The sequence below is a fragment of the Cygnus atratus genome, chromosome 21 (genome assembly GCF_013377495.2).
Source record: "Cygnus atratus isolate AKBS03 ecotype Queensland, Australia chromosome 21, CAtr_DNAZoo_HiC_assembly, whole genome shotgun sequence".
NCBI lineage: Eukaryota > Metazoa > Chordata > Aves > Anseriformes > Anatidae > Cygnus > Cygnus atratus.
In genome coordinates this window covers 1,727,939-2,015,257 of record NC_066382.1, presented here as the reverse complement: position 1 = coordinate 2,015,257, position 287,319 = coordinate 1,727,939, and the positions used below count along the sequence as shown (strand labels likewise).

The 287,319-nt window shown below is 41.0% G+C and overlaps 10 protein-coding genes and 1 long non-coding RNA gene across 17 annotated transcripts in view; 5 read left to right on the top strand and 6 right to left on the bottom strand.

The window, feature by feature from the left end:
- Positions 1 to 77,936: 77,936 nt before the first annotated feature.
- On the top strand, positions 77,937 to 85,376 carry RER1 (retention in endoplasmic reticulum sorting receptor 1). Of its 5 annotated transcripts, none has more exons than XM_035557559.2 (8): positions 77,937 to 78,041; positions 80,236 to 80,315; positions 80,631 to 80,657; positions 81,287 to 81,391; positions 82,597 to 82,696; positions 83,156 to 83,234; positions 83,341 to 83,476; positions 84,299 to 85,376. In XM_035557559.2, exons 2-8 carry the CDS (start codon positions 80,286 to 80,288, stop codon positions 84,386 to 84,388), a joined length of 567 nt encoding a protein of 188 aa, XP_035413452.1. In that variant the 5' UTR covers positions 77,937 to 78,041; positions 80,236 to 80,285; the 3' UTR covers positions 84,389 to 85,376. The 5 variants fall into 5 exon arrangements, with proteins under 5 accessions (XP_035413452.1, XP_050570918.1, XP_035413450.1 ...); XM_050714961.1 differs by having other exon boundaries at positions 80,236 to 80,402; XM_035557556.2 differs by having other exon boundaries at positions 77,980 to 78,041; positions 80,631 to 80,716.
- A 2,372-nt stretch (positions 85,377 to 87,748) lies between these two features.
- On the bottom strand, positions 87,749 to 93,284 carry PEX10 (peroxisomal biogenesis factor 10). The gene is made up of 6 exons (XM_035557553.2): positions 93,142 to 93,284; positions 92,888 to 92,968; positions 91,968 to 92,374; positions 90,985 to 91,157; positions 90,547 to 90,682; positions 87,749 to 87,988 (listed from the first exon to the last, which is right to left on the bottom strand). The coding sequence occupies exons 1-6, from the start codon at positions 93,251 to 93,253 to the stop codon at positions 87,917 to 87,919; spliced, it is 981 nt and encodes a 326-aa protein (XP_035413446.1). The 5' UTR covers positions 93,254 to 93,284; the 3' UTR covers positions 87,749 to 87,916.
- A 3,035-nt stretch (positions 93,285 to 96,319) lies between these two features.
- On the top strand, positions 96,320 to 177,330 carry PLCH2 (phospholipase C eta 2). The gene is given in 26 exon segments (XM_050714882.1): positions 96,320 to 97,025; positions 108,975 to 109,436; positions 145,968 to 146,114; positions 147,601 to 147,844; positions 148,402 to 148,531; positions 151,787 to 151,957; positions 154,059 to 154,152; positions 154,958 to 155,161; positions 155,310 to 155,430; positions 156,247 to 156,418; positions 156,703 to 156,810; positions 157,240 to 157,398; positions 158,679 to 158,771; positions 159,771 to 159,871; positions 160,619 to 160,716; positions 161,538 to 161,720; positions 162,166 to 162,183; positions 162,186 to 162,272; positions 162,458 to 162,582; positions 163,586 to 163,670; positions 164,177 to 164,323; positions 164,453 to 164,532; positions 167,097 to 167,142; positions 167,145 to 167,158; positions 170,456 to 170,792; positions 175,598 to 177,330. Coding segments are annotated over 25 exon segments (4,806 nt in total). The 5' UTR covers positions 96,320 to 97,025; positions 108,975 to 109,327.
- A 7,349-nt stretch (positions 177,331 to 184,679) lies between these two features.
- Positions 184,680 to 194,154, top strand: LOC118253315 (probable glutamate receptor). Its single transcript, XM_035557543.2, has 10 exons — positions 184,680 to 184,752; positions 186,763 to 186,794; positions 187,432 to 187,491; positions 188,022 to 188,201; positions 189,056 to 189,282; positions 189,975 to 190,072; positions 190,596 to 190,813; positions 191,117 to 191,342; positions 191,790 to 192,037; positions 192,569 to 194,154. Exons 1-10 carry the CDS (start codon positions 184,680 to 184,682, stop codon positions 192,668 to 192,670), a joined length of 1,464 nt encoding a protein of 487 aa, XP_035413436.1. The 3' UTR covers positions 192,671 to 194,154.
- Positions 194,155 to 194,285: 131 nt separating this feature from the next.
- On the bottom strand, positions 194,286 to 216,614 carry PANK4 (pantothenate kinase 4 (inactive)). The gene is made up of 19 exons (XM_035557542.2): positions 216,453 to 216,614; positions 213,846 to 213,928; positions 212,889 to 213,097; positions 210,703 to 210,886; positions 210,083 to 210,175; positions 208,142 to 208,295; positions 206,984 to 207,165; positions 205,406 to 205,487; positions 204,139 to 204,239; positions 203,111 to 203,266; positions 202,816 to 202,928; positions 202,211 to 202,298; positions 200,114 to 200,265; positions 198,558 to 198,613; positions 197,940 to 197,989; positions 196,406 to 196,513; positions 195,853 to 195,953; positions 195,272 to 195,340; positions 194,286 to 194,706 (listed from the first exon to the last, which is right to left on the bottom strand). Exons 1-19 carry the CDS (start codon positions 216,571 to 216,573, stop codon positions 194,493 to 194,495), a joined length of 2,316 nt encoding a protein of 771 aa, XP_035413435.1. The 5' UTR covers positions 216,574 to 216,614; the 3' UTR covers positions 194,286 to 194,492.
- On the top strand, positions 216,477 to 237,305 carry LOC118253316 (transcription factor HES-5-like). Of its 2 annotated transcripts, XM_035557544.1 has the most exons (5): positions 216,477 to 216,610; positions 226,390 to 226,512; positions 235,527 to 235,725; positions 235,878 to 236,058; positions 236,181 to 237,305. In XM_035557544.1, the coding sequence occupies exons 3-5, from the start codon at positions 235,663 to 235,665 to the stop codon at positions 236,420 to 236,422; spliced, it is 486 nt and encodes a 161-aa protein (XP_035413437.1). In that variant the 5' UTR covers positions 216,477 to 216,610; positions 226,390 to 226,512; positions 235,527 to 235,662; the 3' UTR covers positions 236,423 to 237,305. The 2 variants fall into 2 exon arrangements, with proteins under 2 accessions (XP_035413437.1, XP_035413438.1); XM_035557545.1 differs by lacking the exon at positions 235,527 to 235,725.
- On the bottom strand, positions 217,932 to 218,621 carry LOC118253317 (transcription factor HES-5-like). The gene is made up of 3 exons (XM_035557546.1): positions 218,568 to 218,621; positions 218,276 to 218,441; positions 217,932 to 218,185 (listed from the first exon to the last, which is right to left on the bottom strand). Exons 1-3 carry the CDS (start codon positions 218,619 to 218,621, stop codon positions 217,932 to 217,934), a joined length of 474 nt encoding a protein of 157 aa, XP_035413439.1.
- LOC118253229 (transcription factor HES-5-like) lies at positions 224,472 to 226,624 on the bottom strand. Its single transcript, XM_035557378.1, has 4 exons — positions 226,463 to 226,624; positions 225,393 to 225,521; positions 224,891 to 225,071; positions 224,472 to 224,731 (listed from the first exon to the last, which is right to left on the bottom strand). Exons 1-4 carry the CDS (start codon positions 226,622 to 226,624, stop codon positions 224,472 to 224,474), a joined length of 732 nt encoding a protein of 243 aa, XP_035413271.1.
- Positions 237,306 to 238,223: 918 nt separating the features above from the next.
- Positions 238,224 to 247,104, top strand: LOC118253346 (uncharacterized). Its single transcript, XR_004780390.2, has 6 exons — positions 238,224 to 238,325; positions 239,092 to 239,189; positions 239,726 to 239,837; positions 240,686 to 240,762; positions 242,188 to 242,281; positions 246,051 to 247,104. It is a non-coding gene; the product is annotated as an uncharacterized LOC118253346 (long non-coding RNA).
- MMEL1 (membrane metalloendopeptidase like 1) lies at positions 246,025 to 271,899 on the bottom strand. 2 transcript variants are annotated; one of them, XM_035557600.1, is made up of 23 exons: positions 271,850 to 271,899; positions 271,550 to 271,713; positions 264,980 to 265,039; positions 263,994 to 264,155; positions 263,525 to 263,605; positions 263,025 to 263,120; positions 262,312 to 262,430; positions 261,589 to 261,654; positions 259,221 to 259,355; positions 258,608 to 258,697; positions 257,886 to 258,022; positions 257,296 to 257,389; positions 256,929 to 257,057; positions 256,554 to 256,652; positions 255,889 to 255,972; positions 255,523 to 255,626; positions 252,987 to 253,045; positions 250,774 to 250,893; positions 249,536 to 249,669; positions 249,184 to 249,249; positions 246,848 to 246,943; positions 246,513 to 246,589; positions 246,025 to 246,124 (listed from the first exon to the last, which is right to left on the bottom strand). In XM_035557600.1, exons 1-23 carry the CDS (start codon positions 271,897 to 271,899, stop codon positions 246,025 to 246,027), a joined length of 2,322 nt encoding a protein of 773 aa, XP_035413493.1. The 2 variants fall into 2 exon arrangements, with proteins under 2 accessions (XP_035413493.1, XP_035413495.1); XM_035557602.1 differs by lacking the exon at positions 271,850 to 271,899 and having other exon boundaries at positions 264,980 to 265,015; positions 271,550 to 271,703.
- Positions 271,900 to 286,378: 14,479 nt separating this feature from the next.
- TTC34 (tetratricopeptide repeat domain 34) overlaps positions 286,379 to 287,319 on the bottom strand; it is a 12,618-nt gene continuing 11,677 nt past the window's right edge. Inside the window, 1 exon segment of the mRNA XM_035557377.1 lies at positions 286,379 to 286,900. Within this exon segment, the coding sequence (XP_035413270.1) occupies positions 286,379 to 286,900 (522 nt within the window).

Sequence of the window (287,319 nt, the reverse complement as noted above, 5' to 3'; positions counted from 1 at the left end):
ATATGGGTGTAAATATGAACTGGCATAAGAATCAGGCCAATATAGATCGGCATCGATGAGTACACACACACTTTTACCAACACCCCCATTGCTCATATGCATAGACAAGTCTTTCTCCACAATGCGTTATCTACAGATATTCCCCAAACTGTCCTTTCTCTCTGCAAACACATATGTGCGTATCATTAGACACTCCTTTTTTTTCCCATAGCAGTTACTTCCCACATATATTCAGAAAGAGGGGGCAGGCACATACATAAATTTAAGGGCAGAAAATGCACTGCAGATGGAAAAGAACAACAACAACAAAAACCTCTTGCATTCTCTCCAGTCATTCCTGTGGGAGATATTTATCTATGGGAAAAGCATTACAAACTTTAAGTAAATGAAAAAAATATATATTTTCATAACATTTGGGAGAAAATGCATCTTAATGGCTAGGGAAAATTGCTAGAGAAAAATAACAGCAGCTAGTGAGTTGAAGGAACTATATTCTCAGTGACAAGCAACAACAATAGAAGCTAATGCGAGTCATTTGTAGAAGGAAAAGTGAATAGCTGTGGCATATTTGCAAAGAATATATGGCAGTTTACCAAAGGCAAAGCTCCAAGGAATACCAGCTGGGACATGAGAAGGGAGCTATCAAAAGAGGAGGGAGGTATAACAGCATCATGGAATGGTTGGCACCACTTCGTTAAAGCGTTTCATGAAATGAGACGTAGCTGCTCAGAGACAGTAAATCAAGGTGTTGGTGTCACTAACTATGGCTCATGGCAGGTGGCCAAGGAGCGTACAAAATAGAAGCACATGCGTGTGTGTGTTTTTAGCATGTTTCAAATTGGCAGATTTACCAGTTATTAAACCAAAGCAGTGAATTGGATTTCATTCGTAACTAGTCTTCTGTTCTGATCAGAAAGCAATTACTTCTAATAGGACTAAAAAAATGCAAGTCTAAGTAGAACACATTCCATGTGTGGAAAATTACATCCTACTGGCTTTGTACTTTGACCTTATTATCTGAAGACTAGGATGGCCTGTTGTTTTGTGCATCAGCCTTGCATCTTAGCAACATACAGGGCTAAAAAGCTCAGTAAATAAGAGGGCATCCAAAATGCCATAGTAACATACCATTTATCCTGATGCCTGCAGAAAGTTGATTTCCATGTCTGGATCTGTCTAACTGAGGAAGCTGCCTCTGCAATAAAAAAAAAAAAAAAAAAAGAAAAAAGTACATCCTAAAATTTAAAGAAATTGATCGATAAGCTTATTTCTAGCTGAATACAGATTTTAAGTAAAAAATAAAATTTGTGCACAATTTTCATATTGCAAATAGCATTAAATTGAAATTCCTCAGTATTTTGTTCACTTATTGAGGTGACGATTGTGGTTATTAACAATTTTTAATTTGAAAAGGTAGCTGCTTGGATTTGCACGTGGTAAAACTTATATGCCTTGCTTCTTTATGTGGTGTTTTCAGATGTATCAGGTTGCCATTACAGCACTTGTAATGAGTACTGTTAGGTGAAGGACTCTTTGTTTGGTTAGAGGACCTTACGTATGATCTTCAGTTTTTCCACTTCTAAACTGGTAATACTGATAAATGTGCTGTTCTGTGAATACAGCAATCAGATATTGGAAAGTGTATTGTTTGCAATCTCTTCCAGGAGAAACCTGCTCTGTAAACTGTCAGACCAACTAATTCTTTCTGAGAGACAGCAACTTGTTTTTTTCAATACACAGACAGGAGAATTCTGGTTGCTACCAGAAGATGAGATGTTTGGATGTTTTCAATGAATAATCTACTTCGTGAACTACCAATTTGTTTACAAGAATTAAACAACCTTAAACATTTGTCTGGGATCTGCACTGATAGCATCCCAGAACTGTACGGAAAATGCTAGTTGGCTTACATTTCATCCTTTTTCAAAGGAGATCATGACCTAAATGAAACAAAATACTATGGGTACAGGTAGGTATCTCAGAAACTCCATTCCAAAGTTCTGCTCTAGGTTACTAAGTCTCAAAGAAGGGGACACAATTTGCACAGGAAGGTCAATCACAAATTGTATAAATGATTGCAGCTCAGATCTAAGGGATTACAGTCCTAATCCCCTACAGACAACAAAAAGAATAAAATCCCTAAATAGAATAGCACAGAACTAAGACAGATCATTTCTGGGATCTGGTATCTATCACACAGCTCCTTCAATACCATTCTTCTGAAGGAGTTCTTCTGAACCCCTGCCTTCACCCTTGGAGGCTGATTTGTCCAGCTTTAGCGCAGCGCCTGCAAAGTGAGAGGGCATTGGGAGGACCAGTCTGAAGGGCCAGCGTCACCAGTTGCTGAAGAGCCCCTGAATTAAGTTTACAGGAAAGACAAACTTGAAGTGTTTTACAGTCAGTCCACTGCCCTGTATTCATCAGGAGCTGTGCCTTCACTACAGAGCAAGAGCATCACAGAATCTGGCCCAGGGACAGCAGCTCTCCAAACTAAAACAACCAGCATGCTCAAGTCCACTTTCACAAGTACCGAGGGTCTGGGTTTTGTGCTCCAGGACCTCGGTGGCAGTATTTTTTGTCACTTCTTAAAGAACATTAGCAACAGCTCTAGGATTCATCTTTTTCTTCTTCTTCTTCTTCTTTTTTTTTTTTTTTTTTTTCTTCAAGTTTCACTAAGGGGCTCAAAAATTGCAGCAAATAACTTGGAAAAGATAAAAAAGAATCCTGTTGCTCTACTTATTGTAATTATGGTGCAGTTCAGTATAATGTGATAATTAGTCTCCTGGAAATCATTCCTCAAGTTCATACTGTGATATAGCATGAAATAAATCTGAGCCAACCATACAGTTCTAATTCCAGTATGCTACAGTCAACTGGTATGTTAATTCAATTAAAATGAGCTTGTTGGTGAGAACAGAAGTTACAATGGTGGGGGGAAAAAGGAGGGGGTAAATTCCGTAAGTATTAGTAGAATCCACTTCATATTCACATCTACAACTCTAAATTACAGATACAAGATCTTTGTTCAAATTACTGACAAGGTTACCAGCTGGAACTTCACACTCAATTCAATTATTTTATATTGTACCTTCAGGCTCCATTCCAAAGTGACTCTTAAAGAATAATCAGACTTCTTCAATAGGCAATCAAAATGAAATTACTTTTTGTAAGTACAACAAGGTTACAGACTTGGTGCAGTCTATAAGTTACATGCTACTAATTTTCAATGCTTTAAAATTTTTACTCTGAATGTCTGTGATGTACAGGCGACAGCAGCCAGGCCAGAATCTCCTCACAGTTTCAGCTTAACCTCGTGTTTCCGCCATATCTTGCACAAATAGGCAGAAACGAACAAAGAAATCACAGAACAGCTAGAAATTCTGTTTTATACTGTGACTACATGCAAAAGCAGTCCTTGACAGAGTGCTCTCCTTGTGATAGGCGTTAGGCAGACGTAGCCCATACCTATAATCCAATAAAATTCTCGTAATTGTTCCTTAGCTTTAACTTCCAGGGAGTGCAATCACTTCAATAAAAATATAAGATGAAATGAATTTTAATAAAAAATTAAGGTCCAATTCTTCAGAGTTTGATTTTGAACCTTTTCAACTGATGTCTATGGTAAAACTCCTACACAGTTTTTCTGCTTAGGAGAACTTCCATGAGCACACAAATTGTTGTATCTTCCTTATCAACATTTTCTAATATGATTCTAGGTATTAAAAGCCTCCTGTCTCTTTCTGGGACAACAGAGGACGACAGGCCTCCAGATCTACATTTGATTTGTGAAATTTAGAGGAAATAAAGAAACCTGTGAAGAAAAAGAAAGTAAAAAACTCAAGTGCTTCAAGACTGAAAGGTGATACTTTGATAGTAACACTTGACTCCAAGCTGGATTAATAATAATTAAATGAAAATTGTCTCTGATTTTGTTTGACACTAAATGGACATCACATTTCTAACCAAACTAGAAAGATAAAATTAATAGTTGTATATTATTTTGATATAAAATCATTAATCTTACTTTGACAGTGGCCAAAAATAGGCTGAACAGTTTTCAAAGACATTGCCTGTCCTCCCACACAGTGCTTTCCTTCATGCCAGCAGCTGACAAAAACAAACTCATCTTCCTAATACATTTAATCTTTGGAAATGCATTTTCAATAAGGGAACTCATTCTTCCTGTTGGTCCACTAATAATCAAGTTTACTGACAATGAAAGATCCACTTCTTCGTCCAGCTGGTTGCTTGCATAGAGGCTGGGTCAACAAACTGGAGAATCTGATCCTTAGCTGTAGAAAAAAAAACAAAACATTTGTATGGGGGCTGCTGGGTGCTGGTGCTGCAGACGAGAGGTGGCTGAGATAAGACTCGGTGTCACATAGTTTCCCTGACAGAAGACAAAAGCAATCATGCAGTCAGCAATACTTTATCTTATGGCTCCAGAGTGCAGTTTACAACGCAGCTGAGAACTGGAAGGAAAAAAGATAGCTTAGAGCACTCCAACAATGCTCTTCAGCAGAGCAACCCAGTACTGCACAGAGGCCGTGGAAATTACACAGCAGGAGAGCAGTGGGGAGTGGAGGCAAAAAACGGAGGGTTGAGAGGCAGCAACAGCACTGCATCTTCTATAATCACAGGGGACAAGGCAAGTGGTTTGTTTCAATGGGAAGGAGAGAATAATATGCAATAATGAATGCAATTGGCCAGGTGAGGTAAAACATGCTGTGGTCTTCATTCTGCTCGTCACCAATTTGCTCTACCTTCCTTGGCCTCAGAAGGTTTATTTCAGCTTTACATCACTCTAAAAAGTAACTGTTCTGGGTCTTTTCTTCTTCTTCTTTTTTATTTTTATTTAATATTTTTTTCTCCTTCTTCTTTTTTATTTTTATTTAATATTTTTTTCTCCTTCCAGCCTATACAAATACCAAATTCTCTACCGTCTTGTACCAAACCACTCGCCTGCTTCTTCTGATTGTAATAGCTGGTCTATAAAAGATATCAGTTCTCTTTAAGGCTTCTCTCTTCTAACAGTTATTGCAGAATTCTATCTTTTGCCATTTAGCTACCTCCACAAAAACAAAAGTTAATGGCAACAACTTTTGAAATTGTGTATTTTATGATTTTATGTATGCAAGCTGATTTAGCAGGAGAATAGCAACAAATGAGAAATGGCAATTAACACTCCCAGAGCAAAGCCTGTTATTTTTCATGTTCTTCAACCCTTCTCTCACAAAATGCTTTCAGAAAGAAGGCAGCTGATTCTAGCAACCAAGGCTACACATTTCATAATTCCACTCTATTGCTTTTCTGAAAACGAAAATATGTAGGAAGAACATTTCAGTATAACTAATTAGCAGCCTCTGTGTCCTCATCCTTGTTAATTCAAGGGACCTCTCTAAAAGATTCCTCTGGGAGAGTTCCTGCTGTTATAATTTTACCACCTTGTTCAAGCCCAGACATCTACTTTGAAGCTCTGCAAGGAATAATTCCCATGAACAAAAAGGCTGAATATCCAGGTGTTATTTGAGAAATTGCCCTCATCTTCATAGCGGAATTTAGCGCATACTCTAAATGATAGGTCAGGGTATGGAGAGTTGCAAAGAATTGGAAGAAATATTCTCACCAGTCTGTTCAGAAGTAACCATCTGAATGCTGCTGTGGCTTCAGTCCTATAACTCCCCTCTTAACGGTAACAGAAGCTGAGCCCCTCTGCAATATTATTCTTAATTCTCTCTCAACTTGTCCTTGAGTCATCACAAAATGACTCTTTGTGTTGAGCATCATCAACTCAGCTGCTGTACAGCCCCATGGAAGCAGAGAGCTCTGCGCTCGCCCCACCCTGAGAGCATCTCCTCTAGCTGGGGTGAGGGGGCAGCCGTGGGGAGGCTGCAGATACTTCCAGAGAATAGAGGGAAATCATTTCCCACTTTTGGAGAGAAGGTCTCTTCTGGAAGGCTTCAAGAGCAAGATCTGCCAACATGCAAGATGAGAAAGCGTTGCCAAATTCTCGAGTTTCCTTTGTGAGGAGGCTCAGACTAGAGCCTGATACAGAAGCAGACTAAAAGATCATCTTCCTTGTCCACCCCGCAAAGCATTTACTGATTAAAAGTATGCGAGAATCGTGCACAATTCATTTGTTTATGCACTTCTCAATATGTAAACTTCACTTTTCATATGGTTTTGTTCCTTTCAGATGTGCTTTATTCCCAGGTATTCTGAAAGGGTCTTAAAGTTACTTCAGCAGGTGTATTGGAGATACTTACTTCAAACTGACTGGTTAAAAATACCACAACAAAACAAAGTTAGTTTTCATAAGCAGGTTTTCCGATTAAAAAAAATATTAAATCAAATTAAAAAGCACTCATTGTCCTTGTATTTTCTCAACAGAGAAGAGAGAGTTTTCCTGACTTTTTTAAAATGCTCATTAACCAGAAAAATCCAGCAGTCATCCAAGCCAACTCCAGGTAATAAAATGATAATGTTTAAAAGATTTAATTGCGATTTCTTATTCACAAAATCAGAACCAAATTGATTCTTGAAAATGAGCACATGCTCCTCCAGAACTAATTCTTTAAACCATTTTCTCTCCATGTAGTGATAGAATGGTTTTCCTTTTCTTTATGTGCTTGACAAACTTGTATCCCTTCTGCTCTGGCAGGGGGCTGGGGGCTCCCTTTGCTGTTTCAGTCTTTTGTGGCTGTTGGTACAGATCCACTGGGAACAGAGAGTTTTGATAAGATCCAAAGATGCTTCACTGTTGTGGGAGTTCCTCCAAATCAATTATTTGCAAATTTCAAACCTTTTGAAACTTGTCCATCATTAATCTCTGAGATAACATATCACGGAGCAATATCTGCCTCACATAGATCACACAAACGGAGGAAACATCTGTGACTGTGTGCCTAAATAGTCTTTGTTCACTGCTACTTTGAACAGTCCTATGAACACATTTGGGTAGGGAAGAAGAGCTTAGTCAAACAAAAAAATAAATAAAAAAATCTTTGGTAATGCAGATCATTTCTGTAAGCTCCAAATCCCTACGGACTTCTGGGGCCATTGCTGCCTACTTTCAAGCAAGCCAAATAGTCATTTTTCCGTGCAGTTTATCCTTGCTATCTTAGGCAGGCCAGCCACCAGATGCTCAGAAATACTCATTCCTCTCCAAATTAGTTCACCTCATTTCAGAGCCAAATCATTCACTTGTCTATTTCCCCTTTGGCCTTTGCAGATAATGGGTTCTGCTATTAGTCAGTCTGGGGGGAATTCTTACTCCCAGTATGAAAAAAAATCATTCTGAATTCAAACGGAATTCATTTTCCTAAATATACTACCAGAGTTGCCACACTTTTGTCTTAGACTAGTAGATCTGGGTGTGCTTTCAGCTGAGTACAGATGAAAGATGACTTTAAAATGCAAAAAGCAAAATGTGCTGGTTTTCATTCAAATACATCTTGAAAAGAAATAGCAATTTTTCTTTCTCTCTTTTTTTTTTCCCCCTTTCCTTTTACAACCAGGGTTTAAAAAGGTAACGTGCAGTGTGGCAGGCAGCTAGCAAATGAAAATGCAACAGCAGGCAAGGATCAGACCTTTACATTGGTGCAATACAGCACGCTGCAGCAGCGATAGTCTGCAGCCATGAGCCCAGAGGTCTGAGCCCTGTACTTGGCACTATCGATACCTTGAGGTATCTCCTGGAGGGAGTTACTTCAAAGAAATTATTTGAAAGACTCACTGATCCCGGTTCCTTCTGCTTTCTAGGCACAGCTCAGCAAGTGCTGCCGCAGAGGCCTCGGGGCCAGCAGCGCCAGACGGGATGTTTGCCTTGTGAACAGAGGCCTCGGGGGCTTCGCTCAGGGGCACGGCAGCCTCCACTCTGCTGAGAAACACTGCTACAGTCTGTGGCCAAAGTTACCCCTTTTTAAACTTTATATATACTCTTTTGAACTCTTTCACAAATCAGGCCCTGTGCTTCATGCCCGGCGTCGTGCCACGTGCCTCATTCAGCCTACATAAACCTATGGGGCTGGCTTTAATCTGCTTTCCCAGCATCCCTGGGTTCGAAAATGCATCTACCACGGAAAGAAAGAGGGGATGGAGAGAGAAAAAAGAAGTCAGAGCACAAAGCAAGTTCCCTCCCGTAAATCTTATTCGATGCAGATATGAGGGCTGACTTAGTTGTGCAGTCCTCACCCCTTCACCTCAGGTGCTGGGATTAATGGGGGACTGTTTTTCCCCTTCTGATTGCGTAAATGAGGAAGCTGTTGACTCGCATGGTACTGGAAAGACATATGTGCTTCATTATCTGGATTCCTTGTATTGTTTCAGCTTGTTGTTGCTGGCTGGGAACACGCAGCCTTGAGCTGTTCCCATTTTTAAAATGCACTTTTTTCTGCCCCGGATTATTGCCAAGTGGAGATTTAAGTACACTATTACTTTTATGGAGGACTATTAAGAGTTATTAGATCCCATTAGAGCAGACTATGCTCTTAAAAAAAAATCCTTTATTTTTGAACAACCATTTATATTCATTTAAATCTGACAGAATGTTTGTATCAATGCAAACACATTTAATTATATCTTAGATCAGCGAGAACATTTCTTGTTTATTTTTTAAAAATCTTTTATTAGTCTCCCCTAAAGACTTCATTCTACTTACGTAGCTTTAAAGCAAGTCTGAACCGTCATGGATGCTCTGTGTACGGGGGGTTCTGACATTGCTGGCATAAGCAGGTTTGGAGAAAGGTGACCAGAAACTTAATTCCAGCAGAACCTGTACCTCTTTTTTTTATTAGGTTCAGATGAAATCCTCAGCTCATGGACACTAACATATCAAGGGGATTCTTTATATCAGTAGAAGTTGGATCAGACCCTACATTACAGTAGGAATATGACCTAATATTATTGGCAGAAGTCACTACCAGTAACAACTGCACATAGCACCCGTTCCTGGGTGGTTGTGATTATTTAAAGACAGGATGAATGCCTGCATTAATCCCTGTTTTGTTCCAAGCTTACTTCATGCCTTCACTTCCCTTCACAGTGTACATCCAGTTCTCCAAGTTTCTGCCCATCACTAGTTTGTCTCAAGTCAATTTCAAATAAAACAAAGGAAATGTCTCAAAGGAGTATAGAATTCTATGTGCTGACACTGTATTTTCTGAAAAACCTCTGACAGAGTAGCTCTGCCTGCATCCCTTCCCTTACAGCAGCATTTCTTGTAAGCACCAGTCTCAGAAGTCCAGACCTATGGGTTTGATCTGCTTAAACTGTAATTTGTATAACGCACTTTGGGAAGAATGCTTTGTCTTCCTAGAAAACATCCTTCCCTTCCCTTCCCTTCCCTTCCCTTCCCTTCCCTTCCCTTCCCTTCCCTTCCCTTCCCTTCCCTTCCCTTCCCTTCCCTTCCCTTCCCTTCCCTTCCCTTCCCTTCCCTTCCCTTCCCTTCCCTTCCCTTCCCTTCCCTTCCCTTCCCTTCCCTTCCCCGACACACTGAGGAGATGACTAAATGCTGCCACAGGAGGGAGAAAAACAAACAGGAAAGAACTCAAAGGGCTGGGATAGGGCTGCAAAGCAAAAGGCATAAATCACTCAGCTCTTCCCTCCCTGAGCTCTCCTGCAGCCAGCACATGCACACCACCTCCCTTCTGGATGAGGCTTTGGCATGAACGGCAGATCCCATTAATGCTCCTTCATGTTACCACAGCAGAGCAGTGCTTGGCAAGAGGATGCAGGATACTCCCTCAAGAAAACTTTGAAGGAACAGTGCTGCACGGCTGAACTAGGTAGTGGAGGGGAGGGAGGGAGGGAGAAAGTGGGAGGGAGAGAAATATCCTGGCCCAAAGAAGTGGTTATGTGGGGAATCGTGTTTGAAATGGCTTCGCAGAGCATAAAACAAGTCCAGGATTAGAAATAATTGAAAAACATGTGTGCCCCTGGAAAACTACCTGTAGGGAGTTTGTGGAGGAAAGAATGCAGTTCCTATTTTTCCTTTCCTTTGAAAGATTGGCTTAACAAAACAATCAGCCACATGAAAAGGCAAGGAGCACAATTCTCACATATGCTGTTTGACTTCTTTCATTATTATTCTTAAAGCATGCTCTACGAGAGGCAGTTGGAAGAAGAGTAACTGCCTGAATACAGCTAGCCGGGCTCAACTTGGTCCTGCCTTACCTCGGTCCTTTTGTGCTTGTTTTTTAAAGCCCTTAGGTTTTGTCTAGACTAGGAAAAGGTGTTTTATTCAAGAGTCATAGTTCAATTGAACTTGTTTAAATAAACAAAAGCCAACACTTGAACCACATGAGGATTGTGGATTAGCAGCTCTAGCTCAGTTTAAGGGGTGGAATAGAACTAGATTAGGTAAACTGTACTGACTCCTTCCATTTTCCTAATTAGATAGGCCTTCAAAGTTTTTCCCAAGTGACAGATTGGGAACCTAAGCAAACTTCTGAACACAGGATGGGCTCCTTCCACCTGGTTCTCCCCTGCAGGAGCAGGAGAGGAAGAGAATCTCAGCCTTTGTAGACCATTCGACCTTAACCTGTCCAACTATCTACCTAGATACTTGGCTTTTATTATAAAGTATTTGGGCATTGTCTACTGAAAAGCCACCGAGGAACTGAAAATATTTTTCCAGGTGATTACTAAACATACTGGCCACAGGGCTGAGTCCCACTTGACTTCTGTCCTGCTGGAGTCCTAGCTCAGGGAATCATTCGGTTCTTCCCACACGGAGGGACAACGCAATAGGATTAGCCTTTTCTCCACTGCTCCTTTTTGTTTTGAAACTGCCTTTCAGAAAATGGACAAAGTAGCTAATAAATTATTCTTCTTATGCCAGGTATTTTCCATTTGGAGTTTTATCTGTTGCTGGGTTTTGGCACCGTTAAACTATTAACGGTAATTTTAAAACGAATTGGGAAACTGGCTTCCTGGATTGTAGCTTTTGGCTCTCCTGCACAATAGGACGATGAAGCTTGCAAGTATCTGTTGTTACCTGCAGATAACTAACTCTACCTGGTTACCGCTTATCTTTCCTCTGCCTTTCCACCTCTGCATTACATAAGGGTTCCAGTAAGGCTGCTGAGATGACTGTGTTAGTGTGTTTGGTTTTATACCTTTGTCACTTTATATCCTTCTTTGGCAGTTGCATCTACCTACATAATTGCCCTTATTAAAAGGCTTAGTCACGGTCTGAAGTAAGTGTAAGCCACTGCTGTCTGTGCACGAGTATACTTTGAATTACACCACAGAAAACTGGGGTGTATCAGAGTTTTTTGCTCTGAAAGTACCTTTCCATTCAGTACAAGGTGGAAGACTCTTGCTTGGAGACTGAAGCAACCTCCAGTGCTGAGCATTTGCACAGGAGGAGTAGAACTCAGCTTGGATCAAAACCTATCCAATATCACCTGAATCAAAACTTCATTTTGGTTCACATTAATACTATATTAGGGGTTCTGTTCAACACAATGCAGTGAAGAGAAGAAAAATGTAGTCTATGGTCCAGGAAGCCTGCTGTCTGAACTGGAGTGGTTCCAGGGTAGCCCATCTCATACAAACTAACTCAGGGAAATATTTTTTGTCGATTAGTATAGTTGTAAAGTTGTTCTTCTTTGTACAAGAAGAAGATGCACATAGATTGGGCTGTTAGAGGAGTAAGATTTAGGAGACTTTTAAATAGTATGGTAGTGTACTTCCAGAAAGGTTTCAGAAAGGCAGAGAAGAATTAACACAAGGAAAAGAGGAGAAAGAAACAAGCAAGGAGCTTTTAGCATTCTGATGAAAATTTGAAATTGATGTTAGGCAGCAAATGGACGCTAATAGGAAGACACTCAGTAACCTAACCTAGAAGTTGCTGGAAAGGAAAGAGAATGGTGCTGTGTAAGGGAGATTTACACCCAGGTCAAGAAGACGACTCAGGAGAGTCACAAGACCTGGACAGTCTGTTGGATGAAGTGGAAAGAAATACAACAGACCGTATTTATTTTGCATTCTACTGCAGTCTGGAAGTGAATATACCACTGTGTTTGATAGTGTACATAAATACTACAAGAAAATTATTTTTGCCCCTGAAGATATTAGAAAATTATCATCTGATCTACAGAAAGAAAACAAGCTACAGTAGAAATCCAGCAGGAAAACAAGGTTCTGAACCAGGCCCGCCACTGATTTTAACTATCCCCCAAACTGTACAATATAGATTTTTAATGGAGTTAAGCTTCAGATTCGTTACCTTTAAAGTTTCAGCCTTGTGACTAGTACGTGTGAGCTGAAAAGAACACCATCTGGACAGGTCAGTGCAGCAGGAGGGGGAGCTCACTGAAACTGGAACACATCTTGGAACTATTGTGGTTCTTTTTTTTCCAGGGAAAGGAGGGGAGTGGAAATGGAAAAACGTCAGTGAGAAAAACCAAACAGGGCCCAAAATGCAGAGCTGAGGAAGTCTGCAATGGAGAATCTAGTTGAGACAGCTGTGCTGAGGCTGACCTAAGCTAGGGCTGACCAAGCAACTTCCATGATGTCATGCTGTGCTTTGATGGACCGTTAAGTGAGCTCGTTGGTCCAGTCCTTGCTCCCAACACCTATTAAATCCACAGCTTTTGAGTTGGAGTTGTCAAGGTAGCACCGCATCAGACACTGAGGGAATCCACGTGGATTGTTGCGAAAGAGACAGAGCCTGCAGAGAAGCTCTTTGCTCTTTTCTTGACTGTCTTCTCAGGATATTTTTTGCATGCATGTTCTATGATTGGATTAAAGAAGGAAAGGAATTACTTACTACCTGCCCACTGTATCTACTGTTTAACACCAGATGAATCTAAGAAAGCTGGTTTCTGAGCTTGGGCCTAGACTTTTTCTCTGTAGCCTAGCATGAAATATCCCTCAATTTCAAAAATATAGGTTAAAAAATAGTTAATTCTACATTGCTTATTAAAAAAAAATATATATGGAGCATTCATTCACATTTACGGTAGTCACAAGCCATTGCAGTTATTAAAGTTTTTTCATCCCAAAGGATTCCAGTCACTGTTCTACATTTACATTGTAGATAACAGATCTTACAAAGCATGGTGAATTGCAAGCTCATAGAGCACTTCTCGGATACAGATCCCGTCTGCTTTTCTTGCAGCAGGTAACAAGATCTTCTTAGGGATGCCATAAACCTCACAACAGGCCCAACACTGTCCTGTCCACTTCAGAGACAGGACTTCTACTTCCATCCTGTTGCCAGAGAATATTATGAGTCAAGAGAGTCAGTGATGCAATTATCTTTTTAAATGAATCCTAAATGGTGGCTCAAACGCTCACTATTTTTGATTTTGATTATCCTCAATCAAGTTTTCTTCAGGGGATCCTCTGAATATTTCCATGCCCCCTCATTCAGGTTCTCACCGTCTCCCATTTCTAGGCCTCAAAAGAACACCGACACACTCCTTCCTGCTTCCTTCTTCCCACAGAGCTAAGCTAAACGTGCAGCATGTTTCCCATACACTCCTTCATCTACCGCCAACCTTAAACTCCCAGCAACACCTCCAACGACGTGCACAAGAGTGCCACTCTGTGTGGCTGGAGAGCAGAGAGAGATTCTTGTGATACTCATTCTTCTTGACAAAGGTCAATTATTTTGACTAGGTCTATTAATGAAGTGCAAACTGACAAGCAACGAAGAGACTGGCTAGTAAGTTGCTTCTTACTTCCACCAGGAGCCTTGAAGTGCAGGACAGATTCCAGGAAAGATTTTCTGGAAAATGAAGAGAGACCCAATAAAGTCTCTAAGCCTGGGCAAGTCAATAACCTGTCACAGTTGCCCGGAAGGAATTGGCTTGTCTTAGATAAACTCACAAAGGCCCTGAAAAAACAGGACTTTTTTAAATGGCAGAGATTAATTTTCTGACTTCAAAGTAGTATTAATGCAGAACTTGGCTAAGGTTTCCTGCGCAAGCAGTTTCCCCCCGAGCAATGATTTCAGAATCCGCCTTGTTTTAAGGCTGGCATTTGCTGCAGCTGCAGACCTGGAGTATTTTCGATCCCCTCTGAGTGCTGGAACACTATCCAACAATTAAACCACAACCCAAAAACAATCAAACATCTGTTTGGAGGCAGGCTGCTCAGTGACTGACATTCTCCTGCCAGCATAAACACTATAGCTGCTGAGTGATTCCTGTCTTTTGTGTGTGTGTGTATACATATGCACTGCTTGTGTGCTTTTTTGTTCCTGCATGCAGTATGTGTAAATATGCTTCAGAGCATTTTTATTGCAATGTATGGATGTAACCGTATAGCTTATTTGTGGAAGTATTTTCATTGGCATGAGCACATACATTTGAGTGTCAGCTTGAGATTTGGTTATTTGTGTGCTGGAGGTGGCTTTGCAGGAAGCAAATGTGAATGTGGACTGAGAGTCTGGAATCAGGTATGTGTTTATACAGCGCTGGGTGTACTGGTGTGTGTTCATTTACAGACATCTGCTTGTTTTCATCTGGGCAAAAATAGCATTGCAACTGCATGAAGTTTTACATAGAATATTTTGGGGTGTTTGCATGTGTGTGCATGTAGAGCCGTCCGCATTACGGTGTTTGTGCTTTTTGATGGATGCCTTTTCTACACCTGACCTCCATGAACGAATCAGCTACTTGGGCCCAGAAAGGGAGATAACAGACTGCTGGAAACCATTCAGATTTGGGTTCAAAAGAACAGCTAGGTCTGGCCCTGATGAAATCTCAGCCTCCTAAAACCCCTGATTACAAGAACTCTCTCTCCTGGGGCCATGGCAGGGCATCCAAAGATGATTTGTCTCCAGGGCTTTGGGGTGATGAAGGGACGGGGTGATGAATGCTGATGTTAGGTCTGTCTGCCTAGAGGCCAAATTACTCTCTTTCCTAAAAGCACTTTACAGACTCCATGCAGGTAGCTGCTTTTGTCCTCTTTTATTTATAGATTTCAAATAACCGTGGGCTGTTAATGGCCTGGATAAAGCAGTATGCAAATGGCATTCGTTCCCAACAGGAACTCCCTCCCTATAAAACTAAGACCAGCTTTCAGAAAATACAATTGCTCCCAATCCAAGCCAAATGACAGCTTGTGCTGCTCCTACCGGTTCTCCCTGAACCCCCAAGGTCTAGAGACTGCTGCTTGCCATTTGTGGTGTCTTTATACACCTAGCAATATGTGAGTCACCACAGCAGGTGCTAGCCATAGCCTGCTCACTTGAAAACATCAGTATCAAAAGTGACAGAATCTGGGCCACCCACTGGCTGTATTTCTGGAGCATCCCTCTGTCTAGGAGAGAGCAGCTGGAGCTTTTTGCTTTAGAGCATTTCTCAAATATCCAATCGCTGGCATATAAGAACATGCCAGCAAAGAAAAGAAAGATACAATGATCTTCCCACCGTGAGCCCCACACTTAACTTATTGCTGTAATCACCTCATCTTGTGCACCAGCCTTGTTTTTCTTTTTAGTAGATAAGCTCAGAAAGTGTACTAGATAATAGATTTGCCTCAGAAATCATAGGAGGTTCTATTGCTTAGCAGTTAGGGCAGAGTGTGGAGCACAGAGTGTATTAGAAAAGCACAGAGAATCAGTATTCTGCTGCCCAGGTGCTACAGAACATGAACAACATGAACATGAACAACATGAACATGAACAACACGAACAGAAACCTCTGCCCACAGCAGGATGCAGCGTCTCAGAGGTTCCAAGATCTGCCTCTGCCTCCACAACGACCTCCACACTTTATTTAAGATTCTCTTCCTCTTTCAAACATGAGCTTGTGGCTGGTTACAGTCAGGAACTGTACCCGTATTTATGGCTAGAAAAAGTGGTGTGGTGACAGAACTGGGAAGCTCCTGTAGGCAGTCGGTCAACTGCAGTAACAGGACCTGTCCACTCAAGTTCTGTGAGCCCCAGAGGAAAAAAGAAAAAAAAAAAAAGAAAAGAAAAAAAAAAGTGTTTTGGCAGGTCTGGCACTGATGGCATGGGACGGAGGCAGGTGAAGCTCTTCCTCCACTTCCCTCGCACTGGCTGCTTCAGCGCTGTTCCAGAATGAGCTACCGAAACTCTGCAACGTAGAGACTGCACGGCACAATGTTCAGGGACTAAGGTAAACACTTCTATCAGTTGCTGATACTCCTGACAATACTCATTTCCTACTTCATCACAAATTTTTGTCCTTTACTTGCATGCAGGAGAAGTAGCAGCCTTTCATTCTGACTACAAGAATCACGAAGGAAATGCAGTGGATGAGCTGTATTTGGAATGATGCTCTTGTGCAGTTATACTACGCAGCTGCTCTTCTGCTTGACTTCTCAGAAGTCTTGCCAGTGGCTTGCATGGTCTGTGTGCTACTGAGTGAATGGATAATGACTCTCAACCCTACATAATGGAAAGCATTTTTAATAATGGTTTAATAATGACTGGCTGGGTTAGAAAGGGGTCCACTGGAAATGACAGTGAGATATTTTCCTTAGAGGTTAAGAAGTCCTAGAATCCACTTTACATGTATCCGTTACATCCTTGACTTCCCGAAGCATAGCCTAGGAATAGCTAAACTCCCCTTTTAATGCATTGACTGTATGCGTATGTGGGGCAGAACTGGTTCTACAGAAAGTGTAGGATAAAGAAAGAACCATTGTTGAGTTTATTCAGGACCTATTCCATTTACATACATTGGTATGCTACATTGTATTTGTTGTTGTAGCTTATGCATATTTCATTAGAGTAAAGGAGGAATTTAGGTGTCAATCCGTTAACTACCACTGCTGCTAATATTATTTAGATTTGCCCTGGGTTCATATTAGAAAACATGTAGAAAATTTGCAAGAACAGAAAGTCTTCTCATTCATGGATTTATTCCAGCTCTGCTCATCCCTTTTACACTTTCCAGTCCCGTTCTAATTTATAAGTACTGGTGAAAATCAGAACATTCCTGGTTCCTGCTCCTTCAGCACCATTAACTATGGTCCTGTTAATCTGTCCTCTAATGTTTGTAGCACATGAGTATCTCAGAATCATTGCCACTTCGTAGGCTTACTTCTATGCTAAATTTAAAACACAGCAAATATGTTGTGTCCTCTCTCCCATTCTGTACAAAGACCTTATAGTAATTCCAGAAACAAACACCATCTGACTCCAATGCTTGTTGCCATGTCATCCTTAACCTGAATCCAATTTTACCCACAAAACCTGTTGAAACAGCTACCCGTCGTGACTTATGAGCACGTTTGGGACAGAAGCTGATTGTACGCTAGCAAATCTGCACAGTGCTCTAAGGAGCACTCTGAGTTTCTATTACTGACATCCTCTTGTAATTCTCTGCTTAGGAGGTGGAAATTTTCTGTCCTAGTAGGACTGGGAGGAGGTGTTACGTTCTTAAGCCACACATTGCGTGAGATATGTCCATTTGCTGGGGGACAACAGAAAGACTGCTCTGTAATGTGCACTGTAATTTCCACTCCTGCTTTTTTCTAACACAAGATCTCTCAATAGGGTATAACACGATGATCATGACAAAAGGCCCTTCGTCAACATTAGCAGCTGCTCAATTTTTCTCTCTTGTTTTCCCACAAAATCCATCTCCAGAAAAATACAAAGTGCAACTTAAGGAAACTCTCAGCTGTCTACTACTTTGTTAATTTCCAAAACAGATGTGAAATACATTTTGGTCTGTCCTCTATCTTGTCTGTCTCTAATTTGTGACTAATTTATGATTCTGAAACCTTGAACTGTTCCCGTAAAATTTATTCTTTATTTGTTGTAGGAGTTTTGAGTGATATCTGAAGCTTTTTTGCTTTGTGGATTAGCACATTTACCCTCCCACTAATTAGTCCAACTCCGAGAAAGTCCAAGACTAATTTTTGGCTCATTATTCAGTCAACCAATAAATAATGTGAGAGATGTGAAAAGAAGCAGTAAGACATAAAGCTAATAAGTGTGTAACTTTAAAAAAAAAAACAAAACAGAGTATTGCTCAGTGAAGATCTAACAGGATGCATTAAGGAGCAACAAAATGAAACAAAGAAACATGAAATCTCAGCATGACTACTGGGAGTAATGTAGCTGAAGACAGTAGAATAATCTCCCAATGGATAGGGAAAAGAATTAGTCACTTGAACAACTATGGACAAACTGATAAATGCTAGAAAGTTTTTAGTCAATAAGCTGGGTCAAAACCCTGACATTCCTGAGAATAAAACTTGCATAAAAGAGCACAACTCTCTTTGAGAAGGTGGAGGTTATTCAGATCTGGAAAGGTATTTGCTGTGCAAGGTCTCATCTAGGCTGACAACAGCTTCCTGTAGTCTGTCCTGGGGGGAAAGGGGGTGCTAAATCCTCACATCTGCCATCCCAGTGCACAGCTGTGAGTTGTGCAGGGAGAACCATCCCTGCTTGCCCAGCTGCCCTTCCATTCACTGTCACTCAGCAAGTAACTATTTCACAGGCCTTACTGAAAACAATAGGACCTTTCAGGAATGAAATCAAATCTCAACTCTGATAGGAAGGCAGCTGGGAGACACATGAAAGCTTCTTCTTGCTGTCTCTTACTTGTCTCACGAGGTTCGGATCCAAAGAATCCCAGCAAACCACCCACAGCCCCTTCAGGAAGGTCAGTGCTGGAAGGAGGATTCTGAATGCTTGGTACCTTGAAGAAAGGTGTACAGCCAGATAGATAAATAGCTCATTAACCAGTTAGATGGGGAGAGGACGAGGAGTAGACATGGAAATAGAATACAAAAAGAAAAAAATAGATCAAAAAAGAGCATTGAATTTCACTGTGGATTTATTTTTCCTCCCAAAAGAAGACCTTGTGCTTTATAAACCTGAGGATTCATTTCTCCCATTGCTGATATTTTTGTCACCTTGGGGGCAGAAGGCAGCAGCTTTTAACAGCAATCGGTTATGTTACATACCCCCAATTTTTTAGGGAACTTTCTAACCTTGGGGGAAGGGTATCACCTGTTAAAACAGCATCATTATCAATAATCTCTGCAGTCTCCCTTGAAGGCTGTTTTCTCATCTGAGAACTGATGAGGTCCAACACTATTTTAGCTTTCTAATTATTCTAATTTCAGGACGTTAGTGCTGCTGATTAGGAAATACATTGCACCCAGAAAATGGATGGCTTTCATTCCTAAGGGTATGTCAATGCTGCAAAATAGCTCACTTGCAGCTTACTGTACAAGCACAGCATTGAGAAGTCAAGAAAATTAACCCATGTGGAGCTTCTTGGTAACGTGCCTAGATGCCTTCTGATACTTAAAGTCACTTATTTACAAGCACATTCAGTATTTATACTTCACTGCAGTCTGGAACATGAATTATTCTGAGAAAACCAAGGGTAGGAGAAGAGCTGCAGTTCAGACAGAAGTACGGTCAGTAAAAAGGCTGCTTCTTTTTGACTTCAAGAGAATATACAGACTGCTCTTTAGAATGGCGCAAAACCACGTATGCATACTGGTTTGTTAGGGATTGGCCAGTCTGTGATCTCTTTTTCTTTTTGCTTGAAATACACTGAGCTGTTTCCAAGCACAGGGAGCTTGGTGTTCACGTAGCAGCACACAATGTGTACTTGCCTAGCCTATAGATTAAGCATGTGTTACTTTCCCCTACTGCCATTTCTTCACCTCATCGTTATTCTTGCTGCTGAGCTTGCAGGGAGGTGCCTGGCAGAGTGCAGGTGGAAATTACCTGTGGACATGAGGGGCAGGCCAGGAACAGGAGAACTCTACTGCACCACATGCAAACGTCACAGCTGTCCCAAAGAAACTGTGCTTCCCTTCATAGCAAAAAGCAACATATACACTTCAGTTCAAAATATCTTATTTTAGACTAAGAAAAATAATGGTAAACAAGACACAAAGACTCCAGAGAGATGCCAGTATCGCTCTGTAGGCTAGAGAGCATTCTCTTTTATAAGAATACAGAGCAACTTATGGAAGTGAACCCATGGTCCACAAGAACAGCATTCAGCTGTGCTATACGGAAAACAAAAGGCAGACCATGTCCGTGGCCCTATACAACCAGTTCTTGACTGAGACCATGCGGACAGTGATAAATGAAAAGAACAGAAATTCTCCAGTTGAGTGCTGACAAGTAGTCTGTGTGTGACAGTGAAGTGATAAACAAATAATACAAATTTCAGACGTGATATGCCTGGTGCTGTCCTTGTATGGCACTGTCAAGGATATTGGACCAAATTCCAGATTGCCATTGACATGCTTTCTCTGCTTAGATTATGCTGCCCATAGCTACTAAGTCATTTTTCGAGGTTTATCCTATGTGATGACAATTCTGAATTCACACCTTCATATTGTCTTCCTGTCTTCTACCACATCGATTCCCAGCTCGTATACTCATCCTAAATGCTGTTCTACGCGCCCCCCCCCCCCCCCCCGCCCAGTTCCTGTTTCCCACTTTGGACTACAAGTAAGAGTCTGCTTAATACAAACATGCCTGCTCTGAGTACTTACTTGTATGACAGATAATACACATTTCTAAGTCCTTTTGTCTTTCTCATCTTTCATTTCTCAATTTCTCATTTCAGTTTTGACTTGCTCTTATGTTTTGAACAGATTCTTATTCTCTACTCTTGAATAACACTTCTGAAAAAGCTTCTTGTTTGTATAAATGCTACCTGCGCTAGTACGGTATGCATCCTTGTAATACCTTCGTGTTTTCTTGCAGACGGTGGATAACATTTTTACTACTGATAATGGAGATGAGAGTTCTTTAATTCATGAGGTAAGGATTTAGGTTTTCACCTCTGAAGCTCAAGAGCTCAATCCCATTTATGACCCAAGGGAGGAGCTGTTATACAGGATCCCATCACCAATTTCCATCATGCTAGCATTGCCTTCTCATCATCAAGTATTTGAATTGTTAACCCATATGTCACATTTCCCTGTACTAGAGAACTCACAGTTCCTCACATTAGAGAAAAATAACTAAATAAAAGACCACTTCTTAAACATTTCTTTGAAATGGGTAGGAAAAAAGTATTACAACGAGTGATTTCAATCTTTGTACTGTCTGCTGAAGGTCTCGTGCTGCCAGAAACACACAAACAAAAAATAATTCCTGTTTACAAATGATGCCACTCATTTTCTATCTCAAAGACTTTTGTACCTGACATAGTGGAATTCTGACAATCGAAAAGGAATATATTTAATTAAAACACAGTGGTGTTTGAATATTATTTTTGTTTTTAGAAAATCAAGGCTGAATCAATAATACACACGCTTACTTCTTTAAAGTGGACATTTTCACTATGACAAAAACAACTGAAACAGCTTGGAAGAAATATTTTGAGAGAAAGATGTGAATAATATTTACAAACTATGTAAAAACATTTACTTATTGGGGAAAAATCTCACTAATGGTAAAGATCAATAAGTTAGTTAAAATAGATTTAAAAAAAAAGTTGATAAAACACAACGGAAGCAAAAGCAACCATATAACTAATACTACAAAAAGCATCTATGAAATAAGAGAAACTGATAGCAACAACTATAAATTAGAGTAAGAAAGTGTTGAGGATTTATAATAGAAACCAAAAGGTACAAAGAAAATAACGAACAGTACTTATCACCTGTAACAAAACAAGCAAAAAAAAATTGCTCTGTAAGGCTGATACAGAAAATGCATTTTTCATAACATTCAAATACAAGCTTATATATGTGGAGATAATGAGAAATAGCTTAAGATGAACTCTTAATGCAATATTACATTCTGCTGCCAGCAACTCTACTGGATCTGAGGCCGGAAAGAATAGAGAGAAATTACACAACAGATCACAGTAGAAGATGACAAGTCTTTTCTGGTCTTAAAATTCATATATCTATTAATTACTAGGTAGCTAGCCTGACTATGCTGCTGCTAGCAAAAGTGCAGCTGCATCATTACAGGAAAATGGGACAGGCTATGTATACAAATAGGGCTAGAGTTCAAGCATGCCTGCCCAAATCCTCTCTGCTACTCCATTTAGTGCATTCTTTAGCCTTTATCATTCAAAGGACTGCATTAAAATCTGCTGAGCTTCACTGTGTTCTGGATCAGGGTTAATGCACGTCTGAATCCTCTGAGCTGGAGAGCTACTACTTAAAGCTAGTTTCAAGCATTAGCAGATTATTTAAAAATGCCTTTGGATGAAGATGAAACAGCTCAGATGGTGAGTGATAAGAAACAATATATACCTAGGAAAGCTGCTGAGAGCTAAATGGTTGGACTTGGGGAATAGTTCTTTCACTGGGACTCTACCAGCAAGAGAACTCCTATCAGATCATCTCTTGCCTTCAGTTACAAATGGTGAGGATTTAGCTCTCCTCCCAGTGCTCTCACTTTGTGGGAATCTGCTGGGCCATCTCTCCAGTGCTAGCAGAGTTGGTGGAAAACTTCAGACATTGGTAATGGGGTGAGGTGATGTCTGAGTACTGACCTTGGACCTTCTTACCCTCCCTACCAGCTGCTTGCAGGCTAGGAGTGACAGGCCTGTAGACAAGGGAATTCAAATAAGCATCTATCACTTCTCTGATCTTCTTTTTTCTTGAAAAATTAAGCTAGACTCCATCAGCTTCCCAATATGGTACAAGACGTATTCTGAACGAAGACGTTATTCTGAAAGATGACCAATACAACTTCCAGTTTATGTTAATTTTAGTTCCCTGAAGTTGAAACTGGGGTTGCCCTGCTCACCTTGCTCAGGCACCATGGGCCTGAGCCCCTTCTGGCAGGGCCACAGCCTCTGTTGGTCGTGGTTCTCATGGCCAGCTCCTGGCTCGCTTCCCTCGGGGAGCAGCCAGCCACTGCTTCACTGGCCACAAAGGTACTGCAGCAACGGCACAGGGACCGCCCAGCAATACCTCAGCTAATACTGCTCCTATGAGTGTTCTCCATATTTGAAATAGAGAATTTTGCAATTAAGGCACTAATGCTGATTTCATGCTTTTCCCCCACCATACAAATACCTCAGCTTAAGTACATTACTATCTTTTCTTACCATGCCATGCATCTGAAATGTAACCTGCTGTAGTAAGCCCACTCACAAGAACACCTCTCTTCTGCATTGCTCATGGTTGTATTATGGTTGATAGGAGCATTATGAAAGCCCTTGAAAACCGTCTTGGCTGTAAGACAGTAATTAACTCTGCATTTTATTCCTTTGGCTTCAGTTCACTCTACAGAAGAAGTTCAAAACTGTAATTTATCTCTGTTCTTCTCAAGCATTAGTAAGAATGAGACAGATGAGAGGGTGGTTACTTGATACGTGAGGAAGAACTAGAAAGTGATACGGCTCAACAACGAGGCCATACTGGATCTGAGATATCCTTCTGACCAACTGATTAAACATGATTTCAGTTGGTACAAAAACCCCTCCAGCCCTACTGACATAAGTTGCTCTCATTTATTCATCTCCTGAAATAATTCTGGTTATTGTCACTAGATAAAGATTTGCCTTCGTGACTTGCAAACGATGAGTGCTGAGGTGGGGTTTGGACAGTGGGATATCACCGAGGGGTGAAACAGAAAGACCTAAACATTTTTCAAGGGACTGCAATAGAAGCGGAGAAGGCAGATGTAAAGTGAAATTCCTTCAAACCTGTAAAACAGAAGCAAATCTCCTTATTTCCAGAAACTTGTTTTAATACCCTTTCTTTATAGGGGATTAAAAAATTCTCTTAGAAGACCTGATTTTTTTTTTTCTAATTTAGCTTTTTGCAAAGCAGCAAACTTCTCGAAGTACAATAACTCATAAATTTTTAGCTTAATTTACAGAGCAAAATTGGCCTTCACAAGATCAGGACTTTATGCCTTGCCTGCACTTTGCCCCTTTGGGCTTGATTGCTATGCTAATTAAACAAGACATTGGTCAGGTTTTAACACACCATCTTATGATTTTTTATTTTGCTTTCAGCTTTTTGAAAGGTTTCCAAGAATACCAGGCAAGGAAATGAAATCTGCATCCCAAGGAAATGATCCCTTTCCAAAATTGTTAATCTTTCCTTATGACATGTTTTGGAATACAAATGTATCCAGAGGGGGTTTATTCAGCAATATGTTGTGTTCATGTAAGTGATCAAATTGGGGTTTATTATAGTGGTACATATGTTAACAATAACTCAAACTTTTATTCACCCTGTTTCACCACCACAGCTGCTCTTCGTTTTTCTTACAGCCCCACCCAGTGACACTTGGAACACAAGCAGATACACGTATGTATTACAGGGAGTGATGTTTTACATTGTTATTAGAGAACTCGGCTTCTTTCAGCATGCAACATTATCATAACAAACTCATGACTACATACTTTAACTGTCACTATATTGCATTCCATTTATGCTGGAATCAGCAGAATTAGAAACCAGATCTGGTTCCTACATTCACTTCAGATGAATTTTTGCAGTACAGGGACTGAAGGCAATTACAGGGCGTCTGGATGTGCCAGATTCAATCCATTTGTAGGTCTGTCCCCTCAGCACATTCAACAAAGCTATTTAAGGGTTCTGTGTAACGGGACGTACAAGTAAATAAAGACAACAAGGACTTAATATTAAATTCAGTAAGCGGCTTATAAGTGATGAATATTTCCTCCAAAAAGAAAAAATGTTGTGGATGAGAAACAGAGAGGGGGATGCTACGCATCTGAGTGTATGCAGTGAGAAATTCTGAATTTCCCAAATAGAGCGCTCCTTAATAGAGTATCCCCAGAAGGAAGTGAAATATAAGCACAACCTACATTTCCAAAAATGAGTAGCAATTCTGGTTATTCAGGTTAAGACAACTTCTGTGTCATAAAACTCAGGCATCTTAAAGTCTCTTAAAAAAAATATGTAAACAAAAAAAATGTAAACATTAGCCATCACAAGTTCTGAAAACATAGAATTTCCTCTTATTTTGAGCAAGAAGTAACAAGACTTTTTTTTTTTTTTTTTTTTTAACTCGAAACAATGCTTAGAAACAGCAGGTCTTAGATCAAGAACCAAATGGGGAAAGTTAAAAATTCACTAACAGCTGGCTTGGGCAGTACGAATTCTGAGAATATTACTAATTTTTCTTTTATTCCCTAAACCCAGAACAAAAGGCATTTTACACCAGAATCTTAACTGTTTGCTGATGACTGGGTCCCAGACAGTTCAAAAGGAACTTCTAAAACTAAGTTTACTAGAAGGCCAATGCTCTAAATAAAATAAGAGGAAAGGAAATGTGTCATGAAGGATAAAAAAACCCTTCAAACACAAATCTTAAACAACAGGCTCTTGAACATGGACGAAACCTGCAGTCCCAAATGAAACAGCCTACTTTTCTTTTGCAATAAAAAGTGGCATCAAGCTGAACAACATTTGCAGACCTTAATAATAAATATCAATCTAGACCATTTCAAACCCTTACAAGCAATGGTTGGTAAGTGAGTGTGTTGCTAATGAAAACCAGTACCCATGGGGATAACCAGAGGATATTTCAGATGGGATAGAGACCGACTTTCTTCTTGAGAAGGAAAGGTTAAAGATACCACAGCGAGAGGTGTTGAGCAAGGAAGCTTCCCACCTTCTCCATACCTGGACATGAACAGCACAAGGACGACACTCAGGATGGAGCAGATTCTTTCTCAGTCTTTGTAAGCGCTTAGAAAATACTTGGGATACTTCGGAAATAGTTGGGTTGTGTGCAAATAAACAATGGCAAGAGTAAAACAGTGTGCTGTTTATATATCCACACACAGACATGAATTTTATATCCATGTCAGTTTAAGAAGGATATGAAATGCCTTCATTCTAAAAGAGTAAGAAAAAGTCTTCCAAGATATCCTGAAGGAGACAAATATCGACTGCATGCTTGGAAAGGTGCATTGCTCTCATTTCTTCTGCAAATACTTATTCTAAGCGAATAGTACTCCAACGAAACCTCATTTTACCATGTTCAGCATTCAGTTTGTTCTTTGTATTATGTTGAAATGTAAGAAAATTGTTTCTTATTATGCAATTTACCAATGTCCAAGAAAATGAGCCCTGATCTCACTCAAGGTCGTAGGCTATTACAAGAAAACAATGCAACAAAACCAATTACACCGGTTCTGGTGCTGGCATTTTGCTTTTCAGTTCATAGGACAAATAATCTCAATTACTGAGAGGTAAATCAGGCATGAGCTTGTTTACTACCCATCATAACCGCCCAGGAATTTATTTATAGTCTATATCCCATGGTTACTTGCCCATGTAGTCAGACCTTTGCTGTTAGAGAAGGCAGCAACATCTGTGGAGCCATGGAGGATATTTGATGTTTGTTTCATTTCTTCCAACTTCAGTATTCTCCAAATAAAAATGAATTACACACACAAATAGTCAACTGTGTATTTCCTTAAATCATCCTACAGACAATAATTCCATGAATAAGAAAAAAAAAGAGAACTAATTAGACTTGATTTATAATTGCTTTGGCAAAGGCAGATAAGCTTGTATCACCACAGACAGGAGGCAAAGACTTCTGAGTAACCACCAGGGCAGTATTACTGCAGACATGCTCCTTAACCAGCAGAGGAGAACATCTTGCCTTGCTAGCTTAGCCATTCAGGCCAACCTGTGCTGTCCCAAACACCAGACTTGCAAATGCAGACTCAAACAAGAAGCCTTCATTCTTGTGGGTAACTGCATATGAGCACGACTAGTTCCTGATGAATCTCTATTCCTAGTCTGCTTCTTATCTAGCTCATGACTGTATGCCAAACTGAGCTCGCAGACTTTCATTTCACAGCGTGTTCTCCACTTCTGTGTACACAATTTCAATTTACATGTGCATTAGCACAGCAGCACCATCAACGCTGTGATGGTAAAAATCAAATATGTTGGATTACAAAGATGACAGCAAAGACATAGAAACATGCACTATTTTTAAACAGGAAATACTATTGCGGAGAATAAAGCTAAACTAACGGGCTATAGATTTAGAAGGCCTCTAACAACAGGACTGGGAAAGAAATGTAAAGTTTCAAAGTACAATCTGAAGTGACTAAAGACAAGTCCTGGGAGACTCCCTGCTATCCTGATCTCATAAAATATAACTTTCCTAGAAGCAGACCAATAGTGGCATTCCAGCTGGGCTTCTTACTGATAGCAAAGCAGAGGCTTCTATTAAATTAGATTGGGGCTTCTTAAAAATACCTTTGCACAAATTAAAGTTAAAATGAAGCTAAAAATAATAAACTAAAAGTGTGCAACTTTAAAAAAGATGTACCCTAGATGTTTCACAAAACGGATTATTCCCCAAATGGTGTAATTATTCTAATGAATTTGCCTCCAGAATAAATGGCGGCTCAGTAGGAACTAGTGAAGCATATTATTGTGAAAAAGTTGTTTTGCAAGTATGACTGTAACTTCATGATGCCAGCCATAAAAGATTTTGTAGGTACACAGAAGGACTGTATCGTTGCACTGCCAAGTTGCTGTCCAGGCCAATTACACATGCATGTGTGCTGCTGGTTGCTGGAGACGGGCACCACCACAGGAGGCAGGATACATTGGCAGACAGAGGCCGAGCAAATTCCCATTTGCATAAACCCACATACAATGCAAGAAAAATTAACGGAATTAACAGAACTTTTTACACATTGTATGTGCAGGACCATGCATCTGAACACAGCCTTCACGAAGAACTATAAAATGAATGGGATGGTAACAGGAATATTCAGGCAGAGGATAAGAACAATTAGTTTCTGACTTGGTAGTCAAATCTTTTAGCTTATGTAAGCAACAAACAAAGTACTATGGGCAGCAATACTCTATGCTCACCTAGGATACTGATGTATGTACTTCAGTGAAGTCTAATCCTTCACAAACACCAAGTCTATCATCCCAACATGACTATTTTCTACCTATAAATTAGTACGATTGGAAAAGGGCAAGTGACAAATGACCAACTTTTTAATTAAATCCGATGGAAATGATCTACCTGTCTTGTCCAGATTCCTCGTCGTCAGCTACCTGCCTGGTTGCTTCTATACCTAGGTATACATTTCTGGCCTGTGTTTAGCAGAAAGTCAGATCAGATGATTGTTAAGTGTCCTGTAGGTACAGATCTATCAGTTTGAGTTTCTCAGCCATGTTTACTACAGCAAAAGGCAATGTACTAATTAACACAGAGTGAGCAAATGATGTCCCTTTGTAATGTTAGCTACGGGTGCTGTGACAGAGTACAGTGAAAGAAGTAGAGAGCACCTCTTCCAATGAGGAAATTCTGAATATTAGTCTGAAATTATGAGCAGAGTTTGCTGACTAAGATATGAAGCAAGCTCATTTGAAGTATTTCCAGAATGATCTACATCAAGCATGTAGCATGTCTAGTAACATTTGATGAGCCACAAAAGGAACCAATAACTGCAAAAGCTCAGAGATAAGAGTCCCACCAAGTCTGAACGAAATCATTACAAACGAGTAGAGCAATGTTTGTGCTAGAGGAAAGGATGGAATTCGTTAGAAGTACAATGGCAGCTCATGTTCCTGACAGTGAGTAACTAGTAAAATGGGAGGTTTGTTTGTTTGCTAGAAAGATCTTACATCAAAATAAATATTGAAAATTGAGAAATAGCTTGCAGTGATGAACTCTGGTAAATCCAACCTCTTTTACAAGGGAATACCAAAGCAGATTTTAAACATTTGGCTGTTTATCAGAAGCCAGAGGAAGATTAACTATGTGAGTGAAAAATCAGGCCAAGAAACTGAAAACAGCTTTTTGCAACTAAGGAAAGCCAAGGAGGAACTTAGTCTAAAAAGCATTTGGAAAGAAATGTTAAGATCACTTCACTTGTAATAAATGGATCATTGAATCAAGAGGATTTTGAATTCCTTATGGAGCTGTGTAGGAACCATAAGATTGAGAAAGAGAGAGAGCATCAAAGCACTAACAGCATCAAGACTGTATGAGCAGGGACACGCAGAAACCATAACAAGTGCACCAGTACTCCCACTGGTACTATGGCTTGTGCTTGTTCGTAGACAGTACAGAGGTGTGAGATGGCTTATAGAAAAGTCACCAAAATGGAGCACCTGACCAACATTCCCAACCTCCTTGTACAATCTGGCAAACTTGTGCTTAAGTTCCTAACTTTTGAAATAAACTTCTTTGAAGCCCAGCACCAGCTCTGCTACTGACTCCCTCTGCGGCCTTGGACATACCACGTTCATCTCTGCTGCTGCTTCCATGTTTATAAAAGCTACAGAATATTCCTCTATAAGGACTCCTGTAACTTTTGTGTGTCAACCACAAAGAGGTTCTCTAAAGAGGTTCTCTAAAACGAGCACTGGCAGCTGCCCCTCTGGGGGATGGACAGCTGCTATACCTTTGGCATTGTGCAAACCCAACAAAAACATAAATTATTATTAATGTAAAGAGAACAGGTTATTGCCATAAAAAATGACACAGTTATCATTTCTCTGACCATTTAATGAGAGTCTTTTAATATCTTTAAGATGTTTTGTAAGCTACTTGTAGATTGTTTGAAAAATCATTTAAAAATATACCCGACTGCTCAATCGTGGTTGCAGAATCTCACTGGAAATTGCCTTCCCTAGCCTGGGGTTTTGTTGAAGTGCCAATAAATAAAGGTTACTAGTAACACCTTGAATTTGCTGTGTTCAGCTACTCTTAAGGAATGCAGAGTTTTTCTGTGGAGTAAGACTAGTCACTACACAAATTTTAGGCACACTTTCTCACATATTAGGAAAAAAAGAGGGAGAAGGGAAACAAAGCCAAAACCTCTGACTTTTTTTTTTCTGGCCAATCTCAAACCATAAGAATTCCCCAATCACGAAAAAAGCTCTGCTCTAGCTAAAGAAACGATGTTGATTAGAAAAAAAAAGTTCCAGATGTTAACTGAAAGCGATTTCAAGAAGGGAAAGGGGGAAAGAGAAGGCATGCGAGGTGACCCCACCCTAGGCAGGAAACACAACGAGAGCATTGCACCCTCTGTGCTGGGACGCAGCCAAGCGCTCCCCAGCTCTCACACACTCACACTGGGCTGTTCTCCTTCCCCCTCCAGGGGGGTTCTCCTTCCCCCTTCAGGCAGATGCTCGAAATCTTCCAGTTTAACCCCATCAATTCTTTGTATCCTTTCTGATTCGCATTACTGAGAAAACACATAAAAATCAGAAGTAAAGTTACAGTGGGAAGCTTTTTGTTTGGCTTTGATTTCTTCTTCCAGAAGCAGCAGAACAACGTGCTTGCATTCACAATTTCCATGCACTTCCTTTCTTTCACCCTTCTTTGGGCTGGGTCTTTGTCGGGGACAGTGAGGTATCTCAAAAGGTACAAAGAGGGTTAAAATAAAAAGGTTTTGCAGAGAAGACACTGCTGTTATAGTGAAGACAAACATCTTGGTTCATTGTAAAGTTATTTAACTCTTTGTGGGCTTTGGAAAATGTCCAAAGTAAACAAGCTGTTAATTCCTCAGGGGGTCAGCTACCAGTGCTCACTTAGAGAAGGCTCTTCTATTAAATTTGTACTTTGCTACCTATCAGAATAATGCTACTTACATTAAATATTTAGGAAAAGGAAAGGAAAGGGAAAAATATTAAAGCACTGTAGCCCCCAAAGCCTCTCTATTTGATAAAGGTATGATACCTTCCTGTATGGAGGAAAAGTAGTAGTCAGCTGAGTAAGGCTGTGCGATCAGTGCCTAGAAAGTGGTTTGTCTGAATCAAGGCTTTTGTTGTTTGTTTTTTTCCCTGGACTGACGAATGACTCAGAAGTATGAGAATGAGTCCCTGGCTTGGTTATCCTCCAAACCACGATAATATCAGATGCATGACAGAACTCGACATAGCCAGGACTGGCCATGTATTAAACAGATGCTCTAGCCAGGCCTTCTTCATGAAGCAGAGAACATACCCTACACAACCGTGTATTTTTAAATTAATATCTGCTGTATCAACTCTTTCTGATATTTTTGCTTTGATGTCTGAGGAATTCAGGGTGAGAAAACTAACAGTAGAAAAGTAGGCAATTTTCAAGAAGTGAGATTGGCTTTTGCCACTGAGAATTGTCTTCTCTTCCTATTGGAAAAATGTTCATTATGGGAAAACCTGTTCTCTGTTGAAAAGATTATCGCACTGCTGTTAAGCTCAACCAGAAGCTAAGCTTCTGAAGCAAGCTCTCACCTACTTATTTACCATTTCACAACACCCTGTAGAAGTTGTTTTTTTTTAAACAATGAAATTCTCTTTCCAATAGACTATGAGGACTGTATGACATTATTATTACATAAATGCCTCTCAAAACCTTCTAAAACTGATAATTGAGCACTTCAGAAGGGCTGCTTGATGAGACTGTGAATGATTTTTAATGAGACATGTTTACTTATGTACAGCCTTGTACTCTGCAAGGTGCTAAAGTATATTACAATGGAGGCACGTTTTAGTCTAGGACTTAGCCACAACATTTTTTAGAAAGAGAGTTATAGAGGATCCAAGTTTTGGAATTAGCTGTCTTAAATCTGGATAACTGTCTATTTTCCAAGAGAAAATTCACTATTTTTTCCAAACTTGGTCTCTTTCTGATAATCACGAAGTCATAGGAGCATTGTGGGTGGAAAGGACCTCTGGAGAGCTCCAACGTCCCTGCTCAGAGCAGGTCAGACAGGACAGGTGCCTCAGCGCCTTGTCCAGTCACAGTTTCAGTACCTCCAAGTTCAGAAACTTCATAAACTGTCCTACTGTTCAATGACTCAATAAAGATACAGGAAATTCTACTTAAACATAAGAATAAAGTATTTCCAGTTTGTGTCTGTTGCCTCTCAAAAGCGTAAGCTGTTTTTTTCCTATTTGAAAAATTCTGACAGATGAGCCCTACATTCACAGAAGCGACACAGAGATCCCTAGGAAGGAAATTAGCATACCCTATGGAGAAGGCATTTCTGCCCTACTCGCAGAAGATGTGAAAATTAACATATGGCTGCAGACTGAAACAAGAGAATTCATAGGCCCATTTTCTCTAAGTCACAAAACCCAGCTCCACCATGCCTTACAGAAATCTGCTGCACTGGAGCCTTCTCCCACAGTCTGCTTGTTACTAACATATAATCTCTACACTAGAACCAAGCTCTGAAGAAATGTTCTTGTTCTGTATATTTGTATGGGAAGCCGCCACGTGCTGCCAAGTCTAATTGAAGAAAGACACCTGGATGTTTGCACTGTGACCCTTTGCGGGCCTCCTTTCACTCCCCTGCCTTCCCTTCCAGCGGAGGGAAAGACTGGGCAATGCTGCACTCTGCTCTCCGACCTCTGCATGGTCAGCACAGTACGACACAAGCATGCTTCTTAATGCTGAGACAAAGAGAGGTGTTCCAATACAAGGGAATTTAGGCAGCAGAGTGGAATATGGAGATGAAATTTTCAAGCCCTATTAAGTTATTTAATAATCCTTACAGGCAATGGTGGTAATCACCATTCTTCTCTAGCACCACCTATCCAGGAATTTCAGTCTCCTGTACCTTCACAAAGCCCTGCTGAGAAAGGTGATTGCACTGTCCTTTATCCTCTGACAGTACTTACATACTGGAAGCTGAGGCACAAAATTCCTCATGATTCACCAGTGTGGCCTGGGTTAGAAATGAGACTCAGGCCTCCTGCATCAGTTGCTAGACACACTTCCTGCTGCCACGGCTGCCACTCAAGCTAGGTCAGTTTTCCATCTAACCTATTAGGGCATATAGAACATCACATCTTCAGTGTTTAACCAAACAGCTGTCATTTCAGCTCTAGGCCACTCAAAGGTGCTTGTGAAAGTCCAAAAGCTGTTCCTAGAAACAATTCAGTAAAGCGCCAGTAAATATGCAGAAATCATGAGCTGAAGATACAAAGCCGGTGAAATTTACTGCATAATTTCTTAGTTGCTGTTTATTTACTCATTTACTACTTCACTTCTCAAAATGAGAATACATAGGTTTGGTCCTAAAACAAAAATAATTTATCAAACAAAAATGCCAATTGCTGTTATTGTTATTATTTGCATTACAGGAATAATATGGATGCAATCAGGCCCTGTCATATAAGACTATAAAAACAGACAAGCGAAACAGACTTGCTTAGAATCACAGGAAAGGCTCTGCAGTCCTTTCACAAGATCTGTCCAGAACTAAGCTAAACAACTCATTGGAGAGCATACTGCGGGGAGTCATTACGAACTGGCAGAAGAGATGGACAAGATGACATAATGGGTTTTTTCCATCTGATTTCTGTGATTCTGTAATTCCATCTTGATATGTGACCAGAAGAGTTGACAGTTACATCTGCAGTCTCTCATAAAGTTACTGACTCTGCCCACAGAACAGATACAAAATTTTTAAGGGGAAAACATCAGATGTGTATTAGAAATAGAGGCTCGGTGTCAAGTTTGGACTGAGAATTCTTCTGAAAAGCCATAAATGCTTTCATTGCATCTTCATTCCCAAAGATTGGTCTTAGTTTAAAAGCACAGTGAAGATGTGACCAGGTATTATGCAGAAAGATGACTTATTAAATAAAATTTATCACTGCTACAAAGCCACAAATAAAGGAAATAAAGGCTTTGAGAAGTTTTATATATATATATATGTATATATAGCATATAAAAGAAAACATTTCTTTCCAAAGCAGAACTAGTTTCCAAAGTTTCAGAACTTTTCTGCTCCTGCAGGTGTCCCTGTAATATATTTGCTGAAGTGTTTTTTAAATTAAAAATAATAAAAACTCTAATGGTGGTTTCTTGGCTATGGAAATCAGAACAGTTATGAAAGAGCAATAAAGCAGCCTTTCTCTTTAAGCTGCCAACAACTCGAGGAACATGTTTGCTGGAACTCTGACCCCTTACATAGAAAACATTAAAACAACTGCAACTCGATACTATTAACTGGTATTAGATTCAAAGTTTGTGAGGCCAACTGGCTTTTATGATATATTTCTTGGTACTTACATACTAATGGAAACACTCCAAACTTTTGAAAAATATATTCCAGATAGGCTCATTGTTAACTCATTTTTTAAAAGTAGTTTCTTTAGCAACTGCTCTTGTCCTGTCTGCAAAAAATGAAAAACAGACAGACATAGCATTTCTACTGCTGTACACCCAAGAAACTTTTTCAATCTGCATACAGCTCTCTCAGAATATATTAACAATGGCAATATTTGAAGTGTTATGGATAAATCTTTCATTGCACTTCTCAGAAATCCTAATGTCACCGTTGTAACATTTCCCAATCCTTCTCTTCATTTCCCAGCTTAATATTAAAAAAGGTACACAAATCGCATCCTGGAACAGAAAGCCTTCAGGAATAGCCAGTTCTAACTACTACTCTTTTTCTTTAAAAGTATTATGGAAAAAGGGGGACTTTGTCCATAGCTGCAGCTGGGGCAGAAGGATGATGGTTAGAGATTATGAAACTCCTAACAATGTAATTCTTATGCAGCACTTCCACCTGTGTTACAGAAGGAATGGCTATTGGCAAGTCCTATTACGCAACAAGCTAAAAGACTTGCACAATGGGTGTTTGCTGCTAGTTAACCAAAGAGATTCAGTAACAAATTCAATTGATTGGCTTCTGGTAGATATTCAGTGGACTAGTTACACTGATTTGGAAAACTCAACCCAGCTGCTAATTAAGAGGTGTTTATACCATGCTGCCACTGGCAAGCAGTCTGGCTCAACAGCAAAACCAAGGTGAACTTTCCAATGTGGAAATGATGAGTTTACTCTGCTTCTGCTCTTGAAATATCTCTTGGAACAATATCCAGAGCTGTTGCTCCAGCATTGTAAGAGATAACATGCATCATGTAACACCACTGTGCACTCCTGAAATCACAAATTCATAAGTAATTAAGACAGTTTCTATGAATAGACATATGCATTCATATTGCAATTGTTTCCCGTGCCTTCTGCTTTTTCAGACTAAGTCCATATAGTTGAAAAACATTGATTTGATTTCTGTATTTCTATAAACATCAACATTTTCATTTGCCATTGGTTTACTTTCATCTCAATAAAGGAGACATTTTAACACCAAAACCTCATAGCCACTACAAATTAGAAGTTCAGAAGTACTTAGGATTTATCAGAATAACTTACATAATAACTATTAATAACTAATAAGATTTATCAGAATAACTACCCATGTGGCAGATACTTCCAGCACAGACAAACCCAAAGATTGTTCCCTTTAAGCCCATTTAATTTATCACGTAAATCATCACATCAGCCTCTGTGACCATGATCAGAATTCAAAGTAAAACCAACCAGGTCAGGATCTTCACTTACGCGTTTGGCCAACGATGTGCCTATTTATAGTGCTCCTAACAAACCATGTACCTTACCATGGCAACCCCAGCACCCGTGTGCTGCCACTCCAACAAAAAGCAGTGCCTTCTAGAGAAGCACTAACCAGTATCAAATCATGCTTCTGGAACAATTTGTTTCCCAGTTTCCAAGCACATATTCCTCATCCTTGATCACTATGGTACATTTTTTATTGCTTTTCTCTGTTGCATATTTGTCTTATTTTTATTTTATTCATAAAAGCTGAAATGGAGCAGAAAACAAAGGATGATGGTTTGTATTTTGCAAGCCAAGTATTCCAAATCTTAATTCATATTTGCAAATTACACATCAAAAGGTTATCTGTGCTAGGAAGCCTACTAAATGAGAGGTTATAATCTTTTAACTTTTGTGCTATAGCCTCATGTCCGCTGCAGAAAAACTGAGGAAGAGTCACACTTTCCTTTACAGATTTTATGTATCACAATGAAACTCATTGACAAAACAGTATTTTATCCTTTCATGTGCAAAGACAACAGGGAAGGTCTATGGAGATTCAGAGAAAAAAAACAGCTTCACAGAAAAGATGCTGTCATTTCTTGGCTTGTATGCTCATTCTTCTCACTCCGGGATTGTAATGAAAGGAGTTGAGATTCTCCTGGTCCTAAGTTTTTCTTGGTCAAAATAGAGGATTGCCTCTGATATCATATGCTAACAACTTGCAGGAAACCTCTGATGCAATACCAAGGGAATCTCTCTCAAGAGACATTTAAACCTAGACTTTATCCCAAAAGAAGTGTCCAAGCAGCCGATAAACTGTTACTACAGTTGCCAAATGGAAGAAAGAGGTAAAAGCCTTATTGAAATGCTATAGGAGCCATTGAACGGAAAGTCTTGCCAGAGGAAAGTAGATTTCCAGAAGCATTCTATACTTCTCTTGCAAAGGATTTCTGTGTAGATTGGATATTCATTGGTTTAATTTCCTGAACTAATTGTCATCTGAATCCTGTCCTGGTCAGTATCTTTCAGAATAAGCTGTTCACTTTCCCTCCTTCTGTGCCAGGTATATTGTATCCCATCAATCCTATCTGTTCCTACATGATGACTTACAGTGCTACCAAGTGTTGCCACTGCATTAACAGTGGGAATCATCCCCTGATCAGCCCTCACACTGGGCTGATCCACTTGTAGGCTATCAGACTACTTTAAAACTAGGTGATTGCTGATGAAATGAGGTCTCTTATTTAGGTATTTTCATACTCATAGAAACTATCTATCATGTAAGACAAACTAATCTGTTCCTTATGTCCCTGCTGGAGCTACAGTCAGGAAGAAAAGCCAAAATTATGTTTGGGGAAAAGTAGAGTGAGGCAAAGAATGGCTGCAGAAAGCATTTCTAATATTGAAGAAAAATAACTATTTCAATTGAATAAGAAAAACTTAAAACACAATCTTGTTAAAAAAAAAAGACATAAAACAACAACAAAACATGAAGGATGTTACCTGCTGTCCTTTTCAAAGACTGAAGAAGCAAATGGGATCCAAGTAACTGGAATTCTAAACATATTAGAATTGCCCACCACACTAGCTATGGGGTAAATTTTATATATCTGTAATAAAATAAGGACATTCCTCCACAAATGTTTGGTTTGAAAGAGTAATAATCAACATCTGTAAGAAGCCAGGGAAACCATAAACATAGCTTTCTGAGTTCAACATCACTACTGCATGTGTACACAACAAAACAAAGAGAACCCCTTTCTTATCATTTTCACTGTTCTTCTCCACTCCTGAGCACCACAGTGATGCAGAAAATACTTTTAAAAGTGCAGAAGGACTGAGAATTCAAGGTCATCTTTGTCACTATTCCCTGCTAGAATCCCTCTTTTTCTGTTGCAAATCTATAAAATAGCCACTAAAAATTATAGGATACAAAGAAATACTGTCCAAGATGTGACTGATATCTCTAAACATTACTTTAAAACAGCAGGCAGACCAACCAAATTGCAGTGCCATAAAAATAGCTTGTTACTGATTTACTTTAAAATTAAACAGATTATTGCCTCTCCCCCACAGTATTTCTATAAATGAGTTGGTTTCCTAGCTTTGCTGGAAGTGAAAAAAGAGCCATTATCTGGTATGGATTAACTTTGGAAACTTCCAGTACAGCACCATACCTCCTTGCTTAACAGAACAATTTTTGTGCTAAGAACACAGAATGAAGCCATCTTCAAGTCTTTTGAACAAAAATAAAGAAAAATAAATAAAGAAAAAAAAAAGAAGAAACCTTCTAGGAATAAAAATATAAAATGGTAAGAAAGTACTTTTGTAGGCATGTTTCATTTTTATATAACTATTTTTATATTTTTATACATCCAAAAATGATTAATCTTTCCCAGCCTCAGTTTGTTCCCTGAAGTTGAAAAAGCATTTCTGAATTAAAGGACATGGATGGTGCATGAATTTAAGATATGTAGGTCAGATTCTCAGCAAATGCAAAATGCTGTAATTCTGCTAAATATTATATACTAGTAGCTTTTGAAACGTGAATAAAAGCCAAATTCTTACTCCAAATACAAGATATAAAATATTTCATACAATGCCATTAAGTTTAGTAAATTCCCCCGATTTAGATCATTTGTGGATGCATGTGCATTCTGAAAACATAATTCCTTACACCCACATCAGTATTTGATCAATATAAAGATAATTTAAAAATATATATCCGATAAATATCTGTTCAAAATGAGCACATTGAAATTACCAATTCTCTTGACTCTTCAAAAATCTTTGAAAAGTCATCAGTAAGGAGCAGTTGTGGGATAGGATGGAAGCAGAGTTATATTCAAGGATATTGAAGTGCACTTTTCTTATTAAGAGTACAACTTAGGTTGAAAACAGTAAAAGTTAGAATCAATAATAGTCAAAAATATTGTATCACTCTGACTCAAATCAAGAATGAAGATTCCATTTAAAGAAACAATCATATATAAAAATACAGAATTCCAAGCTGAGAACTAAGTAGACAATATGAACAAAAAAGCAATACAATGACATAAAAGGTCTTTTTTTTTTTTTAATTGCCTCTAAAAATTTGCTAGCTCCTTGCAGACTGCATATTTAAGATTTTAAACTATGTCTATACAAATATAACTACTGATATGAGAAACAGACTACTTAGAAAGCAAATGGTTTAAATTATCTATTTAAATAATATAAATATCTGGGAGGAATTTAACAGATTTCATCAAGATCAGGATTTGGCCCAGTACATTTTAATAAACTATAAGCCTGCAGTATAGTTCACAGCAACTGTTGTCTAGAGAATTTATATCAAATACACCAATGTAATAAACTTTCTTTTAAAAAGTATAAAAATACTACCTATAATTTCTGAATCACCACAGCCCAGAAGTGTTTTACAAGATTAGAATAAATTATTCTCTCACTAGTTATGGTCTCTTATTTTGCCAGCACTGGTGTGTGCATGTGAAAGAGGCTTTGGCTTCAGTTGCACATTCCTTAATCCTATAAAAATCGCTATAAAATAGGAAGGTCATTCATTTTTTAAAGATCACAGATCATTTGTTATATAGCCTTCCCAGCCTCAACTTTGCATTCAGTTATGACAAACTAAAAGCAAATAATTAATTGTACCTTAAGAATTGCATATTCATGCACATTGCTTGCATTACCATACTGTAAAGCACATTTTAAAACGTGATGTATCTGTGTCTCTTATGTATCTTCACAAGCAACGTTTGAGTTCTTTCCTGTTTTATACTGAGTTTTAAAGTATAATGTGTGATAAAGAGCCATTCTGCACAGCTACCGAGCTATGGAGAAACTTGCAACTTGGAAGTTCTGTCAATCTCAAGGAAGAGTAGTCAGCAGGAGATTCAGAAATTCAAATTTAAAAATTTGTCTTGAAATAGCACTAACAGCTAGCAATTGCTTTTCTAGGGATATTACTCTTGAGCAAAGTAGTTAAGCTTTACATGGAAACAAAATCCAAATCGTTACTAAAATTGTCTGTATGTTAGCAATTTTCAAGAAAGGGGTTTTACAGAGTGCCACACAGCAAATTAGTACATGAAGGGCCAAGCCACTAAATATTTGTCTCTTGCAGTACTCTGTCAGCCTGCAACACTCTCAAACTAAGTGTTCAAACAACACATAGCAGCATGCACTTTTCACAAGCAGAAAACCCCCACGGAAATACTAAAAAATACCAACACACCTAATTTATCTTTATATTTTGACAATTTGAAATCTTGGCCACTACACACAGTCTTCATAATCCTAACAGACTATCCAACAAATACCACTGGGGAAAGAATGATCAGGACTTTGTCTTTTTTGTTTTACTGAGCTTGTGTTTGCACTGTAGCAGGAAAAGGGGTAGGGATCTAGCTGGGTTAGATAACACATTTGAAAATTAGACTTCTATACTGATAGCGCTAGAAAAATAGAATCCCACTTTCATACAAGATGGTTTGTATAACTCATTTTCCCAAGAGACATGATGTTAGAGTTCATAGTTGTTCAGAATCAGCTAACCTAGAAAAGGATTACTGTTAAAACTTGATCTAGTGAATTGAAAGCACAAGAGTGATTCTTTGTAGCGAGAGCTGCCATTACATCAATAGCAAACCTGGCTCATTATTCTGGAGTTTAAAAGGAATTCACAAATGGCCAGCTAACAAGGTTCACTGGCCCAGAGACTTCATACTCCAGGCTTTCTGTTCATTAAGAAGTGTATATCAGAGGACAAATGAGAAAATCTGGAAAGTCCAGAGCAGGATAAAGCCTTTTTGATTACAGAGTTTGATTTATCTTTTGGTCAATACATAGCTGTTGGATCACGTATTTGATAATGGACACAATACATCTTAGTTCTGGCTAATAAAGAAATTGGCAGCTGTGTATTTACGTATGGACAAAGCAGCAAGATACCTATGATACTAAGGAGCTCATACATCTACAGTACTTGTAGATAAATCACTTTTTTTCCCATGGCAAGGGGCCTAAAAAAAGGCATGCAATAATGCTTGGAATCAATGAAGATCTTATGAAAGCAAGATGCAAACCAACAGAACTGTTATTCAGTTGCACCGTGCAAAAGACTAACAGAGTCAAGATTTCTAGGTCCTACTGCCAACATCTGTGATCCCTTGTATTACTTGATACAGGTTTCTCTTTCCCCACCCATAGAACTACAGAACCGTCCTTACAGGGAGGAGATTCAAAGGTTAACAACTACACAGACAGAAGTTATCATGGGGTTATCAAGAACTTGCTAGTTATTCTCTCAGCTGATTCACAGTATTCATCCATGCGTGCACTAAGCAGGTGGAAACACCAGGTAATACCCCTTATCGTATTTATCCTTCATTCAGGGCACTGGAATAAGGCCTGGAAGAGCCACTGTGAGAACTAACTCCTGCATAACGTGGCAGTATCAAGCATGGGACTTTGTAGTGGAACCAGTGGATCTCCATGCAAAATTTTGGCCATAACTTGAAGACATAGAAGGTCTGAGGTTCTTGAATGAAGGCTGAGGAAAAATGCCAAATACTGCTGTTATTTGCAACTGTTGGTACTATTCAAACAAAATCAATGCACTGTAGGAAAAAATGAAGGGAATAAGGTTTATCTCATACAAAAAAGCAAAGAAAAAGATGCATCTAACATGCATTTTGAAGGTAGAAATGTCAAGACATTAGAAGTTATGGAATGCCACAGGCACGCCTTGCAAGACATACCGACCTACACATCAGCATTTCCAAAGCTTGTTTCTACCTTAAGAGGCTTCTGAGGGAGAACTTCTGTTATCCAGCTTTGAGTTAGATTTCAGGCGTTTTATCTAGCTTACTTTGAAGTTTTGTATTTGCTTCAACACGGGAGATCTAAGGTAAGGCCTAGTTATGATTCTGATCCATTGATGTGAATTAGCTCCAGTCCTCCCCTTTACAGATACCGTTAACCTCTGAGCCACAAGCAAAGTCACTAGGCTTAACTTAGGAGACTTTTAGAGTACTTCTACTTTATTCTTCAAGTGAAAAGTTCTTTAGGCAGTGAATATATGGGCATTAATGTATGTCAGCAGATAAGTACATCAGATAAGTACATTGCCCTTCCGCGCAGAAAGGAATTGAGAAACAAGAAATAGTGCAGCATCTCTGAAAGCAGCACTTAAGAGTTTTTAGAGGGCAGAATTCTCCTCTGAAGGTCTAACTTTCCTATGCTCTTCTCTCATACCTATATTGCTACCAGTAAGGTATGTGGGGATCAGGATGCAGGAGGTAAGACAACAGTGAAAGCTCTAGCTGCATTTGAATGTTGTTGTTTTCAAAAAAGCATTGCTAAGGACTTCCTACAAAACCTCTAACTATCAGATGGTACTTTGTGAGCAAATGAGAACAGCCTGGAAGGTGAACTTGGCAGTGTTGCAGCTGGTATTATTGCAGACAGATGACAGGTTTTGGCCTGTGCAAAGAGGCCTAAATATCCATTCTGACATGACTAAACTAGCACCTACTTGGCGCCTAATATGAGGCTTAAGTCCGCTGAGCTGCACTTTTGGACTTGAGAATATACCTGAGTTTACTAAAGAGAAAACAGCCAATACTGGTGAGTGCAAATGTCTCTTAAATCCCATTTGGGTAGATAAGATTGGGTCCTAACAATTTAAGATGAGTGGGGTTAGCCTTTTAATCTGAACTGTTTCTAATTGCAGGGTTTTTTGTTTGTTTTTGTTTGTTTTGAGTGTAAAAGTTGCTGTAATTGGTAAGCATACAGACAAAAAGAAATTGGGATCCCCCAGATTCTAGAAATGTTTTAAAAGCTTAAAGTGAAACTGAATAGAATTCGTGAATGAATTACTACAGCTCTTTGAGTAACCAATTCCAATTGCTATTAATAATATAGCTTTCCCTTCAAAGAATTACTTTCACCTTATAAAGTCAAATCTTGTAACCCCCTTAATCTTTAATAGAGCCTGCAACAATTACTAGAAGGCACTAGAAGGATCTACAAATTAGAAGCCCTGTGTGATTATCTTTTTTTCCAATAAACTCTTTTGACCATCATAAATAATAGTAAAATTACCATAAAAATTAATAGTACTACACTTAAAGAAAATCATTATGTAAAGGTTTATGAATTTTGCAGCCATTAATAGACATAAGTTAATGAGCCATAGGCTTTCCAGAATATGATATCAGATATTTTTCCACCAATGAAATTTTCAGAGTTCCAAATCCTTCAGAGGTCACTGACTTCAGAAATAGAATAGAAAGTTACTGCATAATACTAACACAAGTGAAAATGAAACAGAAAAGTATCACAGCACTTATCATGCATTGCAATTTGAACAATTCTATAAAATACAGAAATCTACCTTGTCAACAACTTGGAATGAATAAATACAGAATTAGAATATTCAAGATGAACAAGATGTATTTTGAACACTGTATACATATTTCTAAATTCACATGTATGCAGATTCACGGCTTTAAGCTAGAAGGGAACATTAGAATCATATTTTCACATGGGACAGCAGAGCTGTAATGTAAAATTCAAAAATGAGGGCTATGGACAACAAATGGCAGAGAAATCTATTATGCCGCTTGCAAGTACCTCCCCAAAATGTTATTTTGTAAAGGTGCTCTTTGACAACAGAATGGCAGTTAATAAAGCTGATATTCCATTCCATTACTCCCAAAATCCTGTTTTCATTGCATGCAAGATAAATCTAATGGTTTTAGAGAATGCTAGAAACAACCAAATCCCAATTCAAATATGCACCCAACATTGTCAGATATGTGGAATATTAGACACTTACTCAAATACTGAAGATACATATTTTGAAAGAAATAGTTCTAAGAAAATTGGACTGACTTTTTACTAATCTTAGAAGAGATTTAAAAATTGACATAATCTTCATGATCAATACATTAATGCCTGAAATTACAGTATAAACCAGTTTCTACAGCATTTCAGTTGATGAATATGATAATATAGACAGGAAAAAAACTCTTACCTTTTAATGTCTTGAAACTCTTTATGAGGTGCTGCTCCTGTTTTAGCTTATATTCTTTGGATGCCACACAAGATCTAAGGAGTAAAATAAGTATATTATTAATACTCATAATGATGATTACATACATTTTGATAAGAGCTTGCTGGTATTTACCCAGAAGACAATTCAAGACTCTCCCCCCTTCTAATGTTTGCTGTGTTCACTTAAATGTGACATACTTGGCCACTGTCAAAACAATATAAGAACAAGTTTCAGATTCTCTAGGCTGGGTTTCTACAGGCATTCATTCAGCCATGTTGCCTTGTTCGTCAAAATAAGCCAAATATGTAACAACATTAAAAGGCAAAAACATTCGTGATAAAAAATCATACATTAAAAAATCATATAAAAATAAGCATACAATAAGTACTACCTGAACCAGCCACAGCCATATATTACACTATAGACTACAAAGTCATTTAAGAACAGTATACACTTAAACAAAAAATAGTTTATACGACCTAGTTCCCTTGTTGCATTTGGAGTTCCACTTGCAAAATACAGACACCACACCTTAAACATACTTAAACGTTCAAACTTTATATGTACAATTTTAATGATGAAAAAGCTTAAAAGATAAAAATTGCTTCACTTTAAATGGGGGAAAAATGGCATCAGATATATCCCAAGAGTCAAGTTAAAGATTCAGAAGTCAGGGCTAGGAGGGAAAAGGAAGATAAATAATTTAGCACTAAGAATAACTAAAGCCTGTCAGTCTGCCAGCTTTAAGAGGAATAAAAGGGTTTACAAGGATCCTAGGAGTTTTTTACAGAACCTCTGGGGTTTTGAAAAAATAAAGCCGGAACAAGAAAAGAGTTCAGAAGTATTGTACATAAGTAGATTTTAAAGGCGCTGATTAGACTGGGAGAATATGGTATATAAAGATTCCTTTAGAATTTGAGAATTAGACTTTTCTCTGGTGTTACTTTTGCCCTCCCACACCATCACGTACTGCATCATTGGTAGGGCTGCCTTTTTTCACAATGCATCTTCTTGTCAGAAGTCAGGGAGGATGTGCTTATGGGAGGCTAAAATCTATCAAATGTACCAATATCATTTCAAATAGCATGGATAAGCCTATGTTTGGCAACAAACATTCAGGCACTGCACAACATATACGCAGTTAATTCTTCTCAGATGAACCACATGGTCATATTTAAATACAATGAAAATACCCATTCTGATGCCTTTGGGTTGAATATTTTTTGCATCTTGCGGTGTCAATTTTCACGGCTTGATAGACAATAACTAAGCAAATATAACCCTTAACATGCCTTGACTGTCAGTTCATTTTTGAGGAGGGGGAGTAGTGCAAGTGGAAGAAGAGGAAAGCTTAGCATGACTTTCTTCTATTTTAAATGTATTTTTTGCTCTTATTGCTTTTTGCAATAGGAATCTGTAGTGAGGTCCTTTGAACTGCATAAAAATAGGAGTTAAACTGCAAAACCTATGTGAAAAATTTTAATTCCATATCATCACTTTTTACTTCAAAGTGAGATGCAACCTTGTACTTCATCGCTCAGACAATGTTAACTGTAGGAGAATCACAGAAAGGAACCAAGTTCATTTAAGTCATAAAGCAATTTTGAATTGCATTGATTACAGTGATCAGTCTATCACTTTAATGTCATCTCAGCTGGCATTTATTAAAAAGACATACATGTGACAACCCATTGATCCTTAACACTGCAGCTAAGATAAAAACTCTATTTGCAAAGGAAAATTACTTCTTTAATTAGAAATGGAGTATCATTTTATTTTTTCTTTGTTAGAATTTCAGCAGCCATGGATCAAATATATCATGGGAGGGGTGGTAGAATCTGCCATCAAGTTTGATTTAAAAGTCTTCACAGCTAATCATTCAAAACTGCACAAATGAGCAGTTGGGCTGGGAAAGAAAACAGGTACATTCCACCTGTAGGAAGTATTCCAGCTCACCATGCCTCAGGAAAGCTTCAAAGGGGAGCTTTACTTCTTGGTGGACTCTGCTGTAAGGCTGCAGTTCAGGCAACAGGGTGACTACTGCTTCAGGTCCCCCTCTACACATGGAGTAAAGTGGCAAACTAATTGTTCCACAGGCAATCTGCAAGATTTTCAATGCATTAACTGTGGCTAGGCTTATGCCTCTCTTAATGACAAACTATTTAATAAAAATATTTGCTGACAAATAATCTGGCAAGTATTTGCCAAAGAATATTCTGCAGAAAAGACTAAATCTTGCCAACCATTTAATGTATACAGAAAAATAAATCTCAATCTACTAGCAGATATTCCACAAAGAGATAAAACAAATACGTCTGATACACTGAGCACTGTGCTGTTCTGTACATGCCAGGAACCACTGGAGGCTCAGACTTGACATTAGGAAAAATGTCTTTCTCTGAGGCTGGTCAAACACTGGCACACAATTCCTAGTGAGGTGGTTGATGCCCCATGCCCGTCACTGCTCAAGAGACATTTGGATAACACTCTCAAGAACATGCTTTAACTTTTGGTTAGCCCTGAAATAGTCAGACAGCTGGACTAGATGATCCTTGAAGGTCCCTGCCAACTGAACTGTTCTATTCTACAAAATTGAAATGATGTATAGGACTTTAGGACTATACAACATCTCAACAACAGAAACCAAGAGTCTCAGTATCCAGAACTATTGCTCTAAATATTGGATGCAGTTGCTGTACAGAAAGAATGACGTATATGAAAAATTAATGGATGGAATTCATATCTGCTCCAATTCCAGAGCATAGCGTAGGATGATTCTAATATCATCTAATAATATCAGGATCAAAGATGAGTGGAATAAAACTTCCAATTTTAGATGCTCTTTATCTGCAGGTGTGAATATATAATGAATTCTCACCACTGGCTCCCTGTTATAAATCCGATGATGTGGTACGTTATGACAGCATTTTCTACTATTTTCTTTTGGCACAGCCTTATTGGAATAAATGACAAAACAGCAGGATGCCAAAACATTCTTCTAAACGGTCTATTCCGCAAGACAGCTTCTAAGTGTGACCCAGATAAACCTTATCAGTACTCTCGGAACATAAAACATGAAGGAACGAACCCACAAACCGTTTACTTAGGTGTGCATTTCTTTGTTTCTTTCATACTACTTGACATCTGTGCCAAACTATTTATTCCAAGACAAAACGCACTTCAAACCCAGGCTAAAACAAAATGCACATTATTGGGTAGGATAGACTTACAGCATGCCAATTTTTGAATGGTGCTGTCTTAAACAAGGGTAATGAATCATTTGATGTCATCTCAATTATCATGTTAACTCTAATCAACTGAATTGCTCTACCTATCCATTTCTTGTATGGAACTCTCTAAATTAGATGACAGCTTTTTTCAGTGGACAAACCTATCCTCTGACAGATTACAAGGGTCAGGATTTGACAAGATTCAAGGTACAGAAGAAGGCCTGGCTGTTCTGTACATTAACAGAACATTTGGTCATTTTAGATCAAGCCAGGTTGGATGGGGCTCTGGGCAACCTGATCTAGTGGGTGGCATCCCTGCCCAGGGCAGGGGGTTAGAACTGGGTGATCTTTAGGGTCCCTTCCAACCCGAGCCATTCTATGATTTTAATGGTACAGAGGGAATTTTATTGCAATTTATATTGATGATTCAGTGTTTACTTTAATTGGGAAGAAGTGTTCCTGTAGAAAAGCCACATTAAGAATGGGGAGGGGATCATTATATGTCTTCAAAAACAGTTCTAAATTAAGGTAAGTTCCAGTTGCAACACGTATTTCCAAAGGCATCTAGTTTTTGTCTCTTAGCACAACATGCCTTGCTGCAAGCACCAAGAAACAGATGAACACTGAGGATTAGTAGAATGCATAACAGAAGGTTGCTGAGGTGTACATACAAGTGAAGGAAAAGTCAGCATAAAGAGAGTTAACTGGCTATTTCCCTCCTCCCTTCTCGGCCTAGGAACCCTTCCATATGCTGTGTTCTATTTATTATTTCTGCATTGCCTCAGTAGGGAAATATTCACACTGAGCCACAGGGATTAAAGACTGAAGCTCTAGAGAAGTCAGATCACATCCGTCATATCCAGCTGTTTTCAATTCCAACACCTCACACCTGCTTTTATTTATTATTCCTTGGCTAGACAAGACAGGGCTCATTTTTCAATCTTTAAAAGCTTTCCTAGGAAACAAAAGACACAAATCAATCTATTCCTTTCCCTTTTGCATATCTGCAATAGCCCACCAAGACGACAGTAAACAAACCACTGGCGTGAAGCTCATCTGACCTAACGGGATGCCACTGAGGCTGGACAGCTCCTCGCCTCCCAGCACAGGAGGACATGGCAACATGGAGCAAAAACACTACCAACCACACCAACTTTCTGTTAGCAGACTCTTAACCCCATTTACTCCCACTGACTTCAATTACTTTGGTTTTAATGTACACTGGAAATGGTCTGCGAGGGATCATGCACTACTTCATGCAGCAGGGACCTCCACTTTTACTTGTTTCAAGCCCTATTCCACAAAGCCTCTGCTGGCAGCACGTATGGATTGCTTTCCTATTCTCTGTTAGGAGGTCACACTGCCTCAGCACTTGATTGCCCTTTTTTACCAAGTAATATTTTCAGAGAGGGACTCATAAGTCACTCTTTTTGCAATCTTCTCTGGTGTCACCGGCTAGTCTTACATCAGGATCTTTTTAATTAACCACTCAATAGTAGTTATTCAGCCACATTTAAAGCGTGAACTAGATGTACCAGGCCTCCGTGTACTTCCTGCACACTCTCCCTCTCCCACTTGCAGTTGTTCTTCTCCTGTACCTATACCCAGGTACATAAGATCACAGAAGATTTTGGCCAGAGCGGTTGGGGAGGCTCCCTCCTTGGAGATCCTCAGAAGCCACCTGGGCAACTGGCTCAGCGGATAGGCAAGGTGATGTCCGAGGGCCCCTTCCAACCTCAACTGTTCTGTGATTTCAAATTCTTGCATGAAAGCTAGCACTGAAACAGGTTTTGTTATTACAAATGATAACACTTCATTGGAGATGCTGAATACATTTAGTTTTAAAAGGCATCTCTGCCTCAATAATCCTTAAAAAAAAATAAAGGATGCTTCGTAACAAGAACAACTATCAGTCTGAATTCAAAAGTGAACTGATTCATTAAAATCTGGATGGCATGCAATAAAACACCTATAGAAGCCATATTACTGATGTGCTGTAAATGCTATTCAGTTTCTGCAAGAATAATGTACACTTACTAGACAGACATCAAGGCAATTGCCCATGATACAATGTTAAAAAAAAATAGATTGTATGGTTTGCAGTAGCATCAAGTCTCTATTCAAGTGTAAAAAAATTAATTGACTCCATCTGTATTGGCCTAATGACTGATTAAATGACTAATCACGGAAGTCTTAATTAAAATCATTTTTCTGTACAGCAGAAGATGGAGGGAGGAAGGCATTCATTAATGTGTTATAATGTATGTCAGATTCCATTTGTGCCATTTACTAACAGCCATCAAATGAGTAATTATGCACAAGGTCATTCTGTAAACTTTCTGCATACATCAGGCTGATTGGATTAGGGCTTGGTGCTTGGCTAGGTTCTGCACGTGGCTGCATTTTTCCATCACAAAATAGGTAATTAATATTGCTCAGAATAAGTAATGAAAGAAGTTGACATTTCCTCTTCCATCTTCCCACCAGCCAATCCAGTGTAAGATTAATATACAACTTTCATGTATTGTTGGGTAAAGTCCCATACCTCATGCACTAAATCAAGCCCATCCTCCTCAGCTGATTGTTTAATATTCTTCATGAATTGACAGGGAACTCCATCACACGATGAAATTCTTTAATATGCAAGGAATTTTTCCTGCGTGAATCAAATGACCAGATAATTAAAAGAAAATAATCCTCTAAATAAATGAAGATATTACCATAAAATTAAAAGACTTTAAATTTTATTTGCCACCCACTTGACAACCCTGATGCTTGGTGACCCTTGCTATGAAAAAAATACCAAGCTCGTTCTACCTCAATAGCTGAGACCAATCTATTTAAAAAAACATATTAAAAAAATGAAATAGAAGTACATCTCAAGCATTAGCTAGAACAACTTTCTACTTGCATGCAACTCATACGTAGGATCTATGCTGTTTAATGAAATTGCATGTCAAATGTGACCACGGTATAAGTTGTAACAGGAATACTTGGCTGACCGCTATCCTGAATTTTCTAGGAAGTCTTCTGTAAAGCCACAATAAGTCTGCCATATCAGTAGTTGAATAAAATTTTGTATATCCCAAATGACAATTTACTATCTTGTATATAAAACACGTTTTTATAAAACTAAGACAAAATATGTCTTAATGGAAAAAAAAAAAAAGTTGGCAGAGCCATGTCACTATCAACAAATGTCTAATTCTGTAAACTTTACTTTCCTTCAAAATCCTGAAATCAAGTGTACCACTGACATAGTTACAGCTGCAGAATTAGACCCCAAATAAGTACCAGTTCCTCTAAAATAATTGCATCAACTTTTAGTACTGAATAAGTTTCTTAATCTTCTGTGGCCTCTTTTTTCCCCCCAAAGCACTATTCTGACCAACAATCCTGACAAAACGGATGTTTGCAGTAACACCGAAAATGGATGTTACTCTCCCATGGACATATAATGTGGTGCTTTAAAGCATACCCAATTGATTAAAAATAGAATATGGATAGAGAATCCAAAGAGACAAAAAAGATGAATTTTAAGTCATGACTACAAAACTTCCAGTTACACTTCTGGCATGACTAAATACTGTCCTGTCTAAACTGTTCAAAGTCATTCAAATAAAAGAAATACATATGAAAAGCATTAGTGCATCAGTTTTTTGAGAAATTTAGCTATATCTGCCAGCTACATACAAATTGCAAGCAAATACAAATTTAATTTAGTTTGAATTAATTAAAACTAGTCAAACTTGACCCTACTTACCACAAAACTGTAGAAAACAAGAATACATGACAACAAATTTCTGCATGCTGAAATTGCCAGTGTCACATATGAAAGAAGTTCATTTTACTAATAAATAAAGGGAATGGAATTAAGTAGCAGACTTAGAACTAAATTCAGCTGTAATTCAGAGTTTTAAGGTGGCTCCCAAGGCTTAAAACCAGCACTGAGACTCAAAAGTGTGTCATGCTTCAAGAGAATTGATGAATTTAGTTTCATCTTCATTTGAAGATGCACCCATCTAAAAAAACAAAACCAACGACCACCAAACCGGAGAGCTCCACACCCAACAACATACATATGGCAGAGTAAATCTGTCAAAACCTGAAGATATTTTTATGGAGTAATTCAACTCAATCTGCACTACTTTGCTAATGCAAATGAAAACTTTTGCACGACTACCTAAATTACAGGGTGGTGTGCCATTCTTAATCTTCACAGAAATGTAGGAGTTCCTGTTTCAATCATTTCTATTGTTTGAAACATACCAGATGATAATGGAGTGGCTGCCACTGCATGCAGAGACTGACTTCTATATGAAGCTAATTAATCACAATTTACGACTTTCTGTAGGCTTGAAGGAATTACTAGATAGTGGTGAAGATCAAAGTGCAAGACAGCTGCAAGTACATTAAATGACCTGTCCGAAATTTCAGCATTGTCTTTTTTCTGCATGCGTTGATTATGTAGCTTATTCATTATCTTTGGTTGTACAAATATTTAAAACAAAGCCCAGCATTTCAAATACCTTAAGTGGACCCCCTTATCAGCACACACATACTCTTAGCAGTACAGTATAAAATGACAACTACACTTAACTGAAGGACAGCCTTCTCTCTCTCAGCTTTCCACAGAGAAGTTTTATTTCTTCAAGTATTTAAGAAAAAAAAAGTATCTTATGGCCAAAGACAGGCAATAGGTATTACAAGGGATAGAAATTTCTACCTCCAAAGGCCACTTAACTGGGTGAAACAAAATAGTTTCACATTAATAGGTCGGAATGCAGCTCCGAAAAAAGATAAAAGTAAAAAAAAAATAACACACACCAAACCAGCAGTCTGTGCTGAATTCCCTGGTCACATTGCAAAAAAGGAGGGAGACAGTCGCTGCTTACGGTGAGTGTTTTTGAAAGTGCTGTAAACAGGTATCTATATGTTTTCTGCTATTAGCCAGTGCACTTTGTCATGTCCATTTTGACATCAACTCAACTCTCATACCGGTTCAAGTTTAAAAAAGCAAAACACCTTGTCTGCTACAGAGATGGTATTGCAAATCACGTTGGACCAACCCTGATTAGATGCTGAAATCACTACATCTGTTCATGTGACTAACAGCAATTCCCGTTATCATTATTTTATCCTTTGCTATTAGATGAACAAGTGAAAATGCTGGAGAATTGCTCATCATGGCAGATCTGCTCATCACTATTTTAAAAAGCCTGCAACCTTTTGTATAGCAAATAAATGGAAGCAAACACTGTAAAAGTTATCAATAAGCAGGCTACAGTAAATGTTTCTTCCACCAAAACCCAAACAACACGAAAGGTAAATAATACCTCTCTCTTGCTGTTGACAACTGTCATCCGTTTCAGAGGATATCTCCACACTCATTTTGTTGGTTAAGAAATGCAAATTAGATATCCCCTATTCTTCTGTTTGTTTTGTACACTGAGCATAATTTCTGCATGAATGTCCAACTGTTTCCATCTTCTTTGTGTCACAGAAACCTCATTTACCAGTCATTCTTCTCCATATGAAAAGATCTATAATGAGGAGTCTTTCTGTCATTGCCCTACTCCTCTGAGTCAGGAATTTTTATTTCCCCCCTAATACTTGCTGCTGTAGCTGCAATTTCATTTATTGTTGTCTCATACCACAGCCTTAATGCAAGAACATCTGTGGCTGGATCATGGAAAAGATTCAGTATTGCTTTCAGAGTTGCATATCGATTCAGTGGTTATGAGAAACCAGACTTTTGATGTATGTTTTCAAATTATTCTCATAAGAAGGATGGTTTATTCACTGTACTTGAAATGACAGTTTATTTTTAGGTATTCAATTATTTTCCAGTTAGCCGCCTAACAGAAGTATCCTTATGAGAACACTGAACATAAAAAGTAAGACCGGGTCTATTTGCACATGCTTTCTTCTTAGAAAACAATTGAAAAGGCATAAAATCATCCAAAAGGTAAAAATATATTTTAATTCACATCTAAGCAGCATCATGAAATAAATCAATAGCTTTTTGTTTTGAGGAAATGACATGGTTTAGAAAAAAGATTTCTACTGCTTTCTTCCTTTTAGCACATGTATGAAGCAATTTGCATGTGCACATGCATGTACGTTTAGCTTCAGTGCGACTCCAGAAATCAAGCGTATCAGGATAGGTCATCTTAACCTCAGAAAGCAGATGTCATGTTTGTTTTGTTAAAAGCTCTAGAATTTGTAAATCAGTATCCTGACATTCATAAGTTCTCCTGTTCTTTCAGGCTATTCAACACTGCCTTCACGTTTCAGGGCCTCCTGCTACGACTTCAGTTGCCTGCCCAGTTAGATATCTTTAAGCGGTGTAATCACAGCAACAGAAATAAGAGCAGACTGCAAAACCAAGCTGAAAAACTAGGTAGTAGATCTGGACAATGATTTTTAGAGGTACAGTAAAACTTCCCACAACTACTTTATTTGAAAGCAGGAAAAAAAAAAGAAAAAAAAGCTCTAATAAAACAAGAAAAGCTCTCAAGAAAAAGAAAAAAAGAAAAAAAATCCAACACCAAATGGTCTCCACATTGAACAACAGAGACATTGCTCTTGCAAGCACCCCCAGGCTGAGGTTATAAAGAAGTGAAAGATGAATTGGCATAAAATGTGAAAGGCAGCATTGCATTACAGTGGTCAGCTAAGAAGAAAGGGTCATTTCTCCTAACAAATAACACCAATTAGAAGTGGTGTATTGCAAAGAGAGAAAAACTGTTTTCAGCAGACAGCATTCTCCAGCTGAGCAGGAGTAATACTGATTCGCACATACCTGCTGTCTCCCATTTTCTCCTGTGAGACTCATCTTCTCAGCTTTCTCAGCAGATATCCTGCCACTTGGCTTTTTGCCTTCTTTCTACAGAAAAAAAATATGTATTTCTATAGTGCTTAAGGAAAGTGCCAAAAACGGTGTAATTTATGATGTGCTAGTGTTTTCCTCTGCATTCATAAGTTAACTACAAATGCAAAATCATCAGCGCTTGAATGTTGGGATTTCAATTTACATATATTAAAATTCTCTCATGATTTCCTATTATTTATTTCTGTAAACAAAATTGGATTCCGGTCACCAAACTATTAGTATTCCCTATGGCAAACCCTGCCAAACAGTGAAAAATATGAAAGCTAGAACATACAACTCAACAGATAAGAGAATTTGAAACCAGAAGTTGTTTCAAATTGTCTAACCCAAGACACTTCTCTCTTCTTCTATTTTAAGAAATAAAACCTTACTGAGAATGAAGTTATAGTGAAGGTATAGTTAAGTTATAGATAGTTATTTTCTCTATACCCAGACTTTTGGAATGGGCATGTCTCAGTTTCTCAATTCAAACAATACTGTCTGGGCCATTTCACGTTGGCCTAGAAAGTCTAGACCAAATTATTTTCTATTTTCTTGAATTTTTAAATGTTGACACCGGAGTTTTACGTATTTTAGTATGATTATAACCATGTAAACGGAGTATTTCACATTGAGCTTGTCACAAATGGAAGTTTAATTTCTCTTTTCTGAAATACTCTTCTGGATCCCTCTGTAAGATATACTGCAAAGCCTGGGAAACTGTGTTGACAGCATTACACAAATAAGGTTTTATTCCTCTCTTCATTCAGATGTAGCAGAACTGATGCAGTCTTGGATGCTTTTAATTATAACCAACATAGCAAACAATTGCATAATACTGCAGTTGCTTATGGTGATTTTACAACCAACCCACCTTGTACGAACTCAAATTTTACAATTAAATAACTTTTTATTACTGTTTGTTGCAAAATGTGCAAGGCTGTTCTGTTCTTAATGAGTAGAAACAAAGAAGCATTTCAGAATGCAAACCAGAAGAGAGGAGAACGCTTTGGTAGGTAATTTCTCACACTGGCACAAATATTTTATGTAGAAGAGCTGTTGTTGAATAATTTGGTACAACAACTAAGAATAGCATTCGCCTCAAATTCTGTGGGGTGAAATGTAAAAGATGGATAACATTCTAACTGCGATACTTTATCCTAGCTAGAACACACTAAAGATTCTAATTGTGAATGCTGCAGTTATTTCCACAGTGCCTTAAGTTTTATCTTGTCATATAACAATAAAGTGAAGTCTTTACCTCTGCAAGGACATTAAATAACATTCTTCTCTCCATTACCTTTTGCTGTAGTAGCAGTATTTATCTCTGGGCAATGAATGAGAACCACATTGCTTACAGAATAATTCCAGGTTCTTAATGAACTAACAGTTTCAGAAAGATCTCCGTGTCCCTAAATTTGATTTAAATTTTGTTATTATTAATAATCGATAACTCTTGTACCACAAAGTTTCCAGGTTTTATTTTTTTTTATTACTATTTTTTTTAAGTCCCATAGTTAGGCCTACGGAAGACTTGCTGAATCACCTAATCCTTCTCTAATATAGTGCTAAGTACACAAAACAAATAATTAAACACCCTTCATAAGAGACAGAGAACTCATCTCCTGTGTTTATTTATAATGTCTTCCCAACTTTTCCCCAAAAGCAGAATAATAGAAAAAGGCAAGAATAACCTGTAGAATATTCCTCCCTTGTTTATTTAAGAGCCTCTTAAGCGTCAGTGGAAGTACCACATTTAGGTAATCCTTTTATTAAAAATAATTATTCGTGCCAATTTTTACCTGAAATAATCTCAAAATAAGTAGCTGTTCAAAGAAAGGTATTTAAGAGCAATGACTTCACGGTACCTGACAGGATCCCACATTAATCATCTCAGAAACACTCTTTTTTTTTTTTTTTTTTTTATACACCTCTATAGTCACATTTCTGTTGTCCCACATTACTGGGTAATATGGCACAAAAAGGTTTAGACAGCAAACATAATACTGTGGCATTAAAAAAGCATAATACAAAGTACAGTACGTTAAAAGCACCCAGACAACAATCTAATAGGGTTTATAAATTCTAGCTTCACACACTTTCAAAATGAGGCTAAAGCAACCATATCAGAGAAACACTCCTAAATACCCCCTTCATGTCAATTTTAATTACAATAATTTTGACTGTCAGCAAGACAGAGATCACGTGCCACCTCTGAGGTGTTAGTGCCAGCAGGATGACTACTTTCACAACAACCAGTGAAGATAGGGCAGCTTGACCTCTCTGGGAGTAAAATATCAATTAATTACCTTTTTACAGCCAACCCAATTACAGCATACTAATCACCTGTGTAGGACATCACACCAGAAGTTGGGGGTGCTGGACTGGGGGTCAGGCAGGAAAAAATAGTAGTGGCGAACGACCCTCAGTAAGGATGACAAGGCAGTAATCCTACAACTGTGGATGTGACATATATTAACATCATGCAAGAAGTTATTAGCTGTTTATAGCAGATGAAAATGCTGTAATATCACCTTCATTTAATTGAACTTTTTCAAAAGCAGTTATTGGTCCTAGGGGTAATAGATATGTCTCATTGAAAGGTGACCAGACACACTGCATTAGTCTTTAATATTAGAGTCAATTCACCAAAGAGCTTTGTTCATTAACACAAAAAGGGGGGAGAGAAGATCTATTCAGCAGAAGGCAAAATAAATTTAACTTATGTTAAATAAACAGGTAATAACTCAGGTTAGAGGGCCATTTCAGTACTATTCCAGCCCCAAAGAAAATTCAAAAAAAAAAGTAATACTAATGTATATGTACGCACAGTCAATGTACACTGTGCAGTTTATGCAAACAAAACTAAAAATTTGAATGTATTTAGTTTATGGCACTCATTAAATGGCAGAACAGAGTGTGTTCAAGGACCTCCTCTCACAGGGATTTGTTAAATGCATGTTGCTACATTTAGTTCAACAAAGATAGCAGAAACAAAAAAAAAAAGTTATACAGTCAGTATCTGAAACAAGGCAAGACTGCTCCTTCCAGCACCGGTTGTAGCTTAGTGCACACAGCAGATAAACACGCTATACGTCTCGTGTTAGTCCTTCAAATTTCCCATCGTTACAAAGCAAGCAACTTGATAAACAGTATTCGAAGTATAAAAGCATATTTTGACAACACAGTTGCACAAGTTAAATAATTAACGACAGCCCTAATGCTAAAACTCTCACAGTATGGCCATGATATATATAACTGATAATCTGCTAGCAGCAATTAGAGCTTTAGTCTCTCTTGCCAGTATGGTAACAACAGCAGTGGAAGACTTATGCGTAAGCCGAGAAAATTTACAAGGAACACTGCCTTTTTTTATTAGCCTGCCCTGATTCATCTTCATTATTATAATTTCTAATACAGCCTGATTAAGGCTAGAATGCAAACATACCTATGCTACATCAATACCTTCAATTTCTTTGTAGATAACATACTGAATGTCATTGGTCACTGAAGGTGTTCCTAAAAAAGAGGACTCTGGAAATCCCATTACAGATTGTAGATTAATTTCTGTAACCCAAAAAATGATACCCCATACCTTCAAGGAATGGAATATAGAATCTAATCTTTTAGAGGGTTAGGATCTCTTAGGATTTTAGGGCATTCATATTCAAGGTGTTCAATATCACTCCAGCATGCAGGGAAGGCTTCAAAGATGCTAGGTATGCAATTCATATGAATCTTTCACAGTTCTCTGCAAGGAAGAACTAATACAAAATAGATGTTAGCTCTGCAGATTGAAATTAAAATACACTACAGCAAAATAGAGGAGCCAGCGTGGATTTTTCCTTCCTATTCTGTAACACTAACAAGTGTGCTGTTTCTAAACAGCAGGTTTATCTTTCCTCAGAGAGGAAACCCTGTAGCTCTTCAAAAATATTCTCGAAGAAAAGCACTGTTTGTTCCTCTTGCAGACTCTTGAATGGAGAAAAGAGCATCCTACTACAATTTCTATTCTAGCTGTCTGGTCTATATAGGTTCTTACACCACAATCACTGCTGAAAAAACTCTTTCCTAGTACTCTGAGCAATGTAACCAACATCAGGCAAGTCTCTGTTCTGTGACTGTCCCTATTGAGGGACATTCTCCTATTTAAGACTTGTTTTCTGAGACAGGTTTGTACATTCTGTACCACACCTCAGCCAGTTACCCATACTTTCTATTCCAAGACTACTCTGCACTAATATTTTGTTTCTGATGCTTTAATACAGTACTGATGTTTGTGTCCATTTCACATAGAGTTCTGAACTATAAACCACCAACTGATTTCCTTGAGCAAATGGTTTTGCTAGCAAACCTCTTGAATCTGACAGAGTAAAAATCAACATAACAATAATACAAGAATTTTTATTTTGGGGTGTATTCAGAAAGAATACCTCCATGAACTCAGTAGTCTATTTCAGTTTCAAAACTTCTTTTTCCCTAGGGGTCACATTTCAGAAGTTCTTCTGCTAAAAACTCTATAGTACATATGCAGCAATACAATTATGTCATTATTATTACATAAATATATTCCCATATTGACTTTTTATATAAATATTCATTCTTAAACTTCTGTGGCTAGGCCTACATTGCTAATACACGAGGCTACTGTCTGAGTTAAAACCCCTCGAAAATGCATATAGAATATGCATTCATGTCAAGTAAGCTCCTGCCTGACCCACCCCTTTAAAAAAGAAAAGGAAACAAAAACCACTACAGTTTGCCAGTGTTTTGAAATGTCAAAATCTTGATTACAATTCAGCTGTGGATTATTTTTGGGACTGGTAAGTATTTGATACTTGGTGAGCAAGTTTGTCAGCGGAAGCTTTCAGAATAACAAGTCTGTTTCTGGTTCAGTTTTTAGACAGCAGTTTATATCAATCTAATAACAGATTAGATTGATAAAAATTGCACATGGCACAAAAGGTCCCGTAGTGGCTAAATCAGCTGTCATTTGAAAGGGCTCCAGCAGGTGTCATTGTACAGGTAGTATTATACCAAGGTATAGAAGGTGGGAATCTGTGGCTTGCTTGTTGACACTGCTCAATTAATTAGGTTCTTTTTCCACCATAAATTCTGTCTGGAAAGCTACTGACATTAAAAAATAGCAATTCTATTAACCCAGTCCCTCCATTATTTAAATAGATGGGCACACACACACCCACACACACCCTAAAACAATAGGTAAATTTTCTCTCAGCACTGCTATAAAAATATAGCCAACGTTAGAAAACGGTGTTCAAATTACCTAGAATAAAAATAAACCACACACAACTAGACTGCCAGATCTTCCTTAAGGAAAACACACTGCATGTTTCCAATAGCAAAACCCAGACTCCCCTAATGTAAAACACAGGCAACGTACTTAGCAAATAGTTTGCTTTCACTGCTGGTTGAAGAACACAAAACTATGAAGGCAGAGACTGAAATCAACTGTTAGCTGAGAAAATTCTATTAGGATCTGTAGCATTAGCAGTAACTAACAAGCAGAGCAGAAGCTCTAGTCCAGCTACTCACCACTGAGGTTTTCAGTCAATTAAATGTGAATATTCACCGAGAGACATGAAATAATATGCTCTAGATAACTTAACCTCCACAGATCTTTTCTCAGTATTTACAACATTATCTTAATTTGAAGCTAAAAATAATAATAAATTAAATATTTCAGGGTGAAGTTAAGAAAACAAAAGCGTACAAATCCGTAGGACTTCAGAAACTAGGTCCATGTGAATTTTGTCCACAAAAGGGCAAGAGGAATGTGTCTTAATGTAAACCCACTGGAGTTAATCATTGCATTACAGCAACTAGAGACTCCAACAGTTTATGTAACTCCATGTCTACCATGAAACCTCTACAGCAAGCAACAACAGAGCCCAGACCAGCCAGCCCTTCCTGAATCCTGAAACCTGTTCTGCTGAGGAAGCCAAACTCCCAGTCAGGAACCTGGAACTCAAGCTTCCAGCTTCTCACTACGATTGGTCACTTTCTTTAAACTGTTACAACACCTTTTTAACTGATCCAAAAGTCAATATTGAATTTAACTGTTTTTAATTGAAAAATTCAAAATAAAACATCTTGCAGTGAAGACTAGAAAAAGCTTCTATTTTTTGACCTATTTACCTTCTTTCTCTGTACAGTAATTTCAGTTCACCGACGATTTTTCTCATGAGAACAACTCTCATCCATATTAAAGCATTCTGTGGAAACAAAGACTTCACTCAGAGGGAGGGTTCATCAAACCTACTAAAATTATAATCATTTAATAAAAGTAATGACTACTCTGTATTTAAAATATTTTCCCAGGCAGCACTTTAGCACATTGTGTATTCCAAACAAAGTGTTATTGCATAATCAACTCTGCATTATGCAGATTTTTATGAAGAACATAATGAAGATTCTAGTAAAATAAATAATGTTGTTTTCTTATGGGTAGAAAACATATAGATTTGTTCATTAAGATTACAGGACACAATTCCATTGGCTACAATGCAGTTCAGAACAGACCCAATGTTCTGAGAGGATGCTTAAAGAAAAAGCAGCGTAATTATTAAATACTGAGAAAGAAGACTAGGAGGAAGTAATCTGTCTCAAACAACCCAGAAGACCCAGGCTCAGAAATCAAAACTTTCTTCCTCCTACTCCCATATTATGTTCACTGGCTTATAATGTTGCACCAAGCCACCATATTTTCCTGAAATTACAAGACAAAAATTCCAATAAACATCCAAAATCAAAGGGGCCAAGAGACATTAAAGAAAAACAAAAAACAACTACAATAGCTGCTGAACCTTAGAATCTGTCACAGTGAAGACTGCTTTAAAACCGCAAGTACATAAAGCTATGTCAAAGATGAGAGGAAAAAATCTTTTTTATTATTATTAAAACAATGTAAGGTTATCTTCAAATAAGCATTCTTAAATCCGATTTGTAAAGAATTGTTTGAGATATACATGCTGTAGCCAGTCAAACAATACCAGTTGTGCAATTATCGGCACCTGCATTACAATTCAATAGATTTAAATTACCAAGGGGCCATGGCAGATACCCTACTGACAACAATTAGCATAAAAATGTTCTACAGTTTAAAGCTGTGGGTGGGAATTACAAAAGGTTAACAGACTAAATATAAAAATCTTTTTGAATATAAAATCAATGTGCTTTGTTACCAAAATCTGGGTACTGTAATTTAACCAAAATAGGGTTTAGAGTATCTGGCAATCTTCCATATGTGTGAGCTTGGCTTTTCTTTTTAGCAAAACACAGAGCAGCCAATCTGAAAGTTTAAAACAGAACGAAGCAAAGACTCAAAGAAAGGAAAGAATTTTGTATTAATATTTTTTCCCTATTTTTTTTTCTAGTTTGCTTAAGCTGAGCACCTAAATGAACACTCCAGACAGGACTCTGAATCTGACCACAAAAAAGGATCATTCCAAATCCCAGATTATTTTATTACACAACTCACAGAGGAAAATATTTTAGTGGTCAAAACAAACAATGCTAAAAGTTTCTGAACTCAGCTGAACTCTAATAACAAACAGTTTTCTCAAAAGCTTGCCACTACAACACAACAGTATACATTTTCAGGAGTGGCTTCTACTTCTGGGTAGCTACCCAGGGAAATTTTTTGTAATGTTTGAGTTCACAGGTTTGTTTTATTTAGACTGAAGATACAAAAAGAACAGATGAAAAAAATAAACTGTTTGTTAAATGTGCTAAATCAAAACAAAGTTGACAAAGTAGAAGAGATGTTTGTAAGAATTGATTTCAGTAAAAACCAAACCTAGTAACAGTCTAAAATTTAATCTAGGTTGAACTCTTTTGCTTATCTGTTTTTGTTGACATGATAAATAGCCATACAGGAACTTTGGGTCCAGATAAATTCAAAGAAAGAATGGTTATGAAAACTTCCATTCCTTTTAACACCCAATAATTTATCTTTTTAAAATTTAAGAAGTCACAGAATACCATAATTACAGGGACACATATCATAGGCTATAGAAGTATTAGAAAAGCAAAGGAGATAAGACTTGTACAGTTAGATTCTAACTTGAAATTGATGCCTCATTAAATTGAGCTAACATAGATGCGCTTGACACATGCTGAGACCTCTTTTATCACAATTAGTGCAACATCTCCAGCACTCCTTGCAAGTCTAATGGAATCAGCATGTTTAGGACTAGCCCAGGGTTTCTAATTGCAAAATCAGCAAACATGTTAATCATCACTTTGTTGCCCTGTTGTTATGAAATAAGGTTACAGATGTGTATTAGAACTTACATATAGGACAGTCACATAGCTACTATTTCAGCATGGTACTGTGAGATGCTTTTCCTTCTTACTTTTTTTAGATATACTTCAGTAAGTTTCCCAGTATACTGACACATACCTGAAAGGTGAGCCAAGTTACCAACTTTTACACACATCCCTGGACAGATCCTGTACGAAGAGGACTTCCTTTCAATTTGTCTTCATTTTGGACATGCTGCTTGCCTGCTATACAGACAGATTTCTTAATATTAAAACATACTTGTTTTTAATGAATATTAAGACTGAGAAAAGCACAGTTGAAGAAGGACCTCCTAACTGCAAAATCCTTAACAGAAAAAAAAAGTGTGTGTCTTGTGGGCGAGATATAAGGATAGTGGGAAAGAAGTGTTTGCCCTCTCAGTTCAGGACCTGTCATTACCCAGACATTTTCACCAGTGAAAAAAAAAATGCCTGAAGAATATATAGTTGAGACTACTCCATAGTGATCACTGAATAGTTTTCAGGAGTTACTGGGGATGTTAACATGCACTGAGCCTTGAGCTCTTCTGCGTTCTTGCAGAATGCTTCCCTTTAACTACTGCATGCACTGGTTCTTCAGTGCTACCAAAAGGTTATGGATGTGAATGCACACATCCAGCTCATTTCATTTGCCATAAACAATCATTGATAATTGTTTCAAAAGTTCAGACAAAACAGAATAAATTGTTTGCAAAGACATATTTATCAAAGGTTTTAATCCACTGTAAATACAAGCTTAAGAAGACATACTACACTGCAAAAGGCTCACAATGTATTTGGAATGAAGTTGAAAAAGACGCAAGATGTATGACTGAATGGAACACATTTAATTCAACCAAGTAAAAGACAAGGGTTTCTGTTTCTTTTTACCTTCTTTGTATATAAAAAGCTTGAAAAAATCAACCACCATCTCCACCAATAAAAGAAGAAATAGGTACAAATATGCAAAGGTACAATATGCAAAATCACTTAACAGCTGTTCTCCTTAGTATCTTACCTCCAGCTAGGCTACACCTTCCTCTATAAATGGTTTATACTCTTCTTCATTGTTCTCCCTATGGAAATAAAAGAAAGTGTACTCCACCTTAACTTAAAAAAAAATATTCTTTGCAATATAAACCTGAATAAGATAAAAATCTTGAGATTATTCATCCACACAAGCTAACACAAAATGTATAAAAATATGCTTAAAACTCTTTTAAAACACTTCAGATGGTTTATGAAAGTCTTTGCTGAACTGAGATGAAGGAGTCAATGCAGCTGAGCTTGACTGCAATGGAACTCGCACTTTGAAGACTAAAATCCTTGGGTAAAGAACTGCTTAATACCAGGCCGTGTTGCAGCCCATCTTATGGTACAATTCTGTGACTAAAATATTAACATTCAGTGAGACATGTCTCACAGCTGCACTGAAAGAGCACCAACAGAAACTTAAGTTCTACCTGCCAAAGGACAATCTATAAAACCTGATCATATAAATCCACATTCACATGAATTATCGCAGACTTGAAATTACTGAATCCTGGAAGATTTGTTTTTTTGTAAAGTTTCACAGGGGTTTAAATAACAGTTTAGAAGACCATGGCTTTGCTTTTTTGAATTGATTTTTTCTGCCAAGGTAGCAGTCAACTGAAGGTCCCAGCTTTCGTATTCTTTTCTCCCCATTCTCCATCTATTAGGGCATGTGTCAATAGAGCAAGTTTCACTTGCTGGTCTTGTTGGTCTCTCTCCTCAAAGCCAAAAAATAATTATGGATGGTGGTGGTGGTTTTTATGTCTATTCCTATTTTAGGGACATGTACAGTAATTGTTTTAACATCTGGAAATAACACATTTTTCCAGCAGAGTGAAAGGTCCATGAGAAGTGAGAAAAGAAAGCAGACAAACACTCACATACCTAAAAAGGATGATATTAAAGATATTAAAGAAAGACCTGTGTGAAGCACAGGAAAGTTGGTTCAGATTATATACAGTTGTGCAGAAGACCGCAGCAAAGTCAGTGGACCCTTATACCTGTTCTTGTCAAACATGCAAGGTATGCACACTTTTACCTCCAGCGTTATTAAGTTTCTTTTTTGCAGTTTTCACATAGATTATGCCTCAAATTTGTCAAGATTATTGTGCACATACAACAAATAAAGACTCAAACTAACAGTGTAATTTCTGTAGGTAGCTATAACAGTGCTTCTGACGCCAAAGACTTGTTTTTTATTTTATTTTTTACTGTTCACATAAAACCCTGGCAATACAACAAAGATCTGGGATAAGCACTAGTAATATTTTGTTCCAGCTGCTACAGAGGCAGCTGAGGAAACATTCAACTTTTTTTTTTTTTTTAATTCCATTACAATAATCTTTTCATTATTGAGTAGTAGAGTTAAAATGTACGTAGATAGATATTTAGAATGCAAATTAGGCCCTTTACTTTTAAAATATTAAGTCAATTTGTAGACTTATAAATCTGAGCAGTATCCTTTTCAGTAACATTAAAAGAAACTGCAGTGGAAAACACAGATGTTGCATTCCACTTACTGGTGTCACTTCAAAATCTTGAGATGAACAGCAACCTATTACACAGCCATTTTGTTCCAGCGAGTACAACAGATCTCAAGATACTACAGATAGTTATAAGACACCATGCTCTGGCCATGGGATTACGTGGTATCCCTTATCTGCCTTGTGGTGCTGGGAAATCAATGGGAAGCAGGGATTCCCAAAAAGGGCTGCACATCAGTGAAATGTGTAACTGTGGGCTCAGACAAATACTCATTCTTGTACCCAATGAACTGCCTTTTCAAAACTTTAAGAGAAAAGAGAAACTGCTCAGAAAATAAAGTTGTTGTAGACAGTTTAGATACTGTATTTATATATGGATGATAAACTTCTTTCCCTAGATGACTAATTTATGCGAATCTAAAACCTAATAGTTCTTTTTCCATATCACATGGAAAAGTCAAGCTGTTAACTTTTGAAATATACTATTTCAGTGACGGGTTCACATGAAATTCCAGATAAAATGATCAAAATGACAATAAATATCCATTGGCTAAAAAGTAGAAATCGCTAGTTGAAACAGGTCAGATAATAAAATTAAACAATAAAATAGAGGAGAAACCTAATTATACCTGCAGTTTCCCCTTGCTGTCCACCCAACAGGACATATGAAATACCAGATTTATAATAATCTAATTTCTCAGAAATTCTTTATTTATCAGTGCCCACAGGAAACAGTGGGTAGAGCCAAAAGCTTTTTTCAGCAGAATATTTGTCTGTAGTGGAAATTAATAACAAGTCTTCAAAGAAGTCTTTGACAATCCTCAGGCTACCTCTGTTGATCATGTCAAGAGTTTTAGCACTTAGGGCTTCAGTGAAGAAGGAGGGAACATGGATGGGGGAAGTGGGCTTTGAAGTTAACTCAGAGAAGCTGACAAAATATAAAATGAATCACGTTAAGGCTTGATCGTGCAAAAACAATTGTCAAAGGTAGAACTTCTATTGACTTCAAGCATGAACAGAATCAGGCTCTCAACAGTGAATGAAAAATAGATTGTTCTGAGTCTTTGAGATTAAAAAAATAAGTAAGGCAAAAAAAGGCTCCTGATAGTGTTGCTACTCCATTTTTTAATACAAATACTGTCTGGTCAGCTGTCCAGACAGAGGATTATCTAAAATGGTTAGAAATTAAATATTCAGGGTTCTTGTTGACTTTAAATAGACCTACTTGCTTCTGCTTCTAATAAGGGTCACAATCATCCCAGAAGCATAATCTTATTTTTGTTATCAAAACCTTACCTGAATAAGAAAATAAATCTTATTGTCCGTGAAAAAATGTTTCTTTTTCTACATGCATTTTCAGTGAAAACACTACTAAGATGCATGTGACTGATCTATTACATTTTCTATTATGATATTTTCTCTCAGAAATACAATTGGTGAGTCAGTTGTTATGGTAACTATTATTTTTTATTTTTTTTAAACTAACATATGACAGCCTGTGTGTCATCTGATGCTGTTCCTGAATTAAGTTACACATTCATTTTTGTCAAATAGCCTAAAAAAGGCTTCTTAGATGAAGAAATAGCGGCCAGAAAGCAGGACATCTTTCCCAGGCACCCTGCCTTGGCAGGTATAAAACAGCTCTTAACTACATATAAATCCAACTACATATGAAAACACGAAGGCTTAGCTTGACTCTCCTGCATGCTCTGAGGAAATTAAGCTTACCCTCCCACTTCTGTGCAAGTTATAAATGCCTATAAAAGAATCTCTCACCACATCAGCTAATATCTAACGCTACTTTAAGCAGTCATTATTATCCTGTCTGAAGAGTGCCTCTGAAAGTAAGTAATACTGAAAGAAAAAAGTTGTAAAAATACATTGCTAGTAGAAAGAAAAAAACAGAGCTTCACAAGGCTTATTTGCTTGGCCAACATCGTGAAACAAATAGAAACAAACTTTTACAGTGCACGATATATGTTACTAAATAGTGACTAAAGAGACCTTCCAGTGAAATTGCATCTAATACAAGTTTCATGGGTGTGGATCTCATTACCTATCTGAAATATGGAAAAACATCCATACTTGAATGACAGTTACACAGATGCTATTATTAAACAACTAAACCTTTTGAAACTATTTCACTGACAGTTCATCAATACTGGACAAGACTAGCTGATTTTCCATCACTGCATTATTACATCCATACAATGCACTATGACACTTGAAAGCCTCAAGGATATCATAATTTACTCATCAGAAGTTACTCCTGAGGCCTTGAGAGTTAGCCAACATTTCTCTCCAAAAGCAAAGATGAGCAGAATCAGAAAAACCATTTAAAAAAAAGACCAGAAAAAAAGAATCTTTCAATAGCTCTTCAGGCATTCTTCATTTTCTTTCTTCCTTCCTTTCCTCCTTCCAGTTTCCCAGGCATCTTTTTCTACCCTTTCTACCCCCATCTACCTTACTTCATCTAACTTCCTTCTAGTACCAGCCTTTCTAATGTACCTGACCAAACACAAATCCACCTGTTGCAATCAATGACAATTAGTTAATTCTGAAGAGTCCCACTCTATGGCTGCCACAAACACCTGTAAAGTCAACACTATCTTATGAAGAAATCACTCTGGACAAGACCTCAACAGAAGACTTAAAATTTCAATTAAAATATTCAAACATAAAACCTAATTCTTCAAAATGCCAGCACCATAAAAATGTATCCTTAAGTACCATTCAGGTAATAAGAGAAGTGTGGTCCTGCTTACGTATTTGTTATCAATGTAAAATGGCTTTTACATGGAGATAAAAGCCTATCTGTCTGAGTATCTGCTTTTTTTTTTTTCTTTCTGTGTTTTTCTTTTGTTTGTTTGTTCCTTTTTTCCTGAAGCTAGTGCTCCCACAGTTTAAGGTACTGTAACTGTTCTATTTATGGTACCAACTTTACCTGCCAAAGTTGTTGCTAGAAGTATGTGAATTAACAGCAACACTTCTGAGCATAAATTGAAGGGTAAAAAAAAAAAATCTTGACTCCAGTGCATTTCCAGTTTCAGGCCCCATTTAATACTTCGTAAATGAATTGAGACTGTAGGAATTATTGCTTGAACTCTCTTGACCTTACTGCACAGCAGTATGTTGTGCCTGATTAAAAATAACTGAAAAGAAACACTAGGAGAGGTAGCTTTCCCTTACAAAGTGGAATATGTTGTCATGAATTTGTTTTTATTTATTAGAAATACAACACTGTGCTTAAAAAGAATCGCTTAAGAACCACCTGTTAGTGTTACAAAGGCAATTTCCTATACTCTCAAGTTATTTTAATGTTATGCAAAGATACTTTGTCATTTTTCATTTAACTAAAATGTTGAGTAGTCAACTAATCCATTATCTTAAAAATATAACTACTTTGAGATTGAAAGCAATCATATGTTCAAGGTAAAGTAATATCAAAGCAGCTCAACAACTAAAAAGTTCACTTATCTAGATAAAAATCACTGGAAGTTTTGGTAGAAAAATTTGTTGAAAAATTCCAACAGAAAGCTAGCAAACACATACAGGTGAATTGCTGTCCAGAATATCCAGTCCTTGTGAAGGTGAATGTCTTGCAAAGACAGTGCAAACAATATCATCTGTATTTGGCTTGGTCAATCACGACATGAAAGCTGACTTGTCTTCCCAGCAGGATGGAAAGAAGATACGCATTCATTCCTTTTCATGAAAAAAGTTTCTTCACTTTTCTACTCAAATTGTCAGGAAAAAAACAGCTTTTTTTTTTTTTTTTTACTGTTCCAGATACTGCATTGTAAATAATCTTTTCCTTTTTGTTTTTGAAAAGCCGAACTCTCATTCTGCTTGGAATACTTATCTAGACATTTATTTTAAACTGAAATACTGCGAATAACCTTGACTTCCACATAAATGCACTTTAAATAGGTTAAAAAAACAATTAAGTTTTAAAGTTAAACAGGAATACCATGCTTTCTTAATACAGAATGTAAATGATTGCATTGCTGAGAAAAGGGAAAATTAAGCCTTCTAACTACCCAATGAACAGGAGTGGAACAAATTTTCTCTCTTCAAATGTATCCTTATAGTAATCTGAAGAGAATACTTCCATGATTGTGTAGAGATTTCTTCAAGACCTATTCAATTCCTTATTGTTCAGCTTACAGTGCCAGAAAAAAGGCCTGTTAAAGTTAACATCTGCTAACTAATCATGAAACAGACCATCACAACATTTTATATGGTTTGAACATAGCTATGAATTTTGATTACTACCAACTTTGACTGGATTAAAGAAGTACTTTACTGTGAGACTCTTAAGAAACCTACCAAAACTTACTCACTTATAGGAAATGCTTCTAAAAATAAACATTTTTGTTTCATGTTCTGAAAATATGAATTTAGAATTACAAGTATATTTAATATTAAAGATGGAAATAAATGAGATTCATGATATTCTTCTGTTTTTTTTCTTGAAATACTTCATTTTTAGGGTGCTAGCCTCCGACGAGTAAAGATTTTGACATACAAGTATTTTTAGGTAGGCCACTGCACGGTTCTGTTCTTCAGAGCTGTACTCCATACGTGTTGCTGCTTGACATGGAGGAGACATACATATATGCTGTATTTCAAGTTTTTCAGATCGTATCCTCTGATGTGATCTGAGTACCTTCAGCTGCACTGAAGGTGTAACTACTTCTGTGTTTGTCTGTGTGTCTGTCTTCTGTGTATAGTACCCTCACGGAGAAGTCAATTGGATTGGAAAGGCCCTCTAATGAGCCGTCAAGTTCATATCTTTGCTTTATGAAGAGATTAATTTCTGTTCTGCAATTAACAAATTATAACCTACTGAGCGATTCTTTATATTTCCAATGACAATTTAAACTGGGACTACTCTTGCACACATACCTACCACGCATGCACATACCAAGTTGTTTTTTTTTTCTATCTTTCCAACTTTTAAATTCCAAAATAATTCACCTTAAAATGAAAAATCCACAATATTAAAAAAAATGATCCCTCATCACAACAATAAAAAAATTACAAAAACATTTGATACCTCACTGTCGTTCTGCATTTAATTTGAATGAACAGTTCCCTCCCTTCAGCAAAGGTCTTGCTTAAACATCTATTCCCCTTGCTCCAAAGAACTATGCATTCTAGCAGGAATACTCAGAGGATACTAAACACTATAGTCAGATCATATGAATCAAAAGAAGGACAACCAAAGCATTATGTCGAAGTCTTGTTAATAACTGGAGAGCATAATGAATGTACTTACCAGCAGGGCAGCCATTGATCCACAGTCTATCACAGATGTCACTGGAACAATGAATTATAGTGCCCTATACATTGAATACGTCATTTCTCCACTGCCCCTTTAAACAGAAATACACACAGATTTTAAATTTTGACTACAACACAGCTACATTATAAAGAAGGGATTATTTCAGCAGATTTTCAATAGCAAAGTGGGTGGTCCTCAAGGCTCTTTATATACCCTTCCAACATTTTTGTGAAAAGTTGAATGGGAGACCACACAACTACCAAGGATTATGTGGCACTCCTCTAAAAGGGATAGGGGGGAGAATCAAACATTTCTTGCCCAAGGTTTGTTACTGTGGGATACTATTATGTGAGGTCCTTCAGTTCATATATTACATGGCATTAATTTACACAGCAAGAATGAATAACTGCTTTGTCACATGCAGAATCATGCATTATTTTTGCTTTTAAAGATTGTGAAGGTGAAAAAGTATACCAAATAATTCCAAAAAGCTTCTGTGATTTCAATCTGGTCTGCATTTGACCCAAGATGCATGCTTCATGTAAAATATAAGTTTAAAGATTCCTAAGGCTGCAAAGCCAAATACTAAAACAGCTAAGGTCTGACCAAATTAAGGTTTCTAGCAACCTTAAGCTTGCACGTTATCATGTAGTCCAGTACAACATCACGATGAACATGTTTATCCAGTGGATCCCTTCCTACCCAACACTGTAATCTTGAGATGACCAATTCACAGCCACAATTTCACTGATGTTAACTAATAGCAGTCAGTGGTCCCACCAGAAAATGGTCAAAGTACAGTCAAGGGTCCGGGTCCAGGAAGTAGAAATCTCAGTAATAAATGACACTTAGTCTATGTGGCACTAATCCTGTTTAGCTATCAGACAACAATTCTTTCAATGTTAAAGCAAATAAGGAACTATAGAATAAGGATATTTAAAATCTAAAGAGCTCCTTCTATTAAGTTGGATTTCTACTTGTGTGATCACAGCAGATGTACAAAACAAAGTGCTACTATAATTCTAAAACTTGCATGAACTCAGTTTAAATTCCAGTTAGTGGCTAAAATTCCAACACTTTGTTTACACCCTCTGCATTTATAGACTTAAGCTAGAAGATAAAATCATGGACAAAGCAGTTCTTTGGAAATACGCTTCTGTTACTATTTGCTTTGGTCTACTCTTTCCACCGCTATTTAAACCACATGATGCTATCTTCAGCAGTTATCCCAACAGCAGCTGCGCTGTTGGTAGCTCTGATGTACGGAAGTGTCAAGCTCCATTGGCATTTTCACACTCTTCTCTGTCTACTGGAAGAGACCTTCCAAAGAGCAGTCAGCTAGTCACGCTCCTGAATGCAGGCATCTGGAAAAAGGAGTCAAAACCCACACTGTAACTGGAATTGTATAAAATGAGATACTAAAATCATATGGGCTTTCATCTTGCATCACCGTACATAAACATGCAGTAGGATTCAGCTGTGTGCTGCTTTCTCTGGGGAAGGAAAAGGCAGCAGGGGAATAAAATATGCTACCTTTCTCAACAGCTCCTTATCCCTACCTGTAAAGGCATTGTGCTCACTTTCAATCAATTCTGATGATTGCCTACTATTAATGTCACTCATTCTCTTAAGTAATTAAGCCAGCTCTTACTTAGATTTGCCTTTGTCTCTCTCTGGCACATTTCCTTGTCTAATCCTTTTTTTCCAGATGGCATAAGGACGAGAGATAAGTGTTGCTAAAAGTTGCTTAGCAATGCAACACATGCAAGGTTTGGAAATGCTGACGTCCACATAAGCTCTATCTATACATCACACATTTATGCAGAGAAACAAAGGCGTGAACAACCAGAGTGACATAGAGGCCTCCAGAAAAAGAGCTACCAGTTAGTACACAAACAGAGGAGAGCAGAAAATGGAGAAAAAGGTTCCAGTGATGGGCTGTATTATGCTGTGGATTTTATTGTTAGGAAAAAAAAAACACACGCACAAAAACCTACAACAGGAAATTCTGCTTCAAACAAAACAAAAGCCTTTGAGTTTTAGTAAGGCCCTGTATTGTCTGATTCAAAGACATACAATGGACTGGACAAATACACTACAATCCACTGATTGAGACCAAAACAGACAAAGAAGTTCTTGAAAAATAATAAATGATGAAGGCAAAGTTGTTTATTATCAGTTAGGTATCAAACAAAGAAATCCTCCCATCCTAAGACTCAGTGGTAAGCAATTTATTCCAGTATATGCACAGCATAATTGTGAATTGTTTCTAGACTCAAAAGAAATATGGAATTTATCTAAACCACATTTAAATATTATAGCTAATAAATAAGAATGTAGTATATCAACAGCAATAGTTTTACAGGGTCATATGAACTCATTTCTGCGACAGCCTTCTTAAACACGTTAGTTTGACTCTTTCTGTGTTAAAAAACAGAGATATTGGGAATTTCTTCATCGTGGTTACAACTTTGGAACAACTAGTTCTTAGAAAATATCTAAACAGTAAATTTTAGAAATTCACTGTCAGCTTCACTTGTGGTAGTCTATTACTAAGCGAGATTTTCAAACACTAGCCATAGTAACTAGCTTTGATGGATACAAATTTCACTATTTTTCAGGAATTAAAAGCACTAATAATGTTAGTTACGCCCAACACTGTATGGCAGGGCAAATTGTTCAAAGACATCTGTTTATGAACAGAGAAAAGGTTTTGGAAATGGATACCTACCACTTGTTATTTCAGGAAGCAATTTCTAGTTTATTGGCGTGACTTCCATTTCTCAGTTAGTGGCTATTACATGTTTTACTATGATTAATTTTATTTCAAACTCAATCCGCCTGCCTCTAATACTCACCTTGCCCACTTCTAACAGTATGTGATTCCTCTATGATCTAATTTGGGCTTTTATCAATCATTTTCAATATCAGGCTTCAACCATTTATCAGTCTTATTTGTATGGTCCTGATCATAAATAACATGTTACAATTACTTAACAGATTCAAGTAATGACTGGAACATGCTTAGATTTACAAAAAATTATAGGGTGCAGCCTCAGCTGATATTAGTTTAAACTGTATATTACAGTAAAATCTAGGTAAACTACAGGAATAAGATTGTGGGTAAGATTGTGAGGTGGGTTTTTTTGTTTTGTTTTGTTTTTCTTGCATCACTAGTCTTTATTCTTACATGAATAGTTACATCTAATTACATCCTCCCACTGTCTTGTCACATCTTATTACCAAGCATCAGAACTACTTTTTGGCTAAAGATCATTAAGAAAAACACTCAAAAACAAGTGCACAGATTATACATTCAGAAGCATGTTGAGCACACTTCCAGGCCAATACCAAGACACAGGAACTTCTAAAAATTAGCCGAGCTATGAGTGATGCAGTAGCCAGTCATCCTATCCACAAACAATTAAAATAGAGCTCGTCGTTTACTAATGGGGATACTCATTCCTGGTCTTTACATCAGCAATAGCTTCATATTTTTATATCATGTTATACTGTAATTATAATGAAAATGTGGGCATGCAGATTTATTTTACCTTCAAATTACATACTATCTGCTAGTACAAAGTATAATTCTGATCAATTTAAATTCCAATCATTTAAATAATTCACGCAATGACTGTAACTATGACTTCCAAACAGGTAACAAAACTCAAATGGATTCTAGGGCAGAAAAGAAACCCAAAAGCCTGCAGGTGAAAAAGCCCATAAGGCTAGCCACCTGTTTAGTGTTGTTAACAGGTGTATCAAACAGCAGGCCTTCCTCTGGGAAAGAAGACAAACTAAACACAGCCAAAACACACAAAGAAGCAGCAACAGGGACAGAATGGAACACAGCATCTGCTTACTGGGACTTATGCAGCAGCCAGAAATGAGAAATCGTAGAAAGGAAACACTTTTGAGGAAAATGAGTGTTGTTTTTTCTTTTTACTTCATTAACCTCTGCAACCTTCTTTAACATTTCATTGTTTACTTTTATTTTCTCTGTCTGTGTAAGTATACCTACAAACACATTAAAACCAGACAGAATTTATTTATTTATTTAAGTGAGCAGCTTTCATGGGCTTTGTTATAGGTTTCCTAGAGTCCAGCTACAGTTTCTACCTTGCATCTCATATTTTTCCTAAATGTGAAATGAGTTTAGTGATTAAGCAGTGAATAAATCCAAGTTATTTTTATTATTGGGCTCAGTTCTGATAGAGCTATAACTGCTGCTTGTTTACTGGACATTGAATCAACATGAATCTTGACAATATGCAATTCAGTGACAGCATCCACTTGTTAGTAATTTATCACTTGCAAAAGATTGAACTAATGGGATATTTTTATGTAAAACTGAGAGGAAAACTGGACAAATTCAACACACATGCCATTACTAAATATATTCTATACCTCAGCAGCAACAATACTAAAATATCCTAGAGGTTGAAACATTTGTCCATGTTCTTTTTGCTCCAAGAAATTACTTCAGTATGCCCAAGGTACTCTATGAATAGGTTTGCGTCCCCCATGCTGCCCAGGCATTACTTCTCTAATTAGTTTTCACATATTTCCTGTTTTCTTCCATATTTTGTAGACTCATATTTTGTTCGAACTGTGCCTTGATTTTTGTTAGAATTCAGTGAATACTGACCTAGTACCGCATCTACCTGTCAGGAACATACTGGTGTAAATTTAATAAATACAGTGTATGCAAATCCAATGGGTAACCAATCTGAGCTTTTCTCATTTGTTCATTAACAGATCATTGAAGCAGGTGCTAGATTCTGCTAGGTGCTTCTACTGTACCAAAACTAGCTGCTAACAGAGAAAACAAGCAGTATCAACAACTTTATATCCGTTACGTTCATGATTACTATTCTCAAATATATTGTTGTTAGTATTCTTATCTAAAATGAAAGCAGTGATCAGGCTTACTAAAAATGTTGTCAGAGAATGACAGTGCCATAGAAGACAGCTAAGATCCTAGAGTTCAGTGCAGAAAGGAGCATAATACACTAACACCACTTATGGGAATTGCTCTAGAATCAGCATGCTGAAAAAAATCCCATTTTCAGAAAGCCTTGGCTACTTTGTCCAGTGAAGGTCGAGGTGACGAGAAGGTCTACTAGAACCTTTCCACAAGGCTGGTTAGCTCCTTTATAATTCTACAGCAACAGGTTAAAAAAGAACAGTAACCTATTATTTTGTCTAAGAAAAAGTATTTATATGTTTTTATTGTTTTATGTTTAATTAATCATTTGAAAGCAGTATGTATTGAGTGAGTACTTAAATGGCTTCCTTTAAGCTTGTTTTCTGAATAATTAAACATGAAATAAATCAACAAGATACTTTTGTCAGGGATTTTCAAAGGATTTTTCTTTTCTAAACCAAAGTATCTCGTCACTTTTAAGTATGCATCCAGTCTAAAGTTAAACCTAGTTCTTTATGCTTACAACACTAGAGACAGAACAGCTTCTAAACAAGTGTAAGCCTGAAGAATTAACGAATTCGGTCTTAAAACAGGTGCTAGAGAGACACCCAGTGGTACAAAACTGCGTGTGCACACATGCGCACAGAAATATACATACATCACTATCCTGGCTACGTCTCAGGAAGTGAGAGGCTACTGTAACAGCACCATTTCTCTTGATCAGTTTACAGGCTATAACAGAACAATCAAATGCACAACAGAGTACCTGCTTATTTTTATGCCATTTGTATCTTTGTCTATGAAGTATTTATTAGCTTGTCCTACCGATTTTAACCCCAAACTTTCATGCATACATGGAATAATATATAAAGATTTTAAAACTCTATTCAATAATTAAGTTTAGATTACCAGATATAACTACAAACTTTTATTGTATATTTAACAGAAATTTGGAGGTGAGGTGTGGGGTGTTGAGAGGTGCAAGGCAATGTTAAAGTTTTATTTAAAAAAAAAAAAAAGCATTTCTCAAGACAAGTACAGATTTGATCATTTAGTTTCTCAGAATTTCAGAGAATTTCTCAGAATGAAGCTTGGAATTTATTTTTCTAAATCCTCAGATGCTGATTGCAATGGTAGAATCCTATGCTTGACTTATCATACAGTAATTGATATCTACATGCTACAATCATACTTGGTCCTTAAATCCCAGCCCTCAGACCACCTCACTGAATTAATATAAAGTAGTCTAAACCACATCTTATCCTGTTGTTTGTTTTATACTGATTTTTTTTTAATACATAAGGTTCATCAGTAAGTGGTATTTTACTTATAGACCATGAATAGAAGACACTCTAAAAGTAATTACCAACTACTTTTTTAATTTTTATTAATATTATTAATGCTGTCTAATGAAGACTAAACGTGCTTATCCAGTCTGTATTTTCAGGCTAATGAACTTTAATCCTCTGGTCTTCAAAACTGCCAATGATCTTCTATGAAAAGGCTTGTGCCATGATCTTTTACGGTTAAGGAACATACAAAATAAGGTGACTATGAAATTAAGTATTTAACAGCTTTTTGATGGCTTGTACTCATCCAAACCTTTTGCATTAAAGCCTGAAAAAATAACTGCTTAGCACTAGAATTACTGTACTCTGAATTTCCTAATGTATATGTTATCTTAGAATGACAAGTAGCTATTTTTCTTTCAAGTATTTACCCAATTTATTTATATTATACAACATATTCTGTGTGGTCACCCTTTATTTTCTATGTCAGCCCTACAGATCGTTGACCAGAGTGATTAGGCAGGTGGAGAAGTCACCAGCTTATTGTACACGAATAAACAGAAACAGGAAATTTTGGTGCAACTTGATGGGACAGAGCTTTGAGTTTGCTTCTTTCTGCTCAAGATACCAGGAGAGAGATGAATTAATTAAAATATTCTCTTGGTAAGTCATACAGGAGATGTCCCTCCATAACAGATAGTTTATTCAAGTTCTTTAAATCCTTTGATAGCTTTGGCCTGGTGTTGTGGAGCACTTCATATGAGCATGTCTGCATCTGTATACATCTTTGAAGGACTCAAACTTATCAAAAATTGACGATACATGTGACTGGTTTCTACCATTAATACATTTGATTAACTTTCTGAGGTAATTGAATTCAGCCTAAGTTGAGAAGCCAGCAAGAAAATCTGAAAAACATGATTTTTCAACAAGTGTCACGAAAGACCATCAGCGTAGAAAAAATCAGCTTGGCAGCTTTGGGTATACATTAAAATTTAAGGGGATAAAGACCTATTTAATAAAAAGATACATAACGTTTAACAAGTAAAAAGGCTCACGTGTTGATGTCCTGTATTGAAATCTGTTCCCTGTAATTTCTGCATTGAGAAACTTGACCTCACAGTCACTGCTATCCTTGGAGAACAGCTGGTCATGGCCTAGAAAATATCACAATATATTGTACAATTGCCATTTCCAACCATTCTCCACATACAAATGTCCACCTCTGTTTTTGACAAGTGTTGGAACTGTCTCATATTTTTTTCCTTTATATTATTAAATTTAGACCATGTTGTTAACACCTTCACATGCTTTGGACTCACCTACTCAACATCTTAGCATCTAAACATCGACATCCAAAGGGATTTACAAAGTATACGAAGGCAGAAACCCTCCACTGATGAAACCAAACTTCTCCCTACTGGCTCTCCCAGATTAGAGCCAGATTTTAGAAACTCTTGAAACCAAGGATTTGACTTCCACAGCAGTCTGCAAGTTCCACTGCTGCATTCGCTTTACAGCTGATTTATTACATTGTTTAAAAAGATATAAGCAAGGGGTGCTACGTTTGCCTTCCTGTTGTTATAGCGTAACAGGTTTAGAGACTATAAAGGACACTATATTTTAAAAATGAGGAAAATGAACGTACTGGTGAGAACTGAGCTTGTTCATACTCTGCCGGGATGCCCTGTGCTGAAGTAGAGGCTAGCTGAAACCCCTCCAGTTGTACAGAAGAAGCAGATGGAAAACCAAACAACTGCCCTTAGAAAAGTGGTAAGGATCATAGAGTAAGGGTCACAGGAGTACTGCTTTTACTCAGGGATATGTATTTCAGAGTTTCACTACAAAACGCTCTGAGGGGACTCACTGACGGGAGCTCGCTGCGGGCGGGAAGGGCGGGAAGGGCGGGAAGCGCGAGCCCCTCAGCGCCCCTCAGCCCGTGGTCACGTGCAACCGCCCCCAACGCCCTGCAGGCGCCGCCTTCCCGCCCGCTCCGTGACCCCGCCCCCAGCCCCACCCGCCCAGCGCTCATTGGCTCGGCAGCGGGAAGGGCGTGGCGTGCCCGCCCCTCGGCCCTCCCCTCGCCATCTGCGCATGCGCCGCCGCCCCTCGCGGCGTCCTCCCGCCTTCCCCCGGCGGCCGCCAATGGCGGGTTGGCAGCTAGCCCCGCCCCGCCCCTCCCGGCGTGTCCCGGAAGCGGAAGCGGGCCGGCTGCCCTCCTGCCGCCATCTTGCGGCGGCGGAGGCGGGGGGCGGGGGCGGAAGGCAGGGCCCGGCGCGGCCGCCGGTGAGTAGCGGGGACGGGCGGAGGGGAGCGGGACGGCGACTCCGACACGGGCACGGGCAGCACCGGGGGCAGCCCCAGCGACACCCCCAGGCCCGGTCCTGGGGCCCCCGGGCCCGCTCCGCCCTCCCAGCGGCTGTTGCCGCTCCCGGTGGCGGGGCCGCTCCCGGCCCCGCTCTGCCCCTCCCCGCCCCTCCCCGCGCCGCTCGTCTCTTTTATTTTTTTCCTTTTTTTTTTTTTCTCCCCTTGGTTTCTTTTGGGGCCGTTGTTCGGCTGCTTTGGTTACGGCGGTGCCCGGGGCGCCGGGTCCGCGGTGGCAGAGCCGGGGGTCGCTGCCCGGTGCCCGTCCCCCGGCCCGTTCCGTGCCCGTCACCTCGGGCGCTGCTGGGCAAGGAAGCTTCCTTCGCGAGATGAGGAAACTCGTATAAACTGCAGCGCTGCTTTTCCCAGTTACCTCCTTCATTTCTACGTTAAGGAAATCTGCGTTCTGGTCAGAGGTTTCCCTGAGAACCCAGCAGCTCTCAGTGTAGCGTTGCACCAGCTGAGTTAAATGACTTCTGGCCCCAGGTCATGGCATTTTTGACAACTCCAGGGTGCAGTGACATTCGTAATGATGTTGCCATAACTGCGGTTGAAAACACGTAATAGTTGGAGAGCTTGTGTTCACCCTCTCGGTATTTCTCATCAGAGAAAAATTTTTTGATACAGTTTAGTTTGGGTACGGTTCTGCTTTCTGCTTGTAGCAACTCGTTTGTTTCTTGTGTTAATCTCTGTGTGTCTTTCTGATCCTTGGCATTACTGGTCTGGCCGGAGGGTTGGCACTGCTCCTTATGCTGAACAGTGAAGTTTTGTGCCACATTCTGAAAGAGGAATTGCTATTGTTTGGGTTTAATTGTGCCCCCACACCACTGAGATCTGGCTTGGGTCCTTAACTGTAAACCAGCTCCAATGCCAAAGATCGCTCTTCTTGGTTCTTGTTTTATTACGGGTCGTCTTTAAGTAAATATTGTAAAGCAGTGAGAAATAGTAAGTTAAATTCTTCAGCTCTGTCATGTGATGCTTTACTCTGTGCTGCTGAAACTGAGCCAGTGGGGGCTCTTCTGGGACACAGCACTAGCTGCTTGTGCTCCTTGGGCTGCTGGGGAAGAACTGCACGCAGGATAAGCCGGCACGTGTAATCCAATGTATTACAACTTTTTACACCAAGCGAAGTGTCTGCTCCCTCAGGAAGCCACGGGTAGACTCGCATACCTGGTCTGTCACTGGGTCTACGTAGGTTAACGTTTGCAGGATTGGCATGTCGGGTCTGCTGCTGGCACAGATTTGGGGCGTACGTAGCTGTAAAATGACCGGTGGGAATATGAGAGGTTTGATGTTTGACATCGTTAGAGAATTGTCGTCTGATCAAGAGATCAGATGTTTTTTATTATGCCCTTATGTTCCTGGACGTTTCAAACCCACCCCAAACAAAGCACAAAGTGCTGCTCAGCTCATAGTGCTGAGTAATTTCTTTCCTCTGCAGTGCAGGGGATGGGGAGCATAATAATTACTTCCTTTTTGCCTGTAATGAAAATGTCCATATCTGTTCTGTGAGAGTTTCTATTTGATTTTTTTTTCCTTAGTAATGTTTCACAGATCTGTATGGTCACGTGAAGCTCCTGAGGTGCTGACACAGGAGCGAAAGCACTCCGGGTATCCCAGAGTTGTAGTCCCACCCACAGAAGGGGACTCCAGGAAGTAATGTCAGGGATTACTTCTGATGATGTGGCAAAAATGTTTCTGTTTAAAATCCAGTTTATTTTGCTTGCTTTATATATTCAAGTGAATGATAAAGCTTTGTTGAGCTTAACTGAAGTGAAAGGTAAAGATCTTAAATTGGTAGCAGAAGCACATACTTAAAAATAATTCCCTAGGTGATTTTATTTTTTTTTAACCCAAATCCAGAATCCTGCCCCTGGTTTTTATGATTACAACTTTACTTACGCATAAAACTTTTCTGTGACTGCTAAGCTGCTTGTATTCTTTAGATAAACCGGTGTGTTTTGATAATGTAGGTGCTTATGGTGAAGGTTTGTGTCTCTAACCACTGGTGTGCAGTTTGAAATTAAAAAGCTTCGCTGTCTAGTTACTCATGTTTGAAAATCCAAAGCAGCTTGTAAAAATATGTATTTATTTTGGTTTTGTTCTTTGCCTTTAGACTCTGAGGTGACAGGAGGGTGGTGCTGCAGTACATATCTCAATGCTTAGATGTTAGAACTCAGCTCCTGCCTTACCAAGGTGAAGATGTCTAACGAGGCTCATTCCTGCATTTCTGTATGGACTTTTTTCCCCTCCCTAAAATGGATTGGATCCTCTCTGGCCTTTGTAAAAATATCCTTTTCTTTACTTTTTTGACAATTTCTTCTGGAAATTAATTTCTTTTGGAGTAAATGCCCTCTCTGTAAGAATACTTCAGTAAAAATAATTTTTCAGACAGGGTTATCCAAAAGAATGTCATATGTAATTGTTGGTTCAGATAATGTGCTGTGAAGTTTCACTGAGCTTAGGTAACATTTAAAACAAAAATCTGTGTGTTGTGTTTTATTTCTACAGCAACCATGTCAGAAGGGGACAGTATTGGTGAGTCTGTTCATGGAAAGCCTTCTGTGGTCTATAGATTTTTCACAAGACTTGGACAGGTTGGTTTTCTGTAGGGTTTCTGTGACTACATCAGAAGAAAGTCTCAATGCAACTTAACCACGTTACTTTTTGGATCAATTGTTGAAATGCTAAAGTTTGTACAGATTTCTTTTGAAATGTTTTAGAAATAGACAAGAGATATTACAATATGTAGCTTAATGGAATACTGAATGTGGGGGGGGGGGGGTGACACTGCACAGCGATAATGCATTGCTGTCCTCAAAAATGAGGAGTTACCTTAGATTCCCTGCCAGAATGGTCTTAAGGAAAGTAAACTTAAGGAAAATAAACAATGAAGTGCTGAGGACCTAAGTCTCTTTATGATGTCCCAAGCATTAGAGTTGTTGGTTTTTTTTCGTTTTGTTTTTTTTTTGGCCTTTGTGGAAATAGCGAACTTTTTTTTCAAATGCTTATAAGCATGTTTATAATAAAGAAGAATAATGCTTCATGTTTTTCTCCTTCCCAAAGTGTCTTTACAAATGCTTGCTATTTCTAATGCTACCCTGTAATATACACTATTCGTTGCGCATGACGTATTTTACTGATGTACGCTTTGTATTTTTTCCTAGATCTACCAATCGTGGTTAGACAAGTCTACTCCATATACTGCAGTGCGATGGATTGTAACTTTGGGTCTGAGTTTTATCTACATGATTAGAGTTTATTTACTGCAGGTAGGAAAACTGGATTTACTGCTCAGATAGGAGTAGGTATCATTACTGTTCTATTTATTGTGTTAAGAGTATTTATAAAGTATACTACTTTGGAATTACTGTATCGTTAAAACCCACTAAATTAGATAGTCTGAAGTGACACCTTGTCTTGCTGGTGTTAAACTTGCAGCCTCAGACTGAAGAGTTTGTGAATGCTTAAGAATTTGTTTGATGGTAGCAGAAGGCAGAAACACTCCAGTAATTCTGATGAAATTACATAATAAAATTCTGAAAACTCTTTTGCAATTAAGGTTTTATTTTTAAAGCTGTGTAGCTTGTTCAGGAGCCGGTGGTTACCTTCTGTCATGCAAACCATAAAGAACTGCTTGTTCGGCACTTCTGTCACTGCAGGCCATCAGCAAACTATTTCTCTACTAATCAGATGCCTCTATTTCATGAATATATTTCATGAATCTCCGATTCAGTCAAGAGCTTGAGAATTATTATTCCTGAAAACTGAAGATTACAAATTGAATGTGAAAACCATACGGATGGTAGTAGTAGGAACATTTAAGTGATGGAAGCCTGCAAAGATTATTTTAAAAATTGTTGCTTTTATGCTGTTTACTTCTTTTATGCTGCTTTTATGATATATACATCTTGAACGTAGCAACCAGATGCTTCAGAAAAGCTTTAATTAAATCCATTAATACATCAGAGATCTGCACTACTCATATTTTAAGGCTTGTATTAATTACTATATTAGGATTACTGTTATAAAACTTAGAAATTGTTTAGCTTACAAAGGGTGATAGATTTTTCATCTTTGCTTGTTTGTCTTCCAGCAAGTTTAGTTAATATTTAAGTAGCTTTAAATGAAAACTATTATATAGTTTTATATAGTTTTACATCATATATATATATGTTAGCTGTCAGTATACAAATATCAGAAAACATCTTAATTGAAAGAAAGGCCAAGAACTCTCACAGGGTAGATTCATAAAGGTCATTTCATCTATTCCTAGAGTCTGAATGTTTATTTTATGCAGTAAGAATATTGTCTTTTTTAGACAAATAGAGAAAACTTTTCATGTGAATGTGAGGATATAGAAAAGTGCTTCTTTGGGAAGAGAAAAAAAAAACATTGTTTCATCTTGAAAAATCAGTATCTGAAAGTAGTTTTCAGGAATTCTTTAATCTTAGTTCTTTTTTCCTCTTTTCTTCAGGGTTGGTACATTGTGACATATGCCTTGGGAATCTACCATCTAAATCTCTTCATAGCTTTCTTGTCGCCAAAGGTAGACCCCTCTTTAATGGAAGATTCAGGTACGATGAACAGTTCATTCCGCAATAATTCTGAACGTAGTCAAACTGCCAGCTCATTTTGTCTGACAGAGGAATGTTTAGTATGTGCAATTTCAGCCTGACCGTTGCATTTTTGAACTTACAAAAACTCTATACTACTAGATATTAGGAGTTGTCAAAAGGTTTGTCTTTAAAATGTTTTTCTTTTTGAGGTTTGAACATATTCCATATTGTTTAAGTGTTATGTATATATACAGAAGTTTTATGTTGCTTAAATTCTCCCTGTAATGACTCAAATGACCTGGCACTGATTTTTGTTATCTTTCTCTTATGGGAAATGAACCCTGTTATATTAACACAGACGCTGCAGTGGGATCTTTGCATACAGTGAAAGTTCTTTTTTTAAAGATTAAAAAAAGTCTGTGAGGGAGGTTGATCTTTGTTTTTGTTTTTTTTTTTTCATTTTTATGTTTTCTTCAGATGATGGTCCTTCCTTACCTACAAGGCAAAATGAAGAATTTCGGCCTTTCATTAGAAGGCTACCAGAGTTTAAATTCTGGTGAGTGGATCTATCTGTGTAAACTTTGTTTCTGAAACATTTAAATATCTGCATCAAATTAGCAGTGACTGGGGTTGAAGGATTAATTGTTAATGTTATTTTTAAGGCACTCTGCCACTAAAGGCATCCTGGTTGCTATGGCATGTACGTTCTTTGAGGCTTTCAACGTTCCAGTTTTTTGGCCAATCCTTGTGATGTACTTCATTATGCTGTTTTGTATCACTATGAAGAGGCAAATCAAGGTAACTTGCCAAGAACAGATAGTAGCACTTGATGTCAAAATGTATAGTATTGTAACAAACTATCCAAACATCCGCTTAAGCACATTACAATTATTACATGTGTATATTTCTTTCACTTGAATGCCTTATGCTTGAGCATTGGTTGTATATTTGCAACTTTGAGCAAATATGGATAGCAAGAAACAAAAATACTTGGAATAAGCTTCATACACTACATATACAACATTTGATACTTACTTCCAAACAGTTCTGGTCTTAAATTTCAGTCAGTTTTTTATACAGGATATCTCAAAATTTCTGATTCACTTTCTTTCTTCAGTTACCTATGGCTGCTTTTAATGAAGTCTTTTAGGGTCTCTGTTGGAGTAAAAGGGGTATTGTGACAAGTTTGTTCAAGCCAAGTGGATGGAGAGAAGGGGAAGAAAAACATAGGCAAAACTACTTAGAATTTGTTGGGATTTTTAAAAAGAGAAGCATTTTTTTTTTCCAGACACGCAGGATTTTGGCTAAGTACCAGTACTCAAAGTTGTAAAGTGAAGGGTAGGAAATTAATATCTTTATATTATATCCAGTTTTCTGCAATCCCCTAATCAGTGAACTTCACTGTACTGTATACGTCGTTGGCTAGAACCAAATTTTATATTTAGAAGACTGAGCTCATGGCATTATTTAAATGTAAACTGATTCATGATTTGCTATTACAATACTGAACAACTGTTTTCATAGAGGACTTTGTAATTTATATTGCATATTGTGAAACATGTTTGTAAACATTATCTAAGTTTCTTGCCCCTAAAAATTGTTGTTTTTTTTTCTTTACAGCATATGATAAAGTACAGATATATACCCTTCACACATGGCAAGAGGAAATACAAAGGGAAAGAAGATGTGGGAAAGACCTTTGCTAGCTAGAAGATGCAATCAACCTGTTGACCAATTCTACTTATAACTAAAGGAACGATTTTGAGCCATTGTAACAATGCCTTTTTTCTTCATAAAATGATTGAGTGGTGAAAAAGCAGTTGAAGTTTCATTTTAAGAGGATCTTGCTATTTTTATCTGAAATATCAGTTTCTTGAAGAAACTGGCATTCTAACCAAATTGCATTGAGTTTGTCTTTTGTAAGAAGTTGGAGAAACTTTGGATAATCCCATGGATTTGGGATAACGGATTTCTTTCAGGATCCATTGCACTGGAGAGATTAATGGCTTTGAGTTGGATATTTTTACATAGTTCTCCTCACTGTCACCCTGAAGTGCTGTGCACGTATGTGGAGGAAGAAAAAGGTGGCACGCACACATGATGCTGTTTTCTGCTTCATGGCCATGTGCTATTTTCATACAAAAATTCAATAGACCTAAGTAGATGCAGAACTTAAGCCAGTTTGCTAAATGCATGGTATTACTGAGTCATAAATATAAATAGGAGTAATAAATCTACAAAATCATGGGTTTTTCAGTAGGGAAAAAAAATGTATAGCTTCTAAAGTAACTCATTTCTGTTAGGTTTTAATGCCAGTTTCACCATTGCATCTCCTAGCAGATGCTAAAATTGGGCTCTTTCATGATGACTCAAAACTTTGTTCAAAATCTATGACCATTTCCTTTGAGGACCTGGAATTATAAATATATATATATATATTAATTGTTATTAGTTGAAATTTCTTTCATACCCAAGGGTTGCTTGATTAGCTTAAGCTGACTTCATGCAGCCCCTTCAGAATATATCCAAACTGGCCGTAGGAGACAACTTTGTGGATTTTAACAAAGGTTTTCATTTTCTATGGGAAAAAAAATCAGAGATAAATGACCTGCATGTAAACTTTTTCATGTGATACAACTGCAGTTTTATTAAGTGACTTTTTAATTCCAAAATTTATTAAAAGACAGTGTCCCCCTTTGCTTGTTCTCTATTATCTTTATATATTTATATGTATAGATAGATGACAGTATTTATGGATTCTTTTCAGTAGTGATTACCCTCAGCATTTATCTTCATGTGATGCCTATTATAGTTCTTCAGGGAACATTCACTGGTAGAAAGTAAAAAAAAAAAAAAAAAAAATAGCTCTTTGAATATTCTGAATGGAGAATAGTGGCAATTTCAACAGATGCCTAACTGGCAAATGTATGTAAAGAACCCTTTAATCTGATTTTGTCAAATGAAGTCATTATGGAGCCCTGGAATTTAGTCTTTGGTAAACCTGGAAAAGTTAAAGGTAGTTTAAGTTGACATTGGCCTGTTGTTGTTTTTCGTTTGTTTATGTGTATGTAATGTCAAACTTTAAGTTACAGAAACACTGTATCCAGAAAGGGCCTTACAAAAGTACCAGTCATGGATGTTTGCAGTTCATTGCCTAAAAACCTGAAAGTCTTGATTTGGAGGAGCTGTCTTCAGGTTTCCTGGAGTCTCTGAATATGAGGGCAAATCAGGGAGAAAAGTATGGTGTTTTTTCTATTTATTAATGTTAAAATTAGTAACTGGGATGATTCCTGCTAAACAATGGGGTATTAAAGACAGTCATTGCAAATTAGAAATTTCTACCTCCACTTAATTTCTAACTTAAGTGGCAGCATAAAGAATGAATGCCTTCTCATTCTTAGGTAACAGCTGTTCTTCCTTTGTGGGATTAGCACTTTTCAAATATGTATTGTACATGACATCGAGACAACTGTATAGTTCCCTAGCTGAATCTCAGCTTGCAAAGGCCAGACAAGTTTGATGGCATTTTGTTAAACTGCTCTATTTTTACCACTTACAAGTGCTAAAAATAAGTTACCCTTACAAAATGCATGAAAAACTTGACAACTTCACAGCTACTTCTCAGTCATCAATTGCTTCCTGCTCGTTTCTATGTGCAATTAATTATCTTTCCTTGCTGTTTTCCTTTGTAAGGAGATGACTATAAGGTAGTCATTTCCTTAGCTGGTCACGTTTTGAGTCATATGGACCATTTTTCTTCCACTCTTTACAGTTTTAAGCAGGTGGGGCATGCCTGGAAGTTTTTTGGTGTAAGAAAGGGATGGTATCGAGACTCTGAAAACCAGCTTTTGTAAAGTAATGCTGAAGTGTTGGCATTATTTTTTACCGGCAACTCTTTTCATTCCATATATAGATACAACAAAATGTCCAACTAACTTTATTGGAGGATTTATAACACTTGAAGACTTAATTATTAACTAGCTAACCAGGATCTCTACAGTATGAATAACTATCTTAAAAGTGCTTACTGTAGCATGCCTCCTCCCCACCCCATGTCCATATTCAGTGCTGTTTGTGAAAGACTTAATGAAATTAACTCATGATCCACAGAGGGGATCATTTGGATTTCCCTCTCCATTTGTATTTAAGAACTACAAATAAGTTAATCTTGTGTACTTTCAATCATGAAATCAGAAGATGCAGTAACAATTACCTAGTTTTTTTCTCTGCTGCTCTACCTGTATAACTGAACTAGTAGTAGCTTAAGGGAATGAACCTTGATGAGGTGATGCTGCTGAAACCCTCCTCGTTTATACTGCAACATACTGGCTTAGCTTAATTAACCCCTATTGCCATACAGAGGGGTAGGGGGCTTGTGGCTGAAGTCAGCTTCTTCCCTGTGTTAGGCTGTAGAAAATGCCACACAGACAAAACTTAAGCTGTGTTATAAAATTAACATTTTATAGTTGAGCAGTTTGCTATTAGTATGCATACTCGGGCTTTTTGAAACAACACTTCTATAGACTAAATGTCTGGAATACTTGATGAAAAGCCTTGATATCAATAATGGTAGAAGAGTGAGTTTGGAAGCTCCACGTTAATTCATCAGTGTGCAGAATTATCTGTACTCTGCATTACTTTGGCCTCGCATCTGTTGCTTCCGTTGATCTTAGGGAAAGACAGTTTGTAAATCAAGGCAACCTGCCTCGCTGTTAACCGTGGTAGGAAAATGGATAGTATGTGACATACATTTATCATCAGAAATTCCACTGCAGTTAAATTAAGGATCTGTGTACAGCTTGTTTTTCCTCCGAAGTCTACAGCAAAGAGCAGGACTACTGTAATGCAACAAGAGAAAGGGAGCCTTAGATACAGTAGAATTTTACTGATGCCTTAAGCATGTTATAAAAGGTTGGAAGACTTGCTATTCAGACTTACATTCAGAAAATGAGAAGATGACTTAAATTTTTCATTGTCCAAAGTGAAGAACAGTATTACATTTGAGGTAAGCACTTTTTAGATAGACACATTTTTGATATAGTCAAGAACCATGTCGCAAGAAACAGGAGAGTAGAGGCAGAAATAGATTTATTTTGTAAAACAGGAATGAAGTGCCACCTTGTACAGGCAGTTACCAGTTTTACAATAAAGCCTTGTTCTTGGACTAATTCAAGCCGTATGACCACTTTGTAAAGGGTATGAGAGTGAAGACCCTTGTCATGAAATGAAGTTTTTCCTTTACATTTGGTAGTGACGTAGGTAGATCAGTTTCTGAGGATGAAACTTCTCTCTGCACAGTGGACATTCTGTCTACAAGAAAAGAAATTCGTATTAAATTGCTGTATTTAAAAGACTAAAAATAAAACTTAAAAAAAATCCAAATACTGACTGCTTCTAGAAAATAGTGAGCTCCTGTAATTAAAACTAATTTTTTTTTAGTCTAGTTTGTGATACAAGCTTAACCATGAAAAGTCTTGTAAGCTAGCCTAACTTAAAGAGCAATTTGAGGTGCTGTTTAAAATATACCCTTAAGCCTTTGGCTATTGCACACAACATACAACATCTTACCTTGAAGCAACTTCATAACCTTAGAGAAAAGAAACCTTTTGGATTTTTACCTACAAGGAAGCCTGTCTAGCAAAACCCCTCAAATAGTCACTGCAATTTTATTCACATGTTCTGTTACCCTTGAATATTGACAAGTAATGCTGCCATATACTCTTTTTAGATGCAGGTTTTTTTTCCCCTCTTTGTACTTAAAATAATTCCCCTGACTTTTATTTGCAGCTGAGCTAGTAGACTGCTAGTCTCTTTATTGCCATTCTTCACCCAAAATATCTATACTACATTATACACGTTTTTACTCAAGGTGTATTACAGTCAAGCGTCATTGCAAAGTTTGTTACAGAATTTCAGGCAGTCTTTCTCAGTTGTATTGTCCTGAGTCTTCCCAACAAATGCCGCGCTTTTACTTGCTATTTAACAGGCATTTCCTGAAGCAGTAAGTCAAAACAAACTGGATAGATTCTTAACAATTCTTCTGGTGTCTTTTTTTTTTTTTTTAATTCTAGGAAGAAATACTACTACTTCAGTTAATTCTGCTATTATGTGAAGAAAAATGACGGGGCCACTATAAGGAAACATTCATATATGACAGAAGTAGTATTTAAAGATATTAGCTGTGTGTTAAAAACTATTCTTAGCTAAGATCTCTTAAATTTGTGTATCTTTGCTTGGTGAATCCAGTAGGAGAGTCAAAGGATTTCACGTTGGCACATTTGGAAAGACTAAAACTTATAATTTTGTAAGTGTTGTCAATGTTAAGAAAAAAGTCACTATACCTGAAACAAACACACAAAAAAAGCTGTACCACGGACTTTGAACTGCTCTGGGTAAATTAGTTACCAAGTCTTTAGGGCAAAGAATAACGTAAAGATGCAATTATAGTGAAAGGATGCTTTCAGGTATGAAAAGTCACTGCATAATGGATTTTTAATACTTCTACCTACAGCTATGTGCATCTGGGACACCTTTAGAATAGGCAACAATGCAAAAAATAAGTCCTCTAATAGATTTGGCTCTATTGCCAGCTAGTACTCACACTGAAAACTGACAGCTGAAATTGTCAGTAGCCTTCTGTGTAATTCCATACTCAAACTTTAAAGCCTGGGCTTCAGTTGACACAACTTCATGCAGGGCAATTTTGAATGCTAACTTGTGAAGTTCTTCATTGATTTTGCAGTTAGAGTTGTTATGGGAAGTGAATACTGATCTTCATTCTAGATTACAGGAACAACTTTAAGATGCACAGTCCTCTAAGGGACCAAATAAGATTGAGTAAAGCCACAATGCAAAATGATCATTACCTAAATTATTCTAATCTTTCCTTGCAATTAGATGGAACCACTTCTACCACGGCTTCAGGCAGCATTCAGGCCAGACTGATAAACACCGGCTACGTCCTTACAAACAAATTTGAAAAGATTCTGGATGTTTCCTGACGTGCATCAGGATGTTGTTCGTTTACAGGCTGCATACTATTTTGTTTTCAAATGATCCATATATTGTAGAGCTTAAGAACTTGTGTAAGTATAATCTTGGTGGATTTAAACACAGGTCTTTCATAGTGATACTTTGACTATAGTGATTTTAGTGTCAAGATTCATATGGGATCCTTGGGAAGTACTCTGACGAGTGATATTTGTCTGATTCTACCACAGCTATACTAGTATCAGTGTCAGAAAATTTAAGTAGGTTATACATTTCTAAAACAGCCACAGTGATACATCAGACTTATAGCACAGACATAGCCTCTGAGGCAAAGATTTTATTTCTAAGTGGTAGTTGTATTTTTCTTCTGTTGAACAGTGTTTATTCAGAGAATAAATGAATAACACCTTATTCCAAGATATCTGTAAAATCCTTAATGGATGAAAATTCTGTTTTATTTCATTAATCCAGAGCAAAACCGAAGTCTTTTCATGTGTAAGAGCTAGCTCAGTTCAGTTGTAGCTTACTTCTTTTTACTGGAAATTAGAACACTATCAAATTTGTTGTTTCTAGCAGCCAGAATTATAACCAAGGTCTTCAGATAAAGGAATTACATTTGTGTCTGACTTCTGCAGTAAGTCCAATTGCATTTCAGTGGCTGGATCAGAAAAGTGCTTACCTTATTTACCTAATTTATGTAACCCATAGTCATCCTAATTTAATAAAATATATGGGTCCTGGTAAAGTCTTGTGTGGGGATTTTGAGTGCCTTAGCGAGGGAAAAGGTATTACTTCAATAACCAGCCTGACAGGTATTTTCAAGTAGAAATTTCATAATGTTTACTCCTTCCAGCCTCTATCTGTCCCTCTGTACTTACTCTGGTGTTACACCATTCTGTGATGCATTCCCAGCAGAACAGGTGGCCGCAAGGTGTGGCTGTTGTGTGTCTCCGTTCTTCCAAACACAAAGTGCAGCGGGAGTGGCGCCCAGTAGCTTTTTCCTTGGTCATATTTCTAATTAACACAGGTATGTATTACTTAATTTTGTGTAGCCTGTTTGCAAGAAAAAGTTGTTAACATAGAATCCTAAAGTAACCCCCACCTTTGAGTATTTAACCCTTTTTGTGAAAGTCTCATACATAAAAGCAAAGCATGAAACGTAACGCTTAGAACAATGAGGCAAGTGTCAGATGTTACATTACATGAGGTTCTAACTCAAGTCAAAATGTAATTCCAGTGCTCTCCCTGTTCATGAAAGCTATTACATTTCCAACAATTGCTTCTACCGCTTTTCTAGTAAGCAAAGATAATCATACTTCTGAGGAGCCAGGCTGCGGTGTAGTTTCCATTCCTGCCTCGCTCTTTGCTTTTGTTTGAAGCTGTACATCTGAACACCGATTGTCAGAAGAAGATGAAAGAGTGAAATTATTCCAAGAAACCTGTAACTTGATCGAATACTCTGATCTTCTTGCAGTCCTCCAAAGCGCAGCTGCATAATGCACACAAAGAGGGATGTTTAGTTGCTGAAGTTTTATGAAGCTACGCCTCGCCCTCCTCCGTATCAATAAATTACTGATTTGGGATTTTCATTTCTCTCAAAAAAATGACATGTTTCTAGGAGTGATCGACTTGCCAGTCAGCTGTTTCTTTGTATGTCTAATGTGTCTTGGATGCATCTCGTTCAGTTAGGCTACACTTAACTGCTGTTCGGGCAAGGATCATTTGTCTTGAGTTGTCTGTCTGTCCATGTAAAGCTACTGCTTTAATCAGATTGCTGTTAGGTAGCTCTGAGCCAACAGTCAAACACTTCATTTCCATGCTGACAGGATATTTTGACCAGGGAATTATTGAGAAGTCGTGTCTACGTGTTTCTAGGCCAGTGGCTGGGGCTGCCTTTCGGAAAGACACTCCTTGAAAAAAATGTGAAATTAAGCTCATCATACAGAAAAATACTATCTAAATGTGTACTTATTTTTGTTCAAAACTCTAAGTATTTCCCATGGATTTATTAAGCTGCTTTTTGTCTATCTGTAGAAGACAGGCTGGATTAGACAGTATTCTAAGGTTATACAGGGTATTAACTTGTAACAGTGCATTCACATTCATTAGTCATAACCCTTAACTGGAAGGAATAACCTTTCTATAAGGTATAAAAAATTTCCCTGTCACCCAGTCTGCACTGCTTATATCATAATCAGATATAGCCAAGTTCTGTATCCCTTTTAAACATGCTGCATCCCAAAAGAAGCCAAAATACTGCAGTGAGTATAATCTTCAAACAATAAATAGATCCACTTACGTATCTGATTCCTGCAATTCTTTTAGATAGGTGATAAAAAGTGCCATGGATGTAGAATACTGCCAGATGTAGTCGATGAAGCAAAGGAAAGGATTGTTTAAGAACATACACAATTTGTAAGGTTATTTTCTTCTGCTGTTCTGTAAGCTCCCTGACTTGTCTCTGTATCCAGTTTCGTATTAAGGTCCTACTGGATAAGCCAAGCGCTGGGTTGCTCTGTAAGGTTCTTGCCCCATCAGCTTCAAGCTGCAGCTCGTGTTCCAGATGCAGCAATCCCTTTTCTAAGTAATAAGGTACTACAGTATGAAGAGAAATGAAGACGGCCCGTCGAAGAAAAGAAGGTACCCTTTTCTTGGTTGAGTCAACTTGGACAATGTTAACATATTCTTCACCCAGAGTTTGGTAACCTAAATAACGCGTGTAACAGAAAACAAGCAGGGTAAGACAGCAATCATAATACCATTCTCTGTATGGTTGGGCAGTGCTGACAGGCTGCTCAGATCAGAACAGATACTAGGTTTTGGATTTCAGAAGTAGCTGTGTTTTTTGTGTTGAATGAGGTGAGCACTGTATTTACATCAGCATTCGGTATCTGCAATAGTTTTAGGCTTAAAGCAGGGATACATTTTCATAATGTCATCCTCCCTTTTTTAAAAAGAACTTTTGCTTTTAAAAGAACATGTACATATCTGGATTGCTAAACTGAATTTGAACTCAAATTTCTGACAATTCAGTGGTTAGCATATTTAATAAAAGGCATTTACAGAAAATCAACTAAAAAGTCCCATTAAAAGAAATCACTGTCAATGCCATCTCATGCTAGTTGGTGGTCACCAAAACATAGCTCATATCCGGGGCAGAAAGCTTCTTTTTTACACAGAAGAAATGCTAGATACTAAATAAATTGCTGGGCCCGTTACCTGACAGAGTGGTGAGGACGAAGTAGGCCACATCAGAAAGCAGTTCGATCTCTCTCCTCCACTCCAGCCACTTCTTCGCACCTAAGAGCAGAGCACCATTACACTTATTTTACATAAATTCACGCGAAGCCCTCCTTCGGCAGTGACTCTCACAGACCCCTCCGCACCCGACCCCACAGAAGCCGCACGGAGCCGGGTGAGAAGGATCCCGCCCCGCGGCCCCGGCAGCACCCCCAGGCCGCCCCGGGCGGTACCCGCGAGGCCGTGCAAGGCGGCGCCGGCCCCGCTCCGCAGCCCGCTGCGGTACAGCTCGTCCTTCTGCCCGCTCCGCACCACCCGCGCCGGCCCGGCCTCGGCCAGCGCCATGACGGCGGCGGCGAGGGCGGGAAGCTGAGGGGAAGGCGGGGGCCACGGCAGCCACCGCCCCCTGACGGCTGCCCCGCCTCAGCCGGCGGCCGGTGCCTCCTCGGGGGTCGGTTCTCCGCCTCGGGGGTCGGGCCGGCGCCGGTTCCCCCTCAGAAGCTGCCCTGGAAGCGGGTCCCCCCTCAGGGGTCTGTCAGAGTCCCGCCGCCATCCTCTCCTCAGCGCACCGCCATTACAAGATGCTGCCTATCTGCCTCCTGCCGTCTGAAATGTTTGTTTTTATTAAAACGTTTTTATTTTTTTTTCCCTTGGTGTCTTATTAATTGTAAACTCAGTTTTGCAAAACGTGTATGCAGCGGGGAAGCTCAGCGCTTCGGCGGTGGAAGGGGTTTATTTGAGAACATCGCTGCCGTGGGTGGGTCCCAGCCAGCGTTTGCCAGCAGGGCTCGCGGATGGTGGTGCCGCAGGTTGCTCCCTCTGGCTGTGAAATGATGCAAGGAGGGGAAATGTGAGGACATTTCTTTCAGCACGGCGGCAGGGGGAGCGCCTGCGTTAGGAAACACCCGCAGTTTCCCTCGGTTCTCCCAGGCACCGTACACTTTCCTCTGAGGCCTCGGTGCAGCGCCGTGACCCGAGCTGTGCCGAGGTAACAGGCTGCAAGCTGCTGCCCCAGCTTACCGCGTCCTTAAAAATTCGAACCTAAACCTCCTGGCAAACCTTTCGATTATTTTGTATAAAATTCTAGTTCGCTTCATACTCCCAGGTGTTTTATCTTGTTTCAAGTGAGGGCTGTGATTCCCCCAGTCTCACATATTTAGCAGCTCTGTCGTCAACAAAAATAACAAATGTGGGAAGATCCTAGTTAAAATTACAAGCCTTGGTAACCTCATCTTAAAAAATACTGGTTGCCACTTCAACATTGCATAGGCAGTGCAGCAAGTGCATCTAAATTACAGTTTAATCTTCCTACTCTCTGTGGTAGGTTCTGTAGTCTCATATATTAAGATTTCCTCAAGCAGTCGAGGTTAATCTCTCTTGAATCGGTTGCACATGAGGGAATCTGAACATAAGAATTCTCGGGGGAGTTGGGAACAAACGGTGGCATCTTGGTAGTGCTGTTAACTTAGCCTCGGGTGACACCTGAGAGGTTGGCTCGAGTGCTCGGTAAAATTTCTCTTGTGCTCTGTATGAGATGTGTTTTATTAAGTCTACAGGATAAATGTTTGTTGCTATTTTACTGAACTTGGTAAATACAGTTTTTGTTTTGTTTCATTTTGTTTTTTAGGTCAAGAAACCAAAGAAAGCTCGAGAGGTGTGGTGATGTTTTATTTTTTTTTTGCGAAGCTGCTGAAGGTTGGCTAACAGGCACTTAATTATTAGACTGGAAACCATTTGTACAGCTGAAGATGAAGCTAGGATTCTGAAGGTCAGATTATCTTCCCTTAAAAAATATTGGGGGGGGGGGGGTTAGGGCAAATAGTATTCTTTCTTTTTAATATAGTTATTTTAATATAGCTTTAAATAAACAGCATAGTCAAAGATTATCCAAAAGCTGTAAGAAAAATGATGTAATGAACCCTTACGGGGCCAGTGCAAGGTTGTGTGACTGATTACAGGCTCTATTCCTACTTTGTGGGAAATAGCAATTTTTGTTATGGACAACAGAAACCACCCTTAATAACACTTAAAAATTCAAATTGTCAACCATTTTAAATGATTTATGGTCATTTCATTGTTTTTGTGTCTATTCAGTCTGTTCTTTGCAGTAAAGTTTTATGGAGCCAATTTGTTAATTATTTACTGATTTTTCAATTCCCACATTAACTATTTCTTATCATCACCTGGGGTTTCAGGCTGCCAAAACTCTGTTCCTGTAAATGTTAAAATGTGTTTAACTTCTCTGTGCGTCACTGCACTCGACAAATTGAATGGATTTTATTATATTCCAGAAGTTAGGTTGATTTGTGCTGTGACAAGCTCTTGAGTGCTCTCAGAAAAAAGGAAACAATTCACATCCACGTTACAGCCACTCAAATATGCTTTTGGGCAGTTAATTGTTATTGTAACATCATGAAGAAATGTACATTTGTGTTTGAATGCTTTGCAAAGTGTGCAATATTCTCCACAGTTACCTACGAGGTACCATTGACTTTTAGAATGTATATACGATACTAGGCTCTGAAATGTGTAAAAAGCATTTCAAATACTTTTTGTTTCCTTTCTTTATGTTGTTGTCTGTAGTAAGTTTAGATCTGAATGTAGGCCTCTGTTTTACACTGAGATTTTTTACTCCCTGTTTACTTGACAGAATTTGCTAAGCGCAGAATTTGGCTTAGTGCATAATGCACCAGTTCTAGGCAGTGGCATTTTGTACAGTGGGGAACACACAATCTGCCAAGCAATCTGTCTGGGGACACAACCCCAGACAACATCTCCCCAAAAAATTACTGTTGGGACTAAAAATACAAAACCAAACAAAGGTAATTCGTATGACCTGGGATTATTCCTTGTTGTTCTGGGCCAAACCTGCTTCTCCCATAAAATCCATCCTTTGGCAAAACCGAAATCGTGAGTTAGAAGATTCAGAGTGAGAGAAGTGGCTGATCTGAATGCAGACTGCACAGCTGGTGTGCTTGTTGTAAGGAAAAGAAATGTGTAATGTCTTACCAGGAATGACAAACCAGCACTTTTTCCTAGCCCAATACTAAGCAGCTAAGTGCATTAAACTGAAAAAACAAGCTAGCCATGCCTTAAGGACTCTAGGGCCTTTCAAACACTGCCTGCTGGACTTCTGACAGTCTCTTGAATGTGCTCTGTCATAGGAATGGTTGCAGAGACTACCGGCCCCTGGGATCTTTTTACTGATGTGATGGTTCAGCTGATACTGAAGAGAAATGGTGCAAGCAGCCTGGTGTTGCCCCGGCCAGCTGTTCCCTCTGTCATGGTTACACAGTGAGCATCTCCATTCTCAGTGACAGCTGCCTGGACACAGTCCTGGGCAACCTGCTGTGGGGGGCTTGGACCAGATGATCTCCAGAGGTCCCTGCCAACCTCAGCTGTGCTGTAATTCACAAGAAAAGTCTGTTTCTTCCATTTTGTATTCTGATTGATGTCTGTGATTGCAGGAAACTGCCATATCTCTTACAATTTATCTGCTGTGTTTGAGTTAAGCTTTTGCAAGATAGAAATTTCTGTGCAGATTTCATTTTTGTTGCATGCTTCTCTGCTGTTCCTTATAACAGACCTGATAAGGGAGTGACTTGCTTTACTGACATTAACACAAGGAAGTCCAAAATGTAAAACAAACTTGGTGCACAGTAATGATTAACTTGCCCTCCCACATGTTGCTTGTCTGTGCATTATTAAATATGGTTTTGCCTCTACAGACCTGTTAGTATAGAAGAGGTTTGGAGTGCAACTTTCAAACGGCAATAAGCAGATGTTTCAGCTTCCAACCTGAAGAACAGGTTCTGCAGATATAAAAGCAGCTAAGTGTCTGTTCAAGATTGTTACCACCCTCTGCCTTCTTTTGCCTCCTCCCACTTTGAACTTGTTACCCTGGAGCTGAACTGTTTGAATAAGGACTGTAAGAGCTGCTTTGTGATCAGTTAGCTGAGAGCCCTCAGCATGTAGAATGCAGGGGAGGAGCCTTCACCCTCAGATTTTGCAGTTCCCTCCTCTCTACTTTTTTTTTGTTATGCTTATGAAGGTTTGGATGTACTGTGTGAAGAAGCTGGGACAGACTGACTGCACTGTCCAGAGAGAAGAGGCAAAGGTTTGTGGTTTTTTGGTTTGTTTCATTTTAATTTGCTACTTTCTGTATCAGGAATTGTACTTTCAATGCTTCTGCTCACTCTTAGAAGTTAGCTCCAAATTTTATAATACGCTACCACAGGAACATAGGTAGCTTTATGATGGCAACAGAGTTTGCTGCTTCTTTTGCTTTCCTCTATTTTAAGGGAGAGAGAGAATAGAAAGAACACGATGTCTAGTACTTGTTTGATTTTGGTGATGCGCTCTCCTGTTCACAAAAATGTGTAGGACCTTAGAACGCTGTTTGCCCTAAATTTATGGATTTTTCAGAGCTTGTAGGGATGAAAGGTATTGCACTTGTAATTGAGAGTTTAGACTTTTCTAACTGGCAACTGCTCACTTCAGCACAAGAGACTAGGGCATTCATTCTGAAATGATAACTTGCGCTTTTACCGGTATACTGAGCCAAAAATAAATACTGAGCCAAAAATAAAACTGACTTGGATAAGAGAAGTTTATTGTAAAATAAACTTTAGATATTTAAATAAAATACCAGCTAAAAGTAAGTAATATCTCCTGTCTGATTCCGTGACTGAGCAGTTAGTAATTCTTGACTTGGAAAGGCACACATGACCTTTCAAAAGGGTAGGCATGGTTTGGATTATTTTTGTCATTGATTTAGGCTATGGATGAGGAATTTTCAGTTCTTTTCTGGCATAAAAATGTAGGTTAGGATTGCAGAGATATGGGCAATAATAAGGATGGCCAAACTGCTAGTGATGTGCATGCTGTAAATGCCTCAGGCTCCAGAGTTTAGATGTAGATCTTAAGCATACCTGAAATCCTCAGGGCAAGAAGTTCTAGAAACCTGTTTTGTTTCATGGTAGAGGTAGGTTCCATTGCTAAATAATAAAATAGAAGGAGAGTAAGATTCACAGCTTGCTTTGGAAAGCTTGGGCTAAGAAATAAATGCTGTCCTCATAATGTAGCTCAAAGTGAAGTTGTCTATTGTTTAAAATAAAGTGGTCAAAGTTTTGTCTATTAAGAGATTTTCTGTTCTTACTGAGGAGGGAAAAATGTTAGCTGTGGAGATTTCTTTTGCCTATTAAGATTAGGTACGAAGGAACTGTTCATTCCAAATGAAGGACGGAAGGGTTGTGAGGGAAGGTCAGCGACTACTGATGAGATATACTGGTTATCTAATTGCAGGCAAGATTATATGTATCCCAGTTATTGCATCCTCACCAAAACTGCATTGTAATAACCTCAGTACCAGCGTGTGAAGAGCAGATGAAGAAATGCCACCTCATCTGTGAGCTCCTCAGGAAGTGGACTACTGGTGTTAGGTCGGCTGCTTCTGGGCGCTGAGGGCTGTCAGTGTAGACTGGAGACCATGAGCAGATGCAGGTAGATCTGACAAGACAGCAGTTAACAGTGGGCTTTTGTGTTTCATTTCGTAAGCAAAACTCCTGGAGATTCTCACCTAATGGAACCACAAGACTTTTAGGACTGCAGACTACAAAGCTTGTTTATTAACTCATGCCTTGTCATTGGTAAATGCAACTTACTAATGGAACGTCTTGCTTGTAAATTTGTGTAAAACTGTTAAATTCATGCCCTAGAGACCACTGCATAGTTTTCAGTTATTCCTTGCTTTTGTTTTATTTATGTTCTGGCTTTGTAAATGCGATTAAAAACTCTCTAGTGTATGGCCAGACTCTTTTTACATGATCTGAAAAGGCTTTTGTTTTCTTGTGGGGCATTCACCATTTCTGTAGATGAAGCTGAATTAAAAACTACTCCATCCTTACCCTAAATTGTTCAAGAGAGCATCTAAGTGAATGTTGCTGCAGGAAGTCCTTCCTCCTGTGAGAGCTCATTGATAACATTAACAAATTGTGAAAAGCTGCAGGAGACTGAAATTCTTCTTTTAAAGAGTCTTTACTCTTGGTTAAGGATGAAGGATGCAGAGCGTATGCTTCTTTGCAAGTTCTGTGCTCAGTTTCAGAACACCAGAAAGGTACTCTTCTTACAGCTGGGTATAATCACACTGTTTGCTGCAGTATTTACTCTGTTTTTAAAGTAAGATATACAGAATGTATTCCTAAATATAATGCAAAGGGGCCAGCTTCTTTGTGAACATCACTGGAATTTGTTCCTGTTAGTCCTGTTAATTAATCCAGAGCTGAGAAAACGACTGTCTAAGTACATTTGAGTGGGTAATAGGATGAGGCTGAAGAGATTTTCAGTAAGAGTCTCTCAGTAAGGATCGTCTGAATTTACTGCAACTCATTTGTCATGCTCCAAGACGCGTGGCAGATTAACATGGAGACAGATAACTGAATGGAAAAACTCCTTAGGGATCTGCTTGGATAGGGTTTGATTTCTTCTAAGCAGGCTTTATGGGTAGCTGAATTTGTTTTGTATTTTTCCTGAAAGATTATTTGGGGTTTGAACTCTGTTCTAACCTCATCAGCCTATAAATACCCTCTCAATTGAGAGAAGTGCAGTAACGTGCAGCAGGGCATGTGGTGCACTAGTGGACAGCACAGGGCAAATTTTCTGCTTGGTTGTAGTTACAAGCTCAGAACAGCTGAGTTCTAAGAGGCAGACAATGCAACAACCTTTGGGTTGTCACCTGGTCTTGGTAACTGCTTTTTAATGTATTTTCACGTGTTTTAAAATTGTGATCCGAGTTGAACAGCACTCCTTTGCCCAATGAAGGAAGTAATTTAAATCAGATCTTGTAATTCAGAGAAGTTGTGTTCCAGGGTCTGATCCTCTATTATCTTGCACTATGAGACAGTGCAGCTGGAATGTAGAGGAAAAATTTTAATACATGGTATGGTGGTTTGTAGTGGTGGATATAATAATGCTGGTTCTCCAAGTTCTACTACTTGATAGTGAACAAAACTGTTTGTGAATTAGTTTCACATGGAAAATTATTAGATCAAAGTATTATAGGAAGAGAAGCTGGTGGAATGGAATACAAAAATTTGAATTTATTTTTTTAGACTCTGTCTGCCTTCATTTCCTTTATCAGCTTTGTTCTGTAAGCTGTCCAAGACCGTGGTTTTGGGGTTCTTCCTTTTTTTTCTTTGTAGTTTCAAAGTTGCATTTTTATCCTCAGCTTCATGTGTGTGATTGGGAGAGATGTATGCAACTATATGGGGGGGACTATTTATAAAGAATGAAGAAATATGTATGTAGGTGTGTGAAGCTAGAAGTATTTCAGCAACAAATGAAACTTTCTTGAAAAGAAAGGGCCCGCATTGCTGTAGCTGGAAGGCAGTGGCAATTTTACATAGAAAATTATGGCAGTAATTAACATATGAATACACAAATTACCTTAAAGGAAAGAAACTTTCTGGGATATGCAAAATTGAATCAAAGATGGATCTTTTTTTTTCTTTACGGTTGATTGGATGTGGCTAGATGATTTCCATCCAAGGCATTTATTACTGCTTCTCTGATGGAAATAAAAATGTCTGTTTTACTTGTAATGATTCAAAGAGGTTTATTGGAATAGCACTCATCTACTTTTTCCAAGCATCCTTATTTGTATCAAGTCATCTAACAATACAAAAAATAGCCTAAATTCTAATTTCATCCATTCCTTTAGAAACAGGAGCAAACGATTGAAGTCTGGAGCTTGTTATAGTGCGTTATAGGTGGGAACAGTTCTTTCTATAGTCAAGGTAAACCTAATAAATAGCTATGTGGGGAAGTGGAGAACCCTTTTTATAAAGTGTAGGATCATCTGATGCAAAGTCCACGTCACTGCTTAGAACCCAGACCTTAAATCTGTAGGGAATTTCCAACCCTTTTATGCATCGTGTAATCTGTCTGTTTTGTCGGGGTGGAGCACTTGCCTTCAGCACATGCAAGTACAGTGAAGGCATTGGATAGCTACATGGAAAACGGCAGGCTGTGACAAATCTTTACGCATGCTTAGACAAAGTTCTGACTTCCTTTTCTGTCGGGTGTCTGTACGCCGCTATCGGGCAGCCTGCACGAGCGTTTGCAGGCGTTATTTTGAGCGCAGACATCCAAACAAGCAGGGCTAATGCTTCACGATGGTTTTTAGGTTCTTGGTTTCTGTTGTGCTGCAGGAGGCGTAATGGCTCACAGAAGAGCAGTGGTAGCTGAAGTCCATGCTTGATTCTTTTCTTTTATTTTTTTCCAGATAGAAATTGAGCCAGGATGTTGAAGTTTTCACTTGAGAGATTGATTTTTGTATACCTGCTTCTGAGCTGGCCCTGCATTCTTTTGTTTGTCACAGCCTCACTTGTTTCCATTTAATAAAAAAACAGCTCCTGGAGAATCTTCTGACATCTTCATAGCTCTCATGGAGCTCTGGACTGCCTTGGAAATTAAGAGGGAAATCAGGTGGGAAGGTGAAGGAGCTTTACATGTTAATGATCCTGGGAGAGACTGCAGAAACCATGCAGTTCCCATCTCTTCCAGGTGGCGTTTGCCAAGGGCCCTTGCACAGAAACTTGCAGTACCACTTTTTGTGTTGAATCTGAAGTTAAGAGGATGTGCCCTCCTTGCAGGACTAGTTACTATAAAATCATTTAAAAGAAGCTCCTGCCCCCCTTCTCTCCTTCAGCCCCCACCCCATACCATGCACACTCCACAAGCTTGTTATTCCAGAATTTCCTAGTGTCCTCCCGCAGCAGCAAAATCAAGTGTAGGAAGACTGTGTGTGTAGATGCTAGAACATATTTTCTAGATGTTTTCTCTGCCTTTAACTGAAGGCATGTAACTCATTAAAAAAAAAAAATAGCAAGGAATGGAGTCTGACCAACCAGTGGAAGGCTACAGTGGAGCATGTAACTGAGGTACCTCGAAGATGAAGCCCTGGAGCCTGCAGAGGTGGAGAGTGAAAAACACAGGACTCTGGAAATGTGTTAAATGCTGGTATTGTTTAGTGGGGTTGGTGCAAGAACTGAATGAAATATATTCTTCTACTTGATTTGGTGTGTCAGGGGTGTGACTGCACTGGACTCTCTAAGGGTAGCTGGCTAAGAGTGGAGCTGTGCCAGATACTGAACAGAAAGCATAAACCAGGTTGTCAGGTGGCTGAAATGGCCAGAAAGGCTTGCGTAAGCTCCACTGGCTTTGGAGTGAGTCTTTGGTAGAGACGGGGTTTGCCAGTTGTTGTAATGCCCACTTGGAAATCACTTAGTGGACTGGGTGCTGTCGGCTTTGGACGAGATTGTGGTCTGTGACTGGTTTGGGGGCATCCTTAGTTAAATCACTCAATAGTTTTGTGTCTTCTACAGTGTATAGGATCCTACCCCCTTTCTTTCTTCCTATTCTATGAATTTTGAGAGATACTGAGTGAGACAAGAGGTGACTGATGTATGTTATTTATTGACTAACACAGTACTAAAGTCCAGGAAAAGGTTGTGAGCAAAGCAGAGCTGCCCTTTGACATGTATTTGATTAGGACCTAAAGGCATACTACATTGTGGCAAGTTCATTAGTCAGTGTTTGTGTGTGTCACTGCCCTGTAGTTCTCAAAGTGTAAATGGATCCAGTGGTTCCTAGACCCCTTCCTGCTAGTGGGGAGTGAAATTCTTTAATTAAAGAAAGAAATTTGGATGTTTGGGGAGGGGGGGAGGCCTTCCCTTTGAGCTGCCAAGTGTGAGCATGTTTTTCTTGTTTGCAGCATACAAATCTAGCAGTCACTTTCACTTTCACCAGCTCAATTTCTGTCTTATAGTAGGGTGGTGCAAAGAAAGACCTGCTTGAAAAGAGCCCATGCTTTTGATTCTGTTTGGGTTCCTTACTTTGATGAATGAAAATGTTGTTGACTGTGCAAATCTGATGGAACCCTTTGCCCAGCCTTACATCCAAGATGAAGACTTACTGAACTTCCGTAAATGTCTGAAAGATTGTCTTTATAGACGATGGCATTAGGAGAATACACACAAAACAATATTTTATCAGTATTTTATAAGTACATTTAATATATGTACTGAAAGATGGATGGAATCACCTTTGCTTTTAGTCAGTTTGATATCCTAATTTCACTAGCAGTAGTTACTATAAATTGTTACTTTTTGCTTTTCTAGTTAACCAAATGTATTCATTTTATTATTTCCTGTCCTCCTCTTTCACTGCCCTTCTGCTGCTTAGGGTTTGTATCCAGTCCTACTAAGCACTCTCAGGAGAAAGCTGAACAGTCACACAGACTTGCAAAAGGAAAACATGTATCACTACCTCCTTTCTACCTCCTCCAGCATAAATTACTCCATAATATCTACAAGGTGGATCACTACGGCAATAAACTTGTGTACAGAGCTGAAGGAGTTTGATTAAAGGTCACATGCGCTGTTCTTTAAAGAAACTCCTTTCTTTTTAGATGAAGTTTTACAATATTTTTTGTAGGGCTTCTGGAAAGTGGCCAAGACTGCTAACATAATTAGGAGGATTAAGATTATCAGTATTATAAATCTCTTGAATACAAATGGCATCAGAGCCCATAATCTGTTTCTCTTCTTTTAATGTGACTCACAAATTCCCAAGTGCAGCAAAAGCTTAGTCTTCCCAGCAGGAGTCACTTCCTGCCCATCTCCTAACAAGGAGATCTTCCTCTCCCCAGTCCTTCTCCAAGGCCTTTTTGTCCTTTGCGGTATATAGTGTGAAACTTGCTGCTTCAAAGTACTTGTGAGCCAAGCTATTGGATGAGATTGAGATCCTTGTTAATTAGTTCTTTGGTCTATAATAAAAATTTTCAGTTCTCCCTTGCTAATATGAAATGCAGACGTTCCTTAGGACAGAATAGGTTGCCGTGTGCTGTTTCCACTGCCTCTTCCAATAGGTTTGGGAACTGGCTAGTGACAAGTAAAGCTTATAAGACAGTCTTTTGGCAGCTCTGGATAAATAGGAAAGATTACAAATTAGTCTGCCCTCTACATATCTTAGAGAATTTGTTTCAATTTTAAGTTTAGCTTTGTAAAGTAAATGGTCAGGTCATATGACACAGTCAATATAAGCCTAGAATAAATATCCTTTGGTTTTAATAATGTCTCCTTACTTGCATAAGGAATATGCAGTTACATCATTCAGCAAAAATGCTGGGCTCTCCTGCATATGCAGCTCTAATTCAAGCTTTAAGGAGGAAAAACAGCTGACAAATGTTAAGTGTTCCTTTTAAGTAGGATGACGGTGTTTTGGGTATAAGGTGAGTTCATCCGGCTGCCAGGAAGATGTTCCAGTGTCCTTTTTTCTCGATGGCCTTTTCTTTGCTCCCCCTTATATTTTTAACTGTTTTGTTTTTGCCAGAGAGCTCTATCTGATGCCAGTTTGTTCTGTGCATGTTCTGTCCCTTGCGAAAAAGAATGGTGTATCACACCCTAAGGTGTGGGCTTACCCCCTTGTTCCATAGTACTGAAACAGACTTCTTTCCTTTTGCAGTTGCTTTGGATGTGAAGTAACTTGCCTGGGCGTGCAAGTTATCTCGAGTGGAATTGCCCAGTGAATGGAATTGCATTCTTTAAGATGAACAGCATTTCTTAGTGAACTGCTGTAGAGTTGAAAAGCAAACCCCAAGCATCGGATTTTAATGTTTCATTTTTTCTCCCATCTGATAACGTATTTTGGTCTTCTATCTTTTGATCTGCTTCCTGATAAAACTATTCAGGTCGAATTGATGACTTAGTTTTTCCATGTTTCATCATCAGCATTGGTGTATCTGGTCGGGAGGACATTAGAGCTCATCTGAATTCTGGTGGGTGTCGCATGATGCCTTTCTGAGCAGCAAAACGTGTCTTTGGAGGTGGAACCTTAAATATTACAGTGATAGGAAAATGGCTAAAGGATTGTTCATGGCATATACAGTTGTGTTTATTTTATTGTCTCCAAGTGCTACCTGTCCTGCCTCTGGGCTGAAGTCCTGTTGTCTAGGGGAATATGGAATCTGACACAGTACTTCAGTAGGGCTCTTAAACTGAGTTGTCAGTTTCAGTCTTGTTCATGCAACCTGACCAGATGCAATGGATCTCTTCGGGCTGTTTCAGGGACCAGAGTGTTTCCTAGTATAACGGAGAAGAAACGTTCTCAAAGAATGTAACTGGTACTTTTCATCAAATGATTGTCACCAGAAGTTTTCCAAAGAAGCCAACTGACAGTTTCTCCTTTACCTTCATAGAAAGTTTGGCCCAAGAATCTTGTTTTGGGATACCAGGTTGCCTCCTGTTGCATTTATTAAGGATGAATTACATGCCTAGGGCTTCCTAGAATTTACGGGAACATTCAGTTTGCTGTTTTGGGAGGAGGGAGCTGGGTTTTTTCTTTTTTTAAAAAAGAAAGGACAGATATGCTGAAGACACATAGGGAAAAAGTCTCAGAGGACCTGGACAGAAGCTTTAGAAGGTGGGACTGAGTGAAGAAAACATCTTTTGCATGAAAGCAAGACATGTAGAGATCAGCTGAGTCACAAAAGTTTCACTTCCAAATCAGAGGAGAGTAAAGAATGTGAATTTGACGTGAGTCAAGACATTAAAATAGCCAGAAAGCCACATCCTCATAAATGTGAAGTATTGTGGAGTGATTGCTTTCATTGAAATGATGTCAGTATATACCAGCACGAACGTCTGTGCCTGTTAAATCTTCCTCACTCGTGGATGTACGTTTTGGTGTGTAGTGAGTCACAGGGATTGAACTTCCTGCAAAGGAGATGACCTCTCAAATAACCCCTGAAGAAAGAGGTGAGAGCCTGGCAAAATAACCACCAACCAGTTCAGCTTTCCGAAAAGGAAGCCTATAGATCTTGTCTGTGTTATAGCAGCTTCATCTGGCCGACCAGCTGTGGCTTCCCTGCTGAATCCCAAGGTTAAAGAGGTGGTGTGGATGCACCAGAATGGGTGCTATCAGAAACGCAATTGGGTGCTGCATGGGCCTTTTCAGAGAACACTTCAGTGTGTTCACTGCTGATTTAACTCCTGAGATACCTCGTAATGTCAGGTTTTGGTTCTGTCTTGAAGTTCTAAAGACTTCTTAGGTCTTTTCTGATTCACTGTAAATCAGGGCCAGGTGAAGTGAAAGCAATCTACAGAACAAATGCACGTTTATCTATCTTACTATAGCTACTTCACTTCCTCCCTGTGTTTGACCAACCTTTCTTGATGCTACGCGTTTTGTAATGCTCAGGAAATTTGGAAGATGCTATTTGAGCAGGATGGGTAAGTTAGATAAGGAACATCTGTCACCTTCCAAAACCAAAGCTAGGTGTAAGAAGGAGCTACAGGAGAGAGTGAGCAAGGCAGGATCACATGTTAAGACCTTCCCTCAGCTAAGCTCTGTCTCAGCACATTTTCTGTCTTCAGCGAAAGTTTATGCGAGTGCAAAGTATAAACAATGTATGGGAATAGCAGCCGCAGCAAATATAATAACAAAGGTTTAGTCTTAAGCAAGCGTTGCTCGCTATCAGAGAACAACTGCTTTATTGTTATAGCATTTGTATGCTTTAATGACATCACTGCTGGATAAGATGGTGCCGTTAAAGGAGTCTGATAACTGTGCTTTGTTAGCTTTGGGACATTTGAGATTTCAACAGAAGCCATTAACAGAATATATTTCTCTTGAATTTTAATCCCTATAAGGGCCTGGTGGTTATAGAATCATTAATTCTTATGATGAGTGTTCTATACTATTTCTACTTCAAGTAACAAATTGATTTCAGTTCCTAGAATAATTCAGGTGTGAGGGGACCTCAGAAGGTAGGCTGTCTAGGACAAGCTTCTGCTTAAAGTAGGATCAACACTGAATGCAGAGCAGGCTTTCACTTCAGGTGAGGAGCCTGACTTTTGCTAAATTGTTTGCACAACTGACTATTGAGTTTCAGACCTGTGTTTGCAGATATTTCCTAATCACTGACAGAAGTGGCACAGAGCAGACACAGAAATAACAGATATGCAGTGACTGTTTTCTGGCTGCGTAGGGTTTTGTTTGGTTTAACGTTGCTATAATGCTGTTTGTGTGTATAAAAAGCAGTGCAGTTCTCTTGCTGAGGTTCGTTATATTCTTTAACGTGTCTTAACTGAACACAGGCCACTATGCCATTCCTATTATACTCATGGTAGAAGTTAGATATAGTACAGAAAAAAACATTTATTTCTTTTTAAACAGATCAATAAGAATTGAAAGAAACAGTTCTAATTTCATGAAAACCTCCCCAAATGAATTACAGCAAGAGACACGCCCCCAGTGATAAGGTGTCTTGCCATGGAGGAGTTACAAATGCTCACTTTTTTTCTGCACTGGGATCAATTATCCGATAAGCCAAAGAATTGCAGCTGGACTTCAAAAAGTATCAGAATAACAAATGTGCCTCTGTAAAGGGTCTAGTGTAAAGTATACACAGAAGAGAAAAGCTTAGAATGAGCCTTGGCAAATCAGCTCTCTGTGTATATGTAAATATATTTTTGGTATTCATTTAAGGATTTAACTTAAAATATTCACATTGGGATGCACAAAGAAATGCATGAAACGTTTTTTTCAGTCTTCAGCAGAATGTTCTGGATTCTTTTAACTACACACATAGACAATGAGGAAGGGATACAACTGAAGACAGATGACATGTACAAGGATGTATATTTCGGGGGGATGGAATATCTATTACATCTCCCCCTGCGACCCAGTTGGTTTGTGGAATCCATTCTCAGTGTTACTTTGGTTTTGGTTTCCGGCTGTGCTTTGTAGCTAATATATTCTTCATCAAATGAATTTCACCCACTTATATGCCTAAAATTATTTCAGAGCCACAGGATACCCTTTAAGATACTCCCCATTTAAATGTGGAAACAAGTGATTTTAGTGATAGTGGATTTCCACAGGGTTAATATTGCTAATCGCTGCTGTCCCATATACGAAGTTGCTGTGCGTTTGGCTCGGTGTGTGGGTATTACTTCACTGACTGACAGGCTCCCTCTCAAAAGAGGAGATTCTGACAAGATAGAGAATGGGGAAGGTGGAGCTTGGTGAAAAGGCAGCCCTAGAGAGGAAATGACTTCCCAAAGCAGCTGCATGAGGGGCCAAGGAGAAGAAGAGAGGTACAACTCCGAGCTGGCAGGTGCTGTAACGGGGACATCGCTTTGGGCATCTTTTACTGCAAAGCTCCCCCCTCACCTTCTCCCCCTGTTTCTACTCACTGTAAGTTACTAGTGATGCCTCACTGCCCTCTCTCTTCTAAAGTAACGTCAAACTGGATCTGTGCTTTCACAACAAAACATGTTAGGGCAATGTTTCAGAGCTCAACTGGTAATTACACACTGAAGGAGACTCCCATAGATTCAAACAGTTACCGGCATAAGGAAGGATCCCAGGTTTGTGCCTTGTGTGATTGCTCTTGGTGGAGGGAGTCTTTGACCTCCTTTCTCCAAGGAAGTTACTGATCTGAACGTTTTGGAAAGGTAAGTCCTCTGTAGCCAGTGGGCGAGAGAGAATTAGGTGGGAAAAGGGAAGATGGATGCCAGACGACTGAAGAGGTACAAGTATGGAGGCAGTTGACAGCGTGTAAGAGCAGAAAAGAGCTGTTAAGGGTAAGAGACGGAGCTGAATGAAGAAGCCAGCATCACAGCAAAGAGCTCGCAAAGCTGTGCTTTGGGAGTTTAGCTGAAACTTTCCCTTATTCTAGAAAATGTCTGAATTAAGTACTTGTGTGTATGTACATATTATCTGCATGTATATATGTGTAAATACGTGTGTGTATAATTAAACCCAGCAGGAGTAATTTGATTTCTGGAGAAGTTACTGCAACAGTGTAATTTTGTCTGATTATAGGAAGTACCGGGGTGAGGGAAAGAGGAGTCAGTGCTTCTCTTGTGCAAGGAGCTATCTGGTTATAAGCAGCTATAAACAGGTCGCTCCATTGTATGCAATCCAGCTATGTCTCTGTAGTAAATGTTATATAATGAAGAGTTAAAGCAACTTCCATTATTAAAAATCTTGTCTTCTCCAGGTCTGTGGCGTGCGAGAGATCCTGGGAAGAAACACGGAGTGCTTGTAATGCTCGTGCTGCTGGGAAGGGCTGTCACATCCATTCTACAAAGACCGAGCTGAGCGGTAGTTCTTTCTCCTCACTAACTTTTACTCATCAATGTGTGGAATATGTGTCAGCAGGATTAAACCAGGACAGTCTCCTGACAGTGGAATTCTAGATAAGGTACTTGCTGCGATTTCTTACCTAAGCCAACAACACCCTCTGAAATTTTTCTCCAATTTTTATATTGACTGAATCTTCCTGCAGACGTACGTTCTGAAATACTTTGACTTAGAGCAAGCACTGTTGCTAGGTTGCTCTGAAAGCTTGAGATGGCTCTGACTTCTCCAAAATCTGTATCAGAGGATTTAACACAAAGAGAACTCATGCTCCATAATGAAAGCTGTTTCCATTTCCTCTCTGCAAACGTCATCACAGTAGGTAAGTGAAAGGTTACAATTCTTTCACCTAATGGTTTGGTATTGAAAATATTTTCTTTTATCCCAAATTTATTTTTTTGGTATTGACATTTCATATAGTACTTCTACATTTCCTTAAATATGTTTGAAGGAATTGTGCTTGTAAATCAGGGGGCTGAATTCCTCAATTCCTTTTTTACTGTGTAGCTCATGTGGTGAAGAGAATTTGGCTGAAGAGCCTAGAAACTGGCCTGGTTTGGATCTGCTCCAGTAGTGTCCGGGATTTGGTGGTATATATGAGACTACAAACACCTCACATAGTCTGGGAATTAAATGAAGTGATGCTAGAGGGCAGAAATTGTAGCAAGTTTAGATTAAAAAAAAAAAAAGGAATGTTGCCCTCTATAGTATAGATTTGTCTGAATCAGTCCTTTCGGTCTCACTTACACGTGGTCTGTGATGTTTCAGAGACAAGTGGAAGGACTTTATTTGTAGAATCACTAAACTTTTCCCATCACACATTCTTGGAGTTGATGTCTTGCGTGATGGACTTTACACGTGCAGTCTTCGGAAAGTTAAAACTGGTTTGATTTGTTTGTCAGCGCAGTGCTGTGTTCGCCCATCAGTAGCAAACCCTCTAATATGCAGGAAAATTGAGGTACTTTGAAGTTGTAGTCCATCCATTTGCAGGCATGATTAAAACCCAGCTAATGTTAGGCTCAGTGTTTTAAGCTGACCCCTGGACTAAACCCCCCGATCCCTGACCTCCTGTCTCCATTGAAAAGAGTTGTTCCCATGGTGATTTTCATGGATGGTGAAATTAATATCTGGTTTTGTAATATATTTTGCATGAAGGAATGAATTGCTTTTTCAGTGTTTGTAGGTAGGCTGCAAATGGTGCTATGAAGTCTTTTTGCTGCATGATAACAAAAAACAACTGTAATGTTACCAGTGTTTCCCAAGACATGCTAGGCAGCCTGGTATCTTCGTGTAAATGATTTATACTTGAATTAACGATTGGAGTCCTTTTGAGATATCAGTTTCCCAGCTCTTCAAGTGCTTCCATTCCAGACTAAAGGAAAATTGTCTTCTGCGGCTGTAAATAATAATGGTGTAGCAATAAACTGGGACCTGGCAAAACTCACAGGTAGATGGAAGGCGAGCTCTCCGCTTGCTTACCAGATCTTCAAGCAATGTGGGTTTGTGTCAATAACGAACTGGCTCTGAATCATTGCCTGACTTGTGGCTTAAGCAGGATAGAAATTTTATGGGCAGTGTGCATAATATGATCTCTTCTCATCTGCAACTGATCCCTCACGATAGGGAATGTTTGAGGAAGCTATTGAGGTGAAGAATTCAGCAAGATTAAATAAAAGGAGTTGGACACTAGTATGCATAGCAGCAATTAAGAGTGTTTATAACCAATAGTGATGAATTTTGGGAGGTATTTTTAAGCCTTGTGCTTTAGGGCTTAAGCCAGGAACCAGCAGAGATCAGGACTACTTCTAGCAGGAGGAAAGACATACACATTCTCAAATCTGATATTGCAAGTTTTATTCCCATAGATCTCTGAGGCATCTCATGTTGGTCATTAGTATATAAAGATCCCAAATAGGAGAGTCCTTAGTTTGAAATTATATTCTTAAGAACAATGAATTTGAGAGGGAAAAGGATTGGGGGGGAAAGCACAATTTGTAAGAACTGGAGAACTTGGTCTATACAGCTTTGCTAGAGCAAATATTGGTTTCTGACTGCAGTCAGAAGGCAGTGAGGTATGCTGAGGCTTTTTCTGAGACAAAACAATTATTTTTCTTGTCTGAGTAATTTTTCTTAAGCAAGAAATCCTTGTAGTCCTGTAACTTCATTGAGAATACAGCATTAGCCTTTTCTGTGAATGACACTGGTGTAGTTGCTTATCAACTATTTCTGGCTTTCAACCAGGCTCCTTTATTCAGCAGCACCAGGTGCTCCTAAATATTTTATTCTTTAATCTTTAACAGATGAATTCCAGAGGGAACACTGAATGCTGGGAAAACAAGGGGGAATCGCCGTGGTAGAATGCATCTCCGAAGGCTGTAAGAACAAGGAGAACCCAAATTGTTTCTCAAAGCAAAACATTTGGGGCCAGATATTTTTAAAATGTAAATTAGCATCATAGGCCGAGACTGTCAAAACTGATCACAGCTTTTGTTCCTTGATTCAAGTGCTTCTGGAAAATCCTCCTTGAATTGGATTGGGGGGGAGATTTCTAGCGCCTCGGGTTGTGGCTCTGTGCCATGAAGCTGTCGGAGTTGAGCTGCGAGTTGCAGAGCTCAAAGAATAACTATTGTTGGCTGTTGGTCTTTTCTGAGTGTTGACAGCTTGCTCAGAGGAAAGAGTTCTTATCTTAGGAAGCTCTGGAGATTACAGATGTGATTTTGCACATCAGGTGTTGATTGGAGATTGAGTAGGAGGAAGGGAATTGTGTAACTGATGTCTGTGGCAGATGAATTTGTGCTATAGGAGGGTTCCAAAGAAGGAGGAGCTGGCTCATTGCATTGAAAATACAATAGATTTAGCCCAAGTCTTTAATTGCTACTTAATGTATTCAATTCAGGACTCATTTGCTTGAAATATGACTGTAGGCAGTAAAGGAGAACATGAAGTAGACAACACTTTTTTAGCTGGGCTCTCAAAGGAACTAATTCCATCATTTTAGCCGAATTTACAGCAATTGAGATCAATTTTGTCTTCTGCTGGCTTACTGTTTGAACTGCCATGTATAGTTTTTACTAGCACTAATGAGGTTGAATATATTTGTTTTGTATTAAAAATAGCTCGCCAGTGCAAATGCACCCCGTAAGTGATTGCTCTTATATTAGTTCTTAGCTTTATCTTCTCGTATATTTGTGCTTCACCAAATGGGGTCCTTTCCTAAGAGGCGCTCTTTATAGCGGATGAATCTCTTGAAGAATACCTAAGGCCTGGTCTTTAGTGTTCCACTGTAGTCTTTTGCATTCGATTCATCTTCATGTGCTGAGGAACAGCAAGATCGAAGCTTGCCTGCATGCTCTGGGGAAGGTTGCCCCGGTCCTGCTATATTACAGTGCAAAAGACGTAGAGCGAAATATTTACTGCAGCTTGTGTTACCTGCCTCTCATCTGCAGATCCCACCAACTGTGGTGATGTTTCTTTCTTCTAGCTCTTTCTCATAAACTGTTTTGCAAGGGGTGTGAAAGAGAATTGCGGAGACTGAGGTGAAGCAGGTGCATCACGTCGGCGTGCTTTCTGGCGGTGCCGCAGTGCGAGGGCACGTTCCAGTTATTACTGCGGTATGGAGACAGACTCCTAGGGAACTACTTTTGATTTGTAGGATGAATTGTTTTAGTGCCTCTTGAACAAGAACTGCCCGTTATATAAATCAGTACATAAAGCTCTGTCAGTGGGTACGTGGGACAAAGTGCAAAGGGATGGCAGAACTGGCTGGAGGGGGAGAAAGTCGTCTTTGTGCCTGTGCAGCACTTCCAGCATTCCAGCGCGAGTGGGTCGGAACCCAACAAAAGCTGGGCTCCTGCTCAGGAATCGGAGCGTTGCAGACGTGCTCAGAACACCCACTGGAGTTTGGTTTCCTCTTATCTCCCTAAGTACCTCCAAAATGACTCAGTTTAAACGCTGTGTATTGCAGTGACAGCTCTTCTCTTCGCTTATTTCACTTTTGTATTAAAATAAATGCTAAACAGTGTACACAGAAGTGCTAATACTGCTGTTGAACTGCTTGATTGAGTAGTCTCTGCTTTCAAAAATGACACTTCAGCTTTATCAAGCATATGCTTTCAAGGATTGACGTTTCAGCTTTCTCATTTGAGTGAATATATCTGCAAGAAAGCTTGGGAAGGGTGGAGCTATCAAGTTAGAATCCTAGTTGGTGTAAATCCGTGCAGTTAAATCCTCCTCAGCTACCTACAATATACTTCGGTCAGTACTTATTAATCTTAGATGGCTTGAAACTTTTACCATTCATCTGTGGTTTCCTGGTTTGTCTAATCACTTGAGAAAAGAACAGTTCTCAAAACTTATTGCTTCTTTTGGAATCAGAACTCCCTTTGTGTGGGCTGTGTCTGGATGAGGAATGCATGGAGTGGAATGCATTTAACTTGTACATCATTTTGCTGTATAATAGTGATTCAAGATTATTACAGCGGCATTGGGAAAGTCCAAAATCAAGGAGATGCGTGGCAAATTCAGTAATCCTCTATTTTTTAAATATGTTCTGGCATGTCTAGACTCACTTTTCCGTTCTAAACTGATGAAAGAGTGCTATGCACAGACATGCAAAATCCTGTTTGCTTAGGTATATGGTACATCAGATTAGCCTGGAGAAGCACTTAAGATGGCCTTCAATGTGTGGCTCTAACATGCTGCCTGTTTGTGTGATCAGTGCTGCTGCCACGGAAATCTCCAGCGTGCAGGGTTAGCTGAGCAGACACAAGTGAGGTTGGGATTTAGCATCAGCTGCCTGAAAGTAACTTTGAGTAGAGCTACAATGCTGTGAACTTGCCGGTCAGCTGAGGATGAAAAGTGAACTGATGCTCTACTAGTTTTGCTTGTATTAGTGAGTGACCAAAAAAAGACTTTTTTTTTTTGTTGTTGATGCAGTTTGAATAAAATCTGAAAAGACATGCTGTTTATTCCAAGTGTTTCAACTTGAGCACGGCAGTCTCCTTGATTTGGTACAGCGTAGACAGTGGACAGTACAGAATTCTGACATGAAATCCCGAAGTATTTGTACAGTCTCAATTTCAAGAATTGTTTTCAACATTTTTTCTTGCTCAATGGAGACTGAAGTGTAATGAACACTGCACGCTGCCATTTGTCCCACTTTGTGCTGCAGAGGCAGAAATGAACAAGTGAGGCTGTTAGAATGTGCTATTGTCTCCTTTGGCAATGTCAGTTTACAGTGATTAAAAGCAATCACGAGTCTGTGGACTGTTGGAAAAAAGACTTGACTCCAAGGATATCTAAAGATAGTTCTGATTCTGTCGCCAACTTATTTTTTGACTGTTTTGGGCAACTTTGCTTCCTCCTCTGTCATCTGTCATATTTTGATAGTAGGCAGGTTTATTATTATGCTTATTTTGCACAGCAGGCAGGTTCCAGTCATGTTTGGATCTCTTATCACCAGTGCTGAAACAAATAATAATGCTCCACCTACATTATTCAGTAATGAAATAACCATGGTAAGCTCTTCTAGACAGTGGCACTTGTGTGTACTTGATAGCAGCTGCCTGGGAACTGTCCTGCAAAATACCATCTGTAGAATCCGAGAGTCCGAACCTCGGAAGTTTTGTGTGGCCACCCCATCTAGGTAGGGGAGTTTATTCAAAATTTTTCAAATTAGATTTTTTTTATTTAAAAACAAAACAAAACAAAAAACAAACAAAAAGGTCTTTTGTGAACAAAATTTGTTCTTTTTGCAAGAATATACATTGAAATCAGCAGCCAAACGTTTAGGTAGATGTTTTACTTGAGAGATCGCAAACTGATGTATTTTCACCTCGTGCATTGGTCTGGATCAGAAGAATCTGAGGACTGATGAAATAACCTTCTTCACAAGCCGGAAATTGATTGTTTTCCTGTTTCTACCTTCTATTGCCCACGCTCATATAGCGTTCTTCATACTGTCAAAAGCTTCAAATAAAAATCTTTTGAAGGAATTCAGCCTTTGAGCTGTTTCATGTCCCCTTACAAGGTGACACAGTTGTAAGAAATTGTGCCATTTATGTAACGTACTATGTTGTTAAGGAGAAAGGTTCTTGTACTGATGGCAGTAACTTTGGTCCTCAGGTCATATTTGATGGTAACTTAACACTAGAGGGCAGCGGTGGTCTTCCGTTTATCCGTCCGTTCATTACATGTATGCTTGTTCCTTCTGAAAGAAGGCAGGCTGAAACCACTTGGTCCCAGGTTCAGAAATCTTTCTTGAGGTTGCTAACGTGCATGGTGAATTCCTTAAAACTTACCTGACTAAGCTCTACAAGATTGCGACAGAATAAATCTGGAATGTTTCAGTCCCATGATCTTGATCGATGATACAGAGCAACACAGTCTCTGAACTTTCTTGCTTGTGTTTAGCCTGATACAAGCACTCCACAACCTGGATTCCTTCTTAGCTATTATCTTCCTTTACCTAGAGTGCCCTCACAACACTCCTCATATGTATTTATATCTTTTTCCAATCCTTTGTTCTGAAGGATAAATGGTGATACAAGACAGAGCTCAGCAGTAAATCTGGACCAGGCAGGGTCTGGGGACTTTGCATTTTATTTTGACTGCTGAACGGTTGTGTCATCTTTCAGCTGGTATAATTCATGTACTCCTTTCTGATCTCTTTGAGAAATTGATATTTGTTTCCGTAAGGATATTAGTTTGGATTAAGCGAGCTTTTTAAGCCTTGCCATCCCAAATAGTTTTTCGTTGCCTGTTGAATGTAACAAGCCTCCTAGATTAATTTATTTCCTGGTTTTGTTTGATTGGGGTTTTTGCCTGCTTGCTTTAGTAAAGAGTTGTTGCCTGCCTGTTTTAGTACAGAGTATTGTGTTTCTCAGAGGCTCTGTGCCAAGACGCATAAAGGTGTTCAGTCTCCACACTCGTTTCAGCTCCGACATCCCCACTGAGGTGCCTTGGCAGCTGGGAGTCTAACCGCTATTGAATTTGACACCTGCAGTGGAGCAGAGAGGTGTGCAGTTTGTTGCCTCCAATTCAGACATCCCTTGACCTGGTAACAACCTTACTTTGTGAGTTTTGTGAGGACAAATGCCTGGGAGGTCGTGAAACTGCCAGAATAGCAATGGGAGCCACAAGGGTACATTAAGCAGAGGTTGGGATTCTTGGTTCTTCTCCATTGCCGGTCGGGATATTGCGGCTTGGCCTCGCCTTTCCGTGCCGGGCAGTCAATTCAAGCACCAGCTCTGTTTCTTCTGGCGCAGTTATCAAGTGAAAGCAAAATAAAAACTACTCAGTGAATTATGTTGCGGAATTGGGGTCTTTTCCATGCTGGCAGAAACCATTGTACTGCACGCATAAGTGTAGCAGTCTGCTAACGTGATAGGAGAGACTTTCGTTATTGTAACTTAGATTTCTCAGTAGATTTAGTTTTGTGTCACTTGCAAGAGGAGTGGAATACCCTCTTGAAGTAAAGCCATAAGCATGGTAAATTTATGATGTGTTGGTGTTAAGAGGGGGCTTTATGGTTGAGCACAGATTAGGAAACTCGATCACCTGAATGTTACCTTCTGTTTCCTCTGCAAAATCTCCTTCCTCAGCGATTTCGTCACTTTCTCCCTTCCTCCCACTCCCTCATTCTTTCTCCTGTGTATCTGTTGCTGCATGCAGAGATTTGGTAAGTGTGTGGAGGGAAGTGGGACACTTGAAGCACAGTAAATAGTAGTGTTTATGCCCACATTCCAGAGAATGTTGCGGATCTGAGGGGCTGCGTGCGTCGCTGTTGCCATCTGCTGGATGCAAGCACAAACCCAGCCCAGAAGGAGAGAGACGGACAGACTTTGGAACAAGGGGATGTACATGCCATTTCCACGGGTACTAGGCAGTTCCTAGGAACAGTACCATGACAAAGGTGATGCAGAAATATGGTTCTCGTACAGTATATGACCAGTACTGCAGAAGGAGCCCCAGAATACTGCACGGTGTGCGTGCTTGTGTGTGCATAGCTGCAGGAACGGTTGCAAGAGGCTATTTGCTGCTGCCATGCAGGAGGAGAGATGTAGAACTGCTTGTTCTGGCTACGTAGTGGTTGTAGTTCGATTCTTAGAAACTAGTGAAATAGGGAAAAATAATGCTCAGATGGTCAGAATAAGCGCAGTATGTTTAGAGGGAGTAAGCTGTGTGCTGGGTTGAGTGAAGCAGTGCTGGAGCAATCAAAGACCAAGTCTTTATAATGCTGCGAGAGGAAAATGTTCCTTTCATTCATCTGCGTGAGGCTTAGCCTCTGTGGCTGTCGAAGATGGGGGTGTATGGGGGAAATGCAGTATTCCTTAACAAAGTTCCATGATATTGGCATTATCTGTGGGAAGTTCTTAAGATCTGGCTATTAAATCTGTCAGTCAAGCCAGCTCACAAAAGGATGCAGCTCTTGTAAACACTGTAAATGAAATCTCTCCCTCCTACACGTTCTCATAAGTGAATTATTTGTATCTGCTGATAGTTACAGTAAATTTAATCCCTCTAAAAATGAATGCAGATATAGCCAAGCTACTCTTAGCCATTATGTCTTAAAACATGCTCTATTGCCTGGCTTTGATTTGCTTTTAGAGTTGGGTAATTGGCTTTTTAAAATCCAAGCCATACCTATCTGTGTGATAATGTGAAACCTGCCTGGCTCTAGAAAGTGCTTACATTCTCAAACATTTAAATGCTTGTCAACTGCAAGCAAGAATTCTCTTTTTATCATTGTTTTTATCTTCCCTGCACATTAGATCTGAGGTCAAATACCTCATATCTGAGAGAGGAATGCTTTGTTTTTTGAGAGAACAAAAAACTTTGACTGGTTGTCTTCTGAAGCAGCTCACTGTTTTTCTGCAGTTAGTGGTAACAGCCCTTGCAAATAGTGGAGCTAAGGAGCCCTGTAAAGCAACGTACATAGTGTGCACATGTGGTAATTCCGGAGCTGGAAGTTGCCTCTACAAACACTTGGCTTTTCTGGTGATGTCTCAAATGTGTGGGGTATTTTTGTTATCCATAGTCCTTATCTCAAGTAACAAATAAGGCTTCCATTACCCCGACTGTGAGTGGTGTTTGGCGTGCGTTTTAAGTACAGAAACATTAACAGGTTTAGTCTTTTATTTTGTTCTACTCTAACAACTTCCTTTTTCCCTTCGGAATTGGGAGGAATTCAGGAGGTGCCTCTCTGAATGGAGATGAAGAAGCAAGGTTCAGGCAATAAGCTCACCAAGGATCTGAATATATTAAAATACGCCTTGGCGTTTTCCTGAATTTTATATGATAATGTCACCTTGTCACTCTGCCTGCGTACCTTCTACCTGTATTTAAAGCTTCTTTCATTTCATGTTTTTAACTACGTGAGTGTTGTTAATTAAGTACTGTATTGTGCTGCATTATGTAGTTGTGAAAGTTAGATAAGCATCAGATCTTCAAATACTGAGTTTTGACCATTTCCATAATGACATGATCAGTAGAGTTGTTTCTGAATAATGCTTGCTTAACCATGCTTAGGGCTAACATGCCAAAATTTTCATAGAGAATTGAGACCAAGTGTTTGAACCATTTGGAAGGTATGAAATGCTGCTCCCTGAAATGCTGAAGTTCCAGACAATTGGCTCCATGAAGGGGGAGAAAGCAAATGATTTTGCACCTGTTTCGAGACCATCTTCATCCCCTTAACTCTGGTGCATCCTGTACTGAACTTGAAGAGGCTCAACTTTTTTTTTTTTTTTTCTCATGCAGCTCTAGATAAAAATTACATTGTAGTAGTGTTACTGTGGTCAGGGATAAAAAGTTAAAACTCTCTCCTGATCCCAGGTGATTAAGAAAAGGGGAGCAAAATCCTCCATTTTTACATGAGTGTAAATTCAGAGCAAGGGAACAAAAGTGATTCTCAGGTCAAAAAGTTAAGAGCTTTGTGATAAAGGTGGTAGACAGGTACATTTCTTTGCAAATAATTTTAATCTGTTATTTTTGCTGTTCAGGGTTAGAGGCTTAGAAGAACTTTAACTGAAGACTAACCCAAATTAGACATTTATTTTCCACCAACTAATAGAGATCTCTAGAATTTTTAGCTGTTAGTGACTAAGGATCACAGTAGACTTAGAAAGTCCATGGAATTTGGGATCCTTACTCCCTCTGGCATAATTGAAAAGCGACGCCTCGTAGGGCTGTAAGAAGTCACGGCTGCGGTGGTATCGGGTACCACTCCGTGATAAGCAGGGGAAGAGAAAAGCAGAGGCAATCTGAAAAGGAGCATGAGGATTAAACAGCTGTCATAAGGAATTTCCTATTGCCACGGAGGACCTGACACTGAAGATACCAGGAAAGGAGATGCCAGGCAGGGAAGTGTTAATTGTTCCAGCAAAAGTAGTTCAGATAAAATCTTACCTTTTCTCTCTCCCCCGTTTCCTCGGGTGTTATCTACAAGTAGAGGAGCTTGTACCATTGGAAAACTGACAGAGATTCCTCGGTGGCTGAGCTAATAAATGGGATGAAACTTAAACTGCCTTCTCACACAAACAGAAAGAGACTTGCAGAAGAGGGAGCATGACGGAGGGAAAATGCTGAGTATTTTTACGTTCTGATAGAGGCAAATGGGGAAAAAATAATCTTATCTCTAGAAGACAATGGATTTAGGAAGCCCACAGCAGAAGCACAGTAGGTGAATTTATTCTTTTTACCATATACACTGGAATTTTAGCTAGAGGATAAATTGCACTTGTGCTTATGGGCACAGTTGTTTTCTAGTTGTACTGTGATAACATCAGATAACTCTTCCTTTTCTCACTTGTCCAGAGGTATTAATTTAGGTGTCGGTGACCGTGTTTAGAGGATATTATTTCTTAAAAATCTTACCAGTACACTGTCATTCAGAAGCTCTTTTATCTCTGATGGCATGTTTTATTAATTATGGCCACGGTATCCAGATGAATAAAAAGAGTGTTAAGTAAATTAAAATCCATTCCACTTACTGGAAATGAAATACGAACCACATCAGGGAAATGGTAATGCTCAAGATATAGCAATTCCTAATTCCCTGAAATTTGTTTACAGCAGAGCAGTTTCATTAGCTACAGACCCTACGTTTACGTGTGCCTTGCAGACTGCTGGTGGAGGGAACAGAGGTTGCCTTTTAAATTAGAGGGACCACCCCACAATGCAGTGTACTGTATTTTACACATCCCTTCAAACTGTCGTTAATCATTGCTGTCTAGAATAGAAACCTTTATGCTAATTGCCACAGGGGTCTGACGTACCTGCATCCTCTCAGTGGTTATACAGGAGCTTTGCTGTGTAGGTTCTGCTGATCAGATTTGCTTGTGTAGTCCCTCTTGGCTTTGGCTGTGGTACATCGTTCATTTAAGCCATTAGCAGACGTTTAAATTGGAAACTTATTCTCCAGCATTGTGTGTTTTTGTGGTTCTCTACATGTACGTGCCAGTTACACGTTTTATGACGAAGCATATTTGTACAGAGGATGGTGTTACTTGTGTCTTCTGTTTGAGGGCAAATCTATCGCATCTTTAATGGTGGTTGTTACACTTCAGGTATCGTGTGTGATAAACCACTCTGAGTAGGCAATTAGTCAAGTAAATGACTGACAAGTAAATTACAGCTAACACATAGAACACATCTAACTGTCGAAAGCACCTGCAGGCATTCAGGTGCTGTGCACTGCCAGGTCCTCAGCAAATGCAGAAGGGAGACCAGGGTTTGTTCTGAGCTCTGCGGAACGTGCACTTGCTGCTTGCGGGGTGGAACACTACCTTCTTTTTCTTTCTGTGTCCACAAAACCAGTGACCTTAGGGATATTCTTCCAGAGAAACAGTTCTATTCTTGTGTTTTATTTCTCTCTGTAGGCTTTATATAATCTTCCCTAGTCTTCTAGCATCCATTTGCCACAGTACTATTGTGATGGTTATAATTAGTCCTCCACTGGGAGAGATGTGCAAGTACCAAATGTTAGATCCTACAGACATCTTATAGACACGTAGGACATGGATAAAGCCTGTATTCTCTGGGTATTGCAGCCATGATGGCTCGTAAATACAGTTTTGGTATCAGAATGATTTTGCCAGTAAATATCAACAAAGAGTCTGTGCTGGTTTGCTGTCTGGTTTAGACCATAATTTTATTTGTTACAGTGAATTCAGGTAACTTGACTGATAGCACTGCGTGCAGTTTGCTCTTTGCTTCTCAGTAAAAGTTGTTAGCTGATTCCAAGTAACATCCAAGCTATGCAGCTTTCCCACTTCAATCAGAACAAAAAAAATCAAGGCAGTAATAAAAGTCAGAGGTTGGAGTGAGCTGTGTGACGGTCCCGTGCTATTTTTTCTGTTGTGAAACACGTGGCATAGCTAGGTAATTTAGGGACAGCAGGTTGTGCAGTGACAAATCGTTCCACTTCATTTCTACAACGGAGAAATAAACGATGTCTGTTTTCCCCAGCACCTGAACAGGTGATGCTTATGCTCTCGGTGGATGGGGCGTACTGAAAAAGGAGGCCTTAGCAATTACCTGGACACACTGTCCTGCATTGAATGTAATTGCAATGAAGCTCGTATGCATCCACAGGACGGAACTAAAAGTAGCACTGCCAAGATCAACCTACCTCCATGGAGGAAGAAAAAAAATTGCTTATGTGTGTAATGCTGGTAGGGAGTTCAACAGGCTGGCTAATGATCAGATATCTTTAGCAACACATCAGAGATTGTGCCCAGGGAATCAAAGTAGCCAGTATAATCCATGACTACTTGATTTAGACAGAGTTTAATCAGATAGGGCATGTAAGAATGAGCCTAATTCCCCTTACCTTCTCTTTGTGACATAAGAATTCTTTCTTCATCCTTTGATCTCTTAGGGAAATTTTGGTTCATTTCAAATCCATTCAAATTTTGGTCTAACAAGCTTTAATTGGATGTTCTAGGAATGTACCTCAGGGTCGTTTTATGTGGAGATGCAGCCTAATGCAGCATAGCGTTCACTTTCTCCCCTTTCCAAAGACATTGTTTTGAAATACAGATTTGAAGATGTATTTTAATGCGGATTCTTTTTGCCTGAAGCAGCAGTAAGATCTCTGCATAACAAAAATTATAAATTATTTGCACATGTGTTTAGAAATTTATGACATCTCGTAACGAACTACTAAGAATAACAAAGTTTGTGCTTTTACTGGGCATAGCTGCGTGGTTGGTTTGACTGGGTGAATATTGTCAAGGACTGTCTGTGTCTTTAGAATAAGCTTAGAATTACAGAAAATTAGAATGAACTTAGAAGCTTCCTTGAGTAGCCATTTTCCACCTTTGGTTTTATGGCAGGCTTTGTGTGTTCAAATTGCATCACTTCTTTCTACCCACTTTCTTCATTTAGGGTTTCATTCTTTCCCTGTATTTCTTCCATATATTTTCTGGGCAAGCTTTCATGCCATGCCCCTGCTGGTTAGCCATTCATGTTCATAGAGTTCAGTTCTAGCCCTTTTAAAAAACAAAACCCAGCTGAGGTCAAACCTGATAGTAACGCTTTGATGCTTGCTGCTGTAGCACATCGTTCAAAGTTTGGTCTCCCACAGCTCTCTCCCCTAAGAAGAGTCTCTTCATTTATTCATATATTATTTAGCTGGTGACTTGAGTAACAGATGTGTATAGGGGCTATTCATAATTTATTACCAAGAATGAACAAACCATGGCCTGTGGATAGTGAGGACAGACTGAATTCGTTGGGTTGTTGCGGGCAGTGGTTTCCCTTAAAGAGATGGCTGGAGAAGTTTGAACAAAACCATTTACTTTGGATCTCTATAGTTTCACCAAACGTGAAATGTTACATGAAGTTGCATTTTACTGATTTTCATTTCAGATTATGCTACAGAAGTATTTCACAATGTTGAAACAAACCTATTTCTTCCCTTTTGGAACTAAATGTGTTTATTTTTTGTTGCTCTGAAATATCTCATTTAAGGTTATTTTGCTTAGTATATGTTGTAATCTCATGTGCTTTTAAAGTCAGTAGCTATTTTGATTTATTAAACCAAATTTTAGCCTAAAATACACATGATCTTGGGTATTTGCTCTTGTAGAAATCATGAAAGAAAACCTTTCCAATCTTTTCAAAATTCTCTGCTGCAATGCTCTTCACTGATATTTCCAATATCTAAAAAGTGCTGAGAGATATTCTAGGCAAATACCTTTGTTATAAGGAAGGAGACTTGTAACAGGAGTAGAATAAACCACTAATTTGTCCCACTGTAGCATTTTATCTAATCTCTTGTGGTGTTAGTCTGAATTTTGGCTTTGGAGGCTGGTTAATCTTCAGGAATACAGCAACTGATGCTGATTTTTTTTTTTATTTTAGTTGGGGGCTCTTTGTGGTTTGAGAACTATTGTGTTTTCAACTCATCCAGTGGTGTGATGGTAAATCAAACTGAGGATTGCTGAAGCACTGTTATTTGGCGAGGCATTGTGTTACATAAAACCAGCATAATGAGATGATATTAAATATTGGAATTAGTGGTTTTATTGTACCATTCTAATTGTGCCCTGTAGCTTAAGCAGGATGCAGTAAAACATCATCAAGGTGAATTTCATTATCATCTTTCAGTGTGTTTTTCTTCATTGACGTGCTACCTAGTTTTAAGCAGAAAAAATAAGAAACCCCAAGAAGTAGACAGAGAAGCAGCCCTGCTGGTTTGGAACAGGAGTATCCTGGGATATTCAGACCCAAAGCAACAGCTACGTGCTGTTAGCAAGTGTTTTAGCAGTTACCAGCATGTCGAGTTTGGGGATGCAAAGTGGATGTAGTCAGTCGGCAGGGAGGGGTTCATCCTCTTCAAAAGGCCAAGCTCGCTCCAAGGTAGTGAAAGCGGCTATGGGAAACTCAATCTATTTCCATTCATATGATAAAAAAGTACCCGCTGTTTCCCTGTGGGGTGGCTGTAGCTTTGTGTGGGGTGCTGGGGGAGCTGCATTGCCGCAGGGTGCGGTAGGAAACGTCAGGGTAGTGTAGCATATAAAGCTCTCTAGGAGTAAAAACTACTCCTAGCTCGTATTTTCACTTGGGTCAGATATGCAACGAAGTGCATCAGACTTTCAAAATAGCTGGCTGCTATCACAGATCTCAGATATTTTATTTACATCGTTGAGAGCATCTCAGAGGCTTCTGTGCACTTATGGCACAGTGAGGCATAAAATTGCTGTCATCTATTTTACGTGTGGGAAACAGGTATGGAGAAAATCAGGCTAGCTAAACACTTCACTCTCCTACTGGAGTAGCCCTGGCTCAGGAATTGGAAGAGGTCTGGGACCCGAAGTGACGTTGTTGTGCTTGATTAAGTACTTATTTTACTCCTGTGAAGTGGCTTTGTTCTGAAAAAGACCCACAATAAAGAATGTTTTAGTATATAGCTTGTAGCGTAGGGACAGCCTGTGGGGTTAATGCAAGGTTATCAAGGCAAAAGCAGATAACTGTAATTTCCAAGTTACTGTGCAAACTGTTAGAATGCTTTTCTAACTCCGTTCTCCTCAGCACCTTGTATTCATCCCCATTTCCTAATTCAGAGAGGTAAGGCAAAGATCTCTTCCTCTGGCAGTGACGTGCTCGGAGCTGCAGGAAGCGTTGCCTTAGTGGGTCACTGTTACACCGTCCCGCACATCCTGCAGCCCGCCTGCCATTAGGTGCAGTTATATTTAAACCAGAATTGGGGCCATTGAACTCCTTCCTGTCAAAGCTGCTGCACGGTCATGGCTACGGGACATGTTGGCTGTGCACGACTGAAGTCTAGAGAGAAAAAAACCACAATGCTCTCATTCTGTCATTCAACGTGATAAAATGCCAGCCTCTAGAGCAGCGGCTGCTTGTTGTGCTGCTCCACAAATGATTAATCTTTTTCAGTATTTTTCCCTGTTGGTGATACTTGGGGGCAAGTTTGTAGAGAATTCCTTTTGTCTTCTGGGATGTATTTTGAGTTTATACAAAGAAATAAGTCTCCTTCAACGCGTGTGCCTCCAAACATGCCTGCAGATAAAAGGCCTTACTTTGTGACATTGGTTCTCAGCAGATCCAGTAACTGGGAAGATTGCTCGCAGAGCACTTCCATACAGCTTGCTTTTATTTTTAATACAGCATTGCTGATTCTGGAGATAAAGAAGTCATATTTTGCATATTAATAGAGGGCTGTTTTTTTTTTTTTTTTGATAACAGATCAAAATGTCACTTTTAATTCTGCTTGCGTGACAGAATGTGTATTTAAAATCAGCGTCACTTTATGTAATTCTACTTCGGAATCAGAATTAGTACAGTAACGGCCGTGTCTGCATGTGCATATCTAAGACAGCAATTACTGAACCGCAGCAGCTTCTTTTATGAATGCTTACCTTCTAAAGGCTGAGGAAGGACAAAACACGTTGTCTGAGCAGGGCCTACCTGATTCCTGAGGACCAAACGATGCGGGAGAGCACACCGTGAGCTGGAATCCTTGCCGTTCCTTTTCGGCTGCACAGCAGGAGTGACCTGTAAAAGGGAGCAAGTCTGCCACTTTGTAGGCAAGCTGGCATGGAAGATGTTATGGAGCTGCTTGTGGATGACAGGGCAAATGAATACAACTACTTTCTATAAAATGGACCTGACATTTTGTGGTAATAGTCCCTGACTGACAGCTGGGAGCAGAGAGGAAAGAGGGAAGGTGAACTAGTTTTCTGCTATAAAACAGAGCCTAAGACATGAGCCGTATAACAGTTTAAATTCCACATCTCTCTGCATCTTGCAGAGAAACCTAATTTTTTAAATCTCCACAGGCTTCTCAGAGGCAGAAGATGCTAATTTTAGAAATGTGGCAGCTCGTCTTCCTCCCCACCCCCTTCTATTTGCTGCCAGAATGTTTAACAATCCAGTAAACAAGCTGTAGGGAGGAAAAAAAAATAAAATGCAAAAAACTCCAGAGCTTAGGGTATTGGCCGCTTGTCGATGGCGTTTCTGGGGAAGGGTCTGCTCCCTGCTCCCCACTCCCTTCATACGTCTTGAGTTTGAAAGCTGTTTAAAACCAGGGAGTAGCAGTTCAGCTGACAGCAAAAAGGAGCATTTAAAGGGGGAGTAGCCAGGACTAGCAGCCTCCTCCCAGTGACCTGTTTAATTCCGCACCAGTGTTCAGGGTAATTTAAATTAAAGCATTGCAGAAAGAGTTCTTGGAAGGGAAGAATCAAGCCCTACGTTTTCAAGTAGGACTTGGATATCTTATTTGGGGTGTTCATCTGTACTCTCACTCTGCAAATTGCACCCTTCTCCCCACATTGTCTGTTGAACTCTATACTTTCATTTCTGTGATATCAGAATGCACTGAGACTTTTTGCTCGAAGTCCCTGTCTCTGTTACAAGTAGTTGTAGGCTCCTATGTTCGCTTCTAGTATATATAAGTCAGAGTAATGTAGGTAGGGAATGCATGAGACCATCTCCTTTTTGGTCTTGTTCTAATTCTGCAGCTGGTGCTGCTTTACTGGACTCCATTAATATATTCACATTATTCCATTTACCTCAAAATTTCCTTTCTCTGGCCAAGGTTTTAACATTTTTTTATTAAGTTATGAGAAGTTTTTGCCACCCAAGTAATAGGAAGATGTTTCTTGTGTACAGACACCTGATATGTTCTCTAGCAGAATTTGTCCATGGTTTGTTCCTGCTGTCACAAAGATTTTGTCATTACCAAAGGCCTATCAATTCACGTACAACTGATCGCACATACTTAAGTTAGTAACATTGCTGCAAAACTTTATCTCAAGTTTGTCAGTTCAGCAAAGGGGAGCTCATCCCGAGAAAGAACGTGGTTGGAAGCTGGCTTACTACTTGAGTTGTTGAACTGAAAGAAGACAATGACAAAAGAACAGGAGTGTAAGTAAATTTGGGACGTGAATGCCTTGGAATTCATGGATCCACATTCAGTTGCCACAGGCTGTTTTTCTTGAGCCAACTCAGCTCCCCTCCTCATATGCCAAAAGGGTCTGAGCTGGAAGCCAGGTTTGGAGACTTCTCTTTAAATCTTGCCTAAGTGTTCCATGTAGAAACCAGGTACTCAGAAAAGTCAGATTAATTTGGCCTGTCTGCTTTTAATAAGCTGACAAATATGCACATTGAGTTAAACTGGTGGGAAGTAAATGTGGAATGCTGATACTTCTCTCATTTAGATACATGAATATGCATTGCTATCTGCATCTTCTACTGATTCAATGTTTAATGGTATTACATTGCAATACTAGAAATGGTATTGGCATATCAGGATAAAATTGTGTAGAAAGTTTCTCAACAAACAAGAAATTCTGCCATTGTCAATGGAGCTGCTTTGCTGTAGATAATGTCAGTTCCAGACTGTTCTTCACATTAGCAAAGACAGTGAATTAGTTACTCCATGGGACCTGTTAACACTTCCCACAAAGTACTTTAAATGAAATCTTTGGCCTTTTCATATTTGTGCTGTTATATTTCTGTATTTGTACTTCCATATATCAAGTTGTGCATACTTCATGTATGTGCTCATTGCCCTGCTCCAAATATACTGGCATGGAAATCAGCATTGTAATAGCTGTTCCTCATGTCACTTTCTTTATTCTAACAACAAAAGCTGGATGCTCTAACTAGGGAGCTTAGAATTGTTTGCCTTTCACCTGTAATGTAAAAATGCAAATTCTGTTGGAGTTTCCTTATCTTCCATTTTAGTAGAGCTGGCTGTGGCAGTTTGTAGTGGATAATTTCAGTTTCAAAACAAAATCTCACGTGCTCACAAACTCCTAACGCTTCAGGAACTCTGTTTTATTCTGACCACTGTTGTGGGCACTCGGATTTGTATATGCGTAAACAAAAGAAAGCTTTAGGAAAACATTTAAAATTACGCATTTGTTGCTACAGATATAATCAATGTGACTAAAGGATTTCTGTTTTTTCTGAAACAAGGTATAGGTGCATTTTCTCCTTAGGAAGGTTTTTGTATTTAAGCAGAAAATGCAAGACAGTGAAGCATTCATTACATTCAGAGCACAGGGATAATAAATCTGCTCAAATTAACATGCATCACAATCTTAAACACCCTCAAGTGTCTGGAAAGTTTAACAAAGCGTGAAAGCTGTACCTACTTAGCTCTTTCACAGAGCAATGTGTTTCTCTTTTTCAATTTATTTAGAACAGTGGAGGTGAGTGCCACACAGCTGCTTTTATATATAAGAACACAGGTTGTCTTCTACTCTTAATTAGTCATCGAGACTACCCCACTACGTGTTTTTTCAGCCCTTCCTGGCTCAACTACCTGAAAACTGCAGTGTTCAGAAATCCAGGCCATAGGTGTGACAGTGATTTACAGGTTTTGATGCTGCAAGGAGAACCAGCTCAGAATAGGTTTTACTTCCAAAAACTGCTTATTACACATTTTTTTCATCTGTGTTATGCATTCTGTCTGTCTGCTTTTCTGAAAACTGCAAAGATTAACTTGTTGTGTTGTTCTGATCCTGACTTTGGGTATCTTGTCCCTGGCATATGAAAATGATTCAGTTTATTAGGAGGCGTGGTATTACTTAAGGCCTATTCATGCCGTTCAGGCAGTCATGATTCTTTTCTGATTGTATTGTTTGCTCCTTCTCCACAGCACTGTCACAACGCTGATATTAGCTCCTTAGAGGAAACGGAGCTTTGCAGAAGATAGGCTGCTAGGGTAACAGGGTGTCAAAAGCAGTAATGCGAGCAGGCACAGCGAAGAGAGCTATAACCATGTTCCCTTCCATTACCACCAGAATTAAAATGGAATAAAAGAGTCCTGTCGGGTTGCACGACTCCATCCTAGTATTCCTTAAAGATCTGCCATCCCCCGGGTGCCTGGTTCCTAAAGGCAGACAGAGGTTTGCCTGACAATTGCTGGTACAGACCCGGTGCATTTTAGGACCACCTACAAATGGAGGTGAGGTGTCTGCGTAGTCACACTGCAAGATACTTTTTGCTGTTGAACGTGGGCTCTTTGTAGTTTGTTAGATATTTCACGATACTTCACTGAAAGTAATTGTACAGCAAGGTACAAGACGTTTGACTTCTTAATTATAAAACTGGAAGGGGTGTCTGAAGCACAAAGAGGAAGAGCAAGCCAAGGGGGGTTTGTGTTTTGCTCTTAATGGCCTTAAAATAAGTAGTGTGTGTTCTGGTGGAAAACAGCCTAAGCCTTGTATCTGTCTGTCTGCAGCTGTCCCAGGAGCAGCTGCAGATTTTGCTTCAACTCTTGCAAAAAGTGTAAACTATCCCCCCAAAATGTTTTTGCTTAAGCAAGGTGGAGCAGATGATGTGTCTCTCACTTCCAGGTTCTTACTCATAACTCTGCGAGCATATTGGACACTTGTTTATAGCACACGGCAGGGAGCAGAAAGGCAGCGTACGGGCGTACCGGGTGTGTTGCTGGGGCTGTAATGCCACGGAGTACTCAGCAAGGTGGTTGAGAGCTCAGCAGGATTGGATAAGTGGGGTAGGTAGCTTGGTTCTTAAGGCTGTCTAAGACCTGAGGTCCATCTGAACCTGTCCTTTTCGTTTTCCTCTATTGCCTCTCCCCCTTTTTGGTTAGGCACAAGCATCTTCTGACTTTGGCCAATACAGCTTTTCTCAGATGAACGTGGGTTCCCTGAAAACATTGAATGGGCAGATCGATTTGTGGGTCTTTGGTGAAGAAAATCTGCCAATGAAGTATTTAAATTCTTCTCATCTCTAAATTAGAAAAGGAACTAAGATGAAATTATAGAGCCAGCTCTTGCTGGCTCCTCAACAGCCATTTCTCTTCCCAGGCTGGGAGGCCCTGGGGCGCAGGGCAGCCGGGAGGGCAGAGCAGTGAGCCTGCCATGGCTGCTGCTGGAAGGAGCGAGCTCTGCTGTCAGTACCCATTATGGGAAGATTGTGCATTAGGTTAGTAGTTTATTTTTTTGTCTGAAAAATGACACGGGCTGTTCTTGAACCTACAGAACATCGCGTCAGTAATTTGTGTTCCTCCTGATCTCCAGCGTGGTGCTGTTGATGGTTACGATACAATGTGAATTATTAGTATGACACTAAGACGATGTCTTTCTCTATTTTGAAAACCTCTTTCACTTAACGGGCTTCCACCCCTGCTAGCCCCTTGCATCAGAGTATTTCTCCCTTCCCTGTCCCAGCAGCTGACCCCAGCCTGTGCTGTCTTCTTTCTGTGCACTTCTCTTGCAGCATCGAGCGGCCGCTGCCAGCCCAGCAGGGGTCTGGGATGCTGCAGGAGATGGAGTGGCTTCAGCAAGAGCACCGCTCTGCTGGCAAATGTGGGTTTTACTAGGGACCCTGGGCTAAATTTGAAAGATGCTCTGTGGCCTACAGTAAGAAACATGGGCTTTAGAAAGATTTTGGAGCAGAGCCCGTTATCAGAGAATCCTGTAGGATTCTGGGACCTTTGAACAAGAGGTGTTGTCTTTAAAACTGATATAAAAGTTGCACAAAGCCAAAATATAGGTGGATGAAGCTTCACAGCACTCCAGCCACACTGATAACGTTCTGGTGCGTGCACAAGCTGTTCCAAACCTTTCATTTGCTTTTGATAGAAAAGTGCAGAGCACCGTGTCATGACCTTAGGAGCCAGGCATCTAGAAGAATCAGGGAAATTGCAAATCGAATCTGTTCCAGATTAAGTCAAGACCAAATGGAGATTGATTTAAAAGTATATATATACTGTTGCCTTATCGGCAGTGCCAGAGGGAGAGGATTATTACCTGTGAGGAATTATTATAGGGCAAGAAATGAATGGCTACCTGGCAAGCTGGCAGATACTGGCTTTATTTATCTTTGCTCTTCTCAAGACTAGATGGTTAGCACAACAAAATCAAGGGAAATGTGTACTTCAAATTAAGACAAAACTATTTCTGCACTGGCTTTGCAACCCCATGGGATCATCAGATACAAGGGCAGAACGTCACTTTTCTGCGGGTGGTTGGATTTCCTGTTGACTGAGTAATAAATGTATGAAAGAATCCTAAGGTTTGCTGATCTGATCGTGTTAGTCTTCGTAACTATCTGTAAGCATTTGGCAATAAAACCTTTATTTGAAACTTCCCAACTCTTCATATGATAAAAGAATGGAGATTTTATTCTGTTTTAGCCACCTGCTGTTTCCTCCTGTGGTAAAGTACATTCGTAGCTATGGGAACAAAAACTGAAGAACTCTGACACCCACATGTGCTGAAGTTGATTTATAGAAGGGCTTGAAGTGGTGCCATGAATTGTGAGGTATGGAACTCGCTGCCGTGGAGTTTGATGGCTCTCAGTGAGTGCTCGGTACCATGCTGTCAGAAGTTATTTAGAAGACGTGACGTTGTGGATGTTACGTTCCCCACTTAGTCTTAATTGCACAAAAGCAATTTAAAAAACAAAATAAACAAACAAAAACAAACAAAACCTGATGAATTGTGAATGCATTCAAATGCTTTTCTGATGCTTATTCTGTGACCCTGTTCTAACTGCGTAGTGAAACTTCCAGAGATAAAGTATTTTATTAAATAGGGATGACGTATGTTCAGAATCAGTATTTAGTTACTATTTTCTAGGCTCACATTTGGGTAGTTAACATTAAAAATCAAAACTAAAACCAAAAAGCAACAAATTTTGATTGAAATTGAGTGGCTGATGAGTTAATTAGCCTTATTAAAGAAAGGCAAGATCATTTGTAACATTTACACGGATTATTTTCCAACACCCCAACAAATCAGATACAAATTTCATCACATTTGTGCTCTTCTCAATGGATGTTGACTCATAGTCATCATTAATTTTCAAGCTGCCTCTCCTGCGGACTTTAAAATAATTGTCACATAGAAATCTGTTAGCTTTGAAAGATGAACTGTTACCTCCTGAATACTTATTTTCTTGCTATTTTACTTTGACTAATGCTTCAGTCATTGAAAGCCAGGTGCCCTCGTGGGCACAGGAGAACTAAATGTGATGTCCCTCATAAATGTGTTTTTATCTGGAGTGCACTGTAGGAAGAGTGGCTCCCGTGAGGATCTGATGTGTTCATTCGGAATATATACAGCTGCTACACGTACTTTGCCTTTAAAATATTCCAGTCTGATCTAGTTTTTGACTTGCTTTTGCTGAGGATTGGTGTATTTTAATAGCAAATAATTTCACCAGTGCATGAAATGTGCACTGCTTTCTGGATAGGGACTTAGCACCGCTTATCCTGGAGTAACTGGTGCCTCAGCAGTCAAGCAGGCTGTGTCTGAAATGATCATCTCGTTCAGGAGCTTGGAGGACGTCTGCCAAACCTCAGCCTAGCGCGCAGCGTATCGTTTTTTGTATGCAAAGTTTCATGGTGATGTGTGCAGTATCTTTGTGCCTCCTGCCCCGCCACTGTCTTGTGTGTTGTCAGCCTGGGTTTGCGTGGTGCGGGACAGCAGCGAGGGTCCTGGGCGCTTGCCCTGCGAAGCACGCATTAAAAATGCAGTGGATGCACCAGAAAGAAAACGAATGCAATGTGATATAAATACAGGGTGCCCCAGGGGGCTCCTGCAGTAAACGTTCCTGAAGTGCACCTGATCCGGGTTGCTCTGGAGATGGCATCCCAGGGGATATACAGTTAGTGGTGAAAAAGAGTAAGCAAATGGGAATGTTTTGCTGAGCATAGGCTCGGGCCAAATCCTGGAATTGGTTGTTAGATGGCGAGGACAGTGGAATTCACGCCTAAATGAAAGGTGTAGGGTTTTCATGTCAGGTCCTGCAGACTATCGATCCGTCTGGAATGCTGACTGGTGCCTAAGGTGCGAAGATGAGATAGCATCGAGGCTGAGCAGGACAGTCTGGCTCTCACAACTGGAAACTATGAACGAGACCTGACATTTCTGCTGCGGAAAGCCTGAATCAGAGGAAAGGTAATTGTAAGCATTGCACAGCCACTCAGGTACTTCAGCAGACTGAGACTGGAGCCTGACGCTTACAGGGCAGCATGGTGATGTCAAACAGCAGAAATGCATCGACCTCGCTTGCTGTGGTCGGCGTGGAGGGGCGAAGAAGACCAGCCGTGTCTGAGAGCTGTGGGGTGAAGGGTGGCAGCTTCTCCGGCAGCTGTGCTCTGCATTTTGAGCTGCGTACTCATCCCCGTCATCCTGCTCCCTTGCATCAGTTTTCCTTATCTAAAGGAGACTACTTTTTCCATTCATTTGTCAGGCTTGTTTGTTTAGATTTCAAGTTCTCAAAGGCACAAATTGTCTTACCCTGTGTATTTCAGTGGCACATAAGCAGGCAGGAGCTGTTCTGGTTGGGATTTCTTAGGCAGCACCCTCATACTCAGATGCACCTTGAGAATTCTCTCTAGAATTTAGGCAGACCTGAAGGCGTTGCCTTCTTGTGTCTTGTGTCTGGGGACACAGCATGCAGTGATGTGCATCGCTTGCTGGCCATTTTCCCTAATTCTTCATTAATCTTCCCCTGCAAGTTAACGAGGGGAAATACATTGTCTTTGCCAAGAAAAGGAATCAGAAGTCTGAAGACAACAGCTTGCATATTTTTAATCAGCAACTGTAGACTTGATTTCTCAACCTAAGCAAGCATGGGAGTATACCTTAGCAGTATGTAGGATGCTGTTTGGACACAGGGGAGGCATTCAAACAAACAGGAGATTTTTTTTCCTTCTCAAATGAAGTAGCTCCCCATTAATGTTGGTTGCCTACTGAATGAAAACCATCCCTCAGGAATTACAAGTGAGTTATCTTTTTTACTTATTTCCTAACATACACGAGCATTTCCTTGAGTGCTTTTTTTTTTTTTGAAGGAGTAAAACAAAATAGGTGCATGTATCCTATCTGAGAGAGGGGAAGCAAAGAGTTAATAAAAGATTATCCCAGGTGGCTGAACACTTGAGTTGCAGTGAAAGGCTGGTAACATTCATTTAGCTCCTGTGCTGGTTTCTACCTGTCAGCAGCTCCTGATACACTACTATACAGGGAATAAAAAATGAGCTTGCTCAGACCAGAAGCAGCAAGCATCCTTAGGAACTTTCTGATGTTGCATTAAAGACCAACCTGCAACGTTATTTTTTATTATTTAAAAGAGGCTTTGGAAATATCAGTGATGTACATATGGTCTTTGCTGCTTCCTCTGGTATTTTGTTCACTTGATTCTCTCACTGGAATATGGATGATGCAAGCACCATTAAATGCCTCAGCCCAGATAAAGGTAAGGAGAAATGTTATTTTAACCGCCTTAATATTACCTTAAACCACCTCTAGAGTGAGTTACACTATGGAGAAAAATAGAGTTAAGAGGTTTTTTTGGACGCTTGTTTTGTAATTCAAACTTAAACCCTTAAAACAAATACGTAGCAGTTTCTTAAGGCAGCATTTTGCTGTACCATACCTTTGCCTCCTGTTACCTCCAAACCTTAAATAATACATGTATTTCCAATGACTGCTGCTTCCTGCATGAGTGCAAAGAGGCACCAGGTATATTTATGTCCCTTTTCTGCTCGCTGAAGTAGCTAGCTGTCACCATAAAGAAAGGCTTTCTATTTTTAACTATAGACCTTCTGCTACCCACATTAGGAGAAAAGAGACTCCGGTATTATTGTGAGTCAGCTGTATTGTGTTTAATATGTGATTTGCTTCTAATTAGATAGCTTCTTTACACCCAGCAAATGAGTGCATAATATCAATTTGGATTGAAGTTGTCCCCGGTGGAGTTATACCAGGGATGAATTCAGTCCTCCAGTCCTCTCTGTGAACTGCCTCAGGCTCTTATAACTCTGCTGCAGAAGTTATCTGCAGCTGGAACTTGGAGGTCAAACCTCTGGCTTCTGAAGAAATTTGCAGTAATTCAAGACCAATTCTCTAAACCCTGCTTTTATTTATGAAAAGCTTTATCTTCTAGTTGATTTATTTAGGCAAATATTGGCGAAAAAACTGCGGTATATTTTAATCAAGTGTCTACTTGCTTGTCTGTGCGCATTTTGTATTTTATGCCTATTAAGCTCGTGGTTTTGTGATAGTTACACAACAAGCACTGTGACTCTGGTGTGTTGAGAAAAGCTGCTCCGTGTGTGCTGGGTGCTGTTCTTCCAACACCTGCACGGCTGGGGGAGAGCCGAGCAGTAACTGCCTCCCTGTGTTTTCAGCTAGTAGAGTACACCGTGACACGCTCGTGAGTATCCTGCCGTATCTGCTGGAGGACACCCTCACTCAAGCTTGCTTTCCTTTTGTAATGTTTGCTTAAGGATCTTCACCAACGCTGTGCTGCTGCCAGGTGGTGTTGTAAGCTGGGTGCTGGAAGCACGCTGAAAAGAAGTGGGGTGGCTTAAAAGAACAAAGCTTCAAGGAGCTGAAGCTGCAGGCAAGACCTTTAATAGAGTTACTTTTTGAAGGGTGGCCTCCTTCCCGCCATTCGTGGTCTCAAGAGGAATGCAGTTCCCCTCTCACTTAGGTACAAAGCGGTGGTGGTGCAGCGTGGTTGCTCTACTTGGGGTGAAAGTGGTCTCCACCTCCCTGTACGAGGAGGCCTGTGTTTGTGGTGAGCTGGCATTTGGTTACAAAACGTCTCTTCCCATTGCCTTAGTTCGATCTGGAGCTGAGATCTGACATCTGTCTCCTGGAAAACACAAGTATTCTGCCTTCAGATCATCTGCTTGACATCAGGGTGACCTTATGAAAGCGACAGGATCCACATCATTTTAAAATTAGCTTACGTGTTGGTGGGTGAGCGTATTGCATCACCCTGGGACGGCCTCAGTGCATTCATTGTCTGTTGGTGTTCCTATTTATGAGGGAGAGGAATAGCTCTTCTTTCATTGATTTAGCAAGAGATTTAGGTTAGATATAATTAGGTCTGGAAGATGAAGATGTGGCCAGAACTCAGCTGAAGAAGCTAATACATCCAGCCTTCTTTGCTCCACGTGCGTGAGTGCAGTGGAGTGAGAGGAACAGTGCACATCGTATATTTGTTATGTAAAGGAAGGATCAGTGAACTAATTAGGTTAAAAAGGCTTATTTTTGTCTTTAGAAAACCCTTCAAGCCTGATTTCTTACTGACTTGCACCTTGTGCAGTCAATTCCACTCGTAAAAAGCAATTGAAAGATGTTTCTGAAACTTAGTTCTTGACTCGTGTCAGTGGAAGAGCTCATCAAGCCCACTTCTCACAAGCAGAAATGACGACACAGTCGTGCTTTGCAATAGAGATTTGAAATTTGCTGGAATGTGCCTTTGGCTTTCCTTATGCCGTCCTACCCGTTTGTTACTGAAGAAGTAACATCAAGTAACTAACATGAGTCTAAAAGTATTAAACACTGGGGAGTAGAAAATAGGGTTTCTTACTGAAAGCGCAGTGATCTGCTGTACTTCTCTTTTAGAGAGGCATTTATCCAATTAATTAGAGGCCTTTAGCATATGAAATGATGAATGTCCTGCTTCTAAGACGCTTCTAACAGGGAACATTTTAGTGGTGTGTTTAGCTGCCGTGAGTCCTTGTCTAACTCTAGGTATGTAAATTGGGAATTCTCAGTTGAGGAATTGCATTGTCCTTGGTATAAATTAAAAGCAGCTTCTATCTACGGCAAGGCATATGAGAGGAAGGTGTTGTTACGGCTTGATGTACGCGTCAGTTCCTTTCAGGACTTCAGGAGGTGAGTGTGAACCTAGCTCAGCTAGCAGGGGCGGCTTTCTGGCTCAGGGACTTACAGAAGGTGTTAAACAGCGCTGGCCTCTGCAGACCGAAAGCCGTTAGGTGGCAGAGCACAGCTCAGTTCTCTGGCATGACGTGGCCAGACACAGAGGGCGGGTGGGTCAGCCCTGTACACAGCAAAGTTCAGAAACACCATTAAACGTGGATCTCTGTAAAACGTTTTCCCAGGAGCCCGCTTTCAGAGGTGAGCCTGTAAGCCGGCTCCTTTCCAGCCTTGCAATGCCTGCTCGCCTCCTGGTTCTGCGCCCCGGGGGAGCGAGGCTGGCAGGCTGCTTTGGGTCAGGAGGGAGGGGGTAGTGAGACCACAGCTAAAAATAGAAATAACCTTTTCTATAAGAGCCCAGAAGCAATCACTTCCTGTATCTTTACCCTATCTACTGAGTCCAAGACTGAAAAACACCGGGCAATAAGCGGCGTTGCTGACCTGCAGCCCTGGGTGGCCCTCGGCTCGCCAGCCCTGTGCGGGTGCTCCCTGGGCACTGGTTTTCAGCTTCCCCCTTGGGAATTTCAGCGGGTGGTTCCTGCTTAAAGACAGAACATAATTATGATCATCTTCCAAGCCTGCAGAAAGACTTGCAATTAGTTTCTATGATGTGCGGATGCTAGGTTCTGTAGAGTGAGGTATTTTTGAAAGGAAGATGAGAAGCCGATGAGTGAACATGCTTTCTCGATAATAGTCACAAATGTTAAAAATCTTTAAAACAAAAAATGAAATCAAACCAATCCTCCCCCCCACCCCCCAAAAAAAAAAAAAGAAAAAAAAAGCCCATAACTCCAAAGTAATTGGAGTGGAGCTTGAGGCAGGGATCTCACGTGAAAGTGCATTTGCCTGATTTCAGCCTCCAGAAGACTGTTAACCTCCACCCTGCGCAGCCTGCACTGCAATAACAGCACCGCTGGAAATGTCAGTGCCCTCCGTCGCTCTAAAATCAGGTTTCTGTCTTCATGGCTCAGAGCACTTCACGCTCCTGTTCAGAAGAGGCCGACTGCGTGTTGTGAACTGTGGCGTACGTTCGGGTAACGTAGTGATTGCTTTGCCCGTTCATTTCAGTTTAATGAGCAATCATGTTTTCTTACAAGGCAGGAACAAGAAAAAAAAGCTTTATTTTCTGAGAATAGCTAGTAGTTAATGAAAAGGATGTTGTCACCTCCCCACCACTCCTGCTAGTCCAAAGAAAATGTCCAAAACCATTTAAGGCCCTACGAAAGAGTTTCCTTTTTAACAAAGTTGAAAGCCAAAACATGGCTCTGAGCTAAATCTCATTTTCTTCAAGTCAGTGTGATATCGAAACGTTAGATAAATAATTCTAGTTCGTCATGCCTGTCAGTAGAGGCTGGAGCTCTGCCATGGCCCTTGTGATAGGGAAGGGCCGTGCCTGATCATCCTGATTCCCAGGAAGAAGTCACAAGGATGGGAGGCCGATACGTTCCTTTACTGAACTTGCTGGGCACAGGACTTCTGGGCTCCCAGGTCGTTTAAATACAAGCCATCTGCTTTCTCATTTTACACTGACGATTCTGATGTCTGGCTTTCAGCAACGGATGGGCTGACCCTGGGGCTGCAGAGGAAGCTGGCCCCTCTCACCGGTTTGGGAGTTAGAATGAACTCCTTGTGATAATACATCTCAGTCTGTCTGGTTTTCCTGCACCACCCCTGCTTCGAATTCCGGATTCTTAAAGGTATTTTCTTAGAAGGTGCTCAATAATACTGACGGATATCTTCCCTCCCCACGTGCCTTAATCTCCCTTTCAGTGTTTATGACCCATGGCACTGAACAGATGGTAAAATGCTGAAAGATCTTTAAATGTAAAGAGTTTAAGCTCTTACTTCAGTCAGAGTGTGTGGGTATTTTCTTGTAGCCAGAGGTTGGAAGCGATGACTTTAGAGCAACATTAAGTCTATCTCCAGAAGAAACTTAAAGTCTTTATTTTATGCTGACATTTGTCTACAGATGTACAAAATGTCATTATTACAGCTCTGCAAGAAAAAAAAAAACAAATTTTTCCCATGAGCTCAAGAGAAATGAACACCATGGAGGGAGATGGGCTGGCTGCTGCGATTACATGGGTGTGGGTGTTGTTGACAAATACTTATTCACGTGAATAAAGTAAGAGATTTGGGGATCAGTTCATTTTAATAATGCAGATTTCTAAGGAGCATTGGAAGGCTCTGGATGTGTCCGTGTCTGCGGCTGCTGAGCCAAGGCAGCTGTGTCGGGGCCGGCCCCTCGGGATCCGTGGCCTCGCACACCTGAACAGAGAGGTATTTAGGTAACACCTAATAGCTGGGCTCCGTTCAGAGCCCGTGCCGAAACGCTGCGCTTTGAAGCACGCAGGGTGGGAAGCAGAAGGCAGTAAACAACCGTGCTTCCACCTGCTGCCGCGCGGCTTTAATCCCGGCGGCGGATTACTGCGCTTAGCAGGCTGCCCAGATGGCCTGGGCCGGCTGCCGCGGCCCCGTGCCCACGCCAAAGGTCAGTGGAGCGCTCCCCGGAGAGGCGAGGAGCCGGCCGCCCACCTCGCTCGGGGTAGTGGCATGGGGCGGCTGCTGCTCTGAGCGGCTGCGGGGAGCGTGGTTCTGACCCCGCACCCATCCCGGTTTTTCCTGCCTTGGAAGTCAGCGGCACCAGCCCACAGGGATTGTTTGGGGAATTCTTAATGCGGCCGAAGCGGGGTTTAGTTGCCTGATGAAAATGGAAATGATGACAGATGTGGTGTGTGCGCTGGCAGCGTGTACTCGCTGCATCCCTCGTGCTGGGAGGCGGGCGGTCTTCACCCAGCGACGATGTCTGTGCCTCCTGTTGGGGTGTGTTGGGCTCGGAGCCGTACCCTAACTCACGTGTTGGTCTAGGCCATGCTGAGTGATGTGCCTCTCGACCAGATGTTTGCTTTTGTTGTCGGCCTTCTGAAGCATCTCAGCACGTAGCGCTTCAGTGCCAGGAGCAGGCATACCAAGATGAAGATGAAGACCTCAGGCAGAGGTACCCAAGGTGCAGCGGTTCTGTGATTGCTGCAGGTTTTCCAGGCCTTTTGCCTGGTGTTTGCAGGAAGTACAACGGTGAGGAGAGAAGGAAGTGGGGAAAGAGCACACGGATAAATGGCACTGCACCAGATGACATCGGGAGCTTTTCTTTCCTCCTTTAATTTTAGTACTTCTGCTGTGGGTTTGCAATCGTTTTCTTGTTACTCTGCGGCCGTTAGGAGGAAGATTTCCCTGGGTGGGAAATAGCAATGCCTGTATTAGAGTCCGTATGTGTGTCACTAATTGCTGCCAGTGTGTCTCTAAGTACTTTACAGTCAGCCCTGGTGATGAGGTCAGGTTGGTAATCTGGTGAAGTGGGTCTGTAGTGTGAAGCATGCCCGTGTGAGGCCAGGCGGAGTGCAGAGCTGTGCAGTGACAAGCCTAATCCATGTGGATTTGCCGGTCAGTTACAGCACCAGGCTGCAATGTTCGATGTTCTGGCAGTCAATATACTGAACGTTAAAAACCAATTTATTACGTACACCTGAGGTATCTTTTATGCGAGCCTCAGTAGCTGGCCAAAGGAGAGCAGTTGGCTGTGCATGCTGATACCTGACGTGCACCAGATACCTTGCTGATACCTTGCTGCACTCAGATCTGAATTTACCTCTCGTGTTGCTTCTCTTTCAGTGCCTTGTGCTTGAATCCTGGTGTGTAGGAGGCACTAGAGAGATCAGAGGCTGGACTAGGTATTGACATTTCCTCTACTGCAATTTTTAGTCTTTCCTACTCTAAGGACTACACCTGTTTCCCTATGTATTAAGTAGTTTTTAATATGTTTCCGTTTCCTCAGCAGTAAACCATGCGTGTTGGAAAGGCATCCACCTGTCCTGGTGGATTGCATTAATCATAAACCCATTGCTTGGTGAGGACCTTCATTTTACTCGCTTCCCTCTCCCAAACCATAGCTTTGGCAAGATGCTGTGTCTGTGTGATGGAGCCTGGCTCTCCTGCAACTGTTAACGTGAATAAGTTCTTTGACGAGGCCTTTGTCATTCCAGCATTGTTCTCCAGGTCTTCTGAATTCCCCTTTTAGCTAAGCCACGGGGCAGCCTGCAGGCTCGAACACTGTTGGTCTTCAAATCTTTTTGTGCCATGAAAACCCTTTGGTACGTTTGGAGAATAGTAAGTTTTTAAAGTGCCACGGGGAAACGTCTTTCATCTGCACATTTTGTCAGGTGAGCAAGGCTTTTCTGGGGATGTCAAGTGAGGCAAGAATAGAAACCCGTTTCAATAGGCTTATATCCTAAGTACTCGGCTCAGTAGTTTAGGAGCTGGGAGAGGGATTAAGTCACGTTTAACCCTTTGTTATTTCCTCTTCCTTTCCCCCGCGGTTACCACTATCCAGCCACAATCAGTACATAGAAGGGCTTGTTAGAACATTTCATTTTTCTCTGTTTGTGATCATCTTAACAGGCCTGAAGGATGGACTGATCGTGTCAGCTGAAAGGATTTACGTTAACCTTCTCTTGGTAGGCCTCAGATTGCAAATCTGCCTTTAACTTGAGTGCCAGCTGCTGACATTTTGTTGCGTGTATAACCTGGAAGACTGCAAGCAAGCTTTCTGATCAGGTTGCAAGAGGAAACAAAAGGAGCTAAACAAGCACAGTACTTCTGGTTTATTGCAGAAGGTTGCCTTAACTCTGTCTCCTTGTAACTGAGACCCTTGGAGTTGAGTCGTATCTGCTCCCCTGTGAGGTACAACAGTGCCATCCTCCCATTTTAGCAGCAAAGTTCTCCTGTCTGCAGCAGGGAGGCTGCACACAGATACTTGCTGATTGAAGAAAGGCAGAGAAGTGTGTGGTGGAGCAGGTAATTAGGCTGACCTTTGTCAGGTCTCGTTCTGGCCCGTGCTAGACCTGGCTTCCTGCACCAGAGGGTTGGGACCTGCAGGGGCTTGTGCCTGTGGCGTAGCGGTTTGCAGCCCCCCGTTTACACGCGGCTCTGCGCTGCCCAGAAGGCGCTCCTCCTCCGACGGCAGGAAGGTGATGGGCTTGCAGTTGTCTCACCGAACTCCTCTGGAGAGAGTCATTAGGGGAATGGAAGGCTATTTCCCCAGCGTTGGAACAAAGCTGAAAGCAACAGGGGTGTACACAGGCATGTTGCTGCCTTTGACCCTTAGCCCAGACCCGCTTTGTTTTTTCTTCAGGATAAATCTCTGGCTGAGCTCTGCGGCCAGCCTAACATGCGACCGCCGGACACAGGCGGTGAAATAAACATCTTGTACTTGGGAGTCAGGCATCTCCACAATTAACTGCGATATGGCTTTCTCACACTGCGAAAGGAGGAGTGGGAAGCACTTAATGAGTATGTTTTAAACGGGCAATTTGTGTTCAGCTTGTCAAGCTAGAAGCATGTTGGGCTCCTTGTACAGATCACAGATGGCAAGAGCAATTGTATATTGTACTTAATGCAGATTAAGAGGTTGTGATAACATAAATGACAGATTTCTGTATCTGGAGTGTATTGGATGCATTTCAAAGGGAATGAGATAGTGACTTAGTGCTTTTTAAAAATTAATACTTACCTGCTTTTCTCTCTGCCAGTTTTCAAGCACTGTGCTCCTGGTTTCTGTGAGCAGCAGTTGTTCTGTACAGGGTAGCTGCCTGCCTTGTGTCCTAGGAGAGCATCCTCTATGGCGTTGTCTCAGTTGGCAGAGACATTTCTACACGGATTGTGAGATGGGAAGATGCAGCTAACTAAGGCAAAAAAAAAAAAAAAAAGATTTTTTTTTTTAACCTTCTTATTTTTCTGCAGCTGTAACATGTGTCACCTAAATCCCCTGACTGGATAGGGCAGAACACAGCTTTAGGATTAGTGCATACGGTGGATTTAGGATTTCAAGCAAACATGTTGCTGTATTCCCAGAGTATCTAGTTTTTCCTGCCTGGAGAGAAGTATTCCTTCTTTTATCAGGCATGCCCATTAAAATATTGAGGAGAACCTTCTGCGAAAAGATGAAGATTTGTACAGTGATATTTTGAAGAGCTGGATGAGAAGAGGATGTGATCATTCTTTTGTTTCAGAACTGGAAAGAGAGAGACCGAAAAGCTTAAGCACCTCGACAGATTCACAGCGCAAAGCAAGGGTGACTTGGGAGGGCAGGGAGGGAATGGATTGTGCTATTAACTTTGCACTTATTTACTGCGATGGATATTGCTGTTTGTTTCTGAAGAACAAGTAAAGCCACCAGCAAGAGTGGGACTTGCAAAGCCGTCAGTCGTCAGATGTCGGAGAGGGGTCTGGCCCGCTGTGGAGCCGCCGCTGCCAGGAGGAAGCAGCATGGAGAAGGCAACAAATGTGAGCAGGTTCGGTGGCCTGGTGGATGCTCAGCAGCTGGTAATGTAGCACAGGAAAAGAACGTCATCGGGAGGCCTTTCTGTCCAGAAGTGGGTTCGTCTGCATGCCAGCTTGCCTCAGGGGCCTGCGTCCAGCCTGGGTGTCCTTTAAAATGCTGAACTGAAGCCGACCCCATCCTCCAAGCTAGACACATGGGTACGTCACCCCGAATGAAAGGATTTTGCTGGTTTTTTAATAGTCTGTACCTGAACTAGGAGGCCTGAATTTGTTGTGAAACTGCTCTGTAACAGCCTGAACAATACCACTGGAGTTTGGAAATCAACGATTATCCTGAAATTTTTTCCTGACACTATTCCTGTACCATAACACTGAAAAAATTGCAACTACAGAACTTTGATCTCTGCTAAGGCCTGCAGTGCTTGTGTTCACATCTGAAGCTGCCTTTTGTCTTGGAAATGGATGATCCAAAAAGTCCCTTGCTTCAAAATAAGTTTTCGGTTGCCCGCCTGGCTGAAGAGTTTTTCTGGGTTGGCGGCAGCATCGTCGCTTCTCCTCGATGGAAAATCGGCCATCTTGGTAAGATGCAGGCTGAGCGCCTGCTGCTTAATTGCTCAAGACACTATCATCTGGAAGGCTTTTATGCTTAAGTCTTGTTTAGTGACAACTTGGTCTAGTGCTGGTGGAGAGGAAAATAAGAACTTGAGACACAGCCCCGGTCCCGTGTTATTTTTACAGCATTTGATTCATTGCCAGGGTGCTTCTTGGTCTTCAAGAACCTCTCAGTTATGTTTCCGTTATTGTTTTATTTTTATTTCTCTGGAAATGTAGCTGCAGTGTTGTACACTTTGGCTTGTGTGGACTTCTGAAATTTTCCATCCTCTCCCTCTCTCTCTCTGTACCCAGGAAGACAGGTTTGCCCTCTGGTTGTAGTTGGAGAATTTGTACAACTCTTCACTCTGTTTTTTCGTGCAATATTTGTCTTGTTTTCCATCTTTGAAGTAAGCATTTGGAAGTATTCCTGTTGTCTTCTTCCATAGTAGGCCACTGAAGTTTTGTAAGGTTATTTTTATATATACTGGCATGTAGTTGCAATGTCCTTAAGCTTCAAACTGTCTGAGAAAGGTCACTTTTTGCTTCCTAGCAGCATTTCTTCTCCAAAGTTAATAAAAGCAGTACAGCTAGCTGGGAATGGCTAGAGAAATACTATGTCTCCTGTTCCAGTAGATGGATTTTAATAAAAGTCTTCCTGTGACACTCGTGCCCAGTGAGGCCGTCTGCAGTGGCCTCAATCAGGAACACCTGTTGGGTTGGAAGCACTTTCTGTCCCACTTGTCACCACCAGATATTTTCTCAGCAAGAGAGCTGCAGGCATAGACAGCTTAGAAACTAACGGGAACTTCTGCAGAGGCTCAGAGATGCTGCAGCGCTCCATTTCTGCGTTTCCTCGATCCAGATGGCTGAGGGACTCCAGCTCAGGAGCGATGGAGGGCTGACAGGCTGACCTTAAATTAAGACTTCAATTCCAGCAGGATTTACAGGATCTCTTCCCTCATTAACGCCTCCTTTGGTAGGGGCTGTGCATTTTTGTGACGTGTTCAGTCTTGCATTCTCTCTGGTATGCAGCAAAAATACAGTCCCAACCATTGCTGGCAGAATTATACAGATACCTGTTCTTTCAAAGATATTGTGAGATTATTATGATACTTTTATTTTAATTTTTTGGCCAATTAAAAGAATATTAGAGAGTCCTGAAATTTAGTGAGTCTTGAGTCAGTGAGAGCAAGCAGAGGAGTGAAAGTTCTGGCACTAACACTAAGATGGTTGATTTAAAGGAGAGAAAAGACCTGCTCACAGGGCTTTAGGAATGCAAAAGTCTGTGTATAGACAGAAAATGCCTTTGGCTGACTCTTGACTATGCCACTGCTGCGTGACAGTGTCCTGTTGTCTGGGGTGTTTTGGGTTGGTTGGGGGGTTTCTGTTGTTTGGTTGGGTTTTGATTTTTCTGTGTCTGTGTGTGTGTACCGGACCTTGGTCGTGAATCTTTTGACAAAGCTGATCCGTGTTTAAAAATACTCAAGTGACTCAATCCCTCTAACTTCTCTTCATTTTCACATGCTAAAGTACTCCCACACCTCCCCACACGTACACCAACTCCCCAAAACTCCAAAAGGACAATAATGCTACTGAACCATAAATAAGTAACAGAGGTTAGAACATCTTTCTAACAATACGTGTGAAATGGGGCTTTTTTTCCATGTACCAGGATAAATTGTAGGGATTTATGATCTGTATAGTTCTGTTGTTTCTCATTACTTTGAAAGTTTTAATAGTAACTATAAATGTTACTGTAAACTATGAAAAGCCACTCTGAATCTCTGCTGTATCAGTCCAGTGTCACTCAGAAAGAACACAAGAAAGGGAGCTCAGTACGCTAGGTTCCACCTTGCCCTGTCTGTATTTTGTCCAGATGCAAATTGAGGAGTGCAAATTGTGTGTCCAGCAAGGCTTCTACATATTGCAGCAGCTCAAATTAAGCACTTGGAATGGGAATGGAAGGGTATGTACCTTGTGCCAATTCTGACCTAGGACTTCATACCTATTAATATGAGAATGGAAACTTTCACGTTTACAGGTTAGTTCATGGATGCCAAAAGTCTGCTTGATTTTGTGATCACATCACATAACCTCTTCTAGCAGACAGTACAGGAAAGCTTACCCGTTGAATTGAGTTGGTAATTGAGCAGCTTCTTACTATGTTTTCTTCCTGTAAAGGTGATTTTAAGGGGAACAAGATCTGACTGACTGATATCTCTTTATTTTCTTTTCAGTGGAAAGATGTATGAGTTCCATGCAAGCTGGCACCCAAATGATCAAGCTCCGTGGCAGTTCCAAGGGACTGGTCCGTTTCTATTACCTGGATGAGCACAAGTCATGTATTCGCTGGAGACCGTCTCGAAAGAATGAGAAAGCCAAAAGTGAGTGTCAGCCACAGAGCCTTTCTTCTGATCCCTCCTAAGATCTTGCCCTCTTTTAAACAACCCAGCATGAAAGGTTCGGTGCAGGTGATCAAGTGAAACGTGCTTGGATTTAAAGAATGTATTTTATAATGATTAACAGTTGATGATTTACTTTCCCTATTCCAGAAGTATGACCTAGTGCAAAAGCAGGAGAAAGCTGCATTTGTTTACGGCTTGTTCACGCTTACTTCTTTACATTAAGTTGTCCATTATTTTTATTTCCAGTGCAGCGCAGCTAGGGTTTTGTTGTGCTTTGGGAAGAGGTGATGAGAGACAGTACTGGAAGTTGTGTATGAGGAGATGTTGGTTCATTATGATCCCAGTAAGAAATGCTCTCAGACTGCAGTTATTAAGCTGTTTAAGATGCATGAAACTGCACGGGCAAAGATGCAGTACAGGGGAGATGGCATGTCTGGGTGTAACATCAGCTGAAAATTGGTTTGGGGAGAGGGCCTATTACTGTTCTCTTCCTTGCGACTTGCTTGTTACCTGCTTTCAGCATAGAGATGTTCAATAATGCAATCTTTGTTCTATTAGTAAGTTTTTCCTTTTAAACTCTAGCCATTTGTCTGTGTATAATATTCTGTCCAGCTGCACAGTAGCCATACCATAGCAAACAGATGTCTGTTCCTTATAATCTCCAGAGAACAATGGAACAAAGCAAAACAAAATTTGTCCCTTTTTTTTTTTTTTTAATTATTATTATGATTAGAATTTCTCTTCTCTCAGCTTGGGAACAGGAACATTACAAGAGAAATAAATTGTTCATGCAATTATAAGATACACAGTCTGTGAATGTTTATCATCTGCACATCTCTACATTAAACCACAAAAGCAGAAGAACTGGAATTTACTGATAAGATGAATCACTGTTCTGACCAACTGCAGTCTTTTTTATGCTCTGTTTGACCTCTCAAAGAGGTAGAAATTTTGATCTTAGAGGGATGCATGGAACTGAATTCTCATCTGTTTTGTCCTTGTACCTAGGGAGGAAGGAAAGTGCCTGTCAGATAAAAGCACCCTGCCTGGACTGGGCATGCCTGATCCTCTCTGCCCTTAGCATGAATTAGAGCAGGGATGGTATTCACAGCGCGGTGGACTTTGACTGTGGCCCATTCTGAAGGAAATCTACAAGAAAATGGAAGCTAGAAATATTATCCTGTTGTATTAATTGCAGATTGTTTCATGTCTCAGTTTTCTCAGGCTCAAGTAAAATCTGAATCTTACCTAGGCTAATTTTGTTATAGATGATTTTTCTCTTTGTTTGAATTGGAAGGTAGGCTCATTTGTTATGTTCATGGCTAGGCACCAGTGTGATTAAAAGAGATAACTTGCATCAAGACAAACAAAAAGGGATTTCTTTCTAGGACAGTCACACTGTAAGCCAGCCTTCATGGATATTCTCCTACAGTCACTAATGAGCTACGCATTTTTGTCATTCTAGTTTCCATTGACTCTATTCAGGAGGTTTGTGAGGGGAAGCAATCAGAGATCTTTCAACGCTATGCTGATGGCAGTTTTGATCCGAACTGCTGCTTCAGCATCTACTATGGAGATCATATGGAATCTCTTGACCTGGTGTCTTCCAGTGGAGAGGAAGCACGCACCTGGATCACAGGGCTAAAGTATCTGATGGCAGGAATCAGTGATGAAGACAGCCTCGCAAAACGCCAAAGGACCAGAGACCAATATCCTTTCTATACTGCTTGAAAGAGTATCTCCCAGTGGTGGGGAACAATCAGCAGCATAGGGATTCCCTTAAATATTTGTTTTACTAAAAACAATCTCTAGGCTCAAAGCTTCAAAGTGGTTTCTGTTGCACTCCCCGTTTCCAGAGACAGAAGTCCTTGAAGAGGATTGGTCTGGGAAAGAGAGTGGACTGAAAAAGGTGACTGGGCAAGAATGGACTGGAAAATGTACAGGTATATTCCTTCATCTGTTGCTCCCTGTGTAAAGTTGTCCCTTTTATTTGGTTGTACAAGACAAAATATGATGCAATGCTTCAATTTGCTCAGAATTGAAAGTTCTGTGCAACGTTCTTCCTAGTGTGGGTGAATAGCATGTGTTGAATAATGAGCGCAGCAAATCTAGAAACTGCTACAGATATAACACAAGTGGAATTATTTTGTGTGTGACCTTGAACTTTCTTTTATCCCTAGCCTCATTTACATGAAAAAATTCCTGTATACATAATGTTCTGTAACATGCCTTGATATTCCGTTATGGTCCTTAACTCCAGTTCAATGTGGTTGAAGCAGACATTTGATGAAGCAGATAAAAATGGGGATGGCAGTCTGAGTATTAACGAAGTGCTCCAGCTGATGCACAAACTGAATGTGAACCTACCCCGACAAAAAGTCAAGCAAATGTTTAAGGTAAGAAATGAAAAGGTATTTTTTTTTCGAAGAGAACGGTGCTTAAGCTGCTGGAGATTTAACATGAAGCCTTAATAGGAGAGATTGTAAATACCTCAGCAGCTGGTTCGTTTCCACTCTACTGAGAGATGCTATATCGTGCATTCGGTAAATTGAACAAAGTTCCAGCAACACGTCATAAATAAATTGTTATTCATAGAAAAAGGCATTATACCAGGTACTTTGTAGTGTTATATAACATAAAGACAGTGCAAATGTTGCTTTTTGCTGGATCTGTTGATCTGAAATTCAGTCACGTATCCTCCTCTGATTACATTCTCTCTAGTGAAGTATCCAGTATTCTCCAGTAACTGGTACTAATGAAACACCCTGTATGCAGTCTTCCATGCCCGTCATGCTTTTTACACTGCTAAAACCTATTTGTTTGACATTAGGTTTTCTGCTGGCCTTGACCCAGTTTGTTGTGCAACTGAACTGTGAAGTTCTATGTGCTTTCAAAATCAAAAAGTCTGGTGTGTGAAGGACCCAAGCAGAAGTTGAATCAATAGTTCTCAGTGAACTCCGATGGCTTTTGTGTCTGAGTTGGGAACATCTTAGCACAGTTTTCCAGCAGCTCTCAATTAAAAAAAAATGTATTGGATGTGCTGTGAGAGATTGCTTTAGAGAGAACTAAACACTGAAATTTCAGTAGAACTGAAAGGAATCAAACACATATCTGTCGATGGGATCTGGGTTTGCTATTGTTTTGTTGGTTTTTTGAAGTCACAGTCTAAATCTATCTAAGGCATTGTATGTAGCTGAATACATAATTTTGGCTTAATTATTTGAATGGTAGAGAGATGTTATAATCCCAATTCACAAAGTTGAAGCAGAAGTAAGTGAATTGCCCAAAGTCACACAAAGATCTGTGGCACAGCAAAGGTAATTCTGTTCTCTGCAGGTGCCTGAAGACTGAGCTGTCTTTTATTTTAAACACTTATTGTGGTTGTACAGGTCCTCTGCAGTTTGCAATTGATCTAAGACTGATTAAAGGTTTCTGTAAAGTTTACACCTTCATTTTTACTTGCTATTGGAATGAATGGTTGTAATCTCTGCAGGAGTGCTTGCTGATGTGTTAGCTCCTGGCTGTTTCCACACCCAACTTTGTTACCTCCAGGGTGCGGGCTGTACCCTGTGGAAGAGTATCGGACGTGATGACATTGCAGCTATTTCAGTTTTTCTGATGCAATGTGTGGACAGTGTACGTATCCTAAGAAACATAATGTACGTTTAGGTGCCTGAAGTCTCACAGATGGAAAGGCAACTGTTGGAGCACTGCTTCATATTTACTACGAAGTCATGCTAGTTTAGTGATCATGTGAATTTAAATAATTAGATCTGGGACACGTTCCAGGCTCAAAAGCCATTGAGAATTGTGCATGTACTGCCTGAGAAAAACAACAGTTTTTTGCCTGTTACTTTTTATTCCTTTTTTTTCTTTCATACCAGCAAATTCTACATTTATGGATGTAGCTCAGTGAAGAAAGTAAATTAAAAACTCATTAAAATCAGTAGATTATAGTGACTCTCTTTCCAGTAGGAGCCATTAGGTTTGCTAACTTTTGACTAATTTTTCTATTAGTCAAATAGAAGAAGGCAGGTAAAACTTTTCTGCATAAAAAAATTCACTCATTGTATGCTGTGCTCTGGCTTTACTGCTTGTAATCAATGATAACTATTGTCCATATCAAGTGCTTTGGAAAACATTAGCAAGGAAGAATGGATTTGCTTTGTCTCCGTGCAGTGCATAATTGAACTCAACTGGTCTCAGCTGAAGGCATAATTGCTATTTGATGGCTTAGAATCAGAATATTAAGCAGCCTTGAACTGAAAAATCAAATCTTCCTGTTAATGAAATAGCTACTCCAAGTATTTTAAGATAAAAAAGGGTATATTATACGTAGGCCCTTAAAAAAGTTACCTTGAATATTAATTTTCTAGTTAAAAATAAAAGTAAGTGGTTAAAAAGTCTTGCCGTAATTACAATGGGAAAAATGGATTTTATTAGCTAATTCTTGCTCACGAGTGCTTTCATATTTTCACCTGGGGCTCTTTTCTAAAGGAGCTCCACGATTCCTCATTCTTCCAGCCACATCCTCCGTAGCAATGGCAGCTTCAGCCTTGTAGCTGATAGAGGCTCTGAAACTGCTGAAGTGGGAGGCTGGAGAGGAGACAAAATAGTGAGGTCTGTCGAGGTGAAGGAGGGGGGCAGGTGCGGGCTGTGCTTTGGGAACGAGGAGGCTACATAAGGTTTTAAAAATCTCTCTGGGTCCATTAGAATAAATTGCAGGGCTGCAGTAATACTTTGTGTTTGGGCAAATAACTGTGAAATGCTGTTAGCAAACCAGGGCAGAACTGCGCTGTGAGGGCTGCTCAGCGTTGTTGTCCATGGTTGTGAGAGCTTAGCATCAGCCTTTTCCTCAGCTGATCCACCTGCCCTTGCACAGCAGTACATGAAGGAAATTCAGTGAAAAATATGAAGATTTGGTCAGTAAGAAGATGCCTTAATCTACTTCTAATTTTCTGGCCTGAAATGTGTTTTAACTTGTCTCCAGTGAGGCTGAGGAAAGCAATATGCTGACAGCTCATTTACTGAGAGCACACGGGAATGCTGGCGAAGCGTTTTCAGAAAATATGCAAGCATTGGATATCCTGTTTGGGAAAGTTGCATCTTTCATTTTCATACTTGTCCCCTGGCAGAATTTCCCATTCATTTTTTCATGCTTTTAGGAAATTTTGCAGATCTTTGGTTTACAGCCATGGATTTAACAGAGATCCTCCCAAATCCTGGAAATAAAATTCATTTTAGAATGAATGCGTTCTAATGATCCTAAGAAAATGTGAATGGGTAAATCTGCCAGCCATATGCATGCTCCCTTCTGTGTTCCAGGGTACCATGTCTTATTTCATTGCCACAGATAGAAGAAACCCTTCTGGGTGCCCTGTGGAACAAGAAAGACCTTAAAAGTGGTTTCTTGGCTCATGCACTACTGCATACGTTTAAAAAGTTCAAAGGGGAAAGCGTTTGTTTGACAAACATGTCTGTAAATCAGTCCGCCCTATCAGGCCCTGCAGTGAGTAGCCATGTCAGGCAGCAACAACCTGCATTTAATTTCAGTGTTGCTTACCCTCGTGCAGGGGTTTGTTTATTTAAAGTTTGCTCAGGCTGCAGCTGGGCAGTCGGGTATCTCACTGCCGTATTGCTGTGTGATGCAGGAGGCTGACACAGATGACAACCAAGGCATGCTGGGCTTTGACGAGTTCTGCACCTTCTACAAGATGATGTCAACACGACGCGATTTGTACTTGCTAATGCTCACCTACAGCAACCACAAGGACTACTTGGATGCGGACGATCTGAAGCGCTTTCTGGAGAATGAGCAGAAGGTAGGCCTGACGCAGGAAAAGCACTGCAGTCCGCATGCCTGTCTGTCTGCCCCTGGGCGTGCCTTGCCTTTCTAAAAGGCTGGGAACTTCAGTCATGTATGTGAACAGTGAGCAGCTACTTTTATTTTAGCAGCTTCAGTCTGGAGAGTGTGAATGTTAAAAATAGCCAGTTAGATGCCTCTTGGTTTTCACCTTGTAGGCTGGGAAGACTGTTTTTTTGAATCTTCTTGCCCTCACTACTTCGTTCTTCTTGTAGGCTCTTTGATTGTGCCCAGAACTATAATGTCTGCAGTTTCTTTATTTCTCTTGTATTATTTTAGGACAGTCACATCAATATCTTTCTCCAATGTTAAACGTCCCAGTGCAAAGATGTTGCTTCTGGCTCTGCTTTTGTCTTAGGGCACAGTCCGTGATGAGACACTGAACTACGTTGTCACCCTTTCTCAGTTTGCAAAGTAGGAGATTATGTTCCCTGGAGCTGCTGAGAGGATTATTCATGTCTGGGGAAGTGTTTTGAGGATATGTAGTACTGCATATTAGGTTATCTCTTAGTGCTTTAACATTGCATGGCTGGAGTGAGTCTTAAAGACTCTCCTCATTGCACTGATCTTGACAGGAGTGGGAATCTTTGTAAACCAAGCTGCCTGGAAGTCTGACACACTTACTCCTATCCCAAATAGCCCTTGGTCAGAACAAGTTTTTTTTTTTTTTTTTTTCTCAAACATGGTAACTTGGAGGGCCAGAAAGTGGCAAAGCATGTGGTATCTGTATTCTGAGAAATGAATGAATGATAAAGCCACATCTCCCTGGCAATTATCATTTTAGATAGAGGAGTGTGTTTCTGTTTCATTGGTCAGTCGATCCTCCACATGGCAAGAGGAAAATGAGCGCTAGCCAGAGGACACAAATCAGCTCAGCTAATCACTGACATGGGTAGCACATGCCTCTAGGGTTTCTCTCCCTTGTCTAGCTCTGCCCTTTCTTATACAGTACATGCAGGGAAAACAAGTGTTCATTCTGTATGTTTGAAGCTGTACCAGAAAAACCTTCTGTTGCTTCAGAGCTTTTTCTTCTGAACCTGGCAAGCTTATAATGTATGGACAGATAAAGGGTTGGTTGGGTTTTATTTTGTTTTGTTCTTTCCTCATCTTTCACTTTTGTTTGTTAGGTTTTAAATTACTCCCAGAAAAGGCATTGATCTTGTAGCAAACACGTTGTGGTTTAATTTCCCCCCCCAAGCAAAGATTTCATGTTGCCAAAACCATCAACGTGGCCACTTGGCTCTGGTGACCAGGGCAGTATTTTCACGTGTCTTGTAAAGCATCTGATGGAATGGATCTGCTTCATCACTCAGGACAGGAACATTAAGTAATAGCAGGGATAATAATTTGATGACAAATCAACAGTAAATAGCAGGAATATTAAATAATACTGTTTATCTTCCAATGTTTTTATAATTCAACTTTAAAGTACAGGTGAAAATACAGCTTATCATAAATGGCCTTTTTTTGTAAATGCTAACACTTACAAACATACATTTCCCTTTGTACCCTTTTCTTTTTTTCAATTGAGCATGCAAAGAGACCTTGAACTTAGCAGATTTCCTCCAGCTTTCTGAGAGCAGTATGTCCTGATTTCCTTTCACCCTGCTAGTTAAAACTGATTTTTCTGCCCACTGCATAAAGATATGAGCTGTTTCCTTTTTTTCTTTTAAAGTAAAACTATTTTGGTAATGAAAATTTTGATAAGGCAAATCAATCATTAATTCTACAAAAGAAGAAATCCCATTGGTTTGTGACAAAGCGTGTTCAGTTTGGGTGCTCTGTGTGGCTAACAACGCTAATCAGATTTGACCTACAAAGTAGACCTCTGTCCTTATTGGATGCGATCAGGCAGCTGCCAATAGGACAGAAGTTTTTCACAAACCAGTTGAGTTCTTATCTGACCTGACACTGACTGGCAGGAATGAGAATCTCCCTCCTAACTGGAAATCTTTAGTGCCACTATGGATAATCTGGCCATTTGATAAACTGTATACAGAGAAAAGAGCTAGGAGAAGCTGTGATTACCAGTTAACACCTCATTTTTGCTACTTCTACAGATGACAAATGTGACTAAAGAACACTGCTTGGAAATCATCAGCAAGTTTGAACCATGCCCGGAGAACAAGAAGGAGGGAGCTCTGGGGATTGATGGTAAGCTGGCTGGTGTAGCTGTTGAAGGAGAGGGTCAACAGTGTTTAAATTCTTATGAGAATATCACATTTGTTTGGATAATAGGAAGTCATAGAATTTTATTATGTTGTACAGAGTAGTAGTGTGTTTTTTGTTGTTCTGTGTTGTTTTTTTTATATCATTCGCTGAGTTGAAATTGGAAGATTTTAGAGGGATGTATCTGATGAAGTAGCAGTCATTACAGGTCGGCTGAAGCTGTATGTGTCTTTATTTGTGCGTTTGGAAAATACAATAGAATTGAGTTTTATGATTCCTGCAGGTATTTTTGGAAATCCCTTAGACTTTAATAAGAGAAGCAGTCTGATCCCTTCCTTCAAACTGTGTTCGGCCACTGGAAACTGTCTCTAGGCAGTGCAATAGCGTACATCTTTCAATTCATTTCACTGAGGAGCGATGCCAGGATACGACCACAGATGTCAGGAGGCTTTTATTCACTATCCTACCTAATGTCCCACCATAATCCTTTGAATTGTAAACCTAAAGGTTTAGGTGAAGAAGGGATACAGATGAAGGGGGGATTAAATACAGACATGGTTTTTAGGAAAGTCGGAGTGGGGAATTGTACAAAACACCTGGAATGTTTTGAAAGCAATAATCACAGTTGGTCTTTGTGACAGTTAGAATACTGTGGTTTTATTTACTTATTTTACTTGCCATGTTCGTAATATGTTGGTAAAATGTCAGGATGCATTTTTAGGCTGGTTTTAGGAAGGCTACAGCAACAGAAAGGACAAATTGTTTTATTTATGGTATTGTTTATTTACAGGTTTCACCAATTACATGCGGAGTCCATCAGGGGACATATTCAACCCAGAACACTACCAAGTGAATCAGGACATGAGTTATCCTTTGAGTCACTATTTCATTACCTCTTCACATAATACCTACCTCATGGGAGATCAGCTGATGTCCCAGTCTAGGGTGGACATGTATGCGTGGGTGCTACAGTCTGGCTGTCGTTGTGTAGAAGGTAAAGATCAAAAAGGAATCATCACTACTCTCCATACTTTTGTTTCTTTTCTGTAAAGAAAGACTTGTAACCTCTGCAGAAGACTTAAGTCCCGTGGTCTTCCACAGATACTATTTGTCTGACGGGTGTCATTGTTTCTATTCTACAGTTGACTGCTGGGATGGGCCAGACGGGGAACCAATTGTCCACCATGGATACACTTTGACTTCCAAAATTCTCTTCAAAGATGTGATTGAAACTATCAACAAATATGCCTTTATCAAGAATGAGTATGTATACAGTCTGCCAACTTTTGAAATCAAACTCTAAGATGGAGTAATGTCAGGCATCCTTGTAAAGGAAATGATTGAAAATCTAACCTGTTCCTGCATATGACAGACAGGCATTAGAATTCTGAGTTTTCTGTGGGGAAAAGGCTTTTAGAAAGAAATAACAAGACAAAACTGGCTGAGTAGGGGCATTCTGTGCAAAGTTTTGACTCAATTTTTCTAGCAAATAGATGACAATTTAGCCACGCATCTCTGGATGTGTATTCCAGTGATGCCGTGGTCACACTTAGCCAGGATAAGGCTGGAGACATAGCAGTTGGTCGGCTGTGAATTCATTGTCTGGCTCAAAATTTTGTTTTTCCTGATGAGGAGCTAATCAAGGCCAGATGTCAGGATAGATCTCTCTTTATTAATAATTAGTTTTTAATTAATGAATCCCTCATAATTCATACTTAAAGTGCATTGTATAGTAGTTCTTGTTCTCATTCTAAAATATATCCTTCTCTTCCTAGAATCTCTCTGACAAGAAGTGGAGGTCAGGACTGTGTAGTGTAGGAAAGTGAGAAGTGTGTTCTAGAAAAAAATGCATCAAATCTGATAGCAGAAATTTAATTATCCTGTGACTGTCAAAAATGTGTGGTTTGGAGTGAGCAGTGGGGTATCAGTTCTCTGCCCACGCTGATAAATATAACCCCTGTGGATTTCATTGGTGCTGATTCCCCTTATGGGAATAGATCTGACAGTAATAACCCTTATCCTCTTAATGCTATAAAAGCTACATTTGTGGTTGATAATACTTGCTTATATCTCTGCCAGGTACCCTGTTATCTTGTCAATTGAGAACCATTGCAGTGTAATTCAGCAGAAGAAGATGGCTCAGTATCTTACAGAAATTCTGGGAGACAAACTGGATCTGTCTTCTGTGCACAACGATGATTCTACCAGACTCCCTTCACCAGCAAGTCTGAAAGGGAAGATACTGGTTAAGGTAAAAACATGTTCCGTTTATTCCATCCCTCCTTTTTTGTGATGATTACAATCTCTGGTTATCACTTATACACAAATTTAAATCAGGTCATGATAAGCCTTCACCTCCTTGACCTTCAGTGAACAGTAGTTCAGAGAATTTTAGTGTTTGCTTGGAATATTACGATTTTCACTTCTGTAGGAATTAATTTTTATTTCACATTGGTAATGAGTTTTTGTTTTGTTTTAATATGTCATAGCATGAGCTGCGTGTTAACCTGCCTGTGTAATCATTTCATCCTCTAGGGGAAGAAACTTCCAGCCAACATTAGTGATGATGCAGAGGAAGGTGAAGTTTCTGATGAGGACAGTGCTGATGAGATAGATGATGACTGCAAACTAATGAATGGAGATGTAAGTTCAGTGATCGTTTGAACGTAAATGTATGTTCAGTTTTCCTGTCCCGGGGAGAACAAACCTTGTGTGAGTTCTCTGGAATGTGGATGTGGTCTAATCTTTGCATTAATTAGTTTTACTCTCTCGTGACCTCGGAGACACTGTTTGCACTTCAGATCTAACGTTTACTTCAGGGCTTCACATGCTTGCATGTCTTGCATGAAGTGTGATATTGAGCTGCAGGTAACTGCTTCACATTATGTAAATGAAGAGATTGTTTAGCGTGCTCCGAAGCAGTTACTAGTAGTCAATTAAGGCAAATCCTTTGGCTATATTTTTCTCTTCCCTCTTTTTTTCTTTCAAATAAAATTTTAGTTTTCATTAGTCCTGGTTATTAAGACTTTTTTTTTGTCAATACCTTGTTTAATAATTCTGTTTTGTTTGTAGGCATCTACTAATAGAAAAAGAGTGGAGAATATAGCAAAGAAAAAGCTCGACTCACTGATAAAAGAATCCAAAATTCGTGACTGTGAAGATCCAAACAACTTTACAGTTACCACTCTACCATCATCAGGAAAGGCTGGTCAGAAATCAGATAGTAAGAAGGTGAACATGTCTTATTGTGCTTCACTCACCCCCTAGGCCTGACTGTTGTTTTGCTTGTCTCTGTAGCCACTTAGTACTATTATTTCATAACAACATTTGTTCTTTCAAAGGCTGTCTAAGGTTGGGTTTATCAATCTGTTTTGAGACTCTAAATGAAATTGTATTAGCTTACTGAATAAATTATATATTACAGACTTCAGATTTCATAGCTGAATTAATTCAATTAATGGTGATGCCGGCTGAGCATCACTGTCAGATATGCAAAGCTTTTTTTTTCACTCAGCAATTAGAGCATGAAATGTACACAAGAAATGACTTTTCAACAGAAAGAGTTTGTTTCCCATTATATAAAAAAGTGAATATGAAAGTTGGGCTTTTTTTCCTCAGTTCTCTATGTTCTATGCATTTATATTTGTATTTTTATACCAACAGTTATTTATAAAAATGTACTCAGCCCACAGAGCACACTTCATGAACTTGAGGCATTGTCAGTTTAGAATTTGTGATAAGCCACAAAAAGCTTAGGAAGGTTGCTGCATACAAATGAAAAACATTGGAGTCCTGCCAATAAGCAGGTGTACTAACTGGGGATTAAAACTAGAGAGCTAAAACTCAGCTTTCCAAAACTTTCTGTTTCTATTGAGTTTTGTATGTACTTTTAAGCTTCATGATTTATGTGATATATCACAGAGTATTCCTGTAAGATCTGCTACAATGCTGAAACTTCTGTGTGTTAGCCAGAACAATCTGTGTTCTATTAGACTGGAAAACAATGAAACTGTAAGGTCGTATTAAAGACTAGTGGCACCAACGAATTATATAAATTTTTAGAGTTTGCAAGAATTTTCTTTCTTTCTTACCATGGAGTGTCCACATAAAACCATGCAATCGAGGTCACATCTCACGGCAAAATTAAGTCCTGTTAAACTAGACTTTTTAAATATTAAGCTACAAAACAGTCTGCTGTCAGTGAATGTATGTGTCTTGGCACTCAAACCTTGCGTGGATGAAAATAAACTTTCCTGGTGCGTGGTATTGGGTATTTTGAGGATTTCTGTCTGTTCTGAATGTTTCTGTGGACAAAAGTGATGTCAGTTATTGCTGGGATAAAAGGTCTTGTGCTCAGCTTGTGTTTAAAAAAAAACTGCACTGGTCTGGTGAAGTTCTGTCGATGCTTTAGGGTGGGTTGCTTCACAAACTATTTTCGATTATGTTTAAATATGATGTCTGTAGCACCCTATTTGGTCTACTGCATTATTCTTTCTGTTTGGTTACTTCAGAATAAACTTGAGGATGATGCAGAATCTGGGGAAGATTTCAGTACCAATAAAAGGCATAGCCGAACGTTGATGGGCAGCTTTTCTAAACGCAAGGTGAGCCACTTTAGAAGATTAGGTCTACACTAAAGATTGCATTCTTGGATAGATTCTTTATTTGCTCACAGTGGTGGAGAGGAATATCATAGCTGGATTGCCTGGCAGAGGCTTGCCTTCAGATTCACAGAATAAACAGGGTGGATAACTGGTTGTAATTGTGCATAACAGGTAGTTTCAATTTACATCAAAGAATAAAGCATCCAAGATCTAATCTGAAAAACATTAAAACTGGTTTGCAGTTTTTATGTGAGGATCTGCACTTCCTTAATAAAAAAACTTAGATGTTGGGCTGAGCCATCCTCATGTGCATGCATATCATTCTGCAATACTGCAGATAAATGGATACTCAAAATCAATAGTGCCTTCAAAATGCTAAAGGTTTTGCAGAATCAAAATGTGGCTGAGGTTGGAAGAGACCTCTCGAGGTCATCTTGTCTGCCCCACCTGCTCAAACAGGGCTGCTTAGAGCAGGCTGCCTGGGACCACATCCAGGCACCTTTTGAATGTGTCCAAGGAAGAGGACCCCACAGTCTCTCTGAGCAGCCTGCCCCACTGTTCAGTAACTTTCACAGTAAAAAGGTGTTTTCCTGATGTTCAGATGTAACCTCACATGTTTGAGTTTGTGCCCACTGCCTCTTGAAAGGCAAGTTTGCCGACGCATATTTACCGACACATTCATTTGTACCACCAATATGGAAGTGGTTAGTGTCATAACAGCTGCTGTGTGCTACCACAAAGCCCTCCACATATATGTAACTCGTGTTGCTTTTTTTAACACCATAGAACTTGTTAGTAGTTTCTTTGATTGCTTTATTCAAAACAGTTCCTCAGAACGAGCACAGAAAATTTTCTCCTCAATTTTTATTACAGACTGTTTTAAGTGTCTTGAGTTTATTTTTTCTTGTCGATTGTTCCACATCATTTGCAGAAAAGGGTGAGTCTCTCTTGAATAGTGATATCCGTTGAATACAATGGTTTTATTTCATTCTGGCACAGAAAAAAGGAAGCAAATTGAAAAAGGCAACCAGTCTGGAGGAGGGTGAAGATGACATGGATTCTCAAGGAAATGTAGCCAGAGGCTCTGTACATTGCACCAGGTTTGTTACAAGTGGTTTTGTCTCTAAAAGAAGATGCCTACATAAATGTGCCCACTAAATAGACATGCTTCAGCTCTAGAAGCCAATTTGTTGAAAGCTGTCTGTAGTTGTGTGACAGGAATCTGGTATAAGGGTAGATCCAGTGTCTGCCACAACATTATCACAATGATCTCTTGGTGCCATTTGGCCTAATTAGCAAAGTACTGTGGACCTAATATGTCTTTTGAGCTCTTACCATCTCATCCAGCTGACATACAGACCGTTTGATTGGTAGCCCAGTGAATTCATTACGGTTGATTTGCATAGTGCATCAGCTCCGCAGCAGATTTTTGGCTTCTAATTTGCCACATGCATCAAGGTTCATGTGATGTTTTTGAGTTTGCTTTTGAAACAGCCTTTTCAAAAATCCTGACATCAAAGGTCCTTTGTGGAACGGCTGCATAAGATTCAGGCTATAAAAAAAAGAAATCAGATCAAGCAGTTCTCTAGGATACTTTGGGAGATTAGTTGTTAGTGATATAACCTGAAGCAAGTAAGGAGGATCAGAGACTTGTTCTGTATACTTTAATGTGGCTGTTTCCATAACTTCTGTGCTTTGACAATGAAGCTCTGTGGTATAAAACTGTTAAATACTTCCTTGGTGTAAGAAAAACTTCTTACTTGTCTTTACCCTTATTTATTTTTAAATATGAAAAGGGAAGTTTCTCTCTTTAATTCACAGAAAATTGATTTGCTTTATCGTCCTAGGATAAACCGACAGAAGAAAACAATGAAGCTGTCTCGGGCACTTTCAGACCTGGTGAAATATACAAAGTCTGTTGGCATCCATGATGTTGAAACTGAAAGTAGGTTGAACTAAAAGTAATTGCTTTGTAAAGAAGTTGAAAGGTTTATGTTATCACACCTATCCGTATTAAAAGCTGTTTATCTGTTTGTTTCTCCCCTGCCCTAAGAAGAGTTTAACAGAAGAGCTGCGCACAATAAAGCTATACTATTTCAAAGCGGCTCACCACTTGCTATTCAGAATCCACATAATGAGTCTAGAGTTGTGTGACAGCTTCCATAAAGGAGGTAAAGCTATTGCAGGTAGTAGTAACACATGTAGTCTTCAGTAGCTTTTTATAAAGGTTGCTCCACACTATTTACATCCTGGGAAATATCAGAGGACTTAGTTATTTTGTTGGGAGGAAAGGTCTGAAGAGCATTTCAAATCAATAGAGGTGTCTTCAGAGTTTGGATTTTACTTCAAACCTGGTGAAATGTCCACATTAAATTTCTGGGATATTTCAGTCCTCTTTCTAAGTTTCTGCATCTGATTTTGACAGGAATCAAGATTTAGTTAAAAGCATCAGAAAAAGAGAATTGCTTGCCAGAAATCATACTTCCTTTGAGCAAATTCAAAACATCTTAGAGAGCGTTTTTATAAACTTCTTAATGAAGATTCAGGTCGTTCATTACATTCAGCTTCATTTTCCCAGCTATAACTTCTCCAATTAGCACAATTATTCTTCTGTAGTATAAGAAAAGGATAGTACCTTCTGAGTCAGAATTATTCAAATTATCATAGATCATTATAAACAATTAGTGCTGTCTTGGTTTGAATGCTTTATTTAGATAATAAATAAATAACAAGATGACCTCTAATCACCTCCTGTCTTCTTTGTAGTCTCTTCTAGCTGGCAGGTTTCGTCTTTCAGTGAAACAAAAGCCCACCAGATACTGCAGCAAAAGCCTGCACAGTATCTACGTTTCAACCAGCACCAGTTATCCCGCATCTACCCATCTTCTTACCGTGTAGACTCTAGCAACTACAATCCCCAGCCATTCTGGAATGCTGGCTGCCAACTTGGTGAGCAGAAAGAAAGCTTATTTATTTTTTGCTTTATTTTGAAAGGAACTTTTTAATGGAAGCTGCAGAATTAACTCTAAAATACTTATGAGTTCTCTGCTCATCCAACTGCACTGACATTTGAGTCCTTCTTGCTATTTTCTGTATTTGTACCTAGATAGATTACCTCAAAAATGTCTTACATGCAGGCAATTGTCTGATAAATGAACATCCTTTTCAAATGCAAGAAGACTTCAGAGTTCAGACTCTTTCAAGGAGCTTCTCTCCCTGAAGCTGTGATGTATGCTATATAAGAGAAATCTTTTACAGAAAAATATTCGAGTCTTTGCATCCAAGAAGTCAAATGTCAAAATATATTTAGGTCTTCTGCCTTCAACTTGTTTCTACAAACAGAAATGTTGTCAATGTACTTTGTTAGTAATATCACTTTTTCTTTTTTTAACAGTGGCATTAAACTACCAGTCAGAGGGAGAATGCTGCAACTAAACCGGGCCAAATTTAGTGCCAATGGGAACTGTGGCTATGTCCTCAAACCAAACTGCATGTGTCAAGGTAAGAAAAATCAGTAGAATAAGTGGATTACTTATTGCCTGAGAAGAGTTTATGTGGATCCTTATTATAGTTTGTTGAAAAATACATTTCTGATGCTAGAAGCAAATAAGCCAGAAGGTATCTGCAACTAAAGCTATCCCCAGAATTGCTGCTCTTTCACATTCTGTGGCTTCTCATTCTTTCAGGTGTCTTTAATCCAAATTCAGAAGACCCATTGCCTGGTCAGTTGAAGAAACAACTGGTTCTACGAATTATCAGTGGTCAACAGCTCCCAAAACCAAAGGATTCCATGTTGGGAGACAGAGGAGAGGTATTGAACTATTGGTGACTGTTCTTACATTGGTGAAGGCTTATTTCCAAATTAGCTGAGCTAAATGTGAGGATTTAACTTCCTGCAGTTATCTGTTGGGAGACATAAAACATTAATAAATGAGCACTTAGTATCCTAGATCTTTAGGTGGTTTTCATGTCTACTAAGCATCACAGCAATAGTTTGAATTTTTTTTCCTCCAATTGTCAATAGAGTTCCTCCAGGACAAGCAAAAACAGGCCAATAAGCTCATCATTCTACTCACAACAGTACTTTAAATACCCTCCAAACCCCTCTGCTTGCATGAATCTGCTCCCAGTCCTTCATTTAGCACAGTATTACACATTTTCTTTCTGTCTTCTTTCTGTCCTTCCTTTGGCTTTCTGGTGTATGATTTTTTTAAATTGTTATTATTTATTTTGTTTTGTGATGACCTTTTTTTTTTGTTTTTGTTTTATAATGCCCCTGGCAACTCCACTTAAGGAAATACCAGACTGAAATGAGTCAAATTTTCAACTCCTTGGCAGCTTTTTTAAGACTTCTGTTGATTTCTTGTGTTGTTTATCGGTGTTGCAATATCATTCACATGACTTTATTAGTCATTAACAAATGATAGGATGAGGCAGTTTTGTCAAATTAAAATTTCCTTTTAGCCTTTTGTCTCTTAGAATCAAACCTTTCAAATGAGTTCTTCCATGCTTGGATTTTATGCGGATGTTGCAATCAGCTTCTAAATATTCTTTCTCCACAGAACTGTTTTAGGTAAACTACCCTAAAAAATAAATGTGGTAGAGTCATGCTAAAGGTTTGGTGAACCTGCTTGGTTTCGATAATTTATTTCTTATTTTTGTTAATATCACATATGCAACAATATGGAATTTGTCCTAATTCAGTTTACACTCAGATTTCAGAAGATGAAGAATAATCTTTTAAACTGCCATTTTATCCTGAACAGTAGGGGAATTTCTTCTTATCTTTTCAATATTTATTTTCTGTCTTCCAGATCATAGATCCATTTGTTGAAGTAGAAGTTATAGGTCTGCCTGTTGATTGCTTCAAAGAACAAACTAGAGTAGTTGATGATAATGGTAAGATCATATGTGTGTGTTTGGTGTTTTTTTTTTTTTTTTTTTTTTTTTTATGGCTGAAACATCCTCTTTCAGGCAAGCTGTTCATCAGGAGACAAACAGATGAAATTTGGTGCCTATTATAGAAGAAAATGAGAAATCGATTTTTAATCATTCTTGCAGTTGATCAGTCTTGGGTCTTGAATTGTTCAAATGAGTTGGTATGGTGGTGTGAAGGTCTTGGTGTAACAAGAGCCATTTGTCTGACTTCTCATTGTGTATGAGAAAAGGCTATTACAAGCTAGCGGCTGTCAAAAAGTCAAAAGAAATTCATCTTGTTCAACACAACTTCTTGTGCTGTTGCACCTCCTACTGAAGTGAGTAGGGGTACAGGATTTTCAAACAATGATTAAACTATTAGGAAAACTAGAATGTCATTGCAGATAAGGCATTCCTTATATAGGCAGTCTTCTTTCTTCCTCTATCTTGTGAACAAAATACATAAAAGCTAATTCTTTCATTCCTAGGTTTTAACCCAATGTGGGAAGAAACGTTGGTGTTCACACTGCACATGCCAGAGATTGCACTGATTAGGTTCCTTGTATGGGATCATGATCCAATTGGACGTGATTTTATTGGACAAAGAACGATAGCTTTCAGCAGTATGATGCCAGGTAAGACAGAAATGGGGAATTACCAAATCAGTTGGCTAGGATTTTTGTTTGCAGTTTACAAAAGGAAAGTCTTTAGATGCTTTTTCTATCATCTGTTTCTCCTTGTCAGCTTTGCTCACTCTGTTTCAGGTTACCGTCACGTATACCTAGAAGGTATAGAAGAGGCATCCATCTTTGTTCATGTGGCTATTAATGACATCTGTGGTAAGGTGAGTGCTGTCAGCGCAATGCAATTTGGTCTGCATACGTAAATGAACTGACAAGATTTTGTATCACACTAGGGAAGCCCAGTGGGTGAGGGTCCAAGCTAACTTATTTATTTTAACTTCATCTCTGTGATTGTAATGGTAGCCCGAGATCTGTCTGAATACAGACAAACAGACAAAGGTTACATTATAAAAAGAGATTCTTGCAGCACATTTTAGAGGGAGCCACAGGGGGCAGGTTATTTCATTGCAGTGTACGCACGTTGATATGATTAAGTGTGGTTATGTCCAGTACAGTCAGTGCACCTTGCTGAACAAAAGGTTATACCCCTGAACCACGTGTGCTTTCTGTCTGCAAAGCTTATTCTTTGAAGGCTCTGTCTGCCCGATGTTCTTGCATTTTAAATTTAACTAAATTGTTAGACATTATTTGCTTAGGGTGTTTTTCCATAATAACACTTCAAGTGCAGAGGAAAGATGATCCTCATAATCATTGCTGGGCTTATTCTTCCCTGCTTATGTGTTAGTAATAGTGTGTTTGCTTCATGTGCAGGAAAAATACAACTTGATGGGTGCTGTGCCTAAATTTGTGTGAATAACTACCAAGCTTAAAATAAAGCCCTAACTTTTCCTTCGCCAGATGGCAGTGACATGGCTTATTTCCTCTTGGTGCACTGGAGTTAGTTACTTCCATGGGATTAATTCCAATGAGATTCAGGTAGCTAAGTATGTTGTAGTGCCTTGAGAACCTCAAAACCAGTTTATATCCACTCACAATGTAAGACTGAGCCCTCTTTCAGCAAGTTGAAATTTCAGTATCCTGACAGCAGAAGGCACCATTGAATAGGCCAGGAACTCCGAGTTCTTTTTCTTGTGGTGTGGCTCATGTAAGAGGAATTAAAATAATTCTTAAAAAGGAGAATAGCTCTTTAAACTGCTAGGTTTTAATGGGGTGAAACTAAAATAACTACAAGGAAAACATTTTCTTTTTATAGAAAGAAGGGCTGTTTCTGGAAAGAAGGTCACTTCAGATATTTCAGTTAATGCCTGTAAAAGGAATGAGATATTAAGCTCTGTTCCTGCTTTTTTGTCTGATGTCTAACACAAAAGCCTTAGGGCAGATATAGCTTCATCAGGATAGGGATGGGAGTACTGCCTGAAACTCCGTGTGATGGTATTATGTATCTGTTTGAAGGTAGCTCTATGGAGCAAGAGACTTTAAAAGCTTTGGGTAAAAGAGAGATAGTGTTGGTCTGAGTAAGACAGAAAAACTTTTTAATTTCTGACTGTAGGGTCTGTCAGAAATAAAAGGCTAACATGGAGGTCATGGTAAAAAGGCCAGTCCAAATCTTCAGGGAAGAGTGATGGCAATCTGAGTATTTCAATGCTAAGATTTTTCCTGACTTTATTTTTGGTCTCAAGGGAAGTATATAGTGTGTAAGTCGTGCCTTTTATTGACAGTGGGTAGGGATGTGATTCTGTCAGTAACCTTGCAGATGCTTGCTGGATGTGTGCATTAGCACAGATTCAAACAGCTTTAAATTTTATTATGAACTTCTTCGGAGTTCCTGTGTTCAGGCCTACTGCTCTTTCTTGAACAGCTCTACCAAACTCTCCAGGCTTGTTACAGGAAGGTCAGGTAGCTCATCCTTGCACACAAGGCCAGTAGGAATTGATCTGATCTGATTAGTGGCGGTGTCCTTCACCTCTGTCCTGTGTTTGCTGTGTGGCTCCAGCAGAGAGGCTGACTGCCCTTACCAGCCCTACTCATCCTTTTGTGAATTCTTCTTCTTAGTCAAAATGACGGAGAACAGACAGATTCTCTTCTACCTCCCAGTGCTGTATGCAGTCTTTATGCTCCAGTTGTGCACTGCTTTCAGGTGATGCCCTCTGTGCTGATATTGTAAGGATAGCAGATATTTGAGTATTCTTCATTAGCAGTCAAAGCCGGGAGTTTAGTATCCACTGTCAAATGGGACAAAGACAAGCTGGGTCTGCCTGCCGTAGTGACTGGTAACTGCATCAGCTTCCAAGTCACTGCTCTTGACTGCAGTGCTTTGTGAAAGAGATCATGTTCACAGTCGTGAAAATATTGAAGAAGCACTACACGGCCCTTTCTGCTTTGGTCTCTGGATCATGTTCTGCTGTGAATTTCAGGCAACAGAGTTTTGCTAAAATAAGAACTGTTTCCCCTCTTCTAATTATTGGCAGAAAAATCACCACAGTTATCAGTCGGATTTTACCCATCCTTTATTAATGCAGACATTCTACTGCAAGCATTAACCTTTGGGGGCTTTTTTTCTAGATGTAGATATTCCACCCTCAGTAGCTTAACATCACAAAAGCACAGACTTAGATTTCCTTCACCTTAACCAGTGTTTAACTGATTTTTTTTTCTAGATTGCACTGTTTTCTTGGAGACACTTCTCTTTGTCTGTGTCTCTTCTGTAGTCTATTCATGTATTGTGGAATTTCTTGTGTTTTTCTAGATGTGCATATCTTTGAGATTCTCCCTCACTGCTGTTTTGTGTCTTATTTGCCTTTACTCTGTCTGTTTGTGATTTCAGTGGGCTTCTCTATGTCAAAAAAAGTCTACTTTTAGAAGCAGAACATTTTAGACGCCTTGAAGGTACCCCTCCTGCCTCAGGGAGGTGTAGTGACCACCACCACACACCTGCATGCCTCTAACTCTGTTAGCATCAGTGTTCCCTTAGTAGCATTTGAAGCTCTTCAACTCATTTAACGTGGATTGTGACATTTGGCTTGGTCAGTTCTATTGGGTCATTGATCAACCAGAGAGCCCTCCATTTATGAAGTAGATCCAGGATAAAAGTCCTTCTAGATCCTCTCTTTCTCTCTTCTTTGAGTCTCTACTTACTGTCTTTTCTCTTATATGCTGTAATTCTTTCACGTGGAAAAGAACATTCAACAGTGAATTGTTTGCTAAATTGTGGGAAAGCCTCGTGCTTCTTTGTAAGTCTCCTGAAGAATTAAATAGGCCAGTGAAAGCTGGAGTAGAGGCTGAAAGCACATATTCTGGATCTCCGTCAAAATGGCTCTCTTTTTTCCTTTTTTTTTTGTAAGTTAACCAGATTTGTCTTTGCATTCTTGAATCAGTCCATTGATTCAAGCAATAGTGGCTAACTTCACAAAGATGCACCAAAGGAACTAAAATGATACCTGAGGTCCTGCACTGTGTGTCACCCATTTCATCAGTGCTTTTCTTTCTTTTGTTTTTGGGGATATTATTTGTATGTGTGTATGACAATTTTTGTTCTGGATTTTGCACACATTTATATTGTGTGATTTTTATACCAATAATATGTGTACTTGCCAACTTGCAGCAATTGGAGCAGAAGATTTTTTTGCTTCGCTCCTTAACAAATGCTGAATCTCATTTTGAAGCTTTCTAGTGGAAGCTGAATCCACCATGGTCCAAGCAGACTGTTCAATAGCCTGGCTCTCACAGGGCACGTATTAATATTTCAATTACGTTTTCTCTGCCATGTATTATTGGCACTGTTTCCTCCACAAATGGGAAAAAAAAACAATCCCTAGCTTCTTTATCTTACCCTGTATATATTTGTAAAGTCCATTTTATGTCTCCTTTTAGCCATCTCTTTCTCACACTGGCTCTTGGCATGTGGTAGCTAAACTTCAATCAGAAACTGCTAAACTTCCAGCCTGAAATAATATTCTGAATGCTTTCACTCGGTTCATCTCAGGTGAATAAATCATGATTCCACATGCTGGATTGCACAGGACACTTATGAATAAAAGCAGCTTTTAAGCTAGTGCAGCTTACTGTACGGTGCAGCTGATTCTATTCATGAGGTCCTACAAAGCAAAACTTGAAATATGTGAGCATGTACTCGAATATTTTGGGGATGAATGGTAGACCATTGTAATTTAAATGAGATATTTCCGACCTGTTGTTTAGCACTGCAGAAAAGTGGCCTCACGTAGGACATCTCGGGGTAACGGAGTTGAACAGACAGCAGGTGCCAACAAGCACTGATGCTGATCACATTTATCATGGGTTTCTTACAATGCTTGTGTGCTGTATTTTTGTTCATTGTTTATGCTTGAGGAAGAGAGCTACTGATACTAAAGAGTCTGATCTGACTGGGGAATAAAGGGAACAAAGGAGGAGAAGATTAGAAGGGAAATGCTTTCTCTTTAACTGATTTTTATGTATGGGGCTCTATGCACAGAGCAAACCCCATCTACCCTTTATCATACATCAGCTTTAAAAGTTGGCAAGTACACCTGGAATGTTTACAGGAATGCTGAGACTCTTTCAGTTTCACTGAAATGTAAATCAGCCGGATGAAGGTGGGAGATCCTTAACAGTTAGTGGTTATATATATTCAATGCTTAAATAAGAGCCGAAGTGTGGGAAGTATTCTCTTACCAACCCGACTAACTTCCTTTGTTTATAATGTGTTTCTTCAGCGATGAAAACATACATGAGTGTCTTTGGATGTGTTGTGTGGTAGGAAATGATCAAATGTAATCACACAGGAGAAAAAAGAGAACTCTTTGAAGATCCTGTGCCACACACACAGTTGTCACACGTAACTGCTGCTCGTGGTAGTGCTCGATGCAAGTGCAGTGTCAATCTTGTTTATGCTGAAAGCCAAAATATGATACTTTTATGTCCACTGTGTATTTCCTGACAGCTTCTAAAGAATGTAAAGCTCCATTTGAACATCCAATTTGTTATTATCTGTATTAAGTCAAGAATATTCTTTAGCCTAAAAGGTCACTATCATTTAAATTCTGTAACCGCCCAATGTTGCATGAAAATTAAAATTGAAATGATTTTAAAATATCTTTTTAATTGCTGCCATTCTACAGCCTGTTTTGTGTGTGTGTGTACTGTGTTTTTTTTTTTCTTTCCTTTTTTAGTTTTATTTTTGTGCTTCCTCCTGTCATTTATTCAGAGCATTCTTTTGTTCCTGCTCGGACCTTGGTTGCATGCTACAAAGTCCTTGTCTAAAGTATGAGTGCTAGTTGGTATCTCCAGTATAAGAGACAGGAAAAGTTGGATTTGGCAGGATTTAATGTGCAGTTCTGCCCAAGTATTGTGTCCTGCACAAGTTGGGTAATTCAGCTCTGTGTTTCCAATTAATTTAATTCTTTGGCAATTCTAATTGGCCCTATCCTAACATTTTAAAGTCTACAAAATTGCATTTTTTAAAATTGAAAAACATGCTCAATTTTTCAAAACTGTTCTGTTTTCCTGGATTACTGTGGTGACTTGATTTCCTGTGCCTCCTCCATGTTCTGCTGTGTATCCACATGATGAATCTGTTGGGACAGAACTGTTTTAAACATGCACATTGTGTTGGGAAAATGGCCCGTACCTCACAGAGCTTTGTGTTTAAAAACAAAAAAACAACAAAACCAGAAAGCTGTATTGCTTGAAAGGAAACCCTTCAACTTTAATCTTAGAGTCTGAGTTGCATGGCATTACGAATACCTGAGTTTTGTTGCTTTCCACATGCACTGAGAAACTCTTCGGCTTTGAGAACTAGGCCCTTACACATAGAAGTATTTCCTTTTTCACTTTTTCTCTTCAATATTTTGTGATTGTGTTTTTGTTGTAAGTAGCTATAAGCTAGTAAGAAAATTATGGCAAGTACAGAGATAAGGCTGGTTGGAAAATTTTATGTAAACACGGTTCAACAAAAAAGGTGTGAAATTTTGCAAAACTGTTGCTACTGATCTCCTACATTTTTAATTCTTGTCCTATTTTTGGCTACGTTCTCATGCTGATGGTAGGCATATGGCAGAGGACTCCATGTGCATGTGTGTGTGTAGTGCATGAGTGTGTGTGATCTGATCATTGAACTTGAGCTCCTGTGCCCAAAGGAGGAGACTTGCACTTCCTAGTAAGTTTTTCTTTTTCTTGATTTTCCAGGTCAAACAAGCTCTAGGCCTAAAGGGCCTGTTTCTCAGAAATCCAAAGCAGGCCTCTCTGGACAGTCATGCTGCTGGTCAGCTCCACCGCAAACACTCCTTTAGCAGCCACATCTTGAGACGGACAGCAAGTGCCCCCACCAAAAGCCAGAAGAAGAAGAAGGGCTTTCCCGAAATTGCTTTTGACACAAAAGACAACAGCTCTGAAGGGGCCAGTGAAGACCGTGAAGCAGAAGCTGCCTCACAGCCTCGCTTTGAGCAAGAGGCAGAAAATGCTCCTCTGTCACCAGCTCCCAGAGATGGTGCCAGTGGGGAGGTACATGGCAAAGGGTTGAAAGGTAAGGCCTATAGTTCTCGTAAAGCCAAAAGCCACGGTTGTGCTCGAGGGGGTGCTGCTTTCAGTGAACCCATACAGAGGTCTAACAGGGTCCGGCTTCAGGAGCACCAGAGTGAGAAGCAAAGCGTCTTTGCACGCTGCGCCATCAACAGCTCTGGTAGGATTGGAGTGGCCACCAATTGCATGAAATGCATGATTGGTTCCAAAGAAAGCCCAGATCTAGAAAGCAAGTGGAGCGACCATCCTGCCAGGCCTCTCGCTAAAGATACGCTTCACCATGAGCAGTATAGCAGTATAACTGGAGAAGAGAGGTTAGAGCTAAAAGACTGGGGTGTTAAAGGCCAGCCCAGACCGCAGTCAGATTTGCAGTCTTGCAGCAGCCCTGGAAATGCCGATGACCTAACAAGGAGCACCCAGTCTTTTGTGACCCCAGGGAAGAAAAATGTTGAATCTAAATGCCACGGAATAAAGGCTCATTCCCGGCAGCGGTGGCAGTGCCAGTCAGGTGGCAAGTATGGAAGCACTGTCAACTTGGTTCCAGCCAGCAATGGCTCTATATCCTCCAACTCCAGCAGTCTAGAAAGCCTTGGAAGCCCAGAATTCCCCAAGCGCTGGTCTGAAACTTCTCGAAGGCAAGTGGGCACCCTACAGAGGGAAATGAATGCCTTGTTCGTTCAAAAATTGGAGGAAATTCGAAGTAAATCCCCTATATTCTTTACTGGTAAGACTAGATTTTCTTCACCCTTCTCCACCTTAGATCACATCATTGTCTCAGCTGCTACATAGCGTCTTAGAACCTGCTCTATGTTGTTTTGCTATCAAGAGCGCTTTTTCTTTATTTTTTGCAATGACAAGAAAGAAATTGCATAAATATTTTTATTTTACTTTTTTTTGTAGATGTGTCTGGTTTAGATTAGTCCTTCCCACACCTAGCTGACCATCTGCAGTAGTAAAACTGTCAATAGTCCATGAATGTTTGGATTGCTTGTTCAAGGTTTTTTTGTTTCCTTGTTATTTTGTGTTTTGTTTTTATTTTTAGTGAATGTGGTATGATACTAAGTAAATTTTAAGATCCAAACCAGAGCATTAAGTAGATATTGAATATGGGAAAACCATATTAACAAACTGTATTTCCACTACCAGTGTTTGTGTTTTATTGAGCAATAACCACAGCAGAGCTGCTATTTAATGTGCACTCCTCTAACAACAAACCTGTCCCTTCCTCAAAGAACTTGCAGTTTCGTGTGTAAGTTACTGATATCAACTCAGGGATCAGTGGACGGAATTCTCTGGTCTGGGTTCTTCAAGAGGTCACGCTTGACCATTCTGGCCCTACACATATTAATTCTCAGTATGCAAACACTTAGATGTGCTAAATGTTTTTTGTGTGATTTGACTGTGACCCGAGGGCACACAGTTACATAATATAAAGCAAGCAAGGTATGTGACCTGATGTCACTTGACATCAGCCAAGCTATGTGGACTGTTAACGTTTCCCAATTGCAAAGTAAACTCTGTGCATTTAAAGGAAGGCTGCTTAAGCTACAGCATTTTATTTTAGAGTTGTTTCAAGCCAGGGATACGCATGTGCTCACTGGGTTCGTGTGGCTGTATCTTTAGAAATGAACTGTATGGAAAATGGAAAATAGGAAAAGAGGTTACTGAAGTATATATTTTAACAAGGAACCTGGCTTTTTTTTTTTCCCTGATTTGGTAGGGAGGGGAAGAAATGGAAGAGATTTTTGACAAGAAGAGATTTGTCAAAATTTCCTCTCTCTAACAGAGCTGTGATAAGGAAATAAAGAAATACAGCTTTTGCCTATGACTGCAGGAGTGTCTCTTCAGATTCCTTCCACTTAGTTGTCTAAGGAATTTGGGCATCGATGGTTACATTTTCAGGAACCCTTAAGTGACTTCGGTGTTTTCTCAAAACATAATCCCTTTTTTAGTAATACATTCTTGTCCGTCTATAGTGGGCTTCTTTGAAAGCCTTATACAGAAATCTAAAATATTCTATTCCTGTGATCAAATTTCTTTCTTTTTTCTTTTTTTAATTTTTCCCAGTATCTGCTTTGAGGTTTTAGGAAAATACCAGGGCAACAGGGGGAAGGAAGAAGTTTGCCAATTCCTGTCACTTGAAATTAATCCAAAACAGCAGAACCCTTCCTATGCCTAAGTTATTGGCATTGGGCTTTTCATAAGCTCTGAGTAGTGTGACATATGGAACCGCTTCCCATTGTCAGTGCCAGCTCCCCTGCTAGCCCCCTAAGTTACTAAACAAATATTGTGATACGCTTGAAATTTGATTAAATCCATCTGACTTCTCACGCATGGACTCAGCAAACCTTTAAAATTGTGCAATAGTCACTTGGCCTGGACGCTGACGGTCCGGTGACAAGCACTGTTGCACAAACAGCGTGCTTTCCCCATCCGCCTGCTCCTTTAGTGCCCTGGGCCAAGGCACCAAGGAAACCACTAACAGCAGCCTAACACGGCTGCATTTCATAATTCACATTCTGCTGATGGGAAGCGCCACAAGGGCGAGGCAGGAAAGTGTCGTCTCGTCTGTCCCCTTTATGGCAACAGCATTACAGATTCCAGTGTTTTGCCTTGTAAGCGTGTCTTGATCCTTATAGACGACCTAGCCTGGATGGGGAGAAGGGGGTTTTATCAGTCTGACCAGCTCTGGACTCCTGCAGATCCCCCAAATTTGGCCATGTTGTGACTGGTGGATGCTTATGTATGTGTATGCCTTCAACAGTCAAAGGTGCCTTCGTGCCTTTTAAGACTCCCGACTAATGAAGTACTGGCTGTTCAGCAGCTGTCTCTTGTTCAGTTTCTTGTCACTTGGAAAAACTGCTTCTGAAAAGACAAGACCTAGTATGCTCTTGGCATTTCCTGGCAAAGCAGACTATTTTGTCTGTAGCACTGGGAAGCGGGTTTGGTGCTAGCTTCCTTTCCGTGGACCAGCGGAGTGCATTGCTCCTCAGTGTTTTCTGCTCTGGGTTTTGGCAAGCAGGTGGCCAAACGAACAAGTAAATGCACACATTTGGTTCTGAAGCAGTGCTGCCTGTGGAAGCTTTCTCATTACTTTCAGTGGAGGAAGAGTTTTACCTGAGAGAAAAAGAGCTGGAAAAGAGAAGACAAAGCTCTTTTGGATACTTAATTTTTTTAATAGTCATCAAGTCTGATTCTGGTTGGGCCATAAAGCTTTTGGGCTCATGCTGGCGTCCTCCAGCCTGGTCTTACTCGAAGTGAACATGGGCTATCAGTTCCTGGGAAGCAGGTGTCATTATATTTATGCCTTGTCTGACTTAGGAATGTGCTGTAAATGTGTGTCTCTTCTGTGGGGTTTCCGTTTTGTCTCATTTCAGTGGTACGGCTTTATGCTGCACTGATGCCTTCCAAGCTCCAGTGATGACAGATGTCTTTTGGCCATTTTATTTGCACCCAGTGTAAATGTAGGCTTTATACCAAATTCTGTGTGGCAGGTGGGAACAAACTCATATTATGTTACTAAAGTTTTCTTCAGTGGTAGCAAAAATTGCTTTTTTTTCTATAGCAAAAGAAGTGGACTTAATATCTGTCCATTTATGGATTCCACTGAGTGCTCTGGTTGGTCAGAAATTCTTAGGATCCTACAAAAATGTGTGAATATTTGTTTCCCTTCCCTCCCTCAGCACTAATTTATCCTGTTATGTGCACCTGCCTTCCCTACATTAACTGGATTTTTCCTCTGTTCTGTCCCATTATTCTACATGCACACTCTCCCTGTCTAGTTAAGAACTGAAAGGACAAGCAAGTTAAAGGTAACTGTCAACCGAGCGTCACTGATTCAAGCACCTTGTTGCCTGTACTCCTGGTTTTTATTTGCTTCCTGCCTTAAAATGATCTGCTCCGATACTCCTGAGGTTGTTGTCTGCCTCGGTGCATCGCTAGTTCTTGCAGCATGTTCGCGTTGTGGTTTGGAGATGTGGGAGCAGTCTTTTTGGCATGATTGCTTGGTTTGTGGGATACAGGGTAGAAACACTGCAGGTGGAGTGGGGTTTTTTCAGGTAACTGGTGGATGTAGTGAGCCTTCCGGGTCGTGCTGCTGGCCTGGTGTTCACCAGGCATGCTTCTGTGTGTGAAAAAGAAACCACAGACTTTTAGGAAAACAAAGTTACTGTTTCAAGTTTTTGGTTGGTTGGTTTGGCTTGGTTTTAAAAGGCATATTGACCACGTTGCATTGTACATACACAGATCGTTTTACTGCTAACCTGCTTCAGAAGTCCTATGGTGCTTCTCTTTTGAGTAACCGATAATTAGAATCACATCTATCGGTTGGGCAACGATGTTCTGATTATTGTATATGCTTTGCTTGTGATCGGAGGTACTGTCGTGTTTGAGTGCTGGGAAGAAGGAAAAGAGCAATTCAGCTGGTGCTGGATGGTGGAGGATGGAAAGTTGGATTCTAAGAGGGGATACAAGGGCAAAAAGAAATGGATGGATACAGTTATGCTCTGAATAAGACAACAGAAAATAGTATGTTGCCAGTATGCATGGACTGAGATTTTTCAAAAGCAACATGCTTTTGGGGCAGCTCAAATTGAATAAATAGAAATTTTTGCTGCCTTTAGCTAGGCATTTAAAATCTGAAGTTATTTTAAAAAATCATTGTTACTATATGCAACTGCTACCTTAAATACAAAAGGATACCACATAAAGAATAGATCTGCAGCTAAACTGGCCTTCTTAATGGCTAATTAACCATGTGTCTGTTTTTCTTGTTTCTTTCTTTCTCCTCTCTTTCATATCTCCAATTAGATGTCTGCCACTTCTCAATGCAGAGGTCAGTCACTTCTTTATGCAGCCTAGAAACTATCACTGAAGAGCCTGTTGTTGCCAATGAAAACCATCATGCCAGCCTCTTCTTCCCCCTGCCCGTTACTTACAGCGATTCTGAGGAAGGGTCTGTGTCTGATCATTCCACTGAGTCTCAGTCCAAAGGAAGAAGCCCATCCAACCAGCCTCAAGAAGTTCTACTCACTAGAGAACAAAGACCAAATCTGGCTGCAGAAGACCAAGTGCAGGCAGCCACGAGAGCAGCTGACGCAAGTATATACGTCCAAGAAGATGAGAGGACAAGCATGGCAGGACCTCTCAAAGAAGAAAATGGTTGGACACAAGCATGCAGTCAAGCCGAAGGTCAGCCTAGTTTGGCAGTGCATCCTCAAAAAGCCCGGCCGGTAGTGGCAGCAGGTAAGGCTACTGGCCAACCTGTTGAAAACTGCCAGAAGCAAAATGACCAGACAGTTCAGGTATTAACAGACTTGAAAAACACCATTGAACTGAAAGGTCAAAAACTTGGTGCAGCGGCTGTCCTGCAGCAAAACAACATGATTAACAGCACACAGACAACTTTGCCTCCAGATCTTTTCCAGAAAGCCCAGGCTGTACAGGCGCTACCTTCTCAGACGAGCTCTTACGTGTTAGTAAGGAAGTCAAAGAGTGAAGGGATGAAGATGTCGGACTCCTCAGCTTTAATAAAAAACCCAAGTAGCATATCTCCAGCAGCAGAAGTATACTTTGATGCCACAGTTAACGACCGGATCTGGAGCAAGCTAGACTGCAGCAGTCATCGTGACAGCATGTCTTCCTCTTCCAGCATGTCCTCCAATGACACTGTGATAGATCTCTCTCTACCCAATCTAGCTCGCAAAAGCCTCCCAGATCTTGGCATCCGTCATGAGAATTTTGAGCCCCTTGCAGCTAGAAGGGGTATGCGCCCACGGTCTGCTACAACATCAGGTAACGAAATGCCAATGGTGAGCAAGAGCAAATCCAATCCTAACCTGAGGTCTGACCAGCTGCCGGCGGATGAGCTCTGCCCCCGTCCTCTTGCCAGGAGTCCTCAAGATGCGTTCTCATCCATTCCTAGGAGGCATACCTGGAGCAGGCTGTACATCGAAAGTCTCAGGCAATCTTCTAACAAATCCAAAGCCCAGGATATGGTTGGGAACAACCAGGCAAAATCCAAGAGTCTTGGAGACCTTACCTCGGATGATATCGTGTGCACTTTCGAAAGCAAATACCGTAGCATCAGCAGGAGTTTTGTCACTCGATCAATGCGGGAGCAGCGCCGCTCTTCAGGCCTGAGGTCCTCTGTCAAATCACAGGATGAACTGACTGAGCAGCTAAAGAAGCTGACAGCCTTTCAGCAGGAAAATGATATCACTTCCCCCATCAGTCTTGATCCAACTGAATCTGAGGAGGAAGGGGAGAGCCTGGGACTCCTGCGCAGGTCCTCCTCCCGCAGCCAGAGCAGGGTGCGGTACATCGCCAACCGGGCCAAGCAGGCTCAGGAGAGGCAGCGGCTGCAAAGCCTCGGCCAGCTGGGTGGGAGCCCCATTGAGGAGAGGGGGAATCCAGAGGGAGCCTGCAGCGTTGCAAAAGCAGTTTGTATGGATGTAGCTTCTCCTACCGTGTTTACAACCCAGCCTAAGAACCAAATTGATTATAACACTGACACAGAAGTCTTCTTTATGCTGAAACTGTAATTCTGGTGAGCACTGAGTAAGGTGATGTTTACATTTCTGTCAAAACAAAACAGGGACCTGAGAGGCACAAAATATCCTCGTACGGCTTAGTGCTTCCTGGCCCTCCCTTGATGGTAAAGGTACTTTAGACCACGACTCCAAAAAAATAAATGAGTGCTAAATTTGTCATCAGTCTGTGGAATTAGAACAACCGAGTTTAATCAGAGACTTACATTTTTACAGTCTTAATGACCTGACCTCGCTTTTGTATTACACTTTCTCCAGCCTCAAATCTGGCCTCCTTTGTGTGTGAGCACTGCTTGGCACTTACAGTTCACTCTGTGCAAAACTCACGTTCCGTGCTAATTTCAGTAATTGCTTTGGATAACAGCTAACCATCAACATGATGTCAATGACTGCTAAGGTAAATGTTGCTCTTACGAGTTAGGGATCCATGAAAGGAGGCTGGATTTAAAATCATGTCCCTTGTTCTGTTTCTTTGAAGAGTTTGAGGCATCTGGGAAATGGTCAAAACTGCAGTGGAATTGTGCCCTTATTAATGTAGTAGATAAAGCCCATCTTCCATCATGGACTTGTTTATTTCAGTGAAAATCCATATTGCCTCACTCTTTGAAGAATTTTCACCATGTTCCAAAGCAATTCCTTTTTTTTTTTTTAACTGAGCTTGTTTATATATATATATAAATATATATATATATATATATACACATCTGTGTGTATGTAGGTATGTATGTCTGCCTATATATGTACACATGCACACGCTTAAACTGAACTGTGACTGTTCCTTGTCTTCAAAGCATAATCTTTGGGAACGAGACAAGAGGAGGGAATTAGAAAAAAGAGACAGGAAATATCTTCTGACACTAATTCAGAAATGGCTGAAAAGCACACTAATCTTTCCTTGAAAACAGAACCATTCCTTCTTTATGGTATTTTAACAATGCTGCTGTACATAGCACTTTTTGGATGAATTTTACTACTTCTGTATTGCACTGCCATGCAAAATTTTCAATGATGTGTTTTAAAAAAAGATATATTTAATTTTTTTAGATGAACGTATTTAGAGTTATATAGCAAGCTGAAGAGAATAATCATTTTTCCTCCCTTTTTTTTTTTTTTTTTTACGTTTTATTTTTAGGGTATGTCCCCCTATTCTCACCCTCCCCTTCCTTCCCACTCCCTCCCCCCCCCCCAAAAAAAAGTCATTTATTCTAGATGTACATTTTATCAGTGATGGAGAGGAATGTTTACTGAGATGCATTTTAAAGAGAAATAGAGATTTAATTTTATTTTCAGGCTGCATAGAGTCCCTATTATTGAGAAGATATTTTGCTTTTGTTTGTAATGATTCTTCTGTGTATATTGCAAAACCTAAAAAATTGTTTGTAAAACCACCTTATACTACTAAAATAAACATATTTAATCTTCCAGCTGTTGACTATTTAGCTGTAACGTAATACTTTTTTTTTAATGCTGTCCAGAATTTGTGGTATGCAAACATGGTTAATTCTGTTTGTTTTGCTTTAAAAATTCCTTAGTGGATGACATTTAATTTTACTCTTTTTCAGAGCGGTAACCATTTCAGGTCCTGCTAAAATTTTCTCAGGTCCAGCAAAGCACCTGCAAGTACTGGTCCAGAGTGGTGTTCTGCTGTGGGGGACACAGCACGTGGCTTGTGTGGGAGCAGTGTCTGGCAGCCAGTAGTGGCTGTGTAGATGAAAATTCTGGGAAGACTCATGTAATTGGTAGTCAAACAGACAATCCAAAGACCTGATCTATTCTGTCACAGCCAAAGCAGTGAATGTTGTATAGACCAATACAAAGATAAACTCTACGGTTTTCCATGTAAGATAGATAGCCCTGTTTCATTACTGAGGTTGTTAAAGTCTGACTGAAAATACTGCAGGAAAAATTTTCTCTTTGCCGATCTCATTCAAAAATCTCTTCTCTTCCTATCCCAGCAAAGTACATAGCAAAAATGTGCATTACTTAGTTCATGCTCTCTCCTGGAAAGGTCTTGGGTTTACTTGTGGGTTGCAGGGCTAGAAAGGAGTTCTTGGTTCTAATTTTAGCATCATTCGGTTACGAGCATTTCAACTCAGAGATACCAAAATGTGACGCTAACTGTAGTTAATGATTTCATCTTGATATGGAGGTGGGGGCTGGGAGGGGTTAAATTCTCTGATTAAATCTTTTTAAATGATCTTCAGTGTGCTTTGTCTAAACATGCTCCCTCAGCTTTCCATCCTGGCTCTGATCTTCATTGCTTGTCTTCATAATTTGGAGGAGAGGCCCTTGAGGTTTGTGTAACAAAGGTTTGGAACATGCACTGAAGTAACCCTACAATATCTTTGGAGTCTCTGAAGAAAAAAAGGTAAATCAACAGCAGAATGTGTGATCTGCCAAGATTAGTCTTGCATTGTATCTTAACACAAAGCGAATTTCATTAACATTCTCGAGACGGAAAGTCAGCCTGTAATACTTCAGTTTTGAGCTGAAGAGCTGCAGGGAGTTGCTGCTTTTTTATCTTTTAAAGCAAAAAAGTACATGCAAATTGACAGCTTTAGAAAGTTAACGTTTAAAAAGCCTATTTGTGTCTTTTCGAAGACCAAGTTTCACATATTTTTTGAACCTTTTATCGATTAAGCAATACTTGTTAAATTAATGCACCTCACAGAAGGCAGCATCAGGCAGCACTTCAAAACATCTTTCTTTGTTCACATTTTAAAAAAGCCGTGCTTGGATTTAACTTACTAGGGCACATGTGAATTTTGTCCTGCCTGCAAATTCATAGTAACTGCCTTGACAAGTTGTTTTGTTGCACTACATAAGACCATTAATGATGTGTCCATTTGTTTGTCTGAGTGGAATGTATTTCATGGCACCTACACCGCAGGAGTTTACTATGCAGTTTTGCTCTTCATCTGTTCTTCTTCAGGGAAGAGGGAACACTCTCAGATCTGCTCAGCAGGCAGGGCATTGTCTAAAAAGGTAGGGAAAGCGATAAAGATTCAGCAACAGCAGAGGGAGTCTGGAGTCAAGGTTCTTAGCAGCATTGATTTTCCTTTTAGGACTGCCTCTCTGCTCTTATTCTCTTGACAGTCTTCTCCACCATTCATATGATGACCAAGATGAAGAAGCAGATTCTCCATCTCCCTCGTGAAACTGCAGGTAGATTCAGCATAGATGCAGGTTGAGCATGAAACCACAGTGGGCTGTGCATGCCAGCTGCTCCGCCGGCAGCATTTACTTTGCGGTAATCACTGCTTGCCATGTAGTAGCTGCGAATATTTACTACAATCACACACGCTAGTACAGCAGGGTCGAGAATTCATCCAAGATTGAGGCCAGAAGCACTTGCAAACGCTGCACAGTCACTGGTATTTGTTCTCCCTTCAGGATGTCATGTAACAACAAAAGCCTGGCTGCAGGTGTGAAGGAATTCAGAAAGGCAGGTGAAAACAGTATTCTTCAAGAAGGTCGGTAACTGGGTAAAAAGCTACTGAGATGTTTAAAAGTGTCATTTTGCTCTGAAGAATAATTAGCACAGTGATAATTTAACCAATAAGTTTATTTCATATTTTTGTTGCTGTTGTGCTGACAAATGGAAAGATTCATGCTGATTCTGGTATTATCATCAGATTTTTAAGTACATAGATCTTTTAGGATTTGGGGTGGATTTTTCTTGTTGCCCTGCTCCACCCCCTGCCAAATAAATGAAAACTCCAAAGCCTCGAGCAAAATCATTTTTAGCAACTCTGCTCTTAATATTTTTTCCTGTTGCTGGAATGGTCTCAAAGTCAAACTGCTGAAAGGATACAGAGGAGGAAAAGGCATTATGGCTGGTAGGGAGGTCCTACTAATATGTGAAAACACTTGCTTGGCTGTATCTCATCCAAAGCTGCAGGTAAGAACTCAGTGAGGTTTGCATAATGAACACAGGTTTTTAATGCCAAGGTATTTGATTGTTGTAAACATGTTTGGGGGGTAAAAGTAACCATCATAACTGTCTAGAGAAAGCTCATTTTATATATTTTTCTGCTGGTTTGTAGAGTAACAGCAAGTATCTTCCCTTGACCAGAGCTCATCCTGTGAGGTCTCAGCTTCCTGCCCTGTGTTTTTCAGCTCATTACAGTGTAAGATTAGGAGTCCGAAGTTTCCAAATGACAAACAGTACGTGGTTGGCCTTGTGATTTTATGGTCTGTATTTCTCCAACTTAGCGTTTAAGAACACTGATGCTGAATGTTTGTTTGTGTCTTTAAAAACTCATTTTGTCAGAGCTGAGGTGCTTTCAGCTGCTTGGAGTTGAGCTTATTAGTGGCTTAGCCCTCATTAGCTGCCAGCTGTGACAAATCACATACCATAATGTTCATCTTAGTAAAGCCTAGAAAAATATTCATGAGAAGCAGCTGGGAACCTCAGCTTATCTGTTTTTTGCTCACCTCCCTCCACATGCAGCCCTTTGCCAGACTCTCTAGGGTGAAGCTATCGCACAGGAAAGTGAAAAACAAATGACGTGCTGGCTACCAAAGGTGTAGTACCTGGCAATGCAGCTGTAAGCAGCCCAAGGCATCTAAGAGAAAGCCAAGGTGACTGGATCTTACAGGATTCTTTTTGGTTTGGCTGAATAGAGAGCATGTAGTTACTGTTTATAACCTACATGAGCATCTTGCCATGTTGTGGGGATGATTTGCACCAGCTGGTGTCTGACATGCATTACAAGTGAGCTCCCCTTAATTGCAGCGAGCTGTGAGTCAAGCCCTTTCACTCCGTTAAGGCAGACATCACCAAATGCATTATAGTAAGCACTTTTTATTGAAAGGTAAGTGGTTTTCGTTGGTGGAGGACAAGCTGTGGTGATGTTTAATGATTGATTTGCGTAGTGGCATATCTAGGAGAAGCTTAGGGAAAAAGGCACAAGCAGCTGGAGTGTTTTCCATCTTGGACAGTGATGAAAGTCAAGTGGGAAGTAATTTTTTGTTTCTTACTCAAGTGTGGACATGTTCCAACTCCCCTGCAGGATGGGTTGTAATAATTTACTCTCTTCTGAATTCCTGTGAAAGCCCTCCTTTGTAATTGCAGTGCCTTGGTGTGTGTATTTGTAAATGACCTGGCCCAGTGGAAGCAGCCACTTGGCAGGGCTGTCCTGTAGCTCATGTCTGATGTGGAACTAGTAACTGGAAGGGTGAAGGGAACAGGAATTTCACTTCTTTGCCTGTGTCTTAAATGGTTGTGTGCAAGCCAGAATGTGTGGTTTACCTTGAAGCTCAGACCTTTCCTCAGTGCTCTGAGCATTGGGAGGAAAAACACGGAACAGGTCTGAGAGGGTTTCGGTGTTACACCTGAGTCCCACAGCTGATCTGAGACACTCAGAGTGAAGAAAGCTTTAAGCTTGCAGGACCAATAGACAGGGGAGATGGGCACAGCTGAAAGGACACGGTTCAGTAGAAAGAAGGCTTTTACAGGGCTAAGTAGTAGCAGTCAGCTTTTCTGACCCTTGATGTGGCATCGAGCCGCTGGACTAAACTGCTTCCAAACATCCTCCTCCTCTTTCCCCAGCCCCAGGTGCCCCTGGAGCTCGCGGTGCCAGCTGGCAGTGGGCATCCTGCAGGAGCCCCCCCGGCTCCTCCCTCAGTCCTTATAACAGCCCAGCGCTGCCACGCCGCCCGCTCCAGCAGTCCCACGGTGCCTGCTGCTCATCGGTGTTCCTGCTGGTGCCTGGCCAGCCAAGCCAAGCTGGGAGAGGCTGAAGGAGTTGCTGTAAGTGAGATGCTGCCTTCACTCGCTGCTCTGCTTGTTCCAGCCTGCCTGCAGCAGGCTGTCTCCTTCCTAGCTGGTGGCTGCCCAGCTTTTCCATCCTGTTAATGCCTTCCTCCAGCCCTGCGTGCACAAGGATGGCTGAGGAGTGGTGGTGTCTCTTTTTTGTTTAGTTCTTGAAAGGCTGAAAAGCTTCTGAGGAGTGAGAGCTGCTTCTAGCAAAGTAGCATCTTAAATCCTTAGTTTGTTTTGCTGTAAAACTTGAGAAACTTTTGTAGTACCTCGCCAGGTGGATGTGGTGAGTGGATGCTGCGGTTTAATTTAGGCAGTAGCTAAAGAACTCGTCACAGGCTGGAAGGTGCTGAAGCCCTCTGTGCTCCTGTTCTCTCTGTAACTGATTCTGTTTGTCCTTAAATCATTCCAGTACTAGATTAAAGGAAGTGTATTTGCCTTTGCAAAAATGCTTTTTTTTTTCCACATATTTAGACTGTGTTTGTTCTTTTAGACAGTCAGTAGCCAGTGTGTTAACAATTCTTTTATTTTTATTACCAGCTCTGAATACCTTCTTTTTTCTTTATTGAAGGAGGCTGCCTGAAGTAAAGATCACTTTATAGCGTATACCTAAGTGCAAGGAAAAATAGCAAAAATTTAGAGGTTAAATCTAAAGATTTAAAAAGGGAAACCAGAGAAAAAGAAAAAAGCAATTCCTCAGTGGCTCAACCAGATCTCTGCTGCTTTCTCCTCTCTGTGCCTTGGTGGCTGATTTGGCTGTCCATGTGCTGCTCTCCCAACAGCTAAGAGTATCTAGCATTTTGTCTGTATTCTATAATTACTTTCAGAAAATTTAGGTTGCTCCATAACTCGAATGTCAGTCCTCTCCTTTGATTCTTTAACACTAATTCCATTTTGAAGTATTTTTAACAATAACAAAAAGAGACAGCTTTTAAATTTAATGCAAATAATCCTCTGTGTAAATTTTATTCACTTCTTATTCTTGGTATGAAAGTGAAAAATGTAGAGAGAATGAATGAGGAAAACCACTGAGCCTTTGTAATGTCAAGAGTTTTCACAGGTGTGCAGGTTTGGGGAAAAATTCATAAAAGTTGATGAGGTAAAATTAACTGAAGCAACCTTTCTCTCTTTGAGCACGTCAGGCAGAAGCAGGTGATACCACACTGTAGCACCTTTTTCACCTGCATAGTCTCCTAAATGGTGACTTTTTTCTCGGCACTTTTTCAGTATGTCTTTTGTAGTTTCTGTGGAAATGGTATCCTGACCCTTGGTTGGCACTGTGATTACAAATACGGTCAAAAATACAGCAGAAGCTTGAGATGGAGTATAACATGGCATTGGCTGTCTTTCATAATTTTGTTGCTGTTTTTCAACAACACATGTACAATTATTTTAAGTCATGCAGAAATTTTGTTGCAGCGTTTGAAATGAAAAACAATTGGGACTCTTCCAAATGTGATGCAGAAAATCCAAGATAAACTGATTTAACTCAGCTTTGAGGAACCATAACACCAGCCTTAACTATTTGTCTTTCATCTCGAGCAGGAATTTCCTCTAGACAGTGACTATTTCTGCTCCAATGGACAAAGGACTTCACTTTGTGTTCTGTGTGCTTACAACCGTGCTGCTCCTGAGAGAATCAAGCCACGCAGGTGAGAATATTTGGCCAACAACGCTGGCTGCATCCAAATCTGATTTTGTTCTTCACAGTCTGTGAATTCTCTCATTCTTTGATGACTAGTGCTGGATTAAGTCTGTATCTTAATCTAGCTGCAAAAAGGGAAATATGGGCGGAGGACACAAAGGCACAGGTATTAGCCTAGACAGGGAGGACAGGGTAGAAAATCGGGCTGAGGCAGTTCTTAACAGTGTTACAAACCTTTTCTCGTGAAGTCAGGCAGAGTCATCTCCCATTAGAAGGCTGTTCTTGCTCAGAATAGAAGGGGTAAGGGCAAGTCTGATTTTTGCAGCCGCAGTAGCTTCCTGCCTTCAGGGCAGTAGTTTCAAGCCTTTAGGGGACAAGATTTGGAGGGATGAGTCCCTTTTATTTGTGTTATGTTTTTGTAGATCCTCACAAGGAGGACCTGGCTGCTGAGAAGTGTCACTGCCATGAACTTTGAGTTAGCGCTGCGACTCGATTACTTACGGTCCTTTCAGGAGCCCTTACAATGGGGCTTTGAACAGCTGCATCCAGTGTCGCTGTGGGGGAGCTGAAGCCCTCAGTACAGGCTGTTTTCTTCCAAGAAACCCTAGCAGGTCTTCAAAAAGGAGCCTCAAACGGCTTTTACTGGCTCTAATGAGTTTCTGAAGGGAGACAAGAGAACTCCTTTGTGAAGATTTCCAGCTCCCGTGGAGAACTGTAGTGGAGAGGGAAAAAGCAGTTTTTGTTTTAACAATAATGTAGAGTTCAGCACAAGGCAAGAAAATGCAAAACCAGAGAATGAATAATACATAATGAATGAATATGTTGTTATATTTAATGAAAAACTTGCAGCTTTTGCTTGGAAGAGCAAGAACACCCTCAATTTTTTGTTTTCTCTTGAGGGATTTTTGGCCTTTGTACTGTGTATTCTTTGATTGCAAGGAGCAATGTGCACATTCCAGAAAAACATCCTGGGCAATTAATAAGCCATATAGTGGCTGTGGTTTTAATTCTGCATCTCAATTATTACAGTGTTCTTCTGAGTGTTGTGAGAAAGGAGGCTGTGGATCAAATAATTTAACAGGATTTATTAAAAGAGCAGAGAGCAGAACCAGAAGCTCAATTAACACCATTAATAATACTTCTACAGGTGGATTTTTACCAAATGGGAAAGTATCAGTGCCCTTGTTTTACAAATGGGAAACAGAGGCACAAGAAGAAGTAACATAAAACAGGTCAATGGCAGATCTGACAAGAGGCAGGGTGTTGTTCCCTGCAGGCTGCACCATCTTTCATCACGTTTAAACTCTCAGCTGTATTTACTTCCCTTACTTCATGGGGCACAGAGAAGAGGCAAAACAAGGCAGGCTTCCAGACCCTTCTCTAGTGCTGTCCCTGTTGGTTCCTGGGTTTGGTCCTGCTCCTTGTGGAGGTCTGAATTTTCACAGGAAAGAAAGAGTCAGAGTGCTTCTAATTCTGGGGGGGAATGGAAGAGGATGAGGTGGAGAAGGGTTTCTACCCCTGTGGTCGCAAGACGGTCTGCTTTGGATGCTTTGACAAGAGGAATCTCTCATTAATAGGGGAAGGGAAGAATTAGAAACCCCGGTGCCTTGGAATGTAATGCTGATGAGCTTCTGCTTTTCCTTAGGGTCACAGACAAGGGGGGGAATCTTGGCTGTGTGAAGTAGCAGGACTCCTGGCTTTTCTGCTTGTCAGGAGGGCAGTTCTGAAAAATCCACTCTTCAGAGTGTGAAAACCAGAATAATAAAGTTACAGTCAGAATCCTCTGAAGCCTGAGTCTGGCTGTGTACATTTCTGCTTCTGTTTGCTTCATGCTAATACTGTGCTGTGAAAGAGGAAACAAACTCGGCAAAATTGGTGCGAGTCAGCTGCGCTGTGAGCTTCTGAGCTAAGGGTAGTCGTTCTGTGTAAGTGCAACGTGAAATGAGTTTATGAAACTTCACTCTTAAGGAACTGTGAAATATAAATGCTGCAAGGAGTTGATTTTGTTGTTTTTCAGGAGCGATGAGGAATGATGATGCTGCGAGTAAGGTATGTTCAATTCATTGGTGCAGAGCTACGAGTGAAGTTCTTTGTGAGAAAGGATTTTAAATCCAGAAATAGATGTGATAGTGTGCAAGGCTTTTCATCTGTGAGGGGAAGGCGGCTTTACCGGCAAAAGCTTGAGCTGTTCTGAAGTGGTACCGGTCAGAAAGCACCTCGAGTTGTGTAAAGTTGTGGGAGATGCACTCGTGAATTCAGCGTGTCCACGCAGAAGTGAATTCATGTTTCCTCTCCCCAACATCTCAGGTTTCCTACTGTTCTGTCTCCTGTAATTACTCTTTAATGAGGCCTTAATTGGCTGCTAGCTGTTTTGTCAGCAACATACATTGATTTCTTTTTCGGAAGACTGTATGCACCGTGTATCTGAAGAATTGTGACAGCATCTAAAGTGATTTTTTTATTTGCACAAAGTATGCTGATAACATGCAATAACGCAAAACACTTGTGATTTATTAATTACTGTCACGGAACAGCGATTCCTGAAGGAGGTAGAGTAGTGGTGAGGTGACCTGCTGCAGCTCGGGGGCAGATTTCTAGCTGCTTTAACTCACACACACTAATGCAAACCCTAGCTAAGTGGGGCCAGTTCTGGAAAATCCAATTAATTCTTCACTTTTATTTGTAGGACACTGACTTGAGGGGACCAGAAGAGAATCTTCCAACTTTGACTGTCACAACAATCCTGGTAAGGCAGTAACATGGTACTTACAGTGGCTGGGAGGTAGCTAGAATTATGTCATTATTATATATATTATACATATCACATGTTTGCCCGAATTAAAAAAAATCTTATTTAAAAAAAAGGAAAAAAAAATGAAAGAAGATTCATTGCCACAATCAGGATCATTCAGAAGATTTTCTGATTCCAGCAGATTTTCTGATTCTGCTGTCAGGCACCAGCAGGTAACCCTCAACTGGTGGGCCAAAGGAAATGTATTTGGGTGGTCAGATTGTGAAGAGGTTATCACTTGTTTATGTAGTACATGTGCCTTGCAAAATGCGGCTGCTCTTCCTGGAGCTGTATTCTTTTACTAGTGGTGGCACATGACTCCTGTGAATATCTTTCAGGACTGGAAATGTTATCCTCCCGATAATGTGGGCAGAGGTCTTTGTGGAGGGTTTTTTTTTGGGGGGGGAAAAAGGGTTAATTCATAGTCAATTGCATGCTGCAGACTGTGGTGGCATGTAATTGTGTGCATTTCCCTTTCTATGCAGGAAGATCCCTACGTCATGGTGAGAAGGGCAGAGCTGGAGGGATACTGCATTGACCTGCTGAAAGCCCTTGCTTCAATGCTTCACTTCAGCTACAAGGTGAAGGTGGTGGGAGATGGGAAGTACGGTGCCGTCTCTTCCAATGGGAGCTGGACAGGGATGATTGGAGAGATTTTGAGACAGGTAATTTTCATTGTATGTTTGAGAATACTGCAGCTCTAGCAGGAAAGAGGCCAAAGGGCTGGGCTGGCACAGCTCTTCGTTAGAATTTCCTTGGGGACTGAGCAACTTGGAGTTATTCTGCCTGTTGTGTAGAACTGATGAACAGAAAGACTTGTAGTTGGTTTTGTCCTTCAGATAGGGACACTACAAAACAAGGAGACAATGGCCATAGCAGAAATCATTGTTACAAGGCACTCCTGGTGCAGTGCTTGTTTCAGAGACTGCCCAGTGCCTTTGTAATCTGAGAGGCTGCACAGACATCATAGCGCTGTAATGAAACAAAGACTTTAAGGAAGAGTTACCTTGTACTTAAGCTCTAGACCAAACCTGTCTCTTCTGAAATGTAACCCCTCAGACTATTCAAATAGGTGCTTGAACCTGCTTTTTATCCATGGTGTACCACTCCCTCCAGCCAGCATTCTGCCAGCTGTTGGGAACACTTGAATCGAATTCTCTGTGCTCCTCTGAACTCAGTAACGTGTCCTGTCAGTCATGTAGGTGCTGCAGCCAGAAAAAGAAAGGAACATGCCTTCTGTTTTTTGTAAACAAATACAATGTGGTTCATGGTGCACAGCCTCAGCTTGTTTGGATGGTAGGAAACCAGAGGCCCCAGACGCCAGCCAGCCACCACTATGAACAATGCAAAATGGAAAGCTGTCCTCTGGAGCTCGCGGTCTAAGCCCATAGCTGTCTAGTGAGACGGGGAAGCAGTTTGCCATGTAGATATCTGCCCACTCGGCCTGGGAAGTGTTCTATTTGAGTGCGGAAATCATCAGGTAGGTTGGATGGTTGATAATATTTTTTTCATCTTATAGGAAGCAGACATTGCAGTGGCTCCCCTGACAGTCACATCAGCCAGGGAAGAGGTGGTCTCCTTCACCACGCCATTCCTGCAGACTGGGATTGGAATCTTGCTTCGAAAGGACACCATGTCACAGGAGATGTCTTTCTTCCACTTCCTGGCTCCTTTCAGTAAGGAGACCTGGACTGGTCTCCTATTTGCTTATGTTCTGACGTGCTTCTGCCTCTTTCTTGTTGCCAGGTATAAACACGTTTCACAGGTTTTGCTCAAAAGTTGACTGTTTTCCCAGCTATGAGCAGATCTTGGTTTTAAAGAAAGTACAAGGGTTGCTAAAGGCCCGTGTGTTTGTACTTCAGCTTTTCTTCCTCACTTTTTTCAAAGTTGTTTTTTTTACTGTGACCACATTCCTACGTGCAGTTCTCTCTCCTGGTGTTTTTGTGCACTCAGTTCTGCACTGACTTTGGTGAAAGGAATTCTTCCCCTCCCTCTTCCAAGGAGATTCAGCTTTCTCCCTCCTTTCTTGATTAGGCTGCACTAAGGCTCTCAGCAGCTGCAGTCTTGAACAGAAGCTATGGTGCTGCTTTTCAAGTTTTATGCATAGTCTTTTATAGATAAGCATTCCTTCCAAGGAGCGGCCTTCTTCTTATGCTAAAGAACAGAGCCAGTGTTGCCTCTTAGGTGTGCCAGGGAGACTAGATGCAGTGGTTCAAGAAGAAGGGATCTGGCAAAGAGGAGCCTCCTGAGCCTTTATTGTTGTGAAATACTTGAGGCATTGAGCAGGAACATTATTCTCTGTACTAGTTGAACTGGACCACGGGTGAAGGAGGACCTACCATGGAAGGAAAGGGCATTTCTGGGCTAGCTGCACTGCTGCATGTCATGCTGCAGGGCTGTTTTTTCCTGACTGGTTTTATCCCGCCATTTCCCCACAGGCTGAGCCCCTGTGAATGGAACGAGCCCAAGAATGAAGAGAATCACTTCACTTTCTTAAACAGCCTCTGGTTTGGAGCGGGAGCTCTCGCACTGCAAGGTGAGCTGGGAGGACTGTAGCAGAGGAACTCCGGGAGCAGAATGGTTTTGTAAGCTGCTTGCTTATCCAGCCCTCATCTGTCTGTAGCACTGGGTGCTGGATGGCTGGGTGCTGCTGAGGGGAAAGATGTTGCAGTAGGGACACTCATCAGTACTCAAACTCTCAGCTGGGGTTTGGAACTTGCTGGAGTTGTACAGGTGGCTGGCTGCAGCTGACTGCTTTTTTCTGTTGTAACACTTATTCTGGGGAAAGTCAAGCTAGCCTTTGCACTGATGCTTTAGAGTGGAGCCTTTTTATTGCCTCTGGCCACTAATGCTGCTTCAGCTCTCTGTGCAGCGCGCGGTATTGGTGCTGTTCAGCCACTGAGGGCTTTTCAGGCCTGTGCGTTTCCTAGGTAGCTGCAGGGCAAGTTTTGCAGTTTGGCCTTTATTAAAAAAGAAGTCTTGTGCCGGCTTTAACTCGAGCTGTCTCTCTCACTGTACATCACCTCCCTTGCTTTTTATCGGTTCCTCTGGTCGCGCAGGTGTCACCCCTCGGCCCAAAGCGCTTTCTGTGCGGGTCATTGCCGCCATCTGGTGGCTCTTCACCATAGCCTTGCTGGCTGCCTACATCGCCAACTTCACCGCGCTGCAGAGCTCCGGCAGCGAGCAGCTCCCAATCCAGACCTTTGAAGATCTCGTGAAGCAAAGAAAGCTCGAGTTTGGGACGTTGGACGGCTCCTCCACCTTCTACTTCTTCAAGGTGCAGAGAATCTGATTGCACACACACACACGTGCCTTAGGGCTGCTAAGCTGGGGCCGAGATATCTGTAAAAGTTATTTTTGAGGGGTGGTGGTGGGAAATAACTAATGCTTATATCCCTGTAACATTTGAGAGGAAATCTGTGCCAGCTAGATGCTAATTTTCATTACAGAGAGGGCCTAAAAGGGGAATGATTTATGTGCTCTTATTCTCCAAATTGTTTCACAATCTTTGCATGTTTATCCAGAAATGCTGCACATTTGTTTTACTCTTCAGTATAACACTTGGCTTTTTGGGCTGCAGAACTCCAAGAATCCCATCCATCAGATGGTCTATGAATATATGGACAAGAGACGAGACCACGTTTTAGTCAAAACCTACCAGGAAGCAGTTCAACGCGTGATGGACTCGAACTACGCCTTCATTGGTGAATCAATCTCTCAAGACCTTGCAGCTGCCAGGCACTGCAATTTGATCAGAGCCCCTGAAGTTATTGGAGCCAGAGGATTTGGCATTGCCACAGCCCAGGGTTAGTCACAGTGCACCATTTCTGCCCCACTTCTCCACTTGGATTTCACAGGTTCGAAATAGCAAACTGAGAGCAAACAGCCTGGCACAGTTAAGTCTTGAAACTCGGGAACATTGGTTCCTTTAGTTAGTTAGTTAGTTTTTGTTTTTAAGCCTTGGCCCCAGGAATGATGCAGAAGAGCTCCTAAACAATTTTTTCTTGTGAGCATGACTGCTTGTATTTATCAAAGAACCTTCACTCTGTTACTGTTCTGCAAGCGAACATGACAGGAATCGTTGCTACCTAAAAAAGCACTCAGCTTAGTCTGTGGCATTCTGCACAATGACCATTTGATAGCTGGGAATCAGCACCCAGCCAACCCTGCTTGGTAGGGTAGCAGCAGGCTGCTTTAAAATGTTTTAATATTCGTTATCTGTCTTATACTCTTTTTCATTCTACTGCTGCTAGCATCCTCGTGGACTAAGAAGCTCTCCATTGCGGTCCTCAAACTGCGCGAATTGGGTGACCTTGACTACTTGCGTAACAAGTGGTGGGAGACCAGCTGCCTTCACAAAAGCAGAGAGAGATGGAGCCCTCTGCAGCCCCAAGCCCTCGGCGGACTCTTCCTTACTCTTGCAATTGGCCTCGCACTGGGAGTGATTGCAGCTGTGGTGGAGCTGTCGAATAAGAGCAGACACGCTGCTGGACATGTCAAGGTAGGTGACGGTCATCATCTCCTGTCCTTCCTCCTTGGATCCCTGCTGTTTAGCACGGACAGTTAGGTACCATTCTGCCCCACTGGGCAGAATGCCATTGTGATCTTGCTTTGTCTAAGGAAAGGAATGTAATGGGATCAAGGAGACATGCCAAGTATTCACTCTTTACATCTTTGAAACGTTGTAGCTTGGACTGTGTGATAGATAGGTAGCCAAAACAGTATAAAAATAATAAAATGAAGCCTAAAATATTAAGTAGAAATATTTACTGTAATGCAGCCAAACTGCATTCCAACACTCTGTGTACGGAGGACAGTAAATCATCAATAACAAGTTTATTCTCAAGTATGGCTATTTTCAAGTCATTTGACAAGCAGGAAACCACATGTAAGTAAAACTGCACTGGTATCTGAATGTGCAGCTTGGTGTTCTTGTTCTCCATCCATTCCAGTGGATGGGTAGCACACGTTTTAAAGGTGGATTTTATGATGCAGAACTCACTCCCTTGTTTTCTCCCCTTTTGTTTTTCAGAAGTCTTGTTGCTCCATTTTCACAGAAGAAATATGCACTCGTCTACGTATAAAAGAAAATGCAAGACAAAGCCAGGAGACTTCAGGAAGGGCTAATGCTTAAAAAACATGTTAAGGAATGGGCATGTCTTAGGGTTCTACCATATGTATTTCATAGGAACTACATCATTGTAGAAAGGTATTTTTCTGCAAGTCTAGAGTGTTAGCTTCCTAATCACAAACACACAGCACTTCTGGATTGGTGGTGGAGCTGGATTCAAAAGAAAACTAAGCAGCTGGGAGGAATTTAAGTTGATGAAGGATGGAGTGCAACTGTTAAAATCAAGGAAGGTTAAGATGGGGGATCACACCTAGATTTAGTTTAGAAGTTTACTATGTAAGTGCATGAATGCCTGTAGGAGTAACGGACTTGGGATAGGTTAACGTGATGCCTCTGTTTACTAATTACACTGAGGAACAATCTTGAAAATTAAAGCTCTCATCTGACTGTTCTAATCACGAACAACTGCTTCTTAAATATTTTAGTTATAGACTACTCTTCCCCTCTTCTAGGCAGATGATGGTCACTGTGAAGGTAATTTCTGAATCAGAAAGGACAGTACTGTTGCATAATCCCCCAAAATGCAGGACTTTACTGCATTCTCTGCAGTGGCCTAAAATCCAACAAAGGGGATGATGCAATTAAGGAACTAGATTTAAGAAATGTCTGTTTCCCAGCAGATGTTTCCTAGTTTGTCTTAGTTAACCTGACTGGGAAGTATTTAGGAATAACATAATTAAAATCCACCAGCATGAAATTTGGAACCAGTCAATTAAAGGAAGTACAAATTCACTAGGCAAGGGCGAGTGAGTAATGGGTATTTTACATTATTCTCTTGCTGTCAAAGAAAAATTGTTGAACTTCATGGGGAGGTTACTTCAGTTGCATACTTAACAGTTTCCTAATCACGCTGGTTTTCTTTTCAAAGGTGGAATGACTGATGCATGCACATGCTGGTTTGTAAATTCACGGTTAAATGACTGCATTTATGTACTGCACATCTGATGGGGTGGGAGGGAGCAAATTCACTTACTTGGAACTGTTTTTTTAACTGTACTGCATGAACAAAGAGACAAATTCACATCAGCTCCAGCATTAAATAACTGAAGAAAGCAGACACTAACGTGCCTGTGACGGGGAAATAGCTGGGTGTTCCTGAATAAAGCATTACACAGTCACTTGGAGCATAGTGTAGACTTTAAACTTCTGATAGCTGCCCATAATTTAGTATAGGTGCAGCTTGCCACCCCTCAGTGGTAACAAGAACACCAGTGGAAGCAGCAGGAGTTATGAGTTTGAGTTCTTCAAACTGCTGTAGTGCTGTTCAGTTATCGGCTATGTGCTCTCACACCATGACAGTTCTATTTTACATACAGCTTAAGCAATGGTGGTTAGATTAGGAGGTGGATCAGTCCTTCAACCAACTTAACTGCAAAGAGCATGAAACAGGCTGGGTAAGTTTAAAAGCTGACATGGAAAAATACAATGTCAGATTCACTTAGCACTTTAAAAACTATTTGGTATGTGCCATGGCATTGCTGGCAGAGTAGGCAGAGATGTATAAAAAAAGGTTTCATTGACATTTAAATATATTTCTATATGAATGTCTCACAGAACAAAAAAATAAAGTCTCTTCATCACAAATACTGCAGCATTAAAATAAACACTTACCAAAATAAACAATGAGATATACATATATATATTTGAGTGTGTATGCTATAGAGTGAATCATATTGTTGCTTTAAGTCACAAAAGCACAATATAAATATGGAATTTCCTGTGACCTCTTTTCCCTGTTGTAATAAAAATACATTCTTTACAGTTAAAGTAAAACTAGTGCAAGTCCATTCTGCTGCTCCTGTTCACCCCGATGACTGGATCCATATCATTTACATGGCACTTCATACTTAAAAATGACACTGAAGATTTTCCCTCCGAGACGATCGGCAAGCCAGGAGTTTTTGATAACGGCAAGCTTGAGGCTCTCACACTTCAAAGCTGCGTAATAATTCGTGTGGATGGCACGACCCATGCCTTCAATGATAACCAAGTCCGTCTTCCGTTCTCTGACCAGCACGGCCAGACCTTTATCTAGGCGGCTGAAATGAGAGGTCTGCTTAGAAACAGTCATCCTTACACATGCTACAAATAAAGACAGACAAGATGTTCTACGGGTTTTAGCTTTTATAGAAAAGGTGGTGGGGTATGGAATTTCTGATGCCATTAAACAAGGAACATCTTAATCAAAGGAAATGGGAATGAAATGTAGTTTTGAAAGCTTCATTAAATGCATACAGAATTGGGATGTCCCAGAAAACACAGGTTAAGTTCTCTCTGCAGTAGAGAAATATAAATAAATAGATTAACAACATGAAATGCTTCTTATGCTCAAGTTGATGGCTTGGTTGCACACAGTATTTTGCATCATCAATAATTAAGTTGCCCATGAAACTGACAACATATAATTGCTGAACACCAAAATGAAACATAAGCTGTAGAACAACTAGGAAGGCTTGATCAATATCACAAGTCTGCAAATCCAGACTGAGCAACTCTTAATGATTTCTGTGAAGTGTGGCTGAGATACTCCAGAGCACATACGAAGTCTCTGGTTATACATCACCAGATGAAAACAAATAAAAATTGGGTACTTTGCCAATATACCTTAGGTCTAGACATGGAGAACTTGAACCTGTCTGGACCAACAGCAGCTTCTCTTCCCTCAGTGCAGATCTTGATTTAAAAAAATATAAAAATAAAAAGAGTTACAACATCGTCTGTCAAACATAGTCATGCAACGCCAGTAATAAGCCAGACAGCGAATAGGTGAGTGTACTTTACAAAGGTTTCTTTTCCTGCTAGGACTCAGAAACATGTTTCCTTGAGCAACAGGTTATTTAGTTTGTTTTTTTTTTTGTGTGTGTATATATATTTGTATATCCTCTACATAGGATAGTCTGTGCATGATGTATATTTTCCTCTCTTCATTTTTAATATAGAAAGTACAGTAGTTTAGTAGCTTGAGTCCTTATCGGGGGTGACACTAACAAGAAATAATGATGTACCTCAAGAACCCCTTTCTAGATTTTTCACCTTAAGCTGCTCATCCTCTGTATCTTACTTCCAGGTTGCAGAGTTCAGACAGCAATAAACACAAATAACAACCGTGTTAGAAGGAGAAGGAACTGGTTTCTTTTTCTTTCATGTTTTGTATGGTATGTAATGAAGACGGGTTATATGCTTACTGAATAACTGGATCCATCGCTGCTATCCGCTCTGCAACAATCAGGGATTCACTGTAGGTGACATCATTCAGGGCAGGGCCAGAGTTACAAGCCAATATAACCTGAGGCAAAGATGTCAGAATAGTTCACTGATTAATGCAGTCCATACATGGTGTTAGAGCTGCTTGTTTGTTTAAAGACTGTCATTGCCTGGTTTATAAAATAAGAGAGGAATTGAGAGACGAGAAGGCCTGAGCGGCCCAGTCCTCATTTCCCCCCACCCCTCCCAAGTTAACCAGCTACTTCAGGTCTTTCGACATCATAAACCCTGGTTTAGCAAACTTAGATCTGACAGAGTCCCCCCTTGCTCTGTTACTTTTTGCAGTCTACTTAAAGTTAGACCTCAGAGTACCAGGGATTTGGGGACTGAAGCTCATTGCCCTAAATTGGATCATTCCCAATTTAGGTGTGCTGAGCCAGTCTCACAAAGTGCACTGCTAGTAGATATTTAACAAACCTTTAACCAATTACAGAAGCTCCATTATGTGCTGACTCTACAACAAAAACCACTTACCTCTGTCCCTCTAGAGAGGAGCTCTCTCACAAAAGGAAAGACTCCTAAAATTATGTCTATTCCACTGTTATCTGCGAAAATTAAGGCACATTTATGAGGGGGACCCTCCTGCAAGAGAAAAAACAATGCATTCAGAATTTAGCTCATAATTTAGTTCATTGAATAGTTCATGTTATTTAGAAACACTCACTTTAAGACCCCAGGTTTTATACCCCTAAATGATTGGCAATTTTCATTATCTAGCAGCAGCATAACACTTCACCTACCCCTGATCTTAAGCAAAATCAGTTTCCCTAGGATTGTCTTTGCACAGTTATTTAAAACAGCCTATAGTTATTTCGCTTTATTTGAGAGCTGTCTCAAACTCTATTAATTAACCTACAGCTGCCAAAGATGTGTCTGACTCCAGCAGCTGGGAACAGGAGCTTACTTCAGAGGGTTCTGAAGGGTGGGGAGTCACACCTATAATCCTACCATTGGGCGGCTAGATTAGAAATCCCATTTTGTTACTTCATGTAGCTGGAGAATAACCTTCCCTAAAACAGAAGCAGCAGCATGGACAGCTGCCTACACGAACATGTTGGTTATCAGGGTGAACCTACCTTTGTGGATGTTTTAAGCTAGCATGCTGTAAGGTGAACAGGATTTCCTTCTGCCAGGAAAGGGCAGGATAGACTGCTGGGGGCAGTGACATCCTAAAATAAAAAAATATTTCCTATTCTCTATTAACCTTTTGATTTGTTCTAAATCTGATGTTATGAAGTTTAGTTCACTGCAGTTTGTACCAGCAGAAGAATTTCTACTGTAACTAATGCTCAATTCCTAAGAAAAAAAAATGGTCAGGACAGTGCTTGAATTTCCTTAATTAGCACTGTCATGAAGGATTAGATCTTAGAGGTCTTTTCCAACCTAAATGACTCTATGATTAGATGATACTTTCAAGACACAATATGCAATGATTTGGAGCAGTCTACTTATACCAAACTTTTGTCTATCATTTCCAACATAGATCTACAGAGAGAACCAAAAAACACTTACGCTTTTCAGCGAACCTTAATTAAATAGTAATAAACATCACACAGAGCCAAAAAGCTTTGCTAATTGATTAATTACTTTCAGAAAGCTCCTTAATTAATGCAGGTTTTAGCTTGATTACTGAGATGGAGGAACAATGCAGACATTATATTTGGGTTCAAGTTTTCAAAATTACAGGTCTAGCTGTGTAGAAATAAGTGCCCTGATAAAGAAGGGAACTATGGGTATGTTGGAAGAGCTCTGAAAGCAGCCGGGTTACAAACGTTGCAGTTCCTGCAGGAATTCAGCTAAGAAACTTGGTAAGTAATGAAGCGTCAAATTCCTTTTGTTCCTTTCTTTATGGTAAGGCTGCTGAATTACTGGTACTGTATTGACAGAGTTTATTTTGAGTTGCCTGAATGGGGTTCTGTTAAATCTGTTAAAAACAAGCTAACAAGGTTTTTTTTCAAGATTAATGTATTAAATTACTCAATGGTTAGTAACAATTGTGGCATCGTACCTTCAGTCGCTCTAGCCACTGACTGTAGGAGTCTTCTAGCCAGGGACGTTCTGCGTCACAAACAAAATCGTATCAGTGTTACTTTTAGGCAATGAGTAAATCTGTACGTTAGGTCTTTTTAAAGATGCTGAAGCAGTTGAACTCAGGTTTTGAATGTTAAAACTGTATATTCAAAGAGTTCTTAAGCTCTTAATTATGGGAATATCTCAATTACAGTGCTCTTGAAATGGAATTTTCATACTAAAGCAATGGAGTCACGTGAGCTAAATACCATTAGGGCTCATCCTAAGATGGATGGTGTTGTACTTGAGAGGACACTACTGCTTTGACAGGATTAGAACAGTACAAAAATAGCACAGCCAAGATACTCCAAACACCTGTGCAGCTAAGACTTCTGTGCAAGGAGATAGGCTTTCAGGTTCCAGTTCCTTTGGAATACAAAGAGCAACGTTCCCCCGAAACTCTGTAACCTGTACTTCAGACAAACCCAGCAAGTATGAATGGGTCCTCATCATCTGGGCACCAGAACTGTCACAATAAACACCTTCCCGCTCTCCTCCGCTCACATTAACACAACATCCAGTTCCAACCACCACCACCACACGTCTCCCCCTGTACCTTGCAGTTTTGATTTGGCTTCTTCAAATCCAAATTGTGGCTCAGATTCCAGAACGCTGTATCACAAGAGAAATAAAGGGTACACATTAAGCAACTTAATCACATAAAAACACAATTCAAACATTCCTCTAGCAGGTGGTCAGCAACTTTATTGCATTGATTATCATATGGAGTGTGGGTAGGTCCAATGACTGAGAAACAGACACGTTGTTCTGATGTTAAACACAAAAAGCTCAGATGTATGTTAAATTAGAGCATTATTATGCTAAAAGGAAAAAGCTACAGCAATATACAAATGTTTGCAGGAACTACTCTGCAGGCAAAAAAAAGAAATCTTTTGGTCCACAGACCACCATAAATGTAGTCAGGGTCTAAAATATCTGCATAGGAAACCAGTGCTACACAAAGTCTGATTTGAAGATTAGTTCACTGAAGGTATTTTAAAGTTGTACCTGTGTAGGCAGGGAAAAAAAAAAAACAAAAACTAGATACAGGATTTAAAAGCTATTGGCTGTACGTATAGCAAAGTAGTTCCAAACACTTAGGTGGTGATGAGCATACAGGTAATGAGGCTAGATTCCAAGCTGCCAGTTAAAATGTTACACCGTGCGGGCAGTGCTTGCCAGTCATGTCTCAAAGTTCCTTTCATCTAGTACTGACACCTAACTCAGCCTGTACATCTCTTAGTTCCTTCCTCAAAGAGAGGGAGAGCTACACTTACCACAAGTAGCAACTAGACTAACTGCCCTTACAGGTGGCAGTTCAAGTTTCTGTGGCTGTGGGCAGCATCAGAAGTACCCCAAGTCTAAGAGCGCCAAGGCAGCCTTGAATCACCTCGTTTTGAGTGGACTTTTTTTGGTTTACTCAGAGGGGAAAACTCCTTAAAGATGCAGAAAGGGAAAGGAAGAGCTGAATGTCAGCTGTGAGGCAGTGACTATCTCCCATGTTATTGGATCTACGTTATCAACCCCACAAAAACAGCTGTAAAATCGAGAGCTTCAAAATCAAAAATATTTTAAGACAGCCGGCATTTATATCCTTATGTGAATTCATAGCTGCTGAAAGGATGTAAGGAAAAAAGCTCTCAAAACAGCAATAGAAGTGTATGTTCATCAAAAATACTTAGTATTTAGTCATCAGAAGAGACCACCCAACCTAGCTTACAGCCCATTGAATGAGTGATATCAGGACAACTGTGGGTTGCAGAAAAACACCGTATTTTCTACTAGAGGCACGTAGTACCAGATTAAGTACAACACATACCCAAAAGCAAGGCTATTAACCATGCTACAAGCAAAGCAGCCAGGCTGGAATATTAAATGCTCTATCACTTAACTCAAACACTCACAGCAACGTGTCTGCCAGGTTTTTAAGGGTGGAAATGTAAACTTTGCTGCACCACAACAACGCTTGCAAATAAACAACCAACATATGATTACGGTAAAATACAAACTATAATTAAAGTTAGATGGGCACACTTTATTTACTTATTTTTAAAACGAACAATTGGATATTCTGTGTCTTAAAAGGGTGCTTTTAAAATATTTAACACCTACTCTGAGACTGCTTTTGCTCCCCAGTCAAAGACATTCCCCGCAAGAAGTCCTTTCACCAGAGCAAACTGCCTCTCCTCCCAGCCTAATGAATCCAAAGATTCGATTACGCTTTGAAAACATTTTAAGGCTATGCCATTTTCTTTCTGCTTTACCTGTAAGAAAGACATGAAACATCGGATTTATAGACAAAAAATTCTTACCCATCATTGGTTGTCTCAGTCCCAAGACCGCGTTCAAGCATTCTCCTCTACGTTCATGGCCTCTAATGGACCAACAAGTTACTGTTATCAGCATGCTTAGTATCAACAAGAAAAAAGTTTCCTGGGATTCTAATAAAAAGCTTTATTAGTGCTAGTATATGTTCTGTAGCCTAAGAATTACTTAAAAAAAAAATAGATTAGAGGTATGATAGATCTTGGGCAGACTGGGGAATGGAAGAACGGACACACAAAAAAGACACTTAAGCAGCAACATGATCCACCAAAACCAGGTAATCTGCACGAGGAGGTTTACCACTGGCAGTTTTACAAAAACTGGAGGTGTTTTTTTGTGTTTAATTTTTGCTTCAAGAGGTTCATCATCCCAGACGCCTAGAAGCTCTTGACTTTTTTTTCTCCACTTCTACCTCCAGTGAGATCAGTGTTACATAGCTAGTTCTACTTAAAAACGTAGAAGTGGTATTAAGTACCATCTTTACATCATCTTTTTTTGCCACTATCTTGTCTGAATTACAAAAAAAAAAAGCAAACATAAGTAAAAGCCACCTCACACAGTTTTGACTCTTTCTTAGAGTGAATGTGACATCTGACAGTGCAGCTATGGAGAAGCTTCTACATACTTTGTAGAAACAGAGCAACAGTCAAAAGTCTCTGACCAGACACTGGCACTGCTATTGTTCCTATGTCTACACAAAAGAGGTGAGGATCAGACCTACGGAAAGCTATTTTTTAAAAATGATGACTTCACACGTCCTTTCCCCCAGCAAAATAAACTCCAAAGAGTGAGCAGCTGCAGAATAGCAACAAATTCTTTTAAGAGCTTCAGGTTATGCATTTGTATTACATACACTCCAACCCAACTCAGCAAAGTATCTCAACAGTTACAAAAGCAATCAAGAAACTTTTTACAGCACAGCAGGAAATTAACCCAGAGACAAGATGCAGGAAAGTGGCACAGTTTGGTTTAAGGAGAGACTGCCTCAGCAATTAAGGAACACAGTGAACAGATTTGTTTTGTTTTTCCAGGCCTTTTTGGGGAGCGATGGTGTTGGGGAGGATGACTTTGCTTGTGAGACACTTCCTCCCTGCCCCCAATTTCCTTTTCTTTCCTTTTTGGGTCAGGAGAAGGAAAGAAAACACACTTTAAGGTAACTAAAAGCACACAGAAATTAACTTCATACCATTAGTGACTTTTGCATGGAGCTCTTGAGATTGTTAACTGCTCTACAAGGTAATACTGCCAATTGCCTTTTACAACTGTCTGAAAATCTCAGATTTATTCAGAAGTACTCACAAAGCTACACGTAACTTTCCTTAATTTTGAAAATGGTTTTCGTACCATGAGGAGAAAAACAGGAAAGAGAAAAATTCCTGAAGTCTGCTAGACTGCAGTAGTAGCCTCAGTATAAGAGGAAGTAAACTGATTACTCAGAACTGAAGTTCTCAGGTCACTTATAAGGTTATCCATGAGCAGAAGTGGAGCCTCTCCATGTGGTCTCCTTACTTCTAAACTGAAGGAAACACCTCCTCACTGAAGGAGCAAGTTACAATAGCATCTGATGAAGGACACCATGTACTCATCAGGAGCAGGATGGACACCACCAGTTCCCTTCTCAGAAGTACAACACAACCAAAGCTGGTAACTTTTTGTTAGCACTATCCTCACCACGATTGCATTCAGCAGGTTAGAGGTCAAAGACTTTACATCCCACCAGCAACTGCTGTTTCTCCTCAGAGCAGCAACCACCAACCAGTTAAAGCTGCTGCAAGGTAGTTAGCACTCTCCCTATATAAACCATTACTTATACAAAGTTTTAGAGTATGGAAAAAGTGTCTTGAACTTACACGTTGTCCACCCTGTAAAACAAGAACAACTTACCTTTGAATAGGGATCCGGAAAATTGAACTCGTTTAAACAGTGTTCCCTTGTATCCAAAAGACTTCTAACTGTTAAGGTACCATATGCACTTTAAAAAGGGAGAGGGGAAAACAGATCAACTACTTCAAACAGAAAAAAGGTATTTTCTCCTGTTTCCTCCATAATTAGGATGAATTCCAGTAAGTCACGGCATGTAAGACAAACGTTTCAGTTAAAAGTCTTCACATGCCACATGTGTTAAACAGTCTCTAAGTGGTGAATCTACTAAACAGACTACTTAAATAGAGAGGGAAAATGTTCAGAGCAAAGTTGCCAGACAATTGAACTAACACATTACTGCTTTTAATAACTTCTAGGCCATTAGTCATTTTTCTGCTGAGATAGAATTTAACTGAGAAATCCTAATAGGGAGATCCCATGGTTCTGTTCAGAGGACCTGACATTTGGCACATCAACTTGCTCCAGCCTACGTAGCTTTGTTTGCTCTGCTTAATATTTAATAAAAGCTTTTATTTAGCTTTTAGTTAGTTTATAGTTTGCTTTTAACTTGCTCTGCTCAACAGAAGCAGCCAGGTGATGAAAGCAGGAAAATGAAAGACACTTACAAAGGCTGCTGTCTGAGTGTCTGGAGCTTGTTCCAGTATTTCTGTCGGAACTTTTCAGCTCTCTCGGGTGCATCAACAGAATCTGGTTGACTGGCTGCAGCACGCTTTGCCACCTGGTAGAGAAGAGGAAAAACTGAAGTTACCAATCAAATTAGGTCAGTTAAAAAGAAGAGTAAAGTTCAGGCTGAAAAACAACCCCTCCCTTTTATTCTTCAGTCCTTTTTCAGCCCTTTTATTCTTCTCCCCTTTATTCTTCAGTCATCGCTCACACATAGAACTCCTTTGTGACATTTACCCCATCCAGTGCCTCCTCAAAACAGGTAAGCCAGTATTTTCTGGCCATGGCATCATCCGTGAGGTCAACAGTGTCTGGAATATAGGTCGATGGGTCCTTTAGCAGTGGCAGGTTAACAAGCGGTCTCTCCAGCCTATCCATTTCAAACATGTCAAACTAGGTGAAAAACGAAAGATTTATTAGAGCTTTTTCAGAAATTGATTCATAACAAGTTAAACTAGCACAAGGCCTACACAAATCCGTAAGAGTTTTATACATCATCTTTGGGTCTAAAAATGCCTAGTAACAAACAGGAAATAACCAACCAAAGCCAAGTTCTCCCCCAAGTACAGGAAGCTACTTTCTGAAGACTGGGAGGAGATAAACCAATGAGGGAGGAAATAAATAAATAAAAAAAAACTTGACATGAAAAACACTGGCGTGCTGATCAACAGAAGACAGTAAAACATGCTGAGCTCCACTATAGTGCCTTCTTTTCAAAAGCACTTTTCAGCAGATCCAGTCTTAGAATAATTTAAGAACCTTAAGGTATTTTCTAATTGCTTACTGTATGCCAGTTTCACTGTGAAATTGGAGTTACTGTATTTAAGAGATGACTGGGATCTTGCTCTTCTGTGCAGTTATATATTTCTCTCTTCATAGGAAGTAAATAAATGATGCTTAAAGATATGGAACATCAGACTCAAAATTCTCAAGCACAGTATTTCAACGATAGCAAATCCAAGCTACTTCAAAGAAAGGGCAGGAGACTAATGTTTTCTCCCACCTTTGGTGAGGCAGAACAAGACCAAGTAGCAGCCGTGATCTGCTTTTATGAAGCATTACATCCAACCATCACAGATGACAGATGACATCATCGTGCACAACACAACACCATCACACATGATACAGGACGCTGTGTTAGTCACTTCTTTCGGTAAGCAGCACAGTCCCAGGGACAAGAAGCAACTAGCTTTAGAATAACTGTCTAGGCTCAAAGCACCACTGCCAAGAGAAAGCACCTAGTTCTAGGAAAGACAACCACATACTGTACCACTCCTGGTTCTCTGCATGGGGTAAACATCAGGTGATGTGCTCATGAGACCAGAACTCCCAGCGTAATTCTCTCCCCAGCTATACTGGTTTGGATCTAGAAAAGAGAAAGAGAGAGAGACACATAATCTGAAAATAAAACTGAAAATACTCCCATGCGCGAGTCTAGAGTCAGCACCCCTTCAGAGAAGCTGTTTCACTGCAAAAGCCATTTCTCCTTGACTTTATACATAAATCAGATTTTTTCCCTCTAGGCCCCAGTAGGTATGTTTTAACTTCTTGCTGACTTACCTACCTCTAAAGAGCTTCAAATTAAACTGAATGAGACACAAGACAATTGCAATTCTAAAATCATTTTTTAAACCACTTTTTTATCATTAATGGCTATAAAGAGCAGGATGTCTTCAAAGCATTATAGACGGCTAATTTTTCTGTCATCAGAGAACTACTTCCTTATTTCTAAATATAAATCCATTATTAACAGAATATATTGCAAAACTCTCAAAGCATAGTGTAAATTTCATATAAACACTAGTTATTTCTAGAATTTTTCTAGAAGTTTAAGTTCAGATGTACAGAACACGCTACAGAAGTAATGTCTTTAATTCCTCAGTAGCTGGTTCCCTGCCCACATCTATAAAGTGGGTATGAAATGACTTCCACATCCATTGCTCTGAGGTACATTTGATATTTACTACAACTAAGTATCATTAACCACCTCATTCTTTTTTCCACTATTAGTAAGGTACTGAATGGCTTGCTAGTACATCAACAAGAAATTAAAAAAAAGAAAAAATACAAATGGCAAAATTCAACCAAAGCATCCTATACCCAAAGAATGCTGGAAAGAAGTGTCTCATCCTTCATAAATATCTGTGAGGCTTTTCACTCAAATGAGTAAGTTTTGAGATGCCGGTCTTCTGCAGTACATTAACTGAATTCAGAAGCTGGCCTCTTAAAGAGGAGGAAAGTTCTCAGAAACTCAATTTCCCCAATTTGATTTTGAGGTATGACTGCTCTTTGCAGAAATGCAGAAAAGAGAAGAGCCAAATCCTGCTGGATTCTCAAAGGTGAGCAGGAAAACAGTGAGAAATTAACATGTTCTTGCCAGAATATATAAAGCAAAGCCCAGCATCTGTGTTTATTAGTGCCAAATGTATTTATTTAGGCAACAACTTACATGCAGCCTCTTAAGAGAAACTTGGACATTACACTGACATTTCAGAACACAGCATATACAGAACATAGCAATGCTGTACTTACTGTCTTGTTCAGCTCCTTTTAAAAATGCCCCAATGGCTCCCAGGTAGCCTTCATGTCTCAGGAACAATGCCTGAACCTCTCCCTGCCACAATATGAAACATTGCAATTGGATGGTCCCTGATGGCTAATATGTACTTCTTCGTCACTAGATTTACACTTAAATTTAATAGAAACAACTGAAGATGATAATATTCATTTGTGCTACATTCTAACACATTCAGTAATTTTAATGGTGCTCCAAAAATGGTGTTTCTGAAACACAGCTTCAGGAGGACCTGCTTACATACATCATTCCACAATTCTAAGACAGCTGGAAAAAAATACATGCAGAAGTGGTGCGTATTCTAAGCCTGCGCAACCACAGAAGCAGAGGGAAGCGAATGCTTCGCCAGGAAAGACCACCGCATCATTCCCTGAATATTCAACTCCTCTTGCTTGAACAGGCTGGAAATATAAGGTCGGCTGATTTCTAGGTCATCAACGTGTGTGCCACTGCGCATCCACCACATTCAAGCCACTGTTCATTTTCTTTATTTCATTACACTGCTGTTTAACATGCAACAATATACAGTCACCCTGTACGTTCTCCATAGGCATTTACCCCACCAGGTTAGTTAGCTTAAATGTTGACGTATAAAAGAATGCCAGGGAGAACAGGACCACCACCCACCCTAGCACCCGTAGCTTTCCTAGACAAGGCTGAGTGAGACCTCCTCTGAAGGATAGTAAGCCAGCTCTACAGCAGATAATATCAGAAAAGTTAACGCTGGGTTTAACTATAGTGGAGGGGGAAAAAAAAAATTACAGTGAGATTTTTGTATAGACTGAATCGCTGATACGGTTGTGCTTACAAGAATTTAGAGCTGCAGTTTTGTGGTAGTTTTCTTGAAACGCAACCAAGGTTTTACAGAAAGACTGCAATGGTGAAACAAAGGAAAATAAAGCGGCATATAGGAGTCTCTTGCTTGAAGCACTGAGATGAGGTAAAAAAAAAATAGCATCAGTGGTTCTATAAAACTGTGACATGCATTGCGAAGGTGCAGTAACCGATCTACCCGTACCAAGCAGTAAGTGAGCTTTTGGACTGCACCGGTTTTCTACTGAAATATCATTAGTATTTGCCACAGCCTCAAAACCTGGAAAGAATTACAGCTTTTTTTTTTTTTTTTAATAAAACCACCAACAAAAGCCCAAACTACCACCACCAATATTAGCTGCTAATTATCTCAGCAGAATAATCCCACATTGCATAGCCTGGGGGGTGAAAAGAAATAGTTGAAGTCAGCAAGAGGAATTGAATAACAGTGGCAGCTATCTAAGAAAATAGTGAAAATTACTGTCAATCAAAAATAAATAAATAGAGAGAGAGAGAGAGAGAGGCCAGAGAGAATTCCTAGGCAATTCACATTTATTTCACCCCTCCCACAACAGATCCTTCTAGCCCTGCCTTACCTACCTAAGAGCAGTCCTTTAAGCTGATTTAAGGTGGGAATCTATTTATTTAAAGTCCCCCAACCTCCTAGAAGAAGATACCTAGACACATGAATTTGCTATTAGGAGAATCTCTGTTTTCGTTACCTTTGAGAAGAAGTTGATACTGTAGGTTATTGTGCGCATGGTAACCGGGTGACCCCGAATAAAGAATCCTCCAAAATATATTTTATCTAAATTATGGAGTTTGGCATAGAGGCAGGCAAGTTGACCAATGTCATTGCTGATCATGTGTAGTAAGCTTTTTGCCATATCTTCTTTGGAAAACTCTTAAAAGAAGGAAATAGCAAGAAAAATTAAACACAGCTGAAGAATGCTCAAAGGAACCATACAGGTTTCTTTAAACAAAGAACCTACAGCTAGAGAAAAAAAAATCCCTTTGTTTGACCAGTCTCTATGTGTGTAGAACAAAGGTGTTACCCCCCAACCCAAAATCTTGTTATTAACCAAGTACCAAACAACAAGCAGCATGTATTTGACTGAAAACACTGTGGAAAAGCACTGAGCTGCTGTGAAATATTGCTTGAAAGAAGTCTGCTTGAAAGGTCAATAGCAAATGGCACGAACTCCATTTCATCTCTAGGAAACATGGATAATGGTTCATCCATCCACCTCGATGTGTGATGTGCTGCAAGCATTTTATTAGAACACTGCAAATAAAGTCGCAGGTTAGAGTAAATCACTGCCGTAGGTCTTTTTCTGGACCAACACAGCCAATTGTATTTTCCACATAAACAAACTAGCAGTGGGCTAACTAGACAGTTATTTTTGTTGTTTGCCTAGACTTATGGAATCCCAAACTGAAAAACTGAATGCCTGCTTGCAAGGCAGTACTGGATAGTATCTCTAATCAATAAAGTATCGTGCAGGCAAAATAAACCTAGGCAAGATCATAAGAAATGCTGGTAGTTATCTTCCAGCTCTACTTGCCTGGAGAACGTTACAAACGTCAGATTCCCAAGGGCTGGAGGACATGGTTGAATTTCTTCTCCTCGTTAGTTTCAAAGAGCAACTCTAAGTAACTGGAGCGACTCAGGCAGTGTTCAGTGCCCCCTCTCAGCCCACACGCATAACATAGGGAAATGGATAAGGCAGCATCCATTTACGTTGATGAAATTGGCAACTGTTTCTCCATCCTGATAAGCGTTCACAGGAAGCTTGTACAAGTAGCAAATCCATGCTGACAGGCAATCTAAAGTATTAATTGTATAGCAAATCTTGGGAAGATCTTTTCTATACTGATACCTTTATCTGCTGTAGTAGATTTCCCGAAGCTGCTAGCTATCAGATTTCCACTTAGCCCCAGGGTCTGGCAGGCGCCTCCGTACACATCTTTCACCAACATGTCTACATTTGTGTGCTGTCCCTTTGAAGCGAGCTGCAGCAATTCATCAAATTTCTGAGGATAAGAAGCAGAGTTACTCCAGGTTTTTGGGACAGCCAAAAATCCTTGCCCACAAACTGAGTTCTGCAGCATCCTTACTGACAAAAATAAAAATAAATAAACAAACACAACAAACCAAAACAGGGGCTTTGAATTGGAACCAACCCTGCCAGTAAAAGAGACAGCATTTCTAATAACACAGATTTATGCCAAGCCCACATCTTATCAAACAGACTGATCTTAAGTTGGGCCCCTTCCAACCTCAATCATTCTGTGATTCTGTTATCTACAAGTAATTAGGTGAAGTTCCCCATAAAAGTAGAAGTGGAGTGCACAACTAATCACTTTGTCTGTCTTGCAGTATTCTGGAGAACTGAAAAGTCTCTGGCAGAATTATGCCATCGAAAACTTGAGCAGTATGAAATAAGGCAAAATTTGCCAAATTCTGCTCTCCGTGCAACTCCAGTGAGTATGGAATTGACAGTAGGTTGTACAGGCATAAATAAAAAGGACTTTATCCAGCATCACCAACAGGATTGGATATTATAATATTTTGGCAAGTAAATTACCAAAAAGTTCTCCTAGTCTAGCACCTTTAATCTCCTCCAGATTAGAGCATATGAAAGTCAGAACCCTCATATATCTCTTATCTTGGAATGAAGTCAGGAACACAGTAGCTAACAGCAAGCAGAATTATGTCTTCATGAGGCATATAAAAAAAAAAAGCTTAAAAACAAACAGTTATCTGTCTTTACAAGTGAAGAGATGTATTAATGTCCCTGAAATTAAACTTGCACAAAATCTGCATGATCCCAATAATTAATATTTATAGATCTGTTAATGCTAATTTCCACTTCTACAAAACCATAGAAAATTGGGAGCTGACATTGTCATATTCTACAATTTGATTTTAAATGCATCAGACAAAAATATTGTAGGTATGGGTCTTCCCTTTGACATTTTCTTACTTGGTGCATATGTAACTCTAGCTTTTTCTACATTGGTGACATTTAGGAGCACATATTTAAGTCACATGGATCTCTGAGACAGGAAAAAACAGCATGATTTAAGAGCTGAGTTAGGCAGAGTAGTACTAGATCAGGCCTTACTCTGGCAGATGACCAACCTGGGATTTAAGTGTTGAACCCTTGGAAGTGTAAAGTGTAATGTAAGAGAGGTGTAACTCCTCCTCCCTACTTCCAGATATTTTGCAATAATTAGGAGCTCTCTCTCTTGCTTCTGTGGATACTATTCCAGGTACTATGCAGGCATTTCATATTGAAAAAGAGTACAGAAAATGAGCAGGCCGCTTTGAGCAGGCTATTCTTTGCATCATAGCCATTATTCGTCCTTGTTGACCAACTCCTTGACTCAAGCAGGATCATTATTTTGCCACTGCTGAGCATCTTAACGTTTTTGCCTCTTTGTTCTACTAGTAGTTTTTGCATTTAAAGCTTCCCTTTATACATCAGAAGCACAGAAAATGCAAACACAAGTCAAGGACTCCGCCTTTTTCTAACAGTTTAGGACCATATGCACTTAATGGAGAGGTATTAAAATCGCCCTCACCACTGCAGAACTGCCTGTTCTGTGTCTGTACAAGGCCAGCAGCTCTCTGAATAAAACGTAACGCCCCACAAGAGATATTTTTTTTCATTTTCTAGTGCAGTGATGTTGGGTTTCTAGTTTCCTATACAAATATCACTTAAAATCGTTATTTCTCCTATTTAAAGAGTTATAGCATTCCACCTCTTAGCACATCTTTTATCACCCCACGTCCCTTAAAACCGATGCTCTGATACCTTTGTTTTTGTGAGCAGTGCTCCAAGACCCCAGAAGGTTCCACCTCCAATTGAGCTCCCTCCTATCCATTCAAATTTGTCTTCTGTTTCTACCTGTCAATAAAACAAGGCAGATTTGTCTAGAAAGTCATATTATAGCTACACACACACACAGTAAAATATGAGAGCATGTGGGGTTTTTGAGAAGTGGAACTGGTGCAGGCAGAACTATTTAATTGCATAAACATCAGGTGAGTTCTCCAGAGCTACATGTTCCACACATCTACAACACAAGTAGTATTTGAAATCTTTGTATTTAATTCTAGACCAAATATCCTACTTATGGACATTACATTTAATCCCCTAAACAGTGTATTAAAAGAAAAAAATGGTTCTGATCTGACAGCCTTTGTCCTGTCAGTTAATATAACAACTTCTCTAAACACCAAGTTAAATTTTATTTAAAAAGATCCCATTCACTATTGCAGGAAAACATTCATAACTATGTAAGAAAAGAAAAAAAAAATATTTTCTTTCTAAACATTGTATTACCCATGAAGAAACAACTACAAATCTAAAATAGTAATGTTTCAGATCAACTCTGTCAAATTCTACAACAAAACATTTTAGCAGCCACTCACCTTCACTATAGAAACCCCAGAGCCAATATTCACCAGTAAATAAGGGAAAATATTTGGGTGGTTTGTCTGAAATCGGAATTCTGTATCTGAATCTTTCTGGTATGCAAACACTTCGTGGGGTATGTTCCTCAGCACGAAGTTGCATCCTTTAATGAGGCAGGTCATTACGTCTTCTTTATCTACTCTGAAGGGGAAAGAGAGAGAACCTTATTATAAATTTCACAGCCCTACTGATAAGCAAGTATCCTTTGCATTAATTTTTAAGACTTTACAAGAAGGAGATACTAACCCACACTATATGGCAAAAGCCCAGATCTCTTAAACCACAAAACCGAGATCTGCATATGTACCGACGTTCAACTTCAGTGGCAGAACACAGCCCAGTGCTGGACTGCAGTTACACAGTAACTTTGATCTTACATTAATCATGCTGTCAGTAAAAATAAGTCTGCTCCTGTTTGCTTGGTTCTATTGCCTCTCTAGTGTGCTAGTGCTAGCACAACTCTATGTGCACCCATACAATAAAGTAGGTCAGAAACTTATCTGGCAATTAATGGAACAAACCGATTTTCTAACACAGCATAATATTCTATTGCTCTTCTGCTGCCTTCTTCAAAAAGGACAAAAGGCCACCTCAACATTTCAGCGCTCATTTAGAGCGGATTATAACAACTGCAAGGCGCTTACTGCTGGCATTACCAAACACAAGAAAAGAGACTTCACAGGAATAATGGGCTTCACAACTGTACATATCCTGAGCAGGAACACTAGGAACATGAGACATAACTTAGATAAGTGACTTCTGTGAACTTCTGTATTATGTATTGTTGCTGACATATGCTGAATTTCTGAAAGGAAATATCATAAGCCCTTTTTTGAAAGCACATAAGCAAAGCACAAACATACATCTCCATTAATACAGAATACTTTAAGTTTGTCAGGAAAGAGAAGCTGCTTCTACGGACCAATCAAGTATGGTTTTGCCCATTTAAAAAAAACAACACATGCCCCATAGTACAAGAGAAGAGGGGAACTGCAATCTAGTCTTGATTAAATGGCACTTAGTAACGGCCAATAAGGCACTGATTGAGGCTGGTTTGAAAAAAAATGTTAATAGAATCCTACCTATCAGAAAAGAAAGATATTGAAAAAGCAGTATAAAAAGAGATGAATGGAGTACTTCAGAAACTGAGGAATATGCTGTATGAGAGGTGCTCTGAAGTTCTTCCCCAGTAGCAGCAGGTAATGTTTTTTGTTGGTGTAAGTGAATGATATGTTTATCTGTATTTACAGAGGCTTTTTTTAGCATATGGCTTTTGATAAAGTTTTTGAATGGTAAACTTATGAGGCTGTAAATTCAGGAAACTACCATTCCATCTCCTACAAGGCTATGCTGCATGAAGTTGAGGCATGATCTATGCAATGAATTACTATGTTGCCTCAATTATTTACTTCCGGGCATGCATGGAAAAACGTTAGAAGCTTCGTAACTTGAGAACCAGGCAACTGTAGCTATTAGGTACAGAATAAAAAGCATTTGCCAACAAGACTTTGGCTTTTAATTACACAGTCTGCCTTTTGTAGATTTCACCTTTAGATCTTAAATACTGACTCATAATTAAAAAAACACAACTCAAGAGTAACAGATCAAAAGTTCTCAACTAAAATTGTTAGTAACAAGCTCACTACCTACTTGCTGTAGTTCAAATGTTATTGCACTTTATATATTATTGTAGGTTTTGTGTAGTTGGGTGTTGACCAAGAGTTCAGAAGCATGCTACTGTCATCTAGGATACCACCACTGAAATGCTGCTAGTTGAGAAGAGTAAAAAAATAATCACTGTAATTACGATACAGAGTAAGTTTAAAAATGGAATGGGTGCAAGCCAAATCCTTTATACAAAAAGCTGTGATAATACCATGCTTTCTTCCTTGTTACTGCCTTTCTTCTAGCCCCTGGTTTCCTTCCTGTTGGCTCTGTTACTGGACCCCTGCTGTGTCAGTTCACGATACAGTATCTTTCTACAACTTACCTTCAGTCTGATCTGACCAAGATGCAGGCACAAATTCTCCTGCCTCAACTGTGCTATGTATACGGCTTTTAAAGGCAAAAGGGAAAGTTAGTCTACTAAAACACACTTCAAAGAAACACATTCCCATAACTAAATTTAAACAGTTTCACTTACTTCAATCCCAACTTCTTTTCAATAAGATCTTTGAATTTATAGGCGCCACCACCTGTAGCTTTGATGACTTTAGTCTCTGTATTGACAAGATGGTCTTTGATGAAGTCTAGACAAGTCTCAATGTATGTGTTCTCAAACTTAATGAAGTGAAGTCGAGCTGTAATCTCCTCCTGAACCGATATTTCATACAAAGGTTCATTTTCTATGTCCTTTAAAAGAAAACAATTTCTTACAGATTATTCAAAATCCTTCCTGAAGAAACAAGGATATATGTTGAATTATTAAGCATCAATACTTGTGCTTCCTAGGCCTTATAACTCTGTTAATGCTACTAAACATAGTATCACAAACTACTTTCAAAAAGAAATACCATTTAAACACATCTTAGTATTATTTAAGCTGGGAATATAATCAATTTTCTTGCGTGTATTAGACGCGCATGAAATCTATGTATGAAACAGTTATGTTTACTTGTTTTTTCACAAGTGTCATACCAATTGGTCTAGAAAATAACTATTTCAAACATTAACTGTGCCATCCATATGTATCTATGGTGCAAACAAGGAACATAACCGAGTTTGCTCATGCATGGGCTGTACAACATTGAAGCCTTGCAATTTCAGCAAAGAACATGTATGATGAATGTATAATCACGTGAATTTGTATCTAGAGATAGACTGAACTTGCAAAGCAAAGTAACCACCAAACCCATGCTAAGGGTTGGTTTCCTGTGAAATACGCTAAAAGGTTTTTAACCAAAGCCACACTCTGAGCTGCTGTGCGAATGCTTAAGGATATTGTGAGCTCTGTCAGTAGAAACTAGAACGTGTATTTTAAAGAGCATTGCAGTTTCAGATAAGATTTCTATTGTACTATGAAAAGCCAGCCTAGGACTTCACTTCTAGTCCTGGCTGTACCTTTCTTGTATCATATGCAATTGACTGATGCAGTTCTCACCTTTCCAGAATGATCAAAGGATCTCACTCTTGCCACTTTGTGCTGCACAGTCGAATAATAAGCCAACTTGGTTAATGAACCACCTGTTAAGAAGATGACAAGTAATGATGAATGCCTCACCTTAGAGCAAACAATCTCGCTTATGTTTATGTACACTTTGCCTAACAGTTCTTGTTTAGCTGAGTTCTCCTCTAGTAAAGCCAGATATAATTAAGCTAAGCGCCTACTGTAGTGACCCAAAGAACCCTTGACTGGAAAACTGATTTTGCCTAGTTAACTCCAAATGAACTACTCTACTGGTAAAGCTCCCCAAGGTGAGCATGTGCCCACCTCATGTTGGAGACTGCTGAAGATGAGCAGAAATAAGAAACCTGAAGTTCTGCTCTGTAGCTAAGTGAGGACTGAAGGTTAAGCATGGATTCACATAGCACCTACTTGCTTACCTTGTTAGTAAGATTTCTAGAACCCCCCAAATTTGCTGCTCGTAAGAGGATTTTATTTGTACGTTTGCAGTGATTGCATAATGTATGAAGTCAGACTGAGTAACTTTGTTAAGTCATTTTTCTTAGGGCAAAACAGTACCTGGTGGTAACTTAACTCAAGTAGGTATTTGTCCATGAAAGTCAAAGTCATGAAGCCATTAATTTCTTCAGAAAAGTGGGGGAAACCTGTTAACCACTTCTGTATTAAGGTATCAGTATGTTTCATAAAACTCTCAGCTGCTGTGGCTGTTTGAGGAAAACCTTAATTTTTAAATCCGAATAAAAGTAGCCTGGACTGCAGAACCACTCTTCTTATACAGAAAGTCAGCTCTGACTTGGTACCCATGTCGAGAACACGAGTACAAGGCAGGCAGAAGGCCCATACTTCTCAGTGCTACAGTTTTAGCATGTGGTTGAATTTAAATCTGTGTGCATAATCGGCCTCTTGACAATGATTTGGCATGTTACCCTCCTCGGTAACTTTACCATGCAATCTCATAGAATGTGCTGTAAGAAAGACCAAGCAAATAATTACAAGCAGCTTCTGGGTTAAAACTTAAGTCTTGACAGTAAGTAAAAATCTGTCTGTTAGGTCATAACATAATGACTAAATGCAGTGGCCCTACACTCTGCCTTACGAGCAAATAAAATCAAGAAATGCAGTTTAGGCAAGTGGAAAAAATAATCGGTTAGTGCTTGTAGCTTTGCCTACATAGCAGTACTCTCAATTCTTCCATAGTGCTGAATAAACAAGGATTTTTTTGCAGCCTCTAAGAAAATGAAAGGCTTTCTCCAGCAAAATTCAAGTGAGGTCAATTTGGAGCAATCACTGGCAGACACTTATAGCAACAAAAGCAGTAAAGCTTGCCTGCCCTCAGATCTTGTTTCAGGTCACTAGCCAATGCTTTAAAGTTTCTGGTAAACAAAATCCAAACTGTTCTGCTGGCTTACTGCATAAAGGTGAGGTTTTTTTCTTTTTTGTAAAAAAAAATATATATATATATATATATATATATATATATATGTTTCTCTGCTAGGAGGAAAAGCTTACTTTAAACCAATTGCAAAGATTGTTTTCAAATGCAATAGTTTGTATGGCACTGATAGATGAATTACCAATATACCTACATTAGTAGCACTAGCTAAATGCTTCATAAATGTTCACCTAGTGATGCTTATACCTCCTTCCCTTCCTCAATCAGTTTTTAAAGACTTAAATCCACTCAGAACACCAGCTGAGCCACGCAGCCAGGCTTTATAACTAATCCTGCAGCTCTAATTCTGCTCTGACCCTCAGGAAGTGCCCATTCCAGCTGTTATTTTAACAGGAAACAAACAGCTACCTTCTGAGGGTGCAGAGAGGCTTGTGGTGTGGTAAAAGCCCTTGTATTACGGTGTGTTCTCCCCCCTGCAAGCCCCCAGCACCCAGAGCAGGGCAGGACCCAGGGGATTAAGGGAGCAGTGTGACCGCATGGTGCCGTGACGGCAGAACACTTCATTTTCTGTGTTTTTACGCCCTTTTACTGACTAGAACTTATGGAATGGAAGCAAAACGCGTGCCCGGGCTCTCCCCGGGGGCACCCCCTCGGTGCGCTGGGGCCTGGGGCCAGCCCTCAGGCCCCGCCACGGGCTGTGGGGAGGAGCAGCCCCTGCCTGTGGCCGTCGCTGCGCCGGAGGCACCGAGGAGAAGGGAATCGGGACAGGGCAAGCCCCGGCCGACGCCTCAGCCCGCCGGGCTCTCCTCGCCCCCCTCGGCCGCCAAGGGCAGCCCCGGGCTGTCCCTCAGAGCGCTCCCCCTGCGGTCCGTTAAAGACCGGCGCGCGGCACGCTGGGACTTGTAGTGCCGCTCCCCGCCCGCGCCCTGTAGCCGCCAGGTGATGGGACTTCAAGTCCCGCCGTGCCCCGCGCAGCCCCCCTCGCCGCGCCTCCTGCCGGGAGCTGTAGTCCCCCTCTGGCACCCCGCGCCCGGCGAGACCCCTCAGGGGACTACATTTCCCAGCGAGCCCCGCGCCGCGGTGGGCCGCCGGGCCCCGGTGAGTCCCCTCAGCGGGGCGAGAGCCGCCGCCCGTTCCTCCGCCGCCGCCCCCTCCTTGCCGCGGCCCCCCCGCGGCTCCGGCCCGGTTACCGATGTCGATGGCGAAGCGCTTGGCGTTCTCCAGGTTGCGGAAGATCTCGTCGGGCGGCAGGGTGATGCTCTTGTCCAAACTGCCGTGACCGCCGCTCCCTCGCCCGCCCCGCTCCGCCATTTTGAGCGCAGCCCGCTCCTCGCCGGGGGCTCATTCGGTATGCAAATGTATGCGCATAGATTTGCATGGCAATGAGGCGGGGCGCGTGTATTATGCCATGAGGCGGCGGGCGGCGTGCGCATGCGCGGGGGCGGCCGCGGGTCACCTCAGCGGGCTCAGGGAGAGGGCAGTGGCGCTGTCGGCGACTATCGGGCGATATCGGGCGTTATCGGGAGATACCGAGCGCTATCGGGGGCCTCACACCTGACCTGAATCCCCCCGCGTCAGGCTGATGGCGGACGCGGGTCGCCGAGCGCCCTTAGGCTGCTTCCCGAGCGCGATCGTGTCCGGGGGCCTGGGCTCGGGGCCGTGAGGTGCTGAGGCCCCGGGCGGTGTGGTGCTGCCCTCCCCGAGCCCGGCCTCTCCTCCTCCAGCCCCCAAAGCCCGGCACCGCGGAGAAACAATCCCCGCAAACCACACAATGAAGCCAGCAAGTCGTTCTTAGCCAGATTTTTATTTATTTTCGTGCCAGTGAAAGTTTGTGCAACTTCTGAAGGTCACAGCGGTTTCTGTCATGGGTTACGCGGTTGGTGCGTCTCACATACAACGTGTCAGAGCATCCGCGGGTTGTACTGAATTTACATCCTGCCCTGGGGGTAGGGTACCCAACAGTAAATATAATTTGTACACCTGCCTTTCATAAAAGACTTGGATAAATATTTATTGCAAAATCGACAGCACAGCCGTAACTTCCTTTCCTATAAGGACATAAACATGAGCTGTTGCCTTTATAAAAGGCGTACGCATCCTGCACCTCACAAGCAGTACCCTGGCTTTGTGAGCAAGACATCCCGAGGAATTTCCTCTACGTCGTTTGGGTGATGGTTCGACCATTTTCAGAGCACACTCGGTACGGTCTACAAATATCATAGAACCCTCACGGCACCCCGAGAGAGCTAGGTTTTCAGAGGTGTCTGGTGGACCTCAGGGGTCTCAGGGGGCAGGGAAGGGCTCCCGCTAGGCGGACACCCCTGAAAACGCTAGCCCGAGCATCTCGGGAGGCACAGCTTTCTGACCAGAAGTACCCGGGCAACCTCACTAAGGTTAAGAACCGGCGGCATTCCTCTCTGAACCGCTCGCTCCTCCTAGCAGGAGGGTTACGTCTCGCATTCCTACAGAATTACTTTCTCTCCACGTGGTGGGATCGTTGCAGTCCTTCTGGAAGAAGGGAGGGAGGCATCCAAGCACCGTAGTGCTCTGTAAAAGGAAAACATTCTTCCCTACTCATAGGAGAGGAGCTGGGGGACTTCTATAGCAAGTCACGGTCTCCTCTGGAAAACGAGCCAACGTCCAGGCCGGGTGGTAAGCATGCTCTCGGCCTACCAAGGCCTCCAGAGGTTGCAGGAGGGTTTCGCCGGTGCTTGTTTTGCAGAGGGCTGGTGGCTGGAAGCAGGTGCAGAAGAAGAACCCGAGTCCTTGGGCACTGCTTGTGACCTCTGGAAATGGCAGATCAGCTTCATCTGGGTCTCTGTGTTTGCCGAATGGAGAGAGAGGAATTGCAGAGCTTCCTTGAGGCACCAGGCGTACCCTTCGCAATAGTCCTGCTGAAGGCTTTTGGCAGATGCTGCAAAAGCTGAACGAGTGGAAGAGACGTGTTAGACAGGCACACTCAGGCTGGTGGTTTGCTGAAAAGTAAGGGCAGGTGATCAGGGAGCGTACTGACCTCGGCTGTACTTCAGGTAGCTGACGGTCATCTCCAGGATGTCGGCTTTCTCCAGCTTGGAGTTGGGCTGGTGCCTCTGGAACTCCTTCTCCAGGAGCAGCTTCAGCTGCTCGATGCTGCTGTTAATCCGATCGCGGCGCAGCTTCTCTACGATGGGTTTCCTGAGCTGTAACACAAAACAGGAGGACGGTTAGCGACAAGACTTTCCCCTTCCACTTCTGTATAACCCGCTGCTGAAGCGGTTCAGCCCTTCTCATCTACAAGCCCTTGCGGTCAGAGAGCGGCTACTTACCCTGTTCTTCTCTTTGGGTGTTAGGATTTCCAGGGAGAGAGCGCTGGGTGCCATGACCCCGCGTGGCTGGCTGCAGGGCCGCTGGGGAAGGCAGGGAGAGCTCCTCTATTTATACGCGATAGCTGCATACAAATGTCTGGGGCCGAAGCTTCTCCGAGTTTCCCACAGTCAATAGCCAATCCAGGCATGCCGCGGGACAATAGGGCCAGCATCTATTACAGCATGGTAAATTGACTGTGAATTGCCTGGGGATAATACTCTGCTCCCAAAGGAGCAGGTGGACTGGGGAGCGTGCGACACAATAGGGCTTGGCATGACGGCGCTGGGGTAAGGACGTGGGAAAGCGTTTGCCGGCATTATAGCCCAGCTTCTGCCTGATGTTGGGAACGGCGACATCTCAATGCGCTGCCTTTTCCCAGGCCGTGGTGAAATTAAGCACAGAAGACTGATCCCAGGAAGAGATAATGCTCTGTCCCCATGACCGAAAGAGAGGCTGAAAAGGAAAAGATGCAGAACGAGAGGGGCTAAAGCCTCTCATTGACATTAAACCGTGCTTAGATGAATACAGTACCAGATAATTTTCAGGCAACAAGTGACTAAAATCAAGGGAAGGACCCTTAAAACAACTTGCTCTAAGCAGCGAGCTTGAAATATTTCCCTCTCCCTTGTCCAAATGAGTGAAGTCCCTGCAAAGGCTGCATGAAGAGCTCTTCCTTGCTTTTGTTTGGCGGGCTGGGCTCTCCCGTGGCAGCCCGTGCCGTGTAACGATTACGATGCCTTTCCCAAACACGTCCTGTTGGATTTCGTGCCGCTCTGCAAACGCCTCGCCGTTCCCTTGGTTCGGAGCCTCCGAGTAAAGCCCTGCAATGAGTTTCCCTGTACCCACAGCTGAGATGCAGCTGAAGGTTGGTTCTTGTCTCTCTCTCAGCTTGCGTTGCCCTGTTTGGTGAGTGGGAATAACCACAGGTGCTGGGATGTCCCGGGGCTCGCTGTGGGTGTGATCCCACAAAGTCTGTAGCTAGCTGTCAGGCTGGCACTCGCAGAGCCCCTTGGAACTTCCCGGCTTCCCGTGGCTGTGATTTTTGTTCTCCTTTCCTAGCCCAGAGCCACTTTACGTTTACTGGACCACGGTTGTCGTTGGTGGTGCTTGGCAAAAACCTGTCACTGAACACGGAGCGCGAGCCCCGCTCAGAAAATCACCTCCCGGATTTATTCCGCCCGCTCGTCACCGGCAGCATCACCAGCGTCCGGGGCACCTCCGTTGGGCACGGGGCCTCGTGCAGGACCCGCGGCGAGGTGCCCGGCCCGGTGGGAGCGCAGCTTCGGCCCCGTTTTCAGCTCTGGAGCTATGAAACGAGCGCTTTTAGTAGCGCCAGCCTGGCGCAGCGCCCCTGCGCCCGGGAAGGCTGCAGCAGCCCGCGCCGATTAAGGCTTTATCCCTCGCCCGGCGCGGGCAGATGGCGCAGCAGGCGCTGCCTTTCTGCTCGGCCCCGCGGAGGCACACGCCTTTTGTTGGCAGTTTAACACCGTGAACGGGACAATGCGGGAAGCCCTCGGCACCGCGGGCTCGCGCCGTCCGACGTGAATGGTGAACCAGGCGAGCTGCCTGGCGGCCCTCTGGGGCTGCGGCCCCCAGCTTCTCTCCCCCCGCTGTCGGCTGAAGGGCAGCAAGCCCATAGCACCTCCCGAGCCAGCCTCCCACCCTCCAGTGCCTTTTTTTTTGTTGTTTTTTCCTTTTCTCCAATTTATTTTGATTATTGGGGGCTGGGAATGTAGTGGCAACAAGATATCACCCAGCTGATGTTTCAGGGTCATAAATTCTCCGTCTGTTACGGAGCTGGGTGCAGCACGAGGCCAGGTGTGAGGAGAGGGAGGTCTCCCAGCCTCGCCTGGTGCAGATGTCGGAGGGTTTAGGGGGTCAGAAATCTGCAGGCAGTGCTCGTGGGTGCTGCGTGTCAGGCAGCAGCCCCAGCTTCCCCCAAGGCGAGAGCTCGTTATTTGGAGGAGCTCGGGGCCAGGAGCTTTCAGGCCCTGTGTGGCAGGTGCCCATTTCAGCCCCTCCTGGGCTCTCAGGTGGCTTTGGAAAGGAGCCCTCCGTACATCTGGGGCTGGGCTTTCTGCTTGCTGGCTCGGGGCTTTCCTTTCCCCGTCGCTTGCAGAGTGTTTTTATTCCAGGCCGTTTCCTACACTGATGTCAGCCCGTCTCACGAGTGCTTTTGATGGCGTTGTTGAAGAAATAATTACGATTTTTGTTTTTTTTTTTTTTTTCTGGCCCTTCCTTAAATGGTTTAAAATCTTTCTGACAGGCCCTCTCAAGACACCTATTTAGTGTCAAAGAGCATAACGTTCCCAAGTTCTAAAAGGGCTCGCAGAATACTGATCGATCAATGTGCTCCTTGGGAAAAGAGCTCTCCAGATGGTCCATCGGGACAGGAATTGCTGGTCACCACAATGCGGAGCCAAAAAGCGTCACTAATGCGGGCTGTTGTGAGGCACGCTTCCTTTGTGGGCCCTTTGAATGTCATAAATGGGGAAGAAAGTGTGGGAAACTCCGCGAAACTCAGGCCCACACTCTGAGGTTAATAGGGGCTTTGTCGGGATTGTCCTCCCGGGCTGTGGGATCAGCATAATGAACAACATCTTCCCCAAGGGTGGGAATGTGTCGGGGCAGGGGAGCGTCGCCCCAGGGGACAGAGCAGCAATAAGCAGCTTTGCGTTCAATTATTGGAAGTGATAATAATTAATAAACTGTAAACATAACCTTCGCTTCGCAGGGACCGCTGAGACCGGAGCTCTGCCTCTCAGCGCGCGAGTCACTGGGGAGCCCGGGCCCGGAGGGAGGCAGCTTTGGCTGGCAAAAAGCTGCACTTGTACGGCGGTGCTGAGCCCCTGGAGGGGCTGGGGTCTGCCCGCAGAGCAGGAGCTCACCCTCTCTCCCTCGCCCTGCCCTCCAACAGCAGGTCCGGATCTCCCTTTTCTGCTTTCCCCGCGCGTTTCGAACAAGGCAGAGCACGCAACAGCAGCACCGGCCCCGTGCCACCGCTCCTGGTCAGGGTGCTGTGGGCTTCGGGGCCCTTCGCCTGAGTCCCGACTGCCCCAGCCTGCCTGTCAATCTGCTGCCTTAATTAGGCTTAATTTAAAAACACAGGCGTAGGTGAACAGCTTGAACATTGCTGGGATTCAGAAGCTTGTACTAATTGGCAAAGACAAGTTGAGCACAGCAAGGTGAAGTGACTTTATCAAGATCACCAAGCAACCCGTAGATCTATAAATATCTCCTCTGAATTATTTAGGAGCTCGTTAGAAAGAACAAATCTATCTGCAGCACGGGTGGCAGCTCCCGACGGATTGCAGAGCTGTACAAAGAGCCCACCTCGCGCTGCGTTGGCGGACAGGTGAACAGCACTCAACCAGCTTGGGCATTCGGGGTAAAATGAGAACCAGAGGGATCCATGCAACCATAACGAGGCAGGGGAAGAGGCTCAGTGTGCCCAGGCGGTGGCTTTTGGGCCCTTTCTGCCTGTCTGACAGAGGGCTGCATCCCAAACCACCTGAGGACTGGCCAGGTGCAGGTGGTGACGTGTGCGTCCACTTCGATCTGGTGACCCTAGGAGATCGGAGTTTGTCTGATCCCTAAGTAAGCAGCCACTTGATGAGATCAGCTATTTTAGGTTTCACTGTGCTCAAGGAAAAAAAGCACGTGCTAGAACTGAAGTTTTTCAAGGGCATCCCTCCCAGGCAGTCTGGTGGGAGGTGGAAGTGTTGACCAGTGGAGTTCTGTGCCACTGTTGTGTCTTTGAAAGAGCGAGAGAATTGTCGTATATCCAAATCATCGCGTTATTGTGACTAGATAATAGTAGCGTGAGCTGATGATTTGTGCAGGTTTAGTTTACTTTGAAGAGAAGGGAAAACAAAAGGTGAAGAGTCCCGACCGTGCAAGAAATGGCAACTCTTGTAAGGAGAGGTGAATGTTGCCATGGGGAGCGCTGTTTTGGTGGGCTGCTGGTGTTCAGGTGCTCTGGGGCGACTCGAGGAACCCCTTCTCGGGCTTTTCTTCCTGCTTCTACCTTCTGAACCCGTTTGCTCACTCACCTTGCCCGGTCTCTCTGTGTAGCTGTGTGGGAGGAGGACAAGCGCATCCTTTTGGACAGGTGCTCATCTTCCTCGCCTCACCAGCGTGCAGCTCTCACCACCCTCAGGAGAGAGGAATCGTGCTGCTGCAAATCAAATCCCTTGCCGTGGGTCGCCCAGCTGGTGCGAGCCGCGTAGGCAGCCTCTGGTAAATCTCCCCTTAAGAGGATATGGCAGGTTTGTTTTCTGGATTGGGGTGGGGTGAAAACATCAAGGGAGGATGGTGTAAAATTGGCAGAGAAGCCACCTCTTCAACAGGCTGGGTAGAAACCCTCTGAAGCCTGGTGGAGCTTCTCGGCTCCGAGGCGTGTTTTGGACCCTTAGGTGGGTGTCAGAGGAAGAGAGCAACATCCCTGAAGAAAAGATTATGGGGAAATAACTTGGGAGAGGAAATGCTGTTTTAATCTTTGATCGCTATCAAATTGTGTGTTCTTTTAGCCATACGTGGGTAGCTTTCACTTCAGCTTAAAAAAAATAAACCACATTTAGGTAACAGAAGGTGCTCGCTGAGACAACGACTAGCTCACCCCACTGTGGATTCAAGGAGAAGGGTAAGATCCCCAAGTACGGTCAGGTGCCAAACCGTGGAAGTCATTAGGAGCTTTGCATGTTATCACCTCTTAATTGGACAGAAAACCTAAGGCTGGGCTCAGGTTGGTGAGCGGATCAGTGGGGAATGGGGGAAATAAGCTGGTTGTGAAAGCAGTGATTTGCTGCGGTCCGAACAGGCTGCTGTTAAGTACCTGGGGCCACGCCGCTCAGTGTGCCGCTTCACCTTCACCTCCATCTTTATTTTTGTTAGCTTTTCCGGGGGTTGCTTCTTTGCAGGATCTGAAACCCTGTTCTGCCAAGTGAATTTCACAAATACTGGGGTGAGGGGCTGAAGAAATGACAGCTCCTGCTAGCTGCCCCACTGCGGGGTCTACGTGCAGCTCCTAGTCCCGGGACGTTATCCATTTTAATCATTTCAAACCAAAGGCTTAAGGACTCAAACTGTTTTTATTGTATTGTACAGCGAAGACACCAAAGTTGGGCATCACACAGGATGAACACATCACAACTTTATAAAAGCTTTTTAAGCTCGTTAGCATGTTCAGTGAATGCTTACACAGTACTTACTGCCTGCCTTCCTCCCCAGCCCTCACCTAAGATATATCCCAGGTATTTCCTTTACAAAAGGCACCAATTATCCCTCAACGGAGAGAGCACATCCTGGCCATGAAGAGAATTTTCCCTACAGCTATCTGTTATCATAATAACGATCTGTGAGGAGGTGTACTAAAAATAGCACAGGAACTTCAGAAGAATCGGGGGCGTTCTGAATGCCATCGTTCACTCAAAAGGTAAAGGCTCAATACTCTCTTTATGATACACAGTACGTTCTCCAAAGTGCTCCTGCTTTAGGAAGGCCGGTACATTGTGGGGAGACAATGGAGCACTTGAACCAGTGACCCAGGGAGTTCATAGAAAGATCTCCACTGACAGCCACGGGCTCAATAGCCAAGGGAAGGGGTGGTGGGAACTGGAGGGCATTTTGCTCCGCGTCCCCGCGGCGCTCGGCCCTCTCTTTGGCAAGGAGCCACCACCAGGAGCAGCAGCTTTGCTGCCAGATACAAGCACACTCCTTCACTGTGAAGGGAAACTACTGAGCGACCTCCCACCTCTGGAAAGCAATGTTTCCTACTGTAAAGAGGGACTGTTAAATCACAGGTCCCTCTTTTTTTTTTTTTTTTGTAGCAAAACACAGGAATAAAGCAAAGTTCATCAGCGGGTCTACCAGGGTCTCCAGATGGTAGGAGCCAGGGTCTTCTGGGCAGGCTGCTTTCTGGCGAGCAGACAGGGTGACAGAGGTGGCCTGCGCGGAGCAGGAGAGTACGTGACATCTGCACCCGTCTGGGCTTTGCAGAAATGCTTGATGAGCTGGGCCTGTGTTTCCCTCTTGGGTTCGTAGTAGGACAGAAAATGCATCGCTTCCTTGAGGCACCGCAGGTATCCGCTGTTAAAGTCCTGCTCTGGATTCTTGTGGATGAATGCTAGAAAAGAGAGAGAGAAGCATGTTCAGGTGGTTACGGTTCGTGCCTGAAGCTTCTTTCAAGAGCCCGAGTCCACGAGCCTTGCTCGTGGGAGCAGACCTGGCGTGGTGCTGCCCAGGGGAGTGGGCTGTGGGTTGTGATCAACGCGTCTGTGCTCACCTGGGTCCTGCAGCTGGCTCTGCTGTTTGAGGTAGCTGACAGCCACCTCCAGGATGTCGGCTTTCTCCAGCTTGGAGTTGGGCTGGTGCCTCTGGAACTCCTTCTCCAGGAGCAGCTTCAGCTGCTCGATGCTGCTGTTAATCCGGTCCCGGCGCATTTTCTCCACCACCGGCTTCCTGAGCTGTAAGAGACGGGGCAGGGTGTTCAGGGTTTTCTGAGACCTGGCCTGCCGGCCCCTCCTGACCCAGGCCATGACATGCACAAAGTTCCAGGACGCTTTCTGTTGGAGACCTTTGCCATGCTGCCTACCTGTTGTCTCATTTTAAACAATCTCTGTATTTCCCTTTCTCTCTCCTTATCCTATTTTATTCCCCAAGAGCACCTTCCCCCTCCTCATCTCATCTTTTCCCGTGTCTTTCTTGTTTGATAGAGGCAGCGCCTTGCACGGGGCACAGGCCAGTCCTGACCAAGTCTGACCGATCCCGTTAGGGGCTCTACTTACTTTATTCTTTTCTTTTGGCAGCAGTTTCTCCTCCACGTGGATCATGAGAGCGTTACTGGGAGCCATGTCTGGTGCTCTCCAGCCTGGGCGCTGAGCACGCGGCTGTGCTCTGGCAGCGACCAGCCGCCTCTATTTATACCTCGGAGCATTTTGGCAGCGATGTGAGTCTCGGGGTCGCTGGTGTTTCCCACAGCCCTCCAGCCAATCCAGGCAAGCAGCCGAACAATAGGGGAAACATCCATCAGTGCACGGTGCATTGATCCTAAATGCCCCGGAGAGAATAACCTTCTGCCCACGCCGACTGGTGGAGCGTGCAGCCCGGCTCTCCGGGGCTGCCCAGGGATCTGGGAAAGCACCGAGCCTCCAGCTGGTTGTCTGGGGTCGGTGGCATTCCGGAGGCCCTGCATGTGCCAGGCACATTCGTGGCGTGGAGGAGGCACGCTTCTGGGGGGAAGGCAGGAAAAAAAGAGAGGGAAATGCCGTTTAGGGTGAAAATCAACAGCACCAGGGACATCTCGCTGCTCTTTCTGGAGAGGGCGCTTTGCAGCCAGCCTGCCAGCTGCAGTTTGCTGGGGGCTGTGCGAGTGTTTGTGCTTCTCCATACGGTTCTTAGACATTTTTTTGCAGCAGTAACGGGTGAGCTGAGGTGGTGGAACAACAGGTTTGTTGGCCCAACGTGTGCCAGTCAGGGTGGTGGACAGGGTTAATAAATAAGGAATGGGAAGCCACTGGAAATTATGACCTCTGACTCTTCCCCATTAACACACAGGGCAGTGAGCCCGTCACACCAGTGTTCCCTTTGCTTTCGTTAAGGGCAGCCAAGCGCCCCCTGGCACGCCACGTTCTCGTCCCAGCCAGGAGCATCGCCCTGCTCCGCTGCAGACTGGGCTAAAAATTAAGCCAACGTTACCTATTTTGTAGGAAAGGCAAGAAAAAGAGTGCATCTGTGTGGACACTTGAGTCAGCTCTGGTTTCTGTCTCTGGTTTCTGTCCCAAGGCAGCACTGAAAGCCAGCCGGGAGGCTCTGGAGCAAAGCTGCACGGAGGTGGGCTCGTCTGCTCCCTGCACACCTGGAAGGGTCTGGAAATGGAAACGCCCGAGAGGGGAAGCGTGTGGCGAGGTAAGACAGCCAAAGACACGTTCTCGCTTGGAAATCCCGCGAAGCCCGCTGAAGGGGCAGTTGACAGGAAGGAGGGAGGTGTCACCGCAATAGCCAGCTTCATGGCTCGCATTGTGCGGCCTGAATGGGCTTAGCTCTTTGTTAAGGGCAGATGTTGTCCTCCGAGCCCTTTATCCCCGTGTTGTGGGAAAGCCAGGAGACGAGTCATCTCAGGAAGACTTTGAACCGGTCGAAAGATTATGATGCAAGATAAGATACGGCTCAGAGACCATGCCCTAGGTTTTGCCAGCTACAATAAGGTGTTGCCCTTTCTTCTGTAGTCTTTGAGTGGCCTTCCTCCGGCACTGGGCGTCCTGTGCTCGCTCTCTCCTCGCAAGGGAGCAGCGGTGTCAGGCCTGGAAGCTAGGAGGTGACAGGTAGGCATGTACCAAGCTGGTTAAAGAGACTCTTCGGCGTCAAAGAACATCTTTCTCCCAACTCCTGAGAAGCAGCCCTGACCTCTATTGCTGTATTATAACTGATAGCCAGATGGTCTTTTGGGAGTTGGATCCTTTCCCTTTAAATCATTCGGGTTCAAGCACCGTCACTAATGTTGTGAGTAGTTGCAAGGCACACTTCTATTGTCCCAACAAGAAATGTTATCAATAGGGGAAAAGTATGGGAAACGCAGAGAAATTCAAACCCACACAGCCTGGTGCTAATAACTCCTTTGTGGAGCCCGCGCTGCCGGCAGGGCACTCTGAACCCGCATGGCTTTTTCACTCAGCGAGGCTGAAAAGCGCCCGTTTGGCCGTGCGGGCAGGAGTTTCTCAGGGATTTGTGTTCACCGGGAGAAAGGGGCAGCGTGGGGCAAGGGGGCAGGGACGCGGGTTCGCGCACGGGGTGGCCAGCCGCGGTACTGGGGCGCCCCTCTGTCACCACTGCTGCAAAGCAGGGCCGGGCAGGATCTGTCCTGCGTGCAGCCTGACCCCTAGTGAGCTCCCCTCCCTCAGGCCAGCCCCTGGTTAGCATTGCTGGAGAGGTTTGCGTGCACAGGTAAAAGAGAAAGAGTTTCAGGACTGCACTAGCTCTGCCCTAGCTTTCACGGGTGCCGTGATAGCAACAGCATCGCTGAGGAAGACAGCAGTGAGAACGCTTAGAACACGTAGACCTGTGCTGATAGATCTCTGCTGACGTTATCTTTGAATGCTCGGTGTAACTGAAGGGTCTGTCTGTTGGGCCACACTCGTGTGCAGACGTGACCTAGTGTCTAAGGTTCCTAGGTTTTGGCACTAGGGGTTCAAATCCCTGCAGTGTCACCACATCCCTTCAGCTCGATCCTCCTGTGATTCGCTTCACGGTGTTTTCTTGGATAAGGCTTGAGAAGGCAGGGTGCTGTCTATTGGAGGGGAACCCTAATAATTCTTTGACACTTTTTTTATTTATGAGCCACTGCTTGCTGTTGTGTCACAGAGGAAGATCCCTTCTCCCAGCCCTCCGGGTGCACCTCGCCCTGCCTGCAAGAAATTACCTTGCAGAGCTTGCTATTCAGGATTGGCTTCTTCCACTAGCACCAGCCGAGCATAATGCTGCTGTCTGAACCAACAGGGTGAAGTGTAGTGAAATCTGCCTCTTCCAGGGGAAAAGGTTACGTTGTTGTTAGACCGACTGTATAAAATATTCCATTAAACGTCATTAGCATGGCATCATCCTGCCTTCTTTAGACATCAGAACCTTGGCCAAAAATGCCTTTAATTACTGTAAAGCACATTCTTTACATGTTTAACCTTTAAAATTCGGTTTTCTTTGGATTCAGAATGCTTAATATGCCGCCATTCCCAGGTGCATAAGGGGAGGAAAGTGGACTTTGATCATTAAGAAACGTATGAGACAACTCGGTCTGCATTTTCAGGGTTGTTAAGAGGCGAAAGCAATTTCCATAGCTGCTTGTGTGGGTGACCCTGAAATAGTCATGCCCCAATGACATAGTCTTACTACAGTGAGTATTACAAATAATTAAAAATTAAGGAGAATTTATTATTTTTCTGCCCAGCTGAAATTCCCACAAGTCACCTCTCAGCATATTCAAGAGCGCACAAGAGGGATTTATTATTTCCTGGTATATTGACTCTGAAAGGTCTGGGGATTACAGCTGCTTTGCACATGAATAGCTGGAGTGTGTTGTACAAAAGGCATGGTCTGGGGGATAATGGGGTTGGATGTGGGAAAGCGCTGACCCTGGGGGAGAGCAGGCTGGTGCCTGATGGCAGGAATCAATTATGTCTCAAAGGAACACATTGCCCTGGGAGCAGGCTTTGCGGGAGCCACCATGTTATGTGTTTACCGCCCTCCTCCTTCCAAAACCCGTATAAAACAGTCACAGAAAATATCCTCTCCTCCTGCCCCTGCCGGGGACCCAGCCACGCCGCTGGGTGCTGCGTTAGGGTCTCGGTACCGCAGCTGGTCCCTGCTCAGGGGCAGCGCTGAGACCCAGCAGTTGTCTCGCACGTGCTGCCAGTTTGGAGAGCCTAACCCCCCCCAAATACTGGTGACTCCAGTGGGGGCACACGCTCCCAAAGCCCTCTGAAATTCCCAGAGCCCATCAGTCACCGGCTGGGCTCTGGCCAGGGGAGGGGAGCAGCCTGGCACTGCCAGGGGATGCACTTCCTTCCTTGTGTTTTATTTATTTTTTTATGATGGTGGTATTCAGTTTTTACACCGATCTGGTATTAATGCCAACCTCTCAAATGTCAAAATTTGGGCTTCAGCAAATCAAGAAATGAGCTGAAAATCGTAGGGGTTTAACAAACCTTTTTGACATGAATTCCTACTGAAGGCCCTAAGTATCATATAGCTCGTGATAAACTTGCAAGACTTAGCAGACGGCCTTGCCAAACGTTCTGGGGAGGAGAAGTTCTCCTGCAGAGAGCATATTTCAGAGGAGCAGCTTTAGGATTGGGAGGGTGGTTTCTGGGTCTGGTCCCAAGGCCCACTTGGTGTGGCAGGCAAGGTGGGCTGAGCTGGCAGCAGAATGAGGATGGATCTGCCTGGCAAGGGGGGAGGTTCAGAAGTGAGATGACCTAGTGCAGAGCCGGGCAGAGGACTAGCAGAGGGACACACGCAGGAACTCGTGGCACGTGGTAAGGTAGGGTTGGATGCCCTCACCATCACGCCCCAGGCAAGGCACGTTGTCAGATGTCAGTGTCAAGGGAACGTGGTGCAACAAACAGAGCCCAGCTCTAAACAAAACAGTGTAGAGAAGCGGTGAGTAGGACCATGACCCCCAGAAGATCACCTGGGTAGCTGGCAGCATAAAGCGTGCCTACGAGCGTTTGCAGCACTAGGTTTCGGGGGGAAACTGTTAGCTTAATCAGCGTGGATCCTTTCTCATTTCTAAGCCCTGGTTTTAACCAACCTCAGTGTCTAGGGCCTGAAATTCCCTTATAAACTCATTTCAGCTTCTGACAGAGTTGGTGTAATTCAGGGAACACCACATCCTCTCCTCCCAGGAGCCCCAGTCCCAGAACTGTGACTGCTGGGAGGCAGCTGACTGGCGCTGGGTGGTGCTGACAGCCAGACCTGCACAAGGACTAGGGACAGCTGCAGCTTAATGCTGAGGCTTGGTGGGTCCCCAGGAGCAAGAATAAACAAACTAAGTCTTGGTTTACTTTTCCAAGAGATCAAGTTCATTTCTTTTGATGAGGTTATCAAGTATTTCCTGATCGAGCATTTGAGTGCATCTTCCTTTTCAGCCAGTTCATGGACTTGAAAAAATTGTGCTGAACACCGTTCTCGAAACCCACTGCTGAACCTGAGTGCAAAGGAGAATTTTTGCATCTGCTCATCTAGGAGAGGCACGACTCCAAGTGTGGTCTGGGCAGGTAATCCAAGTTCTCCCCCAGGCTGGGGAGCTGGCTGCTTTTCAGAGCTGACAAAGCTAATTAAAACAAAAGTGAGCACTGAGCATCTTTGCAAAAGTCCCGAATGGACCACTTGGGTATAGAAGCACTGCAACCACGAGGCTGTTTGAAATATTGGGTTCCTCCTTTCTGCCTCATTTTCTTCCTTTGTAAAACATCGCTAATAATACATCCTCATCTTGCAGAGGAGGTTGCTGAGAATTCATTAGCTGGTATTTGTAAAGCACTTTGAAAATGCAAAGCCAGTGCATTATTCCTGGTCTTCTGGATGCTTTCCATGTTATTAAAAACAGGATTTCAGAAAGGCTTATAGGGGATCAAAACAGCATCCCAAACTTGAAAGGAAGCACGACTGTTAAACCATCAACTGTCGCCTCCCCCTCCAGCCAGATGTTAAGCCCTAAAGAAGTGAAGTGGCACAAGGAATTACTTTCCCAAGTTCCCCCAGCTGGGCTGACAGGCCTTGATCAATGGTTTTCTCCGCAGTGAGTGCTATGCAGATGGTCTACCCAGAGCAAGGTTTCTGTGAAGTACAAAGGGAAGTCAAACACCATTTCTAATTCAGCTTGTAGCATGGCACACTTCCTTTATCCTCCGCCTGAATGCAGTGAATAGGGGAGCAGTGTGGGAAACTGGAAGGGACTCCAAACTCACACAGTCTGAGGGGCTGTAAGACACTCCTGTGCTCAGGCCACATCTGCCTGTGACACGGAGGGAACAAGAGTGACAGAACGAAAAATCAGATTATAAAAACCTGCGTGATGCCCGAGGAAAAGGAAAGAAGTGAAGGAAGCTATGCAGGGAAACAGAAATCGTGCCAGGCTCGAAGAGGGGACTGCCAACAGCAGCGTGAGGCAGGGCCAGGAGGAAACGGCAGAGGAATGAGCTGCAGGAGCAGAATCTTGCTCTTCCACCAGTGAGGCCAAAGAAAATTGCCCCACTGAAGGCAGCAGAGCGGGTGTCAGCCCACACCAAGGCCCCTGAGCCACATACTCTGTTGTGCTTCTTTAATTCCCCAGGTTTGTTTAATATGTCCCTGGAAACACAGATCCTTGCTATCAGCTGAGCTTCTCCCGAGCTCTTGCAAACTGTTGGAAACAGACCAAGAAGCTTGTCCGGTCCTGAACTGCCCCAGTGTGTTACTCTGAACTGCTGCTTGTTGTAACGTAACCGTAGGGTGTCATTACAGGGTGGATTGCCCCCTGCCAGCCTGGGGATCCTGCTGCAGGTGAGGCATTGCCACAGTTCAGCTTTGCCCTGAAGAATAACGCGGTTTTGTTTTGCTGGGACCATCCACGGGGTCCCTGGCGGACACCAAGCCTCTGCTGCCGTGTCACAGGCACGCTGCCCCCTTTCCTGCACTGCTCAGTCCTCTGTCTTGCTGGTTTTTTACCAAAACCTGGCCTGCCCAAACACGACGGCAAACATCAGAGCACGTCACGGGTAGGGATATGGCAGGGCACGGACCCCTAGCTCCACGTGCCAGCCCGGGGGCTTTCCCTGAACAAAGGTGGAAATGCCGAGCTCTGGAACACCCCCAGGGCAGGCAGCGTCACCGCACTTGGTGGTGGGATTCTCCCATCTCTATGCGCGGTGCTAAGGACAAAAAGTGACTCTTTTATGGACCGTGAGGATGTGGTGATAGCTGTGTATGGCCCCTGTACGCTCACCCAGCCTCCTGTTCCTGAGGGGTTGATGCCTGCCCGCTGGGCGGGCTTGTTACAGGTGGGCCAGGGAACTACCCCTCGGCCCCGATGCGTGCTCAGGTGTTGGCCAGGAACTGCAGGAGCCAGGCTTGGCTTTTAAGAGAATTAGCTTGGATTTTATACCAGTAACACTATGGAGGAGCTCTTCTCTTCGTTAGCGCTTCTGCACTGTTCAGTGTTTAGAGGAACGAAATGGGAAACGGTAACTGGTGCTGGTAATAATAACAAGATTCTGGTACTGGTATTTGGCAGGGGAAAATTTGGATAAATTCCCCTGTAGAGGTGATTTGTGTACCCAGAGACCCGAAAGCAGCCCTGGAGGTACAGAGCCTGCAGTCCAAAAGTAGCAGCCTGCTCCGCGGAGGCCGGAGTGCCTGCTGGCTCCAGCGAGGACTTCCACCCACACAGGGCTGTTAGGACGGGACCCGTTTTATTTTCCACCTCGGTGTGGTCTGTAGGACGGAGCACTTAGCTGAGCCCTCTACATTTTGTCCTCCCCGTTCTCTGGGGCGTTGCTCCCCAGCACCTTGGCGTTCCCAATGCCCCTGACATACGGCTGGGGAAGTTGGCGTACCTTGGAGTTTCCCACACCATTTCTTAACTGCATTCATGCCCGCCACAAAGGAAGTGTGCCTGGCTACAAACCGCATTAGCAACGCTGCTTGCCTCTGCATTGTGTTCAGTGGGAAACCCTGCTCCCAAAAGGCCATCTGGGCAGCACGGAGCAGGAGAGAGGCAACGGGGGTAAGGAGCGGCCCTCCAGACCTGGGAAAGCAGCAGCATCCTTACGTCGTCCTACAGAGCTAACATCTGGCCGAGTTTCGGGGGGAAGGCTCTTGCCAAGGCCCTATTTCAAGCACCCAGACCCAGCATCTCGGGATCCTAGTAACTTTTCTGTCCAATATTCTCTACGGGACCATAGTAGATGTGGGTAATTCAGAAGTCATTATCCTTAATGCAACGCCCACAGGCTCAATTAACTTTATACCAGGGGTGATTTCTGTTACTGTTTTTCTTCGGGATTTCCAACCAAAGCAGAAGCAGAGCATCCATTTTGGGTAACCAGGCATCTCATTTGAGTTACTCTTCCAAGATGGTCAGTAATTGGCTGATTCCACCCCTCACAGACTGTGAAACTACAGAGAAAAGTAAAAGCTATTTTAAATATATGCTTTTATTTGAGATACTTTAAAATCAACGTGTGACACAGAGCAAGGATGTAGGAACCTCCATGGAACCACCTGGGGGGAGATCTTGTATCTCTAAAGATACAGGGCCGCCAGCCTTTGTGGTAAAGTGAATTTCTCAAGGCTGCAGGAGATTAAATAAGCATTCAGCCTGCTCAGCGGCAGGCTTCGGGTCAGTCTGGGTCCTAATGGGGAAGAAACTTGGAGCACTGGCCCCTCTCGTGCCAAGGGCACGACCGCTGCTGCCCTGCGATCTGGCGAGGCGCTGGCACAACTTTGCCTTGTTGCTGCTTGCCTTCGGACTGGCCAAATGCGGGGAGCTGAGCTGCTAGGAAAGCTGATACAGGGAAGGCATCTGACACCTGTAACACCTTTGTTAGACTAAAACCTGTGCTGCAAGGGGAAATTATGACTTCAAGCTGCTTCCTAGCGAGTTAGTCTGGGAAACAGAAATTGTCCCTAGCAAAGTTGCCAGTGGACCCTGCCGATTTTGGTGTTGCCACATTTCTTCTTCGTGCGCTTGACTAATGAGCTCGAGCAATGAGTTACTGCTCAGGAGTTTCTGTTTCAGGGAATCTCCCCAAGAGGGATGCACAGAGGGAAAGATTGGTTTCAGGGGTGGCATTACATGGGCTCAGAGATAGTCCACCAGCTTTGAGGAGAACATGTGAAATGGTGTCACAAAAACTTTCCCACAACTTGACATAAAAGCCTCGGAGCCCAACAGCTGCTGCTCTGTACGGCACGAAGGGAGCCTATTCAGCAGCAGCACAATGGGGACGGAGCGGCAGAGCCTGGAGGAGGGCACTGAAGCCTTACCTGGACCTAGAAATAAATAAGTTGCAGGGTGAGAGAGAAATGTAGGTATGTGTATGTGCATTCACGTTAAAATCTACCAGTATATAGATGACCACACATAAATTAATGTAAGCACAAACAGGATTTACTTAGAACCTTTTCCATTTCATTAAGAGACCCCCAACCAAACCCCAGCATTACTTTACAGACTTTATCTGACAATTACCACTCCTGTCTTGGTTCTTGCAGAGGGGGTACCGAAGCTCACAGGAAGGTGAGCTGCACCGATGGGGTCTCAGAGCACACGGGGAGTGAATCTGGGACCAGCACGGCTCTGACACACACACTGCTGGCAGCTTTCTCCGTGCAGGTCACGGGTGTAGAGGATGCAGGGAACACGCTGCTGCTGTTCCCTTCTCCAGCTGTTCGCGTGGCTGCAGCTTGTAAAAGCAAGCAGCACTTGCATGGGCAGGGGGCAGGTTAGGTGCAGGCAGATCTGGTTCGAGTTTTGCAGCGTGAATCTCCGGGGGTGTTTATGGGACGCAGAGAGCAGCACCGTTAACACCCCCAGCTGCAGGCACTGCTGGAGCAGAGGCTGCATCTCAGTACTGAAACCGACCCCATGCAAAACAACGAGGAGTCAGGAACTTGATTTCACAGTTCTTCACTGAGAGGGTGGTCACAGAACAATTTGTTCTGCGCATAGATGAAATAAAGTACTTAGAGCAAAACAGGTTTTGGGGAAGAAGTGAGAAGGCAGCACGTGAGGCTGACCTGAGCCCCAGGCTCAGATCTTCCTCCTCTCGGATTGATCATGCAGGTGTTTGGAAACAGCAACATCACGTGCTTGCTGCAGGGCTTGAGAGCATTCCAAAGAGGTGCCTGAGAGCTTGAGGAAAGAGACCAAAGTTCAAAATAGGAACTTTTTGGATAACGGTGTGTATTTACAGTTAGATGTATTGCTGTGCAGTGAGGCAAGCCAGAAAAGCAGTTTTCTGTTTCACTTGTGCAAAGCGGGTGCCACACTCACCTAGAGCAGCACAACCGAGTGCCTTGCAGTGAGAACAAGGCAGAGGGGCTTACAGAAACCGCTCTTGTGTGCGTGTGCATCCGCGCACGTGTACGCGTGTGCCTCGGAGCGTCCCCGGGGGGACCTGCACGGAGCTGTTGGGGTCCTGCCACCGGCCTCCGCGCCCCGGCGTGCCGGGAACGCCACTGATGTGCAGCGGTGCTCAGCAGCCTCTGCCCCGGCTCTTTCCCAGCTTCTGAGAGGTAATTCGGATCCCGCTCTTTCACGCCCCACGCACTCCCCACCTGCTCATCTGGGAGAAGGTCATTATCCCCGGGCTATTCACTGCCAGCCGAGCATGCAAGAATAGCAGCTTCTCCCTTTGTGCTGCCCATCTCTCTGATTGGCCCTGCAGTGTGGGAAACTCCGCCGAGCCGCAGACCCACAGGCTCTCAGGGAGGCTGCGGGGTATAAATACAGGGCAGAGGCAGCTTCCAGCATCACGTTTCTCTGGGACTCCCACTCTGAGACCTTCCCTCCCCTCGGGACAGATGGCTCCCAGCGCTGTGTTCCTGGAGCCCGACAACTTGCTGACGCCAAAGGAGAAAAACAAAGTAAGTCCAGCCGCAGCAAGGCAGCTCGGAGCCACGCTCTCAGCTGTTCTCGTAGCAAGTTACAGCAGCTGAGAAACTGGCCCAGGTTGTTTGGGAACAGTGTGAGGTGGCAGAGATCTAACCGTGGGTCTCTTTTCCTTTGCTTTTTACAGCTCAGGAAGCCGGTGGTGGAGAAAATGCGCCGGGACCGGATTAACAGCAGCATCGAGCAGCTGAAGCTGCTCCTGGAGAAGGAGTTCCAGAGGCACCAGCCCAACTCCAAGCTGGAGAAAGCCGACATCCTGGAGATGACCGTCAGCTACCTGAAACAGCAGAGCCAGCTGCAGCTGAAGAGTGAGTATCAAGTTTACTTCGGTCTCTAGCTTACTATAAAGCTGTTACAGTTTTATGAATCTCTAGCCATGAACAACTGCTCTAAACTTCTCTTTCTTTCCCCTCCCTCTTTTCTCTTCTAGCTGTAGCATCCTTCCATAAAAGCTCTCAGTTTGACTTCAGAGAGGGCTACTCTAGGTGTTTGCAAGAAGCTTTCCATTTCCTCTCTCTTCATAAAGTCCGAACTGAGACACAGAGCAAGCTCTTAAGTCACTTCCAGAAGAGCCAGGCAGCAGCTCCAGAGGTCGCCTTTTCCCCCAGCAAGCCCAGCGCCCTGAAGCAAGCATCTCCAAAAGACGCCGGTACTCTCTGGAGGCCCTGGTAGTCAGGGGAGTCCTCGCTCCACAGACCTTTGCCTTTAGAGTCCAGAGGAAGGATCTGACTGCATCTGGTAGTCCAGCTCTGATCCTCTCTCCAGTAGGGAATATGATTTCCCCGTGTATTTTATTTATGTTTGAAAAGAATGGCAGACTTCTGACTTTCACGGGAGCCTCTGGCAAAAGTTGAGGCATTCTGCTGAGTGGCATTGAAGCTGTGGGTGCTGGTGGCACAGCACCCAGCGCGTTGCCCGGTCAGGGGGCGATGTCTTCAGACTGAAGGAGGGCGTTTTGTAGATGTCACAGTTGTGATGGATGAGAATTGCTGTAGGAAGATTTCTCTAATGTGACATGTACGAGCCATCGGCTTTGCTCTGGCTTGACTAGCAGTGCCTGTTTGCTCAGTCATGCTGGAGGATAAATGTACCACCCTTCTGTTCACCCACACTTGGTTAAATGTCATTTCCCCCTGTTTGCTTATAACTTGTCCTGCATCACAGGTGGCTTTGTTCTGCCTTGGATTTCGCTCTATTGACCCTCTGAATGTCCTAGTATATAAAGTGTGATGGATGAACAGGAGGTAGGAAACTATGTGGAATATTTCTACTGTTCTGCTGCTTTTTTCGATTTAGGAAAAGAGTGTGTTACTGCTTTATGTTAAAGAAAAGTGGTAGATAAGAAGCTTGATTGGTCAATGTTATACATTTTGGGTGTAAGCTATGCTTTTTCTATCATTTTCATTATAATAATGATTGCTGTCTGTATTAAGTGGTGTAATTCATGGTGGATGGTGTTTCTCCCACTATTGGGACAGCCCTATGGCGTGCGCGCATACTGTGTATGCGTCTCTGGGTTTGTAGAGAGCAATAAAATGCATTTGTGTGCAACTTCTGGCTGGGTCCTGTCTCTGTGGGATATGCGGCCACTTGGCCCCCTGAAAACACCACAATGTCAGCCTTCCAAAGAAGTGGGGCTTCCTGTAAAGCGAAAGGAGCTTACGTTCTTGTCTACTGTCTATATTCTCATGACTCCATCACCTTTACACCTTGAACCCCCTGAGGTAAGCGGGTGCTGCTCACACGTTGTCCTGGCTGAATCATACAGAGCTCCTCCCTAGGCACTGTGCCTCCCAGCCACCCACAACCTCCTCACCTGGGTGGGAAAGCCTCCCACCTGCCCGTCGGGTGGCCCTACAGGCAGCAGCTGGGATCCGAGTCCTCCTTTCACCTCATTTCTTTCACCTGGCACTGAGAGGAAGCAGCCTCAATCACTGCAGTGCTGGGCACCTTCTAATGCCTTCCTGTCATTTCTTCTCTGGGAGCTCAGAGAGAACTTTGTGCTTTGTCATTTTTGTTTTGCCATGAGCTTGCTTCCTTGCCTAGCAGTGACACTGTGCTGGTAACGCTTGGTGGTGGTCTGGGAGCTGTAAAAGGCAGGACCTGGATTCGGGTGAGAGGACCCAGCGAAGGGAGCAGATCCCTCCCCACATCGGTAAGCAGCTCTGGAGGAGGCATGGGGTCACTGGGGTTTCTTCTTTCCTAATAATGGTGACAACAGCCCGACCACGGCAATGAGCTGCCTTTGTGCAAGCTCATATTTAGGTGCAAAGCATTAAAAACAGATGTGGTAGTTCTGCAGCTTGCGTGCGAACATGGGATGTTTCAGCTAGGAATCCCTCATCGTGTCAGCCAACAGTTTTATCAAGGTAAAGCCCTTGAAAAGTGTGTAAGTATTTTAATTTTTAGCCACCAGAGGGCACAGCTCCTGTAAAACCACCTTCCCCTGGGTATGTTTCACATGACTTTGTTTCATTTTAGTCATCAGTGTCAGCCAGTGCTGGAAAATCTCTTCCACCTTCCAGCTTCTCTCTGTATGACGCTGTGATTGCTTGTATGTGGACAGAAGACTAGGGTAAGGCGTAAAGCACATTTAGAGAGTGTATTTTTTCCAGCAGTGCTTCCAATTACACTGAAGGGTTTTGCTTATGAGATGCCCACGCAAAATGTGCATGACTTACTGAATACAACACACAAAAAAAATATACATAGAAACACTCATTGGGTGGACAATTTTTTTTCCTTTTTTTTTTTTTTTCTCTGAATTATTTCTTTGGAAGCTGGCTTATGCTTCATGGGGTTGGACGTTTGATGTTTTCCACCAAAGCCACGTGGCTGGCTGTAAAACCTGCTAGTTGTTTATTCCTGCTGCTTCTGCGATGCACACGTATGAAGGGTCACGTCCATCCCTTAGTTAAAAGCCCTCGTGAGCAAACTTTGAAACCAAAGCCCCAAATGGCAAGAAGTCAGAGAACTGCCCGAAGAGGAGCTGAGTAGCACTCGGTCAGCGCTGTCACCTGGAGGAGGGATTTGTCACAGCGTTCAGGCAGCAACTGTTGCTTTGTTTTTGCAAAGAACTGTGTCCTCCAGCCCAGTCATTGTTTGGCGACCAGCAGCTGGGGATGACTAATATAAGACAGGAATTTCCTGTGCTTCCTCTTCCCTGTTGTCCCCAGCACCTTATTTCCTAGGCACATACAGAGAGTTCATGTTGGGAATCAGCTGAAGTGCAAAACGTGCCGCAGAAGTGGTGTGGGTGACATCTAGAGCGGGTGTGGGTTTCATGTACTGGAGTTTGAAAAATCTTGCTGATGTTTAATGCGTCTTTTGGTCTGTTTTAGGAGTTGGAGCCTGCTTTGTCGCCAGGTGGCAGCATGGGAGCAGGAAAGGGTTCCTTTCCTCTCCTGGAAAACATCAGAAGGGAATCTGCTTTTCCTGGGTATGTAACAGAGCCTCTGTGATGCTTAAATACCTAGGAATATAAAAAAAATCAGCTCTGCAGAAAAGCACCTCTGTGAACAGAATTTTCCACTAGGATGAAGTATTTTCTGCAGGAGCTTCTGATTTCTGTCCCATTATGTGTATTTGTCCACTCTCGTGGTTGAGATGCTGTGTAGGGCTGGGGGTAAGGGGTGGTGGAGGGGCTGGGGGCTGTTCACCCAAGTCTCTGAGGACAGACACAAACAGATCTTACACGCAGCATAGCCTGGAAGCAACTGTAAATGACAGAAGTAGTACGGTGTGTGAGTGGCTGGCAGGCTTTGTTGGTTTTGGTAGGGCACAATGCGTGGGGTAAAATCCATCTGAAAGCTCTGCAGGTTGAGCGTGCCTCTTGTTACTTCCTGGCGTGCGTAAGCCCTGTTTCAGTAGCAAAAGCTCTGGGTTGTTGGGCGTTCCTTTAAAAAATATTATAGACCTTGGTTTTGGGACAGCTTCATTCTTAACTAATGCAACATGTGTTATCTATTTGTGCAGGTAGAGGAAAAAGATGGTCATGCACAGGGCTCCCTGGGTGACTACGTTCCTTTGAAAATACCTGAAAAGTCATCACAGCTCTACAGCTGCTGAGGAAAGTGCAAAACCTCAGGTAGGAGCACCACGAGTTACTTGGTCAGGTCTCTGTGTGCTGGCTCCTTGCTCTTGCTGGCTCGCACTCTGCTGCTTATGCTCTGTAAAACCGTTGTGTGAATGATAACTTTTTTTTTCCCGACCTTGTCTCAAGACTGCCAGCCAGACACTACCTCAGTCGTGTGTTCAGACTTATCTGTCCAAAACACTGTGGTATCCCAGGCTTCAGATTAGGAGAAGTTGTTGAAACTGCTGCAGCAATGCCCTCCAAACTTAGAGGGGAAAAACAGCAGCTTGTTGGACTTGAGCAGCAGCTTTCTAAACAAGGAAGGCTATCTGCAGTTCTTCTTAGATGCTTACTCACACATGCATTTGCTTCCTGAGACCTGAGAGGTGGGAATGGAACAGTCAAAAAAAATTCAACAAAAGTCACTGCTGCTTTTCCTATGGAGAAGGCAAGTTTTCTTAGGTTAACCAAGATGCTTAATTTGAGAGGCAGAAGGATCAGTTTCTTAGTATGAGCACTAAATCTTTGCAAATGTCCATGGGAGAATAGGGTGTACCCTACAAAGGAACTTTTTTTTTCCTCTTGGAAGGGTGCCCTTTCACTATCCGGTTTTGATTTGAAAAACCTTGGCTGAGGTCTGGCTCATACTACAAAAAGCTTCTTCCTTCTAGCTTCTTTTTCTGTTTCTTAAGATGTAACTCAAAATAGTAAATTTGTTGTTTTAGTTATGTCCACTTTGCCTCACAAAATTATAAACCCTTTTGATTTACTGTGTTGACCGTGGACTTCTCAAATACTCTTGTAAGATACAGGTGTGGGCACCACAGTTTGAGGTGATTTGGGGTGTTATTCCTCTGCAGGTGGGACTTCTCCTTCAACACACTGTTCTCAGAGAAGACGCCGTCGCTGCAGTCTCAGTGGAGTATGCTGCACAGAGGTGAGTAAGGGAAACGCTTTTGCTTTGCAGTAACTACTGGGGCCCTGGGGAAATGAAATAAGAGCCAAATTTGCTATCTGTAAGAATGTCTCCGGGGCAGAAAATAAATGAACAAAAGGTTCCTGCACCACAAGGTGCAGAAGTTTCTTGTATCTGTCTAAATACCTCTGTGTGTAGGAGCAATATTTAATTTTACAAATGCTTTCTTATTTTCCCCCTTCAGGCTGCTGTGTGGCTGGGGTCCTAGCTTTTCGTGCACTTTTCAGTTTTGGAAAAACTTGAACCCTCAGTCTGCCAAGTGCCAGAGCCCCCTGCCAATTTGTGTGGTGCCCTGGGGCAGCTGGGCTACCATCAAACCCTCCCGGGGGGACCCCCCCGGTGACGGGGTGCACCTAGGACAGCGAGATGCCCCCTTGCAGCCAAGTTGCTCTGTGATCCACTAAGCACCGAAGTCTGACCAGGCTTCAGAAAGGCAACCTGCTGCAGAGCAGCAACTTCCTGTGAGCTTGTATCTCTTCTCGTGTCATCGAGGTCACTGGCAGCTATCGTGATGTAGGGGCTGTAACTGCAGAGAGGATTTATGACTGCAATAGGGGTGAAATAAGAGGGCACGTGTGGGGCTGTAATGGGTGGTTGTAGCTTATGCACTTGGGCTGTGCTGGCAAAGGCAGAAAGCAACAGATGGAAAGATTCTTCTGCAGGTGGGAGGCATAATAAACTTAGAAGAAAAAAATAAAGTAACTTCCATGTGCTGTAATAATAACTTGGAATAAAACCTCCCAGGCACATTTTAATTATCCCTTTAGCAGTTGCATGTGCCAGAACTTCTAATGGCACATCTCCAGAGCTTAATGATTTTGCAGAGTAATTAAATTGTCAGCCGTGTGAACCTCCTCCACCTGACCTCTGCACAATTGTGTGCTGTTTCCTTTGCTTGGCATATATATACTGTTGTCGCTTGCCTGAGTTTCCCAGCAGTAGGCAACAACTGCCTAGCAGTCGGGTATCAGACAGTTTCACAGTCCCTCTGCTAAGACTTAGGTGAATGAATATAAAACAGTTCTCTAGGCCAGAACTGCCCTGTGAGTGTAGTAACAAAGGACAATAGCTTGTGCTTTCAGACAAGGATTATATGCAAATCTGACCAGCCCCAGGACCATTTCTAGTAATGATATAGTACCTAACTTAATACCACTGTAATATCTGTAGCATACTTATAGCTCTTATAGTCCAGTTAAAACTGTTTATGGCACGGTATTACTGGTCACAACTTCGGCAGACTCTTCTTTTGTAACTGCATGGTTTTGTTCTTGTGCATAACTCTGAATTGTCTTGTGAGTAAGGGACCTTTCCAGCAGGTTGGGAACATGCTGGGGTATATAAACTGCTCCCCAGCCATCACCATTACTCTTGTGTTTCTTACAGTGCAGACAGGAGGTCACCAGATAATGAAAAAAGCATGAAAAAATGAAGCAAAAATGAAGCCAAAAGGACTCTGTTCTCTTACTGCCAATTTGTGGTAAACTTGTCTTTGTGCATTAGTAGTCCTTTATGTTAGCTGCACCACTGAAAACACGAGTACGTAAATATGCATCAAGATACCGTGCCAGATTCTGTCCTTGAGTTTGTGATGTTGTTCGTGTTGGCAATTAACAGAACGTGTTGGTTTTGTGTGTGTGTTGCTTTTGTTTATTTCCATATATTGTCTCTTGGATTTTACATCAAAAGTTTTTCAAGTTCTTCCTCAAATTTGCTTCTCCTTACTGTCCCTTAAGAAGTATTCCAATTGCATGTTATCCAGAGGTACAGTTACTAGTGACTTAGCAGACAAATTACTGCTCAGTGTAGTATCTAAAATGTCACTCTGTAATAACCCTAGAATAAAAACGTTTTCATGATGATAAGTAAACTACCAAAACCTGTTATGAAATCTGTATTTGCCAGATTAATCTAGACCTAACTGTTATTGTTCAGCTCTGAGCAGAAGCTGGCAAAAGGAACATAATGTTCAGAGCATAACAGGACTCCCTTTAGAGCCCTAGGGAGAACTCCTTTCTCTCAGAACAAACTGGGAAAATGGGTGTCTATTACTGTGGTATGCAGGGGGCAAAAATTGAAGGCATCTCAAGGCCAGGATGCTTTTCTTGGAGAGTCCTGATGCACTGTGAACAGCAGGCTCTTAAAGGTACACGAGGACAGAGGAAAGAAACGCACTTTGGCCAACGTAGCTTACTGGAAGAGCCATGTGAAGGTGTTAGATACACAAGGGAAACCTTTTTATTGCCTGAAAAAGAAATTTAGCTTTACTATGAGCACGCAGCATGGTGTGGAAGATCTGAGTAAGTGAAGATAGACAAAATGCAGTTAAATACAGTTTATTTTGCCTGCCACCATACACAAATCATCAAGTTACAAAAGCTGATTTGTCAGAGCACTTGACTATCTTGTGACCAGTCACTTAATGCTAAAATAAATTAAACTTCTTCAAATAGGAAACAGTAGTCAAATGATCTATCAGTAAGAATCAGTTTTAGATGTGGTAAGAAAGGTTAACCTCACTTAATGGCCAAGACAAAGCTTGGACAGCATGTCATTCTACAGAGGATTTTAGGTTGTGTTGGTAGCTCTATAGGTAACACCTCAGAAACAATAAAGTTCCTAGCCTATTACATGTATAATCCAATCCAGAAGCAAATGCAAACCTAGTCTGTATGACAGTTTTAACAAGATGTGGGCCGAGAGCATTTGGATAATTCAAGAGCAAAACTACTTTGTTGTTGTTGTTGTTGCAGTGGATAAAAAACAAAATGGAACGTTATTAGGCTTGCTTTCAACATCCAGTTGCAAGCACCTTGAAGCACTGTTGTTATGCAGGACTTAGTCGTCAGAATTCTCACTAGCTGGGTGGTATGTTGGCCTCTTACCTCCCTAATGATGGCCGGCATAAAGTAACGTAATCTGCAGAAAGCCTTTTAGGACATTAGGATCCCAAGAGTCTCCTGCTACTTCTCCAGTCTTGTGGCATGGTTCTAGTTCTGGATGGAGTCAGAAGCCAGCAGATAGTCAGTTTGAACTGAAACATCATTAATGTCTAAGCCAGCTGCTTGTTTGTGGACAGTCTGTTATTTCCTAGCTTTAACTTGCATCCTTTCTGCTAAAGGACACCAAGCACCGTCTAAGATAGGGGACAAATAAATGTAACTGGGCAGAAATCGGAAGCTCCTGCAGAAAATACTTCACCCTATTGGAAAAATTCTGCTCACAGAGGTGTTTTGCTGCAGAGCTGATCCCATTTTTCCTAGGTAGAGGAATACGTGGCTGGTTCTGTAAAGGTTTCCTTTGAGAGCTTTCGAGCCATTTAAGTGAGCTTAATCCTGGTGTAGAATAACAATTTTTTTTGTTTGTTTTGGAAAGGGCCCAAGTGCAATTCTCCCCAGTTAGACACAGCTTTAACATAAAACCAAATGCAATTTAGGCTGCGTTTCCTTGAAGAGGCCTGTGTATGTAGTCATCTGAGGTGCAGCACAGAAACGAATTAGATGTGAAACAATTTTCCTCTATTAGCTGAGGTGAAAGCCAAATTCTGTGCTTTGTGTAATACTTGTTTGCAGTAGGCAACTTTAGTGGTGGGCGCTGAACAGTCTGTTCTTAGTCTTTTGAAGAGAGATTAAAGGAATAAACCTACAACTCAACCCTATGTAAGTACTTATTCTCTCTTCTATACTGAACTCTCACACTTTGAAGGGCACAGATGAGTGGTTAATCCCTGAGGTAGCACTGATTCTCTGACAAAGTAATCTTCTAAGATTACTTCGAAGATAGAAGTAAGATGCCATTGAACTATATATTCCCAGCTACAGTAAAAGCTGCAATTTATCTACAACTTGATTTCACTGTAGCAAATAAAACATTCACAAAAAAATTTTAGAGGGCTTCATTCAGTGATCTAGCCAGCTCTTATTGTCAAATAGGCCAGAATACTTCAATGGGTCATCTCTGTTGGGCAAAGCTTTTTCTCTTAAGTGATTTTCACTTCCTTCCCTGTTGTTTAGGTGATCAAACCTCTTGTTAGTGGTGTGCAAACAAAATAAGTGAAGTGAATGAGCAGTGTGATTTGGCACTTCATAAGCTAAGTACTGGCAGTTACTATCTTGCTTTCCAGTGATTTCTGTGCTAGAAAGAAAAGCATTTGCTGGAAGAGTATTTAAAATGCACTATTAAGTGTTGGCAGTTTAAAATAGCATCATCATATTAGAAAAGTTACTTAAGAAAGCCACCCTAATGTTTCTATAGCAAAATCCTTGCTGAATTGGCTACTATGATTTTGTTTTAATTAAAATTTAACATTTGTCACATTTTCAAGTGTAAATACTGAAAAATAGACTACGGCAAAATGAACAGGCTTGGGACTAGGAACTACTTAATTGTTTCCATTCAATTATTTGCCCAAAATAATTTTATACACTTCTACAAGAATAAGCATCTTTTAAAATATATCTTTGAAGGAAGAGACCCTGTAGTTTTATCCATAACAATAGAATTTTGACTCCTAAAAGTTGATCTTTCTATCTAGTAATACCTCACTTTAAGGTCATGATACAGTTGCTCTTTGGAGCAGAAGAACTCAAATAGGAGAGTGCAGTTCTGCATTAAGTCAGCAGCTGACAGGCGTTTTAACATACAGCTCATTTTGTAACATATCAAGACAAATAGCAATCTCTTACATCAAAGCAGTAATCAAAGTGCAAGTAGACAGATAACATGAGAATTTCAACTAGCTCTAACCTGAACTTGGGAAGAATGCACCAGAAACTGAATTGGAATACTAGAAAACAGTTCAGTGAAACACCTCAAACAGGTTTGCTGAATCTCAGAAGGCGCAGTTGTAGGACATATTAAAAGTATTGTTCCTTTCTGAAAAATAGATCTGTAGTTGCTTGTTGGTTTGTCTTTTATTTTTAAGAATTAGTCTTTGTAACCCTGATGTGGTATCTTAGTAACAGTCAGGATGTCATTTCAAACAGTCATGGCTGTTCTGGAGCATACTGTGGCTTTCAGCACAGCCCCTCAGTCACTGAGATTCTTGCGCACTTCCCAGTGGAACCGTGAGAGCTTGAGTGCTGTAGTTTCCTTGATTCAAACTACAGTAGCTGCACCATTGGCCTTGGCTGTGACTGAACAGGAAAACATCAGGCACGTCATTGGCAAAAACTGTTCACTGTGTCACCAGAGTATCTGTCATTCTTGCCAGTATTCCTTTGGTTACCAAACTCTGCATTTCTCTGCAGGATGCATGGATGTGCCTTTTTTACAGTGGAACACCTCTGAGAAGGCTTCAAAGTTCTGCAGAGATCCCATCACCCTGAACAAAGAGAAGGAACTTATTTACACAGATGCAGTGCACGGAGCCCATTGCTCTGGAAAACAGAAAGCTATGTCCATGATGTGATTTACAGTCAGATAACCCAGTTACAGTCTCAGAGCATGAGGCACCAGCTCTGCAAGAACAATACAGCTCATGCAGCTAATTCAGTGCTACAACAAGTATTTTGTATAAGTAGGCAAACTCACCAGGCTAAGTAAAGGAATGTACTCTTCAGTAGTGTCCTACTATGGCAGGATTTCTGAAAGTTAGCCTACATTTATCTTGTCTGTCAGCAGCCAGCTACTAGCAATGAGCCACTCTCTCCTTTTGTGCTGTATTGGTGCAAGGCGTTGAACCAAGCGATGCTATCAGTAAATAAACCCACCTGTATTTCAGAGGGCTGTGAACATCTGTCTTTATTGACTGGCTGGCATATTCTGGTCTGTAGGAACCACACCAAACCTAGACAAGGAAAATTGATAATTAGTGGGTCGCTATTAAAAGGGAATTTGATTCTGATACCTTCTCCCTGTTTTTCAAAGCTTTTTCCTAAGAGCCATCCCATTTATGGCAATATAGTTGGGAGTATGTTTTATAGAGGAAGCAGAATAGCTACAACAGCTTTCCAAGCAGAACTCAAGACTGATTTGCTCCCTAAACTCTAGACTAACACAATTTATACTTTCACATAGCATGTAGTGGGTATCCAAGGGTTATTACCTGGGCAAAGTTGAGGAAGAAAAGCTGTTTGTGGGACAGATTCAGTCCAGGCAACTTCGGTTCCTTTCCTTCCCGTTCCAGCCATTTTAAATAAGCCTACAAATTATCACAGATTCAGTTCAGAGAAGGGCCTATTCAAACATGACGAGTATTTTGAACGTTACTTTAGGGCTAGAGATTTCAGTCACAATGTATGTGAACCCAGCGTGTCTTCCGTTCTGTATTTTCCTAGTTTTCATCTTTCTGATACAAAGAGAATGATTAATTTTATGGGGGGAAAAAAAAGTCGTAAGTATTCTGTTGACTTCTCTATACAAACAAATACACCAAGATAATTTGCACTCAGCTTCTGAAGCAACCTTTGAACTGAAAGCTGTTCATGAAAAAGGGAAAAATATCATACTCTCACATGGAAATAAGAGTTTCAAATTAGTAGTTGTTACTGGCCAGAAGCTCTGTGCATTCTTTAGGGAGATGCCTGGAGCTGTCTTCTGAGTTTCTTCAGCAAGGTGGTGTACACCATTTTACTGCTCTGAGGGACTATTGGTTTGCTGCTGTGTCTCAGAAAGCAAGCCTGACAATGTGTGACAGCTACCGTGCTGAAGTGTAGCTGGTGACAGATATTAGATCAATAAAGCAACTCAGACCGAATGCCTGTGACTGTAGTTTGAAGTAAAATCACCAGGTTTCGTCTGACTTTTTCTGTTGGAATTTTTGTATCTGGAAATAAAGCGTTAAGGCTTCTCCACACTTCTGTGCCGATGATTTCTACGTCTTCAGGTAACTGCTTATAAAATATCAGGTAATAATCTTGCTCAATGTTAAATCCATTACCTCTTATTGTTACACATTAATTGGCCAATTTTCTTTTTTTAACTATATTGACATAATGGAGACAAGTTAATGTGTCCTCATGCTGGTTAATTTCAAAGGCTCTATTACCTTATCCCCGTAGATGCTGAGGTAGTTCCAAAGCACACAAAATATAAAAGGTAGAGCTGGGGGTAAAAATACATCCAGCTCCACAAAGCCTCTGAAGATCTGTATGCAGGACATTATGTCATACCACACCACTCTTCCACGTTTGTAATACCTTTCAGAGCCAAGTAAATATTCGCTTTAACGAAGTAGTTAATTCTAATGGTATTCCTCAAGAGTCAGAATTGTCAGTTTAGATTTCTAAAAACTCAGAATATTCTTCCATAAACACCGTTAACTATTACCATATTCAAAACACTGGAGAGGAAAAGTTTTCCCATGACATCTGTTAGGATCAGTCTTAGAAAAGAACATTCCATGCTCACACCTGAGCTCCACATGGAAAGAGCCTTTGTGCCGATAAATACCGTGTTCCTATTCGTGACGATGGTTTGTGAACCTGGAAGATGGTTCATCAGCATTACCTGATGCTAGACACTGTCTTCCCCTCATGTAGTGGGACAAATAGGGTGATTATGCAGTGGTGTTTTTAACAGATAATACCATGCTGAACAACATTGGTTTTCAGCCACAGCATGGAAGTCATGCCCTGCAATACCAGCTGCATTCCTCTTATTTTCAAAATAACTGACTGACTGAAACAACATTTTTACCTTGGAAATAGGCAGGCAGTTCTGAGACTAAATATTCTTGCATTTTTATTCTACTGACTAGCAGAATAAATAGCAGCAAGGTAGAAGAAACTTCTGTGCGTTATCTTCCTAAAGCTTGTAAAACAAAGAAAGCAACAAAAGGAGCTAGAATTTTAGAGACATATACTTTGGTAGATATGCTCTGTATCCCTCTCAGGAAGGAGACGGTACATCTAAGTATTCTTTTCACATCCTACCTGACGTGTCGCTTTTGAGATCAAAGATGAAAAGTGTGAGAGAGAAACCTGGAAAAAAACAGTTGCTCTGCTTCATAATATCACAAAACGGTACTGCCACGAAATTAGCGCTCTGTTGCTGTGTGACAAGCTGTTTGAAGTTGTAGCTGCCATTTTCAGATTAGAGGCTTTAGAAAATGGAGGGAGCTTTACCTTTTTCCTGCCTAACACTGTGCCTATTTATGAACACGGCCCTTGTTTACCTGAGACCAAAGTATGCAGCATCAAGCATTGTGGTACATCAAATAGTGGCTGGGATAATTAGGTGTTCTTCTCCTGGGTGAAAGAATGCCATCAGTCCTACACTGGGTTTGGATCTATTGGGACATAAGCTTCCAGATATGTAACTGAGGCTTTAAGTTTTAGAATAGGGCAGTAACGTCAGTTATCAAATTGTCTACGCTATAAAAAGCAACCCCATTGCTGGATCTCAGGGGTAAAATTAACTCACAGTATATTTGGGAGTTACCTTATAAGCCTGTCGGACTCCTCCATTATCTGCAATGTTTTCTCCTAACGTGCTTATTCCACTGACCTGTAAAAGAACAATCATTTGTTTCCTCTACAGTCAGTGACATCAGTAACCCTAAGAACCACAAGCTGAAGCCCAGTCATAAAGCACAGATAGAAAGTCATGCCTGGAACAGAAGGTAGCAGTGAGTTTGTGCTAGGACAAAGAAATTAAAATTAAAAAATTAATAGGGTAAAAGCCATAGATTAGAAGAATTTGAACCAAGTCCTTGAGCTTGCTGTTTCAATATCCATTTCCTCCAAAGAATCAAAAGATCCTAAATATGCCTGTTCCTGGGAACTATACTTACATTTTGTCCTCCAGCCAGCTCCCACGTGTAGTTCCCATACTGATAAACCATACAGCGAGACTGCTCCTTGAAATGCATGGCTGAGAAATTGCTCCACCAGTCAAACATATTTCCATCTTTATCAAAATTCCTACCTATGTGAAAAATCCAAGGAAAAAAGGATAGCTTTGAGCCAGAGTTTGTTAATCAGAGCAACTGCTCTTCCAGTGCAGCACCTGTTTCTTCTTAATTCTTGAGTAACGCCACCTCCCCTTCTTTCCTCCTTTGATTTAGGACTGTGCTCTAGAGATTTATCAGAAATGTTGATTCTCCTCTGGCACGAGAGTACAGATAAAACTTATCGTGTTCCTTTCTTCTATTCTCTATTATTCTACGATACGTTGTTCAGCCAGCAGCCCTGACTTCAGTTATGACACTAAGGTCCAGTTTTATTTCAAACTGGATTACCCAGACATCATAGAACAAAACAAAACTTACTGCCTTCTTTTGAGGTGTCTAAGGTGTTTACTCTGTGTGTCCATGTGATTATACGAACTAAGGTTCATAAAGAATTAATTACTTTACCACAACAGAAGAAAGATGGAATTACGGTTCTGGAGTTGGTGTTCTCAGCTCTCTTGCTAAAGCATTCTTTTTATTTGCTAGATTACTGAGGCTATATTGTATGCTTATGTGCACAAGCTTAATTAACTTCAAAAACAAATTGAAGAAAATCCTTGTATAAGAACTTACTGGCTTATGGTATCACAAGTTTTTGCTCAAAACTATTTTATATAGCATTAAAGAAAGGAAATAAGGTAAATTTATTTCAAAAGTTATGTTGGAAAAAAAGTCTCCTGTTTTCAAGACACTACCAGCAGCTCTTTCATCAGAATGAATGAATGAGGAATGTAGTTCTCAGATTTCATTTTCATTTAGAAGGCAGAATATCTGCTTGTTCTGACAGTATTTCTAATCTGATGATGCTGTAAAAGTAAAAGGTTTTCCTGAGAATTGTTATTGACTCAATTCATTTTTAAAATCTTCTTACACCCTGAATGACCCGCTAAGTTCATGAAACATTCACTGCAAAATGTTCAACAGAACGCTTATAGCATGCCTGCGTGGGTCCCAGATAGTTACTGAGCAGGTACGTATACACATACGCATGGATCCTTCAGTCACAGCAGTGTGTAACTTTAATTTTTTATAATGTAATGAGTGCAACTGAAAGAATGTTTTCTGAGTTATCTTCTCACCATTGTCATCAAAGCCATGAGTAATCTCATGCCCAATAACCATCCCGATTCCTCCGAAGTTCAGGGCTTGTGGTTGGTGTTTGCTGAAGAATGGAGGCTGTAGAATCCCAGCAGGAAAAACTGCAAGGAGGGGAAGAGAGAAAGAGATGCTATAAAGTAGCTTTTATTTTTGCATATTTCACAAACTGAATGGTTATTTCGTTTAAGGGTCAGGAAAGAACCTAAAATATAAAATTATTAGAAACACCATCTTGCCTCCCCATGTGAATTTACTTCTCTCTAGATAGATGGAAAATGACAAGTTAATAAAGGTTTAATTTAGCACATCTGAAATGACAGTATCTCCTTGTTTGAGAACCAACCATCATTTACATTTCAACGTTAGCCTAATTTGGTCTATAATGTATGCTCCCGCGAGTCAAGAACAAAATGTTTAGCAACTGAAGTTTGGAGATAGGTACAGTTTGTGCTTTAGAGACATTTTATAGGGGAACTAATGGTTATTTCATTGCTTTATTTTTGTTGAAGAAAGGTTAGCAATCGTACGCTGATTACTGACAACACACAGTGTGTAAAACATGCACAGCAGTAAACTGCAAACCTCTGAGTGTGCTTAGATCTGGGGGGGAGGAGGAGGGCAGCTGGAGGTATATCTTCAGTCTACTGAAGCCTTATATAGAATCAGTAGATTTAGTCTTTTTCCCATGTATGTAAAATGAAAGACATACGTGCTTCTAGAAGAATTAAGACTGTAAGCACTTCATTCTAGTGAGACATTCTCTAAAAATTGAAATACTGTAATTATATAGCAAATACTTCATTCAAAGTCATAAGCCTTTTTGACCACATGAGAATTTTCTATCCATGCGTTTTTGAGGAGAAATATATAGGACAGGCTGTAGTAAGACAGAAGCAGGAGACTGAAAATAGTGTGGAAAATTGGTTTCCTCAAACTAGAGATATAAAGAAATAGGATTTAATGGACATCTACACTATTGCAGGCAGCTGTGCTGGGATTTTGGCTTGAATATTCATCTTCAATTTAAGCCAGTTACTTCCACGTTGTTTACAAGAGCAAAGCTGTAGAGGAAATAGACTTCTTCAAGGCCCGAGTTCACTGAGGGAAAGCTGGCTCACAGCTGATTACTATCAGAATAAAAACAGTATGGATAAATGGGGAGCCTGAGAGTAAATACACCTTTAGGTCTCAGATGGTTTGGATCAGCAGGCTGCAGCAGCATGCTACTGAGGCTGAAGGACTGACTGGTCATAGTTTTACTGTACCACAACATGGAGGTAAGCGGAAGCTGTATAACTAGGAGACGGTCTTTTCTGATAAGGCTAGAGGACTAAACAATGGGCGCTTCGGGTGTTTCTACCTTTAGAAATTATCTAAATCTTTCCTTTTGACTGTGGTTTTATCCGGTCCTGCAAAAAAGATACAGTTACTGTCTGCTCAAGAAAGACACGGATGTTTCTCTTACAGTATTTGACAGTACTTAACAGTAGAAGCTCTTGGTGCCCTGGAAATTCAGATAAATGCTACATAACAGAAATGACTGGGCTCCTCGCCTGTTTGAGGTGCTCAGAGTTCAGCAAAGACTGCTGTATCTCTAGGCTTAACCTGGACTTCTGGCCATCTGCAGGGATTGGGGAGTACGTGGAGCCAGACAGGTTCATTAAGTCTTATAGCTGAGGATCTTCTTGTCTGCTAAGAACAAGAGAAGTCAGGCTAGTGACTCTCCAAAGTATCTCAGACCTAATATCACGTTAAGTTGAGGCAGCTTTCTTTAGTCTACTATACTCCTTAGCAAAATTATTTCTGTACCATCTGTACAGAAAACAAACTGGAAAGCTGCCCTTGTGTTTATCAGGAATGTGGAAACATGAGTAGAAACAGCCCAGAATACGCTATGAGCACTCTGGTTGCTGAAGCTGGCACTCACGTAGTAGCAGTTAACTGTCTCAGGCTTTCAAACATAAGGCTGTTCCAATTACAGTATAAGAACTATGCCTGCCAAGTGTGTGTGTGTGGTGGGGAGTTGAATATTCATCAACAAAACAACATTTTGAAAAGAACAGCCTGTCTATCTTGCTCAGAATTTCCTCAAAGGCAGAGGCAGGTTTACCTCTAGACGGCTGACTTGCACTGTTGTGGTGCAATAATTGGTTAATTAGTTTCATACGGCTGTGTAAAATTGTTGTAAACCTACCTATCTGGTTCCGATTCGGGGAATAGAAAGCATTGACCACTGCAGCCCCGATTATCCATCTAAAAATAAATGTTGCATACAAAGTTAGTCATCAATTATAAACATTCTTTTTACTGATTAATCTTATTCAAAAATGCAGACTGCAGATAAGGAAAGGATTGAGGTAGGGAAGAAGGCTCCCACTGCATACAGTTGTCAAGAAATAATTATATGAGGAAATACCTGATCTCTCACTCATTGGCATCTTTCACTCAAAAGAATAACAAGTTAAAGTGAGAAATGCATTTGCTCTTGAATGTTGAACAGCTACACTGGGGTGAAGTGTAGTGGCTGTTTACCAGGTCACTTTAACACTATATGAGTTTAAGAGGAAATGAGAAGTATTGCATTAAAAGAAAATTAGCATCTAGATGATGTTTTAAGCAGCAGAAGGCAGATACTCCAAATTAGAAGTTAAGACCAAACTTATCTGTTGAAAAACCTTAATTAAAACTGAACAATCACTCTCATTGCATATCTGACTCCAGATTTGCAAATGTTTGCATTTGGAGTCCAATATTTTATAGATAATGAGTACTAACTTTAAGTAATTCTTGTTTGAAGTAAGCTGCTCCTGGAAAATATTCCCAATAGCTTGACAACTTTTTTATTCTTTGTATTTCTTCCCTTCTGTCCATCCCTCCATCTCTTCTACCTGACATACACTTCTAGTCAGCCTGTTTTACTGAACAATGCTGTAACAGTTGGATCCATGAGCTCATGAAAAGTCTTTAGCAGTGTCAGCCTCAGACATTCCTCCTTCCACATCTTTCATCCCTATAGTTTCTTGGGGTGCCAATAGTTGCTGTATTTACCATTATCTTGATGTAACTACTTCTGGGCTGCTCTGAAAATGAAATCTAACTATGAGCAATGACTTACTAGCTGATCATTACATTTAAGAAAGTAGCATCAACATTGTCAGTTATACACACTCCTTTGGTTTAATTGAACGGTAAGTAGTTTTGTCTCCTTGGGAAAACCTTTCAAGGCTCTGGGTTGATGTCACTAGAAAACTGTAGGTCATTGGGTAAAAAAGTGCAAATTATTGGTATTTTGTATATTGCCAAACAGAGAGGCAAAGAAGGCCCAATGCATTAATTGTTGAAAAGGCTCCCACAAATGTGTCTTCAACAATACTTAGAATGAGCAGGGGTATGGGGAATTCTTGCTGAAGGGCTATCAACAGTCTCTGCCTGCAAAAGGCAGTAGTGATCTGTAACACAGTTTGTGGATGAAGAAAATCAGTCCTCTGCAAGAATTCTTGCTATGAAGAGCCCCAGGATTGATGCAATCAAGTAATGAGGAAGCATTAAAAAAAGCTCCATTTAGCTGACTGATCAGAAAACCTCCTTAGTGAATTATTCATCAGTAATTCACTTCTAAGTGTCTGCGTTGTGTACTCTTGTTTTGAGTTATAAACTACCTCATAGGAAGAGCGATAGGAAAAGTATTAATAGACTTTGCGATGATTAACTTGACCTGGGCTTCCCTTTGAAGAGTCTTTTGTTTGCTTATTAATAACAAATAACTGTTGTTTTACGTTTGGTCAAGATGTGTTGTTTCCTTTTCCCTTCCAGCATCACACAGGCTGGAAGCCCACTAGTGAACAACACATCAAGTTGGTATTAGCTTCCTTACTTCAGCCTTCCATTACAATTGTCTCTGTCACTAATACATTTGGCAGCAGCTTTGCCAAGTAACTGTATTGGAGCCGTGTAGCTCAGGAAGCCAAATGGACTATTAAAAGTTCAGATTGGTTAGCTCATAGTGCTGGAAATTGGGTCATACTCTGGTGCATTTGTTGCTGCAAATAATATATCTTATATATAATAATTTATAAACATGCTACTTATATTTGATTTTTTTGAGATGAGCACCGGTCTGAGGATTTGTCTAAGACTAGAGAACTATGAGGTAACAGCCAGGGTAATATAGGCACGAGACCTGAGATTTACTTGGATGCCTTCATGAGTCAAAGAAGGAATCACAAAGCAGCCAAGCCTGTACTTATGACAGGAAGTATCTGAAAAATACACTTTTACCTTACTAAGTGTAGTGTGAAGTTATCAGCTTGGAAGTAGGCGTTAACTGGATCTGGTGTTCAACTTCCTTAAGACTGAGCATATTTCCAACAGAATTCTGGCCAGAATACTTCAAGCTTCTTTTTCCTCTAATTATTTATTTTGGAGATTCCAACACTACTGATCTCCTCTCCTCCTTGCTGAGTCACCAGAAAGATCTGTCACTGCTTTTGTGTTAAGTAGCTTTAATCCTTCATCAAGTTGCTTTGCATTCAGATTCATTAGTGAGATTCCAAGAGAACTGAATGAACTCCTACTACAAGAAGCAATGAACTACTTGTTTAATTCCAGGAAATAACTTATAAGATCTCAAATATAAGCATTTTCACTTATCCACAGCATATGACTAAAACATGGTAACTGTTATTCCAGGACTTAAGATTGTGTATGTAGTATGTAGTCTTGAAACTTACATATCTTGGTCAACTCTCTCTCGAAGTTTTCTCAAGCTCTTTTGGGCTCCAGCTCTCAGATTTTCTAGGATGTTTTCAAAGTAACTGTGCTCACTGAAGTTTAGCTGAAGAAACAGATCTCCGTATCAGTAAACTGTGCTGAATGAGGAATTCCTTGTGCCAATGAATGTATCTTCTAAAATGTTTTGAATGCAAGTTATCGCTTAACTGCATGCAAAGAGCTAACAATTACAAAATGCTCAACACAATCAATGCTTTCTAGCCACTTGGAAATAATTTATATAGGTACAAGTACATCATATGGTGAGAAAATAAGTGTAGGCTTTTATATTGAGGTACTTACTGAGGTATGTACGGCATACTTACATTGGCATATTCCTGATCTAGTTTTTCATTGTGATCTTCCAAAATATAATCCGGGTAGCCAATCTGTTCTTTAATTGCCATTGCCTAGAAGAAAAGAGTTTACTTTTTCCTCATTTGATTCAAATTCATTTTTGCATTGCCCCCATGTGTGTAAGAATTTGGATGCAAATGGCTGAAGACGGTCTTCAGATACATCCTTTTGCCTAATGAGGTGTTTTTTTTAAAATGTGAAACAAAGCCTCCCGTTCCTTCAGCCACTGTAGTAGACTTGCAGACCCTATAGCACTATCTGGCAGGGATTGAGCTTAACCCTCACCTAGTGCCTCTTTCTTGGTATTGCAACAGCGCTGACAGTCTTAAAATCAATGAAAAGTTTCCTTTGGGGTCTGCACTGTATTCAGTTGTCACTGTAGCTGATGCATTGGGTGTTACCTTCTCTCCTTACTTATAATGTGGTTCACAAGACTTGTTAAAGGAAACAAAATGTATGTGAACTAATAAATGATTAAAAAGAAAGGGACAATGTAATAGGATAATGGATAACAGGATAGTGAACAGTAAAGTTTTCTCCTCTCATTTGCAGAGGAACTGGGAATAGTGATGCAACAAAATTCCAAAGATTTCATATTCATGAAGGGATACTGAAGTTTCTTGTTTTCTCTGACCTTCTCACGAGCTTTCTCTTTAGATGCCTCATCCATCCACTGTAACTCATCTAATGTCTCAATGAACACTTCACGAATCTTATCTATTAAATCTCGGACCTAAAAGAGACAGTAAAAAAAAAAAATCATTATTTACATCCTATTTTTCCGAGCCACAGCAAAGGTGATGAAAGGCTTCCTACTGAAGGCTGACTTCTCCCAAATTCTGTGTTCTAAATTATGATACTTTGCATTTAAAAGAGCATTACAGTTGAGTTCTTATGTTTTCTAATTTTTGGCTGATGGATTGCTTTGCCAGATAAACCAAACTGGGAGATCAGATGGAGGGGAATGGTCACTGGGGGGTACAATAGTACAAAGGGTAAAACTACATACCATCCTCTTGCTCTCACCAGCAAATGTCTCCCTGACATACATTGCTCCCACTGCGTTCTCCATGTTGTTGTTGACATAACTCACACATTCCCTCCAGCGGGCTTCTTCCAGTGTTGTCCCATAAAGTGCCTAGAATGTAAAACACCACAGGATCAATTCTGCCTACACATCTTTTATTCAAAATCCTCTGCCAAATTGCTGCCTAATGAGGAGGCTAACCTGAGACAAAGGTTTCTATCGTGATTGTTCTCAGATTTTTGTTTTATGATACTACAATGTCTTTGTGTTGGCAAAGACTGTACTTGGTGACTGAGGGACTCTCTGCCAGTACTATGCTCTACAGTCTCTTTAGGAGGAGAGGAAATACCTTCCTGTAGTTTGCCCGTGCATCCTTGAAACGCCGACTCAAGCTGCTGACTCGATCAATTATGAGTCGCCAAATGAGGTAGTTCTGGATGGTGCTGTGCAGGGAAAGCAAAGCTGAAGTTAATCTCTTGTAAAAAGTAACAAAGTTCCCCTCTGACTGTGTGCACTAAATTTTGATGAGAAAGTTAGTGATTGCCAGTCATCAGTTTCATAGCATCTACAAGTGACTGTTCTTATTTAACAGGCTGGCTAACTCTAGAAGCATCCATACTGAGCACTGTGCTCTCTGGTCTGTTCAGGTATTTATTTTTCTTCTCTCCCTGCCCCATTCTCCCAACAAGAGTGTAACAAGCTAAAGCCCATGTCATATTTCTTCCCATTTAAACCCTCTCCCAAGCACATGAGCCAATGAGACACCTAGTACTGCAGTACTTTGGGACCCTTGGACCTTAGACGACACTTCTCATATTTCACAGTGAAGCCCTCTGAATCTTCTAAGAGCAGCTCTGGCAGAACTAGCAAGTGGGCCCAATAATCTGTTTCCACAGTATTTCTGTCACTGTTGTCTTGGGTATTTCCATTTCTTTTTACCTTGCTGAGTACTTTGAGATAATTGCCTTTAGCTCTTGTAGGTAGGGCATGCCATATACAACCACCTCTTCTTCGGGGTCAACCTGAACACTTACTGAAGACATGACACCTTGGATGAAGAAGGTCCAGTTAAATTCCTAGGCAGAGAGAAAGACATACTCATGCCAGGTGTTTACGTGCCTTAGTAACTGTCTAGAGTTTCTACAGTCCATGGTATGGAATGTTCTAGTGTTGGCAGTAGAGCTAACAAAATCACAAGAAAGGGTTTGCTGAACATACAGATCCTTGTTTCCTACTCCAGCAATGCTGAGGTCCAGTTGCTGTTAGTAAATTTTTCTAGTAGATAGTCTAGGTTTAACCTTATTTTGACTGATTGTTTGGGGCTTGATCATGTTGTTGTTGTTTTTTTTCCAGAACTCGGTTCGGAATGTCTGAACCAAAGATGCAGTTCACTTTTGTATATGAAGGACTTTGAGGCACTTGTTTTTATCTTTACACCAAGTAGGTAATAATCATTATTAATCTAGAGACAGAAAATACAGCAAATACTTCAGCTGTAGTGTTGATCAGGAGAAAATACTTTTTAAGACTCTGAAGACAACATTAAGAATGGAAATAATTTTATACTTGTTGCATCACTCTGACAAATTCACAAAGCTATTTCCAGTTTACATAGTAATAACAGGAGGCTGAAAGTTGTAGACTGCCTGTTAAACACTTACGTTCAATGCAAACTTATCCTGTAGTTCTTTTAATGTCATTTTGTTGTATAACAAGGTTACATCGTGCCTTTCTTCTGCTGGGGTAGTTGCCTGAAGATAATCACAAGATTATTACTAGAATCAACTGACAGAAGTGTCAATGGTTGAAGTCACATGTATGCATGTGCATATAGACACACTTAAATAGTACTGAGAATAAAAACAAATTTCTTTTGAATGCTTCTACACTTCAGTACAGCAACTCAGGCCCCTCTAAATAATGCATCATTAGTATAGACAACCAAGCTTTTATGAGTCTACAACACCAAGGAAGATAGCTCTGGGGTTATCTTAGTGCATGCTTAGCAGGACATAGATTATCCTGCTTTAGGAGATTTCCAAAAATAAGTATGGTTAGGGTTAGAGCAGGCAGAATAGCAGTGTCTACAATGGATGGAATAATACACACAGAGGCTCTGATTTCTGGGCTGCTCACAGCACAAAGTTTCTTGCCCCCTCCTTTTCCTCTTGGCCATGAGTTCTGTGCTGTGTCAAGCTGCTACAAAAAACAGTGAGACACTTCTGCCTCACCCCAACCCGAACATCCTGAGAACTTCTTGATTTCTGTACTCACGTTTGCAATCTCTGTTTCAAGCTCCATAACCTTTGCCATTTCCTCCTGGACAAACAAATCATCTTTAGATACGTTCTTGTCTTCTCGGATCATTTTAGCAATAGTGATCATGAACTGCAGGTAAGCTTCTCTGACCTGCAAGAAATAGTTTTGTGTATAGAGTCGTAAAGAAGAGGTTTGCTGTCTGTTGTTCCTCATTCAGCAAACAATTATTTCAGCTTTACACAGTCTGCTGTGGAAGAAGTTTGGCCCAGTGGCCACAGCCTCTGCCATGGTCTCCAAAGCAACCCTCTACACTCATTTTTTTCTTTAATGTAATGGATACTACTGCAATACCTAGGACCTTAATTCCCCCTGGAATACCTTGCAGTGCAGTTGAGTCTCAAAACACACAAAAGCAGCACTTTTTGCTTCCCTGTATGCTGTAACTCTAGAGTTTGAGGTTAGAATTTCTACCTGAGCAAGAAGAAAGCCCTGTGCTTTGAGTCACAGTATGGGAATTAGTGATCCCTAACTAGACAAAGCACTAGGTAAAGGTAAACACAGAAGATTTAAGTTCTCTGGAAGTTATACTGTAAATTCTCCAAACTCTGGTTTTACTGCCTGAAAGAAAAGCTTTCTCAGATGGTTCCCAGTGATACCTTTACTTTATTTGTAATGGGAAGGTCTGGCTGTGAGTTATTTCTCGGAGTGGTCCCAATAAAGATATTTGACTGCTGAGTACATATCTTTGACAGAGGAAAGCTTAACATTACCTATTATTCTTGCATACTTTTCTTCCTACATAGACCTTGGAAACCAGATAAATAACTGTTGTGAAATTGAGTCTGGGCACTTACATGATAATGGCTTGTGTTTTTAGGCTGAATGCTGAGGCCTTAATCAGGCTGGACTCCCACAGGCCTCAGTAGGAGTCTTGCCAAAAGATGCTGGACTAAGCAGAGAGGGAGTTTGGGTCATCAGTTTGGTTCATTGTTTGTGGGAAGTGAGCTGTTAAATAGCAAATAAAAAGGGGTTGTCTCTCTTCCTTATTCATAAAAATTAAAAATACAGCCATAGTCCTTCTTTATAGCCTCAAATTAAAACTTCTTTAAATATTGTGTTTTCTTTTGCTAAATTAAGATTATCAGTGTATTATACCTGTTTTTCTACCCCAAGTTGTTTCAAGTCTTAATTTTGTGTAGTGATGCATAAATATCCTTCTTTTCTAATGTAACTGTTACTACATAGGTGAAACCTGTAGAACAGAATGCTAGTTTCAAAAGCTACCAGTGAACTTCACAGCAGCCCTCTATAGTTCCCAACACAACCGTGTGGGAATTGTATGTTTTGTATTACAAGACAGATTAACAGAAGTTGATGGTTTATAAAGCTGGCCAGAAGGTGTGGAAAAACAACCCCATGAAAACTTCACAGGGCTGTGTTTTAGACTATATTATATATGGAAATATATTCCAGTACAATGAAGTCAGAAGAAAACTACTCAAACTGATTTTGTTTTTTATCTGTCTTTTGAGTCACTAGCCAGAGCCTGAAATGCTGATTATTTTTTTTCTCTGTATTCCCTTCCATTCATGTTAATAAAACTAGTTTGATGTTAGGTTGCAAATCCTTTCTGCAAGTATGACATAACTGACAAAATAAAAAGTACTGAAGCAGTATTTTCAGCTTGGAAACATAAACTGAGTGTTTGCCACAGCTTACTAAGTTCTTACAGAACCTCCCACTTTCACCCTGAGCACCGACAGGGAAGAGTAGCTAGAATTTAGTCTCTCACAACTTTAATGTAATTTTGGGGAATGGTGGGAGGGAGGGGAGGAAGTAAGTGGCAGCAGATTCTTACCAGATAAGTATCCATTAATATTGCTGTTGCTGTAAAAAAAACTTTTTTTTTCCTCAATGAACATGTGAACTTTTGAATATTTTGGTGTTGAATAAGTCATTTTGTGGCATTGTATGCTTGAATATGGGAGAATTGTCACACTAGATCATATTTATAATCCACTTTCTAGTACCTTCTTTAATAGTAGCCAGAACCAGCAGTTTTAGAAGATACAAGCACTAAAATGTGAACCTATCTTCCAAAATTAGAGACTTTAAAGTTATAAAACAGAATTGTATTTCGTTCACACAGACCAGAAGAAGGCTACGTGAGTTAGCCAGTTCTGGGGAGGCTTGGTGTTTATGTAATTGTTCAGTACTTTTGTAAACTTAATGGAACTTTGGCATAAGTAGAAAAAAAAGTAGCAGTGAATGTCAGTCTGTTGCAAGACATGAAGATTCATATATTTGAGTTTTCCGAAATATGGGAATAATTAATGATAGTACTTTAGTAGCACATAGTAAATAAATCACAAAGAGTACTTACCTTTTGATAGTTGCCTCCATTAAAGTAGTAATCTCTTGATGGCATTCCTAAACTAGGTTGGTCAATCTGAAAGAAATCATACATTTCTTTAGTTAGGGATGAACTGGAACTGGTGCTGTCCTTGAAAGACAACATGAAATGCTGCACATGTCGTACAATGTTGGAATAGCCAACAATATGCTTCTACCAAACAGTAAAGAACTTCAGTTTTCTAGAAACTGGGGTGGGATGGAAGAGCCAACTTCTTTCTCTGAATTTCTAAATGACAACAGGATGGATACTTAACAAGGGTTATTAAGCAAAATCTTTAAGTAGTCATTGATATATAAGAATTAGTTTAAACAACTTAGAAAAGAAGCTGCTTGACTTGGGGGCTAGAATTCATGCGTAAAAATACTCAAATGAGTTCTGAAATATTTATGTATCTACCTTAAAAACATGGTTTCCTGCTTTATATTAAACCTCATAATCATTTTGCAAGTCACAAGCATTTTCAGTTCTTAAGTGTTGTAAATCAGCAAAGGTCCATTGACTTAGCTGAAACAAAAACAAATTATGGTACCACAAAATATTTCCCAATATAACTTTGAGATGTATCAGCCACTTGAGGGTACAGAACCACTGCATAAATTTTGTCAGTTGAGTGTATGACTTATGGAAAGCTAATCTGTATGTATTATAATTCTGCTGTACATAAATAATTCCCTGAAATATTTTTCTTACATAAATAATGTGTCTGCTGGAATCCCGGTCATCATTCCATACAAACATGTCAATGAGGACACGTTTGTTAAATCTGGAGTTCATTATGGAGAGTTTCTCTTCCATGCTCCAGCCCGGTTCTGTGACATGAAAGGGAAAATGTACATTATTTATCAATATATTAGGACTGATAAAATTGTAGAGTCTGCAAGACTACTGCTGAAATTGTTTAGAAACAGACTAGACATCAAGTGAGAATATTTGCACAGGACATCCCTACAGTGGCTAGGAATAGCTAGACAGTGTTCTCACTGGTCCTACCTATCTTGATGATATTAATCAGCAGCTCATTAATTTATATATTGCAATATATGCATAATATAAATCACCATGACCTTGAATAATTAGGGTGTTATGCTTCAAACTCTAATTAGTATGCAAGTATTAGAACACATTGGTTATATAGCTTTTTTGTTTTCAGTTTTCATGTTGGTCCTCTAGGTTTCCTAACCGTGCCTTAAAACGTCCAGCGTTCATGAATGAGATCTTACAATATGGGTATTTTAATTTAAAGTACTTTACAGATCACTGCATGCCAAATGTGTATGCATTGCATCCTACATTTTAATCTTTTCTTTGTGAGCAAAAGTCAGGATATCAAGGACAGGCTGTCACCTTAGTGCAGTATCTAATTCAGACTTGGTGCTACTGAACTCTTTTGGGCTCAGCATTACCTTTGGTGTCGTTCCAGTCTGCAGAAGCCACTGGCCAATCTCCAACCATTGTTAAGACCTCTAGCAGAGGCAATGAATCTCGCTGCTCTATAAGACCTGAGACAGGAAAAACAAATACTGCGTTGTTTTGGAGAGCCGTGGGAGGAGGGATGGAGAAAGGACTATTACCTATTTTTCTTCTACCAGTTTAAATCTGAAACTGAATCTGTCATAGTAGAAAATAAGAGATACCAAAAATCTGTTTTCTATATTAGTATTCATAAAAGTAGCAGAAATATGTACAGATTCTAATTGAATGGCTTTGGAAAGAATGAAATAAGATGCACTTGTGCACTGAGAAGGAAAGGCTTTGCACATGAGAGGTTGGTAACCAGCATCTGTGCAATGTACGAAGGTGTCCGTATTTGAATGAAGATTAACTATCCAGGCAAGGACACTGGACGTTTCCTCCAGTTGTATGTTTGGTATTGAACAGGAGAACAGAAGAAAAAGGGACTCACTCTCATTCATGCATGACTTGTAAAGTATCTTAGCCTTCTGAAATGCTTCTCTGTCCCCTTGATCTGAAGTCTCCAACACACCTGTGGAAGGAACCGCTGCAGTAAGATTTTTGCCCTGGAGAACTTTGATCTTTTCATAGAAATCACTGAGAATTCAGGGCTATGATAAATATCTGTTACCTTAGGCTTCGATTGGTATTAAACCAGAGTGCTCTTTAAAGGAGCTACTAAAGGAAAAAAGTGTCAGGAAGAAGGACATGCACACAGCTTGTCCATCTCCCTTTGAAGTTAGTACCAAATCATCTATGGCCATTTTTTTAATGGGAACAGCATGTTATCACAAAATGGATGTAGTCAGAGACAGATTAAAGGACTAGAGGGGAAAAAATCACAATCAACGCTTCTCTCCATAGTGTACTGTAAACAATATCTGAAGTGAAACACAAGGGTAGAGAAGGCTCACTCCTACCTTTTAAGATGATCTCCAGCTCGTCTCTCAAGATGTCAAAAATGCTGTATCTGGAGCTAGTTTCTGGGATAACGTGCCGGTTCAGCCAGCCCCCACAAGCATACTGATAGAAATCCTTGCAAGGGTCAGCTGTGGTGTCCATATTCTGAAGTATTCTAGCAGCTAGGTATCAAAATAAGAGAGTTGAGTTCCACAGACTGCTCAGTAATCTCTGGGACTACCAAAGATTGGCAGAAAGGCATCTTTCTTATGCTGCTTATCATGGATAAGACTTATGCTCATGTATTATGACTCAAAGGAACCTATTCTCTATTTAAAAATGCGAAGAAGCATCTGATGGCAGACATCTGCACTGCAATTATAGTGCTTTACAGAAGGAGCCTCTGAATGACAGACTGATAATTCTCCTACAGCACAGTGCCTTACAACAGGCATGTAGAGCCTGAAGCCCTACGTAAGATCTCTACCTATGAAGCCAGTCTTTCCAGGGGATAACTGAACATCTGTATTGTGGTCTTACCTCTCTTGATTGTATATAATGGAGGTATATCAGTAGATGCTCAAGATAATAAGGTGAAGAGCCCCATGTGTACAATACACTCCCTTTCAGAGAGAATTAGATCTAAGGGAATTTTTGATACGTCATAGATACAGGCTATGTTGGTAAAGCCACATCTTTGTGGCCAGAGAACTGTTGACCACAATGGAAATCTTGCTGTACTACTACCTTATAAATGATATTAAGTGATGATGAAGCATACAATGGAAAAAGAACAATAGTTGTGTTCCTTCCGCCCCTACCTTCCCAGCCTTTACACATGGAACTGTTTGAGGACACTGTACTCACTGCCTTTGACAGAAAGAGTTTCATCCCTTTTAAACTCCTCTGGTCTTAAAGCCTGCACTACTGTTTATTCAGATTGGGTAGAATTAACAATTTGTAGAACACCACTTCTGCAAGAGTTATTCACAGTACCGATCATTACCTGCTGTAACACACCCAGGTGTGGTACATATGTTGCCTGAATTGGTGCCATAGTGAGTGCCTGGAGGAAGAGGAATAAGAAAGCAGACACAATTAGTTGGAAATCGTTACCGATGTCATTTACCAGCAGCCCAACCTTAATGCCAGGTCTGTTCAGTTTTAGAGCAAGTGAACATTACGTGTCAGCAAAAGATATCAACTGTAAAGACATCTCTTAGTGAAGACCTTCAGTGAAGATCCCCAAAAACCTATGCACTGCTAATGTCAGTGAGCAGGAACTGGAGCAGTGCCTAGCTCTTGCTGCTTGCTGCTCTGTAATAAATGTACTGCTATGAGTCTTATGGCAGTGATACAGAGCATCTTGATGTGAAAACAAAAACCTGACACCCTGACTTTCCAACAAAATTTGCCATGTTTTAAAACTTTTTTTTATCCTTGCACTAGGTTGTTTGCAGAAAAGTTACTCAAATTCCTTCCAAGGAAAACAAGTGTTTTACATGAGAGCAAACAAGACTACAGTAATTCAGATAGAAATAAAACAGTAGGGAAGAAAAGAGGGCTTTGAAGTTCATCAGTGGAAGCAACATAAAAAGCACCCACTGTGATCGGGAATGTAATATTCAGGGTTCAGCTGAGTGCTGTCGTGCTGCGTGGGAGTAGATCTGCATTAGAATAACTGCATGCCTTATAATAGTTTAGCGTCTACCAATCTGAACATGGGATGAGCAAAATATGTGTAACAATATGAAGCTTCACATGGAGGGGTTTAGCACTTTGGTACCAGATGAGGCAAGCACAATTTCTGGAGTTTCCTAAACTCTCTCATAAAATATATATATTTAAAAGCCCAGGGTACTTCCAGGGGGAAGGATATCTCTAGGGAAAAGCTAGTAGTTCAAAGCCATTCTGAAATTCTCCTAGAGGAGAAATACTACTGGGCAAGGTGGGAAGGAGAACTGCATTGAGTATGCTGTATTTCTTCCATTGTTTCTCAAGGATGGGATAGGACAGGACTCAGCTGAAGCCTGTTTTTAATTGAAGTTTCTCCCTTTAATATAGCCTCACAATGTCTAACTTCAGTTTCTGGAATCCAGCTGCTTTCAGCAAGATTCTAACTCCCCTCATTCAAGAAGCTCCTGTGATTGTGAAAATGTAATTGAGATACATAAGCAGGGAAGCCAAATCTGGTTTTGAAGCCTTGGTTACACACACAGAGCTCTGAAACTCGGCCATGAAAACAGATAATTAGAAATGGCTGGTGAGGGGCTCTCAGCTTACTTCTAAAAGTGGTTCCTTTGTTGTTCTATCAATTGTCTCTTATGCCTTGCTACCATTCCTGACAAAGAACCAAGCCAGCCTGACTCTGAGATATGACCAACACTGCCCTGTTTTCATCCACAAGATATTTGTGGAGCCTTTGCTCACTTGGCTCTGGCAATTGCACCTCTCGAACCTCAAATAACTAGAAACAAATGTAAAACGCACCTCCTAACACCTCATTTTCTCAACATGCTTTGTTTGAGAAAACCACAAGCAACAAACCTTTTGGTTGACAAAACCACAAGCAACCAACTGCTCAAATTTTCAGTATAAATATAGGCATCAGGAGTTGGACTCGATGATCCTCGTGGGTCCCTTCCAAATCAGATTCTATGATTCTATGATTTCTCTACGTATTTTTCTGGTTAAACATTAGTGCAAAGTTGAGCCATGACAGAGCCCCCCGTTCCCATGATGACAAAGCCTGCTGCGAGCACGGAGGTGGGAAGGGCAGATTGCAGGTTCATGTTCTACAGAGCCTAGAAGCTGTAACAAAAGGAGCAGCTGGAAGGATTTAAAGAGCTGGGATAGGAAACTTCTGAACAGAAAATTCTACCAGTGGGGTGTGAACTCATGTTTGATGCTAATTTAAGGCATGAAGACAGTGATTTGTAGCAGAGGAAAATCAGTACGCTGAGCTCTGAATCCCATGTTCCCTCTGCTGCACAGAAAGTACACGTATCACTGGAAGGGCTTGTGGGGAATCAACGCTCAGCTCTTCTATCAAACCTTAACTCCCATTTGGCTTTCCTCCAGCCAACTTTGTCTAGGATCTAATTTCTTACAACTTCTTAAAAAAAAAATTAATCATTCCAATTTACCACTTTTTTTCTTCTGAGATGCCCTTCGTTGGGCATTCCTTCTAAAACAATCCAAGACGGAAGTCAGATGAACATAAATGGGACAAAGATTTCAGCACTGCAACTGCTCTGTACAGTACCAGGTTCTTCAATGGCTGACAGAATTCAGCGTTACCCTTGCCCTTGCTTCATGAAGTCACGCTCGTGCCCTGTAAATAGTCTTCTTTTTGGCAGAGAAGAGCCAGAGATCCTGCTGCAGACTGAAGGCATTCCTCACCTCCAGGCTGGCAGAGCACCATCGGAGAACTGATAAGGGAGGGTAAGCTTTAACAGAGCTAAATAAAAGGAACTTAGCTGCGGGGCTGCTCCAGAAAGAAGAAAATAGGGGGGAAAATAAGCACTCCAGACAACTTCAGAGGCCAACTGCTAAACAGAAAAATGTCAAAGCTGGGGCATGCTTCAGACCCCACTGAATTCACTGTGAAGAATCCCATTATCTTAACGTGACTTTACAGGAAGCCACAGAGCAGTACTACATTTAGTGGTAAGCAGCAGGCTATAAAAATAATTTCTGAGACCTGTAGAGCACTGTAGTTCTTTTCAGCAGTTCATCTTCTGAGTGATGACTTTAAAAAAAAAAAAAAGTTACTTTTTGCTGCCTTATTGAAGTTTCTTTCTAGACAACCAAACCCAAGCAAATAATTCTCTGAAGCGTACAGTCTGTGTTTAGTGGTTTGCCACTGTGCTTTCTGAGGACCACAGATGGCTGGGGATGGCACACATTGAAATAATTTAGATCCACAGTTGTCATCAGGCAGTCGAGCGTGAGCTTTACCTTTCAGCACCTTATCTCTTCCTAACAGTTCTCACCTGCGGAAGTGCTGTCAGCACCACAGACTGCCTTTGTTGCTATATAACAGCACATTGTTTGCAACAAATAATGTCATTGTCAAATTTAGCTTCTGTTTCTCTGAAAGCATCATCTGTGCCACACGTCGGTGTCTTCAGATGGGCTCCATAAGCCAGATGTTTTTTCTCTCCAATCTTCTCATGACTTTTTTTTTTACCTACACTCTATCTGTAAGCATAGCTGAGGCAAATTTAGGTGGGGATCAGTAGGCTGAAAAATTGCCCACTTTCGCAGCTGTGTGTGGCCTGTCACTCCTTAGTGGAATTGAGTCTTGCCACCCAAATGTCATTTCCTCATGACTTTTGTGTTAGCTACTACTTTAAATTCTCCATCTCCTTGACTAGATGACTCACTAATGAACATCCATGGAGCCAAAGAATGACGACACATCAGTCTAGGAGATGAGCCAGATCTCAGCCTTTCCTTGCTGTGCTAGCATTGAGTTTAGATGTTGCTCCTAGTCAGCAGGCTCTTGCAAACCCACTACTTAAATGCACATTAATTCCATTCACAGCATAGGAAATGCAGGGGCATAGTATGGTCTTCTGAAATCCACTCCCAGAACAAGATGCTCCTTACTCCAAGGACTGCATTTCTTTGTTTGTAAACTGCCTAGGAGGTGTGTGAGTAGGCCCACTAGCTCCATGACAGCCTGTATAATAAATGTGAATAGTGAAAACCTGTAGGGATGCAAACACAAACAAAAGATCTGCAAACCTTACCTGAGAAACCCTACAAGCTTGGCAGCCAGAAAGTGAATAAAATATCAATTAAACTGATAATATATTTGAGTGGTTGGGACTGGCAATTAGGTGAGAATGCAAGTTGTTTGGAGAAGTCACTGACTATGACTTGACGACTTGACGTGCCAGCTACAATAAATGTTGAAATGTTCTTCAAAATGTAACCTCTACAACAAGTGATGAGATTTGGAGGTTGGTAAATATTTGTGGAACATAGCTGAGAGAGAGCTGTGAAAAGGCTGCAAAGATGTGTGGGTGGTGATGGGAAGATGTAATTGAGAGCATGCTGTAGTCAGATTCAAAAATGAATGACTTCACTTCTGTCTGCCTGCCTTCTATGTTCACCCAAATATTACTCTGCTATTCTTACTATACTTTTAGCTTATTTAGACAAGATTTTATGAGTGTGAAAACTACTTGGGATGTCAAAAATCCCCAAAGAGCTTCTAGAACTATATAACAACTGCTGTGTGAGCTTCAGTGTGACTTTTTTTTTTTTGGTCTGGGTATATAGATAAAATCACAGTCAATATTCACGTATATTACATGTAGTACTGCTTTAGCCAGAGGCTCGTTTCACGCATCACAATGCTTTTCTGCAGGATACATACAAGAAGAACAAAAATAAGCTCCCTGAACCAAAGCCTATAAATACATTCATGTATTTAAAAAGAAAAGACAGATAATCCTCTTAATTTTCCATTAGCTAAATAGAATTATTTTTTAAAAGCCTGTCTGGGTAGTGTTAGTCTGATAAAGGATGTAAAAAGATGAAACAAAGAGCTCTGAACTGAATAGGCTTTTGATAAACAAACCACTATCCCATACAGATTTAAGAATTCATATTTGAGTGAAATTAGTAAAAATAATAATTAAAAAATAATAAGGGTAGTACTCCTGGTTCTATCACAAGAATACTGTTCAGCTGCATTTTTTTCTGTTGCAGTGTAGGATTTATTCTCATGTTATCCAGCTCTGAGCAATACATACTTTTCACTTGGTAAGTCAACGACAGACTCTTTGACTGGGCATGGATGCGGGCCTAGATATCAAAACAGAACCAAGTGGAGTATTTGGGCAAAACTTCTCAAGAAACAAAAACTGTTCCTGTCCTGCATTTGAACTTTCACTGGTTGCACTGAAGAGCTCTTGCTTCATCTGAAAGCTCATGCAGACTGAAGCTCCTGCTGCCCAGGTCCTACCTGTCACTTACATAAAGCTGATTGCTGCTCCGGGGTATGACGGCGTCTTGGCATCTCCTATTGTAGTAGGTCGGGCATCTCCTATTGTAGTAGGTCGACTGTGTATACTTAAACTCCACTTAAGACAGGGAGGAAACCTACTCTAGGTCAGTGCTGAAAACGCTCATTGAGAGCAGGAGAAAAGAGCAGGGAGTAGCTGCACAGAGCACAGGACAAGCAGCATATCAGCTCTGCTATCATTTTGCACTCACGTTCTGCTCAGGAATGTCTGGATCTGGGAAACATTTGGAATGAAAGCTTAATTGCTGATGCACGCCTGCAAAATATTTAGGTTTTGGAATTCCTTTTCCCCAAACAAGCTTGCCTTCTTTTCCCTCCATAGTTCACGCTAGCTTTGTGTGCACAGACTCTTTGCGTGGATCCTGATGTGAGACTGACATTTGGGCAAATATTAATAATGCCTAAATTCTGATTTGCCTAAACCCAAGAAGCAACATGTACAGCAGACTTCTCAAATCTTTTATACACCCAAGCAACAAAATTCTTCATAACCCAGTGATTCTGATACAGAAATTCCTACTCTGGGGAGTTTCTTTCCTACCCAGCTCTGGGTAGTTTTGTTTTTTTCCTGTCTCCTGAGGTAACAGAATATGACCAACTTAGTGCTGAGTATTATGAATACCAAATACTCAGGGATCTCATCTAGCACTGGAACAAATGCTGGTAACATTCAGTTGCTGGCAGTGAAGGAGTAAACAATAAGGCTTTTCTCATGAATTATTACTCAGCAATGCACAGTGTTGATGTATTTACAAATACTGAAGAAAGCAGTTCACTGCAGGCGGGGGATGCAGAGACAATGTAAGGAGAAAACAGTGCCTTGCTTTAGTTTTGCTATTCATGCTTAGGAGGTTTTTGTCTCTAGCAGCTTAACAAAGCTCTGAAACCAAGAGGCATTGACGGAATTGATAAACACGAGGCAGGTGCTGCTGCCAATCCTGGTTATTGCTTCACAGAATTTTTAAACAGGACTTTGCATGTGGTGTGCTAGTAGAAAAACTTGGTTTTGGGAGTAAGCATGCTCTGCAATTAATATATTGAGGTAAAGCACATCAAAGTAACATGCTTCTTTGTCAGGTTCCTGGCAAGTCATTCTCATGAAAGTCACTGAACCACATCTCATCTAGAGCTCAGACTGCCTGATGTAATATTAAAAAGTCTCTCTCTCTCCAGCAGTACCCTGACTCTTTAAAAAGCTCTCACATTGTACTATAAAATATGGAAACGTCAAGACACATAAATGTACACTTCCCCTCTAAAAATAGTGCAACTATTTTGACCTTTGTCAAAATAATGTTAAACTCAATAAAATGCACAGAATTGCTTAAAAACAACATCTTACTTCACATAATTAAATAATCAAATAAAATCCAACATAATCCTCTCTCTGCGTGAGCTTGGAACAAGGCAGAGATGGTGAAGTCCCTCACAGAGGTGAGCTCACCTTCTTCCTGCATTTTTGTTTTCATTTAGCTCTGCAAAAAAGACTTATGTTGCTTGCAGGGGAAAGAAACAAATTATTCATAGGTTACTTACCTCTGCTGCTGGCATACAGGATTACCAGGGTGACCACAGAACAAGTCATGAGGAGCAGCAAGACAGCCAGACCAATTGCCACAAAGCGCCAGGATTTCTTTCCAGGTTTTGTTGATTTTTCCACAATATCCATCTGACTTTCTGATTTCCCCATTATTGTAACTCTAAATTGAGGAGGGGAGGGTAAGAAAGAATTAACAGCATAGCTAAATGAAAATGGGGTAAATGCATGTCAAATCAGGGAGAAAAAGGAAGCAGAATAAAAGCAAGGATAGGTAAAGAAAACTTCCAAATTATTACATGTATTTGTCCATTTGATTGTCCACAGATTTGCCAACCTCATTCTCCATTTTCCGTGCCTACCAGATTGCCTGCACTCAGGATGTGCTGCTGGGGGCTGCCTGGGGCTACGCTACCCCAGACTCAGCGGTGCAGTGTCATAACTTCAGAAGCCTGCTTTGGGAAGCGTGGAAAAGTCTCATGACTAGGTTGGGTAACTCCTTTCTCCCAAAAGGGGGGAAGGAGGGGAAAAACTGCCTCCTTCCACTCCCCACTTCAGAAAGTATCTTGCTGCTTCAAAGAATTTTCCTCTCTTCCTCCGTGGATGTGAGTAGCTCTGCTGGGCTCTGTTTGCAGCAGTAGAATCCAAACAGAAATCCTTCCAGGTGTGAGTGTCTTTGAGCCGTGTCTGCTCTGTCCTTAGCAGAGACGAAGGGTTTGGGAAGCAGAAGGCTCCGAGAACACTTGTCGGCTCCCAGGCTTGCAGGAGCTTCTGACCTCCGGCTTCTCGGTCTTCTCAGAGCCATGCCCAAACTTCTGAGCTCAGCTGTTTGCAGTTCCCAGCTTCAGGCAAATGCTCCTGAGCAGCAGGGGGAGGAGGGCTTGCATCACACAAGCAGGCTGAGGGCTCCGCGCTTGGAGCGGCAGGCAGCACAAGCAACACCCTCTGCTGTAGCTGCTGCTAAATTTCCTCTAGCTTTCCTGAAATCTGCCACCAGGTTATTTGGCTGCTGGGCTTGGAGGAGGAATGAGAAGTTAGAGAGGTGCAAACCTATTGAAAGCTTCTGGCTCCGGGAGTGCTGGCAGCTTTTCAGTGTAATACAGGGAAACAGCTTCTAGTTTGAAACAGGTTGATTTATAGAGAGGTGCGGGCTAGGCACAGAACTTCTCTTATGCTGCTCCTTGGAAATCTACGTAACAGCTGGATAAGACAGTAAAAGGGTGGTTATGTGATTTCCCTTGGGTTTTATGTTACACTTTTCCAGAACTGAATGGAGGAAGAAGCAGGTTCTTTTTTACTACATTTTTTTTTTCCCCCTTGGGCCTGCCAAAGTTAGTGCTACCCAAATGAAGGTTGGTACCTCTTGACCGGAGGGGTGTGCGTTGAGAAGGAAGGAGGAAGTGCTGAGGGCAGAGCAGGGATTTCTTTGAGGCAGTCCTGTTTGCTGGGAATGTACAAGCGAAATGTTCCAAGAATAAGAGCACAGACCTGTCTCCCTGAATGGGGTAGGAAACAATGAATGCCAGTTTCTTCTGCCAGGGGTCTAAGCCTCCTCTTCTAGTCAGTGCTCTGCCTTAAAACCTGTCTGAGAATGTGCCTTTCTTTCAGAGTCAAGTTATCTTATGCTTCTGTCAAGTGTGAAGGCAGCTATTCTCATCCCTCCATCTGAAGAGGAGTCTAAGAACACAAGGATCTGGGAAGAAAAAAAAAAAACAAAAAACATTGCACTTGCAGATCCTGAGTGGCCATATGTGAAAAGGAGCTACAGAAGGGAAGGTTGCTTAGAAGAACAGAGCTAGAAATTTAATTGTGACTTAAGTGATCTCTTATTTCTATTTGAAGGGGGTTCCACATCCAGTAAAAGATTAGTTTCTTGTGTATGTGAATCTTCCATCTCCTTACTGTGTAGTTTTACTGTTACCACGAGATGCTCTGGCCTTGAGGAAGGTCTGGGTAGTTGAGGTCCGTAACGCTGCAGTAGACAAGCGCCTCACAGATTCAACGTAGTTATTTTTGTAACGCGGCAGTACTATACCAAAGGGCATTATTTTGCCCGTTTGACAGATGGAGAATCAAGATGCCAAGAATAAGATCTCCATGCCTACTGCTTTCTGTGCATGCCTATCATAAGCACGGTGATTAACGTGGTGTCTGAGGCTGGGAATGCTGTGGGGGATTCAGACTGCCTGCTATTTGGGTGCAGACGCTAGCTCCCCATATAATCAAGGGACAGAGGAATTACAAAGACCCAAGAAACAGCTCTAACGAATGATTTGATCAAGGCCAAAAGTGACTTAATTGAGGTTATGCGTGAGCCCCAAAGACACAGATCCCTTCGGTCCCTAGATAATTCATAGATTCCATTGAAAAATATTGCCCTAGTCATAAACAAAACCCTGCAGTTCCTTTTTATTTTATTTTTGGATGAAGTGGGAACTATATCAAAAATCTTTTCCTGTATCTCTACTGGCTTCGCTTGAGCTGAGAAAAAGGTATCCTGTTTCCAATAGGAAATACAAGGAACTTTGGGTGTAGCAGATGGCACTGGCTTTCATTTCCTAAAGGTTATCTTAGGCCAATCCGAACTTTAGATTGGGAAGTCAACAGTGACAAGTATTTTCTATTTCTCTTACTTGTGCAGCTTAGCTCTGAAACTACTTGGTATTTGTATGGAAAATGCTTCCATTATCAGTCTTCAGGCAGGTACCAGGCTGGATGAGGCCCTGGGCAACCTGATCTAGTGGGTGCCATCCCTGGTTTAGGTAGCTCTGAGCCTTCTAACTTTTGGGTTAGAGAATGCGAAAAAAGGGAGGAAATTGATTAGTAAGTTTAGAATAAGACCTGAGAGAATGTGATAAATTATTTTTTAATGTTCTTCTATAGTAAATCTGCACCTGGGTAAGCAATAGCAGTACGCTACCCCAAGCAGTCATCCAGAAGTTGCCAGTTGTTGCAGAGATGTAAAGGAGGTATCTGACTATTGGTATCATTTTCCTATTGGGAAAAGTTGTTTCTACCTTCTTACGATTCAAATTTGCACTAATTTGGCAAACACAGCTTATACTTTAAGTGTCTTAGGTATATACACACTGTATTTTCCAGGCAAGTATAACCAAGTCAGCTGGAAGCCCTAAGACTGCTTGGCAGGGAGTGAGAGCCAGCAGAGGCTGTGAATACAACGGAAAGGCTCACAGGCTTAGGAGCAATCATTGCAACGAACGAGCACCCCTCCATTGCACGCTTTCAGATAATTAAATTATACAGGCCAATAAAAATCATGTGCTGAACCTAAAAGTGAAATTAATTGTTGTTCTTAAGATATCAGTGAAATAACTCTCTGAGCACTTTTGCAGATGAAATACACTGGGAAAATCTGATGTTGACAGTCCTGGGGAGAATCCTTTTGTATCTTTAAACTCAGGGGAAATATTTACCTCCTTCTTCTACTTGATGCATCTATGGGCAAATTCCCCCCTTAGGAGAGGCAAGCAGAGCTACTCTTAAAGGTAGACAAGGGAGCTGTGAGTATGTGCGAGAGCAGGGTTATGTCCTTAATATAGACACGCTGAGGGTGGGGAGATGAATAATTTTTAAAGGTCCTTGGGTGGGAAAGGATCTTGTCATTGTTTGCATTATTGATTAGGACATGATACACTTCTGGTTGGTGATTAAGCTTTCAAGGGCAGACATGAGCTATAAAACATTTGTCTGTAGCTACAGAGACAGCAATACTAGACAGTAGGAGGGGTTTTGATTTACTGCTGATGTATCTTGTTTTTATTAGATGTTTCTGTTCATGATGGGAAAGCTGGAAACAAGTATTTAGGTTCCTGCGCTGTAAGAAAGTCCTTCTCTTCTGCATGAGGAGAAGTACCAGCAATTCTAAAGGGGGGAACACCAATCTGGGGATTTCTTTTTCCAGAAATTGAGAAACAGGAGGGTTTTCAATTGTTGGGATACATGCTGTCTTTTCCCCAAAGCAATTTAGATTCAAAACACATGAAGTAATAAGGCATTTGATGTTTACTTTGGGCTACTTTGAAAGGATTTTTCCCTTTTTGCTTGCTTTAACTTTTTTTTTTTATTTATTTAATATTTTCCACTTGGACCCTGAAGGGCTGGGGCCTAAGTAGACAATCTGGACAACTGCCTCCTTTTAGGGTGTTTTTTACTGTGAATGTTAAGACCCCACATAAGACTGTTTATTTAAGAGGTACTTCCTCGGGCATAAGACATCCCAAACAATACAGAACTGTTGCAAGACTGGTAGAGAGGGAGGAACCTAGTCTGGAGGTTTTATTAAAGGTTGTTTTTTTTCTTGGGAAAGTTTCTCAAGTCTGTGAGGAATTTATAGTCAGAGAGCTCAAGCCCAGACAGCACAGACTAGCTCTTACCTCACTTGCTTGGAAGACTGTACTTGATTCAGGGCTATGAGTATTTTTGTTTTCATATTTTCCTTGGGGAATCTGTAATAACCATGGCTATACCTGAGACACCGTGCTGAGAGTAAGATAGCATTCAAGGATACTACAACCATCTTCCTCAGAGGTTTGGTTGCCATGTCTTACTTGCCCACCATGTGAAATTGACCTTCAACTCTCAACTCAGAAAGCATTTTTTCTAAAGATAAAAATTGTGGAGGGTTCTGCAATTTTTTCTCTGTGCGTGTGTTCGCTTTACCATCAGTGATATGTTTGTCAAAACTCCTGTGGTAGGACTGTATGAGAATACATCACCTAATTCATTTCCTCCCATCCTGGGGTTTTGCAGTCATTCCTCAACGCCCTGACTATGACCTTCTCCGACACTTACTCAGGTTATACTACAACCATTTGTTGTGTTTAGTATTGATGTAACTGAATGGGCTGAGTCATCTGAATAGATCTTCTCATGGTTGCTGCTCTCCATATACTCTAAGAAGCAGGGACTGCATGAATAATACGGCAGCTGGTGCTTGGGGGTTCTCCCGCAGGCACTAAACAGCTACACCAAATGTACAAGCACTGCAACCTCCTAAAGTGATCAAACCCAAGCAGGACGTGGTGCTGACATCATCCTTAATATGATGTGGCTTAAGTATTGTTCCCATAGAAACAAGGTATCCAACTCTATCACATTTTGTATCTCCTTATAAACCGATGCACACTAAGATGTCAGAGAAAATCCCATACCTCTCGATGCCAGGCTTCTGGGCTTTGCCCTGAATGCATGCAAAAGGTCACGTGTAAATCTTCATCTTTTAGGCAGCCATCCAAAGCCTTTACAGTGAAGTGGGCATGCAACACCTCTCGTGCCATCACTCCTGTACGAGGTGGTTAATGCAGAGACTTTTGGGAAACCGCAGTGGGCTGGCCTTGGCAGCTACTTGCAATGTAATTCACATCCTTGGTTAACATCTTTAATACTTAGAGATGCTAAAACAACCCTGGCCAAGCCTCCTGTGGGAATGTGGAAACACTGAGAAACTTTTGGCTTTATGGTCCAGCCTGCAGTTATTCTATGCAGTCGCTCAGCACTGCTGACTTCTGGAGTTTTTTAAAGGCTTCCCTTTGGCATGAGCTGCTTATAGCTAGCGGCAGGGGAAAAGCTATTCCTTCAAGTTGCATCAAACAGATGAGTAATCCAACACTGCTCTCCACCCAAAGGCATGTTCCACAGGAATTCAGGGCAACTTCTAGTGTACTATAATGATGCTCTGATGTGTAACTTTTTTATACATCTAATCTCCTGAACTGGCCAAATGCTCTGTTCTGTGTTTCGCTGGGACGTTAAAGCATGCAGAGCTGCAGGGTGTGCAGTCAGAGGACAAGGGGGAATGGTTTTAATCTAAAAGGATCACTTGCATGTGAAATATTTTTAATTTCTTTTTTAGTTACCACCTCCAGTGTATGTGTGAGAGAGAAAGGTAGGGGTATGGAGAGTACTGTAAAACTTCCAAGAAACTGCTTTAAAACTCTCGTTACTTTTCTGTTTGTCTTCAGGACAATAAGGAACCGGAACTCTGTAATGATAGCTCATTTCTGTTGTGACTCGGGTTTTAATGTTCAGGTTACACAGGTACTAAGATGTATATATTTTTCTCTGTATGTGAATTAATGTAAATAAGAAAGCTCCCATGACCCAAGGTGTATACAACTGATAGATTTACTATCCACATCGCTATTTTGCTTAGTAACCGAAGCAGTATGCAACAGTACAATACTGCAGAATGTTAGCAAATATCTTCCTTAACCTCACAGTCTCAGTCTATGCTGTTGCATTCGGAAGAGTGAAAGGAGTATTTAAGAAACTGGCAGAAATTTGTCTAGTATATACACTTTCCTTAAATACAGCAGACAGTCTGAAGCTATAGGGTGATATTAAAAAACTCCACAACAGCCTAATCCTCCGCAAATCAGCACAATTAATGACTCTAGGACAATGGCTACCCTTTGATTTATTGTAGCAGGGATGCAAACTACAGAGGATAACTCATTGTGCTCAAAATGATGGGTTTGTCTTTGAGAGCCAGCCTAACCCTGTTATCTGTCAACTAACAGAAAAAAAAAAAACACAGCACAAAACAACAACAGAAAAAAGCAGTGCTCAAATATCTTCTCATAGCTGGTTGGCTACCAGATGTGTGTAGAGTAAATAACCCCCAGTAGATGCACATCTGAAACAGATTAGAATCAGTAAAGCCTCCAAGTTTAGATGCTGTTTCAAAACTCTTCCCTCACGAGACAATGGTCTTTGAACACCATCAAAATAAAATAAAAAAATCAGACATTAGTGGTATTAGGTATAAAAGGCAATGGCTTCTGCAATTAATTTCTAATTGCATGCATTCTGCAGAGAGAAACAGGTAAAAATAAGAACTTGTCTTACCTCTGCTTGGTGGAGAATGTGTTTCAGCTGTAGAAGGCAGGTAGTTTGTGTAGCTTCTGCAATATAATTAGAATATTTACATTTTTTGGCAATCAGAAATAAACACTTATTCTTGTTATTAGCACTGATCTCTTTAACAAGGCTTTTCCCAAGAAATGGTCTTGCAAACTACTGTGCCTACATCTCTCTCTCTTCCCTCGTACATTCACTCACACAGAGGTGGATTAGAATGCCCAATGAATTAAATGCTCTGCTTGGAGACTTATCAGGGAGAATTAACCCTTTCCACCATATTTGAAATCACTTGATTTTATATCTAGACTGGAGAAAACAGACCGTGCAGCAGGCACTACCAGTGGTGTCCCTAATGGGACAAGATGATTTACTAGCTCGTTAGCATTTAGAAAAGTCTCTCCTATTACAGTAATTCTTAAGATAGTTCTCAGTTTAACTTGACATGCTTTAATTCTTTCCCAAGAGATTTGAAAGTATCTATGGCAGGAAGACTTGTTCTGGAAGGCAATGCCTAATTTTCCATACATTTAATTTCCATGTAGTGCTTAATATTGCAATTAGAATTTTAGAATGTTGCGTCATTAAAAATAGATGTGCATGACTTAAAAGGCATGTCTTTGCTTTATTTTGATGCATGGAAAGACAGACTGCAAACAAAATGAATTTATTTTACTTGAAATGATTTCCAGCTACAAGACACGCAAAATTTCAGCAGTAATATCCACTAACCATGCATTGTTTGTATCTTTCAAATTAAATAAGATAGTTCTGTTTTCAAAGGGAAGATATCAAGACCAACTGAAAAATGTAGAGTATACAACCAGTCATATGAATTCATATACCACATACGTATCATTTAATTAAACACAAAAGACCAACTTTTCAATAAATTCTTACACTTATTTTCAGCAAGACTATCCATAGTGTGAAGTTCTGGATTATCAAAATGCTCATACGTGTGCCTAACTTTTAGCAAACATCCCATTTTCACCTACACCTCACCTTCCTGCATGCCCACTGATGGTTAGGACACCTGTGGAAGCTGGAAGACTTGCATCGTTCAGGCTGAAGGTGGACTGAGCTTGTGTTCTCAATGAACAACTGGTGCTTGTGTGGAAGGTGGCCGTAGTATCGTGAGCTGCAGCATAGAAGAAGGTAGAGAGATCTGGTCAGTTCTTTCACAGAGTAACTGCTGGAGGTGCCATACATTAGGAATGGACCCTGGCAGAGAAGCAGAGAGGTACCTCAGTGCCCAGTAGGAAAGGATTTGGATTCTAGATGGACCTCTGTGGTTGGTTTCCCATTTGGTACTACAGGGTTGGCGTATGGCTCGCTCTGAGAAACAAACTTAGGCAGTGCCATGCCTGTAAGAAGGTACCGAAATGTTCTTATTGTTTCCCTTGCCATTGTCTACAACGTAAACACAAAATCTGTCACAGCAGGCTGCATATTGTGGGATCCTCAGGGACACGTTCTTGCTCCCACTGAGGGCTGAGGCTCTGAATTTACTTTTGCCAAAGAGCTGTGCAAATAAACAAGGGGGTGTGCAGTATCAGAGACAGAACAGAGGGGTGACCTCTACTAGCATCACTGATTGGGGAATGGGTTTGATGAGAATCTGTAGCTCTTCTGCAATAGCATGTCATCTTCAAAGTATTTTGTACCCAGAACTGAGAGATGCGGACAAACATCTGAACTAGAAGATTATCCCCATTTTACAGATGAAACAAAGTCACACAGAGAATCAAAGTCAAGATTAGATTAATAGATGTTGATGCCAGAGGAACCATTATGTCTTGTCTGGCATCTGGCAAAATAGAGCAGAGAATTTCACACAAATTACTCCATTAAATCTACAATCTCTGAGCCTAGAAAAAGGCCTCCAGAGCTGTCATAAAGACACCATGCCATCTTTAGGTGAGCTGCCTGCAGGGCACTGTTGGAAGTGTATATCCTATTTTTAGTATGAGTTTATTTCACTTACATCTGCCTCATCTAGTGTTATTTACAAGCAAATACAAATTAAAAAAAATATATGTCTAAATATCCCCTTCACCTTTTTGCTACCTAGTGCTAATTACAAACACTTTACCTTCTTCAGGGTAATATATTTCACATATTTGTTGAATACAACCCTATGACAGTTAAAAAAGTCTAGGAAAGAAATAATTTCAAAAATAAATTTTTAATAGAATGTTATGGAAGGGAGAAGACAAGTATAGGGGAAGTTCTTGGGAGGAACGCAAGTAAGCAACAAACAAAAATGTTCTGTAGATAGGAACAGACTTAAGCATGTGCTTGAAAGGTGTGTTGAATCGGGTCTTGCATACCAGATCTGCTGCCAGTTATTGTCAGTTAGAAGCTTCACTGTTGAGAAGTGATTTGGGTCTTTCAAAATAACACAGTCTATTCTAAACTGTCAGTTCTGTGGCATTTCCCCTTACATCTCTACTTGATGTGTGATTATATTGCAGTTCATCAGCCAGGTTTATTAGGAGGCTTAATTGGATGGCATTAGCTGGCATTTTAGCTATCCAAAGCAGTCGAGAATGCAATCAATTAAAACATCCAAACACATTAATGATGTGGATACAGGGCAATTTATGTAGATGGCTAATTACCTGTTTTCTTCAGTAAGTAGACTTTATTGCCCAAGAATGGACAAATGATGCATGAGAAAAAAAGAAACAGCATTGCAAATATAATGTTGGCAAGGTTGCAGAAAATAGAAAGCAAATGGTGAAGTATAAATGTTTCTGTTGTTAAAACTCTATATTGAAAGAACTAACCCTACATTGATACCAGTACTCAAAGATGTTCCTAATATTGTAAGATTTTAATGTGATTTTTAGAGAATATAGTGAGTATATTGCCAGTGTTTGAATCTTATATGACATCTGAGGTTTCTAAGCAATCAAGATGCTCCATAAAATGGTCATTTTAAGTAGGAAAATAATAATCAGTCTGTTTTTCATTTCATCCACTACTGATCTGGATCTAAAACTGTGGCTCTCTTGTGACTTCAGATCCCTATGCATCATGCTACTTGACACCCATGAAGTATATCCACTAGGTTGCATTAGGCATATAAAACACTGACCTGGAGACAAAAATTCAACTGAGGGGCATAACGAAATGCAGAACTGGAATGGAACAGAATCCTCCTCCTCCTCCTCCTGTGTTTCCTGCTCCCTCCTATACTCCCACTCTGGCTTTACTGCTAGATTTTCTCATTTACTGTGATGCAGTTCAGGACTGGGACATGTAAACCTACCTGATACTGTTCTTAATTTCCTTTACAATCTGTGGGAAATCCTTATGCTAGTTTACTTTCTATAGCACTTGGTTTTCTGGAATCATATGGGGAATGCACAAGTACAAAAATGATCGGGCTGAATGGTGAGACACCCACAGCTCATCTGGGAAGTGAAACGTGGCCTTGCATTGCACACCAGACAAGTACTCAGTGCTCCTCAGGACCACAGAGTAGACTTGTCAAGGTCTGTGGTAGGTCTTGGCCATGCATCATATGTCCAAAGTAAAATTTCTGAAACAAATTGTAAATGAAACAGTTATACAGCAATTTGTTCCCAACCTGTCCTCACCGCTTCTCAACTGCTGAACGCTACAAACGGTGATATCATCCTCGTCTTCTGCCCTCCAGGCACTTCAGTGACCAAACAAACCACTGGTCCTGTACTCGGGGTGTCAGAGATGTACACATCTGTGAGGCAGGTGCAGGTCTGCAGTATTCTTTGGCGTCCTACAGAACAAATTAACACGGAACAGTCATTCCTGGAGGCCACAGTAGGTGCAGGAGAGAAGAGGAAGAGCATCCTGAACCCCTCAGCTCTGGAGTGCTGCGCCTTCAAAGTAATCCTTAAGGTGTCATTGAATAATGGCTGACTGAAGCAATGGGTCCTGACATAGACTAGTTTAGCTGAAATATGATTGAAATAGCCAAGACTCCAAAGGCAGGCTACAATGCCAGTGATAATTTCATGTAACACATTAAATTAATGATGGCAGTGACTCCTCAGAGCCCTGGCAAATTAGAAATTGCTTGATGCAGAAGCAGTACAATGATAACACAGTTAATCTTCCGCAGAGAAATGATAGTAAAAGAAATGGCTTTTAGATTAGCTGTCATTAAAGTGAAACATCTGCCTCTGCAAGTCAAGTGGAATGTCCTCACTTATAAACACAGAAACTCATTAAAAGTTACTGGGTCTGTGTGGCTGTAAGCCAGAGCCACGTTGCCACCATGATGTAAATCTGGGAAGCTCAATGGATTAAACTGAAATTCAGGAAGATGACTTCCCAGGCAATATGTCAGCTTCAAAAATGCATTTGATCAGTTGCTGATGTTTTTCGATTCTCTTAATATCTAGGAGCACTTAAGTAACTGAAATTGAAAAAACAATGGGAGTGATATGAGTTTAAAGGAAAAAAAAAAAACTTTTGAAATCAGAAAAGTTCAGTTTAGCTCTGTCTGAGCTCTAAGAAAAGCTTCCAGTTGAATATTTAATCCCAACCAATCATTTCTAAACTGTTCCTTGCCTGCTCGACTGCGGCATATGAAGTCAGGAAACTTTACTTGTATAACCGCCTGTGTGAGACAAATATTCTCACATCTGATATCCCTTTTATGTGTTTGTAAGAAATCTTGAATGTTTTATAAAGCCAACGCTGGCAAGCGATCATTTGTGTAGAAATCATCAAGCTTTCAAAGCCTCCCTTGTTCATTACCTGGTGACAGCGTGCAGCAAGGTAGTCTTCTTTCAGCTTCTCTGCCTCCCCATGTAGATGAGTTGCAATTATTACAGCCTAGCTGGTGCATTGCTGAGGTTGAAGGAAACTTCAAAGGAATGAAATTCAGAGGGAACAAAGGGATGTTTGGTAGTGTCTGCATACAGCTCAGAGTTGCATAAACTACAGGTGTTTAAGCTTTCCTTGGGATGAATGTAGGTTTCAAATAAACTGGTATCCAGTTCCGCTGTTGACACAGGTTGATCAGGCCATTCCCTTCCTGATTATGCATGTGTTGACTCATAAATATGCTTGAATTCTTTGTAGTTATCCAACGTTTACACCAGCATGCTGTAAGAATGTCCTGAAGTGTGCTGCATAAGAGACTTTCAAGGAACAGGTATTACAATAGTTTCTTCTGTAAACAATTTCAGCCATCAGCTGCAGGCACAGAATGAGTAACGCCTCTCAAAGCAGTTGGAAACAGCTCCATAATCTTCCAAATTGCAGCTTAACCTTAAAGAAACATGTAGAAGTGATCACTGCAGTTTCTTCTATCCAGATTTTTCAATCTGGAAGTGGAAAAAATGTCCTGTTAGAGAATGGCATGTATATAATGAGATGGTTGGTGATTCCATCGAACGGTCCCAGGCCCTGAGAGGGGCATGGCATCAGATAAGAATGAGACTTATCGGCCTGCACTGGAAGGGAGATGTTTGTTGAGAAGTATTGATGGATTTCTGGTGCATAACTGTTGCTGGCGGGGGAGACTGGGCTGAAAGGAAAGCAGCCAAGGCTAGCTCCCTAGTGAGAGCAATGCCCTCTCTGATGGCTGCTGTGATAGCTTGTTTAACATTGCAGCAGTCTGGCTAGAGCCAGACTCAAGAGCAGTGATGCTATTAAGGCATCTCAAATGGTCCTCACGGCCTCCCTAGCACTGCCTGAAGGATCACAATTAGCCTCAGAGTTATATCCACGGCCAGTAATGATGACTGTCTATTAGAAAATGCTGGGTACTCTGGAAGGACTCCGGTGGTTTTTGATTTTTTTTTTGAAAGATAGCGTCTTGTGGCAAAGCACAGCAGCAGAGTGGTGGAGGTATGCGAACGTGAAGGCACGGGCATGCTTTTGGCCGTTAGGTGCATGGGCTGGGCAGTAGCTGAAATAAATGGGTCACATTTAATCCTGCCTGCTCCTCAGGAGTCCGGGAAATGAGTGTCAGAATGGGTTGTGCTGAGTGTGAAATTGTGCTAGGCATGCATAATGCAGCGATGCTGCTAATCAAACCCCTCTCACTGTGACTAATCAGAAAGATCTATTTGATATTCCAAGAAATTAGTTGGAAGAGCAAGCCCATAACGGAGAAATAAAGAACAAATCAGAAGCCTAGGCACAAACAGAGATAAGGGCTTTGATCGCAGTGGTTTAATGTGCACAGAAAGGGGACAGAGAAGATAAAAGAAACAAATAAAAATGCTGATGAGACCAGTTTGGATCCACTGAGAGAAGCAGCCATTAATCTAGACCATGACTAACAGATAAGAAGTTATACGCCTTCCTGGTGCTTGAAAAAATAGCAGTCTTAGGCACCTGAAAGGAATTTTTTCCTCAGTATAGCTCTATAGCAGTCTTATGGGGGGAATTTGGAAAACTAAGCTAACCTATTTTTACATAACGTGAAGACCTGGGTCTTTATGAAAATCTCAGTTCACTATGAACGACATACTAAAATCCAGAAAGTTGGTTCCGCTTCTCTTGGCAGATTAATCCAGTAGGCTACTGTTTTCTTCTCTTTTTGATTTCAGCCCTGACTCTTTCTTCAGTTCTTGTGCTGATATTCCTAACTGCCAGCATGGATAACTCGGAGGAGAACCAGATTTTTGGTCTCTCTGTAATGAAATTACTTTACTTGAGTGCAACTGATTGTCTGTGTGTCTAGACATGCATGCTCTCAGCGTTGTCTATACAACATCTGCAATACTAACTGTGGCAAAGGAGAGACTAAACAGTGTGAGCACATTATTTGGACAGTGTAAAAGCCACTGAAGGATCAAACTGCTCAAGAGAAAAAGATCAGCCAACTGGTATTGAATCAAACTTGCCAGTAAAAGAGGAAATGGTAGCACAACAGCAAACATGAAGCTCTAAAGAGGCTTATTATTCCAGTCAATCAAAAACCCAAAACAAAAATAAAGCTAAAAAATCCCAAAGCCCCAATAAACTATCAAAACAATTCAGTATGAGACAGAGAAATTCCTATCTTAATTACTATTTGAAAAAAAAAATCAGCAGTTCTTTCTTTCAGCTTGCGTGTGTAGCTGAAAGTTGTTTAAGGACATAATTTCACACTTGGAAAGAAACTTTCCTATAGCATCTTGATGCCAAGTAGGAACAAAAAGTACTCATCAACGTCAGTAGGAATAGAATCAGAGTAACTTTTCTTGACTTTGAAAGAAAGAAGCCCACACTTACCTGTCCGTAGTACAGCTGTCTCTGTCCCCCGAAAAGCAAGGTATTAGTCACTAGGTTGGATGTTTCATCTGTGCTGGATCTCATCCTTCACCTTATGTAGCCTGGGACATTAGAACAATTTGCTTTGCATTTGTACTGCCCCACTTCCTTACGTTGGTGCTGATTATTGCAAATCCATTAGAATATGACAGCAGTTCCTTCCATTCAGGAGTGGGACATTTAACTGGTGTAGCACATGATGCTTCACAACTTAAAAACACATTACAAATGTTACTTTTGAGCAAACTTTTTGGCCTATAAAATAAGGCTACCTAGCTGAGCAGTATGTGTTAAAGCTAACCAGATAAGTAGCAAGGAAATATGTGGTTATTATTTCATAAACTGCAAGCTACTTGACTGCTTTCCTTCGCTATGATTGGAATCAATGTGTTAGGGAATGAATTATTCAGTTTAGCCAGACAAACACATTCCTCACAAGGCTTATGCACATCCACAATAATTTAAAAGAATTCTGAATAATGAATGTCATTTGCTTTTTTCTCATAGCTCCCTTGGTCAGTTTTGTTTCACTATCTGAAATTTTCTACTTCTAGTCTTGCTGTGCTACGTTCAGTGCCATGTTCCATTCTGTATTTATCATGAGCTCCTCGTCCTTCCCTTATTCTTGCAGCCTTACAAACAAATGAGAAAAAAAACAGTCACTGGAAAATTCCCAAATGGATAAATTAATGTATGCTACAGCCTGATGCCTCTCGCTTGAGTCTTGTTTTCAGTTTCTTAAGTTCAGGATTATTTTTATCAATTTTAAGGCCATAATCGGTGATTTTCCAGGCCTCTTCATAATGCTGCATTTCAAAATTGTATTGTGCAATCTTATGAAAAGTTCTGGCTAAAGTTTCACTGCCAGGGCCATTCATGATGCTGCACAATGCTGTAGATTCATCCAACTGCAGTGCTTCAATATACTGCTTAACTGCTGCTTCTTCCTCTGACACTGACAACAGCAGGAGTCCTTTTGAACAGTGGTCCTGAACTCGCGTTCTCAGACTGTTAGAGCCATGGTTCTGGATTACTTTCTCCATATCTTTTAAAGCTTTGTCGTATTTTTTCAGGTGCATAAGGCAAGCAGCCCTCTGTCGGAGGTATCTTGGATTATCTCTGCTTGTCAAGATAGCCAGGGTAAAATAACCAAGAGCCTTCTCATAGCGATATTCTTTAATCAGCACATTTCCTTCTTGCACTGCTACCTGTGGACATAAAGTTAGTTAATATTAGTTATTAGAAGTTGGGGTGTGTGTGTGTAAATTTCTGCCACAGCCTGCTCTAACAGGTGACTACAGGGAAATTGTGTTTTCTGGTCAGTAAAGAGTTAGCCCCATGTATTGCCCCACAAACATTTGCACCTGCTAATAATGAAAGATGGTTCCTACTGAAAAGGTTCCCCAAGCTACAGGAAAACAAACAAACAAACAAAAAATAGCCAACTAGTGGCTTAGCTCATCAGTAATCTCAAGAGCTAGTGAACTATCTGTATTACCTGAAGGGAAAAACAACAACATGAAAATAGGGAAGGCTGAGCAAGCCACATAATTTTTAGGCTTATAAAAGTCAATAAAGAAAACTCCATTAGAACTATTTGCCTCAAATGGATTTCTCATTATTTCCC

Coding starts and splice junctions, on each gene's coding strand:
- RER1 (XM_050714961.1), top strand. CDS start 80,286: ATGTTAGAACTCAGCTCCTGCCTTACCAAGGTGAAGATGTCTAACGAG. Junction 80,403..80,630: donor TTGGATCCTCTCTGGCCTTT/GTAAAAATATCC, acceptor TTATTTCTACAG/CAACCATGTCAGAAGGGGAC. Junction 81,392..82,596: donor TTAGAGTTTATTTACTGCAG/GTAGGAAAACTG, acceptor TCTTTTCTTCAG/GGTTGGTACATTGTGACATA.
- PEX10 (XM_035557553.2), bottom strand. CDS start 93,253: ATGGCGCTGGCCGAGGCCGGGCCGGCGCGGGTGGTGCGGAGCGGGCAG. Junction 92,375..92,887: donor CGTCCTCACCACTCTGTCAG/GTAACGGGCCCA, acceptor CGCGTTATTTAG/GTTACCAAACTCTGGGTGAA. Junction 90,683..90,984: donor CGCAGCCTGGCTCCTCAGAA/GTATGATTATCT, acceptor TGTGTTAATTAG/AAATATGACCAAGGAAAAAG.
- LOC118253315 (XM_035557543.2), top strand. CDS start 184,680: ATGGACAAAGGACTTCACTTTGTGTTCTGTGTGCTTACAACCGTGCTG. Junction 186,795..187,431: donor ATGATGATGCTGCGAGTAAG/GTATGTTCAATT, acceptor TTTTATTTGTAG/GACACTGACTTGAGGGGACC. Junction 189,283..189,974: donor TGCCTCTTTCTTGTTGCCAG/GTATAAACACGT, acceptor ATTTCCCCACAG/GCTGAGCCCCTGTGAATGGA.
- PANK4 (XM_035557542.2), bottom strand. CDS start 216,573: ATGGCGGAGCGGGGCGGGCGAGGGAGCGGCGGTCACGGCAGTTTGGAC. Junction 210,887..212,888: donor GAAAAGAAGTTGGGATTGAA/GTAAGTGAAACT, acceptor TTTCCCCTTCAG/AGTAGATAAAGAAGACGTAA. Junction 210,176..210,702: donor CTGGGGTTTCTATAGTGAAG/GTGAGTGGCTGC, acceptor TTTTATTGACAG/GTAGAAACAGAAGACAAATT.
- LOC118253317 (XM_035557546.1), bottom strand. CDS start 218,621: ATGGCACCCAGCGCTCTCTCCCTGGAAATCCTAACACCCAAAGAGAAG. Junction 218,442..218,567: donor CACCCAAAGAGAAGAACAGG/GTAAGTAGCCGC, acceptor TTTGTGTTACAG/CTCAGGAAACCCATCGTAGA. Junction 218,186..218,275: donor CTACCTGAAGTACAGCCGAG/GTCAGTACGCTC, acceptor CCACTCGTTCAG/CTTTTGCAGCATCTGCCAAA.
- LOC118253229 (XM_035557378.1), bottom strand. CDS start 226,624: ATGCGAGCCATGAAGCTGGCTATTGCGGTGACACCTCCCTCCTTCCTG. Junction 225,522..226,462: donor CCATTTCCAGACCCTTCCAG/GTGTGCAGGGAG, acceptor AGGTATAAATAG/AGGCGGCTGGTCGCTGCCAG. Junction 225,072..225,392: donor TGCCAAAAGAAAAGAATAAA/GTAAGTAGAGCC, acceptor CGTCTCTTACAG/CTCAGGAAGCCGGTGGTGGA.
- LOC118253316 (XM_035557544.1), top strand. CDS start 235,663: ATGGCTCCCAGCGCTGTGTTCCTGGAGCCCGACAACTTGCTGACGCCA. Junction 235,726..235,877: donor CGCCAAAGGAGAAAAACAAA/GTAAGTCCAGCC, acceptor TGCTTTTTACAG/CTCAGGAAGCCGGTGGTGGA. Junction 236,059..236,180: donor GAGCCAGCTGCAGCTGAAGA/GTGAGTATCAAG, acceptor TTTCTCTTCTAG/CTGTAGCATCCTTCCATAAA.
- MMEL1 (XM_035557600.1), bottom strand. CDS start 271,899: ATGGAGAATGAGGTTGGCAAATCTGTGGACAATCAAATGGACAAATAC. Junction 263,606..263,993: donor GCTGGAGATCATCTTAAAAG/GTAGGAGTGAGC, acceptor TTCCTTCCACAG/GTGTGTTGGAGACTTCAGAT. Junction 262,431..263,024: donor AGACTGGAACGACACCAAAG/GTAATGCTGAGC, acceptor TTCATGTCACAG/AACCGGGCTGGAGCATGGAA.